At 39.0% G+C, this 274421-nt stretch overlaps 3 protein-coding genes and 1 non-coding gene across 9 annotated transcripts; 2 read left to right on the forward strand and 2 right to left on the reverse strand.

Moving 5' to 3' along the window:
• Positions 1-227: 227 nt before the first annotated feature.
• On the forward strand, positions 228-25317 carry ZC3H14 (zinc finger CCCH-type containing 14). Of its 5 annotated transcripts, none has more exons than XM_051620273.1 (17): positions 228-371; positions 1194-1236; positions 4284-4398; positions 7357-7397; positions 7767-7962; positions 8313-8733; positions 10604-10764; positions 11567-11667; positions 14302-14457; positions 15677-15751; positions 16205-16361; positions 18102-18325; positions 21152-21272; positions 22164-22300; positions 23304-23395; positions 24291-24397; positions 25036-25317. In XM_051620273.1, the coding sequence occupies exons 1-17, from the start codon at positions 336-338 to the stop codon at positions 25040-25042; spliced, it is 2190 nt and encodes a 729-aa protein (XP_051476233.1). In that variant the 5' UTR covers positions 228-335; the 3' UTR covers positions 25043-25317. The 5 variants fall into 5 exon arrangements, with proteins under 5 accessions (XP_051476233.1, XP_051476234.1, XP_051476236.1 ...); XM_051620274.1 differs by having other exon boundaries at positions 23307-23395; XM_051620276.1 differs by having other exon boundaries at positions 8313-8481.
• A 1343-nt stretch (positions 25318-26660) lies between these two features.
• Positions 26661-136782, reverse strand: EML5 (EMAP like 5). Of its 2 annotated transcripts, XM_051620278.1 has the most exons (44): positions 136538-136782; positions 113049-113208; positions 110260-110358; positions 109618-109686; positions 106840-107025; positions 99826-99961; positions 98872-99073; positions 97632-97769; positions 96617-96873; positions 93696-93908; positions 91674-91841; positions 89755-89861; positions 89268-89386; positions 83901-84087; positions 82039-82144; positions 80799-80892; positions 79016-79116; positions 76940-77142; positions 75761-75872; positions 74604-74731; positions 72089-72230; positions 70183-70335; positions 69252-69383; positions 68334-68422; positions 67413-67589; positions 66264-66465; positions 64525-64651; positions 62952-62966; positions 58833-58841; positions 54514-54592; positions 53340-53469; positions 52576-52674; positions 50330-50350; positions 47379-47552; positions 45637-45845; positions 43573-43730; positions 41176-41290; positions 40482-40670; positions 40116-40288; positions 38698-38860; positions 37698-37801; positions 35857-36010; positions 34980-35080; positions 26661-34664 (listed from the first exon to the last, which is right to left on the reverse strand). In XM_051620278.1, exons 1-44 carry the CDS (start codon positions 136732-136734, stop codon positions 34628-34630), a joined length of 5934 nt encoding a protein of 1977 aa, XP_051476238.1. In that variant the 5' UTR covers positions 136735-136782; the 3' UTR covers positions 26661-34627. The 2 variants fall into 2 exon arrangements, with proteins under 2 accessions (XP_051476238.1, XP_051476239.1); XM_051620279.1 differs by lacking the exons at positions 50330-50350; positions 58833-58841; positions 62952-62966.
• Positions 136783-148378: 11596 nt separating this feature from the next.
• TTC8 (tetratricopeptide repeat domain 8) lies at positions 148379-189381 on the forward strand. Its single transcript, XM_051621765.1, has 15 exons — positions 148379-148578; positions 157449-157478; positions 161677-161797; positions 165419-165482; positions 165627-165786; positions 166594-166683; positions 169386-169430; positions 175485-175570; positions 177519-177606; positions 181507-181617; positions 183543-183682; positions 184579-184753; positions 185703-185825; positions 187367-187450; positions 188691-189381. The coding sequence occupies exons 1-15, from the start codon at positions 148471-148473 to the stop codon at positions 188805-188807; spliced, it is 1542 nt and encodes a 513-aa protein (XP_051477725.1). The 5' UTR covers positions 148379-148470; the 3' UTR covers positions 188808-189381.
• Positions 189382-257459: 68078 nt separating this feature from the next.
• On the reverse strand, positions 257460-257532 carry TRNAT-UGU (transfer RNA threonine (anticodon UGU)). The gene has a single exon. It is a non-coding gene; the product is annotated as a tRNA-Thr (tRNA).
• Between the last annotated feature and the right edge of the window lie 16889 nt (positions 257533-274421).

The raw sequence follows: 274421 nt of genomic DNA on the forward strand, positions 1-274421 counted from the left end.
GAGGGACAGCAGGGTCGGCTGAGGCACCTTCCACTTCTACCTTAGCGCCCGGTCGCCTGCCTTGGGACCGCCTCCCTGGCTGTGGGGACCTGCCTGCGGGCCGGGCGGAGCGGGGCCGGGGCCGGAGCGCGGCCGGGGCCGGAGCGGGGCCGGAGCGGGGCGGCCGGCGCGGAGGCCCCGCGGCTGCCCGGCAGGGGGCGCCGCAGGAGGAGGCCGCGCACTGCCCGGCGCGGCGCTTCAGAGCCGGCGCGGCCTGCAGCGGGAGCCGAGCCGGGAGCCCGCGGCGGGAGGCGAGGGGACGCGGCGCGGCGGGAAGGGACCGCGGCTGCACCGCCATGGAGATCGGCACCGAGATCAGCCGCAAGATCCGGGTGAGAGAGAAGCAGCCGAGCCGCTCCCTCTCCACCCCCGCCGGTGGGGCGCAGGCCCGGCCGCTGGCTGAGGCGGGGCTGGCGGGGAGGCCGCGGGCCCCGCGCCGTCGAGCCCCCTGTCCCCGCCGGACGGAAGCGGCGGGGTGAGCCCGCGGCCGGGCCGGGGTGACGTCGAGCTCTCGGCAGCGTGCGGCCTTCGGCCTCGGGGCTCCCCAGGGAGGGATGCGAGCAGGAGGGTCGCTGTTTTGGGAAGGGGAGTCACGGTCGCACTGCACTCCGGAGGGCAGCTGCCCTCCCTGCCCCGGAGCGGCCCGCCTGGGCCCAGGCCCGGCACCGGGGGCTGCTCGGGAGAGGGAGTAGCTGTATCCGGGCGTTGTGGTGTAAGCCCCCGTTACCGCCAGGGCTTGCCAGCAGTTTGCACTCAGCAGATGAAAATCCTGACAGTCTTTTTCTTGTTGAGACGGGAATGACCATTTATCAAACCATCCGGGGTTCGTTTTCTTTGCACCTTATGAGCCCGGATGGTCCCTACTTGAAGAGGGTCAGCTGGGACTTGGTGGTTGTCTGGTGGAGCCAGGAACTGGTGTATATAGGAAATAACGGTGAAGAGTTTGAGTTTCCTGGTAGTTCTTGCTATACTGCTTTCAATCCCTCACTGTTAAATTGTTTCTTATCACGAGCACTGGAGAAGAGGAAAAGTAACATGATAAAACCAACGTGTTCAAACAGTTAATGAGAAACACTTCACTAAGCTTCACACCACTTTGCAGTTAGAAACACTTTGTTGCTCCATCCCTTAAATGCTATTTCATTATTTTTTAGGGTGCTATAAAAGGAAAGTTGCAGGAGCTGGGTGCTTATGTTGGTAAGTTTTGTCATGTGTTTAGCAATCTTCTTTAGCTTCATTGTTGTTAGATAGGTAATAGAGCAGCATACTTACTTATGTTACTGCATACAGAGGTGTTAAATATGAGATGAATTATCTGAAATGCTGGACTAGTATGAAAGTAAAAGACTTACTTCACAAAATACGTGTAGTCTAAGCGTAAGAGGAAGCAATACGTGAGCATTCATGTGAAGAGCTAAAAGGAAATATCTGAGGTGGCTAACAGCAGTATCCCCTTTCAAGGAGAAATGGTGAGCTCTGATAGAAAAATGAACAGTGATGTGTCTGTGAATGCTTAAGAAAGTTTCTTTGAAGCACAAGGAGAAACATACAAAGCAGGATCCTTGCAAATATAGAAGCAGTTACTTCTGACCACTCTGAGATGGAGTCAGTCTTTCTTGGACATCTTTTCAATAGCCTTTTGAGTTCAGGGAGAAACATTTGTCAGAATTAGGAGAAAGGATAATAATGTAAGACAGAGGTAGGCTGAATTAGGAGGTAGAAAGGCCATATGAGAAATGTTATGTTGGACAAATCTGCAAAATGCAAAATCTTGACTGTTAAGGGAAAAACTATGAGCGATGTTAGGCTAATGTTGATGAAACATAAGTAACTGAGCCAGTTGCTGACACTATCCCACTTCTGGATAGGGAAGAGGGATATGAGCAGTGCCAATTCTGTGTTTGGTTGGTTTTTTTCCGAAATTCAGGATTAAAAGGATATTGCACTTAATTTTTTACAGCAATAAAAGCTAATACCACAGTGTTCTGTTGGAAGCAGGATATCTCAGTCTTGCACCTGCCTTGTTGTCTGTGATACTTCTTGGGCTTCAGGTGAAGGAGTGGAATTGAGAGCATAGCTCAGAGATCATGTGAGTTGCAGGATCAAGTTCAAAGTTTGTAGTTTGGTCTTGAATTCATAGTATGTCCTGTTTAAAGGGGGCCATTGTGTTTATGGAATCAAAATGTATTGACTCCCTAGAAGGGAGTTACCTATGAGCTGAAGTTCTGAAGTCAGCAGTTGCCAAGGAGCTGTGTTTAGAGTTTTTTCCTTGTAAGGTTGTCTCTTCACCTTCTGAAAAGTGGTGATGGTAGATCTACCAGAGGCTGGTAGAATGCTAGTAATCTTTGATTCCAGCTATGACCAATTATTCTATGTTTGTCCCTCCTGTTTCCTGTATTCAGAAGGCCGTTCCCAAGATCAGCATATAATGTCTGCCCTTTCTTCTCAGTCAGCTTCTGAACTTAAATAACTTTGTATTCTTTATTGCAAAGTCTGACTTCCCTTGTCCTCTTTTTTGTTATTAAACCACTGTTTCCAAATTTATGTGATTTTTCAGGTTTCTTTTCTTGACTAGAGTACTTTGGACAGCTTCCCAAGGAATGTTTTTCAAAGACTCTCTATTTCTTCTTTTAGGTAACTGGTAAAAATCGGGTCTCCTTCATTCTAGCCTCTGTGAGCAAGAATTTGTTTCTTTCTGTAACTGCTAGTGCTTTTATTTTAAAAAGTCTTGTAATAGAAGACATATTGAAGTTTATTTGTTGTGTAGAACTTACAAAGGAAAAAAAATGTCTGAAGCAAAATAGTTAAATATTAATAAATTATCAAAATTTTCAAAATGCTGTAGTTTTGCATAAAATTGAAGTTGGCACCAGTCAGCACGGTCACTGAGAGGAGCGGTTTGTTTTTTTCTTTCTTTCCTTCCTCTTGTACTGTTACATGTAATTGTGCTTACTCATGTTTTGATCTGTATCTATCATATGTTGAACCATCTGAGGAGCTGATCAGTTTAAAAGTACCTTGAGCAAAAAATAAAAGTAATTCTAATTTCCTAGATCTGAGTATCCATCCATCTAGTGCAACTTTTAGTTCACATGAAAAAAGAACACAACCCAAAATAAAGTTTGGGTCTAAGCTACGGGTGTGTTACATGGAATGCAGGTGCAATGTATGAATGTTGTGTTAGTCTAGGATGCAGATGAATTATTTACAGGGTGCTTAGAAAAAGGCTATTCCTGTGATTTACATTTTGATTTCTATTTAAAATATTTCATTTTTTATGTCTTTTTCATGTTATGTACAGAATTAACTTGATGAAATAAGTACTGCAGGTTTAGGGTCTTGGTTCAAATTCACAATTTGAAGTGGATTTCCCACCTATCTTTACCTGTTGTTTTGTTCATGTCATTCAGTGGCATTGCAGACCATGACGTGTTTGATTACGTTACATTGAAGTATGTGCTCAAAAAGCATACCTAATGTCCTGGAACAACAAATCACCATGCAGTCCTCCAGAGTAGATGAGAGCTAGGCCAAAAAAAAAGTCAAATACTAAACTCTATTGCCATACTGAATTAAAGTCCGATTCCAAGCACCTTTCTATTCACTCTGATAAGTAGACGTACCCGGTGTAGACAGTCCAGCAGGGGAATGGATTTCTCACTGTGTATGAAACTGCATACGTTAGGGAGATAGAGAATCAGACTCTTGGCATTGTTGCTATTTTACTTGTGTTGTGGTTTTTTTTAAGCCCTTATATTCTTGGGTTTTATAGATCGAAAATATGGAAGTTAATACAGTTTTGATTTATTGAGTGCACAAAACAGAAAGGGATATTTATCTGTTTGGTCTTTGTAACTAAAAGACATTTTACAAGGATAAGGTGCTATAGTTGGCAATATTTGAAGTGATGAAAATGGTAGATGATTGTCAGTGTCCAAGTAAAAGGCTATAGACAGCAAAATGGCATTCTTTTATGTTGTATCTTTTGTGTTTATTTGCTCACATTTAAAGTACTGTTATTTTCTGCTTAGGCTCTTGTGTAGTTGATGATCTTTTTTATTCCACACTTGTAGCTGAAACTTGAACCTCAGAGGAAATGAAAGTTGTATTAATTTGTTTACTTTACACTCTGCCTGAAGAGTAGTAAACAAACAAACAATAAATCTGGTGACATGTTTAAGGATGTTTGCTATATCTTTAATGTTTTATTATACTTTAAACCAACATATTTCTCTTTCTTTTAGATGAAGAGCTCCCTGATTATATCATGGTTATGGTGGCCAATAAGAAGAGTCAGGAGCAGATGACAGAAGATCTTTCCCTTTTCCTTGGAAACAATACTGTCAGGTTTACTGTCTGGTATGTTTGTTAGCTACTTTTCACTCTTCTTACCAGTAACCAGGACTTTCTACAAGTGAAACCTGAGAATTTTACTTATCTTCCCATTGTAGAATCACATTAATAAAAACTTTTACTTTGTGACTCTAATAAGTGAATTATTTTTAGTCTGTCAACTGTTAGGCTCTTTTAGTGATAATTAAGTGACAAAGAACTGGAGAGCTTATATTCTCTGTTTGCTTGTAAATGCAGTAGGATTTTTTAATGAAGTGTGAAACGCTCAGGTAAGTGCTGGCTGTGTCTTGACTTAAAAACATTATTTCTGCGAAACCCACTGTGACCATGAGATTGTTATTGACTGTAGTTAGATCTAAAATAGTTCTTCAAGGACAAACTTCTTTGCTTTTAGGCTAATGGTGCTTCAGATGGCTGTTGTGCATGGGCATTATGGACAGAGGAGCAGTCATTCTGTGTTCTGTCTTTGACAAGTCTTGCCACCAAGTTCTTAGGTAGTACCATGCCTCAGGCTGTTGATTAGCGCCACCCAGCTCTACAGAACAAAAGTAGAACCCCAGAATTATTGTGAGCAGGACAAATTAACAACAGGGAAACTCTTTTCAAAGCTTCGGACAATGTGGATTAATTTATGCTATGCTTCATGACAGCCTTAGCCATTATAATATTTCTCATGCATTTTCTAATACCGAATTTGGCTTACAGTGTACTCCTTTCATTAACTCCATGTTTCAGACTATCCAAATAGATGCTTCACTCCTGAGATTTTTCTTGCTTTCAGAGTTGTGTATTTTTTCTATTTAATCTTATTCTGAGTCTAACCTAACATAGTTTTAAGGAATGTTATTTTGGTTTGTATGGATTCCAGTATACTACTTTTTTTCTGCTTTTTGAGTTTGTTTCCTGGGAAATTTTCATACTGACTGGTTATGTTTGCTTTCAGTATTACTTCTACATGATTAGTCAAGTTCCTCTTTATTTGGTTAGGCACTTTTATGCCATTAAATAGCAGATAGGGACATTTTATAATTTTGTTATGTTATGAAACCATAGATATTGACAAAAAATGAAAATTAGTTCCAGGTATTACAGTTTACTGTATTAATTGTTTAAATCAATGGATTTCCATGTGACAGTGTTACTTGTATGGATATAATTTGAGTTTGCTTTCAAATTTTTCATTTTTTTCCTGGTATTTGTCAAAAATATAAGGAATCCAGTTAGGCATGCACCCCTTTTTTAAGAGTACACAGACTGCCTAGGAAAAGTTGGCTTTCGCTGTATCAGTAAGTCATGCAATTATCTTTCCCATAGTAGTTTTGGGTATCAGGAAGATTAGCAAGGTTCACAAGTTGATGGGGGTAACTCCAGAACTAGGGTTTTGACCGAATACTGATATACAGTAAGAAATAACACAATAATATATAGCATATAACACTTCTATGACATTGTAAATGAAGCTAAAACTTTTCTGAAAAAAAAAAAAAGAGGATAAGAGAAAGCAAATTTCAGCAGGGAAGAGAAATCAATATTTTTTTAAAAATCTATTTAGAGCTGGTTATCAACTACATGTAGATACTCTTGCCTCCTGCTGGTTTTGCCACCTGCTGAAATTCCAAATGGAATGACTCTTCTATTCTCAATTCAATTGTAGAAAGTCAATTTCAGAGTGCTTTACCAGGTAATCAGGTAGGTGTTGGTGAAAAGAATGATAGAAGAGAAGACAAGATGAAACTGCTGTAATAAGCTGTAAGAGAACTGGTGCAAAAAACTTAAATAACATTGTAGTTGAAAGTTTGATAAGCTTTTTCTTCTTTTAAAGGTGACCTGGAATGTTTATATTCTTAAGCATTGGGTCTCTGGCTGAATGCAATACTCGACAAGATCTCCTTTCCTTAGTTTCTCTCCGTAGCTGGTAATTAAGGATCATATAGCAAAAGTTTTAACAGCAGTTGTATGGCAGGCTTGGTAATCCTGCTGGTTGGCCAAAGCTTCTTCCTCTGAACCAAGTGTCAGGTCACAGTTACCCAGAGGTCAGTCTGAAAACTGATAGGCATCAGCAGAGCTCAGCTGACAGCACTTTTAAGAGTGTTCTAGTGAAAACTCACAAGGAGGTTTGAGAAGTCTTACTTATACTCACATGCAGTTTTACTTTTATCAGTTTTCAGTGTTCTTGTCCCTAACTCCTTTCTAATACTCAGTCAAAATTATGCCTATGAACAGGTTTTAATTCCAAGTAGGATATGCATTTAAGTGTTGGGATTTCCCCCCCTCCCCCCCTTGTTTTCACTGTATTGTGTATTTATTTTAAAAAAACAGCATTATTTTAATAGACTTTTGGTTGTATTTATTGCTTTAGCTCGGTGCCTTTTTCACAGGCAAATGGCAAATTTGGTACCTCACTGAAAAGTTGTTCACCAACATGTCTCAAAGAATATTGTTGGTATATACAAAGCTTGCTGGAAGAATCCCAAGCGTGTTAAGTGCTGTGAATTGTATATGATTTAGGTTTGTATTAACAATTACGTGTAATGTTGTTGTGTAATTAAAATTTTGTATATGAAGTAAAATCTTCAGCTATGCTAGAGGCTTCTAACAGGTTTTTTGAATCATTCCTTTTGAAGACACTTCACTCACACCATTGATTGTAGTGAAACAGTGCAAAATACTGGCTTTAATTATGTAAACCAATTAAATGCTAAAAGTAGCTGATGTGATGAATACCCTACCTGTGTGTATGAAGACTCACTGGAAACAAGATACTTCAAGTCTCCCTTTTTAGGTTAAGCATTTTAAGCATACGTCAGTTGATGGAAGGTGAAGTCTTAGACAAATTAGATTCTTGTTATGAAGGGGAAAAGGCAGTTGGTTTCTGAAATATTATTATTATGAATTTAAGGGTTTTTTTTAATTTATTTCTCCTTATTCTCTTTTGCTTCCTTTCCTTTCCCCCATCTATTTCAGGCTTCATGGGGTTTTGGATAAGCTGCGATCTGTGACTACTGGTAAGTAAGAAAATTAATTTTGAGAAAAAGTGGGTTTATCTTTTCTCTGTAGTGTTGCCTGTCTTATGAGTTTCAAAAGAAGAGCTTAGCTGACGTGTTTTGTTAATTCTGACTGTTTTGTTATTTTTCAATGTATATGTTTTTTTGGGTCCTGACTCTTTAGAAAGTTGCTTCATATTTTGAGATAAAGAATTTATTTCCAAGTCCTGAATTCATTTCTGGGTGTTTCTTGCTTACGTTTTCAGCTGAAACAGTTTCTTGTGTTTTTAGATCTGCACAATGTCTTGTTTGCAGTTTCTTAGCTACGTTTACCACAAAATCTGTATTGCTGTGCTTTGACGTAAAAATGAAAGGTACCTGTCTCCACAGAACCAACTAGTGTAAAATCTTCAGAATCTAATATCTTTGAGAGCAACCCTCCTTCCAGCAAAAGCAGTTCATGTGTGAGTGATGAGAGGAGACGTGAGGATATCGTGCCACCTCTTGCGGTTTCCAGCACTCGGACTGAAAGAAATGACTCAAGAGTTTCAACTAGCTCACAGGAACAAAGGAACACTGCTTCACGGTAAAGCTTCTGGTTACTAACACAGAGTAAGACATTAGTGGTTGTGTGACTGTAGTAGGGATTCTGAAGAGCACAAATACTTGGAAAGGTCAAAGCAGATTTGAAGAGTAAAGCATTGCTACAATTTGTTGCATAAAAAATGTTAAATCAGGAATTAAATTCCATTTCTTCAAGCAACAAATGGGCTTAGTCTAATGAACCAAACTAAAAATAGTCATCAGTGTGTTAGATTTGTGTAAACAGTAATAACTTAATGATTCTTCCCTGCTGGCTTTGTTTAAAGGCAGTTTGCATTTTCTAGAACTTTATTTGCAGATGAGTTAATAGTTGGCAATGTCTTATTTTACCAGGCAGTCTTGTGAAGACGGTTCTGTATCCCGCTTAACATCTACAGTCAAGCCTTTGAGGGAATTGTCACCTTCAGAAGCTGTAATTGACATTAAACCTGAACCAGATGACCTAATTGATGAAGACCTAAACTTCGTGCAGGAGAATCCTTTGTCAAGGAAGAAACCAATTGTAACTGTAACTTACGGTTCTTCTCGTCCTTCTGCTGAAATCTACCGACCACCAGCTAGCAGGAGTGCAGATGGCCACACACATGTGCCCAGATTGTCACAGCAGGGCAACTTGCAGGGGAGCCGGCAGTTAGACACGCAAAACTGCAGGTCTTTGGAAACAGGCCAGCCGTGCAATCCAGAAGCACTTGGCAGCTTAGGAGAGAGTTACAGACCCACCTCCAAACTTAGTGCTGAGAAAGTAGGCAGTGAGGTTAGTACAGTCTTAACTATTGCAGTATTTTACACTTGCTAGGAACCTAAATTGCTGTGCACACTTCCTGTAAAATCTTGACATCAGAGAAACCAAATTACTTGTGTCACTGATAGCAGTAGGTTTGGGATTTCATTCCTTGAATCCACTGATAAAAAAAGAGACTGAGTAGTTTAACATCATCACCTGAGAGGTTGCTGCATCTCAAGAGTTAATTAGCTTGCACATCTTCATGCCATATTGAGTTGGAGTAATGGATTAGAACTTCGTTATGATTCACATGATGAATCAGAAATACTAATTCTGATCTCTGGAGTGTTGGAACATAATATTCTATATTATATTCCATAAGTGCAATATAAATCTCCAGCTTGACACAGTTCTGTAAATATATATGTATTTTTGGACGCTGTTTATTCATACGTATGCTAGAAATACGTTAGTCTCTGAAGTTTAGGTAAGTTGCTTATTAGGAATATTATTACCACGCTGTTTAGAACCATGGCATTTAAAAACTCTTCGGGATGGGTGTTGTCCAAGAACAAACAGAAAGGTGATTGCTGCCCTACATATTTTGGAGGCCAGACGAAGCCAGTCAGGCTGATAGTTTTAAGACTATCTGTATGAATCAGTTAAGAGCCCTTTGGGAGAGGAATGGAGACCATCAAGGCTGCTAAGGTTGTAATAAAGCAGGAATTTTACATGCCTTGTATTCCAAGCGCCATCTGTGCTATTGCTTATATAGTTCTCTGTCTTTGCTACTACTTAGTTCTTTATAAAGGACAATAAATTTTATTTTGAAATCTAGAATACTTTTCAAAGATAAGTGCTGATATCTGGTTTTTAAGATGGGGAAGCGAGAATGAGAATATACTGAGGATACAGTGATTTGTTTAAGGCTGTACCTAATTTGTTGATGAATGTCAGTCATACCTCTCCTTTGAAATGTTAGAAAACTAACTAACTGTACTTGTGATAATTTTATTCTGTAACTATTTAATGAATAATGTCCACAGGACTGCTATTTGAGGAGTGTTTCTTAGAATTCTGGACCTCTGCTGTATTCTGCCTTAGGCAAGTTCTTGTGCTTTGGGAAGTTTTACTTTTAAAGAACATTATTTCTGTAGTTTTTTGTTCGGTATGAATCCTCTGTATTGATGTAGTGCAGATCCATCTTCTCTGAGGATATAGGATCATTTAAAGGGTAGTGTGTACAAACCAGGCATCCAGGTGCCTTGTTGTGCTCCTGTGTAAGTCAGTGCTGAGTGATGGTTCCTACAGGAATTACTGTTGTGTACTTTCTCCTGTGCTTTCACACAGCCTAGCATATAGATTTGTCATACCACATGCACTGTAGTGGTGGTGGGTGGCTGTGTCAGAACAGGAACCTTGCACTGCCTAAGCTGGACCATCCTGGCTCTGCTTAGCTATTAGCATTCTTTGGAATATATAACCTTGGTAGAAATGAATCCTTACACTAACCTGAAATTAGAGTTGATAAAGTGGAAAAAGAAATTCATAGTGATTTCACTTTTCTCCATCAGATTTTCAACAGGTGCATCTTGAAGGGTAGTATGAATTTCTTTGGAAAATCCTGCTTTTTCTGTTGGATAAATTGTCTGTACTTCAGACTTTCTTCTAAATGTTTTTACAGTTACATTTTCAATGAGACATTTCAGTGTAAATATGTCTGATGTTCATATTCTCTAGTGCTGTCACTAGTTTCTGCAGACAGTACCATAGTCTTAGGCTCATGCAACATGAATGGAAGTTCTCCATCTTCTGGATATAGGTAGAATTGCAGTATTTGCTGGCTTATTAATACATTTTTATGCTAATTGAATTGTTTTGGCTGCTCTGTTTGCTGTAGGAAGAAGGCTCCAGGAAGAGACGGTTGCCTGTTGTAAGCTCAGTAGTAAAAGTTAAAAAGTTCTGTAATGATGGGGAAGATGAGGAAGAGGAGGAAGACTATGGATTGCGAACAGGAGGCATCTCCAGCAGTGTGTCTGTACCTGCAAAGCCAGAAAGAAGGTACTTAAGATCTGAGTGGTTTCCAGAATGAATTTAATGAACAAAATCTTTGAAAGTGGAAGCTGGGGGAAACTGTTTGTAGTTTTGTGGGTGAAATGCCTGTTTATAACACCTTTTTTCCTCTGATTTTGTAACTTGTTTCTATTATTGTGCATAAACTGCAATGGAATGTGAAATTCTACACTATTTGGGAAAAGTTTACTGGCAAAAGAACATTAATGTTGGCATGTTTCAGACCAGATATTTAATGTGGTAAAATAATTTTCCAGGAGTTTTAATTACTTTGTTTTTATTTCAGGATTAGTTTTCAAACCAAATATCACTTAAGGTGATTTTAACTTTTCAGAAGACCTGAGAAGTTTTGCCTTTTTTTCTGCTACCTAATTCTGTCTGTGTGTCAGTCAAAGTACATCAGTGGTTTGTATCTGATTTTCAACAATACGAGGTAGAACATTGCTAGTGCCAGCACAAATGCAGCAAAAGGCATGTGAGGGGCAGAGGTGGGAAGAAATGAATGGCAGAGTTTGTGCCTTTCAGATGCATCATTATTTTACAGTACTTTATGCTGAGAGGTGAATTCATGCCTCTGGACTTCCATTTTTGAGAGCATTTTGTGGATCCCTGTTCACTTGGAGAATAGATTAACAAGCTGAAAACAAATATAGATAGAGTGATTTTAGATGATGATTTTTTCCATCAGTATTATGCATAACTGTGGTAACCTGTTGAAATACCTGTGGTTAACGTGGATACCCTTGCTGTTGCAATTAATGTATAATTAATTATTTTTTGTCTCCCTTAGACCTTCATTGCCACCTTCAAAACAGGCCAATAAGAATTTAATACTGAAAGCAATCTCTGAAGCACAGGAATCAGTTACAAAAACAACCAATTATTCCACTGGTAATTAGCTTTATTTTTGGTTGTGCTAAGCTATATTTCCTCTGTTTTATAAATCCAAGCTAAAGATAGCACTTAGAGCTGAAACAGTGTTAAATAACTCATGTCAGTCATACAGATAAGGGACTTCTCATGTCCTGTGAACATTACATTAATCTTCAGTGATGAATTATGAAAGCACAAACAAGAGAAAAGAGTTGTTTAAAATTATCAGTCAAGATAGTAAGTCTTTAAAGTGCACAGAGACAAAACGGACATGCCAGAAGTTTTCTGAAGTTAATAATTGCCAAGGATAAAGTGTTGAGGATTAGGCAGGTTGTTTGATCTAACTGGTAGCTCTTTTTTCCCTTTCTGCACTCTTTTCCTTCTGAGAGATGAGGAGACAAAAGCCAAACAACAAACAGTGAAAATGTACTGGATATAGGTAATAGAAGTGCAAAATGACAAACAACGTAGTGATTGATAACTCAGCACAGGCTGTCTCTAAACAGGAGGGCTGCAAATTTAGTTCAGTGGTTTTAGGTATCGAGTTGCAGTTCATACAGCAACTGTGCAGCTGCCTCTCTCTAGGCATTCAGTTCTCCTAACTAGGAGAGACTTCTGCTGAAAAAGGGCAAATCCAGCTGTTACCTCATGTGCTTTCATTTAATTGGGTGCTCATAATTCGAGCGTTGTTAGCAGGAAGCATTGCACATTGCCAGGAAAGGGAACATTGACTAAACTACCTAAACCATGACTTTTATCCCATGTGGTGCAAGACTGAAAGCTATCCAAAATCTCTTTCCTACTCTCTCTCAAAACCTGCAAACTAACTGTAAGAAACACATATGATCATTGTGATCTTCATTCCTGCTTTCTTGTTTACTTGTATTTTCAAGGTTGCACAGATGCTGATAAGTAGATCTAAAGGCATTAGATGTGTATGGAGTTTTCTCTGTTCAAAGGCTCTTGAATTGGAGCTCTCTGCGCATGTTAGGAGTGGAATATAGTGAGTTGGTTTTAGAACAGAATAAATTGTATGGATAACTAGTAAAGATCATTGCCAAACTTAGAATTGAAGAAAAATTAACTAAGAATAGCTCTAGTAAAGTACTGAATTGCTTTACTACTTAAAGTATATTTCATACAGTAACTTGAGCTTCTAAAAGAAAATTATGCTTCTTCATTAATGGCAAGTAATGTAAGTGCCTCCCAAGCATCAAGAGCTTGTCTTCATTCTAGATGGTAAGCAGGATGAGCAGTTTGTTAAGAAAATAAGTAGGAGCACTGATTCTCCTGAGTTCTGGTACCAGTTATCCAGCAAGGAGTGTTTATGGTGGGGAAAAAAGGCAACACAGGGAACAGTTCTTTGAAGTGATGCAGGAGGCTCTTTACTGTGTGCATAGCAAAATGGCAGGAAATAGAACATAGCCAGAACATTTAAAAAATAATTAAAGATGCTCATTTTTAAGAGTGGTGATCATGTAGTTAGGTTTACCAACATGAGAATATTTCAGTTGAGAGACCAGAAAACACCACTTTGTGGTTTAATACATAGGTGATTTCTGAATTTTATATGAAGTATCATGCAGGCTCTTCCACTTCAGAGGCAATATTTCATATTTTTTTAAGGTATTTTGAATGGAACACGGCACTCAGCTAATTTGACATACATAGGCAAAACAAACTGGTAAGATTGTAAAGGATCAATCCAGTACTGAGCAGTATCTTCTAGTTGTGTGTGTCAGAAGCTGAGTGCTGATGTGATGTTCAGCCAAGGGAGGAATATGGTTAGCTTTTCACAGCCAGTTCTGATGGTCTTAGCAGAAGCCAAGTAAAGAAGTCAACCTGCTACCCTACTACCCCCAAATTACATACAACTACCTGAAAGGAGACCTGCAACTGCTTGAAATGAGGTTGTAGTGAGGTGGGTGTCGGTCTCTTTTCCCAAGTAGCAAGTGATAGAACGAGAGGAAATGGCCTCACGTTGTGCCAGGGAGGGTTTAGATTGGATATGAGAAGAAATTTCTTCACTGAAAGGATTGTCAGGCACTGGAACAGGCTGCCCAGGGAAGTGGTGCAGTCACCATCCTTGGCGGCATTTAAAAGATGTTCAGATGTGGTGTTTAAGAAAGTGGTTTAGTGGTGCAGGTAGCAGTGTTAGGTTTTGGACTCAATTATCTTAAGGGTTTATTCCAAGCAGTGTGATCCTATGATTCTGCTGTCATGGAGTTTAAATTCCGTTTGTAAGCACCTTAGCATAGGGTAGCTGGCACCATCTGAAAAGTACACCTTGATAATCCTTGATTGTTGCTATGAAGGGTGGAGTGAAAAGTGATTTCAGTATCGTAAGGAAGTACCAAATTATGTGTAGAAGTGGATGAATTAATACTTTGCTGATGTCACTCTGATCCTTGTCATGCTGTTTTGTCTTACAGATAGCTGTTCTGAGGTGCCACTCAGTGCTTTATGCACATGCATGAGTGTGCTTTCAGATTAAGAATTTCACAGGTAGCTAAAAATTATTTTTATGGAGACAGATGCTTGGGATTTATTTTGTTTGTGTAGGAATTTATTAGAGTTATTTTAGCACTATATGTAAAAATAATATTATTGTATCATTTGGTAAATTATTTGACATTGTCTCCTTACTAAAAGTTCCACAGAAACAGACTGTTCCAGTTGCACCAAGAACTCGAATTAGCCCGGAAGAATGTAATTTAGAAGTAATTCATGTGCAAAACAGACTGCCTGCTCTGAGTTCTCAGCTTCCAGTAGAAGAGCCAAAGGAACAGGCAGCTGAAGGAATTCAAGGTCAGCTGATAATGCTCTTTAAAAATGTGTACCAGGGAATGTCATTTTACAACAGGCTGATCAGAGAAAATAGATGCTTTTAATTTTTAAGTCAGCATCAAAAACTATGAGTGGAAATGCCCAGAAAACCAAAAAGCTTTCTGAAGTATTAAAAGATTCATTCTGACATATTCTTACCACACGAATAGGTCTAATGCTTTATAATTTTGTGTAAATATTGGAGTACTGTATTTGCTGTTACAGGACAGCTGATACTAGAATAACTGTGTGAACAGTGAGCTTTGTTTTTCTTCTCTTATGAAACTCCTGAAGGAAAATGGCATAACATTTAAAGGCAATCCAAGTATCTTTCCAGCATGAGTTTTGTTACAAAGAAATATGTGCATGTCTGTATTTGTAAGTAATGAGGAATCATAGAAATAACTCAGTGGAAAAATACTTGTATAAGAAGTAGTTAGTTTACTCTTGCCCAGTGTTTAAATATTTAGATTGTTGGGTAAAATTTGGTTTGAGTTAAGAGATTTGTTACATCAGCTCACAGTCATTGTTAAGGAATAGTAAACATTTTGTTATAAAAAATACCTTTCAGTCTCTTATTTTTCATATAGATGTATTTGGAATCTTTCTGCCAGCATAAAATAGTGGAAATTATATCTGTAAAGTATATAAGAAGAAGCTTTATCAGTCTTTAAGTTAATGTACAGAATATATGCTAAATATTTTTGCTTTTTTGCCATGGAAACAGTAATAGCATCTTGCTTAGGAAACCTACAGAAAGCAAGTCAAATGTAGAACAGTGCTATTCTGCTTCATTTCACCTCTACTAGGAAGACCAGAAAGTAGTCCCTCATTGTTAGCAGCTTTTCTGTGAGTGTATTCTCTGAAGAGAGTCAATACTTGCACAAATGAGGAGGAAGAACTTGGTCATTCTAAGTTGCCTCACACTCGGACCTGGTTAATACTGAGCACTGCTTGTGGGCAATACTAGAGTCTTCCACTAGTTAGATTTTGCCCTGCTATCTGGCTGGAGAAAGCTTGCTGTTTCTGAAACAATGAGAAGGGGGTTTGGAACAATGAGATGGCTTCTTTTTGTTAGAAATGTGGAAGTTTCAGTTTTGTTTTTTTTTAATATCAAAGAATTAGAAGAATATTCTTCAGGTCTTTATAGTTTTGTTTTGTCATGCAGTAAAATATGCTTATAATTACTGGTTTTTTTCAGGAGTTGAACAAAAGGAACTCTCTTCTCGGCTCCAGATTGATCCTGCCATCGATGATACATTACAAGTGACTCAAGGTTAAGTCTTGTGATCTTTTATTCCTAAAAAAAAATGGCTGGTTTTCAAATTGAACACTACTGGTCAGTGAATATTAAAATACAACTTCCAAATTTGCAAATAACTGTACTGATTTCTAATGGTTTCTAATTTCTACATCTCTAAGCAGTAAAAGCGTTACATCAGTAAATGTTCAAAGCCTAAGAGTTTTTGGGGAGGTGTGGACCCCCTTCAATGCTGTTTCAGCATAGCCATTCCAGTAGCAAATATTTGTGGTCTGGCCTATGCCTCCTGTTCATCAACTTATGTGGAATAAGCAAGGAAGTAAAGATTTTTCTGGAAGCTACTAGTAAGAAATTAAAACAAAATAATATTAGCTTATTGACCATGTAAATTAAAAAATACGCTGTAAGTTAAGAATACATCTACAACCTTATTTTTCTTTTTTCTGCTTAATTTTTATCCCAATTCAGATTACTATGATGCAGAATCTATGGTCCATACAGACACTAGGTCATTTATCCTGAAGAAGCCCAGGTTATCTGAGGAAGTAGTGCCACAGAATCAACAATTGGGAAGGAGGGCTACAGAGGCAATACGAGTACTCTCAGGACGTCTAATACAGACAAGGTAAAAAGTTAGTACTTTTAGGACTGCTGTTAGTCACAGTGTTTGTTTGTGGTTTAGATGGAATCATTCAGTCATACTTGTGCTTTGTCAGTGTGACATCATAGAAAATGGACTGACATTGAATAGGAGGGGAAAAAAGCAGAGGAAAAAAAACGCCCAGCAATCCTAAATGGAAGAAAGTTCCCAGGGTCACCTGTAGCTTGAGCATGTCTTTGATTTACAAGAAGGAAGAAGAAGGAATAGAAAAGTACTGCTCTTTCTTGTCATAGCTGTTCTGATATCTTGGTGAAGTAATAATTTTCCTTAAATTGCCTTTAGTTTTACATGTTTCACACTGAGATGACGTTTTTAAAGAAATGTCTTTTAACACAATATTGAGTGTGGTGGGTCCTGGGCTCTCAGTTCTGGAGGCAGAACAGCAGGTTCCGATGCAGGTTGCTCAGTACCTGACACCCAACGAACGGTGAAGTGGCATGTGGGACAAGTCTTAAGGCTCCTTCCTGGTGAGTTAGGCCAAGAGAATTTTAAAGTTCACATCAGCTTTAAATGATGCTTTGTAGATGTTTTTTTATTTCCCCAAAGGAACGATGGCCAGTGCACAGTCATATTCTTAACTTGTTAAAGGCCTTGATAGTTCCTGCTACCAAATAGTTTTTTTGTCTCTTACCTGGTAGAGTTAAAAACCACTCAGAACAATGTGACGTACTTCATCACTGAGGCTGCTGTGTTTGAGAAAGTGTTAATGTTTCCTTTCCATGAGTGGATTTAAACATCCTGTGTTAATTAAAAATAAAACCAACAGTGAATGAACAGCCCCAAAAGGATAAACTTGCAATGTCACAGTTGTAAACTGTGATTGTGCTTCAGGAGAGTGGTAGGTTTTTGCACTTGAATAGATCAATTTCTGACTGCTTGAACTTGAAAGTTCTGGCTAGTAATGTTTTAAATTTGTGGTGTTTTTTTTCTTTTTTCTTAAAGGTGTTCTGCACTGTAGTTCCTTTTAGCCTAATTCCGTAGAGAAGCAAAGTTTATAATGTGACTGTCAAAGTGAGAGCTCCATAGTGCTTTTCCAAATATTTAGAATCACATGCCATTCAGGAAATCCTTTTGGTGACATGGGTGGGACAGTGGAAGAGTGGAGAGAAGTTATGCATTCCCTGTTTTTCTACTCCCTCTTTTATCCGCGTTGACAACTCACAGATACAGGAGAGTGAGCTATACTGATCTTTCCATCAGGCTGAGCATCAAAAGTTCATAGTGTCAGTATTTCAATTCTCTCTTCCTAGTCCTAAAAACTTTTACACCTGCTGTTTCATAATGCACTATTCAGTATTTTTGAGGAGGTGCCTGTTTTCTCTGTTAAAAGATTTGTGATTCCAAGAATAGTATTCAACTTAAAATTGTAAATTTATCAAAAGATTAATCACTTTTCTTTATTTAGCTGTGTGTGTAAGTGAGCTTTCATGTCTATCTGTTGAGCAGAATGCAACAAATGGAAATGCACTGTCAAATTCTCTGTTGCATGCCACTGAAAGCTGTATTTCTTCTTAGTGCTTCAGAGAGACTTAAGAAGGCAGGCTGTTAATTGGAGTATATTATTAGTAGTGCTAAAAGAAGGTTTGTTACTGTGTGACTCTCCACAGATTAGCTTGTACTACTTTTAGCTACTAGTGCAGCTCACTTTCACTTAAACCTCTGGAGTCTGAATATCTATTTTTATTATATTTCTTTGTTTGATAGAGACCAGCTTGCACAGCCAGAGAAACCTGCTAGTCCCAAGTTTATTGTCACACTGGATGGCGTGCCCAGTCCACCAGGATACCTTTCTGATCAAGAAGAGGAAGATATGTGTGTAACTGAAGGATTAAAGCCCATCACCCAGAATATGTGTGCTGGCAAAGGGTTAAAAGGCCTTCGAGCACAGCAGATGCAGATTGTAACCAGACAGCTAGAGAGCTGTGATGGTAATTATGCTTACCAACAGGAGCTAAGATTAATGTGGTGGTTTGATTGTGGGTAGACCTCTTTAATAGATCATTCTTAAGAAATCAAAGTAATGGTGTTTATTCTTCAAATCAGAACATTCTTTAGGCAAATGACATGTGGTTGTTTGGTGGGGCCATATCTTTAGAAGCCTTTATTTTTATAAACTAGAACAATATCAGAGTACTGCCCTTGCAAATGTGTGCTTTTACTAGTAGAGTCTCTTTTGTACTCCTTACAGAAGCTCTTTGGTGCAGAAGAGTGTTGCTAGTACAGTTATATCTGTGTTAGGGTTGCTTATTTGATGAGCTGTGTTAGCCAGAAGCAGCACAAGCGTGCACCCAGAACCAGGTCAGTGTGGAAGGGCTTTGTGCAGGCAGTGGGGTTGATGGTAGAACAGCATCATTGGGCTTCAGCGCATTGCAGGGCAGTGGCAGAATGAGGCTGAGGATGGAATGAACCATGGAGCAAGTGTGTCACTAAGTAAGGTTAGAGAGGTAAGTTTAGCAGTCCTGGAAGGCTTCGAAAATCCGGAGGTTTAGATAGATTTGGGAAAATAAGACAATAGTGAAGGTATATGTTTTTTTGCCTGAATTTGCAGAATGAGATTTTAGAAATAATATTAAATAGCAGAAACTCAAAGTCCCATGTTCCTGTAAGTAGTAAAGGTATTGGATGTTTCCGTTTGGACTTCCTTAAAATACTTTTGGATTAGAGCCTGGGTTCAGGTAACACAAGTGAATGCGGTATCTGAGCAAAGTACATGAAAGTGTGTCCCCCTGTACTCATAGAATCATAGAATCCTAGGGGTTGGAAGGGACCTCGAAAGATCATCTAGTCCAACCCCCCTGCCAGAGCAGGGTCACCTAGAGTACATCACACAGGAAGGCGTCCAGGCAGGTTTTGAATGTCTCCAGAGAAGGAGACTCCACAACCTCTCTGGGCAGCCTGTTCCAGTGCTCTGTCACTCTCACAGTAAAAAAAAATTTTCTGATATTCACCTTAAACCTCCTATGCTCCAATTTGTATCCATTACTCCTTGTCCTATCACTGGTCATCACTGAAAAAAGCTTAACTCCATCTTCTTCACACTCACCCTTTATGTATTTGTAAACATTGATGAGGTCACCCCTCAGTCTCCTTTTCTCCAAACTAAAGAGACCCAGCTCCCTCAGAATAGAGGGGGAGGAGAACCTCTCTTGACCTACTAACCACACCCTTTCTAATACACCCCAGGATGCCATTGGCCTTCTTAGCCACAAGGGCACACTGCTGGCTCATGGTCATCCTCCTGTCTACCAGGACCCCCAGGTCTCTTTCACCTACACTGCTCTCTAGCAGGTCAGCCCCCAACCTGTACATGACATTTTTCTTCCCCAAATGCAAAACTCTACACTTGCCCTTGTTAAACTTCATCAGGTTTTTCCCTGCCCAAGTCTCCAGCCTGTCTAAGTCCCTCTGAATGGCAGCACAACCTTCTGGTGTGTCAGCCACTCCTCCCAGCTTGGTGTCAGCAGCAAACTTGCTGAGGGTACATTCTGTATCCTCATCCAGGTCGTTGATGAAGATGTTGAACAACACCGGTCCCAGTACCGACCCCTGAGGGACTCCACTAGTCACAGGCCTCCAACTAGATTTTGCCCCATTGACTACAACTCTCTGACTTCTTCCTTTCAACCAGTTCTTGATCCACCTCACTGCCTGATCATCAAACCCATACTTGATCAACTTATCTACAAGGATGCTGTGGGAGACGGTGTCAAATGCTTTACTGAAATCAAGATAGACCACATCCACCGCTCTACCATCATCTATCCACCTAGTAATTTCCTCATAGAAGGCTATGAGGTTAGTCAAACATGACTTATCCTTGGTAAAACCATGTTGACTGCTCTTGATGACCCCCATCTCCTTGATATGTCTAGAGATAGTGCCAAGGACAAGTTGTTCCATCACCTTTCCAGGGATGGAGGTGAGGCTGACCGGTCTATAGTTACCCGGGTCCTCCTTCTTGCCCTTCTTGTAGACTGGAGTGACATTTGCTATCCTCCAGTCCTCAGGCACCTCTCCTGTTACCCATGACTTACTGAAGATGATGGAGAGTGGTGCAGCAATGACCTCCGCCAGCTCCCTCAGCACCCTTGGATGCATTCCATCTGGACCCATCAATTTATGGATGTCCAGATTACTCAACTGATCCCTAACCCAATCCTCATCTACCTGGGCAAACTCCTCCTTTATCTTGACTTCTACTGAGGCTATATGAAACTGGGGCTCATGGGGAATACTAATAAATTGTATCTGATTCATGTAAAAATTGGTTACTTTATCTCTTGAAATCATTGTCTAGAGCCAAAAACACCCTGCAGAAAGTAAGTATAGCTGTTACTCACAGATGGCTCAGCAGAAGTTGTAACTAAGGTTCAGTTGAAGAAGTCTTGTCTTGTCTGATCAGTGTCTGGCCTCTTTGACTTTCACACCTCAGTTTGGATTTGTGAAGAAAATTAAATTATTTTGCTTGTAAACAGTGCAAGTTTGATCTTTTATCACCAAAGGGCAGCTGTCACTCCAGTATTACTTTTTTCCAAAACTCATAGTTTTGGAAATTTTCTTCAGACAATATGGTTGTACATACATTTTTACTTGTCATGACTGTTTTGATCCATAGGGGCTTGTTGAGAAGGGGGTTAAAAGGAGAGAATAAGAAATATTATGAAATTCAGTTATGCTGTATTGTGTATGCCAAATTCCATATAGAATGATAAAGGTCCCATCTTGGTATTTTACCTTTCTTCTTTACTTCCTAGTGGATATGGAAGAGTTAAATGTGCTGCAAAAACAGGAGAAGGTGCTTGAGCGCTGCAAGTACTGGCCTGCCTGTAAAAATGGAGATGAATGCGTGTACCATCACCCCACACTGCCTTGCAAGTGAGTAGTGGAAAGCTCCTCCTCTTGACCTGTTATTTTGATTTCAGTGCTACAAATTTCCCTTCTCTGTTAGTAAATATTCCAAGGCAGTGTCAGTTCGTAAGGGTAGGAATCACAGCTTGATTCTCACACTGTAATTTCTTCTGTTTTCCTGCCATCTACTATGTGTCAGAAAACAGGGATGTTTTTCATAAGCAGAGTCACAGCTGTGCTTATGCAGATGAAACAGGCTGGTGTTTTTGTGGTGCTTGGAGATGTAGGAATTGGTGTCTTCTTCAAGTAAGAGGCACTGTTTTGTTAGCTGTCAAAATACTTTTGAACATGTTAGGGTACTTTTGCATGGTAATGCAGTATTTTTCTTTTATTTGAAAGCAAAGGCTAACTCTTGAACATGTGCTGTACCTTTGCCTTCTCTTCCACAAGCAGCAACAGTCTAGAAAAAGAAATTATTTTTTGCAATAAATATTACCAGATGGGGTTACTTAATGAATTTTCTTTTAAAATCTGACATAACTAAATTAAAAGTAACGCTTTCTCTTCAGTAAATGAACCATATTACTTGTAAGTTCTGTGCCTCTGTGCCTTTCCTGCTCTGCACACTAAGAATAGTGCATCTTGGCGTGCAACAAGTATCTTGCTACCAAACTCCACTGAGTGTGAGGTAGTTGGATGATTTACTGCTTGCAAAGTATGTCCCAGGGAACATGAACGCAGATCTCTGTGTGCAGCTCATACACCAGACCTGCCTGCTTTGCTTTCGAAGTAACTAACACACGTGCACAAGCCCTGTTGTAGTTGTGGCTTTCTGTGGTATTTTGGCTTTTGTGTGCAACAGCTGCTTGGGGATTTTGCTCTGAGCGTGGGCTTATCACTTCATTTCTCTTCCCACAGAGTTTTTCCTAACTGCAAATTTGCTGATAAATGCTTGTTCATCCATCCAAACTGTAAATACGATGCAAAGTGCACAAAGCCAGACTGTCCTTACACTCATGCCAGTCGACGAACCCCCCATCCGTCTCCTAAACCAGGTGAGCACCTCTTGTTTTTCTGATCTTTTTAAATGAAAGTGCTGAAGGGAAAACAGTGTATTTGGAAGCAGAAATTGACTGTGGTGAAAATAATTTTTTTTCTTGATTTAACTTAATTTTTCAAGTCTTAATGCTAGATGAATAATAATAATAATAGAGTGTTACCACAAAAACAGTTACCAGAAAAATCCCTGAACCCTCCTATGCAGGAGTCCATAAGAAATCTAGGCAAGGCCAAAGTGTGAGTCTTGCACAAGTCTCCTGTCTTCTGGGGGGGTTAGCCAGCACTGCAGTTCTACTCACATTTGTTTCTTAAATTGGTTACATGTATTGAAAAAAAAGGTTTCTGTCTTTGCAAGAACATTTTTTTCCTTTAATGACACTGTAGGAGTTAACTTTATGTAATGAGGAGATGACTTTCAGGGATGAGGTTACTCAGTGGAGGCAATAGCTGTGTTTGGATTATGGGTTGGTATTCCTGAGCCTTTGAGCAGTGCCAAGGTGGAGGGCCTTCACTCCACTGAAGTCATGATCTTTAGGAAGTGGTTCAGCCCTTAGTCATAGTACGATGCAGTTTTGTTACTTTGCCAGAAGGCAGAGCACAATGTGCTTACCTCCTGTATCATTTCCAGCAGCTCCTGTGTATTCTTGGAAAGTCACTTCCTGCACTTTTCAACTCCAACAGGCTTGCTGCTCTCTTCATTTAACATGCATGTCTCTGTCTACCAGACTCTCTGCTTCATTTGTTGGAAGCTTAGCCGGGACCATGGTACCCTCTGTCCTGAAATTATGAACTGAGACTGACTGCCCGACAGGCTTGTTCTGCCCCAGGATGGGATCCACACAGGGCATTCTGATGTGCTTCCTGTATTTCTTGCAGAATTTGGTGTATTATAAAAATCACTTTCTTGCAGAAGGATTGATATATTTAAGTTTGTGCAGAACTATATGAAAAACAGTTTATTCTGATTCAGGCTGACTTCCTGTTCTTTTCTACTTTTAGCAGCACTACCTACACCATCTGTATCCCTCAGTCCACTGTGCAAGTTTTTTCCTGCTTGTAAGAAAATGGAATGTCCATTTTATCACCCAAAAGTAAGGCTTATCTCCTATCTCTGCCCTTCCTTTCTAGAAAGACACTACTGTGGGTCAGGAAATGTCAGTAGCAGTTCACACTTTTTGCTTTTACTTTTCATATTGTATCTTCAGCTCAGAAACAGAATATGCAAAACCAGTGACTTAAAAAAGCTGGAAAAAATACTTCGGAAATAAGTCTTCCTACCATATGTTTCTGGGGAGTTCCAATAGGCAGACAGCCACAGCACTTGTCAAAAATCTGCCCAGCCAGGATGCTGGGGGCAAAGGAGGAGGACATCTTGTAGCCTGTCTGGAAGGAATATGTGTCAGACTTTTGACTCTTCATTCCGATGTGCTGCAATATGCAAGAACATTAAAGATTGTCTAGTTACCCTGCAATATATGAATGTAATTTATATAGTACAAGAGTTTATGCCTCAGTACTTCTATTCTGGGAATCATGGTACTGCATATTCTTATGCCAGCAAGTTTAGTGCTTTTTTGAGCCCTAACTGCTGAAATGCACTGGGTCCCCAAGACTCTGTTCCCAGATATTATTAGCCAGATCCTCTGGCTTTTCCTCTGTTGTTCAGATAATAATGCATCATGCTCCTACCTTGTATGCACAAATCAACTGAAATGAAACTCTGAATCTTTAAAAGCAGAGGAACCTTCCACCTCTCAGGGCAGTGGCAGTTTTGGAGCATCCAGCTCTTGATGGGTAATTTTGACAAAAGGATTTCCTTCTGTCGCTGGGCTGAAGTGATTGCACTAGGTCAGATAGCTGTTGATTGAGTTCTGTCTCAGGTCATAGAGTAATGCAGATTTGCATGCAGCGTGTTCTAGGTTAGCTCGTTCAGGAGTTCAGCCAGCCAGACTGGAGTAGCCTCTTCTGAAATGCTTTCATTTTTAGCATTGCAGATTTAATACCCAGTGTACAAGACCAGACTGCACTTTTTACCACCCAACTATTGCTGTACCTCCACGCCACGCCTTGAAATGGACTCGAACTCAGACCAGGTGAGGTGCTTCTTATTCTGTTTTATTTTTCTTAGGTAGGTTTAGAGTGTATGTTGTGACTTATGTCACAAATATAACTTTACTCACAGGAGTAATGTGTATGTGTGGGATGAACAGTGAAGGTCAAATGAAGAAAGATACCTGTTACAGACATCTTTGTTTTAAAGAGAGCTCTGTACTGATTGTTGATTGTTTTTAGTAGCATAAACTAGTGTGATGCAACCCTGAAAAACAAGTGCCTTGCAGGTAGAATATGGCAGAGCCACTGGAATCCTGACCTGGACATGTTGTGTTTAAGGAGGTTTATTTGAATAAAGTTGAAAATCCAACATCAGCTCTTCTTTACTGTGTATTATCTTGTGTCCAACCTGTCTAGTCTGCAAAATGTTCATATGTTTCTGGCAGAACAGTTAATTCCTGCCATCTATCCCTGATTTCATAAAGTGGTAGCAAACTTCTCAAAGCTGCAGTCATTGGTCTGTGTTAAAGACTGTCAAATCACTTGAGTCTTTCACCCCAACTGCTCTCATCTGCAAAGATCTTAATCATTACAGGGGTAGGATGCATCAGTTCTCAAATCACCTTCAAGGACTGGTAGGATTGCTACTGAGGTGAATTGTTTTTCTCTCTCCCCTCAGTGAATGATCATGATACAGCTCGGGACTGAACTTTGCCTCCTTCAGACAGCAGCAGAAAGGAAGATGAACCACCAGGGGCACAGGATGTTAGAAAAATTAATGCATTTTGAACTTTTAATATACATTGTTTTCATAAAATGAGGTTGATTGCATATTTGAAATGTCTCTAATTTTCCAAGTTTGTAAGTTTGAGCAATTTTACATTTTTTTTACACTGTAAGAAGAAGATGTCTGTGTAAGAAAAGATTTACTTTGAATTCCATTAAAAACTTTCAAAGCACATGTTGTGTTCTATTGGGTGCTGTTTCTTGATTAAGATTTGGTGTGCTGAAGAAGTGTATTACCAGAAGGTCTTAGAAAGGTTATTCCTGTATATACTTTTTGTTCAGCAGAGGTTTGGTGCAGCACATACAGCTGCACTTGTGTCCTTGCAAGTCGTGACTGATCTCTTCAGCCATGGGGAAAAAAACTGTGTGACTGGTTTGTATTTTTTCCATGTAATAGTCATCATAGCCCTGACACTTTCTCAAATGGGAAAAAAACAAAGACAAGGGAACGGAAATACTTCATAAGCACGTAAAATAAAACAGCGAATGGTACTGTGCTCCATTTTAAAAAAAACAACCCTACAAAATTAAATACCACTTCACTTGAAAATAAATGGTTTCAGATGTTTCTGTTTACAGCAGGAAGACAGAAAGTACCTCTCTGAGTCTCATTCCAAAGAATCTCTTTTTCTTCCAGTACACCTGACTACTGGGCATACTTTGTGATCATCTCATTTGAGAAAGTTCCTGTGACTTACATTGCAAATAAAATTCTCAGACGGTGACCATAAATACATTTAAGCAGTATTATAATGATGAAAAGTGTTGAGCAGTAACATAAATGCACTTTTTTATTAAATCTTTATATCTTTTGGGGAACTACATTTTCACAAAAATATACAAAAAGAATTTCTTTTTACAAATATTTACATTTGATATCAATGTGAGCTACATACTTTAAACTTAAATTTGACAAATATAGTCTTGAATTTTGAAACTTAACACTCCAGGAAAGTATTTTTAAATTTTTTTTGTGTGAAATAAAGTACTCAAAGTTTATATTCAAATTTAAAAAAATTTAATTAATGCAAAAATCTGACATTTAATTTTATGTATATATATATATGTATACTTTGAATAAACATATATTGTTACAGGGATTAGATGTTCATAATGGAAACCAAAATGGAATACACTTAAAAGCATGATCCTCATTACAGTAACACATGACCATACCTTTGGACTAGTTTAAAATACCTTTTTTTTTTCTTTTTTTTTTTCTTTTTTCTTTCCCCTTTGTTAAAGCAAGAGGGATTATCTGACACACTCAATAACGAAACAACAACTCTGAACGACAACTGGATTTTAAGCTTAAAGAACTACAGTAAAATACTTTCCTAAGGTGACCTGACGGGAGCGGAGGAGAGGATGGGCTCTTCCCTTGTAGGGAGCAAAGCTGAAATGGATTTCCAGAGGAAAAACTGCAAATGACATTATTTTTCTATAGCCTTTTCCAAGGCCTGCAGCAACTGTCCCTTCCAGAAAGAGCTGCCACCATGAAGCTGCTTTCACTGCAAGATGAGGAGATGAGAACTTGCAAGGGCAGCAGAAAACCAGTGCTACCTCCACTGCTGAATTTCAACAGCTTGATGGCTGATAACCTGCTGTACTGTGTTTAGCATGAGGCAACTGCTGATTTTTCTCTGCTAAAACAAAAGTGAATAAACCAAGCCACAAAGCTAACAGTCTATGTATTTTTGCAGGGATTGGTTCTAGTGCATTTACTCAGATTTTTATATTACTTCAAGTGATCATTGTGGTCTTAAGTGTATTAGTGCATGAAATTTCGATTTAAAAATGCAGTAGCTTTCTTCACAAATCAGTCATGGAGCTTTTCCATTACTTGTTATAACATGCTGTATACCTGTAGCTGAACTAAAAAGCATCAACAAAGTTTATAATTACCAGATACTGCTTTTTTAAAAAAAGAAAAGAGCTATTTCGCACCTAGAAACACAACACAATGGTAAGAAATGGCAAGTAAAGGAAAAACAGACCAGAAATCTGGAAAGTCCTACCCAACAGCACCAACACTGCACTAACGGATAGAAAACCTTCCCCTCCCCCCCCCATGCAATTTGTGCCTGTGCTCATGCTTAGGGTTTCTTTAGAAAGCCTATTTACTAAATTCCCAAAGAGCACAGCATAGAGTGTCCTGGGAGTGACTGGTGTTTGAAAAAAATCCTGGAGTTCTGGAATACTTAAGGCCCCACAGCTGACCATTCCCTATTCAGATTTTAAATCGTGCTGGAAAAAGTTATTTACCTGCTTTGCTTCTTGGGAAGAATAAATACTCTCTTTTTTACCTGCTGGGCATGGAAAGATCCCCCCTCCCCCCCAATCTCAAGAATGTGCATCTTGATAGAAAATTCATTTTCAGCAATGTGAGGCTTTGTATTGTGAGTCACCTTAGTGACAGGGAAGCTGGCTGACCTGCTACAGCTACTGCAGCTGAAAAAGTACTTATGTAGGGATTGCAGGATGGGGGAACAGGACCTGGGTTATGAGCTTTGGTGGGAAGAGGCGGGGGGAGAAACACCAGAAAAACAGAAAAATGAGAGTAACGCTAAAAGCAAATTAATAATTGGAGGATACTGCATGAAAAGCTTTCTCCCCAGCAAAAGTGTTGTAATTCTATGGAGGACTGAAACTAAAATCCCCCTACTACTTGCCTTTTTCAGAACCTACCAACGCATCACTCCTTTCACTACTGCACATTTTTGTCCTCCAGCACTTGTGTCCTGCCCCAGCCCCACAGGGAGCAGCAGCAGATGGCACTAGCCTTACGGAAGCTGCAGTTACACATCATGATGGGACAGCAGCACTTGTCCCCTGCGGGAGAAGAATTCAGCTTGTGAAAAAGTGGTAAAGCACACATTACATTAATCCTCTAGTTTAAAACACCCGTTGTGTTGGGGCCATGGGTACAACCAGCTTGCTTGTAACAATGTAGAATGGTGTGAATCAGACACATCTGGCATGAACACAGCAATAATTTGGGGGATATCTTTAAAAAAAGAAAAATCAACAAAAAAAGTTTGAGGTTTCTAGGTTTTGTTGGGTTTTTTTGTTTTTAAATAGGCTCTCACGTGACAATTGTGCCCAAATTGAGCAGGATCTGTACTAAGAAGGGCAAAATAACTTTGTAGGGTCTTGAGGTTATCCCACAACAAACAAAGGAAACTCCTCTTTTGGCTTTTGGAAGAGAAATTCAACCACACTCAGCGACAGAAGCGTGTTGCCTCTCATGTCCCACACCCAGCTGTGCTCTAGCTGGTGGAAAAGCATCAGTCCAGCTCTTTGTGAGCAGACTATGCTTCTTACCAAGAGTTGCTAGAGACAGAAGGGCAGTTCAGTTGTCTAAGTAGAACCTGTAATGAGTAGGGTTTTATTACATGAAGTTTACATTAACTCAATTATCTCCTTATTTTGTAACAGTTTATAAAATCAAGAACTCTACTAATTTATTTCTATTACTTCTATCTTCTGCATGTATGTATTCATAGGCCTACACCACCTCCCCTGACCTACTGTGCCTACATGTGGAGGCCTCAGGCAAGGAACCCCCTCGAAGGAAGATTCATCTCCTGTGTATCTTGGATTGCCCTCTGCAAACACCTGTCACCAACACACCTCGAGTCAAATGGATAATACAGGCCACAGCTTTAATATCTGTCACCTTAAATGTTGCGCGTGTCAGGGAACAGAACCAAGAACTGGTGAATAATTAAATGTTTTGATCAGAAAGAAGTGGAAGAGCCAGTAATTCAGACAGCTTGGTTATTAAGGATTTTCTAAAGCATCATACTTCTTTGGTTTAGTAGTTTTTGCTTAAAGAATGCATTACAAAAAATGCATTTAGCCCAGGAAACTAAAATATGGATAAATCATAACCGTGCATGTGGCCTATTAAAACAATCCACATTTGGTTTATGGGGGAAAATGAGTCACATTTTAAAATACATCCTTAAACTCATTAACCTGACCTCTCAGTACTGTATCACATGTTTACACTTACAGCTTTTCTCTGTTACCAACAGGCCCACACTGCAGCAGTGGGTGATCTGTGCCAGCTGTTGTGAGTCAGCACCTAACAGCTGTCCTGGTAGCTACAGGAGGGGAAAGAGCAGCGAGTGGGAGAGAAAAGAGCAATGAGTGGGAGGAGAAAGAGCAATGAGTGGGAGAGGTTGCATCTTCCCAAAACCAGAGCAACTTGAGTTGCTTGCAGCCTTCCCTTGAGCAGTCTGCTGCTCTCTAGTACCTACACTCCAGACTCAGCCCCTGGTTATTCCCATTTCAAACAAGATGTCTGCCAGGAAGTAGTCTGACCCGACACCCACCACTGCCCTGTGCTGGCTCTTTGGTCCTGCCTTTGCCTCTCTCCTTTTCTCCATGTTTACGTTTACCCATTTCCTGTTACTGTTTTCTCCATCCTATCTTCCATAATTTCAAAAAGAAATGCAAAACACAATAATTGCCTATTGTCACAGTGCTCAGACCTTACACTTCGTATTGTTATGTTCCATGCCTTTTTCCAAAGAAAAAGTGAGGTTGGTTGGATTGCTGATTTAACAGTTAACAAAAACACAGATCAAGGCGATGACTGGTGAGCCCTTGGGGTGGGCAGTGGTTACCTGTTCTAGCACACAGTGGACTGAAGAAACACACCCTACCCTTCCAACCCACCCACTAATTTTTAGTTACTCATGAATGATTTTGGCAAAGAAACTTATGGTGGCTTTTAGGCCTATTATACAGCTAAAACTATTATCTTTTTTTCTGAAATGAGATATGCAGAGTTTACGTCTTAAGTCAAAGGAGTTAAAGTTAATGGACGAGCAGAAGAAAGCCAAAGAAATGGGTTTGGTGTAACCACACCACAGGGACTGGTACAAAGAATGCACAGTGGCTTTGGCAAGCTCACCTATCTATCCATGTGAGCAAAAATCAAACAGTACTATGAACTTTAGGACTGTGAGCAAGCATTTGAAATCCATGAAAACAAAAAAGTATGCAAACGCAACACAGCCAGTGAGATAAAAACCACTGATGTGGCAATTCATTTTGTGACTTGCAATCTTACTTCCTCTTCTGTAGAGTTTACAGGATGATTCACTTTGTCCAAAATACTGAGAAGATGACATCTCTCTACAGCTTATGCTGAAAGAATTAAAAAAAATGTATCTTTAAGGCTTGTCACATCTGTGACACTGTTAACAAAACAGGGAAATGTCACTTTGCCCATGTCAGAATTGTATTTGAAACCAAGATCCTGCACTTGACACACTAAGACACCTGGCAGAGCAAGTCCAAGAAGGGATTCCAGTGCAGAGGTCTAATGACATCCATGTGCACATGGAGACTTGAGCCCTGCAGGGTGCAAGCCAGGAAGCAGGGGAGGTGCTGCACAGGCAGATGCTCAGGGCTTGCAGAAAGAAGGGCACTGTTTGCCTTGGCAAACTTGCAAGTCAAATACTGGGGTTTAGACAGCAGCTGAGAGAAGTGAATGGCTGTCTTAAACTAAGCCACCCCTGAATGCTGTCCAAGTGCTGCTCTTGGTATTGAAGTTCTCTATTTTGATCTAGTTGCCAGATCCAGGAGATAACTTGTCTGCAATGTGTCTTGTTTTCTAATGGAACAATTCCAGGTCAGCATTAGCCCGACTTGTATGAAGTTCAGAGTTAGTCCAAAATGCATCTTGCTCATTTTGAAACCCTGATCCTGGGCAAAGTCAGAAGTAACTTTGAAGGAGTGCTTTCCTTCAACTGTCAACAAGTGATAAAGTAGCCTTTATTTACTGAAATTATTTCTTTATCTTTAGTTTTACACCACCTCTTGTCTTCCCTATCAAAATCAGAAAGTCATATACAATGACTGCCCCCTTAAGAATAAAAAAATTAAGATTTAAAGTCTAAATGATCCAGTAAGTTTGGCTAATTGGTTCTCTCTGTCCTAATCTCAACTGTGTTCTTCAGTTCCTGCACTATGGAAATTTTCAGTTCTAAATATGTTTCTTTTTAATTATTTTTTTTACTCCTAGCAGCTGGATTAAGCACACTTAAATAGCTTTCAAGGGCACCTTTATTTTTTTTAAGTGAAACGTCACTTTGCTTTTATTTAATCAGTTCACTAGTTTATTTCTTTTATTACAAAAGATATTGCTGACTTTAAAGATTCCAAAGATGTATGTTTGCTGCTGGCCAGAAAAACAATTAAGCCAGAGAACTAAATGATCTCCTATGAGTGAGCAAATTATGCAAAGAACTTCTGTTTCCCGTTCCTTGGTGCTGCACAGTCACAGAAAAGGCTTTCTCCAGCTTCAGACAGAGCCCTGCTTCCCACATTTCTTCTCTTTGATGCTTCCAAATGAAAAGTTGTCACTAGTCCCTCCACATTCCAGCTTCTTCCCTGACCTATTCTATGAAGTTATTGTCATCCTCTTAACTCTTCTGCTGAACAGCCAGTCAGGAGCTCCTACTGCTTACAGAAACAGGCAGTCTCTTCCTGTATACACGTGCTTCAAGCACAGGTGGCAACAATTAGCAAGCTACTACAGTAGCATTTCATGTAAACAACAAATGAGGCACAGTAACAAGCACCATCACAGACAAAAAAGACCAAAAAAACCCCACAAAGTTGCCATCTTTAACCATGTGTACAGGCAGCTGTTCTCTTCAGCAGAGAATCACAACCTATCCTACAAAATATGCTCCCCGTTCTCCTCAGGAAGAAAACTGCAACTGAAGTTCTACTCACTCCTGAACATTCATGACCATTCCCAGGTGGCTGACCCCATTTTACCTGGCAATCCACTGAGTAGTCTGCCAGGGAAAATACTCGCTACCAACGCCGGCTGCAACAAGAGGAACAAGGCTGGTAGTTTTGTTTCTAAAGAGCTCCTGAGCTTCCAGCTTCCATCCCAGCCCATTACAGTAGCGGTGAAGTTTGGAAGGGAGTGAAGAAGCAGGAGGATCTGGAGGCTCAGCCTCTCCCTGCAGCTTTCAGCAGGGCAGCCCTGCTGCAATGTGCCTGCCAGCTGCTCGCTGGTGCCCCACAGCTGGCGTGGCCTTTGAGATTCCTCAGGACAGAAGCACCAATGGACAAGTTATCAGTAGAGAGGCACAGCATTCACACAGCAGATGGGAGAAGAGGAACGTGTCCAGTGACAGGGATCTAAGGAACAAACCTCTTGATAGTCCATGTACTTCTTTAAATAGGCAAAGGCCTACGGAAATCATGAGGCTGGGAGACACTAGCGTAGGATTTTGAGGGGAAAACTCAAAAGAGGCAGAAAACTTAAGACTCTGATCTGGCAGTCTGAGCAGGAGAGACTATGAGGGAACTCTTAACAGCCTTCCAATTTGAACTGATGAAGGACAACTTTAAAATAGAGGCTGGACAAACCCTACTTCAAGTTAAGAAATCCTGCACAGATGTGTTTAATAAAGGATAGAATCACAGCCAGATGATAGATACTGCAACTGATTTCTCTGGCATAGATAAGATTTACATGCCAGATACTAAACTCCATATAAAACAGGCAGGCAACAAGGTTATGGGACAGATCAGGTCTCATCTTCATTCTCACATGCAATTCTCCTAATGTCAGAAACGTTACTGGCAAGATCTCCCTGTATGGTCTCATGACTGAACCCACTGAGTTTTTGTTCCTGTAGAACAGCAGCTGCGTGACTAGCAAACCTTTCTAACAACTCTCATGCCAAGAAACCTGGTAACTGTCTAGTTCATCAACTTTAAAATAAATACTCGTTACAGCTTCACATATAAAATACATTATCCAAGGTTGTTGGGTAACTAGCTTTGTATAGCACGTAAGCATTTTAAGACCAACAAGAGCACATTAACTTTTCTCCCCCTTCTCTTCAACATGCAGGCCCTCCCCTTTGCTCCATAACCCCCATGCACACAAGATGCTCACAAGACATGAGGCTTCTTTTTCACTTTTGTCTGGCATGAGAGGGAGCAAGAGGTGAATAATACCAAAGCCTACTGCCTAACCTAAGCAAACACCATTACTGAAGCAGTGCTTGGTTGCACAGAGAAGAGCAGCTTTATGTTCACAGCAGAATGTCATTATGAGGGTAGTGCCAGTAATTTAGTGATTTCTGTTCCCTTTTCTGTTGCATGAAAATTAACTGCACTGATGAAAAAACAGGTTTTGTGTAATGTAACTCTATGACATGATTTAGGCAGCTGATGACTTCTTCCTCACTTGTACCCACAACACAGCTTTGTTCAGGTTTTCATTAACACTGAAATGTTTTTTCAACTTCAGAGTCCCAGTGATGTCGCAGGATAGAATAAATGCACTTACGCTAGAGGTGACAGCAGGTCCACTTAAAGAAGCATATGATTGGACATTTTTTACAACTGGGAGAGAAATCTGAGTAAAGACCTCTCTCAGCTATTCTTAACTCTGATAAAAAGTTCAATTGTACAAAATATAATGTTTGGAAAGTTTATATTCTCTCTGAATCCCCCCCATGACGCTGAGAAAATAAAATCAATTCATATTGCTATGAAATTCTATTTTTGCAACTGGTGACATCCCAAGCTTTATCGACTATGAGGACTATAAAATCCTCACCCTAGTCCACATCTCCAGCATAGAGGCAAACAGCCCAGTCAAGTAACACAGCAATAATCTCTCTTCCACTGAGAATATTTTTATTCACAAGGCAAAAATTGGAGTTAGTCTTTTAGGTTGTGGGCAAGGCACTCGCAAAGTGAGCAAATCTATTTTTGCTCACAGAACTAATTTAATGTTTAAGTGCAACAAAAACACTAAATTAGCCATGAAGATCATGCATTTCCAAAGGCTTTCACCAGACATGACTGTGACCCAGGCCTCTACATACAGAAATATCTAAATCAGCTCTTATTTTCTGCTTCATCGGATGATGTTTCCTTTTGACCAGTCATAGAAATATAATTTCCATTATAATAATTAAACATTTATTAAAATACTATATATTTAAGAGTCAATATATGGTTTCTTTCCGTAATAAAATATGGAGTACTCTTTTTTTTTTTTTTTTATGATATTCAGACCCCAAAACTTAAAGGAAAAACATTCATGCTGAAAACAGATCAATATACACCACTAGGTCAGAAATAACATCTCTCGAGTAAAACCCCAGGGTCTTACTGTGAAACTGTACATTGATTAACAGTTCACTTTTTCCTTTTATCCACATATTTCATTTTCAACATCTGGCAGTGAGTGAAATACAAACCCGGATTATCCGATACTGAAGGAAATCTAACGGCCTCAGCGTATTTGTTACAGTCCATCCTTCTGACAGACTTTAGACACTTGTCTTTCAGAGACAGATTGCTCTGTGTCTTGGATCAGCACCATGTCTTAGGCATGCAGGGCACAGCAGAATGTCACATCGCAATCCTGGGTATTTCATGCCTGGTACTTCATGCAGCGTCCTCTTTGCAGCTCTCCATGTTCTCTCTCAGTGAGGCATATGCACACATTTCCAAACAAATAAGCTGTGTTGTCAGAATGACATTAAATATGAGATATAAAAGACTATGATATTTTTAAAAGAAATGGCTAATACACTCAAAAGAAACATTTAAATTAAAAGTATAATGCTCTGAATACAGATGTAAACATAATTTGTTAAATCTTAACCGTTCATCTGGGCTATTTATTTTGCTGCAAATATCCATTTCTTTATATACAGATAGAAAAGCAAGCACACAGATAGAGAGATGAAGAGTCTGAACTTGAGCTTTATATTCTTACAGACTGTCCTTGTCCACTGCTGGGTACTTTTTGACAATAATGGAAATGATACATACCTGCAGTCATCCCCTCCAGCACTGACCACGTATCTGTCTCCACTTGTAAATCGAATATTAGTTAAATGGGCAGAGTGACCTAAAAATCGTTTGTGTTTCGCCTGAAAAAAAAACAAACAATAAAATGAGAGAGTCTAAATACTGTGTCCTCCTAAATCAACAAAGGTCTGCATGTTTTTATCTGCCTTTTTAACACATCACATATTTGTATCATTCAGAATGCTACATAGGTTCTCAAAAGGGAAATGTCTCCTGAAGGAGAATGACTATTGAGCTGCAATGCAGATCAAATTGTCACTAAATGAGACAGCATCTGCAAACTGGGAACAATGCTCATGATAACATAATAAATTGAAATATGTCGTGTCACATGATTAGCATCTAAAATTTGCGTACAATTCAGAAGATTGAAAAAATTCTTCTTGCTAGGAGTGTGTATGAAGTTTACACTGTGCAGTCTCAAATGCTGAAAATTATCAATGCTAGTGTTAGTAAAAAATCTGACAACTCTTCATCCATGGAAATAACACAGATGGGACTAAAACTACCAGCTGTCTTCCTCATCTGTCAAATGGAGACTGAAGACGTGGATAAACAGAACTAAAGATTTGAGATTTTCAGTACCAAGGCACTATGCCAACGCAGACTGGCAGACAATACTAACCCCTGTAAGAGGTCCCAGCAGGAGCTACTGCACAAAATGGTAGCAAAGCTTTGAGGTGAAGCACACTTAGTAGAGCTAAAGTTACAGAGATTCATTAAAAAGCTACAAATTTAGAAAAGGAAGTATTTCCATCACAGGTTTTCTACAGAAACTATATAGGACCCTGATATCCACAGTATTTGTTGTTGTAAAGATGCAAAAACAAGTTCTTACAAATTTTTCAGGACAAGGGAAGTCAAACAGTTTGACCATGCCAAAATCATCGCCTGTTACAAGATTGATTCCCGAGTGAGAGACACAGGCACAGTTTACATCAGCTTTCTCAGCATGCCTGGACCAGATTCCAATCACTTCATCCCCCAGAACACTGAAACAGAAGAGCAAAAGATTCTTTTGAAAACTGCAGCAAAAAAAACAGCATAAGGAAACAGTAAGTAGCCCTCATATTGTAACTGACTTTATAACAAAGTAATTTTTACATTTTATTCTTACACATACACATCTCGTATAGGTTTTACTCTGTAATTAATTTTTGTATAATTCCATAGTCACTCCTGAAACTGATTCAGCAATGTAATTCCCCAAATAACATGGCCCACGACAACACTAAGAAGCAGAGGTGAAATCAATAGTATTAAAACTGTCCAGTGAGACTTTTGAAAAAAACCCAAAAACAGTAACAAAAAAAACTCACTAAAGAAATTACAATTAAAACTAGAATGTCATAGCAAAAGCATTAGATTAATAAGTTTTGGCTTTTGGAAAATAAAAATACATCATCATAACCATGTTTTGTTGATCCTGTAATATTTTTATATAAATCAGATTAAAAGTTTCCTTAAATCCTTTGAAGATTCTTCATTATAATCAGAGAGAGATAGACACTGGCCTAAACAGATGACATAATTATCTTAAGAATCCAAAAAAATTGTAAAAATTTCTTTGCAAAGTCTTGTGAAAAGATGCTTTTTTTTCAGCTCTGCTTACAATGCATATTCATACTTCAAAAAATGCACAGAAACAAGCACTTTATCATTTGTTAAGAAGTGAAGGATTTAGAAATTTTTCTGTGATTCTTTGCCCCCAAATCAAAGGACAACACACAACATTAAGTCAGGAATTTACTTAAGAGATACTGAACGGGGACAGTAAACACAGGTTTCTTGTTTTTATATCAAAGAAGTGACAAAAATGGATGACCCAAGCAGAAAACAGAAAGTTTGCAAAATGAGATTTTCAGAGCCCTCTAAAATGCTTGTAGTTTTAGTGATGTGTTGCAGCAAAACAGGCAGGGTTACTACAGTTTAAAGTGTTTCATATGTAGAAAATTTTCCATAATTTATTTTCAGTTTTTGTCTGAGAATGCTAATCAGAGGATAGTAATTCAAAACAGGAGGCACAGGAAATCAGATTTGTACAGAATGTAAAATAAATTACTTAAATGTGAAATAAAAATAAAACATGGTACGATTCTTCATGTAATTTCTAAGTCTATATTGAATGAAATGTATAATAACTTTAAGGCACTTTGAAGTACTTCTGAATGTCTTTTAAAAATATGTAAATGTTAATAGCAGTTTTAACATACAAGATACCGTTAGTGTAATACTGTAAATAAAACCTGAAGTATCATAGTCTTGTACAGGTACGTTTGATCTGTTTTAATTTTCCCTGTACTCTTATCCCCAAAGCACTATTTTGAAGCAAATGGTGAGCATTCCAGGTAATTTGTACAGCGTGCCATGAAGAACGACTACGGCTGCTAGAGACGTATCCAAGGCACTTAGAGAAACACAATGAATAGAAAGGTACACATTAGAGAGATCAGTGTTTATTGGATGTCCTCACTGCCCAAACAGCTCATGTTCCACTGAGGGAATCCACTATGCACTTCCTTTTGCTGTGCTGCACTTACCTCATCTGTTGCCAGAGCAGACAAGTGCATGAAAAGAAAATATCTAATATTTAAAGGGATGAAATTTGCTTTTAGACAGCAGGTGCTTCTCCTGGAAGTTACAAGTGCTGTAACAGGTGTAAATGTGTGAATCATTTACCTTGTCCAAGTAGCCCACGTTATCCTGTCAATCACAGCCTGGTCCACAAGCTGTTTTCCTGAAGGCACTTCATAGACTTGCCTTTTGTAAGACCCAGTAGAAACCTTTGAGATGACCAGAGAGAATTTACAATACATTAATTTGTTTGAAAGGATGAAGATATAACTCTAAAGAGCTTTGAAAAGCATTTTCTTGATCATTATCTTTTAGTCTATAAGTACCTTGTGTATTAACAACATTTTTTCATTGTGTTGAAAATTCTCAAAAATCTATGCAAATATAAAGCAACAGTGAGAAAGTGTAAGAAATATTCCCATTTTTAAATGTCTAATAAATAATAATTGAAACACCTCTCATTCTGCACCAAATCTTCATTCTCTCTGTATACTGTGTGTGTTACTATGCATGTGTGGGTATAAATAAGGCAAAATAAACTTCTGTCTTTAAAACTGACACAAAGGTATCCCTCTCAGCCTGCAGATGTTGATTTGATAGTAAGAGAAGCTTGTTCCTCCTCTCAAAAGTGAACAAAACACAGAAAGCAAAGCATGCCTACTGTATTTTGTCTTAAGCCCTGTGGCTGGGAATACAACACTATGATTTTGGTGCTGCTCCACAAAGGCTGGCACTGAAATGGTGGGTAATGCTAGCAGTCTGCTCAGGGATATGAAGAATTCACAGGTCCCTGGGGCTCATGGAATGACGGGCTGTATTCCTTCCTCTTTTAAGATAGCCCAGCAGCATCACAGAGATAAAAAGGCAGGAGACACATTACAGTGATTTTGAAACCTGTCTCTCCTTTCCATGCTTATTTCTTGTATTTAATATCCAGGATAACTATTTTCATCATCCACTTATCACTGCAACAAAGTAACACTGGAGTGACAGTAACCTACTACATTTAATTACAAATTTAGCAGTTGCTGAAGGAGAATACTTGCAGATTCCCTATCTTGAGTACACTTTCCATTTAGTTTTTTGAACAATTAATGACTGATACCTGGAGATAAGAGCTATCTGCAGAGAAGTCCATCTGGATCACAAAACTTGGGATGTCTTTGCAATAGCTGACTCGATTTAATGTGGGACCCAATGTCAGATCATAAAAATCCACTGCATTCTCACTGGAACCAACTGCTAAGTAACGAGAATCGGGGCTAAACCTGAGCAGATAAAAGGGTTTTATGAACACAGGTTGGCATTTACAACAGATTCCAATATTTTGAGAAGCACAGGTAAAACTGCATTTCAGATGCCTGCTATCCAGAACTAAAGAGGGAAGCAGATTTTTTAATTTGCTAAGCAAAATAAATTTTGAAACAAATAATATATTCAGGGAACATGTATGCAGTAGAAAGTGCCAAAAATGTTGGTACAGCTGTCACATATAACTGAACTGGGAACATCTTAGGAATAACTCTGTTCATTATCAGATCCCATTAGTCTCATAACTTTGTGACATGGCCCTGATGACTTTGACTATCGCTGCACATACAAGGCTACAAACTAGAAAAATGAAATGCTGTAAATGAAGAAAAGCCAGACATCCTAGATGAAATGTACTGAATAAAAAGATGTGAAATAAAATTCTTCATCTGTCCAGTGTATGTTTGCAGTAGGTTTTTTCCTCCAGCCTTCTAGTCTTAAAACTCAGTAGCTTCCTAAGCTGAAAAGATTCCTTACAGGTCCTTTTGTGTTAGTAGGAAAGTTTTTTGGGTTTTCTTATCTCTAGGACATACAATGGGTCAGCTTTCTGGTTGCAGCAGCCCCATAGCTCCAAGCAGGGCTCTCCTACCCTCCTGCAGCAAGGTCCCTGTTTGCTTGTATTTCTCCCACTCACCCCACTGTACTCTCCAGAAGCTTCCCTGAGCTGATCACGATCAATTTATCTCACAGAAGAAAGTCTTGTCCTCCATTCAGGAAACAGGAGCAAAATTTTACTGCTGCTAACTCCTTTCCAACAAAAAACACTAAAAAGCAAACTGACAGATAGACATGTCCCTCATCTCTCACACTCCCCTCTTCCTCAGTAAACTTCTGATCACATTTTACCACCTACACATCATCTCACCCTGCTCTTTTTTTCATCTGCTCCTTGATCAGGATGGTCTGTTCCTACTTGGCCATTTACTTCCCGATCCACCCTACATTTTAACTAACCCCTGGCAACACAGTCTGACACTCCTCCTATGGTACTGCCTGTTTTCTGACAAATTGCTATTTCTTATCTTGTACCTCCTCTTTCCTTTTTATTCCTGGTACCACAGTAATCACACAAACTCCACAATTCACTCATTGATTCCAGATCTCTTAAATATCATTGCAATGCTCTGCAGTCATCATATGGTATTTTTTATAAATAAAAGTAATACAGACTTCTAGAATACTACAACAGACAAAGGCAGTATATTTTCTGACCTGATATCTTGAATAGGTGATCTTCTGTCCCTTTTTTTCCCCCAGATTTTTAAAGAAGTCACAAGCAAGATAATAAATTCTCCGTTTTTCATGCCAATAGCTACCATATCGCCTTCTGGGCTGTAACAAACAGTACGAGCTGCATGTCCTAAACTGACTTTGTTCAGCATCTTCTGTGAAGAAATAAAAGCCCAGAAGAGTAAATGTTTCTATTTGTCCGTATTTTAAAAATACCTTATGCTAAGTTTGCCACTATCAGATGAATTATTCTCAAAATATACTACAAAACAAGTTCCAGGTCCTCAGCACCACCATAAGCCTAGGATATATATATTTTTCCCCTCTAAACTATTCTCAAACACCTACCTTTTCAGCAATATCCCAGAGTCTTACTGTGCCGTCTTCTGCAGCCGAAAGGAAAAAATCTCTGGAAGGATGCGTTGCTAGGCCCCAGATTGGTCCATCCATATGACCATTAATTAGTATGTTACATGCAGCATTTTTCTCTCCAACTTCGATTATTTCAGCATTTCTTGTCCCAACGAGAATTTTGCCCTTAAATGACAGTAAAAAAAGTATGTCTGATTTAATACATTAACTACACGTGAGGAAAAGTAACGAAGTTATAATCCAAAGCTACAGTCAAGCTTCTGTCAAGACAGATTGATGAAATCGAGTAACCAAATAATCAAAGATAATTTATTTTTTAAACTCATCTATGTTTTGTTGAAGCAAAAAGCTATTTATAAATCATTATGCTAGTTGAGTTATTGATTCTAACTCAGATATTTGAAGTGTGAAAATAGAAAAGGAATCCTTGGTTAGTCTTTGATAATAATACATACAGCACATTAACCTAAGTGAGACTAACATCTCCTAAGTAGTGGTTTGTGGTTCTTTTTCTGCTGTAAAATCAGCTGTTAGCACCTTCTAATTCAACCATCAATTTCAAATAGTAACTATAAGACAAAGAGGAAGCAAACAATTTACCTTATATTTAATGCTACAGATCAACTCACAAATTATAAGCTTTATTTTAAAGTCATGACACTTCCTTTACCTTGCCTCTACAAACAGAGCGAACACAGTCGGTCATTTGTCCTGTCTCTAGTCTAAAGGCACGACACCGTTTCAGCTCTTGATCCCACAGCTTAACTGCTCCTCCTTCCTTTGATCTATCAAGAAATCAGGAACAACCGTGAGTATAATAGCTGGCACAAAACCACAATGTATGAAATGTAATGTATTTATATACACTATATATATACATGTATTTAATGTAATACATTGTAACTGAGGTATTTAAGTATGTTTTAAATCATTAAAGATTCAATTTGTTTTTACTGAGTGGGTAATGTCAGTATGTGGAGCCTCCCAGCTAAGCAAGAGATACTGATGAAAGTCCCTGTTATACTACTATACAGAACAAGTTGAAAGATGGCTGCTGCTAAGCTTAGCCTGAACTAGTAGCTCTTAGGAAATCTGTCTGGTCAAAGGAACAGCTAAGTGTGTGAACAAATGGCCATCTTAGACAGGCAGAGATTGTCAAAATATAGTTGAGGGAAACAGGAAAGATAGTTATTTTACTACTGTGAAATAAATTACAAAGATACAGGAGAAAAATGACATATTTTTTGCACAAGATACCCAACTAATAAGTGTTAATCATGAAAGCACTAAGCATTCCCACCCACTTTCAAGAGTACTCATATTTCAGTAAAGAAGACACTAAAATAAAAAAAGTTTCTTAAAAGGAGATAGTGTTCGATAAAACAGTTATAAATTTGGCACTTCCAGTTGTTCTGGGACATAAGTTTTGTCTGTCTTCAAAGATAACAGAACCTCCCCCCAGCAGAAAAGATAATGTTCCATAATATTGAGCTGCCAGTGTTACAACCTGGATTACTGAACAAACCCTGACAAAGAAGTCCAGAAAGTTTAACTGTAATTATTGCTTTTGTACTATTACTAAAAGAACTGTAACGAATTACAAATTGCTAGTCCTTGCAATTCTTTGCTTCCCAATAGCACCATTTTGACATATGATTGGTCATCATACTCAGCAAAAACATCTTCTCAAAAGAGGCTGATGAACTGCAATGAAGAATGCCAAGGCAGAAGCAAACATGCAATTCTCCTAAATGTAGAATTAATTTTGTATACTTCCAATATTCCATTTTCCCACAGGAGACAAATTATTGTTTCTTACTTTTATTCATTACTGTTTCTTTCACGTCAAATACTAATTAAGTGGCTTTGAAGATAAGTGGTAGAGGGAACATTCTCCAAATAAAAACACAGTGATGTTTTATAAATACTAGAAGAAAATATTTCAACCACAGGAATAAGTTAAGTTTTCAACTGGGTCTAAATGTCAACCAGGATCTTTAAGAACTTAAGGAAAAGGTAGAAGTGGTCTGTGCCCTGCAAAATGGGATACTATCATGCCATCTGAGGCACTTTATTACAGCTGAAACATTTTTTTTATCATTAGATAGGCACTAAGAAAAAACTAAAATGCCTGAAGAGATAATCCCAGAAACAAAGGATGTTGCTGTACCTTTGAGATGAGACAGTTTGTCTCTGCCATCATAACTAAACAGATCCTTCCTTTAAAGAAGCTGTGTATTATGCTGTTATAATATTTATCATTAACTTATTAATGAAAATTGTACTCATTACTTGAATGAACAACCTCAGTTCAACTTAGGAAAAAGATGTAACCCACCAAGGATTAGGTAACTTTATAATGCTTAAAGCTGTATTTCAAACTAAATGTTTTTGGCTTCTCTCAAAAATAGTAGTGTTGTGGTAAACACCATTGAACCATTTAGTAAAATGATAAGGTGATTTCCAGGCTACTTTTGATTATCATAGTTCAGCCCTTTTCAGCTTAAGGAGGGAGAACTGTAGCATCTCTTTGCTAATTCATGTATTTGTACTTGGATAAATATTACCTGACTGATGTAATGCAGTATAATTTATAATGCAATATAATTGATAATCCAGCCACATAATTTATTTTATACTTGCCTATTATTTTCAACCAAAATAATTTTATCTCATCATAAAAGGCCTGAAGAAGGTTCTATGTGTGCTTTTGAAAGACGGTTGTTATCAAGAAGTTAAAATTATGAAGAACTACTTGTATAGCACTTAGATTCTCATTTATCCCCTTGACTTGAGGTACTTCTATGCAAGGCATCCAGATCAGGATTCGAGCCACTCTCAGACTCTCTCTTTTAATCAATGGAAACAAATAGGTACTGGAAGTTCAACTGGGCTTACCTGCACTTTGGAGGTGGTGGCTACTTTTTTTCCTGCCAACTATTCAGGGATCTGAAAGTGACTACTCTTTTAGCTTTGATGTCTCAACTGCCTGCTGTTAGGATGGGATGAATCCAAACAACTTTAAAGGACACATGTGCTTGCAGAAAAAGGAAAAAAGACAACTCACGGCCTTTCTTTGCCTCCTGTAACAATCAAACCATCTCTCAACGTGGTGTACATTGTGAAAACAGGTCCATTGTGAGCTTTGGCCACAATTCGTATCAACACATGGTCTTTCCAAACACAAACATCTCCACTGATAGTACCTGTAAATGTCAAGTTATTCTGAAAAGGGGAAAAATACACTCATCATCGGATTCTGAGTAAGGCAGAAAGAAAAACATTCAGAAATAAATAACATTACCATGTGCCTTTAGGCTAGATTGCTTTTGTTTGCTCCTGCTGCTGCAGAAAAACAAACTTTGGAAGGGGTAATAAGAACCTCTAGGGACAAAAAAATGAACTACTCTATTCTATCTTGAAGTCTGAAAGATGCTTTCTTGTAGCTAATAGGCTCTGTACTGCAAGAAGAAATACAGTAACTTAAGCTTCAGCCAAAGGGTCATCTATGTCTTCAGCCTACCAGGCATGCAAACTGTGGTTAAAAAAGTAGGAAACCAACAGGAGTTTTGACATTTCACACAAAGAGGTAATTTGCACCCCCTTTCTATGTACATAATGCTTGCATTCATATTTGTTGTTAGGTCAAGGTATTCATTGGATTACAGTAAACATTGTCATAGAACCATAGAATGTCTTGGGTTGGAAGGAACCTCTAAAGGTGATCTAGTCCAACCTCCCCTTAAAATAAGCTGGGATGTCTCACACTAGAACAGATTGCTCAGAGCCCCATCAAGCTTCACCTTGAATGTCTCCAGGGATGGGGCCCCCACCCCACCCACTCTAGGCAACCCATTCCAGTGATCCACCACACTCATATTAAAGAACTTTTTCCTAATGTCCAACCTAAATGTACCCTTTTCTAGCTTGAAACCATTACCCCTTGTCCTATCATGACATGCTCTAGTGAACAGGTCTTCCCCAGCCTTCTTATAGGCCCCTTTCAGGTATTGGTTTATTAGTTTATGAATAAAACAGCCTGACTTAACTCAGAATTAAAAGCTGCCTGCTCTTCTTTACTTCTGCATCCTGTGCTTGAAAGGGCAATTTATTAGGATACACATAAAAGCAATAGGAACTGGTTATTGAGATAAAACTGTTTCAGTAACTTAGATGAACAATCCTTAAATTCAGTATGATGTAGTTTTTTTTAGATTATCATTATGCACGTATAGATCTGGAATAAACACTTTCCTTGACTGAAGTGTGTTGATGTTCTACATCCTTCTCCTAAGGTGTGTGTAAGGGAGTGCCCTAATAAATTATAATTTGGATGGTATCTTACTGCTTTATAGAACTCTTTCTTTAATCAGGTACTTGAGAGAGAGAGAGACAACTCTGGAAAGAGATATTCTCACGAAGAATGAAACCACAGGCCAGTTACAGTTTCAAAAATCAAAAGCAATAGCATAAATTCAGTCTGAACCCAACAGGCAGGTCAGCAAGCAAGACAGTAATGCACACAATAAATGAGAAGCACCACTTCAGAAAATAAATCCATGGCTATCTGCCCAGCTAAAGAGATGAGAGTTGCTCATACAGAGCAACTCCTAAAATGGCAAAGATGTGGAACTTAGTAACAATGCCAGCAACTGTCAAAAAAAACCCCAAAGCAAAGCAAAACCCTAATGTGGCCATCTAACAGTCATACATTAACGAGTGCCCCAGGACAGTGTCACTCTCAGATCACCCATAAGTAGTAATGCAGACAGATACAACACAATCACCCACAGGCAGACATAAAACAAGCCTCATTTCTGCTGTTTGGTTCCTGCAGTCCAGAGTCAGCTTTGTTTTACCTGGATTAAATACCTCACACATTATTATCAGGCCAAAGCATCTATGTTTGTTTCTTTAGAAAACATACAAATCCGTATTTTTTTTCTCTTGTATTATAAAAAAAAGCTACTATTAGTTCTAACTAGCAAGCAAGCATTATGACTGCTAAACCGAGTTTAATAAAACAACTGACATTCTCCTTAGCAGGTCAGAAAAGTCTCATTGAACTGAAAAAAAGGAAGAAGAGTAAAAAAATTGTATGCATTTTAAAATAGTTTGTTCAGGTACATACCGCGCCAAAAGCGACAGACAGCATGGTTTGCATTCGGGCATCTTCTATGGAGCTCAGGAGCCCTTTTTTACTGAGAAGAGCTCTTCCAGCTAGTGTCCAGAACCTCACATGTTTTACTCCCACAGAAACAAACTGGGTATCTGAATCTGGCCTGAATTCTGCTACAAATATACGCTGGTTATGACCAGCTCGGCTGGCAATTTTGGCACCTGGCAGAAAGAAAAGAGGTGTTTTGAATACACTGAGAAAACTATAGTTACCAAAAAAAAAAATTTAATAAATTATGGAACATTATGAGGTATCCAAGACCACACAAGTAATGAAGAAAAGTACAAACTGCTCCTATACTAAAATTAAATTAAGATGCAGGTTGAAAAAAAAAAAAAAATTTAATAAGAGCCAGTAGCAAAGTGTAGCACCCAATGAAGGTGCCATCTACTTGTAATTTACAATTTCCAGAAGAGTACAAAAGAGTTAGGAGCTCAGATCCAAGTAAGCTTCCACCTCCTCTTAAATTCCTACAACTCCTCCGAAAACTCCAAACTCTGGAAAAATCAGAAGAGTCTACTAAATGACTTCTCTGCAAATTTTGTCCAAAGTTAGAAAACTTTCTTATTTCTGCAGAAAATTCACAAACTGACTTCATTACTGTGTTGGCTCTGTGTGACAGGGCTTGGGTTGGGGAGGAGGGGGGTCTTCCTGTTACCCCTTTTTAAAAATAGGGGCTATGTTCCCTTTTTTCCAATCAGCAGGAACCTCACCAGACTGCCATGACCTCTCAGATATGATGGATAGAGGCTTAGCAATTGCATCCACCAGCTCCCTCAGGACCCATGGCTGAATCCCATCAGCTCCCATAGTTTTATGCACCTTCAGGTTCTTTAGATGGTCACGAAGCTGCTCTTCTCCTACAGTGGGGGGTAACTCACTCTCCCAGTCCCTGCTTTCACCTGCTGTAGCCTTTGTGTTGAGGTTGGAGAAGACTGAAGCAAAGAAGGACCTCAGCCTTCTCAATATCCTGTGTTGCTACCTCACCCGTTTCCTTCAGGAGAGGGCCTACACTCTCCTTGGATGTCCTTTTCTCCCCAACATACCTAAAGAAGCTTTTAACTTTTAATTTTTAAATAAACCCCTAAGAATCAGTTTTGTAATATGGGCATATTGCCAGACGGAAAGGACATGAGGAAAGTAGCTGACAAATCACTTTAGCCTAAGTTCTGGATTCAGATCAACACCCATGTGAAAATACGTACAATAGCTTAAGGCACCAATTACAACAGCTGCCTGGAGGAGCTGTACTGGCATCACATTTCTCCAATTTGCAGTTGTTGGGGGATAATTTTATGAGTCTAACAGTAGCCAGTAATCAGACTTTAGAGAAAAATAACAACAGAGAAGAATAGAAAATTTCTTCTAGGAGGAAAAAAGATTTTATAAAGATTTTTTTAACCAGCAGCAAGAAATTACTGAGAAAAAAAACTGAATGAGGACTGATTTTCTTTAAGTATTCGATCCAGAAATCAGTGAACTATCTTGATCTTTAAAAGCAGTTTCAAAGCAGATCTATTTAGCAGTTACTAGAATGGGTAAGTGCATTTATTTTACCTCTTCTTGTACAGTGCACAGCATTTATTATAATCATTTTTGACCTGCTGATATTTTTATGTTATAGTTATTCTTGACTCAAACCAACATAGCTCTTACAATATCAACACATCCTACAAAAACATTCACTTTCCTACCTTCTTGCCACTTCCAAATGGTAATGGTGTGCTCGGGATCCAGCCCTACAGAGAGCAGCAGTTTGCCAGTGGCACTGAAACTGACTGAGCAAACGCCCTTGGAATGGTAGCACCTCAGCACCGATAGGGTCTGTTTGTTCATTGCATCCCACACATGAATAGAAGGAGCTGTAGCTACACAAGTAGAAAAACACATAATTAGTATAAGTTTTCAAAATGTCTAATGATTTGCTTATTGCAGCAACTGATATTTTTTAATAACACAAATACATTTGTTCTGGTCAGATGTGGAAAAAAAAAGGAGATTTTGGCCTCCCTTTGGAAACCAATTTCTGGCAAACAGGACCATTAGGTAAGACTAAGAAGTTGGTGTCATTATACTACTAGAGGTAACTTTGCTTAACCTGTTACTGGACTTCTGAAGCATGTCTCTGAAAACAAGCTGTCTTCTGTTTTTCTCTTAGTAAAACTTATCTTAGCATGCTGACTCAAAAAACTCCATAAACATTGAGCAGATAATCAAAAACATATTTTCTGTTTGGGGCTTCTGAACAACTGATAGCTATGGAGAAATCAGTTTACAATGCAAGGCCAAAATCTCCTTTTCTACAAAATGGCCATCTGTCTGAAATGCATGCTCCCTTAGGAGAACATCAGCTGAATAATCAGCCTGCTTACTGATGTAGAACTAGGGTATTTAATTTAGTTTGCATTGTTCAGACTGCAGGCTCTTTGCAGCAAAAACCACTCTAGTCTTTCCATGTTACTTATGTATTTGATTATTTCTGTTATGATGAGAGGTGTTTTTTTTTTCCAAATGCAATGCATTCACCAAACACCTTGCAATCCATCTACAGCTTGCAATCTCTGAATAGCACCTAGACCATTCCCAGGATAGCAAGTTCTTCTCTCAAACTTCTTTATTCCTTATCCTAGTAAATCTAACTGCAGAGTCTGGAGGTTACTGGTTATTGTCATAGACCCAGATTCACATAAACTTAAGTTCTATTTCAGCTCCAGGCTTTGTATTTCTAATCAGCTAAATCTAGTCCCTCAAAAGCACACATATGATGGGAAACAGTAGGCACAGGGACCCAGGTAAAATTTTAGCCACATGAAACTATATTTTTGAGCACAATCCCACAGCTGTTTCAGAGAGTCTTTAGAGCAATCTTCTAATTTCTTCTGTTTCCCACTGGAATTTTTCTCTCATGGCACAAAACTCTTGTTATCAGCACCTTTTGAGAGGTACTACAGTGTAGTATAGACACGCCTTTAAAACAGAAAGGGCAGGGGTTGGCAACAACTGTCATGTCTCAAGATTTTCAGCAAACTCCTTGCTGTCCTTATGGAAAGTTTAAAGAAAGGAAGCAAAAGCTTTATTATGGCTCTGAACTGCTTCTTCCTCTTCAGCACTCCCCCTGGTAAAACTCTGTCGCCCTTGACCTTTGCACCTCCCCTAGAACCTTGGCCAAAATTTTTCTTTTGGGTGGCAGACAAACTCTCCCAGATCTCATGAAGAAGAACTAACAAAATCCTTCAGAGGAAGCTTTGCAAGGTAGAGAACATAGATGCTCAAGTCCTACTTGGTAGTGCTCTTCTGAAAGTCTCTGTCCTGACATTGAGTCCTGCTTGTGCAATACTTCATCTGCTCTCAAAAGAGGGATTTTCTAAGGTGTTATCTCCTTCTAGGAGAAGTTAGATAAAACTACCACGGGCTGGCAGGACAAAAAGTACCTTCAGTAAGATTAAGCATATCTATACCTGCATCACTGCAGGCAACAGAAAAGTGGAAACAGAGAAGCAGGAGTTGTTGGTAAGAAAGGTGCCAAATGGCTATTGATAAATTTTAAGTGAAACTATGCAACTTTCTAATGAAGGCAGGGAGAGCTTGGATTCTAAACTAATGGTTCGATGAAGAAGAAAAAAGTAGAGTGCTGGTTTCAGGCAGTGACATTGGAATTCAGTGATATACATAAGCTCATACTAAAGTTTCAGTAGGAAGAAGGGGAGTGAGAGAGGAAAAGTCTCCAGGCATTATATGCAGGACTAGAGATGTTCTTTCATAGAAACAACCATATTATCACTTCTTATATAGAATTTAAAAGTGTGGGAAAAGGTACCTATATTCTTCCTCCCATCCTTAGAGCAAGCCCAATTTGGCATATTTAAAAGAAGCCAACACATATTAAAAATGCCATTGCACATTTATTCTCTAGAACAAGCATTAGATCCACATGAAGATCATTATACTTTCTAGGTACACATGAATACATATTTATGCATCTCTGAAGATGTATCACAAGACAATTATGGCTGCTCAACAATGAACTCACTCACACATGATGGTGCCGAATTTTTAAGATTACAGTTTAAAAAAACAACACATTTACAAAAAAGAGTGCAATCAAGACTATCAAACTGTCAACGACCCAAAATGATACAGAAAAAAATAAACTGACATCATAACAAGCATTTTGGATCAGTGGTAATAACTGCATGACAATCATACATAATTATGAAAGATGATTGTTTTTTTCACTCAGTCACCTAGGCCTCCTCAATGGAATTTACTTTAGAAATGCGTATTTAAAAATACACTCAATTGTCTAAAACCAATGTTAATTGCCAGCCCCAATGTATCTATAAAACCTGGAAGTGTACATAGGAATGCTACAGTAGCAGTATGTATTAGAACTCACTAGTCACTGGGAGCAAGAAGGGAATATATTACAGTAAAAGTAAGTTTTAAGTGTGTTCTAACATTTCAATTGTGTCTATATTTACAATTCGTTGAGCTGTTGTGGTTTATATTGCTGACAGTAGTATGACTGATACAGGGGTTTAATAAACTAAAAATGAATTAGCATCACTTACTGCTCTATAAAGATGTAGACAACTACTAGATAGGCTAACTACACCTGAAGATGTTAAAATTTTATTTCCCTTACCTGACATATCTGCTGAGTCTCCTGTAATGGAAAAGCAGCAGAAAAACAATTAGACCAGAAATAAGATAAGTGCTGAAGAAAATATATGCCACATTTAGTGTCATTTCTTAACACACACCTTTATGCCATCTGTTTGCATTGCAGCAGCACCAATACTGCTTTTAGTTTATAATGAATAATTACAGATAATAGGCGGTCACACCAGAAATTAAATTTCACAGTATGAGTGTATTTTGATTTTCATGTTGAGTTACCACACAAAAATACACTTTGGTGTATGTTAGGTCTTCCTCTGCCAAACTAAATAAAAAACATATTTTACACCTGGCAATATTTTAACAAATTAAGGGGGAAAAAAGCTGATTTCTGTTATGCTAAGAAGTAATATTAGAGTGTGATCTGGACATGTGGCAAATACATCCAAAGTTCTTCTATAGAAACACTAAGAAACCAGGATTGAGGCACTTGGAAGTATTACCACGATGCTGCATAACAGCACTGCAGCTTAAAAAAATACTTGAAATAATGTTTCTGGAAAATCTTTGAAGATTTACCTCATGATGGTAAAGCTATGTTTGTGCTAGTCGTAACAGTAGGAAAAGTAGCAGCAGTTAAGTACATTCTTTATGAAGTACATACGCCTTAACACCTGCTCAGGATCTAAAAATAAGTGGTGTTTGAGGTATTTTGCTTCCAGCTAATTTTTCAGATTTCTTTCCTCAAAAATATGGTTTTTAGTTTTATTTTTAAGTGTCGTCTGTCCTGACTTGTATGCCTTAAATTCACATTACAAAACAATTAAAATTGTTCTACTGCTAGTTGATGTAGAAATGATTACGAAATAAAACAAGACTGAGGATCCTGTGTTTCTTCTTGTGTAAAATGAACATTGAAGAAAATCTATGCAAAGAACACATTTTCACACTGTACCTACATTCTTCCCATATATTCTAGCATATGAAAAGGCAAACAGGGCTAGATGAAGAAAGACACTGAAAAAGCAAATTCCTAAAGAAAATAAAAGCTCTGTAATTTCTGCAAATGTTCTTTGCAATCAAACTACAGGCAAAAATCTGCTGATAATTTTTTGCATTTAAATAATTTCCATTAATGATTTCTTTAAATTGATGTGAGGCGAGAAACTCACCAAGAAATGAAGCTATTTTAGCTAAGCAGCTACTACTGTCAATGAGTCAATTTTAATGAGACACGCACCTAAAAATCCCAAAGACAGAGGGAACCAGGTAATTATCTCCAACAACTAACTGTAGTTCAATGAAACATCTGAAACAAACCTACAGAAACAAAACCACCACAAAACAAAACAAAACAAACAAAAAAACCAAACAAAAATTAAAAAAATAAATAAAATAAAAACAAAACAAAACACAAACAAAAAAAACCCAAACCAAAACAAACCAAAACAAAAGCAAACAAAAACTAATATGGCTAAAATAAATTAAGGGTGGGTTTTTTTGTGTTCTATGCACTATGGAAAACAATTTGGTTTTGAATCTGCTGAGAAACAACTGAAGGTAGGAAAACTGCAGCTGGATTGAAGGACTTCAAAAATTACACTATTCTGCAAAATTTAGAAGCAGCAGTATTAGTTCAGCTGTGCAAATACAGAGTGCTTTGTTTGGTTTTTTTTTTCTTTTTTTCTTTTTTTCTTTTCACCTGGTTAGCTCATAGGTCAACTTTAATGTTAGTATGAAGCATATATATTTTCTTCCTAAATCTAAATTTATCTGTAGGAAAACACCATTAGAGTTTTGGTTCTGCCTAGACTATTACAATGATATATTATCAAAACACCAAGTAGGTATTATAAATCTGCCTGATGATATAAAACCTACATAAAGTCAGATCTAATTTCAGAATTCTGGGTTTAATCCCTGTAGAAATCAAGGGCAGCTCAATTAAGCTTCTTTGGAAGGGCTACGGTTCTTTGGAGGGCCTAACACATGGTCATACTTAAATAAAACCAGACTAATTTTGTGGGGCTTAAGACTTCTAAAAAAGTCTTTTTGGTAACTCTAAACAAAATATAATCTTCTTTCATGCCTCAATGTCTTTTGTTCAACTTTATTAAATTACACTCAAAGAAACAAAGAGGACAGGTAACTGAGTAACACTCATACAAACGGAGATAGCATAATCAAGTATTTTTGTGATTTATCATGAACTCACAAGGCCCTAATTGCATGCTCTCATGTTAATTTCTTTTTACAAAAATACAAACATACCTACTTGGCCAGTTGCCACTATGTTGGTAAACTTGGGGTGCTGATTTACAGTGAGGCACAAAATATCATCATTGTGTTCCTGGTAAAAAGACTGAGAACCTAAAAAAAAAAAATAATTTTTAACTTGAATTTATACACATAGTATAGACATAGTTAATGTTTGGAAATTTTATAATATTTGTTAGAAAACAGAATTATGGTGATGTTGCAGTGTGGAGCTTAAAACCAGGAAACAGAAACTCCTAAATTTTTATTTTGATTAAATCACAGCACTTGATATCTCTGAGTTATTCCCTCAAGTCTTCTACACCAAGCTGCTTAAATTTCACAGAAACAAATGGCATTGTGTTACTCTTTAAAAGGTCTAAGTTATCTAATCTAAACTGGTTATGGGGAACGAATGTATGTGACATGGAGGACTGAAAAGTAAAACAAAAAGTAATTAATTCAGACTTAGAAAAAAGATTAAACAACCATAATGACTCCATTGTTCAGCTGTTTTCATTTCTGTGATCATTGTAACATGTAAATTTCAGAAAGCTAAGACAAAAATAATAAAAACTTTCCTTCCTTCAAAATTCAGTCGACAGAAACATTTCAATACATTTAGTTTGCTTATGCAGCTATTACGAATCACCTCAGAAGACTGCATTTTCAGTTACAAAAAATAACAGCAATTTTCCCACATACTTCTATAAAAGGTAAAGCTCACCAGCTACTTCATAAACTCTGTATCTCCATGTGTGTGAAATACTGTTTCCTACCTGTTGCCACATTATACAAGATCCCAATAGATGCAGTATGATATATTACATCAGCACCATCATTCAAATAGTGCACATTGTTTCTGCAGTCCTTGCCTCGGTACCCAAACACCAGCTCCAAAATTAGATCCTAAAGAAAGATATTTAAACCTCTTAGATACTCAAAACCTTAAAGCAGTTATGAACTTTACGATCTTCTCCAGGATTTTACTTTTAAAATATGTCCTTATGCAGAAAAGGAAGTTTAACAATTGCTCAAACCAACAGAAGCTGAGATCCTGCCTTCCTTGTCATCTTGCATTGCTGCTGATTCTTGTCCTACACAGTCATGTCAACCAGTCATCTGGTGGATGCTGTAGGACACTTCCATGTGGATACATGCACGTATATATACACAGAAAGAGATACTCATACACTTGCATACAAATAAATAAATTGCAGTGAGCCAAGAAGACCACAGTGCTTCTGATGCGGAAGATAATAAGAAACAAAGAATGACACACATTGGTCCACAGTTTGATTGCAGTGGGCAATTAAGAAAGCTTAATTACAGCTTAAAACTTCTAAAACACCACTGGCAAAAGGCTGTTCATTATGCTACAACAAACATTTTGTTTAACGTCATAGAAAATACTTCAGTTGAGATGAAGAACTGCCTTTTTCAAAGATAGATGAAATTTCCACTTCAGACTAACAAAAAATTAGTATATTTATTGGCATTGGCCATGTCATGGAAAAAAAAAACCAAGTGCCCAAGCTAAAGGCATCATTAATAGATTTTTTTAAAGTAGTTTTATTTTTAAAACTATTAACAATTATGAATTTTAAACAAAGTTTAAGTTTAAGAAAAATATGCAGTACCAGATGCTTTATTTTATTATGCCCGTTAATGATCCAGTTATCTAAAGAGGGCATACTGCTTTCTACATACTGCATTTAAAAGGTTTTATTGTTCCTAAAAAGTAAACTGTGCCCCATCCCATGTGTAAGAAAAAGTAGCATCAGGCTTTTATGGATTTAAAAAAATATATCTCCCATTTTTTTGCTTTTTACTTACTACTTAGTATTTCAACTTTTGATACATTTAAAATTAAACAATAATTTAGTGTGTCCACAAATTTGTCAATTTCTGGAAAAAAAAAAAATTCTACACGGAGATCAATGTTTTGCTTACCTCTATAGGTCTCTTTTTTTTCCCAACATTGTTTGTCTGGAGCTTCTCCGGCTGTGGCAATGCCCTACTAACGGGTGGTCTGAAATAAAGAACTGTGAATAAGAGAAGGCTGTCCGTCACCCATTCCATACTAACACAGTGCCTTCCAAACTGCTACTGCATATGGAAAACTTCCAGCCCTATCCTGCTTAGCTGATACGTGTATTCATCTTTAAAAGAAATACCTCCGTCAAAGGAAAAATAAAACCAGAACACCTTTGTTTAATATGATAGGTTTTTCCAACAATTCTTCAACAGTCCATGAGGTTCATGCAAAAGCTTCCTTTACAATCAATGACCACTGCTTCTTGGCTTTTCTGTGCCATATTCTTAAGGTGCTGCCATCTGAGTGATCTGCCCTAGTTTTTTTGGTCCTGCTCTGGCAGGGGGGTTGGACTTGATCTTCGAAGGTCCCTTCCAACCCCCAACATTCTGTGATTCTGTGAGCTTCTCTATAGCAATTTTTATTGGACAAAGTTTAAAGGCTTACCTGAATAATGTTAATATTTGAGATAATCATTCCTGTTCCCACATGCCTCCAGTAGGCCCTAACTTTTCCTATTGTTGTAATAATTTGTGAAGAACTCCAGGTACACCTGCCTACTCACTCTTACATCAATAGACACAAGTTACTGATCAATGCTCAGTTGGAAGTAAACCACCATCCACCATGCAAATGCATGAATACCAGCCATAACTTATGTTCCACTGCTCTGAATAGCCTAGATTTAATTAAGAAATCTCAACTAGGTGTGTTTGATAAATATCTGTAATGTATATTTCAGATTATGCTCGAATGTTCACACATCAAGAATCATAGGAAGGATTAAGTTTTATTCATGAAAATTATTCAATAATCCTAGCTACAGCTTGTTCCTTTCATTATGATTACAATTAGAATTCCTTAATTCCTTTGATACCTCCATAATTGCTGCTCATTTATTAGGTAACTAGGAGCACATTTACGCAAGAAGTTCCTTAGAAAACACACAAAAATGGTTGCTTAAAAAACACTTGCATAATGTTGATGTTAAATCCTTTTTAAATTAAGCAAATACAACACGCACCTTTCTCTTTTTAAACATGGAAATTGGGAACAATGCTGAGGTGCTGAAAATTGGAGGACTGTATACCAGTGATTCTCTTGGTCCTAACCATTAATTTCCCCAGGCCTCAGAGAGGGGGGAAGAAGAGAAATCTGTAATAAATACTATTCATGTTCATCAGTTTTCCCGTCATGTTACCTCCTCTTTCATCCCATGCAACATCTATAAAATCAAACAGCAAGTTCAGTAGGGAGCATTGCAGGAATGTGAAGCTGGCACGCTGTTTACTGTGTCTGATGCTTTTACTGACATGTTCTAGAGCTCAAAAAGGCTTCAGGAGAAAAAGTAATCTAGATGCCAAAGACATATTGAAGTCCAAAACAAAACTCAAAAAGCCACCTTACCCAGCTGTGAAGCACACCCAAGATATGATACCAGCCTACAAATACATCAGCAGCAAAAAAATCCAACCTTCTCAAAGAAAGGAAAGTAGAAAAGGATACATTCCCCTTACAGTTCCAGTGAGCCTTCCTAACTGAGAGAGAAGCATAGTTTCTAATGCTTTTTAGACAGAAGGAAATATTTAAATGTAACTTCCCTTAGATTACATTGCAGCCAGCACACAGAACAAGAATGTCAGATTCTATATCCAGTAATCTTGTTTATATTTCTCTATCACTTTGAACTGCAGACAAAGAAGTATATCAGTAACTAATACCATTCCTAATAAATAAATAAACAAATAAATCTATGAAAAGTAACATGAGCAAATCAAGATTTTGGATCAAAGGCAGGAGACTACTATGAATTACTGGGAAAAAAACCCCAACACCTGACCTGAAGCAGGAAGTCCAAACTGTAAGGAACCAAGTCCAATTCTCTTAGGACAATTCCTAACTATCTATCCATAAATACATTTTTATGCCCATCACAATTTAGAGCTTCTATGAAGAAAAAAGGCATTCCCAGAAAGGCTATTATTTAGGAGAAATAGTGTATGTTTATCCATTGTCAGAGACCACTGCTGTTTGATTGTCAATTGCAAAGATATATAAAAATCAGAGACTGAGGGAGGACTGCATAGGTCAGGGGAGATTAAAGGAAATAAAAAGGTTACATCTAAAACAGCAGAGGAAATCCCTGTAATTACATATTTAAAGTAAAGAAAATGAGAAGTAGGTCCAACGAGTTTTTCTCTGACCAAAAAATACCAAAGAAAAACAAACCACCAAAACCAAGCTTAGGAATCAGTAGGAAACTTGACAACCATAGGTCATCCAGCCAGCTCTGGAGTGGAAGTGAGTGACAATGCTGGTGCTGAGCAGGCAGGTGGAATGCAAGGGCTGCAGGGTCCATCACTGGAGGTCAGTCCTGCATTACAGATATGGGTAGGGGAAGATTGAGCATAACTGCCCAATCTACCTCCTGCTCACTCCAGAATGCTTCCAAGTATTTTACGTTTTTAATTTCTGATTTGTCATGGACAATCCAGCAACAGCCATATTACTGGTGCTCTAGAAATTGATAAAACACAGCATAAGGAGCACATCTTCCACTTGTCATCCTCGTATTTGACACAGAGCACTCAAGCCTTCAATCCCCCCCACCTTTTACTTCAGTTCTGTCCCTGAAAGACAGAGGAAAAAGTGAGCTAGAGAATAAAAAAAAAAAACAACAAACCACAAAAACGAAATAGAGCAGGAAAGTGTATCTGAAGTTTCACGAAAGCAGTAAAAACTGAAAGGACATGGTTCTGGCACAGGTTTATGTAACCCGACCTGACCTGGCTGGATGTGAACATTTCTCTGCTGCTTGGATCTAGAATGTGGCATTTTTATAACATTTGCTGTCTGCTAATCCCTTGTGATGGAACAGGAGAAGTCAAACACTCTCACATTATACAACCATTTGAAAAGGCCACCTATATTTAAAGGCTCTACAGATAAACAGATATAAATATAGGTTGATATCCATCATTAGCCATTAGAGTACACTCACATACAAAAGAAAAAAGTGAATGCACATTGATTGATATAACTTGACAATCTATACTCAGCTATGTTATATCACAGGTCACCTAAACAAGTTATACAAGTACCCATTTATGAAAGACTAACTCTGTATTGATTCAGAGCAGTGGAACTGGAATGCCAATCAAAACACCTATGTATTTTCTCCTAATTAAGTTTCCAGATGACAACTTGTGCATTTAAAAGCAGGAATGTTGAAGGACACCAGAATACATTCTTCAAATGCTTTTCTTTAAAGATTGAAAAGTTGAAGATACTTTTCATTTGCTATTTAATGTGCAAGAACGTGACTAATAGCATAAATACACAGTGGTCATATACCTGCATGTGTAACTGACTGCATGCTCAAAAACTGTGCAAACGATGGGAATGAGAGCATGAATAACACTTTGGGATGAATGTACATATGGATGGTGTCAGTTTGAACCTATGGAAGGAGAGTTCCAGCCATCTATCATAGGGGAAATAAATACCTTAATCTTGGCATTATATTTTCAACATGAAAAAAAAATTGGCATGTATATATGTATTTTAATCTGACTTTCACTGCCTCCCCAAAAGGTCTTGACCAGCATGAAGTAAATAATTAATATTAAAAGTAAGGAGTTGTTATTTCCATTGACTCACAGCAAGATTTTCAAAATAACCTGTGAAATTTTAGAGGTCTGATTTCCCTTAGATAATGAAATCTGGTAGTTTTAAAATACTGCTTCCTGACAACTACGAGTCATCATTATTTTCATGTGTCCTATGAGCAGTAAGTGCCATTTTGTACATAGTAACGTGGATACAGGTCATCTAATACTTAACTAATGTAGCAACCTATACCTTGCTATATATAACATATACCTTGATATGACAAGTCAGACTGTCCCATCAAATGTAAAACCAACCACTTTAGAGGTGGGTAGCTGTCCAGGAGGGACTGGACTGATCTCTGTATTTTAATAAATACTGTTGAAAAATTTGTAAAACATGGGCAAGTTTAATGGTCTGTGTATTTAATTTTATACTGGAAGGTACAAAAATACCTGGTTTATTGTATGGGACAGAACAAAAATGAACACAAAAATTTAAAATTTGTAATTCTGAAGACTGATAGATATGTAAGTAATGGTGTAGCACCCAACATGACAGATGGCTTTTTAAGGAAAATGGGAGGTCATAGTAAAATATGAACTAGATAGCAAAATAAAAGCATTACCTGGAACCTCTTTTCAGCAGCAGGTGGGAAAGTGAAAAGGATTACTTATACAAGCTAGGTGTCAGTGAATTACTCATAGAAACAATTATTATTGACTTTCTGGTTTGCTTACTACTTCTTACAACAAGGGGATTATTCCCAACTTCAGATGTTTTGTAAATTTATTCTTTACACAGAAAATTCCCATTCACTTAAATGAGAATTATGAACATGTGTTGACATGAGAATGTAATTCTTAGGAATGAGTCCTAAAAAAAAATTAACATTTCAGCTTTTGTGTAATCTAATTTATTCTGCAAACAGGGTGAACAGAGAGAAGGAAGAAGCTGTCAATAGAAAATACCTTGCTATAACTTTTCACGTTGATTCCTGGATTCTCCCCTCTCCCAAACTGTACAAGTTGACTGAGCAAAGGGAGAGGATAAAGCTGATTTTTTACAAAAAGAACTTTGGAATTTGTAATGTTACATTTATATCACAAGTCACTAGACTGGCAACCAGAAAAATCTTACTGCATTCTGTTCATTTACCCAAAATATACAGAAATGTTTGTAGGAAAGATCTGAGTTTCTCTTTCAGTGGCAACACAAGGTGTTAATTGTGAAGTTCAGAAACAGGAAGCCTCATTTCAGTAGCTTCCTCCTTATCTCACTCCCTTGGAAGCACAATTTGGGTTTATTTACTGTGTGTATCTGGTGAAAAAAAACTCCTCACTTCTGTATCAGTGAAAGACTAGTTTGTAAAAAGTTTGTTAGCTCCCTTTTTGTCATGATACACAAGGATCTAAAATAGGTTATGTATTTTTTGAGTATGTCCTTCTGCACACACACAAAAATCCTCAAGACAAAATTTTAAGCAATTTTGCCACAGGTTTGCAGAGTGTCTGAAGAATTTTCAAAATATAAAGAACACAAGGATCTTCCCATACAGGAGATCTCAGCATGTGGACTGAGTAGTAGTATGTATCAACAAAACAGGACAATGATGACTATGAGTGACAAACTCTTTTAGAGGTCTCTGCTGATTGCAAATATATAACATGGTAAATTTATCATGAAAAATTAAACCAGAATTCCTGGCTGTTTAGTTTTGAGATCTCTTGGTACAGCTGTTCTGATGTAAGGTGCACTAATCACAGCATTGTCCCTTTTGACAGGGACAAATAGTGAACATTTCAGGGATTACAAGAACAGAATAAGAAAGGAGTGATATTCTCCAGATTCTTCTCTCAACCTTCAGTGATTTGCAGTTCAGGAAGCAGCTGAGCCAGAAGTGTCTTTAAAATTAACCATCCATGATTTATTTTTCTTCTGAGCAATTTACCGAACACAAAAACATACTAGGAAAGAACTTTCAGAAACAGTTTTCCGATTTATTTTGTGCTCCTGAATATTCATAAAGCTATTACACAACCACATTACACACATAATAAACTTAAAGATATTGTATTTATTATTTAAAATTACAGACTAAGTGCGGCCTCACAGCCCTGTCTTTTCAATAGAAGTTAAAATAAGTATTAAATTGTCAACTATATATTATGGTAACTTTACTACTAGAGAATGGCATCTCATCAGTAGAGGCAGTCTTAAGCTACACTGCAAGCAGACCTTAAACTGATAGAATCAGGAAAAAAAATTGACTTCTAGCATCCACAAGTTTTTAAAATAACAAGCCTGAAATGTAAGGCTTAACACACTTCTGTTCAGCATATCAACTTTTACAGAACTAGTATCTCTTATTTTCCAAAAATACCTGTCTTGTTTTCTTTCAAATACTGAATTGCTTAAATGTTACCAAAAGTCCCAGAAAAAGTAGGAAAAATCATGTTTGTACTGAAGGAAAAAATAAAGGTAGTGCTGCCTAGAGCTACTGAGTTGATGCAATTCATATCTCAAGTTCATGTGTTAGCCACAAAAATGTTAGACACAGAAATGTCCACTGCTCCTAGTAAAACTTGGCTGTTGGGAGGGGGAAAACAATTTAACTTCAATTGCAAAGAAGAAAAGTAATTTATGAGCAAAACCAGAAAACTGAGAACAGGACACTATGTCTATTGGAGAGCAAAAATAATCCTTTGTTCAGATTAATGTTCTTGGAATCTTATTTACATTTTATACAAGAGTCACTGGAAAAAAATTACTACACTACATCAAAAGCAGACTCCTGTGTTCCATACTTCACAGAGAAGTGACCTACCCACCATACTGCAGCCTCTTTTGCTTATTCTCCCTTCTCCCTAGGGATTCTTTCATTCCTTTCCGCAGAGCTTTAGCAAAAAGGAGTGACACTGTTTTGACCCACCTAGTGATGTGTATTTTGATTTTTTATAGACTAAATGGCCTAAAACTTTGATTTCCTACATCATCCTACTGCTCACAACATAAAAGGTGAGATCAATAATAGGTGGGATTCTAATAATAGTATAAAAATAATTTTAGTGAGTCAACTTTCAGTACCCAGTTGAGCGACTGCTTGCTCTAAATTCAGGCCGCAGTCTTGGACTACAACTCCTGGCCTCACAGATGTGCTTTTGTGAGACAGAAGTAGAAAACAGCTGAGATTTCAGGTATGCTTCTTCTTTTAGTGTTCTCCTCTTGTTAGCTCACTGAATACTCTAGGTACTAAAAATCATACTCCTTCTATATAGAGGGAACTTCACTACTCAGCTAAGGCTTATGAATTCCTCTTCAGCTGTCAGACACAACAATCTCAAATAGTAACTACATTTTTGGTGTCGTCTTTAAAGGCTTTTTACATAGCCTTAAAGTTCAAATACCTGGTAGTATTTATCTCCATCTTCTCTTATGGAGAATTAAACTCTTCCTACACTCAGTAGTAAAAGAGGTTCAGATGCTTTCTGAGAAGGAATCTCTTATACACAAAGTCAAAATTACTTGAAAGAGATTCTCAGAAGCACAATCTAGACTGAAGTGTACTTGTGATCCTGAGTATACAAGGATTCCAATAAAGTGTTACTACAAGATATGTAGCTCTTCTAATGTCTGGCAGTCAATGTAACAAGCCTACACATAACACGGAACGCCACAGATCTCCTACCCACACTCTGAACAGTATACCCAAATACCCCATCAATGAACAAATGCAGAAGGAAAGTCTGTATAAGTTATACATATTCTGCATAATTACAAAGAAACACTGACTTTAGAGATACACATTTTTTTAAGTCTAAATCCAGAATAATTTGATTAAGGTTGCTAGTGGTATGATCTAAAATTTAGATGAAGACAGTGGCTTTCTTGATTATGTCAAGTTGTCTGCAGAAGGATGTACAGAGATTAACACAATTCTATCATTTGTTACCACAGGGATGTAACTTTATGGTAGAAACAGGGTCCAGGTAGGTATAAGAGGGGTCTTCCTTTCTTAACCACTGTACGTCCAAGTGTCCTGACAGTTCAGCCTATAAGTCTGAAGAGTGGCCTACAGGCTAAGGATTTGTTGTGCTACAAATGTAACAGCATCTTTCTGAGTAGGCAAACGTATCCTACATAGAGTAGGTGCTAGACTCATTACCTAATGCAGGCACCTGAGCTAGCAACTCCGCATGTCATATGAACGTGGACCTAGCAGCTCAGTTCCTTAAGTGCTATAGGTGTATTGGTAAAATGCTGCAGCCAAGTCAGTAACACTTCTCTCATCCCTGAAGCTTTATTTGCTCCAACACATTGGTACACATGTGGTGATACTCCTCATATAGCCACGTCAGGCATCTCTGAAACGTGCTCCCTGCACTTTTTATTCCATGTTGGACCTCTACACCAATGCTGCATTACAGTTTTACAGAAGTCCACTAGAAGTCGGCAAGCTCTCAGGCTATAGCTACTTAAGTCAAACTGTTCCTTAGCCATGCCAAAGTACTGAGGAAAAGAGGATGAGATTTTATCACCTCCTCCCAAATAGTCTATTTAGCACTCACTCATTTCTACTCACACTGAGAACTGGGCTCATTCTGGGTGCCTATCTACTCACTTTCAAAGTACTATTTAATAGCAGCGAGTTAAAGCCTCCAGTGCTATTTCAAAGTATAACTACTTTCCCAAGCAGCTTAAGTTATTAAAACGCATTTGATCCCAGACTTTGTGTAAATGAACTTACCTCACCACCCCCTGCCTTCATAGGAAGCAAAAGGAAAGGGAAATAGAAATAAAATAAAAATCAGTATAAAAAACAGACTTACTAAAACATTTTCCAAACCCAGTATTCAGCGGAAATTAAAATGCATACAGTAACCATATTCTGGTTTTATTCTTCACAAAAACTTTTGTTTCAAGTTTTAGGGCACCAAACTTTTAAACAGTGCAGGCAATAAATTCTTTCATGAACTTTTACACATTCTGAATCAGAACCTAGCTACCTTACTATAGAACTGTTTTTAATATTTTATCTGAAAGTCAAAACCACAACTCGCTCAGCTTCCAGAAACAGTGAAAGAAATACAGGCAGTTTACAATTTCATTTAAAAAATAAAATAAAATCTTTAATCACAGCTTTGATTAACAAGAGTAATTATAAATCCAAAATGTTGATATCATGCATGTACTTTCTTTTTGATGTTCATATCAAATGCATCTAATTAATAAGCAGAAAGACCATTTCTCATTTTAAAGGCAAGACAGGGAGGCACACCTTTATTTGCAGGTATCCATGCTCTCCTTCAACAACACAACTTAAAAAAAAAAAAAAGATGACACCTAAACCCCCACCAGCATCAGGTTGCATTTCCCAACAAGGTCATCACAGATCTGCCAGCTTCACTGCAGAGAGAAGCACATGCACCATAACAGAGCTCCTCATATTCCTGCAGGAAATTTCCCATCTGCTATTTCTCCATATCCTTGCATCTAATTATACTGTATTGTGTTTTCCCCACTTCTCCCTCTTTAATACTAGTGTTCCTCAATTGCCACTGTATTGTGCTAGGAATGCCTCCTTCCTTTTCCCTCACATACACTGTCCACATCCATTTTGCTGACAACCAGCAACCTTCAGTGCCCTGTGCTTAGCTCCAGATTCTACAGCAATTTTGTTCTAGTGGTTATAAATTATTTTAGCTTTTTAACACCTACTTGACCTGCTGGTCTTATTTTCCTCTGCTCCCACCCCCTTCTCTTCTAAAGCACATGACAGTGAACCAAGCATCTAACATTGCAAAGCAATCAGCTTCATATTCCAAGACTCACTAGAGAAACTGCAGAACCACTGTAGGTAGAATTTCTCAAAATAACGAAGTTATCTGGAGACAAAAACCATGCAAGGAGTAATTATAATTGAATTACTCAGATTAATTTCCTAGAAAAAAAAAAAATTGAGAGCTGTCTTCAGAGAAACAATTGTACAGATTCATGCTGATGATGCCATCACCAGGTACCACTCAGTATCTAAGTTTAAAAAAGAATATACTATCAAACACCAGCAAAGAACTCAATTACCTCAAGAAACTTTCCAAACATAATACGTAATTTGTAGTCTTTTGTGCTCTCTGAAAAAGAGACAAAGCCTGGTCCTTAGGCAAGACTTTGCTTCAGTTGTGAGTTTTTTTTCTCCAAAGAAATATCTCCTTTCCATACATATCCTTTTAAGTTACATATATATCTCAGCATAACTATGTGTTACTATGATTCATCTTTCCAGATTGCCTTCTTGGCTAGAATTGTAATTTAGCAATTACCTTTCATCTAAGGTTGGCTCCTTTTGCTGCAGATGAGGCTTAATTCCAAACATTGGTCTAATGTTTGTTGATAAGGCTTTGATGGTGTAATTAATTTCATTTTCCCTTGTCACATCACTGTCATAACCTAACAAAATCAGAAAGAACAGTATCAAAATAAGATACTGGGGAAAAAAATACTTGTAATTTGTGCAGGTTTCAGCAATGTACTGGACTACAAGAGCAATTATACCATGTATTGTTAGTAACATAAATACATAGCAGAAAGAAAGTAGCTGGGAATCATGAACATAGTTAATAAAAGATATCCTAAGAAATAAAATTCTCTGCAATATCTTTGTGGAAAAAATTATTAAAAAAGATTAAAGGGACATTCAAAGCTACCCCATTTCTACTTGGTTGGCCTTAGTTCAGAGTCAGACCTCAATATATGACACCTGCTGCTAAGTTCTGGAAGATTTAGGACAAGGGTGTTCTCTGTAGGTGTACACAGGGTTCCTACACAGTACTTAGGGACAGTCAGGCACATCAAGATGATGTTTACTATAGTAAACATGGCAAAAAGCTAAATAGTGACAGGGCTGTTATTTACCCCCCATTGTTTTTTTCAAAGATCGAGACTACTAATGTCAACTTCATGATTAGCTCTTAACTCAAACTGAGATCATTAGGAAGTGATGAAGAGAAAGTTTTGTGGAAAAAGATGTCAACATAAAGCATAAGAGCCCTCTCTTTCTTTTAGAGCATTTTTTAAAACATAGCTTAAGAGGGTTTCGTGTAAAGCACCAGAGTGTAGGGAAGGTTACTGGGCAAAGGACATGCTAACAGAAAACAGGCAGAAGCTGAACAAAAACTCTGAACATTGCAACTTTTTCTTTAGAAAGCTAAAGTTGACCAAGTCCACCTGTAGGCAATTAAATTCATTTGCAGATGTAGTCTTCAATATTTTTAAGCAGAAAGTGCATCAAAATTCTTCTCCAATAAATATTTAATATGCCTTTTTTATTTCAAGTGTCTCTTTGGTCATTTAGCAGATTTTAGTGAAAACTTAAGTTAATTTATTATACAGCACTATAGAGAGTAGCAGTGATAGTTTAAAAATATTTGAAGACTGAGGAACTGACAAGGAAAAAAAACCCGCACTTGGGAGCAGAGAGAGCAAATTTGGAGGCTCAGGAACCCTTAGAATTTTTACATGAAAAGGAAAATAGTAAGTATGGCAAAACCAACAGAAGTTAATTCTATGAAACATAAATAACACTTTAAAATTATTGATCTTATGATCTTGCAATAAATTGTTCTGTATAAAAACATCAGTCTACTGTGCTTTTGTATTACACAGATGCTACAGTATCAAAGTAACTACAATCTCACATCACACAGATCTCAACATAATTCCATTAGAATTAGTGTCCAAATCTAAACAGTGATGAATATATATTTCTATACAGATTTCTGGAAGTTATATATAATTGGCACTTAATATTTCTTTAATTTAAAGGATGCCAAGATTCTTTTTATATAATCTGACTCAAAGCAGTAAGTCAAGCACTTAGTTATGTTCTTCACAATAGTTTCAGTCCTTTCCCCAAAACGAAACCGTACTTAACATTTTTGAGGTGTTTTCAGTATTTAAAACAACCGTGTATAAAACTTTATTATCTCTAAATTAGTGATTTTCCATTAACAAAGTTTTCTTAAGATAGTATAATCCAGCTAGTTTATAAATTAAGACTGACCTCCATCCTCCTCAGAATCTAGATCAGACTCTTCACTGTCAAAATGCCTGCTATCCCGATGTCCTTCCATCTCGTAAGTCCACAGCATTAAAGAGGTGTCTGCCCCTCCCACAGTGACCAACAAACTGTCGTCATACATCCAACGGACATTTGTTACATGGGTACTGTGAGCAACATACCTCTTAAATTTTCCAAACTTTCCCTAAGAAGGGAGAAGAAAAGGCACAGCTCAAATTTAACCAGTGTGCTAGATAAAACTGAAAGGAGTTGCCAGTGCACAACAACATGCTCTTAACTTCTTTGCAGTTTATGCTTCAGCTGTTTTGCATCTGTAGGTATCACATGATTTGCGAGGTTCCCCTCCTATGGCAACTTCATTAAATATTCACCATATTTGCATACAAGCAGGTAAGAACTTTTTAATGAAGAGATTGTAGCAATAAACACTGGATAATTTTTCCTAAGAGAATATCATCTACACAGTAAGACTAATTAACAGATTAAGAATAAAATGTCCATAGAATATTTTTAATCAATACTTGCACAGTATTTACATCCCTGGCATGGCAAAATATTAAAAATTGAACATATATTTATTGATAAATATAGAAGAAAACTAGAAAAGTTTTAGAAGAACAATAAAAAGATAATGTACTTCTGGAATGGCTTTTCTATGATGTATGATGAAATAATATTAAAGTTCTTCATCTTAGAGAAAAAAATTAGTGAGCTTGGACTGAATGAAAGTTTACAGAATCATGGGCAAAATAAAGGTGAGGAAGAAATGTTCATTGTCTTCCAAAACAAGAGCTTAAGGGGCTAAAAAAGACACTGATAAAAACCACACTGAGAATGCCTAAGTTATAATTAGACACTGCCTGTCCCATTCCCATTATTACAGTTTTCCCTGTGCATTTGCCACTGTCAGTGATAGGACATGAGATGGCTCTTTGGTTTAATCTGCAATGGTCATCCTTACTAATGGAAAGTTTAATGCATTGCAAATTGCAGTGTAATATTGAATGACTTCTTTGAGCATGAGGACAAAAGTATAAAAGCAGTATTTTGTTCTGAGTGATGAATCTTTACAGTTCTGAAAATGCAGTTTTATTAATTAATCTTCTCCATGAATAGCTGAAAATTACTTACTTTAGCAGGGTATCGAAACAGTTTCACAAATCCAAAATCATCTCCTGTGGCTAATACTTTACTGTCGCTAGTGAGGCATGAAGCAGTTACATCTGTGACTTCACCAATTATTGGCCAGATTCCTTCACAGCAAGAGCCCAAAACACTTGTCCATGATGCCCAGCCAATCTTTTCTGCCTACAAAAACAATCTGTTTGAGACAGAGTATGCTTCTTCCCACAGTTTTCTTCCTTATCTGCCTTTTTAAACAAGTCTTTCCACTGACAGGCATGTCACATTAAAAAAATAATATCTTAACATCCTAACCAGTTATTTTCTGACTATTCAGGATTTCACAGGAGACTCTTAATTTTACCACTATTAACTTCCAGTTTCAAAAACCTCTAAAAGTGTTTAGAAAATTTGTACCTTACCTGCCCTTCCATGTTAAGAAAACAACTCAACAGCATAGAGAGTATTCTTTGAAAATTATACATTTCCGCTCTGCCCTACAACAATGCTCTAAGTCTGAGAAAACAAGTCAATATCATAGCTACAATGCACTACATTTGCCTATGAGTATTACATATAGCATATTGCAGTGTTACGTAAAGATAGGCATAAGGTCTTCTACAGCAAGGTTAGGGCTAAGTAATCTGCAAAAGGTTTTCTACGGTGTTTAGGTACCTAAAGAGACATATAGAAGTCCAGTGAGATTTTCATGACTGCGTAAATCAGCCAAATGTCCATTCCTTAACAGAAGAGACAAATGTGATACTCTCTCTGTGTTTTATCATTCCGATTACATTATCTAATTGAACAGAAGGTTTTTCAACAGACCAGTTAAAATTATAGTTTTATACATAATTCCCTCTTATGTTGTATAAATGGCTGTATAACTCTAACTTGCAAACAAGTTACAAAGGAAGGCTATTCCCTCACCTCCAAACTAGGAATTGTCTGTTTTTTCCCACGAGGAGCTTCAAAGAACAATTGCTCTTTTGCACCAGTGTTGACTTGCAAGAGCTTCCCTATAAAATGTATTAAACATTGTATATTAATATTAAATAGAACATTCCATTTTACAAACAAAAAAAAAGAAAAAAGAAAAAAGGAAAAGGAGTTATTTTAAAATTATTATTTCTAAGAGCATTACATAAACTATTTATTTCCCTTGGTAAAAGCTGCACACGTAAACAGTGGATCTGAGTGCCCTGACCCCTTAAATTCACAGTTCTTTCTCCTCTCTTTGAAAGCTGTAGTCATTTTCATTAATGTTTCTGTCCTCCTCCTGTTTTCAAAATATTAAATTGCACTATTTCAAAATGGATTATGTAGAGGAATAAGAGCAGGAAATAACAGATTGCACAACTGCGCTGCCTTGTTTTTGTATGAAACACAACTAAAGTTAGTATTTAAATTAATCACTTATTAAGACGCAGGAAGACAGAAAATCCAGTATTTCTGGCATTTTTTACAAGGATATATATTCCTCAGCTACAGATGCAACTGCATGATACAGTACATAATTAAAGAAGTAGAATAGTAGAACTATAAACACAGAAGATGTAAAAAAACCAAAACCAACAACAAAAAACACAGCAAAAAAACCCAAATAAACCCAACCAACCAATCCACAGAGACAACTTATTTTTACTTCAAATTGCACAACCTCTAAATAAATAAATAAATAAATAAATAAATAGGAGTAAAAATGATGGGTTTGTATTTATTCAGATGCTGGAAGCATATTCGTAATCTGAAGGAACAAATCTGTCAATTATACTATCAATTCATACTGTAGATGTACTTTGTCTGTAAAGTAATCAAAAGTAGACTTTTAGAATGAATGCTACTTACCTCTTACATCCCAGTCCATGTGAGTGATATAGCTGGAGGCTCCCTTGCAGATTCCTACTCGTTTACTGCTCATTACATTGTAAATATCTACAAAGTTGTCACAGGATGCCACAGCTAAGTACTTTCCAGCCCCTAAAATACATTCGTAGAAACACAAGACATTTTAAAAAATTGTAGTGCTCTGTATATTAAACACAAGTACATTCTGGAATTAAGCTTTATGCAAGTTAGATTTCTTTGAAATGACCTAGCTAATTTACACATAGTCCCCAAGAGACTTATGTTCGTATCAAATAACCAAAACCAGCATAAAATATACAACCAGTACATCTTCAAATACTAAAAACTTTTAAATGCAATTTTAAACATTTATTGCACCCGGAGAATGTTTAGGCTTAGGAACCAGAAAGTAATATTGCATGAGAACTGGTAACAGTATTTGCATGCAATTTCTCCTACAGAAGAGTATTTTCACTGTAATGGTATTATTAGTTTAGGTTATATGTATGAGTTCCTAAAAAAGAAGTTTCAAAAAAACTAGCCTCATTGGGAATGTTAAGCACTGTAAGGAGATATAGCAGAAAAAAGAAGATGCCAAAACTTTCACACACATCTGTTTCAAGCATTCTCATTAGTTAACAGTAACCTCAGTGAAGAGCCAAACTTAAGCAGCTCATAAAATGGAACCCTAAGGACCTGGGGAAGCTGCTGGATAATAATGATGTAAAACTGACTATTGCATTCAAAAAGTTACTATGAGCAAACCTACTCTAATAATCTCACCCCTAAATGAGCAACATAAGACTTCACACCCAGTATTTTTCAAATATTTAATATTAGTCTTGCCGATTTGTTACATGTAATAGAGTACTACAAACCTCTACTTATTTTATCTTGCTTGAACAACCTTGATATAAAAATAATAACTTACCAGGAGAAAATCGGATCTCTGAAATAACATCTTTTCTGTGCTGGAAAGAGACTAGATCCTCCAGGGTATCTGCATTAACTATCAAAAAACTTCCATCATTGAGACCAACGGCTAATGCTTTTCCATCAGGAGAAAAGCAGCAACATCTGCCTCCTATGAGGAACACAGAAATAGCATTCAGGTACAGTTACAGTGCAAAATCCCTCTTCCACTAGTAAAGGAAAGCTATTCTTAAAGTTTAATGACATTTTTTAGATGCTGCCAAGATCATTTCCAAGCTCTACATCTGTGACAGCACACAGAAGCTATGGGCAAATGGACAAGTACACAATCCCAGAATCTTGGATTACATTTACTTGCATAGTAATTGACATCTGTTCTGTATCAGTAATACAGATTAATCACTATTGTCTATGCATGTTTTATTTGCTTTCCTTCTTAGTATGTGGTGTCAATTGTTTGTTACCATTTGACTTGGTAAGAAGAACAAAGTTGGCAAAGACCTTCTGGACTCATAGCATTCAGTCATTTGTTATCATGGTCACTATGTCATTTAGTCCTTTCAATAAACATGTCAAGTTTCATTTGAAAAACAGATTAATTTCCAATCTAAATTTATGTATGGTCAGCCTATACAGATATTATTCCATGCCAGAATTTCTCATTAGCATAAACATGTTTCCTTACTATTTGTTCCTGTAGTTAATTTATACACAGTAATCTTTTATTTAGCTGACTCCACCACAAAGCTTCTCATTAATTATCCTGTAGCTCCTCTTTCTCCATACTCAACTTCCAGTTTAATTTCATTCAGCTGAACACAGATGAGAACTGCACACCAAAAATATCTTCATCAGTCTCTTGTAAGTTACATTAATACTTTGGTATGTTCTGAGTAAAATACCTCACTATTGCACATAACGGTCAGCTAGAACATCCTGAGCTTTCTGCTCCACAGTTACTTCTCAGCCACACAGATATTTTCTTACAGTAATCAAGTCTTGCTTTTTTTAATTACCAAATACTGTCTCATTTCCATTACTGCAGTCTGCAGAAGTATCCAGTACACAGGTGCTTTCTAGGATCACCAAAGCATCTCAAAATGTGTCTCATCAGAAAACTGAGTCATCACAGTCCTAATTTTTTTGCCTAAACTACTCTTAAAAATACTAAGAAATAGCAGCTTTAAAACTTCAGCAGGCTCGAAACTTTCTTGTTTAATCCCTGTTTGTGCCAATTCATGACTCTTAAATTTACTTTATGAATCCAAATCACCTTCAACTACACTTCCTAAAAGGTTTTGATCAAAATGCTTTACTGAATGCCAAACAGATAAAGCCTAATGTATTTCTTTGTCTAGCAAAGCATATATATCATTAAAAGCCTTTTAAGGCCAGTCCGGTCTAATCTTAAAAAAGCCTTCTTATACGATGTCACTCACAATAGATTTTCCATTTGTCAAAATATAATTTAGCTATATAGTATACAATGAGTAAGAATTTTATGACTATTCTCTTTGCTTGATATTCCAGATTATTCTAACATTCACAAAGAAGATAAATTCAACATTACTTCTAAGATAGAATCTAAAAATTTTTATAAGACAAGTCCTTCACGGTTCAAAAAAGCCTGCAATACTATAAGCAACATGACCCATTTATGTAACTGGCTCAACATTTATTGTAAATTCACTGACTTAAATATGTTACAATTGCAAATAATCTTGAGAACAGTATTAAATAGAAATTTTTCATACAGATTCATTAGCTTCAGGGCTACGTAACTCATGAACACAGCATCAATAAAATAAGAAAGGAATGTATTCAGTCTTGCATTTGAAAGATTCACATTGCCAGTACATGTCAAATGAATTCAGTTAAATATTTTTTCATACTAGGCATCTTACCCTTCTTCAACTTGCGAACAGCTAACATACAATGGCTAGGAGATAAATCCCATATTCTTAAAGTTTTGTCATCACTTACAGTGGCACAAATAGGTAAATGAGGATGAGTAGCTAGACCCCAAACTTCCCCCTCCATGTGACCCTGAAAAAACAAAATTAAACAGATGATTTTCTATTTTAAACTGAAATATGAAATAGTACATGTAAGGAAGTTTAAAAAAACAGAGAGAGAACGTGTGTCTTTAGAGGATAATCAAGAAATATCTGAATAGAAACACAGAACACCTGAAAAAAACTCTTCCCCTTACTTACAGTAAAAGTGCAATTTATAGCAATTAATACTAGAGACAACTTTTCCCTGAAAAAAAATCCTCACAAACAACTACATCAATAACATAGACAGTGGGATAGAGTGCACCCTCAACAGCTTTGCAGACAACATCAAGCTGAGTGGTGCAGTTGACATGCCTGAGGGACAGAACGCCATCCAGAGGCACCTAGACTAGCTTGACAAGTGGGCCCATGTGAACTTCATGAGGTTCAACAATATCAAATGCCAGGTCCTCCACCTGGGTCTGGGCAAACCCCAGTAACAGTACAGGTTAGGGGATGAAGGGATGAAGAGCAGCCCTGTGGAGAAGGACTTGCAGGTACTGGTGCATGAAAAGCTGGACATAAGCTGGTAATGTGTGATCACAGCTCAGAAAGCCAACCGTATCCTGGGCTGCATCAAAATAAGTGTGGCCAGCAGGATGAGGAAGGTGATTCTTGCCTTCTACTCAATTCCAGCAACTGGAGTTGCTCAACTGGAGTCCTTGTCAAGTCCTGTCCTCTGCACACAGGAAAGACATCAACCTGTTAGAGCAGGCACAGAGGAGGGCCACAAAAATGATCAGAGTGCTGGGGCACCTCTCCTATGAAGACAGGCTGAGAGCTGAGGCAGTTCAGCCTGAAGAAGAGAAGGCTCGGGGGAGACCATATTTGCAGCTTTCCAGTATGTAAAGGGGCCTATAAGACAGACAGGGACAAACTTTTTAGCAGAGTCTGCAACAGGACAAGGGGCAATGGTTTTAAACTAAAATAGGGTAGATTCACACTAGATATAAGGAAGACATTTTTTACAACAAGGGTGGTGAAATACTGTCACAGGTTGCTCAGAGCTGGGATAAATGCCCCATCCTTGGAAATCATAGAATCATAGAACTATTCAGGTTGAAAAGACCCTTGGGATCACCAAGTCCAACCATCATCCTTACTCTAGAAAGTTCTCCCCTAAACCATGTCCACCAACACCACATCCAAATGACCCTTAAACACATCTAGGAATGGTGACTCAGCCACCTCCCTGGGCAGCCTATTCCAGTGTCTGACCACTCTTTCTGTGAAAAAAATTTCCTACTGTCCAGTCTAAACCTCCCCTGTGGCAGCTTGAAGCCATTCCCTCTTGTTCTGTTGCTAATTACCTGTGAGAAGAGACTAGCACCAACCTCTCTACAATGACCTTTCAGGTAGTTGTAGAGACTGATGAGGTCTCCCCTCAGCCTCCTCTTCCTTAAACTAAACATTCCCAGCTCCTTCAAGGGTCCTTCGTAAGACTGATTCTCTAGGCCGTTCACCAGCTTCGTTGCCCTCCTCTGTACTTGCTCCAGCACCTCAATGTCCCTCTTGAATTGAGGCGCCCAAAACTGGACACAATACTCCAGGTGTGGCCTCACCAGTGCTGAGTACAGGGGGACAATCACCTCTCTACTTCTGCTGGTCACACTATTTCTAAGGCCAGGATGCCATTGGCTTTCTTGGCCACCTGGGCACACTGCTGGCTGCTACTCAGCCTCTTGTGAATTAGAACCCCCAGGTCCTTTTCTGCCAGACACTTTCCAGCCACACTTCCCCAAGCCTGTAGCGTTGCCTGGGGCTGTTGTGGCCCAAGTGCAGGACCTGGCACTTGGCCTTGTTGAAGCCCAGACCATTAACATTACATATTACATTGGCCACTCAGAAGAGTGAATTAAAGATCCACAGTTTTATATTAAATATGGAAAAAATCATAAGATGATAGGATGTAAAAAATCTGTTCTGTAGTCAGGCTTAAGAAATGCAATCTGGTATGGCAAAGAAAACTGACATGTTTTTTACATAATTACAAAGAAAATCCGAAAGTAAACCTCAAGACAACAACTTCAAAAATAAGTGCAATTAGTACTCAGAAAAAGTTAGTAAGGCATTCAGTGAAGGAACCTCTGTTTCACACAATTTTTTTTTTTTCTAAAAAACAGAATGATGACCTTGGTCTGTGTGAAAGAACGAACTTCTTGAACAAATTAGCACAAGAAATTCTATCATCTGTCACACTCATTAAAGTGTCACAATGGTCTAGCTGAGCAAGAAAAATTGATTAAGTGATGGTAACCTGCTAACTTCAATAGTAGTTAAAATGCTTGTTATTTCACAAGTCTTTTACTTGAATAAAATAGTGTTTGTAGTATGGAATATTTGACTGATACTTAACATGTACCTGAACCAGCAGAGTTATTGGTCCACTTTTATCCACCTCCAATATTTCACCATTTTTTGTGCCCACTAAAATATGACCATGTCCTAAAGATATGGCACGTATAGAAGGATTATCTTCTAAGAGGAGACCTAGAACATGAAAATGTTAGAAGACAGAAAATTCTCAAGTATGCCTTAAAGAGGATTCTTCATACATATGCACATTACATTCTCACTGTAGAAAAAGATACTCAGTAAAATCAAGTAATAACACATCCCTGCTTGGGACAGCTTGTTTGGATTGATTTGGAGTATTTAATAATTACTCAACTGACACTAATCGTTCTTCTCAACTGAGTATCTCCAAAGTTTAATCAGCCTGATTCATGGATAATCTGAGTGAAAAAATGTGCATATGAAGTATCAACTATACTAATATATTGTTAAAATTTCTGATACCTTCAAATCTAGCTTTTTATTAAACAGATATGAAAATAAGAACTCTGCAGCAGAATGTTTCAGTTAATGGCTATTTCCATTCACGCATTTTGAAAATCAAAATCATATACATTAGAACATGGCAAAAGTAATTGTAAGGCTTGGAGGGGGTAAAAGAAAAGGCTATCCAGAACGTGGAATAGGGAAAATTTCAAGTCAGCACTAAGATAAAGAATAAATGAAAGAAATAGCAGCAACAGGAATTAAAATGTCCTTCAATAACTTCAAAAGACATATTCATTAACGGGAAATTAAGTCATAAAATGTACCATTACCTTACAAAACTAACCACAATTCTGATTTCCATCCCTCCTCCATTAAAAAAAAGATAGGACAAGATACTTCATTATTAGAAATACAATAGGCTTTTTGTTTGCCACTCAAAAAAAAAAATATCACCTGTGTAGTAAGAGACTCATGGTTAAACCAACTAATTCAGACAAAGTAAATATTTATGATCTGTACTCACCAAATGAGCAAACGGACACTCGAACACACCATTCCCCTCCCAACAGAAAAATTACTTAAGTTATTACTAAGTCATCAGAATTTATAAAAAAAAAATAGCATTTGTTATTTTCAACAGGGATTCCCTCCAACTGCCAAAGCTAACCCCACAGAAAGAGTTTTCTAAATAAAGTGTTTTAAAGAGAATAAAAAATAGGATAAAGTCTGTGTTACCTTTAGACCCAGGGGCCAAAGCAGCCCTTTTGATGGCATAGGTTTTGAGACAACGTTCAAATGTATCATCCCAGAGAGCTACTACCCCATCCTTTCCTCCCGTGACAAATCCCTAAGGTGGGGGAGAAATAATCCCAAGTTATAATCAGTTATTATATTTCCTTAATTTTTCAATTATTTCTGCCAGTAATGAAAATGGATACAACACTGTAATGCACAGAACTACAGATGTTAAAGATTAAAAGATCAGGTCTAACAAAATTATTTAATACCCCTCCAGATGGAGGCAGCACAGTTCTGTACAGTTCATGTACACTGGCCAGATTAAAAATTTCTAACAAATAAACTTCTACCATACTGGAAAAATAATGTAACTGACATAGTGGTATTTAGCCTTTGGCATTTCACCTCATTACTGCAAGACAAACTTAGTACCACTCACAAAAATTTGATTAGTGCCTAAATTGTTCAAATATATACACATTTGTGCCATTATGTCTTCAAAAACTATTTACAACTATTTAATGAAACCACGCCTATACTTCATACTGAAATAATCAGTACTTTCCTTTGGAGAACTTGCCATATGAAAACCACATGCTTTGTCCAAAGCTACTATATACCAAAACAGAAGGTGGAGTAACTTGGTCTAACCTAGCAAATCACAAACAGAAACATAACTTCAAGCACACAAGAAACCCAACTCATTCACATTTAAGCACGTGCCTAAATGCCCTCCTGAGTCAAAAGATGAGTCAAGATTAGTCAAGAGAATGAGGAGAGAGTACTTAGTGATCTATAGACTGAGTGCTTCTACTACTAGACAGCAAATACAGCACAAAATAATAAAAGTACAATCTTCTTCCTCTCTTAAAAGCTCACATATTGCATTAAATTTATGGGTGCTTAAATAGAAAAGCACCTTATCATAAGTCACTACTATTTCTTTAGCAAGAGGTCATGAGAAATACTGAGTAAGATTTCACTGGACCACAAAGGTTTGAAAAACAGCATGCTAGACAGCAAGAATTAGACATGTCTAAAATTCTGTTTTCAATCTGGACCTCACAAGGCTTTTCTGCAGTGGAAATAAAGCCATGGATTCCTGAGTTTGGGAACAGCCTAACTTAATTGACATTTTTTGGCCAGACATCAAAGAACAATGAGCAACTTATTTACTTTTTCCAAGGCGTGCATGCTGAACACAGGACCATCATGTGCTTTGACAGTTTTTATGAGAAACACATCTCTCCAAATACACACATCCCCCGTGGAAGTTCCAGAGAATGCCATCTCTTCAGTCCAGCCATACACTGCACACATCATGGTATCAGTTCTTCCCAATGCACCTATGCTGCCCTTTCTACCAATTAGTCCTCCACCTGGGTTCAAAACAAAAACAAGCCATCAGATGTTTGCAGAGAATCATTTTCCAGAAACTATACAACCTTACCCAGAGCAACAAGCCCTCTTCTCTGATTCTATCATGCTCTCAAAAAAATCGAGCCTAAGAAGAGTTCCCACAAAATATTTTTGTACTTCAGCATCTTTCAAGAAAAAAATTGCTTTTAACTTACTAATTGAATCTAGATTTGAATCTTTACATATACCCATATGTACATATGAAGAGACAGTGAATTCATAAACTTGCATCTGAACAATAAACTTATTATCTTCCAAAAAGTTCACAGAAATTTCTAATGAAATTAACTTGAAAAAAAAAAAAAGTTTAAATCTTGACATCCCATCCTTTTCATGATATGTTTTCAGTGAGAGGATTTCTAATTTTATTTTAGAGGTTTGCTATATTAGCCACTGGAAAACAGAACTGTTATAGCTATACAGATTTTAAAATTCCTTAAGATATCAAATAAAAAATAATCTAACAAGTATAACACACAGTAACTTCTGGCTGGAAAGTCAGATTTCTATTTTCACAGTCCTCAGAGAAATTCCATGTGGTGTAACATAGAAGCCCCTCAGAATCAAACACTTCAATCTGTTCTTGCACTCACACAGGCAAGGCCTCTGACACTCTCTGCCAGCACTGGGCACTGATGAAAACTGAGTCCAAAGTACATACTTTGGTGTCACTTCTCACATCAAGTGCACCTGCTCTAGTGCAGATTTCAGAGACATGGCATTTGTTAAGGTGCACTGACACTCAACTCCGCACATGAACACTGCAGAGTGTGTTTCACGGTGACTGCCTTCTCAGTGTGCCACTGCAGTTTTGCACAGATGGGCTGTAGATTAGAGACATTTGATTCCTGCTGACTAAGCTATGTCAGAAAGAAAAGAGGAATCTTAAAACATTCCATTTCTTTATCAAAAATCACCATCCTCAGGCTTTTATCATCATTAAAATTTATTTCTAAGGAATTTATTGTATTCATTCAGTAAATATTCTAACACAGCTTGTCCTTTCTGTAGAAAGCAAGCCCAATGGTTAGTATTAATCATTTATATAGACTTCAACAGCTTGCTCTCAGGCACTTCTGATTAATTTCTGCTGTGGCTGGAACTAAGAAAACTACTTTTTGTCACAGACTTTTCTCTCTACAATTAAACTTTATCAGGGAGTTATGTGAGTTAATGTTCATAATTTCTGCATGAATAATCAGAACATTCTTAGTAAATACACTGTTGTTCTGTAGCATATGTATTTATATATGTTTTGAAGTTTTAAACAATTACGTTCCCATTAATATTAGCAAATGGATTTTTCACTCTTCAAAATTTTTCAGGCAGATAAAGCAAACTCCTTTATCTTGGGTTTTAATTGTCAAGTTCAATAGAGATATCTAAACAACCAGGTCTCAACTGGCACACGTATCCTCGAATACTTTGTCTGAATTTCTGCATGTGGATTTTTATAACCTTAAAATTATTTGTATTTGTGCCTCTTTTAACATACAAGTTCTAAAGGTCCTTCTTCCAAAAACTGCTCTATGATTTAAGAGCAGCTCTGTAACATTTTCAGATGTGCTATATTATTATTTGACATATAAACAGACAGTAGGAAATCCAGGGTCCTTTCTACATTTGTAGCTCTACTGCCATGGTAAATAGATCTTAAAAAGAATTCCCACTACTGCTGTAAAGCAAATTAATATTACTTCTACTAGGGCAAAGCTAACTTAGAGAGATATATAGAGAAAACACTTGCCTTTAATACATGAAATATACTATAAGAAATGCAATATTTATACTTTAAGTAACAGAAAATGCTGTAATTCTAAAAAGCTTCCTTACCTGCTCTGCGCCAGAATTTCATGTGCTTGATTCCAACTGTAATCAATTTATCAGGCATATAAGGATTAATCTTAACAACAAAAATCTTATCTTTGCTTCCCCTGAAATGCAGAACAAAATATTTTAAATAAAAAAGTAACCATCCGTATTTTTTAAATAGGTATTGGTTGAGGTTTTTTTGCTACTGTAAACCTTCACTGTCTTCCTAACATTTACTTCCAAATCATTAGCAGTACGTTATTATGAGGATGAAGAAAACCAAAAAACTAATGTACTGAATCCTGTTCTATCTTCATTCTATCTTCATTACCCTTTGGTTTCCAAAGCAGGTGAGTAATTCTGTTATCTAGGAAATCCACTAGGTGGCATTTTCTTTGCAAAAGAATATATATTTGCATTAAGTTTAGGTGCACCAAATTTAGACCTCTGACAGATCATAATGAAACTTAGAGGTGTAAACTTACAAATGCTATTTAAAAGTCTCTCGTTTTGAAAATCAATTGCCATTTTCATCCACCTTTCAATTGATATTTCTGGTTTTCTTGTTAGAATAACATACAAGAACATAGAATAAAACGTGTTGCTATATCAATTCAAAACAGAAATGTCAGTCATTTCTGAAAACATTAAAACTTGTTGTGTGATGTAGATTTCTTACGTTCCTTTAAAACCAATGCCTAAAATGTCATGTAGTTTGAAACACAGCTTTCAATTATGTTTAGTATCTGTGCAAGGAAAGAAATGCTTACTAGAAGTTTTTATTTCTTTAAAATTCAGAAGAGCCTCTAAACCTTAATTTTTGCTTCCTGTTCAAGAGTGGCAACAATCTTTTACCTTCTGTTCTTTCAGACCACTAAATGAACTAGCAGCAAAAAGCATGAGCCAGCTTCTTTCCAAACTCACACTGTGATCTTTAAGTGTAGATGCTGCTCTCAAAAATGTTACTAAATTCCTCTGATTAGGTAGGAAGAAAAACACACCTGAAACTAAATCCAGTATAAAATGGCTAAAGTTTGATTTTTAAAAAAGTAAATTGAGATTGGTGGAGTAAGGGTATTTAATTTAAATAAAAACAAAAGAATCTGAATTTTTTTTTTTTTTTTTTTCTCTTCAGAGAAGCCAAGATCATTTGGTTTCTGACAAATGAATGGGAAGGGAGAACTCTTCTTTAACTGCATAATCTATTCAGGATTTTCATTCCTCAGGGGATAAGAAACATAAAATTTGTTTAAACAGAAAATAAGATTAAATGTCATTGAAAAGTTATTTAGTCCAAACTCCTGTTCAAAGCAGAGCTAACTTCAAAGTTAGATCAGGCTGCTCAGGACTCAGAAAGGAAAAGGAAAGATCTTGAAGAAAACAAAACTGAGCATAACAACTGCAAACTAATATCCCAAGAAAGATGTGACCTCTGATAAAAATGATCTGAAAAGCAGAGATACAACACCATCTCTGGGAGAGCCAACAAAGTGCATGGAGTGAGTTTTAAAGACATTATTTCTAAACACACCCAAAGAATCATAAATAAACTTGGGTTTTCCATGTCTTCTTTCTCCACCAGTTGAGCTGTCACTGTAATAATTCTTGTTGAATCTATCAGAGCTTCAGTTGTTTTCTTTGAAAGAAGGTTTTAAGGCTGTGCTAAATGTTATCACCTTTATCTCTTAAGTGATAGAAAATGCTAATTTATTAGAGAACTATTATTCTTTAATTAATATATTCTGCTTACTATCATTTGAGAGTAAATATAGGAACAAATTTTAAAACAAAGTTAAATTCCTACCTGACTGCTGAAAGTTTTTCTCCTTTCTTCCAATCCCAGAGCACAATAGTGTGATTGTCATCTATTCCAACAGAAGCCAATCGTTTCCCATCCGCTAGAAAAAGAAATGTATGATTAAGAGAGTAGATAGATAACATTATGCTGCAATAACAAGAAACTAGATTAAAGGATATTATAACTTCATAGATAATATAAAAAGAGTGTACAAACAGGTAAACAATCATATGGCATGTGCTTAGAGGCACATCTGTCACCTGATTGCATTTAAACTTGAGTGGTCGGTTGGATGGAGTTTAGGACTTTAAGATGTCTAAAAAGCTCTGAAAATCCTTGTTTATTTCTGAACAGGGAAGCATTGTAGCAAGCTTATGAAATATCCTTAAATTTAGTAATCGTGTGAAGTCTTTGAGAAGTTCTGACACACATCCCACATTTAACCTCCAAGAAAGAAGTTATTTGTGCTCACTCTTGATCAACAACTTTCTGACATGTATCTATTTTTGAAATGGCTACGTATCCGTGCCAGAATTTAGGAAGTAAGACTCACGTCTTGAAAAGGAGAACCAGAGAGAGGTAAGAAGCATCAAGGACTCCAAACTACTCATTTTTGTGATAAGACATCTTTACTGTGAGGTTAGAGATCCTATGTAGTAAATTCAATCCATTAAGGAATGAACAGAAGCCAGTGGAGAAGAGGAAATTTAGCACTGGCACCAGAATTCAATACATGTGGTGCAAAAATCTCAAAAGATCTAACTGACCAATTTCTGATGTTAACATAAGGTGGAGAGAGAGGCTGGGTTTCTGCCCACAACTCCATAACTGGACTTTCTGAAGTTACCAGTGAGCTACCCAGATGGCTTGCAGGATTTAATTGGGGGGAAAGGGGGAAAGTGCACACCTGATCAATTTACTCAAACATTTGCTTACACAGTTGTACTGCAGGTACAACACTTGAGATCTGTGCACCTGCCTCATCTCATACAAACAACATAAATTCCAAAATGAGTAGCTCAACTAATAAATGGCACAAAATGTGTTCTTGCATTTCCAGATGTGCAAGACTCCACAGCTCTTTTTAATGAATGATCACTTTAAGACAGCCTTTCTCATTTAACATTGATCACTGGAGAATATTTTTAACACAAAATCTTCAGTGTCAATTGCTCATTAGAACTGATTAACTTGTATTTTCATACAGAAAAGGAATATTGTATATAAATAAATAAATACTTATTACCTGAAAAATCAACAGCACAGACACCATACTGGTGATAGCCCTTTAATACTGAGATTGGTTTTACTGTTTCTGTATCCCAAATGTGTATTGAGGAATCTCGACCAACCTGAAAGTACAGTTTTTTTCATTTATCAGTTACTTCACACAGTTGTTTAAGAGTATAATATTGCCAAACAGTTTTAAAAGTATTTGAAAAAAAATACAGTGATAAAATTTTCCCAGTATTACTTATGTCTGACTAGCAATATATTATTCCTTCTGTTTTACAAATACCACTCCCCAGCTGGTTCTTTCTTCCCTCCAAAGCTCTTAGGTAGACTAATCACAATTAACTAGATTCCTCTTGAGGGGAGGGAAAAGTCCTTCATTGATTGTACTGTGGCATATTTATTCTATCAATTCTCTATCAATCACTACCTGTCTAAATATAAAAGGTTCTTTTTATGGCTATTATGTGAGCTACTCTATGTTTGAGAAATGAGGGTGACTTGTGTTGCTTTCTGGTGTCATTACAAGGGCCTACAAGTCAGATTCTAATGCACTGATACCTTTGGAGTGACCTCCACTAGAATGGCACTAATGCAGGTAACTAGAAGTTGGTAAGAAATTGAATGTAGCTTATTCTTTTCTACTATGTACAAGTATTATTAGTTAGCACTTTCAAGATTATTTGGTGTTCCAAAGGTTTTGTACTTCAGTACACAAAAAAGGGACTGGAAAACCAGAGTAACACTCTCCTGTGTTTAAGACCAGGGGCAGGACTCAAGAAAACTAAGAACGATTTCTGGTTTTGCCCAACCTAATCCATGATGTTTGCAAAGCTTCTTGTAACATCCACTATCAGGAAAATCTAAACTAGTGTTGCACGGGGAATTTGATTACTGCAACATCTAATTTCTGCAGGCAATACACAACAGTATACAATACGTATATATAAAACAGTATGCAATGCAAGTTTATCTTTCTGTTGATAGCAGAAGGTATTTTAAAATATAGTAAATCTAGCTACACTTTACTCATAGTCTTAATTACTCTAAAATGAAATAGAATCAATTCTCACATTTAGGGCTTTAATCTCTAAATTGACCTGGAAATTTACATGGTTCTCTGACATTTTTACACAAATTAAGAGCATTATAAACAAAAGTTTATTTCTACCAAAAAATGAGTTCATATGTTCTCCAATTTATGATAGGATACTAACAATAACAACAATATTAGTACATTTTAAAACCCTGAAACATCAAATAAAAACCTAGAAGTCCTGGTGTATAATCACTTATGGGAAGAGATGTTTGTCAGAAAACTTGAGTGAAAAATATTTACGTAAAATTACTGCCTGGCAAAAGGTAAAATGATCATAAATACTTCATCAACATACATACTTGTGTTGTACATACAAACAGGAAATAGTTTGGCTACAGGTGATAACCAAAAAACATAAAGCATGAAACTGAAATGCCAGAATGTAGTAACAACTGCTAACTTGAAGTGACATAGTAATACAAGGATGTAATAACAACACAGCTAAGTTCACAACTAAGATACTAAAAATATTTATTTTAATTATACATTTCCTCCATTTACTATGAAGAAGCCACACAATATTGAATAAGAAGTATGAATCTATTCTTACATAAAAAAGATATTTAACAACCTATCAACTAAAGACTCATCAGAATTAATATAAAGAACTCAAAAAACCCCTTATGATGCAGTTTTTTATCACGATTCCATCTGCAACAGAAATGCACTCCTTCACCTGAATAAATGCAGACTGGGCTTCCTTCCTCTACAACAGGCTTTTCTAAATTCAGTAGCAACAACTTCAGATTCTTATTGCAGATAGACATGCATCCTACCTGGCCTGTTGCCACATAGTCCTTTAAGGGATGAATAGCAAGGCAAAGAATGTCATCATCATGACCTAGATAAAAGCGCTGTGTGTTCTGCTGTCGATTGTACACCACTCCCACTGCTGCAACATGGTATACAATTTCACCAGTCTGAGTGTAAAATAAGTTGCTTCGACAGTCGTAACCTCTGTAACTAATGAAAGAAAAGAAGTTTGTTCATCCAGGTCATAACCATATTTACTGAAACTTTGAGATACATTTTTGCAAGATACATTTTGCACAGGTAAAAACTCCGATTACTTACCAATTGCTGTTTTGGTATTTTAAGAGTATGAACATATTATCCCAAAGAAACACCAAATTATCAATTTCATTTACTATTTAGACATCAGTACTACTAGCACTAGTTTGAAAGTGGCTGCTATTTAATAGCTACTCTCCAAAACTAGTTTGAAAGAGGAAGTGATAGCTAGTAATTTTTCCAGACCACATGGAGAATTCAGGCATACAACATGTAATTAAAAGAAACAGCCAAAACTAATACTTGGGACATTTTCTATCAGGCAGCAAAAGTTTCCACAAGAATGTGGACAACACAGACATCATAAAACTGAAAGTTTCTGGAAACTTGCTAACAGGAAACAAATACATAAATTTTCTTCCAGATCAGTTTCTGTTCTGAAGGAAAACCTGTCTCCTTCCTGCAGGGATACAGCAACTGACACGAGATGGCCAATTCCCAACAAAGGTCTGTATGCGCTATCGCCACAAAAGTGGTATTTTCAAAGAGGCTAGGATCCTACTTTCAGAAGTAATTTAAGAGGCTCAGAAACCTGAAAAACAAATAAGCTTTAAACTAGTGTTTTTAATACTGCTAACCTTGGCAGTCAATGGAGATAACCTTTAAAAATGCATAACTGAAATTCATTCCTTCCCTTCCTCTGATATAAACAATACTATGTACACTCCTGACACTTCCTGCTTCTATGCCATTAATTCCCCAGATATCCTCTTTCTGTTCCTTCTTCTGTTCTTACAGATCTTCACACACAATGGTACTTATGTCAGATCATCCGTGATTACAAAAAAAAATTGCTAAAATAATTACACAATGTTTTTAAACATACAAGCAGATAGTCTAGGTTAATTTATCCTGAGATGCATAATGTCTCATCTCCCCTTTTTGAGATTCCTCTCTAACTAGTCTTCTAGCCAGTCCAGGTTCCTCTTGATGGCAGCACCACCATTTGCTGTACCAGTCACTCCTCTCAGTTTTGTACTGCCTGCAATATTGTGAAGTCCAAAGCTGGGTCTCATTAAATCACAAACAAATAAAGTTAACTTCTTAAACCAGCAAAAACTGGGTAAGCACAGAAATAAAAGCTTTTAAATAAGTCTCCATCCAACCCATTGGAAAAAGACAGACAGACAGACAGAAAGAAAGAAAGAATATTTTTCCTGTGCTTCACTCTGTACTGTGGCTCTCTTAAAAAATACTGGATTTCCTCTGCAAGTGCAGGATATACACCCAAATGCTGAATATACACCCAAAATGATAATACTTTAAAAACAGCTATGAACATTTGTACACTAAAAGAAATAATGGTTTAGAAATACTAGACATCGAGCAATTTCTTACAAGTTTAGCAGTCACCTATAGAAGTGAAAAGCATTAAGACAGCAAAAGGGTCTCAGATCTTTCTACCTGCAACCCAAAAATTCAGAATTTTCCCAGCTCTTGCCTATATATCTGAAGTTAAGCACAGCAAGCTAAGTATCTTAATGCCATATATCACAGGACTACCCAAAACGTATCTAACATGCAAGAAAATAGTTCTGATTACTCATAGCTATAACTATCAGAAGCCTGGGTTTCAGTTTACTTCCTCCAGTTATTACAAAATAATAGCTCTATAATTGATTGTTCAGAATTAAAATAAAACACATTTTGTAAAAACAACAAGCAGTGTAATTAAAGACACTTCATAACCCAGTTAGACACATCTCATCTTTCCCACATGCTAGTTTATTAACTTTTCTCCAGAAGGATAAAGTGATTGGCTTAGACAGTTGAAGCAGAGATCAAAAGGAGCACTTTTCCATGTAGATCATTCCCTGAGAATATGCTGCATATTTCCAAAACAGTTACAGCTCCATATTATTAACACAATTTAGAATTGGGATGATTTGCTAATCTCAGAAAAATAATGAGGAGAAAAAATGTCTTCACATGCAGAAAACAAAATACAGAAGTAAATTACAAGGCATCTTGGCTAGCAACTAGAAACTAAGCAATAACGAAAGTAAATTCTGCATCATAGTTACTGGATAATATGTAACAAGGCACAATAAACATAACACTTGCATTCTGCAGTAGTAGATATTTTCAAGTGGTCTTCAGCAACAGCAACCCAGCCAACAGCCCAGGACTGATCCGAGTTAATATGACAGTAACTTTCAGAAGAAAAGATAGCTAACTCAGTGCTATGTAAGAAAAAAATTAAATTGCCATTACCAAGGTCCTGAAGAGCAGACGCTGGATTTGGCTTGAGATTAAGACATGTAAACATAGGTGTTCACATGTGCATTAGATACATTAACACCTATATGTTAATCAACAGTGTTCTAGCTGATACAGTCAATGAAACCTGCAGGGCTACTCAGCTGACCAACCAGTCAACATTTCATTTTACCTGACACAAAACACTCCTTATGCTCCACTGACTACTGCCTGGATCTCCACTGACCGTGACAGAAGTTTAGAAACACATATAAAACCACCTACTTACAGGCACACAACTGTAAGTTCCTTAACTTGAAGCTAGATCCCTCCCACAGTTGCAAGTTACACATCTGTAGACAACTAAGGGCCAACTTCCCAAACTGGGAAAAGAATCAATGTCCATAGTTTGTCTGATGCTGTGCTTCAAAATTTGCAGGTTACTTTTCAAAGGAAGTTTTGGAATGTAGCACAACCGTCCCCCAAAAATCTCCAGAAGAACCACATGTCAAACATAAGAATGGTTGAGGTCAGAGTCTTTAGCACAAAGGTAGAAATATTTTTTTATGGCAGTAGTGTTTTCTCAACAGGACCCACTCACAGCCTACTCCCTTCAGATGCTTCTTGTTGGTATTTGTAACCCTGGCAGGAATCCATGCAAGGTGTCATAAGACTCTCACTTAAGAGCATGAGAAATCCCATGTAATCTTGAAAGCGTAACTGATTTTAATCTTATGATAAGGTCAGTTCAATGAATGAATATCTTGCAACTCAAGCTGGACTTTGCTTAAACCCTTTGAATATTAAAAAAATTAAAAACTTTGTTCTTGTGAGATCAGCAGCATTAGCTTTGAGAAAATATAGTACATAAGTTTTACATACACATCCTTATTCCCTGCCAGCACAAAGAGAGCATTACATGCATTTAGTCCAAGAAAGTGGTTCCTCTGAATATTTCAAAACGTCTATCTTTTCTGTTTCTGAACCACCACCACCACTGCCAAAGACATGGCAGAAAAAAAAATACAGGAATAGTCAAAAAAGAGGCCAAACTCGTATACTGCTTTAATCACGTTTCTGATCATGATTGCACCATTTCTTTGAGAAAGACAAACTTAAAAGATTAACCTGTTTACAGAAGTTGCTTTCTCATTCATATTAGTCAGCTGCTGGCTCATGTATTCAGAATTGTTTTTATCCCCTTCCAAAATAGGAAGTAACCAGAGGTGTACAAGCTTTATTATAGTTTATTAAGAGACTTGAAAAAGTTGACCTTTCAAGGCAATTGACAAATTCAAAACACACCAATGTGCTCAAAAACAAAGAAAGGAAAAATAGCTCCCTATTGCCCTTATTCAAAAAACCACTTTTACACTTCCAAGGAACATCCAAGACATTTCCATTGCAGCTAAAGAAAGATGAAGCAAAGCAGACCTCCTGAATCAGAGAATATGCCTATTACTCACTTGGATGTGGGTCACTTTAAAGTTAACAGCCTGGACATTGAGAAAAATCTGTTGTTCAGCATGGATTCTTCATTAGTTTCCTTGATGCTCATTGGGTAACCAGACAGAACTCAACTGGACATTCTACTTCTGGTCATTCCTGGATATTCTGGTCAAGCTTCACTTCTGTTGTGAAGGAAATAACAATAATCCCAAAGATCCAGGGCCCTTGTTTGTGCTACATCTTCTTCAGGATCATTTGGTTTGATTCTTAGACCAAATTTTAAAGTCTACATACAGCTACCCACCTTCATGCATTTTCTAGAGATATAAAAATCTTCAACTGAGAATTCTGGAGCATCAAAAACAGAAATAAAAAAACAACTCTGTACCAAGCTTCCCAGTTGTCAGTACTTCCAAAGCTACTCTTCAGATTCCATGCCTTCTACAGACAGAATTGTTGAATTGAATGATTAACTATTCTCAGCCAATTAATATATTAACCATTCCATGTGGAGTCCTTCTAAAATAGTTCAAGTGTCATTATAAACAGACAGCATCAGTGACTTATTTGTGCATTTAGTTATCTCTAAAATGAAGTTGCATTTCTGCAAAGAGGTATCTTCTGAAAGCAAAACATGATGCAACCTCATTTCCAATGCCTTAATCTAATAAAGGCTTTGGTTTTGCTTTGTATCAAGGGGATTTATATTTGTGATCATTATTCTAATGTAGCAACATCTACTGCCAGTTTGCTTTAAAACACCATTATCTTTGTCCTGATGGAAAAGGGTTCACTTATGAAGAGTTATGGGTGACTACCATCCTAAAGATGAAATAATAAGACTTCAAGGGTGCATCTCAAAGTAATTTTGTTACTCAAATCAGCACCAAAAAAGAAAATGAAACTGAATTTTAAACACAATTCCATGATCTATTAAGAACTAAATTTAATTCTTAAACTAACAAGGGAATATGTGAATTGTTTCAGACTAGGCACAGTTTATAGATTTTTTTTTAATAAAACACTGATAGAAACACCACTTACTACAGAACCCCAGTCATCTTCAGCTAAACCAAGTCTCTGTCATAGCTTCCAAAATAATACATCAAAGAGAACCATTACTTTTCAGATACTGAAAAATATGGATTGCAGCCAAATATTATGTTTAGTCACCTCTATTAAAATAATAAGTATCAGCTAAAGTTTCAGTGCAAATTCACTTCAGAATTCCTGTTCAGAATTAGTCTAGCCTGGCAACAAAGCTTTCTATTTAGTGTAAATGTATCTTTACAGAAATAAATAAAAACGGTAAATCACAAAGCAATTGACCTAAAACTCATTCATCAGATTATTAAATTATAAATATCAATGTACAAAGCACAAACAGTCTGCTTGTATACTTTAAAGAATCCTAGTTTTCATACCCATGAACAAAATGTAATCTTATGCTGTTCCCTGGAGCTCGCTCTCGTCTCTTGGAAGCTGCACTTTTTCTTTTTTCTTTGCATTGTTCTTTAAGTTGAGGTAGATCTTCTTTGTAAACCTTCAAGAAAGAGCACACTTAAATGAAGAGATTCTACAGGAAAAGCATGTTTTCGAGAATTCAGCAGCAGTTATCATCTCCCAAAAATGTTACACAGACATCAGTGAAAAAACTCTCGGGTAACTGTAGCTAGTTGTTGTATAGTGCAACTTGTTTTTAAATTATAACCAAAACTGTTAGGAACACATGTAATAATTATTTTTCACTAGTGGATTTTAATCTTTTAAATGCATCAGATAGTAACAATTCTAAAGGTTTTGGTCAGTTCCTGCTCAGCTCTCAGTCTCCCCAGTTTTCAGATTTCTTCATAAAAGACCATTTTACACCCCAGGAAGCATTCCAGCTGCCATTAAAACTATAATCTTTACCTGTCGGCGATAGGTGATTTGTGTCTCTTGCTCAATTTCAGAGTCCAGCTCTGGAACATCAGACTGATCTGAGTCTGATTCATCACTATTAGAATCAACCAGACTCTCTGCCAGCAGGAAAACAGAAACAGAAATTGAAGTAACCTAAATTACAAACCAGAAAGTGTTTAAAGTAACTGCTTCATGTTTCTGATTTGACAATCAATGCTTATATTAACTACAACATAAACTGCTAATAATTGACAGGCTGACAGGATCAATTCTGCTGATACAGTAGAAATAAGCCAACTCCTAAGTATGATTTTTTTGTTTGTTTGTTTTTGAGAATGAGTAAGTTTTCATTCACTACAATTATTTCATCATCATTAACATTAGGAGGAAAGCAAGAAAGAAGAGAATGAAGTAATGAGTACAAAGCAGATGAGACTTGCAGAAAACTAACAAGAGACATAAAGAGCTCCAAAGTGAAACTTATGGTTAGGTGAGCCATTGATGTAAGTTGCAATTCTTCAGATATATTAGGAAAAGAAAAATCATATATGGGAAGGAAGTGGTAAAATTTTTGTTGACTGTGGAAAAAAACATTAGCCAATTAATTTTTCTGCTTTACATCTAGGAAAAGCCAAATAATATTGTAACACAGAATTTCATTCCAACAGAAGCTGAAATGAATGTCCTGACTAATAGATGATAATATATCTGGATCTTTCTGCAATCTTTGATTGGATGTTGCATTTTTTTTTACTGAAAAACAAGATAAAATCAGTCTAGAACACAAATGGATTTTAAAAGATCTCAAAAGTGTAAAGAGAGAATCATCACTTAGTAAGAAATGTTTGTAGAAATATGCAATAAAGACCAATCTTTGAAGCTTAACATTTTTATCAGTGATGTAGAGAAAAATAACATTGCTACCAAAAAAGGTAGTAGATTATGGAGCTAGAAAAGCCATCAATAGGGCAATTAGCATTAGTGTGACAAAACAGATGTAGATACTGGCAGCCAGAACTATGGTTACGTATCCAGGAACAAGGAATCTAAATAGAACTTTATATATAGAACTTCTATGTTCGGAAGCAGCAGCTAATGAGAAATTTGGGTAATGGGAAATTAGTTGAAAAAGAATTCATACAATGAAGCATCAAACCAGTTAAAGGTTTTTTGGAAGCTTCATCAAGGGGAGGAAGAGATTTGTTGCTTATTTCTGCATCAGGCACTGACAAGGCCAGAACTGAATCAGCATTAATCTACCTGTTAGCTTGGTCCATACTGATAACACCTTCATCTGATCTTAGCAACCAAAGGGTGAAACAGCCTATTTCATTGTAACTCTACCTTATTTCCCCAAAGGACTTTCCAGATTTCTCTAAGAATTCCCAAGTGACGCACTCAATAAAATGTTTTATTTTGCCAAACTCAGTCATGAGAATAATTGCTGTATTAGTCACTGGTAGAAACTTGATCTACTTTTTTTTCCAAGAACTAAACACCTCCTGTCTGCTTTAAAAAATAAATAAATAAAATACATTGCAATACTTAAATTATCATATAAATACTTCAGAATTTTAATCAAATTAGTATACATATCTATGTTTTCCAGTGACTGAATGCTGTCAGTTTAGTAAAGGATGATACATACAGAATTCAAAAATTTTTATCTATAATCCAAACTTTCAGATTTTCCCTTTGCACAGGGAACACAGTGGTGAAGTTTTTCATAAATTTGCTAGACTGAACACACAGGGTACAGGCAAGTATTAGGAAATGCTATCAACACCTCATGCAGCTGCAAAATTTAAAGAACAAATATTTTGTACAGACTGACAATTCTGAGTATCTATTTCTATACTTGCACCAAGTAATTTTACTTCTCTTTTAGCCCCCCCTCCTTGCACCCCTTTTTTTAGTAAGGTACTGACCTTGAGGTGCTATATGAAGAGAATCCTTCAGCTTTCGGTCAGGGATGAATTTCCACTGAAAGACAGAATGATCAGCTCCCCCAATGGAAACAACCCACTGGTGATCATGTGACCATCTGACATTGGTCACGTGAGCAGAATGACCAAGATATTTTTTAAACTTTGCTCCTAGGACAAGAATAAAAATCTCATTCAGTATATCTGGAATAAATGTTTCAATAGCATCTTTGGAAAACGTATCAAGGAAATCTTATAAAAAGTAATAGTTTAATTAAGACATTCTAATTACTAGTGATATTTTAACTAATAGCAGCAACTTCTTGCAGTATTCCCAGATTTTAATCTGTCTTTAAGATAATTTTTTAAATTTGAATTCCAGGATATAGCATATTTAACAAGTTAAATACAAAAAAGGAAGACACATGTCAGTGCTGCATGAGATGTGCTAAAGGCAGGGTTTTTTTACTGTATTAATTTTATTTTTATAAATAAATATTTTTCCAATTGTTATTTCTACATTGAAAAGATGCAGTTATTGAAACAAATTATGTATATTTAGCTCTGTGAAAACATCCCCATATGTGTGCTCATAGCACTAGTTCCCATTCTTGGTAAAATCTGAGTGCTAAGCACTTCTAGTAATCCACATTCTCACACCTTTATTAGCAGTAGTAGCACCAGCGGTAGTAATAAGTATAACTACATCAAGTTAACATTTTTAGTGACTACCACATAATTACAACATAATCATTCACTAAAAAGAAGTTCGTAACAGCACTTCACTAAACAGATTCTGGTGCCTTTTCTTCAGTTTTATAATTCTAGCACAAAACAGGATAAAAAGGGAACAAATTCAGTCTCCTTCAAACAGACAGAAGACTGTTTTCAAGAATGTATTTATTGATTACCAATAAAAGCCCCATCATTTTAAAAATGAAACTTGAAAGACTGAAATGAAATGGTTTTTTAACATCACCTTTTATAAAAAGAGTTGAAAAAAAAAAGAGGGGTAGTATCAGTCATTAAAAAACTAATATTTAATAATTTATTGAAGTCATATTGCTTGAAGAAGTATCAAGACCCATCATGAAGATCATACAGTTGTAGCCAGCATTAAACTCTCAGTGCTGCAAAATGCAAGGATACAAAGGTGCAATTTTTTGTTTCCCCTTCCAAAGTTTAGAGATTTCATCTAGTCCCTAGGAAAATATTTTAGGTTAAGAGATGTCTTTTTAAAAGCTAGGAAGCATTTCACTGGCTTTCTCTGATACTCATCATGTTACCCGGTTGAAGACGGAGATCTCTGCTATTGATAATTTGTTACAGATCAACTTGAATGGTGTCTAGAATGGAGTTCTACAAACAACTCTGAAAAAAAATGAAACTTTTCTCATCTAAAAAGATACTCATCTCTCCACTGTTCACACAGTCCTGAACAATAATTCTGAAAATTATATACCTTGATTTAAGCTTCAGTTTTAAGATTTTCACAAGATTTGCCCTTGTTGCTAGTAAAATGTTGAGGAAAAACCTGTTGGAAAACTTTTTAAAGTTCAAAAGGCATACAGTGGCACACTCTGACTACAGGTCCAGTTTGCTGTTCACTTACTTATATCCCTTAATCATTTAGTAAATTTACTTTTTCTAGTTCCTAGCCCAAATCTCCATCACAGATCCAGAAGAAGGAAGAAAACTATTTGAAGACCAAGGTGAAATACTTTAAGTATCTCATAAATGCGTAGATATTACGTCACCTCACAAAATTATATTAAAAAACCAAACTAAATAAAACTATTTTACAAAATAAAATATATGTAGAACTTTTTATTATCCCATTCAAAAGGCAAATAAAATACTAATACAGTTATAAATACACCAGCCTAATATTGTTTTACACCTTTAAACTAAAAATAATAAATATTTGCCATTTACAGAATTTTTCAAAAACCAGTTTTCTACAACCTTTTACTTGAAAAAATCAAAATTTTAAAAAAAAGTTTATAATTGAACCTAAAATACTACCTTTTCTTAGGCATGGATATCGAAAGAGCTTTACTATTCCATAATCGTCAGCTGTAACCATAACTTGCCCAATAAAATTTGCATCCACAGAATTTATATCATTTATATCTGAATATTTCGGCCAGATTCCATTAACTTCAACACCAGAAACACAGGTCCACGTTGCCCACTGAATGCCTTTTAATTCCTCCTTGTTTGTTACTTCTTTTCCACCTAAGAACAAAAAAAAAAAGAGCTATTTTTCAATATTCACATACACAATTTGAAACACTGTAAAGTATTTTTAAATTTTCCTGAAATCAAATCCAAGTGAGACAGAATTAAAAACTGACTTCTAAAATTGTCCTAATCTAATATTGTCTGTTATGACCAACAGTATCAGTATTAAGGCTTCTCAAGACTACTTAAAAGAAGATGATGGGTTCGGTATTTTGGAGTTATTATTTCTTGCTACCTTCTTGAGGCTGTGTTATTTTTAAGCGTTTATCAAAAAATACACGTAGCCATTCTCAAGTAAAGTTTGAAAAAATGGTGTTGCTGAACTATTCTAGGAACCTGGATTATTGAAAGTAAAAACTGAAAAACTGATTTAGATCTGGCTACTCTAAATTACAAAAAACACCAGTTTTGTGCTTAGATTGTTATTATTTTATTTCAAATAAGATTGTTCCATTCTCACGGAGTTTCATGTAAGAGCTTAAGTACTGAGTCAGACCAAGGGCCCATTTAATAAATACTGTGTATCCAGGAGCAGGAGCAAGACAAGAAGAATTAAAGCCAACGCAGCAGTTGTAAGGCAGGGCTGAACCTGAGCAGGACACTGCCAACAATTCACCTTTCAGTCTTCAGTGGTAATGAAACTGAAGGGAACTGGGCTGGGTTTTTTTTAACTCTGAGAAGTGGGAGGGGAGGGGATGGGAAGGGAGGGGAAAAGGCAACTGGGCTGGGTTTTTTTAACTCTGAGAAGTGGGAGGGGAGGGGATGGGAAGGGAGGGGAAGGGAGGTAGCAGGGAATAGCCAGAAGTAAGTTTTCAGCAAAGGGATAAGGCAAGAGAGAAGTGGACTGGAACAAACAGAGTAAAGAACAGCCTTAGAGAAAAGATAAAGCAACATGACAAATAAATCAGAAAGGAAGACTTAAAAAAAATGCCAACCCTCCACACACACTTGAGGAAAAGTTTAACTACTATACACCCCTCCCAAAAATGGAAAGAAACCCAAGTGCCCTGTTTGAAGATCCTTCAGATCTGATGAAGTAACTGCACCCTTTGACAAGGTTTACCTTGTAATCTCTTTCAATCCCTAATCCATGTAAAAGATGAGTACTAATACCGGTTATATCCATGACTAAGTCCTACAGATCTTGTTTTAGGCAACTGTAAGTTCCTCACTCTTTTATAGTAGAATTTCAAGTGTTAAAAGATTCTGGTCATTATTTTTAAATATTTAGGAGATTCCTCTAACTTCCCCTGACTTTGCTAAACTTTTTTCATAAACATGGCTTTTCCACTCCACATTCTAGGACATCAAGAAACTCCAGGCAGAAAGCTGTTTATATAACTTCCAATTGTAACTCCTCCTGTGTGTACTTGTTTGTTACAGCCTAATTCTCACTCAGTATCTTTTCTTACATATCTGCTGTCTCGTTCAGTGCACAAAATCAGACTTGTGCATAGAATTAATTAGATGCTTCATCAAAGACAGTCACAAAAAGCTCCACGGAACTATGAATAATGTACAACGCAAAGCATAAATATTGTATAATAAATGAAAGGACAATATATTAAGTGGTTATGATAATAAATATTTACTACAAATACGATGAGAGGGAAAAATATAGAATTATGTTATGTAAAAAGTGTATACAGACAAAATAAACAAATGAAACCTTTTGACAAACACTGCCCTTGACATCTTGTGCTCAGTACTACCTAAATTTGAAGCTTTAAGGTATACATAGTATGTGCAGATGTCTTCTGCAGAGGGAACTGTCTTGATGAAAACTGTTCCAAGAGTAAGGGACAGTTCAGTCAAGTTTTCAAGCCAGTGCTGTCTTGAAAATATTTACAATAAAGGTGTTGTCACAAACTTTGCATCTTTTAATATTACATAATATACTAATTTTCTTTATTGGTCCCCTGCCATAAAAGAGAAAAGACACATTTGAACTTACATTTTCAGTAGACTGCCCAGCCAAATTTCATTTTTACATTTTTTTTTCCTTTTGAAGGCTACGTGATTGAAATAGATGTACCACAGCTTCAATATTTATTTTGTTTTCAGTGAGTAATTTCTAACATTATGGCGTTTTTATATCAAGTATTCTTACTTTCTCTACAATTACCTAATCCCATTATACTTCCAAATTAATTTGGATTCTAATTGTTTCTATCGATTACAAATTAATCACCATAAAAGCTTTTTAAGCTAAATTTGACAGTTCTCCTGCAAACATAGTTCTAGAAAACCAGATGACTCTTCCAAGATGAAACATATTGATTTTTCCACACATTTTTTAAAACATACAGTGCGAGCAAATAACAATCCATTTAATATCCAAGCTCAATAAGTACAAAACTATCAAGATATTGGAAAATTGAATGCGAATGTAGTATTTTTCTTTTTCTAAAAAGGTGGGAGAAAATACTTAGTTTTGATAAATGAAATAAATTATAAGCCAGCATCTCTACCATGAAAGGAAGCATTATCAAGAAGAGTAACTATATAAGGATAGAAATGTTTAAGTAACTTTGCCATAAAATGGTGCACTTATTCAAATATAGCAAATACTTGCACGAACATAGGAAAAAAATATATACCAGTGTTCTGAACTACATCTACATTGGACTGTTTTTACAAAACCACTATATATGCTTTCTGTATTAACTAACAAATATCATAAAGGCAACTCAGAATCTTACTTGGCATCCTATAAAAAAGTCTCTTCCCATTGCCATCATTGGTCTGTAAGTATTTACTGTCCGAAGACCAATCCATATGGGTGATGAAACTTAAAGATCCAATACATTCCCCAATTTTCTTGTATCGCTGAACAACACCATATATATCCACAGAGCTGTCATTGGAACCAACAGCTAGGAAATTCCCATCTGGTGAATATTTCAGTTCATGAATAGCTTCTTTCCTGTCTTTGATATGAACAACCTCAGTCATATCTCTGTAGTATGAAAGAAAGCACGTCATAAGTATAGAAGAGCCTTATCATACTGTCAAGTTCCCAGTTTTTAAAAAGGACAAAACTGTGAAATGATGGAGTGAACTTTACTATCATATGTGCAAACACAACACTGCTATTTTTAGAGCTGGGTAGGGCTTCAAGGCCACAAAAAGAGAAAGGAATAGTGAGATAAGAAGCTGCTGCACTGAGCTGAGACAGAGCAAACAAAAGGAACTGTTCACGCTTGATCCACAAAAAAATTAATCAGGGATATCACGAGATCATTATTCACTCAGGGAAGAAAACTTCGGTGACATAAAACGCAAGTCTCATTTTCCCTTTAACACTGTGGGATCCCAGCAAAGAGGAAGCACTGTTTTGGTATGTGTGATGTGCTGACAGTAGCATTCCAACAAATGAAAATGATTCAGGAAGCAATCAAAACTTATTTCTTAGTAATTCAGTAATATTTTATAAAGCTAAAACCTAAAGTAAAACACTCCCTACAACACTGCCATTCTTTGCTAATAGATCAGTATACTTTTTCAAATGTGTAGCTATGGAACAACATGAACACATGTAGCACAAGCATTTAAAAAACCTGAGCATCCTCAAGCTGAGTAATTTAAAACAGAAATGTAAGTGATCTCCTCATGTACGGTCACTGCAGTGTCAATCTATATACAATTTATAAAAGTAATTAGATAACAGACTTGCAAGAGTTAATAATGTATCTATTTTTAATTTTTGTCACATACCTGACTCGAAGCACAGTGAAAGAGCCATCCTTCATCCCAAGAGCCAGGTGGATTCCGTCAGTACTAACGGCAGCACAGCGAATGGGTTCCTCCATATTGCACCGGGCAATCAGAGCATGATCTATTAAACTCCAAATTCTAAAATAAAGTAATAATTACAAATGTAAGAAATGGTTTGTAGCTGTGTCACAGATAGAATGAAGCATACAATTTCTGCAGAACACTGGAAGTTGTAGTGTCCTGTTTAAAAATAATTTTCCACAAGAAAATCTAAGATGGAAGTGTGAATTCTGCACGTAGCAAAGAATATCCTTACACTTATAAGAGCAAGAAAGTATCCACTGAGAAAACGCAGGGACACACTAATTTAGTTTTACTTTCCAAATATAAAAAGAATGACAATGTATGACAATACATATTTTCAGATCACTCTGAAAATACCACTATTTTGTTAATCATTTAGCCAAGACACGCTGAAGACCTATTCACTGAGCAGTCTTTAATATGTCCTTTCCTGTTAACAAGTCAATATTCATAAATGCTTACACATAACTAGGTAATACGATAGCAAGTTATTTTTTACTACCAGATACATTACAATATCTATTGTTTACACAATATATCTGGAATTCTAGAGCATTATTTCAACTACTGTTTTACTTAACCACGTTACTCAAGCTATTGCTCAAAAATGCCAGCAGTGTTAATTTCAATGAAAGAAAACAAAATAAAGAAGATAAAAGATGTTTTTCACAAAAAAAAGAAAAAAAAAGAAAAAAAAAAGGAAAAAATATGAACTTATGAAAGGGAGCAATTTACTGTGTGTTCTCAGCATATAGATTCTATTTACTATGCATACATTAAGTCTGATGAAACCCCCAAGCTAAAGATTAATTTGCAGTAAACACAGTAAGAGTAAAAATTGTGAGCTTTTATTACTTTGGTTCGTTTTCACTGGAACCTGTGAATGCCTAACTTAACTCCTGAAAAGGAATGTTTAATGCCAGGCTAAGTGAAATTTGGTCAAATTTTGTACATTTTATTTTTGTGAAATATACATTTCCACTGTATTTTATTACCGGAGAACATTCATTTCATTCACAGCTTAACTGCTTCAGAAGCACTTTGAGGCCTCATTTTAATACCTTTAAAATGTATACATTGCAACCAGGTTGCCTACAAAATGAGCTGCTTGTATAAAACTATATGCAGTTAAAGGAAAAATCAAACAAGATTTAACCTGACTGATCGATCATCACTCCCAGTCATTGCTAGTGGCTTTGTAGGATGGACAGCCAAAGCCCACAGCTCTCCTTCACAGTGCCCCTGCATTATCAGGAAAGGCTTATTACGCTCATGCACCACAATTTCAAAAATTTCACTATCTTGTGTCCCGACGAGGATATGGTCTCCTCTCCAGCAAACACTTCTTACAGACAGACCTGCAGAAGAGATGGTTTCTGAGAGATACATCCTGAGAATTGGTGAAACAAAGGTAACACAGTATGTGACAAAACATAAAAACCATAAAAAGTTGAGAAGTATCCATATATTCCCTTATTCACCCCTTTATCTATATCATATGACACACAGTGCCCTTGAAATAGTAATTTTTCAAGCTTGATATTACAAAAATTCTAACACAAAATCTGAGCCCTTTTTATTAAAGGTCTTGTATTAGAAGATCTCTGGCAAAAAAAGATAATACTGACATTTGCATCTGAAACTATGTGTTTAATGTCTTTAAATTTCAATGAAAGTAGCAGACAATATCAATTAACAATTTCTGATCAAACCATGGGCTTCAGTACTAGCTAGATGAACCTAAACTTTCTAAATGACAGAAGCATCACTTGAACATCAGTTACGTAGAAAAAAACCCAATTCTCCCCAGCTTTCTTGAGATGCTCCCCCTAAAGCATGTGGCTGACATGTTGGAGGGAAGGGATGCCATCCAGAGGGACCCTGACAGACTTGAGTCATACTATTTCATAGTAGGTTTTACAGTAATTTTGAAGGACTATATGACCTTCATCCTAGTCGGCACGATCAAATTCCTTTTCTAGCAAATAGCGCACAGTAACATACATGAAACAACCTTTTTGGGTTTTTTATGCCTTCTACAAAAGGTAAATTCTTCACTGGTAAATTTCCTACCTTATTGACATATCACAAGTGACAAACTTCTTTTTACCTTTATATCCCTGGTCTGTTTCCCTGAGATCAATCACAGTAATTGGTTTAAAATTTAAGTCCCACAGGCGAACACAGCCATCCCGGCCGCCAGTGGCAAACCCCTCTTCGCATGCATTCATGCTGAAAATTCCTGCCTGAAGAAAGAACAAGGTTATTTTTAACAATATACACGGATTATAGATACCAATACAGAAAGGGGAACTCTAGTCCATGTTGGTATTGCTAGTCTTCCTGTTGAAAGTAGGAAAAAATCTGTTAAGCTGTTGAAAATAGTATAAGCATAAGCAACTGATACAAGCATTAAATATGAATGAGTCAAAAAGAAAACAAACTCAAAACAAACAGAATTGTCATTCAGTGACAAACAGTAAGATAAGAGAACCGTTGTAATACTGTTTTCATCCTGGTGATGCTCTCTCTTATCTCTAGAAAGAGCTTAGTTTCATATCCTCTTTTGCCTTAAGGCCTGGTTTAACTCATAAACGTCAGCAGGAAGATTTCCATTGATCTCCATTAGGTTTGGTTCAGGGCCTTTGTTGCTATTACTAAGCTTTTATGCAACAGGGCAACAAACATCTGGGACTTCTGTATATGTTAGACCATGGACGATTTCTTCAAAATCTAAGTTTAGCAGCAAAATATAAGAAAAAAAGGCATATTTTACACCATTCAAAAATACATACTATAAGCTCTTATTTTAAAGGTGGAAATCAGGAAATAAAATCTAACCCATTTTCTTTAACTCACTTCATGTGTGTTTTCTTCAGGATAAGGAAGAGGCAAGGATCATACATCTTTTATTAAAATAAAGATACTGTACCTACATAGCCACTACATTCCATGCCAACATGATACATTATATGAATAGCGCACAAACTTTTTTTTTTAAGTACCTACATATCTCACTAGTCTTATTTTCAGCAGCCACTCACACATTTCAGTAAGTAAAGCTATGGAAAGGGCAACTCTGGCTCATTAGCTTAAGAGAAGTAAAAAAAAATTTTTTTTTTAAAATCTGTAATTATTGAAAATATTTAATATTCAAAAATGAAAAACAAAAAAACAAACAAACAACAAAAAAAAAAACAGGAAAGCATTAAAAACTATGGAAGGGAGAATCTGTCTATGGAACTCCTGTCTAAAAGGAAGAAGAACCAGTAACAGATACATATCTGCTCTAATATTGTCCTGAAATTTCAGTTTTGTAAAGAAGTAAATGTAAAAATCCAATAGTTTCTTTGGTTTGGAGTCTGGATTTTACAGTAACAAAGCACCTTAACCCCTAAAGCAAAAGCAATTTGCAAAGGAGAGACTGGGAGTTTTTTGGGAAAATAAAGCTCTATCTTTTCAGAACGAATTAGCACCTAGTGTTGTGGCTTGTGAGAATTCCCAGGGACTCATGATTATTCTCTCCTATCAAGGGATTTTTTTCTTCTTATACTATAACTAAGGAAACTATCAAAATGGACTGATCATACTGCAATATGGATTGTGTTTGTTGCTCTGTCATCAGGCAAGAAGGTTATTGTTCTTCAAGTTGAGAAAAAAAGAAATCTCTCAGCTTTCACAAAAAAAAAGATCATATTATTACTTGAATGTCAAATGACAAACAAAGCTGAAAGACTAGAGTGACAGAAATCAAATTTTTTTACATGTCACGTCCATTCTCAGAATTCAGACTTTGGATACAAGCCATATTTTCAGGGGTACAAGCCTAAACGTAACTGTAGTGGAATTTTAAAGTCATAAACAGATTAGGAGGCTAACACTCATTATCTCTAATATCATGAAAATCCTGTGTCTTTACGAGCCTAGAGACTTTTGAAAATACAACCCAAACTGTGTTTATTTGTCTGTGTGTCTATCTGTTTTACTGCAATAACCTTTTCGTGCCACTGAGCAAATAAAAGACTTGAGGAATTTGGGGTCATTTTGTACCATATAATGAACTCTGCCCAAGTTCTGGCATATCTTTTGAAGTTCTTTTTGGAAAGCAACCTTGATACTAGAATTATTCTCTTTTCTTTAATAAATTCCTTCTGAAATCCATTATTTAATTAGTCATTATTTAAAAAAGAATCAGACATTTGGTGATGTGGGAAGCTGGCTGAATGCTCTGGAGATAAAATCAAGTGGATCCAGAATTAAGCTGTTTTCTATTTCACAGAATATCCTTATCTTGAAAAGGACATACTGGTTGTCAAGGAGATTTGGCAGATGTGCCTGCTCAATCTCTTGAAATGCAATAGGACATTCTCATTTCAGCCTGTGTGCCACTGGAATAGAATAATTATATGAAAACTAGGGAAAATATTTCGTATTAATGGGGACTGTAAGTACCTTGTGGAAGCTGAGCTTAACTACTCTTCATTTAACTGCTAGGACCCCACTTAATAAGGAAAAGACAGATTCTTTACTCTGGTAGCTTGGCCAGTCATAATTCTTCCATTAAATCTTTCTTTTTAGAAACTGTCAAGATTGTTAATGCAAATTAACTTTGGAACTTCATTCTTCTCTTAAACCTTCAGCCTGAAATGGTCATTAACATAATTTGATTCTTGATGGTCAATAGCTTTCTAGCAGTAACGAGAGACAAACTATTGCATTGGATTTATTTGATCCAATCGAATAATCTGAGCAACAAAGCTTGATTGTGCTTCTGAATTTAAAAAAAAAAAAAAAAGAAGAAAAAAAAAGGATAGCTGAAAGCTGGAGAAGTACAAAAAGAGCTTGACAAAGTCAGTCTCCACTGCAGGAGTATTTTGTCACTGCGTATATCCAAGATGCTTCTAATAGTGAAGTAGTTTCAGGTTTTCCATTGCTCATTGATCTATCTTGCTTCCAACAAGCAAAAATCAGGTGTTTATTTATCTAAATGCAATTGTTTATATCGACTTCACCCTGATAACTCCGACTGTGCAATTCCTAAAACACATTACTGCAGTTAGCTATAATTAGGATGAGACATGAAGGATCCTATGGAAACTTCAGAAGCAACTGACTACTACTGAGCAATATGGAGAACAGAGACACGGCACCAGTTCAGTAAGAACTCCAGTGCCTATTTTTAATCCTAGATTCAATTCAGGATATTGATGCTAACATGTAAACCAACACATAAACTGGACATTTACTCTAAGTTATTGTCTCTCATAACTATATACTGCATAGCAAGGAAATGGACTGCAAACATTTAAGGTTGGTGTCAGTAAGTTTACAGTGGAGAGCCATTACTTTGATATCTGATCATCCTATCTAACAAATCACCCATAAAACAGCTTTAAAATGGGCATGATACTATTAAAAACACTAAATGGTTACCTATAGGACTCTCACTGGCTGAAGCAAGTGGACAGTTACCTTTCAAATCCATGACTAGTCTAAGCAGTAGTAGAAAAATACTGCATTACTTCATGTGTTGGTACATGGTATCAGCTTAAAACCATTCATTTAAGTTCATTATATTGTTTCCATCTATATTTAATTAGTATTCAGCCAACTGACATAGGCGTGTAGGAGTTTCAACAGAGTGCCTGTTATTTAACCTCATGCCTGTTATTTAACCTCAGTTTCTGACATCAATCCACACAAGTTTAATGTGTACCTCTGAAAGACTATCTCAAAATAAATAATTTAGCTGCTGAGAAAGCATCTTATGTACATTTACTATGCAAGCAAATGGCATAGCATACAAGAATCTTCAAAACATACAGTGTTATTAAATAACCATACTATTTTGTTTTAATATTTAAGTAACATATTGTGTGTATACATATATATATATCTTAATAGTCATGGACTGCCTTGAATTTGGAATACATAAGATGATTAAATAAATAAAAGAATCTAAGGTCTGTTCTTTGCAATGCTATAAAAATGAGATATCTAATAAAATATTCTTTTTATTCAAGGTATATACTAACTTTCCAGAATCAGATTCACTACCTACAAATAAACTCCTGAAGTACTACCAGTGTGAATAAACTTACAAATACTTTCATGTTGCTCTGTTTTCTTTCTCCCTTTTAAAATTTCATTATTATGTGGAAAAGATCAGCAGAACTAGAATTTCAGTTTCCCATTGCCATCCAGTGTTTCCTGCACATAAACTGTGCCCTTGCTTACTCTTAACCCCTGCTCATTTCCTTTTTTTTTCTACTTTTCATTCCTACTTTTACATTAAGTGAATTCTCCAATCTTCTTCCAATTCTCCAGTCGTTCCAACCGATTTGATTTCAACTTTTTTGTTTCTACTCAAACTCAGAAAGGAATCTACCAGAACCTCTTAATTCCTTCTCTGCCTACAGTTCCTAGTATTTCTGTGACAAAAGACAGATAATTTGGCTTATTATGAAGTTCTGAAGTTGTGTCTTATTTTGCTTTCTAGCATTAGTTACCTGCTTCCTTCCTTGCTTATACTGGTACAATATGGTTTATTTTTACATCAAATTACTCTTAAAATAAAAATGACTTTTCAGCTAAGCTAACTGTAACAAAGACAGCCAACCTTTGAAAAGATCCCATTTTATATATTAATGCAGACCACTGTCAGCTGGATGGACTATAACCTCTCACATCATTAATGTGCTTTAGAAAATGCTTTCCTGCATCCTAGATACCTTCTGTTTATGCTGCGAGAAAGGAATGTGTGGTACCTTATGCAAAAAATGAGACATATTTCCTCAAATAAATTTTCAGTTTAATTCAAGCCTGTTGAGCAGTAATGATGTGGGATGATAAACAGGCACACAGGGATAACAATTCCAACACTAGCATACTGAACAGAAATCCTCCACTATGTGCACCCTATGCTTTTAACAATGTGTGCACATCACAAATGGTATCATTCACACTTGCTTTTTTTTTTTTCCTTTTTTTTCTTTTTTTTTTTTTTTTAAGAATGGACAAGAAGGACATGGTAAGTACAAAGTAACTGTAAAATACCATGGTAATAGTTTAGTAAGGCTGAAGAAGCACTCTTATTTCAAGCCTCTACATTTTGTCCTTACAATAGTCTGACAATATTAACTTTTAAGGTAATATTACATTGAAAAACAAGGTTTCATTTTGTTGGAATGTAAGTATCCAGAAGATATTTTATTGGTTTCTTTTTCCCATGAAATTGGTGAGATTTGTAGTGACTCTAATCTGTGAAAATGAATTCCAGAGTCATGGACTAGTACCCTTATTTAATTTTCAATACTGCAAAGTACAATTCCATTGAGCCTAAAGGACAGAGACAAAAATAGAAGGCTAGATGAGACCTACTCCAAGGTCACTTGAGCTCCATCCACTGACGCTACCAAAGATAAGGAGCAAAGCACTTCAGATTTAATCTTGTGGTCAACAAAGAACTGACACAGCACACAAGGTAATGGAGCAACAAGTTCTCATCATCCTGTGTTTACCAGTTGGGTAATTTCACACTGAAACAGCTGAAAAACACTACATTATTCTGACAAATTGACTCTAGCAATTCTAAATACTTCAAGTAACAAATATGTAATTATACAGAACAAGTGTCTCCCACAGCACCGGACAGGATGGGAGTTAAAACAAATGCATTCTTAGAAGAAAAACTAATTATATGCAGTTGATTTTTACTTAGAATTTCAAAGCTATAATATAGGAACTCATACGCCTGTATTTTCACATTATTTTAAATTACTAATACGGGAACTTCAAATGTTATCTAGAAAGTATAATGCTTCCTGAAATGAAAATCAACCTTCAACCAGCAAATAATATCGCTTCATGAAGCTACTTAGCAGTTTCATGCCTTGTAGGTTAAAACAACCAGAAACTGATGGTTTTGTTTTTAAAGTGATACTTGGACACATAAGAAGTTGAATCTTGTATTATATTACCATGTGAAGACTTACTACCACAACTGGAAACGAGGACTCTCAGTTTGGCATGTGCAAATTAGATTGCAAACCAGTGTTTTTTTGCTGCCTACTTTAATCACAAAACCATATGCTTTGAAAGAATATGGAAAACACTATGAAAATTTATGTAGCAAAAAAATAAAAACTTCATAGTCAACATTAAACATTTTGATTAAAAGTAAAATAAAATCTTACCAAGCAGTTTAAAAAAAATTTATTAAACTTTCAGTGATATATATTTGCTTTTCAAAGCTGTATACTGTTCCAAAGAGCTGAATGAATGCAGTAAAAGGCAGCAACACAGGACAATGAGGAGTGATTGAGTCAAGTTAGAATGCCTAAACATGTGTCTACAAACAAGTTGAGTGTTTGGGGCTATGTTAAATTTTTTTGAAGCAATGGACTCTCAGAGCTATCAGACGACCAGCAAGTAGGACTCAACTTAGGGCATGATAGAATAGCTGATGTTGGGGAAAACTCTGGAGAACAACTCATCCAAATCCCTGCCCAAAGCAAGCTGAGGTAACAGCAGGCTGCAAGGGCTGTGTGCAGCCATGTTGCAAGCATCTCCAAACAGACTGAGATGTGGATGGAGACTCCACAGCACCTCTGCAGAGCTGGTTGTTTGGGTCTTTTTTCAACATCAATGCCAAAATATAGGCATCCAGGCCTTCTGAGATGCTTCTGGATTAATCAGACATCCACATAAGAAAGTCAGGTAACGCAAATCCATATTCTTTGGGGGAGACAGCTATATAATCAACTCCAGTATATAAAATGTCACTATAAATATCCACACATGGGTAATTGAACAGAGTAATATATGTCTACTTAAAGGTAAACTTAAATGCATTCCAGGCCTATTGATTACTAAGCCCCCCATCAATCATAATGGAAGCCAGTATATAGACACCTAAATGTATTTCTTGATCTAGCACTCACTTTCTATCATAACAGCAATCTCAAACAACAGAAAGAGAAAGGGGAAAAGTTGCAAATTAGACATACTGAGTCTCTATAATTGAAATTTTTTAGAGACACAGATCAAGTGATCTTGCTCTGCCCTTTCCAGCTCTCCAGAAATCTATTCACCATTTTGTATTAATTTAAAGAGATATACTTACAGCATGTGCTCCCTGTATTGTCCGTACAAGGTTGATTCCTTTCCATACATATATATCTCCATTAAGTGCACCAGAATATGTCACTTCATCCCTTGCACAGGCTAGGCACAATATAGTTTGGAGATCACCAGTTTTGCCAAAGACACCACGTTTTGGTGTTAATGAATTACCACACAAACTCCAGAACTGCAACATAAAGTGATTTAGAAAGATGAATAATTCATGAATATCCTATAATTCAACACATACATCTGAAAGAGAAGTATCTTACCTCCAAAAGACATCATTCATAACCTTTTCCCTGGTTTACTTCTCCAGCTGATTAACAGCTTTTTATTTTACAGCAGATTAGTTGAGGAGTTTCAAGGTATCAGTATTAAACCGAACTGAAGTTCTTCTAAATTCTAATTTTTGAGTCAGTTGTACTTTCAGTCATTTTTGAAAAGTACTTCACAATAGAATTATCTGATCCTTCTTCAATGTAAGACTTCAACTTTGCAAATGCTGCATTGTATTTTATGTTACCTTAGGCATTTAAAAATTCAATCTAAGCATGAAAATTTCTGATAAGGCTGCCATTTGCTCCGCTCAAACACAGCCGGCTTTATTCTAGTCTTTTCACTTCTCACCAGAAGCACTGATCATACAAAGACATACCTAAGGCAGACATTTATGAGAACTTTCTAATAAACAGCATTATTTTATATTTACATTCTATTAACTTCATACAATGTTGTATTAGATTACAGCGATCACATGAGAATGAACTTCCTTCTAGGTGATCCAACATGCAGGAATGACGGCTAAACTAAAGACATGTAAAGTATCTTGTCAGAGCACAATACTTGCTAACCAAATCTCCAGCTACACTGCAGTTTCCGAGATCTCTGCAGACAAGCAGCACTTGCATATTCCTTTCAAATACTCCTGCCCAAACAAGTAAATGTGGACAGAAAAGTCAGCAAAGTGCTGGGGTAATCCAGTGCAAAATGTGAAAACATTTATTTCATCACTGCTGACAGGTTACCAGCATGTTCCCTGTATACATTTTTCTTAATCTGTATTTTCACAGCAAGTCTCTATTACCAATAATCTAGTCAAATTTCTGAGTAGAGACTTCAATTAATACAGGATAATTTAAGTAGCTACAATGGACAGTTACTGTAATTAAGAATTAACCATATACCAATTAGACAAATCCCTCTAACTTAACCAGTTTTTCTTTAACCATAGTACATAGGTTATAGTTGATGCTGTTACTTGAAAAGTAACTGCACAATCACTGCACAAATCAAATACCTAGCTCCAATATAGAAGCAGGTAGCATATCTAAGAAAACTAATTCTTCAATATCAGTTCACTTGGAATTACCTAAATTACTTGATCAAGTAGTATTACAATTTGAATGAAATATCAACTGAGAAAAAAGTACAATAGTATTACAAACATGAAAGTAATTATAGATGTCTCAAAGAACAAGAGAAGGGATCCCTTAAGAAAAATACACATGAACAAAAATCTCTTGCCTGATCCAAATGCCTATCAATCTCTAGGATTCAAATTTTTACTTCACATTTTCTAAAAGGAAACTTCAATTATTTTTAAAATGCTATTGTTACTTTAAAAAGCTTTGTAGAGCTTTAAAAGATGCTCAAATAAGCTTCTGCTTAACTAAATATATAGGTTTTGACATCATAAAGCCACCATAAATATACTAAATCACTTCTGGAAAACATTAGCTCACTATTGGTATAACAGTCTTTTTAGATCTTTAAGTAGAAAAAAAAGATCATTATTAATCTAGCTCATGGAAATCTGTAAATGGCATGCTAAACACTATACTAAAGCAAAGACGTGCAATCTAGCCAACACATTGAACTGTTTTTCCAGTAAACCATCAGTAGATATTAATCTAAGTTAATTATATAAATAGCAACACATTTTTCCCACCGTAGGAACCTACAGACAAAAGCAATACAGAACTTTCAAGCTGCCATCTACTGCTGTTATGTGGTAACACAGAAGAAAGGGCATAGGAGAAGGCAGTGACTTTAGGAAAAATTATTTGATGGAAGTCAAGCATTGATAATCCTACTGACAGAGCTAAACCTGAAAAAGAAGCTCTTTCTGCACAATAGTTGGTACATGGATCAAACATCCTTTTTCTGCTGAAAAAAGACATGAACTATCCCAATTATGAATCCTGTAACAGGTACAGAGTGTTAAAAATTACAAAGGTAGGAATAACAGCACGGAAGTGAAGAGAATTAAAAGAAAGGTTAAGCACTTTCCTTTCTCTTTCCACTGTATCCCATACTGCCTCAAACTGTAAGAAATGGTTTTTCAACTCATTTCACCTCTGCAGTGTAACAATTCATTCACTGTTCAGGAATCAGAAACTTGAGTACCTGGACTCACCTTAAATGTTGGCATCCTGTCTGACATTACCAGGAATTTCAAACAGCATATTTTAGACAACCTAAATTTTAAACTATACTACATTCATTACAGATGATGATACTGACAACTGTTTCACTCTTTCTGCATTCTTTCTGTGAGGGCATGAACTCTTTGACCAGAGATGGTCTTGTATCTTGTAAAAAGTCTGGTGTAATTAGGTGTAATCCATTCTTTCAAGTCCTGAGAAGCAATACTATTCTTACAGAGGACCTTTCATATTACCATTATATATTTCTTTTAGAATCAATATTTATATTTTTTATAAAGTATAAGCTACTGTAGCTTAAGTATTTTATGAATTAACATTTATTTCATTACCTTGATGTGTTTCACACCACAGCTGACAAGCTTGTTTGGCTGGTACAAATCCCAAGAAATATCAAATATCTGCATAAAAAAAAAAAAGGATGTCAGCAGAGATAGCCTTTCTAGCATGGAACAGTTAAAAAAGTAGAAACTTACAGCAAATTAACTAATAGTCTGAAATGCTTTAAATTAAACTATTGGAATAACTTCTTAATCTCTCATTCAATACTGAAATTGTAATGTATAGCTCTTATTAGTTCTGTTTGTGTTTTGTTGCTGTTGTTTTCCACTAGAGTAATTATAACACATGATAAAACAACATAAAGATTCATTTACAGACTGGAAAAAATTAAGATATTATTTGAATTTTTATTTCCCATATCGGGATTAGGATCTAGGAAATGTATTAATTTTATGCTTACTGTCTCAACAAACCATACACAAATAAATTATGAGCTATGCATTTTATTTTATAAATAAATGTATGCATCTTAAATATCTTCACACATCTTAATAATACACATCAAAGATTCATGCAAATTCAACTTCTAAAACATACTAATTTTTTTTTCAGAGATTGCTCTCATGTGTATACACAGACATTGTTTAACACACTAAAATTACACCGACACTCACACCTTTAGTAATACTTACTCTGTCTGTATGACCAGGAGCCATTGATAACAATTTTCCTCTCCTCCAGTCCCACACACAAACTGTGTTTTTTGAGTCCAAACCAACTGAGACCAAACGCTAAAAAACAAATATAAATAAAAACAACTGAATATATTAATGCAAGCTAGAGGCACCATTTTGAATTATAACAAATCCATAACATACTTGAGTTAGAAGCAATAACTACATTTTTATAAAGAAGAAAACTAAAGATACAACATCTTATATAAGCCAAGGCTTCCATAAAAGTGTCTCAGAAAGTAGTAAGATCTACTCACATAACAACATATATCTGATTTATAATGTTTAATAGATGTATACAGCACACATGGCAAGCAGCAGTCAGGAGACATTTGCAAAAAAAGAATAATCTCACTGAAGTTAATGAAATTACATTTTTACCTTTAATGATATATAACTTTCAGAATTTAAGTACTTGTTTTACAAGTTCAGGAGATATAAAGAAAAAAATATTTTCTTCATGGAAACAAAACAAAGAATTACAAATAGTTAAAAGCTTGAAGAGTCTGTTCCATCTTTGAATGAACAGTTTCAAGTCCAGCTATACTTCCAATCAGTATAATTCCAGTCCTACTGAAGAATGAGAGGCATAAATGCAGACTGGTTTTACAATTACTGCATACCCATCACAAAAAATTCAGGAGATTTCTTTCCAGACATAAGCCAATACACTGACCTCTCATAAAAGGAGATTAAATTATGTTCTTGGTTCTCTTAAGAACGAGAAAATCTTGTTACTAACCAGCATACCCCCACAGTGGAGTAGACCTCAGAGAAGAGCAAAAATACCAATGAACTCAGGGAAGAATGTACCATAGAGCAAGCTGAACTTTACTCAACACTAGGGAGACTAGAAGGTGACCTTGGTTCTAGTCACTACAGCTGCACTGGTGAATCATCAGGTTCCCCAAGACAATTAACAAAAGATAATAAATAAAGAATAGATATCATCTTCCAGAGCTAGCAAGATTGGTTGGAGGTAGGGAGGCAAGTGTTTATATGGAACAACATGAAATATAAAAATTATAAAAACAACTAATAAACTTTGAAGAGAGCAGTGGCCTTGACCTCACTTCTATCCATGTATTCCTTTCCGGTGACTGGAGATGCCAGGCTCATGCAGTGATAATTTAGAGAACAGTAATACGAATATTCTTCTATTGATTCATCTGTATATTGAAATTGCTTGTGTTGTGATTTCAGTCTATTGCTGTATCACTCTACTAAAAATCCCATCTAACACCAAGTATATCAGATAAGTATGTTTGGTATCAAACATTAAATCCTCTAAAAGAAACTGCTCAGGGACTCTGACAAATTTGGATTTTAAAGGATAGACAGGATGTAAAGAAACATGTTCTGCAGATCTTTCTGAACTGGATCTGTGTTTTTTATTGTATTTCCATACTGAGAAAATTCTGGGGATGCAAATCTTGAAAAACCTGCATCCAGCTTTCCTTTGAGACCACAAAATTCTAACAAATGCCACGAAAAAGGTGATCATATGGAAACGCTGAGAAAAGCAGACAGTCTAAATTCTGATCATTAATGGTTTCAAACATAAAAATCAGTACTGGATAGTCCTAGAAGAAATCACAGATCTAGATTCAAATCTCTCCAATACACACAAAGGGTGTATAATTAAAAAAAGAGTCAGGGGACTTCAATTCTAATGAGATACATTTTGACTTTAAATTATTAAAGCCGTTCAAGTAAGGAAGTTACAATAATTTACACAGATAGGTACAACACATGAAAAGATACTACTGTCAAGTAGAAATGATGCTCTAGAAGGACCTGTCTCTAGAAGATGACCCTCTAAACAATAAGAAACCTAAATGATAAAATCTGTAGCTCATTCCAACAAACTCAAAACCTCCCTGCAGCAATTACAGCATGTTTTAACAGACACAGCTTAGGGCTAGGCTTTCCTCTATTTGTGTAGAGGTCTATTCGATACTGTCTTAATAAGGACAGCAGCTGGTATCGACAATACATCCAGTAGTAAGCAGTAACAGATATTGACCTTTTTAGGAAGCCAAAGGAACTAAGAATATAGCTAAATCTGAGTATCACACTGCAAAGCCAAATGGGAGGGGAAGAAGGGCTGAGTAAGACCAGGAGAGGACAACTGCAGAAAGGCCTTTCATGGATAATACCTCTTCAGCTGCTACCTATCAAGAAAGCCTCTTTACTTGTAAGTGTCTGGTAAAATTGTCTCCTTTATAAGTAGTAGCTCCGAGAACCAACGTACTATTCAGAGAATGTTTTAAAGTAAAAAAATTATAATCCAATAAAACCTTTTTCTTGCCTCTTAGATCCAGGATACATGTGTCTGAACAAACAAAATGTGTAGAGTCACCAATGTATGCAAAAAGCATGACAGAAAAGGGGATACAGCCTGAAGATATTCAGAGTCCAAGATGAGTAAGACAATGGAATTGCTATCACTATGTGCAGAAGACATGACCCTGCACAGGGAAGGTCCACCATGTCCAACCATTTGGTGTAACCCTGAACTGTGACCCACAGACCACAAGAATCTCTCTATTCTTTTGAAGCTACACTTTTCTTGTCAAATGTGAATATTTTCAGTCATTATTGAGGCAAATTTTTTCCCCTAATTTGGCTGTAAGCAGAGAAAGCCTAGAGTTAATACACTTCCTTAAAAACAGAAAAAGCTACATAACAGGATTTCTGACAGAAAAACAATGTACGTGTTTGAAAAAAGAATATTAATTACATACCTGACCATCTAAATCAAAAGCCAAGCAAGCTATACCATGTGTGTGAACATCCTTCAGAACAGATACAGTCTGCACAGTGTACGAGTCCCACACACAGATGTATGGCTCTTTTCCGACTTGACCTGTTGCCACCAACACACGTTCAGGATGCAAAGCAAGGCTGCCAAGGAAAAGAAAATACAAAATATTTTTGCATGAAACTCATACGTTCACCTAGTTGGTTGCATTAATATTTTTCCTTTAAAATCATTTTACAATATTTTCCCATTGATAGTAGATATTAACAAGTCTTTTTGTATCACAGATACCACAACAGCTGTTAAGTTCCCTTAATACATTACATGGCATCACCTCTCTTGAATTTGAACCTTCAGACTTTCTCCAATTAAACTAACATTAATCCTCTGCATCAAAAAACAGAGTTTATTAAATGAGGTCAGATTTTCACGCACTTAAAAAATGCCTGTTTTCCCTTTCTTTCTATTTCTTTACATTTAAAACCCCACAGGACAGACAACAAAGGTTAGTGTTTAGCTATCTACACATCTATAATTAATGGACATAATGCATTCCTGTAAGTACTTCATTCCACATACTTTTTGATATCCTTTACATGTGAGGACTGAATAGCCTTCTGAAGCTATCTCTCTGCTGGTCGTACACCAAGTCAAAGCATGACCAGCTTAGGATAGATGCTATGTCACCAGACTTCAGATGACTAAATCAAAGTGAGATGAAAATAATTTTAAATATCTTAATCTTAATATAGAATTATTGTGAACAGTTGATTTAAAACAATTAAAAACTTTCCACATTTCTACCATTGCAGAGAATTTTCTCATAGGTCGTATTTCAGAGGCTTTCAAAGTCCACTGACAATTGTCACAACTGTTTTGTCAAATCTGGCACCAAGCTAGAAAGCATGCTAGTCAGTAAGACAGTTTTTTTTGTTTGTTTTGTTTATGTAACAAGCTGCAAGGGAAGACATGAGGTCTGAAGATTCGTTTTTGGTAATACAGAAAAGGAAGTAAGAATATATTCTAATATCAATACAAACCACTTGGTGACATTCTATACAGACCATGTACAGGAGTCCAAAATGACATGAGAAGTATCACATGTGAGCCAGGAGAATTTTGAAAGTTGGCTATTTAACTAGGTTGGAAAATTTCCTCTTCCAACTAATCATAATGATCTCGAGAGACTGGTGGACAGAACCGCTTACAATATATAATAAATATATTTTATCTTCTCAATATCAGTTGAAAAGGAGAAAGGTCAAGCACTCTGCAATGGTAAGACAATCTTACACCTGAACACAGATTATGATGAAGTTCAAAGGGTGGAGACAAGGGGAGTCTATAAACAGAGAAGAAATAGAGAGGATAAAGCTAATCAGGAAATTACCAGAAAAAAAAATCTAACTCAAAATATGGATACATTTTCTACATACAAAAAGAGCAAGAGAAAACCATGTCAGAAGTTGTTTAATATTTCAGGAAGCCATACTACACTATGTAGAAAAAAACACTTTTTTTCTGTTTAAATATATCATCCCAGTTGGTTGATACTGCTTGACAAATTCCACATGGGCAACTCTGTGAGGAACCTTTAACTTCAAAGTTACTACAAAAGATAAAAAGTCTCTGGACCTTTTGACTTTTCTATGGGAATTCCTCTTCTTTGCCACTACATATTAATCTCAGCACTGGGACTAAGCAACCACCATTTCCCCACTTTGCTTCTCATCAATTCCAGAGTTGTTTCTCTGCTTCTTCCCTTCTGCAACTTCATAATCAAAAAAACATGCAGAGAGGAGCTGGCAGGCAAAACTTAACCACATTTTACTTCAGTTCTGCCACCTAATCCTGACCAACACCTGCACATCTCCCAGCGTCCACACAGGCAGATGGTACATGCATGGGGAAAAAGGAAGAGCATCTGGAGGGGGAGAAAATGCGGCATTTGAATCATCTAATTTTCACAGTGACACCACAGAGAGGGAAAGGTAAGACCACAGGGACAGTAAAGAAATTCGAGAAAGGAAGTTAAAAGAACAAGGGGAAAAAAAACCAAAACACCAACTAAGAGAAAAAGTAAAAACACATCAGTCTTATGACTGATTCACGACCTCTTCAATCTGTACTTAGCTTTGCTACTAATGCCTTGCACAGTTTCAGGCAAGTGAAAACCAACCCACAACTACAACTCTGAAAAATGCTCAGGCACCACTCTGGACACACACACATATGCAAAAGCACCTCCCACGCCAAACCTTACAAAACACTTTTCAGCAGCCAAAAATTAGCTTAGTATGTTTTTAAATAAAGACCAGAAGTGACAAATGCAATGCATCAGAATGGAAGGGACAATGGTAACAGCACTAAGGGCCAAGAAAACATTGTCCTTATCCCAAATGTGCCAAGTAATTTCACTTGAGTTGTACTGAGTGAATATAGGGAATGTTTCCTCTCTAATTAATAAATGGTAAATGGTAAATAATAGCTAATAGCAATATTAACATTATCGCAATGTCTATCAGAACAGATGGGAAAGGGAAGCATAGAAAGAGTTATGGGACTGCTATTTCTATTAGCAACACTAACAAAAGGAACTGCTACACTTATTTACGTTTTCATAGGAAACATGAATGATAAGATTCTTTTCCTTAATATTCCTGTCTTGGCTATTATTACACCCATGGGGCACCATGCAGAATTCCAGGTCTGAAATTTTTGAGTCCTTGATCACAGCTCAAGGATCAGACTCCATCCTTTTTAAGCAATATGGAGACCCTTTTCAATTCTTTCATTGGACTATGAGAGATTATCAATCCTTACAGGCATAGCAATCAATACAAAAATACAGTATCTTGGCCTAACCTCTAGAGTAAAAGCATCACTACAACTCACATATTCAGGCATTTTCATTATTAAAACAGCCTGAGCAATGCATTGAAAATGGCTTCTTACTGTAGAAAGAAAAAATATAAAGAGAATGGGTGCTCAGAAATGGATAACTATGTTTGCTATACAGAGACTACATTGACTCATGGGCACAATGCAGTCAACAGGATCAAACAATGAGCATGAGTTGCCTCTGGATATCCCAGGTAAGAACTTCAAGACCTTCAATACCTACAAAGGTATTAACAGCACACAACTATTGGGATGGTATTTGAACAGTTGCTTATTATCCATCTAGTCAGAGGCAGAAAGGACAGGCAGTAAAGCATAAGTGTGGCTCAGCTCTTCAGACAGCTTCAAATTCTTCTGGTGTCTGCTCTGTGGACTTAAATCCACTGTCCCAGCCATACAGATTTTCTTGCATTTTTTTCTCCTAGGGAGGAGAAGGAGATGTGGAATGACAAGCTCTGCACTCAGAAGAGAACTTTCGTTCTTTTTCCTGCCCTGGAACTGAAAGCTGGGATGACCTATCCAGGCTAGACTGCTGAAGCTGTGTGTGCCATATATCTAGCCCACACAGACTGCAAACCTGTGTCCGATTTCTTCCCTCTTCCTTGAAGGATGACTAAGCTGATGAATGAGATACCACTGCTTGTCCAAAAAAGGAAAGAAATATTCCTAACAAGTTTTTCAGGTCTTCTTGCTTGCTGTTGTGGTTCCTTGTATCTCCTGACTGGCTTGCCATTAATGTCGTTGTTTGGGCCCAACACAGCAATAAAAGAAACAGCCCCACAGCCGCTCACTCAACTCCCCACACACACACACTCTGGGATGAGGAGGACAAAGCTCATGGGTCAAGACAAAGGACAAGGAGGGTTCTTCACCGATTAAGGTCCCAGGCAAAACAGACTCAGCTTGGGGAAAAATAACAATTTAATTTCACACTAATCAAACACACACATAGGACACTGACAACACACAGAGCAGGGCTTGCATATGTTACCCCACCCCTCCCTTCTTCCTGGGCCCAAATCCCTTTGTTCCCGGTTTCTCTCCCTCCTTCCCCCCAGCGGCACAGGGGGACAGGGGATGGGGTTTAGAGTCAGTTCACAGGCTGGTGGTTCCTGCTGCTCCTTTCTCCTCAGGAAGAAGGATTCCTTACAGTCCTTCCCTCCTTCCCCACGGAGTCCCTCCCATGGGAGAGAGTCCTCCACGAACTTCTCCTTCATGAGTCCTTCCCACGAGGTCCGGAGCTGCTCCAGCCTGGGCTTCCCACAGAGTCTCGGGTGCTTTGGGAACAAACTCCCCTGGCACCGGGGTCTTCCACAGCTGTGCAACCAGAGTCCACAGGCAGCAAATCCTCTGGCCACAAAATCCAAGTCCACCGGCCAAGTTCACCCCTCCTGGTGCCTTCAGGGAATGTTCCACCATGTTCCTGCATGAGTGCAGGGGGACAGCTGCAATCTTGCCATGGGCTGCAGGGAAACTTCTGCTTGGGCACCTTCTTCCTCACCAACCACCAGCACTGCTCTCCTTCTCCAGCACCGTTCTCCTCCTCCAGCACAGCTCTTCTCCCCCAAGTTCCTCTCTGCTCAGGTGTTGACTCTTTCGTATGTTAATTGCTGAGGCCCATCTATTGTCTCTCTGATGGCTCTTTGGCTGGGTTTTGGAGCAGGAGGAGCTTCTCAGCTTCTTATCGGAGCCTGTCCTGTGGCCCTTCCCCTGATACCAAAAAAACCCACCAAACCAAACCAGAACAGTTGCCTCTGGCCTTTCTTATCTAGGCTTTTCAAGAACAGATGTTAGAACTAACACAGTGTTTCTGAAGAGGTAGATGCAAAGAAAAAAGTCCAAAAGGCAAACGTGACCATGAAACAAAGGAGGAATTAGGCTAACAAACTGCTAAGTCAAATTTATTTTGAAATTAGCTATAAAATTTGACACTTCTCAGAATAATTCAGAAGTAGAAAATCAAAAAAATCTGCCTGTCAATATTCCAACAGAACCAAATAGCTGGATGTGTAGAGAACTGAGATTTTCACTGATACCTCTGCCTGACAGGTCTTTTCCCAGAGAGATATTCAAAGCAGGCTGAAATACCAGTTTACAGTTTCAAAAGTACACTGAAAAGGTGTATGTTTCTCAATTTACTGTACTCAAGCTCCTCTTTTATACTACATATATGTCTTTCTCCCTTTTAGAATACCATGTAAGCATTCCCATAATTATGACCACATCCCTGCACTGTACAATACTTGTGTTTGATTAATGATACTAATAGCAGCCTATGAAAAAAAAAGTGTAAAAAACTGTTCATACTGTGTCTGTTAGGGATGAGACCAGAGATATGGACATGACTCTCCAATTTCTGTGAGGTTTGTAGAGGCAGGTGATCCTGAAGGAGATTAATCTATATTAAACTACTTTATTAGAAAAGAAATTAGGTTTTTCCATCTTTACTTGGTTTATGCTGAGCATTAACAGGCATTGATTAATACAGACAAGCTGCAGACAAGGATATGGTATTAAAGACGATGTTTCCTTAGCAACAATATTGGATGGAAATCCAAGAATATATTCATGTGACTACTCCTGAGCTTCACAAAACTAGGGCAACAGCAAAAATACACAAAAGAATACTGCAGTAAACTAACAGCATCTCAGATATCCATTAATTAAGAGTTAAATTTAGGTATGAAGTTGTTCCTATGAGTAAATACAAAACCATATTTTCACTGTATGTTTACAGACATTTTATATCTAGTTGTGGATACTTTCTTATTTGCTGCCATTTATCCATATTTCTAGAGAAAGAATGACAGGAAAAACTACAAATCATTTATGTTGTACAATATAAGTTGCTAGAGCAGGAATAGCTTTAGTAAGTAAACATCTCTCATCAAGTAAGTTTAAATAGATCAAGTCAGAGCACACTTCCTTCCCATAGACAAAACAAAGCAGTACTCATCATAGAGCAACACCACTGGGTCTTCCATATGGTTATTGTCATAGCAACAATAATGTCAAATACAGCTTTTTGAAGACTCCTTCAATTGTAAAAGCATCCAACTTCAAAATAAGAGGACCCAAACTGAAGACAGGGAGGGTGAACTAAAACTGAATTGATTATTCCCAGTTGGAGTTTATCTGATTGCTGTTCCATATTCTCCCCTCTTGGATCTCAATGTTTATAAATTAACAAGAAAGATTTATAAGCAACCTCAAGAATTCTAGAAATTGCTCTGGGCTCTTATCTGTTGCAAACTTCAGGAGAAGGAGGGGGAGGGGAACAGAGAAAAAAAACACAGAAGAGCAAGATCTGTGGAAAGAAGAGGTACTGCAATCAGCTATCAGTAACTTTAGAGGGAGGCAGTCCAGCTCTTCAGCTCTTTTGAGTCACTATATTTGATAACTCAAAAGAGATCCTTTAACTAATCAGCACACACTATTAAATGATTTGGTGAGGATCTATCAGTTACGAAGTTAGAAACCAGCTCTTCACTCCTAAATACAAGTGGTGAAAAGTATACAAACCTACAAGAAAACAAAATACATAGATTTAAAAACTAAGACAAACTAAAATAAAAGTGGAAATACTGATTTCCCATTCAAACCAGTTTGCAAGCTCATAAACTACTTAATTAGCTTAAGTAAAGATTATGCTCTACCACTTATTTATGTGGATACTGAGACAAGTATGGCTAAAAACATCAGAACAGATTAATATAAGGAAGGTAAGAGATGGGCATGGCTGAGTTGAGACCTGCTTGCCAAACTAAAGGCAAGAAGGAAATGCACAGGCAGTGGAAGCAGGGACAGGTATCCTGGAAACAGCACAGGGACACTGCCCGGTTGTGCAGGGATAGGATCAGGAAAGCCAAGGCACAGATGGAGCTGAACCCTGGCACGATATACAGAGAGTAGTAAGAGCTTCTACAGGTATGTCACCCAGAAAAGAAATGTCAAAGACAGCATTCCCACCCCAATGAGCAAGACTGGCAAATTGGTAGCAATGGATGAGAAGGCTGAGGTACTCAGTAACTTTTTTGCCTCGGTCTTCGCTGGCAACCTCTCTTCCCACATCTCTCAAGTGGATGGACCACAGGGCAGGGATTCAGTGAGTCCTTCCCACTGTAAGAGAAGATCCGGTTCATGACAACCTGAGGAACCTGAATATATTTAAGTCTATCGGAGCTGATGAGATGCATCCCAGACACCTGAGGGAACTGGCAGATGTAGTTTCCAATCCACTCTCCATGATATTTGAAAAGTCATAGCAGTCAGGTGACGTCCCTGGCGACTGGAAAAAGTGAAACATTAAGTCCTTTTTAAAAAGGCTAGAAAGGAGGACCCTGGGAACAACCAACCTGTCAGCCTCACCTCTGTGCCTGGGAAGATCATGGAATAGACCCTCCTAGCAGCTATGCTAAGATAAATGGAGAACAGGGATGTGATTTAAGACAGCCAGTATGGCTTCACCAAGGGCAGGTTCTGCCTGGGTAACCAGGTGGCCCTCTATGGTGGAGTGACTGCATCAGTGGACAAGGGGAGAGCTATGGATCCTATCTGGACTTCTGTAAGGCGTTTGACATGGTCTCCCACAAGGCTAATATCACCCCTATCTATAAGAAGGGTCCAAAGGAGGACCCAGGTAATTACAGACCCATTAGCCTCATTTCAGTCCCTGGGAAAGTTATGGAGCAAATCTTCCAAGGGACTGTCACAACTCAATTGAAGCATGTGATGGGGAAAAGCCATCATGGATTTATCACAGGCAAATCATGCTTGACAACCCTGATCACCTTCTATGACAAAGTACCCCACAGGGTGAGCGGTGAACATTGTCTATCTGGACTTCTCCAAGGCTTTTGATACGGTCCCCCACAGCCTCCTCCTGGAGAAACTGACTTGTTATGGCCTTGACAAGTGGTCTGTGTGGAGGGTGGGGAACTGGCTGACAGACCATACCCAGATGATGATGGTAAATAGATCCTCCTCAAACTGGCAGCCAGTCACAAGTGGGGTCCCCCAGGGATCGATATTGGGCCCAGTGGTGTTTAACATCTTCATAAATGACCTCAATGTTGGGATCAAGAGCACCCTGATGAAGTTTGCTGATGACACCAAGATGAGTGGAGAGGCTGACATTCCAGCAGGGAGAGCCACCCTCCAGCATGATCTAGGCAGACTGAAGGAGTGGGCTAACAAGAACCTTATGAAGTTCCACAGCGAGAAGTGCAAGGTCTTGCACCTGGGAACTCATAATCCAGGAGTACAGTTCAAACTGGGATCCACCTGGCCAGAAAGCAACCTTGTGGAAAGGGACCTGGGGGTCTTGGTGGATAACAGGCTCAATATGAGTGAGCAGTGTGCTGCAGCGGCAAAGAAAGCCAACAGGATGCTGGCCTGCATCAACAAGGGCTTCACCAACAGAGATAAAGAAGCCATCATCTCCCTCTACTTGGCACTTGTCAGACCACACTTGGAGTACTGCATTCAGTTTTGGTCCCTGCTCTGCAAAAAGGATACGGACAGGCTGGAGAGGGTCCAGAGAAGGGCCACAAGGGCCATCAGAGGACTGGAGAACCTGCCATATGAGGAGAGGCTGAGAAAACTGGGTTTGTTCAGCCTTGAGAAGAGAAGGCTTAGGAGGCCTTATTACAATCTTCCAGTACTTAAAGGGTAGCTACTAAGAAGATGGAGACTCCCTATTTACAAGGAGTCACATGGAAAAGAGGGTATTAGGCATAAGTTGCTTTTGGGGAGATTCCGATTAGACACAAGAGGTACATTTTTCACCATGAGGACAGTCAAACATTGGAACAGTCTTCCAAGGGAAGTGGTAGATTCTCCCACATTGGACAGTTTCAGTTCTCAGCTTAACAGGGTGCTGAGCCATCTCATATAAACTATAGTAGTACCTAGAAAGATTGGATCAGATGATCCTTGAGGTCCCTTCCAACCTGGCATTCTATGACTCTATCGTAGTGTGATCAAGTACACCATTAGCAAGTTTGCAGATGATACTAAGCTGAGTGGTGCAGTTGATATGCCTGAGGGATGGCACATCATCCAGGGGTACCTGGGCAAGCTCAAGAAGTGGAACGGACCACATGAACTTTGTGAAACTCGACAAGGTCAAGGGCAAGGTGCTTCACTTAGGTAGGGGTAATCCTAGGCTGGAGGATGAAGGGATTGAGAGCAACCCTGTGGAAAAGGATTGCAAGTACTGGTAGATGGAAAGCTGGACATAAGCTGACCATGTGGTTGGCTCGTAACGGCAACCATATCCTGGGCTGCATCAAAAGCAGCATGACCAGGAGGTGATTCTCCCCTTCTACTCAACTCTGGTAAGGCCCCATTTAAAGTACTGCATCCAGCTCTGGAGTCCTCAGCATAAGAAAGACATGGGCCTGCTGGACCAAGTCCAGAGGAGGGCCACAAAAACAATCAGAGGGCTGGAGTACCTCTCCTATGAAGAAAGGCTGAGAGAATTGGAGTTGTACAGGCTGGAGAAGCAAAGGCTCCAGGGAGACCGTATTGCAGCGTTTCAGTACTGAAAGGGGGCCCAAAAGAAAGATAGGGACAAACTTTTTAGTGGGGCCTGTAGAGACAGGACAAAGGGTAATGACTGTAAACTGAAAAAGATTACATTCAGAATAGATACTAGGAATCATTTGTATACAGTGAGGGTGGTGAGACACAGGTACAGGTTGACCAGAGAGGTGGGAGATGTCCCATCCCTGGAAACATTCAAGGTTGGGTTGGACAGGGCTCTGGGCGTGCTTACTGCAGGGAGGTTGGACTACATGACCTTTAAAAGCCCCTTCCAACCCAAACCATTCTATGTGTCTAACTTCAAATAAAGTTTGCAATGAAATAAAAGCTAGAAAGGAAAAGTGAGAGACAAAAATTCTTACCACAGTTACAATTACTGTCGTTTTTCAGTGCAAAAAACCCTCATTGCACTATTTGCTGAATTAGAAATATACCGAATAAATTATTCAAGGTCAAAGAACCATTTACCCCAAATATTTTAGCCAGGAAAATTTCAAAAATTTATTTCCAGAAAAGGGTTATTTTGGATGCTTCTGACCTCACAAGTTAACTAAAGACACCTATTAGAGGTAAAACATTTTTTTGCTTCCATATCTTTCACTATCATGGTAAAACCCTTCAAGCAACCTTTCATCCAGGCATTACTGTCAGCTCCTTCTCTGTAAGAGACTTACAACAATTTTAACTACAAATTTTATCTTCCTTCTATTATTCTGGAAATTTATGCTTGATCTTCTACTATTACATATTAAAAAATACACCAAACTGTACAATTTTCTTTCCTATTTCTGAACAAGTAGATTGAACAGCAGCTCAAATCTTCTCTTCTGGGATATACTATGAAAAACTTATCTGAATATGTGAGAACTTAACATCTGAATATTCAACAGTAGAGTCACAGAAAAATTAGTGACAACTTTTGAAAAGTTTTCTTTTATACAGAAAGGTCGTCCTGATAAAATTAGCAGTTAGCTTAAAGTAAGGAACGGTAGGAAGAAGGCACTGGAAGAGCTGCTAGAGAAAAAAGGTGAGGTAAGTACAATGTTCAGTGCTTCAATGGACTGTATTTCATTATCAGCCAAAGAAGGTTCAGGGCAGAAGAGAGCACTAAGACAATGTTTATCTTGCCGACCCTGGAGACTGCAGATACACTGGATTACTTCCCAAGATCTTGAGAATACCAGGCCTACAAGTATTCTGTTGGGGTTAGTCAGAGGTGTTTTCCTACAGAAATGGAAAGCCAAAAACACCTGTAACACTTGTCTCAAATTTATAATCACAGTATCTAACTTCATGTCCAGAAAGGGGAAAAGAGCCAGGATACCACTTAAAAGCTGGAACAACATCTGAAGCACCATTTAGAAAAACTAAAAATGTGATGGAGGCCACAGAACAGAAGCATTTATGACAAACAAATAAAAACCACACATGTACAAGAAATACAAACAGTACAGCAAAGAAGCATGGGAAAATGCAGGAATACTAATGGGACACCAAGGTCATTTTGGTAGGCAATGAACAGTGTTGTAAATGTGGGCTCAAAAACTCAATTACTAAAGACCACTAAAAAGGAGAAGATGGGTAAAGAGCATTCATGAGCAACACTTACAGAAAATACAACTCTTCTGCTCTAAAATTATGTTTATCTCAAGAATACTGATCCAGTTTATTATTCCCAATGAGGTAATGTAGTGTATAGTCATTATCATAAACATACATTGTAACCTCCAAAAGATAAAATCACAAATATTTCTAAATTAATTTATTACTGAATACTGTTCCAAAGACTATGTCTTTCTATGGTATTAATTACTGCGGTAGATGAAACAGCAGTTGACAAAGAAAAAGCAATGGACAAAGTAATAAGTAAAAGAGGAACTGGAACTAAAAATGCCTGCAGCCTCATTCTAAAAAACACCAAACCAAACATTTACCAGTTCTTAAAATTTTCCTGTTATTTCCCTAAGTACTGTGGATGACTATTTAGCTTAAAATGTCACACTCACCACAATAAATCCTCAGGCAATTTTCAAATGCTGTCAGATGCCTTGTCTTGATCTAAGATAAAGCATGGTTCACCTTGCTTGCTCTTGTAGAGGGATTATAAGCAGGGAAAGAGGATTAACACAGTTCTAAAAGTCAGGAGAAGGTTTATACAGTTGTCAGCTAACCAAAACACAGAATTAATCCAGTCATTCTGTGTGCATGCTGTCTTGATATGGAGACATCTCACCAACAGTCACCTTAAATGACCAAAATGCATAAATATTTTCAAGTGACTTTGACCCCTAAGTCTATCTGGGTTTTTTTTTCCAATTGTACGTACATATAATGTTTGCATGTACCTGTATCACAGTCTGACATTTTCAGCTTTAAAATAATAAGGTTATTAGTAAGTCACCCTATAATTCAGAAAATTGAATTTTACTGCTATTTACTGTTCAACTGTTTGTTGAATTGTCCAAAAATTGAACGTTACTGTTATTTTTAGCATTATATCCAACTAGATTTCATCACAAGAAATGCACCACATAAACAGAAAGCAAACCAGTAAAACAATTCTTTTCTATCTAATCTTTTAGAATATTGTTACAAAACTATGCCCTATCTAGAAATTTCATTTTCCAATTCCGGTGAAGAAAAAAATACAGTATATAATCAGGAGTGAAAATTGTGAGCTACAGGTGAGAACACAATGATTTTACTATAACTATGAGCATGTTATAAACATGATTTTCAGCTTGGACACATTTGCTGTATTATTAGGTCTGGTCCTTTGCCTCATTCTTGTTTCTCTCCTATTCTGTTGAATTCTTCATCTGACACAAGGATTTCATTTACATATATTTTTATGTAAAATATCTAAGCAATATACTTCATATGAAACCAAAGGAAGTTTAAATTTCAATACATTCTATGGTCAACACAATACACCAGGCAAATGAAGCTTCTCTGCGTCTCATTTGTCATACATCTGGCTAACACCAGTGGTTTAGCTATCACCTATAAAGCTGATCACTTTGTTCAAAAGGACACTTATCTCCAAAGTTATGGCACTTACTCTCTGGACACATTTCTCTTGACTCCTGAATTCAAACCCCCTATGTAACATCCACTCCTAATCACAGCAATCCTTGTGAAGAGGAAAGTTCAAATCTGAACAGAATGTCAAGGTCTGCTCTGGTGTCTTCCTGTGCCAGCCACAAATCCTACTCGCTATCCACTGATTAGGCACAAGTTGTTCTAAAAGGATGTGTAGGTGGGGATTTTCTCAAGTCAGAGTCCTGGTTCTGAGACTGGATTGCTTGTTGGCTGAATCAAACAGAGAGAAATATCTTGGAACTAATATAAAGCATGTGCTTAGGATTTTTTTTATTTCTACATACCTGTCTTAAAATCTAGTAATTTTCTGTTAATATTCAGACAGTCTGAAGTAAAAAAAATTCCTATGAACAAACTGCCTTACCTCAATTCACAGCTCAAGAGTAGTTATTACTCCCACTGTATGAATCCACTGCTTTTCAGCACAGGAATATCATTCAGATGCAAAACAATGCTAATCCACAGACAAAAAACACCAAGATACCTCAAAAAAAGTGACCTCCCAAAGACTACCCCATGAATATTTAAGCATAGAATCACAGAATGTCAGGTTGGAAGAGACCTCAAGGATCATCTTCAAGCAGCAAGAAGTTGAACACTGCTGTTAGGATGGGAGATAGAATAAGGATTTTTTTTTTTTTCTTTCCCCTAAAATAAGAGGAAGTAACATGTTTTTTAAGCAAAAAGATCAGACTGGTCTGGCCATACAGATACGTGTCTTGCTCCATCCTGTCTACAGGTCAAAAGAATAAGCACTATAGAGAAAACTCTCCTGAAAAAGCTTGGAAGATCAAAGTGTTACATGAAATTAGAAGTCTGTGAAAAACAGCCAGAAGGACTGATCATTCCATCAGTAATATCTGAATACCTAAAGCTTTTATAGAAGGACAAGCATCAGGCAGCACAATCTTACATATTCTGTTCAAAAGAAAAAGAGTCTACCAGGAAGCCTCTCAACAATAATGAGGATTCCCAGTTAAAGAATCTTTTTCAACTAGGCTGAGGGAAGTTATTCTGATTAAGAGATAAAAATTTTTTCTAGAGATCAATAATATAGGTATCCTCTAGCTGCTAGGTAAAATAACAAGAAAAACTGCTTTTCTAACAGAAATGGTCATACAAAGACATCTTGCTTTAAATGAACCATAGAAGTGGAACATCTCACCTATCACCAAAATAATAGCTATGTCAGGATAGGGCCTTCAAAGGTCAGCTTTTCTTCGTGTTCACAGGCTGACAATGTCTCCAAGAGGAATTTCACTCAACTCACATACCAGCTACTAATTAATACCAAACTTTGTCCTCTTTCTTAATAATACTGACATCGCTTCTGCCACTTCCATGACCAAAATTGAAGCAGAAAGACAAACACTTGTAACGAAAGTCAAGGAGGTAAATACTAAAAATGTTTCAGGGATTTGTTATCAGATGGTGCACGCACTGGAATTCTTTGCGGTTTCTATCTTTTGCAGTATCTAACTGACAGGTATCATAAAACCAGCTTAGAAATTCAATGGTATCTTCTGCTATGAAGAGTTTATGCAATCTTGGCTGATTCTGACCTTTTTTGTGCAATTTAAGCAATGCATTTTAAAAGTCTCTTACTATCATAATAGCTACCACAGAAATACAAATAATGATGCTGGTTATTTCTTGTAGAAATTAAAGTCTTTTGTAGCCACCAGAGTAATCAGAGCAATCCGTGCCCTAATGCAAGTTATTTAAATCTATCCATAACATTCTGTAAGGTGCTTTACTGATGCACAAGGCAAAATTCATACTACAGCAGATAGCACACCAGAATCTCACCAAGTAGAAAATGTTGAATATGTATTTTGAAAAGAACGTTCAATACCAAATAGGTTAAACATCCAACTTAATTTGACAAGGGGAACATTCACACTGTCACGTAAGTTCAAGGAATACCATAACTTCATTTTTCTTTTCATGTCCTTTCAAGTGCTCAATAACTTTGTCTACCATGTGAAAGTAGCAAAAGCAACAGATAATTCCAAGTCAGATAAATACATTGTGAATAAATCAATTTCCCTGATAATACTATCACAGCATCATCATTCCAAGTATATTTTAAGAAACCTAAATTTTAAATTGACCATACAAATAATCCTTATCAATCCAGATTTGACAGCTTTGCCACTTTTATGACTAATAAATAATTTTTAATTTAAAGTCCTTGATGCTAGATGGAAGTGCTGTTCTAAATCACTAATGTAACTATACAAGTGATAGAATAATATTTTTTAAAACTGGGTAAGCTACACTTCGAAGTAAAAAAATACTGGAGATTTTGCAAAATGTAAAACTATATTTTCTGGCTTTCTTAGCCCTATGTCAATGCCAGTCTAAACCTTGAAAACCCAAAATTGTAGATGACACAAAACCAGAAATAACTTCTTATAATCTTTGCTATTTGGGGGTGGTTTTATAATTATTTCAGGTTTTGTTTCAAGCATTTTATGTTTTTTAAAAAGCCTACAGTACTTGTATTAATAATTACAGTAAAACCTAAACTATTTTTTGTTGTGTCAGAGGAACTATTACACTATGTTTTTCTACCTAAAATACTTAAGAGGTGGAAAAACAATTAAACTCTTCAATAATTAACTTTTAAACCTGAAGTTTATTTTACATCTTAAATTAAACTTTAAATCCTGCATTAAAAAAAAACCTAAACATTTGACTTCAGACAAACCCTTCAAAATAATTTTTCTATTCAAATGTGCTAAGCTACTGCCTACTGCTATCATAACAACATTGTGAACACAGTAATTAGCTAATTTCATCATGCTGTTAAAAGTCAGGAAGATAATCTACCTGTATTAAGATGACTAACCAATTAAAACACAGGTAAGCAGAAACATCATTACTTTGACTGCAATTCAGAAGAGCTAAAAGATGAGGGCAGACCTCCAAATTACTGCAGAAAATCGTTTAAAATTGTAGTGATCAACCATTATTAAGCCATTAGTTATATTTCCTGTTCTCTGACATTGTCCTAGAGCCTTGTGCTGTCACATTAGTTCTGAGAAAATCAGCCAACTACCAAATCAAGAAAAGCATCTTTTACAGCACCAAGATGTTTTCTCATTTAAGTATTGACCTAATCTGACCCTGCCTGTGAGTGCTGACAGAATCGGACCAGAAGGTGATGTGATTGCTGGCTATGAAAAGCATGATGCATGAAGGCAAGCTCATAAGCCTGTAGCTCCTTGCTGTGCAGATCTACTTTAATCAACTTCTAGTATGTTTTACATGTTCAGGTCTGCTTGGATATTTTCTGCATTTCCAGTCATAGTTTTAATTAGGAAAAATAAAGTTTTCAATGGTATACAGGCATATTAAAAACCAGGCACACTCTAGTCTCATTTCAAAACTGAACCCAGGAAAGATTTTATTCTGTATTCCTAAAATATTTTCATTTTATCAAACAAAATCCAAGGAAAAGGTATTTCTAAAAGATGACACAAAGGTCTCAGAAGAAAAGCTTTTAATGCAGATTCAATTATAAATCCCTCGTCTTCCAGCCTGCTACAGGTGCTCCAGAACAGCTTTAGAACTACCTAGAACACTTTGTTTTCCTCAAGGAAAAAGCAGGTAACTCTCTTTCCTCTCCCTCTGATCTGTTGAAGATGCAAACACAAATGGTCCCTCCAGACTTTTACACTTAATACAAAAACTTATACTGAACATGAAAAGCAAGGCAGAGCTTAATGGGCTTTGGCCTTGAGAACCATGGCATAAAATGAAGCGGTCAAGAGAATAATTATCTCACTCATTGTCCTAGCAATTATTTCTGCTGTCAGAAATGCCATTTTCGTTGACAGAAAATCAAAAGATACTTCAGCTAGACTGACTAGTTTAATTATGACATAATTTAGATCCCGTTAAGTCATAAGTTCTTCAATGGACAGAAATAAACTGATTATGCCCGTAAAGACCATGTGGAGATGACAAAGTGAGAGTAGATGGATTTATCTTTAGTATAAACAAAACAAACATGGCACCATATAAGCCTAAGAATAAGACACAGAAAAGATTTTTAAATTGCAAATCTAAACTTTCCTTTTTTTTTTTCCAATTCTGAAATTGTTAACCACTGTTCACCTTGAGGCTCCAATTCTGGTATTTGGTTGTAAAGTCAGTTGACTTGTAAAGTCAGTCGGGCACCACTGAAAAGAGCCTGGCTACATCTTCTTTACACTTTCTCTTCAGGTATTTATATACATTTATAAGATCTCCACTCTGAGCCTTTTCTTCTCTAGGCCGAGTGGTCCCAGCTCTCTCAGCCTTTCCTCAGGACAGACAGTCCATTTCCTTAACCATCTTTGTGGACGACTCTCTCTAGTATCATTATATCTCTCTTGTACTGAGGAGCCCAGAACTGGACATAGAACTCCAGGTGTGGCCTCACCAGTATTGAGTAGTGAGAAAGGATTCCTATCAAAGACTTTCTTTGGGATTTAAGAACTAAGACCGGATTCCCAAGGCTATACAAAGTACTCCCAAATGTATGCACTTTGTAGGCTTCCTAAGTACTATATAAGCAAAACTTTGAGGTGCTTCTATGCATGATCCATTTGACATTTGAGGCAAAACTGTAAGATTTTATTCCTGTTTTCCTCCAGCAAAATTATTAGAGGATCTAAAGGGAGATGACTGGCCTTCTTCAAAGGTTCTATGATTATTGAAATAATTTGGGATATTACATTTCTACAAACAAATAAACAACAGAGTTCTTCTCTTCTTGTCTCCATAGAATTCAAGGGCATTCAAAGAATTCCTCACCAGAACATGCTGAAGCTTGTTTTTCCTCTATCACATTAGTCATTCGAAAGAAAAAGCTGAAGATCTAATGGGAAACTAAGAAATTTCTCCTCATGTGGCAACTGTGGTATTCATTCAGTGACATTCCCTAGAAAGGGAAATCCACAACTAACTCATAGATCTGCTGAGAAACCAACTGATACAATTCCATCTGATAAAATTTTGTAGCTGTACACAGTATCTATTCCTTAAAATTTGTCCTTGGCTGTCATCTGCAGTTAGGTCAGAGACATATCCCATTTATTCCAGACAAGAACATGACAATAAACCTGATAGTAGATACTCTTAACTTTCAATTACTTTAATTATTTGTTGAGGCTTTTGAGAACTAGGCTGGATCTTACAGCGACTGTCAACTGGACGGATAGGAAAAATGGAAATAAATTTCCCTCTGCAGTCTTCTGAAACCTTCTGTTTGGCTCTTTTTCTGAGAAAAGATATTTTCTTCTTCCAGAAGGTATTCCCATTACATGGATTTAATGAAAAGGGAACAAAGAGAGGCAGAATGATACAATGAGGTAGTAAAAATACACAGCACCTTTACAGAAAGAGTCCAACAGCTAGTCATCCAAAGTAGTAACAATGCATAGTTAACAAAAAGAGAGGATAAAAAGGCCAGAATAGTCATTCAAAACTGGGATGTGACTAACAACTGCACTGATAGAATTTCTGTTTGCAGATCACAGCTGACAGCCACACAGAGGAAGCCTGGACTTGCCTCCTGAAGAGCATTATCTAGTACCAGTCACAGAAAGCAGCGGACAGAGTCCAGCAATTTCTTAGATGCTGATAAACACTTGGAGTGCAACAATAGGTAGAAAAACCTACTTCAGAGTTGGTGGACAGCACTAACACCATGAAGCTGACATGATTTCAGTGTTTTTGATTTTCACTAGAAGCTCAGAAATGTCGACACTAGAAAGACATGGTTCATTTTGCCTTGAAATAGAGGAGAAAGATCACTGAACCTCAGAAAGATCAATCTCCTGTACATTGAGCCAAATTCTGAAATAATAAAAAGATGACACTCTTAAATAAAGTGTCTGGAGTGACTACAGTTCAGAGTGGCCAGAGTTTTGGCTGCTTCTTTTTGTTCCTTGGGAAATGAAGTTCAAGATGATTCCTACAGAGCTCACAGCAACAAATAAGAAAAAACAAAAGCTGAGATTTAGACAACTATTTTGCTGAAAACAGCCAAACTTGATCTCTGCCTGAATACAGAGAAATGCTTTGTCATTCTTTCTGCCTGTCTTGCATACACCTCTGATTTCTGTAAGCATGCAATTTACCTCTCTACAGTCCGGCACACAGAGAAGTACAAAGTGGGAGAGAGCTAGATGTTTTTATCCAAATTGGAAGTATTACCAATTGCTTTTTCCTCTGTCTTTTTTGCTGGGGATCTGTTAGTTTCCAGTACTAGAACTCCTAATAGTAAAAAACAGTAAAAAATGTTAATTTCTTAAGTTATGTCTGCCCTAAAACCAGAACTCCGAATGAGGGCAGACAATGCAGGATTCTTTCCTTCAACTTAGTCCGACACAAGGAAAATTGCACAGAATTCTAGACAAGTAGGAAAATGAACTTATTAGACACAGCCTATGGTTGCTCTACAGTAGAAATAGGTGGCATTATCAGCAGAAATTCAAGCGTGTGTTTTTTTCTAGCATAAGATACACCAGCTACTACCTTTAGCAACAAAACTTAAATGTATCACAGACATTTTAATCAAGTACTGACAGATTACTGTTGATAAAGTTCTAAGAAGAATATACAACAGCACTGTTAATTGCCAGCTTACTCGTGATTAATATTAAAAAGGCAGGAGAAGGCTAACAACTCTTCTAATTTGTCTCCTTTTGAAAGAGAAGTTCCTCTACTTTCTTTGACCTGCATGGCTGTGCACCTGTTTTGTGGCCAGCATAGAGATAATGGTGCCCAAGGACAGACTTAGAAATGAGTGCTGAAGTTTGTACTGAAGAACAGATGTCATGGAAAGCAAAACATGCATTTAGGCCAAGTCTACTGACAATCTCTAGAAGATGCACTGGTTTTATCTTTAGTTTAGTGCTTTTGCTTTCAATAACATCATCAGTTCCCAGTAAAATTCAAATACTCTGAAGCTCCCCAAAAAAAGTTTGTCACAGGGTCAGCATTAAGAAAAAAAAAAAAAGAAATCAAAACCAAAAAATATTCTAAAAGTCTCATTGGAACATATCAATATAGAGTACAGTCCTGGTAGCATCAAAGGCTTTTGCCAGCAGACAGCCACTTAAGTAGGTGAATGAGTTCAGGGTTTCCAATTTTCTCACCTTCCACCAGAGAAAGTAAAGTATATAAACACTATTTAGCTAGCCCAGACAAATAAGGTTCCTCAACATGAGCATCAGTTTCCAATATGACAAGTTAATACTCTGAGGGGGCATCTTCTGAAATCTTTATACAGATCAGGATTAAATATGATCCCCCTAAGGTCTCTCAGACAAGTGAAGGACAGCCTACATTAAATAACCCATGCTCCTTCAAACCTCTAAAATTATGAAAAGAGAACAAATAAAGATCTAACCTGTACATACCAAGATGGTTTTTCTTCCTCCTCTACCATAAAAAGCAAACCAATCTACAAGCTAGTTTGGCCATTTACTAATCATACAGAACACACTGTTTAAATCAGTAATTAGGCAGGAAAAAATAATATGTTCATTCAAAATAAATATCTCCTACATATACACAGCCCAGGCTGGATAGGGGATCTTATCTTCTGCAAACACAGCAAACATCTAAGTTATGCTGCTGGCAGTAGATAGCACTGTCAAAGCAAGTTACCTGAGATTCCATGGGCAAGACTTTCCTCCTTATTTACTTCTAAAAGTGCAAGAAAATCCCTCAGTTACCTGCACTCCCAAAAAATGAATATTGCCAAAGCACTTCTACATCTAAGTAACATATTCAACAAGTGTCAGCACAAACCCAGGACCTCAACAAAAAAAATGTGCAGATGCATAAAAAATGAGAGATAAATAAGATAAAAAATATTATACTCTCTATCCTCCAGAAGAGTGAGTTGATTTCTTCAAAGTAATTCTCAGAAGAGGCAAAAAACATAAGATAAAAAACAAAAGCTCACCAGAAAGCAAGAGAAATCCTTTTAGAGACAGACCGAAGCTGAATGACTGAGATTTTAAATTCATAAACCCCACTAATATAAGAGGCCCCAAGTGATCCTAATTAACCTCTTCAAAAAACTTTTCAGACAAAACACTTGAAAGAAGGCTCATATTTTTAGTACACTGTTAACTGAGGCTGGGATGGAGGGGCGTGCAGTGGTAGACACTGTGAGTTATACTGGAAATAAATTATGCTAAAACATCTAATAATATCAAAAAATCTTACAGCAGGTTATAGGTCTGTTATTTAATAAAAGAATGTAAAACTTCACAGTAGAAGACTAACTGCTAGTGCTAGAAAATTTCCAAAGGAAAATATCTTCTAGGTCTATCCCATTAATCTAATCCTGTTTCCTCTTATTAAAACTAAATAACTGGTCTCTGACTTAAGAATTCCAATTCCTCTCTTCCTGACTGATGCTTAAAATTAGAATGTCACCCAAAGCATGCTAATGATAAAAAACTTCTAATAATGAAGAGTACTAATAATATCACCATGTAGCATGCAATATATACTGCTTAGTTTTTGTAGCTATGGAGCTGTGCTCATGGAATTTCAATTCCTTAAATACCTAAGAGTTTCAGACACTAGTCCTCTTTTCACAAAAGAGATCCCACACTTGTAAAAACACTCAATCCTCCCATCGCTTTCCCTAAAACATCACAAATGCTTCAGCCGATTAAAACTTAAAGCATACTTTTTTTTTTTTTTTTCAGTACAACAGTTGAGTTTGCCATCTTCAGAGAGAGAATTTAGTAACACAAATCACTGTATTATATAATCCCATTTTTGGACCTCTTTTCCGGTATTTTAAAAATCCATTTTTTTAATACTTGATCTTCCTATTACGACTACTTTAAATACTGAGAACTAACATGTCCAGGTTTAGTCAGGAAAAGTACAGGATGATGACATTTAAATGGTACCATATTGCTTCTAGGAAAAGCAGCAAGTGAAACTGATCACTCCAAGTCTAATCTTACTATTGGAAACAGCCATGCTGCTTTTAAATCGAGCATTCTTTTTTAAGCATACTAACATATCTGCATCACTTTTGCATTTAAGAAGCATGTAAAATGCTAACTGCATAAAACTGTAATGCTTTAACATTCAGAATTATGTTCTCTCAACATTAGTACAATTCAAAGCGAGAGAAGCTCCACTATTCCAAGTCATGGTACCACATGAATCCAAGTGCACCCCCATACAAATCAGGTGAAGTCATCACATTCCTTCTCTCTGGTTTGCTGACTCTTGGTAGAATTTTTAGGCTTAGTACTAATCTGAATAATGAGTTCTGACACATTTTGGCCAAACGTAGCAGATTGTGCCAAAACTGAGAGTGAGCAAAAAACTGTTAAGGCAGGAAAAGATAAGCAGCTTCCCCAGTTGTAGCTCAAACCATGGAACTGTTACACTGTAAGAAGTCCTACTGAAAGAAACATGTCATTCAGAAGCATTCATGAACACCTGGTATTAACCACGTAATATTACACTATAGCAACCTGGGACCCTGGCTGAGAACAAATAATCAGTTCCCTAGCAAAATGGGAAGTTGCAGATCTGGATTTCCCTTAACACCTGACAGAGATGACTAGTAGTTCTTAAGAAACACTTTTTCTGGATAAAGATGAGAACGGTAAAGCATTAACTGATGCAGACAACAGTGATTCAAACTTCTGATTCAACACCCTTAGTACAAGGTCTGTAATCATACATTGTCTGCCTACTGTTTTCTTTACGTTTTTAGCATCAAGGGGAAATACACCCTTGATGTGACACCCTTCTAAGGGACATTCACAGCCATACTTCAAAACTACTTAAGTTTCTTCAAGAAGGTTTAAACAAAGAGAAAAAAAGTGGCCATTATGATCAAGTTTTCTAGTGTGCCTAAAAGCTTAAATGAAAGACAGAGAACCTATTCTGCTTTCCGTAGACAATACCTGTTACTTGCATGAGTAATGCACACAGAAGACATGCCTTGAAGCACTAAGCATCATTAAAACAAATTTTGTGCTGTAAATTACCTACAGCATTGTCTACTGCTAGCTCTTACCCCAACAGGAAGAGGAAAGGAAATCAGAATTTAAAATCCATCCGCAATGACACCTACTGGATGAGAAAGGATTGATGACTCAGGCTCACATCTGTCCTTCATACTCCTCAAATTCTCTCACTGCTCTCACAACACCAGCAAGATTATAAAAGCATCCTCAGGGTGAAATACATTTAAGAAGTAACACTAACATCAGTTCGTGATTATTTTTTATGAATTTCAGCACCTGATAACATTCACTGCCAAGCTACAGGAGAAGCCTCTATTTTGTAAGAAAGGCTGATCTTTTAAGATTACCCTAAAAGTTGCAGGAGTTACAGGCAGGCCACTAATTCCCCACGTAATCGTCACCTTTCAAACGTGAGCCAAAGGTCTACCTGCTGCAGATTAACCTCCTCCGCAGCCCAAGCACTTCAGGGCACACACGGGATTCCTCCCGCTCCTCCCGCCTTTGACATTCAGGGCCGGCCGGGGCCGCGCAGCGACCCTCGAGCAGCCGCGCATCCCCGCGCACAAGTTCCGGCACCGCGCACGGGGGGCGGCGGGGACACCCCCGGCCCGTTAAACCCGACAGACAAAACCCATTTCCAGCCGGTTTCTACCCACGGGGAAGGCCGCGCGAGGGAGAGGCGAGGGGGCTGAGGAAGCCCGCGACTGTCCTTGCCGTTCCGCGATCCTCCCCGGGTCCCGCAGCGCCCGGCTGGACGCGGGCTCCCGGCGCAGCCCGGGACGGCACCCGGCGCCGGCGGCGGCGCGGGGACACTCGCTCCAAGGGGACCGGCCAGGCTGTGGGGCCGGGACGCCCGGAGGGGCCTGGGGGCCGGGGCCCGCCGCGGGATGCGGCCCGGCGACGGTACCTGATGATGTCGTCCTGGTGCCCTATGTAGAATTTCTGCCGGTGCTCCCGGGGGCTGTACACCACGCCGACCCCCGCCACGAAGTAGACGATCTCCTTCGCCGCCGTGTAGTAGAGGTTGTTGCGGCACTGGTGCCCCCGGTAACCGTAGACCCACTCCAGCCGCAGGTGGCAGCTGGGCGCGCTCCGGTCAGCCATGTCCCCCCGCCCAGCCGGGTACGGCTCTCTCCCGCCGGGGACCCCGCGGGAAGGGGGCGACGGGTCAGCCGCCCCCCTCTGCTCGGCTCGCTGTCCGCCGCGCTAATCCCTGGCCGCCGACATGAATGCCCGCCGCCGCCGCTCGTCCGCCGCCCGCCGCCGCCTCACAGAGGGCGCCGCCGCCCGAGCCCGCCCCGCCGCCCCGCGCCGCCAGACATGGCTGCGCCGAGACACCGCCCGGGACACGGAGCGAGGGCGCGGCGCCGCTCCGGCCCCCCCGCGCCCCGGCCCGCGCCTGCGCCCAGGGCAGCGCCGTCAGGCGGCCGGGCGGGCCCGGCGGGGGGCGGTGCGGAGATGGCGGCGCTGAGCGGAGCGGGGACCGACCGCCGGGTGGTCGCGGGTGGGGGGCGGGAGACAACGGGCTCCAGCATCGCGCCTTCTTGGGGTTTGAGGCGGGCTTTTTTTTTTTTTTTTTCCCCTAAGTGAGGTTGTGTCTTCTCGCCCTCCCTCAAGTTTAGTGTTATATTTTTACTGCGGCTTGGGGGAATACAGCGGCTCCTTGCCTTCCCGCGACCCGCTGCTGCGCGGCTCCCGGCCGGGGCTGGGTGTACCCCCGCCCTCCCTGCCGCCCCGCCGCCTGTGGGACCCCCGCTCCCCCGCACCCCGGCTCTCACTGCGGGCCCAGCGCACGCCGGCTCCATTTCATCCAAGAAGAAAAGGTCAACTGTAATTTTTAATGATGAATATTTAACTCTTTAATCCCACCGCCTACTCCATACGCTACACAGAAGTCGTTTCCCCATCGGTGCCCTAATTTCCTCATGACACAACTTCACATCCTCAGATCCCAGAGTTTTACCTGGGAAAGTCACCATTTTCCAGTCTCACAGTTGGGGAAGCGACTTCTCTGTCCTACATGAGGCAGCAGTGCAGGGTGTCCCCACCACGTCAAAAATGTTGGTCAGCACTACGTGCTCCTTCCCAGCTTTGTCACACCACAGAGTACCTAGCTGGCTAAATACATTTTCATTACAAGATCGTGCAGTTTTGCATTATAAACTTGAGTACTTGTTCTTAAAAAGCTCCTGGAATTGACAACTGAAAATAAAAACAATCATTTTCCTGTTACTTTCAGCACAGGTTTGGTTTTCCAAATCAAATATTTTGTGTCAGGATTGTCAATCTTGTATCTCTGTTTCTTCTCGTTCTCTTCTACTGTTTTATTACTCATAGCGGCATTTCTTCCACAAAACATCTACTTCTAACTAGTTACTTCATGGTCGAGACATTTTTCCATGCTACTCTATTTACCTACTGATTAGGGCAAGATTTTTCTTTTAAATCTTTCTTGATTAAACTTTGTATTTTATTCCTTTCATTGTTTTAGAAAAAGAATTCTTGTGCATGTAAGCATTCTAGTCAGTCAGCTCTGTACCAACATATTCTCACCGTCTAGAACACCAAGAGATTGTATTTTTCTCAAGCTCTGACAATAAGGATGTTCACAGCACCAGGATCAGATGCAGCTTTCAGTCCCACATGTTTATTGAAAACAACACAAGGTGCATAACAAAAGTCTGCAGAGACACTGAAACTTGATTCAAATTTACAGCCAAGGAAATCCCACTCCCACAATAAAAATAAAAAAGAAAGAAGGAAAGAAAGAAAGAAAGGCAGGCAGGAAGGGCTTTTATCCCTCATTAGGACAAAGAGTCATATATATTCACCAACAGATACAGCAAATGTTACTTCCACAGAAAGCACAGGGAGTCTTTTTCCCTTCTGTTTGCTTCCTAAACAGCACTTTGAAATGTGGGTAGCCACGGTTTCTCAGGAGTCCCCATGATGGGAGACTAGCCAGGGAAACAGTCTGGAAAATCACCAACTGGCTCTTCTGAGAGGTACAAAATGTATAATTCTTTCTAATCTGTTAACTCTGCATGGCTGTTCCCTGGTGCTGTCCCAGCTCTATAACGGGAAACGTGGTTATGGAAAAAGTCTCTAACAATGATGCTTAGTCTCTCATCCTGGAAATAACAGAGAAAAGAAATGAGCACTGGATTCCTTTGGAAAAAAAAAAAGAAAAATGCATTTCTGCATTACTTCCCTTGAAGGCCAGAAAATTATTTGAATGTTGACATAAATTTGAACAAACTGCTGGTAAGATTTTGTGCAGTTCCATAAAGTTGCACATATATTGAGGCTAAAAATAAGATTACAACTGTAAGACTGTTCCCTTCATAAGCCAAAGGTTAGGAGAAAGTAGGTTTGGAAAATATAGAATGTACATGATGACCGAAATAACTTGTTTCAAGATTTTAAATGTTAATTGGATTGATTATCAGCAGACATAAGCATTTGGTACATATTTTACTTGTGCTGTTGTAAAAGCTCATTTGAAAGTGGGAATATTTTTGTGGAATAAATTAAGACTCTATTAATTTTCTCTGTACTGCACATTTATTGTGTATTTAAATATTATAATACGAAAATTACATAATTATGGTGCCTCTACTGTCTTCTACTCTATATAAATATATACTTTTGTTATTACTTAAAGTCAAGTTCTGGACCTCTTGAGAGCTAATGCATGAATGAACTTCAGTAGAGCTAAAATTTTAATCTTGTAGTTTTATTCGCAACTCAGAAAGAGTATTTGTTTACTGAAAGTGAAGAGGCTGTTTTCAGCCACACATTCCAAAACCACTGTTACTAAAACAGAAAAGAGAAAACAGCAATCAGGAAGAAACTTTAATATATAATGACACTGGCTGTAAGTGGAAGCTGCAGATTGTGTTTCCTGTGGTGAGCAGGAGAACCCAAAACTATAGTCAGAAAAATTACATATATGCCATGCAAGGAGGATGGGAACAGCTGCATGTCACACACCACACAAACAGCCAGTATTTCCTTTTGATTGTTCTGGAATTGACTACCATTTGTAAGATGAGGAAATGCAGGAGAAAAAGTTCTAAGAGCAAAGCCATTGATTGCTGCAGTTTGCTGACCTTCTGCCTGCCCTTAAGGAGTGCAAGTGGAATTTTATACACTCAGAAGCAGTGTAGTATCCCAACCTCCTCCTCTGCCCTTACTGTGTCTGGCATTCCCAGTTAGCTCTGACATGCATAATTCCCTTGGCCTCTACCAGGCTGGACATCTCCACCCAGTATGACTGGCACCAGGCAGCCGTGGCTTCAGGAATCACCCATGACATCCCTCTGCCAGTGAACACTGCTGTCTCCATCGCACATGTGCACTAGGACTCTGACACTGGCCCCTCTCAATTCTTTTTCCCCTGGTCGGTACTCCAGCTGAGACGGGCGGTGCCTCCCGAGCCCTGCCCCAGGCCGGTGCCCGCTCCCACCGCCCCGGGGAGGCGGGGCCGGCGCTGTCCGCGGTGCTGACCGCGGCAGGACGCGCCCACGGGCCGGGGCGTCCGCAGGGAGTGGAAAGGGACGTTAGGTTAGGCCCGCAGCTACACCGAGAAATAAACCAGCTTTTAGCTAAACAAGAAATGTTACGTGCTTCCAGTCAGGTGTTTGACGAGGGAAATGCGGTGTTTAGCTGTTTTGCCTCCGCTGCCTATATGGGGTTTCTGTCTTTGCTATGGTGTCAGGTACATCCCTGCAAATTATGTTTCATTAGTATACAGTGATACAAGTACATCACTTCTCTAAATAAAATACATTAAGTGGCATTTTAATGTCTCACAACACGTACTCATGAGAAGATGTACTCCTGGCATACTGTAAATATATTTATAATGTATATCATGTTCTGCTAAATGGAACAAGGCTTAAAGAAGTGATTTCTTAAACACATGCTCTTGGAACAGCTAATTCCAGAGCACACAAGATGAGGGATTATTCTCTGTTAAGTCCTAAGTAGCTGGTTCAAGTAGTAATTATATAATATGAAACAGATGAGCAACAGTGACAACAGTAATTTCAACAGCCCAACATCCTTGAGGATAAAAAGGTCTCAGTCTATTATGGGAACACAATGCCTGAAAACAATACTTTGCAAAACTAAGAAACTTTTTTTTTTTTTTCTTAAGAGAATTACCTGCTACCATTTTAGTAGCATTGAGGCAAACTCTAAGGATCACAAAGGCCTGATTTCTACTTTCCGAAAATTAAAATTTAATGACAGATTTTATACCATATTAGCCAACACATAGGATGCAAGTTATGAAGAAATTTTAAAGGACTAATATACTATTAAATTAACAATAGAGTTATTTGGGTTTTTTTAAAGTAACATTAGAAGTTGGAAGCCTTGAAAATAATCAGTAGGTTTCCTGCATCATCAAGAAGCAAAGGAGCCAATTAAGGTTAAGAAAATGTCACAGAAAAATAGTTAATGATTTCTTCACATCTCAACCCAGAAGAGTCTGGGAAATACAAAATGGGAGCACATACCGGGTATGATCACAGAAGGCAACAGCTTTATAACAAAGTGCTGGAAAAACAACAAGCCACATATACATTATACTATACCTTAAAAAATTCCGACAATTTCAAAACCTTGTAGCTGACATGCCCTGAAGAGAAAAATGCAACTGCTCTTTAAAATCATGTCCTGTGTTGAAGCATCATCCAATACTGTAACCATCTTAAAAGCAAGTTCTAATTTAAGCTTGGTAACTACCAATACATATATTTTCTTTGGTATTTACTGATAAACTAGACAGAATGGTTGAAATGAAAGTAAAACTACTGTGTGTATTAAATTAAATATTAAAGACATTAACTTGTCCTGCCTCTGCAAGGTACATTACACCTTGATAACCATAGGAATTGTATTTATTTGGTAAATGTTCGTTCTGGGCACTGGAAGAAATAGGCACCATATTGAAAAGACAATGACCATGTAATTTTCACAGCACAGACAGCAACTAGGGCTGCATTGCGTTTATTCATGGAAATTTGATTTAGCAAAGTCCTCACGTAATAGTTTCCTAACAGAGAGCTGATAAAGGGATAGACAACATACAAACATTAGTGAAATTAAATTCATCCATCATTACTATGAAAGCAGCAACTTCTTCTGGACATTGTAAAGCAGAAATAAATCTGTTTAGGACAGGAATTGATGCAAGTACATCAGTAAACAATATCAGACAAAACTGCAGAGGGGACACAATTACTGCAAACCATGTATTGGCTTCCTTAGCTGTGACATTTTTAACAAAAATCTTGTTTTAGGGTCTCCCCTGTAATCCCAAATTCAAATCCCCTCTCTTTTGAAAGTGAGAGAAGTGTTTCTACCATGATTTTAATGGCAAATATCTCAATCTAAGAATTCCCATCACAGCACTCTTTTTTAAAAAAAAAAAGCAAAAGACCTTTTACATTTTATTTAAGTTTGAAGTTGCTGTGGTAAAATTATGTTTAATATTAGTCTCAGGAGGCACTAACATTTGTATTCTTTCTTAAAATATCAATCACAAAAATTAAAAATTTGCCGTAAATCTGTGTTAGCACATGGGAACAGTTCACTAAAAATAAAATATCTTTTTAGACTACAATCAATGAAAAAACTACTACATTTCAGACTGCCAACAATCTGACCAGAATGCATTTCAAAGGCACTCAGTGGAGCACTCAGTTTCTTTCAGCAATGACATTTTGTTTACAAAACATGGCTCTTGTCACCACCACATGCTTGGATCTAAACAGCGTTTTTTAGCTTGCATTTTATGCGCAATTATATGTGTACTGAAGTAATTCATCTAGGTGATTTGAAGAACTTGCAACAAGCACCAGTACTTGATACACAACAACCTAAGCAGGCGTAAATTAAGTGCAGAAAGAGAGCCTGATTAGATCCCAATGCATTTTCTATCAATACACTTATGAAAATCTGATTCTGAACTCTCAAAATCAATTGATTTCAACTGTTGACTAAACTAAATATAGAATGCAATTTATCTAAAATTCTGTTTATGTAACAGCTACCTCTCGCTCCATCTTACGATATGATAAAAAATAATGTGAAGCAACACCTTGTTTGCAACAGGAGTAATTTTTCTACCTGTTTTCAATTTAGGATAGTTTAGGATGATCAACCCCAAAGCCTGTTGTTAATATTTTGGGGGGGAACAATTAATATTTCAGCTGGCCAATGCAAATTACTAGATAAAAAAATGTCAGGTCAAGATGACATCTTTTTACACAGTAGTTGACAAGGTTTTCAAAATATAATGCACAGTACTGACTTCACAAAAGCTCTCAAAAAGCTTAGCTGTCAGAAGGAATCATGAAAGAGCTTAGCTATAAGTCACTACATAGAATCCACATACAATAATGCAGGTTTATCAAATTTGACGTTATTTACCAGTGATAAAATTCAGAAGATCTGAAGCAAATAAAATATTTAAATATTAAACACATTTAAAAAGTAACAGTATTACCTCTCATATTGCTGAGAAACTTAAAAAATAGCATAGCTCTATTAATCCAGCAGTGGAATGCAAACCTTGAATGAATTAATTTAATTGTATGACTCCATACTACCAGATTTGACTAAGCACTGAAGGAGATTGGTTTAGGACTAGAATTGGTGGCCCAAAGCAGCAGTGAAATCCCCATCCTCAGAGGTTTTCTAATCTCAGCTGGATAAGGCCCTGAGCAACCTCATCCAACTTTCCAGTTAACCCTGTTTTGAGTGGGAGCTTGAATGAGCCTCCAAAGATCCCCTTCAACCCACATCATTATCTGATTTAGATACTCAGTTCTGTAAGCTGGTTCCCTACAGTCATATTGCATTTCAGTCAGTCAGCTGCCTGAAGTGATGTAAGCCTCCTTTAAGGACAGCAAATACTCCATTTTAAGTTATACTAATTGTAAAAGAAAATATGGGTGAGGCTGCTACATGATAGAGCATTTTAGTGTAATTTACTGTGCACAAGCCTCTACAATACCACTCCTCACAGTAGGAAAACAGACCTTTTTCCTTCATTTTTGTTCTAAAAATCATAAATTAAGAATAAAACAGACTAACACTCCTAAAAGGAAGAAAGTAGATTTGTAGGACACCTGCTTTTTTTTTTTTTTTTTTTTTTAACTAACAGGTATATAATGAATTATGGTGCTGGAATGGCTTTGTAATTAATACAATATTTCAGTAAACTGAATACCAGGAGATCTGTACTCTCTCTCTACTGCTTTCATATATATACATATATATATATAGGCATATATATATATATAATATGAGCAAACCATTTACATCAAGCTTTTCAGATATGACTGTTAACTTAGTATTATTACCAGGGTTCAAACTTCAATATTTACTACAAGTAAGCATGCTGGTCTAGCTCCTCTAAACTTGAAAAGAAAGAAAAAGGGTCAAGCCCAGTTTTTTAAGCTGAGTATCAAGTCATCAATGAATCCTTTGCAAATTTTTTGCAACCTCTCTTTATATCAAAATAATGTACCAGCCTTTTTCATAGATCACTGGTTTTTATAGCTGCACTGATTCCTGCTACGTGATGAACATCGTACTGAGCATCTGCATCAAACAAGAAATAATGCCTCATATGAAACATTGAAGATAAAAAGGTAGCAATATCACTTGAAAAGCATCCTCTTCATCCTGTTCACTGAAGGAGGTGTGGATCTGATCACAGAGTTTGTATTCAGTCCATGCTTAAGTAGAACAGAACAGACCTAAAATCATATGAAGGTTAATGTCTTGAGACCTGGAGTATTGCCACGTAAATTCTGTTATCCGTTGCTGTATGATCCCTTTCCAGCTATGGTATCCATGGTTAGAATATCATGGATGATCAGCAAGAAGCCTCAGTATTCTTACTTCTGATAGGAATAGTTGCTATTGATATGTATAGTTGTCTTGGTTGGTCACTGAATGAAACCTGGAGCAGTTACTACAAATTACTTTTCCCAATGCTGAATCTAAGCTTCAGCACAAAACTCTGCTTTTAATGCAATTATATTTGCATGACCTCTCCTAATTTTCTACAGTCAGTAGGAAATGGTTCTACAAGCAAATATGATGTGACCTCAACTTCAGATGGCAGGGTCCTTGCTGAAAATAGCATGTAAAGGGGGAACTTCATTTTTCTGCTCTTCTGCCACAACTATGTGCTTTCCCAAAATGTAGGCACTTGGCATGGCCTGATCTGTAATTCTGTTTGAGTTGATTCCAAGCACACAAAGTAAAAGTTGCTCTATGCTTTGTTGCTCTCAATTCTTCCAACATCAAATGTATCTGAATCATTAGAATGAACCCTTTTTGTGCATCATCTTTCATGATGCTAACTCTTTTCCAAAGGCAAGCCAGATGCCTCTAGTTGAGGTGATCTTCAGGTAGGTGTGTGGTAACATCAATATTCCATTTCAAGCCTTTGCTAATTGTATTAAGCAGCAAATTACATCTTTCTTCTGTATTCTTTCATCTTCAGAGAGATGAGTAACTGACAGAAGCAGTAGCCTGCATCTGAATGACTTAGCTACTGAGGGATATGGAACATTTCACTACAGAGCTGCATAAGAAATTCTAAGATACCAACAGAATTTTAGAAACTATTTTAGACTTATGCCTGGTTTTATCATAATTGTGTGAGTTCATGAGAGAGGTAAGGCCTGAGAATTAGCATTCCTAGTTCAATAAACAATTAGGATTGCTTGGTGTGCTCAAGACCCTCCATGAGAGACTTACAGAGGAAGACAAAGTCAGCTTATAGTATCTATGTATTTAAAATAAGAGGTCTTGGATACTGGTGGGACCTGTCCTACTCTCCTCTTCCATATGCACTTTGTAAGAAGATAATTCATGTATCTCATACTCATAGTTTAAATGTTAAGACACTGATGCAGAAACGTCATAAGAACATTTTGAAAATAAAAAGTATTTTAGGCATACCAGTAGTTTATTCTGGAAGAGTATGTAAAGGAGAAAAACATTTAATACATCTATCCTTTCTGAGCTGGTGTTCAGGTTAGAGTGATGAGGGGGACAGCCTCTTCTCCCTGGTGACGTGTGATAGGACCAGAGGGAATGGATGCAAGCTGCACCAGGTGAGGTTTAAGTTAGGTATTAGGAAGCATTTTTTCACCAAAAGGGTTGTCAGGCATTGGAATATATTGCCCAGGGAAGTGGAGGAGTCACCATCTCTGGATGCATTTAAATGGCATCCAGATCTGGTCCTTAGGGACATGGTCTAGTGGTGAGCTTGCGCTGATAGGCCTAGAGCTGGACTGGATTATCTTGGAGGTCTCTTCCAGCCAGGGACATCCTGTGATTCTGAAATTAACTTGCAAGTCACCAATGGCTCACTCCATGGATAGAATCGCATATATACAAAGGACTAGTGTACAGAGTTGCAACTATGGGAAGCCCTGGGAGCAGAAAGCTTTGATGTAGGAAACTTCTGCAGAGTCAGATTACTACTGTCCTTTAGCTCATACTCTTCCAGTCCAACTTTGAGATAAAGAATGGCTTTAGAAAAATGCATTATGTGGTAAACTGTATACCTATGCACCAGACAGAATGTGGCTTTGTGGAAAATAAGAGGAGCAAGTTCCTTTTTCACATTCACAGGAATCAGTAGAGGCAACTGCCCAGAGGCAGTGGCAGGAGCAGAAGATTGCATTCTATGCCACTATCTGATCAGCCTTGTTACTGGCTTTCTGTACTTGCTCTTTTATATACACCTCAACTCTGCAGAAAGGCAATTGCTAGGCTTTTTGCTCTTACTGCTGGCATCAGCCAAATGCACATGGTACACTTTTTTGGCTTAAGCATCAGCATTTGCAGTAGAGGCTGGTACCAGACACCTCAGCAGATAGATGGGACTCATTACAGTCCAGGAAGGCCACATGACCAGAGTAAACACAGCAGCTCTGAAACAGGCATATGTGTGTAAAAGGCATACTGCTCACCTACTTCAAGCAAACCAAAAAGAGCAGGGGTCTTTAAAGGTCAGGAGGACAGCAGCAAACTGTCTAGGAAATAGAACAAAAAAACACCCTGTATTTTGTTTTCCTCTACTGTACAGGCTGTATAGTAGGGCTCTAAAACACCCTATATAGCTGGACATGAAATATTCTAAATTAATCTGTGTTTCTCAGAAGGTGACATGGAGAAGCTTATTTACAGGCCTGTGCTCAAAATGTGCAAAATGATTTGAAGGTAACTAAGGTGCACAGCTGCTCATGCTGATGGCCTACTGTCAAACTTAACGTTGCTGTTAACTAGGAGAAACACAGAAAAAAGGATATGAAGTTTCCTCTATCATCTCTTGCCATTACTCATCTCAGTAGTAGTCTGCGAGGACTGCAACTCAGAGTCCAGGAAAGGACAGCTAGGGCTCTAGCACCTCTGTTCATCAGCTCCTATTTTACTCCCCCTGTCAGTCCAATTTCCCCTTTTTCCCACATGCCATTGGATAACTGACTACTAACCAGCCCTACAATTAGTCCTAAACCATGAACAGGATTTGTTTACATGCCAAGTCAGCCACGGAGTTTACACATGCCTTCAAGGACTTTGATATTCCTGCAAGTAAAGTTTTCCTATGTAGTCTTTGACATATTCCTTAATATAATAGTTGCCATGTACTGACTTCAAAAATCCTATTACCAGTGTCCCAGAAAGTGGGTAGCATCCTGGACTACCCATCTGGCTTCTGTGCTGTGTTTGAGAATTACACAAGTGTGCAAGAGTGCCTCTACACATGCCAGGAATAAGTATTCAGACCTAGATTTATTTGGAAATAAATATAATCGGCAGATGGATAGGGCAAGTTGCCCTGTGAAACTCTTCCCAATTCTGTATGTCACCTAACTTCAGCTACAATGGATTATATCTTCTTCTTTCCCTGAAGGCAGCCTGGTTGTAGGCCCTGACTCTAATTCCTGGCTGGTTAGCTTTCAAGCAGTTACACTGGAGGGGGACTGACATGCAGGGCTCTACAAAGCACACAAAGTCACAGGAACGTGATTTTAGCTATTATGTTAATCTTCATCTATCAGAGATTTTCACATCACAAACTCACTTTTTTCACTAAGCATCCCTAGAGATTTTTGCTTCCTCTTACTTGGGCTGATGGTTGCAATCAGCATCTTAACAATACATAGAAAGTAAGAGTAGTCATATTTCAGCTTTTTTTCACGTCTAAATATCTCAATCTTATTGTTTCTCTGCAAGAACAAATGAACTAAAGAAACTAAGGAGACCCAAGGCTGAGAACACTGCCGTCCACTGCAACCTGCACTTTTCTCAACCATGGTCTTCTACGGGACATTTTACCCAAATAAGGACGGAAGGGCTACATTCTCCTTGTTTAGGCATATATTCCAATTCGAAATTACTCTTGATAATAGGACCGTAAATAACAGACAAAGTTAAAATAGCGGGTTATCTGAAATCTGTTAACCTCAACATCAGATCAAACTCTGCTTCCAGTCTTTAAGACACCAGGCTACGAGAGACTCCCGCAGGGGGGTCTGAGCCCAAATCCAGAGCCTCAGCTCCGGCCCAGAGCCGCCCCGCTCAGCTCGGCCGCGGGACACGGGCCCCAGCCCCGCCCGGCCGCCCCCCGGGGCCTCCCGCAGCGGCGCGCAGGCCCCGCCTCGGCCTGGCGGGGCCTCCCGTTTCCGTGGCAGCAGCTCGGCCGCCCGCGCTCCGCCCCGGGCCCCGCTCGGCCGGCAGCGGGCCGGGAGGCGCGGGGAGCCCCGCTAGAGCCGCTGCGGCTGTCCCGCCGGCGGGATGGGGCTGGAGCCGCTGTTCCAGGCCTGGAGCTGCTTCAGGCGAAGGAAGTTCCGCGAGTGCTCGGATCTCTGCTCGCAGCTGCTGGAGAGACCGCCCGGCGAGCAGGTAGCGGGGCCGGGCCGGGCGGCCGGGCGGGAGGCGTTGGTGTGGGTCGATCAGCGGGACGCGGCCTCGCGTTCTCAGCGGCCCGGCCGCCCGCCGGGGCGAGCAGCACAGGGTGCCTCTCTACCTGTTGCAGCTACCGGCGAGGCCCGGTGTGAGCCCCCGGTAGCGGGCCGGGGAGGGCTGGGCCGCGCCGTGCTCTGCGACGGGGAGGAGGAGGAGGGAGGGAAGCCGGGAGGCCGGGCTGCGTCCTCTCCTCGAGCTCCCGGCCTCTCCTGAAGCTGGAAGCTGCGGGCGCGGGGCTGGTGGCTCCTCCTCGCTCAGGCCCTGGCAGCGCCCCTCCCTGCCGCCCCAGCCGGCTGAGGGGAGGCGAGTGGTGCGGCGGGGACTTGTGCTGCTGGGAGCGGAGCCGTGGCTGGAGTAGGGTCCCAGGACTTGCCACAACAAGAATTTCAACTCACTCAAGGTTTTCCGAAGTCAACAGAAGAAAGCCAAGACTAAAAGTCAGGCCTGCGTAAGGATGTTGATTTCACACAGATGTTCAGATTTCACACAGATGTTCACAGTTGCTGTATGCACTAAACCTTGTGAGGTTGAGACCCCATTTTAGCTCAGCTTACGTATGAGCATTACCAGGAGACAGAAGGTGTTTCCGTTCCTCTCTCTTCTCCTCTTCTCCAGCTGCGAAGTCTCAGGAGGTGTTGGGCATGTGTTGTTCAATACCTACGTATTTTCTTACCCTTCTGTTGTTTCTGGATTAGTGTTTTTATGCATGTAAACACGTACTGCCATATTTGAAATCCAGTAGTTGAAAGGACTTCATAAGAAATAATTTACAGTAAATTAAATCTCTCAAAGCATCTTATAGGTGCATATTTTAAGCATCTTTAAGGCAGTGCTTTTCATCACAATGGAAAAGTCTTCAAATAAAGCTGCACAATCACAGAATTGTGCAAATTGTTTAAAGTGGTGTAGGATAGATACTTAAAAGATGCTTTTGTTTTATGTTATATACTGTAAGGTACCAACAAGAGTCATCGGCAGAAAAATTTTTAGTGGAGAAGATGTTCCTGAACACTAAATGGGGTTGAGTATCAGTCCTCTAATTGCTGTGTATTTACTTTATTGGATCTTGGTACTTGCAGTGTTTGCATATGGAAGTACAGCACTTAATTCGTGATAGAAGCTCTTAAGATAGCACAGGTAATAGCAGTAAATAAGAGTCACAAAGTTCATCATGCTTCTGTTGCCATTAAATAATAATTTTTTTAATTAGCAAGGCATTTTCCAATCTATGATGTCAGCATGCAAATATAAAGATGATTGCATTTCTACCACATCCTGAAGCACAAGTATAAAATTGTTTTGTTACATTTGGCAACTCCAGGCTTTCACTGGGCTGTTTGCAGTAGCACTGGGAACTTGTTGAAGACATCTGCAACTGACAGGATGTAAAAGGTGTACAAGGCTGGGAAAAATGGATGTTGATCCATTTTGTTTTCCTTATTTCTTCCAAATACTGATCACACAGGCTGCAAGGATTTAAGTATATACATTAAAGTGTTTTCTTAAATGAGGCTGCACATTCTTCCTATAGAACCAGGACCTTACATACCAGCAATGTGAGAGTTTTTCCCAATACTGTATGAAGTTGGAACAAAAAATTACTCACTTAATTTAATCTTTGAAATGATCACACCAGCCTATAAGCTTAGTCTTCTATAAGAATGAAAGAATGAAAGGATTTAAAATAATTATGCTTTGAGAAACAGTGGAGGCTAGGAGTGTGAATGGTGTCTATACTACATCAAAACACAGGCTCTTAGAAGAGGTCCTATATGAAGTCTCTGAACTTTAAGATCAAAATTCATAAGTGTTTTGAAAAGATTTTCACATCACAGTTGCCTGATAAGAACTGGGCTTTCTAACTTCAGGATGTTTGTTTCAAAAGTGTATTGCTGTTCACAGTTTTATCTGAAGAAGGTAGTCTTCAGTAGCAGCATATTTCAAAACTACCTGAAAGTTCAAATGGAAGTGTCTTTGCTTTCTGTAGAGGCAACCTTGAAATATGCTTAGTTTGGCTATAATCTTGACAAATCCTTATTGCCTGGGTTTGGCTGGGATAGAGTTAATTTTCACATGAAGCCAGGAGAGGACACAGCCCAGTTAGCTGTTGCGGTCAGTTCGAGTCAGTTTGGTCAGACCTGAACTAGCCAAGGCGACACGTCCTGCTCAGTATATAAACTGGGGGAGCTGACTGGGGGCAGGAGGGATCACAGCTTGGGAATGTGCTGGGCATTGGGTTCTGTGTGCTGAGCTGTTGCTTGGTATTTTCTTTTGTTACTACTATTAGTAGTATTGTTTCTTCTCTTTTTGTGTTGTCCTATTAAACTGTCCTTCTCTCAACCTATGATCAAATTCTCGTCCCCATCCCACTGGGTGAGGGGAAAGGAGTAAGCAAGTAGTGGCATGAGGCTTAGTTGCCAGCTGGGCCTAAACCATGGTGCCTTATTAAGACCTATTTTAAGCAGGAATTAATGACTTCTAAAAATATTTTAAAATATATCTACTTTAGCTTGGAAAATATCGGTCATCCTCTTTAACATTTTAAAAGTGCATAGAATGATGTTTCAGTCTTTCTCTGAAAAGAGTCTTCCTAGACCTATGTTTGAATAATGCACATTTTAAGTTTGCAGACCACAAGCAACTTGATTTTACTCTATATAAATGCTTTATGTAAGTGGAGTAGCAGTTTAGAGACTTTAAAAGATAAAATAAATGGAGACACTGGAATAGGCTGCCCTGGGAGGTGTTTGAGTCACCATTCCTGGATGTGTTTAAGGGTCATTTGGATGTGGTGTTGGTGGATATGGTTTAGGGGAGAATTTTGTAGAGTAGGGATGAAAGTTGGACTCAGTGATCTCAAGGGTCTTTTCTAACCTGAGTAGGTCTATGATTCTATGATTCTAAAACCTTTGAAAGGTAGCAAACTCCAAGGCTGAACACTGAGGTAATTAGAATTCAAATAAGTGACATACATTATTTAATCCTCCTGGCTTGCCTAGTGTCATACTATTTGACATTATTCTATATTTATTCTAATGCTAGCATATCCGTTAAGTTGCTGTAGTTGTGAATACAAGAGAAGTTATATAAGATTACGTTTTTTCAAAGTTAATTAAGAATTCAAGACCATTCTCAGGCAGATTGACTGTTGATTCCTGAAGTCTGTTACTTTTGAAGGTGGCTTGTTAATGAAATTGTAGTTCCTAAATATTTTGATCGAATATCACTTCAGTCTTCTTTGGCCTCCTACCAGAAAATGCTTCTGTCTTTCGTAGTATTTTAGTATAACCTGGATAAATGTCTAAAACTAAGTATGTGTCATTTTTGTTACCTGACCCAATATGTGTGGCTTATTATGCTTAAAAACACAGCAATTCTATAACATTCAATGGTCAAACCCTAATGGGAACATTTCTGCATATCGGGCCCGAGATATGTCATGTTGGGCACCAGGAAAGCAGACAAACGGCAACACTTACGGGAAGTTTGGATTAAGTGAGTTGCTGTGCAGCACAAAGGAATTCTCAACTGCTGTAATCACCATGCCATCTGTTCTCATCCTCTTTCTGCTAAGTGTGTGCTTCCCAAGCTCTGTGACCAGGGAAGGAAGGATCTTATAAGAACACTATCCTCAGGCACTGTTCAGGGATTCACTTTGAACAGCAGGTGTTAGGTTATGATATAAAACAAGCCACAGGAGATGGTATCCTTTAAAGAGATGCTCAGGAATGGTTGAGTTAAACTGTGACTAGTACAGGTCAGAACCATTTCCGTGCTCAGGCAACTGGCCTTCTCCCATCTAAGACATATAATGTAACAAGTAAGTAAAGGAAGAAAACTAACTGCACAGTCTTAGAGTGTTTTCATGCCTGAAAGAGATGACCTTACTTGTCTTAAAGCCTGTCCATTTTTTTTCTCAGCTGCCATCTGGTCTGCTAAATGATAGCACCACTCCTACTCCATTGCATCCACAACACTGTCGCAAAACTATGGGCAGTTGAAATGAAATCAGCTCTCTACAGTAGCCTTAGAAGCAGGCATTTTTGCCAGTCACACTTATAAATGTAATAAGAAATTTTCTCGACCAGTACATCTGATATATCTCTTAATTTAGCACTCTATGTACATATAGCTTAGTATTCAGAATTTGTTTTCATTGCAAGCACAATCTAAAAAGTTCTCCCTTAAGAGCATAGTAAAAGATTATTTGAAGGTCTTAGAAATAAGCTTACTGATGATCAATTCAATAGTTACATGTACCTACATTTAGAAGCTATGTTCATTGGTATAGAACTCTCTATGAACTCTGTCACCAGATGCAGTACGGCCTGGGAAGACTTCAAGGTATGGTGTTGACCTTTTAGCCAGCTGGGCATGAATCAGGCATTTTCTTATCTAGCAGTATCAAATGCTATGCCATTATAAACTTGAATTCTTAAAGAACACATGAACAAAATCAAAACTTTTTGAAATCAGTCATGTTTTATCCTGTAGAGTTCCTAATGAATAAATGTGTTGAACATTTTGATAAAAGAATAATTAGCTGCTACTGAGTTAAATTTTATGGAAGACTGAAATATTTTTTTTCTATAAAATATTCTGTGCATTTCTTCATTTGAGAATTAGGAATATAACTTTTATTGATGGAAATTATCTCTATGCTGACAATCTCAGGGTAGATAAAAGCTGTGTTTTCTATGACTAGCATTTGGACATACAACCACATAGGGCACTGACATTCAGTTATTTCCTATTGTAACCAAGCAGGCTGTGTCTTCTATGTTTATAGTAATAGCGTGACCTAGAGGAAATACAATCCAGGGCTGTCTCTGTTGATCATCCTGATTAGTTACCTAATCTGATTACTCTTCTTTTTGTTCCATATGTCAGATTCAAGGCAATAACCAGCACTGATGTATGAGGCCTGCTGTAGTTTAACAATTAAAAAAAAGATAAAAATTGCCTAATGTAATTAATAGACAGACAGTGGATGTCCTGCCTTTAACTTGATTAATGGTCCACTATGAGGATTTGCTTTTGTTCATTCGTCCTTGCTTCTCCCACAGTGAACTTTCAGCCTCGATTACTTGCCTGCTGGTTTTTGTAAGGTCATAATGAAGTTATCATGGATAAGTTTATGTATATGGAACTCGATCTGGAAAAGTGTCTTCAACTGAATCAGTTACTGGTTCAAGATACTCTAATTATTAAGATACATATTGTGAATGCTTTGTTCCTGGGTAATGTTTTTTCTGTGTTTCTGCTCTTAGTAACTTGACGGGCATTTTCAGAATATATTGATTTTAATATTCTGCATATATTAAATCATACTCACCTGAAATTAATTGTAGAATGAAGTTTATTAGGATATAAGGTCTGTAATCTAGTTTGATTCCCTCTTCTAGTCTATAAGCATCAGATTATTTAATTTTTCTAAACATTTTTGGTCTTCAAATAAACTGACTTTACACATTTAATTTAAAAATGCTGTCACTGGATTTAGAGATCTGGGTTAAATCCTTCTTTTATTGCTTTTACAATCTTATTAATTTCAAAGGTGCTTTATATGTGTAAATGAAGAATAAATTTGACTTTTTGTTTTGAGATACAAGCTTACAGGGTAGCACTGTTTGTTAATCTTCTCAAAGAAGTCTTGCAATCTAGTTCCAGTGGGTTACTTTCATGACTGGCAACTGCTGGATGCACCCATGTTAAAATATGTTATTTTTTGTTTGTTTGCTTTTGTTGTTCCAGAATTGTGTTTTGTCACTTGGTTGAGGGTTATTTAAAATCATAGAATCATTAAGGTTGGAAGGGACCTTAAAGATCCTCAAGTTCCAACTCCCCTGCCATGAGCAGACCACATTGCAGAAAACCTCATCCAACCTGGCCTTAAAAACCTCCAGGGATGGGGCATCACTAACCTCCCTGGGCAACCCATTCCAGTTCCTCACCACCCTTACAGTGAAGAATTTCTTCCTAATATCTAACCTAAATCTCTAAATCTAAGTTTAAAACCATTACCCCTTGTCCTATCACTATCTTCTCTGATGAAAAGCCCCTCCCCAGCTTTCCTGTAGGCCCCTTTCAAGTACTGGAAAGTGCTACAAGGTCTCCCCAGAGCCTTCTCTTCTCTAGGCTGAACAGCCCCAACTCCCTCAGCCTGTCTTCATAGCAGAGGTGCTCCAGCCCTTTGATCATCTTTGTGGCCCTTCTCTGGACCCTTTCCCACAGGTCTATATCTTTCCGGTGATGAGGGCTCCAGAGCTGTACAGAGTACTCCAGGTCTGGCCTCACCAGAGCAGGGTAGAGGGGCAGAATCCCCTCCCTGACCCTGCTGGCCACACTTCTTTTGATGCAGCCCAGGATGTGTTTGGCTCTCTGGCTTCCAGCACACACTGGTGGCTCATGTCAAGCTTCTCACCTACTACCACCCCCAAGTCCTTCTCCTCAGGACTGCTCTCCAGCCATTCTTAAATCTTAAATTACTATTTGTCAAAAGGTAAAACAATAAATAAGATGTATGAACAATGCATCTGACCACCTACCGTTATGAGAGAGCAATACTTTTTTGGGGAGAGGTGGTATTTGTTGGTTCGTTGGTTTTTATGTGGTTTGTTTTGGTTTGGGGTTTTTTTGTGTGTTTGTTTTGTTTTGTTGGTTTTTGTTTGTTTGTTTTGGGTTTTTTTTGCTTTTTTGTTTGTTTTTTTTGGGGGGTTTTTGGTTTTTTTTGTGATATGAATGCCTCTACTTGAGCAATTTTGTTTTATTTTTAAATAATTTCTGACACTAATGAACAGTGCCTACAGTAAGATACACATCTGTAACATCAAGGCATTTTTTAGTGCTGACGTAATATTCGTAACCTTGTCCTCATTAGTTACTGTAGCACATATGGTATGGAAGATCACCTACTGCTCTTAAACCATTTTCTAGTACACCATATGTGCTGTAACACTTGGACACAATGGAGTGAATAAAATAGAAGTTGAAATATTTCAGTGTCCTTTGTTACTTAGAAAGCTGGGACACTAATTTTTTAGAAGAAAAAGACTATAAATAAAACAACCAATTAACAGAACTTGGAAATAATTTTAAATATAAAGGCACTTTCAGTGCCTCAGTCAAGCACAATACATCACAGAAAGCTGAGATTAATCTCTCAATGTTTGTTCTGTATAATATTCAATATATAAGCTGTGTTATGCGTTCCAGCACTGCTGAACAAGTTTGTGATTCCAAATACGATTTTTTAAATGACCATAGAAATTCCAGTGCACTAAAGGAAAATGTGAGAGCATCACCAGTCTTACAGGTCCTTGCTGTCCCTGCTGTCATGGAATTTACTGAGTAAAAGTGCTTGAATTAAAAATAGACCATGTATTATACTACAGAGAAGAAGCACAGGCTTGACCTTGCTATTCTCTTGGTGAAACATGAGTCAGCAGTGTGCCCTGTCTGCAAAGGAAGCTAACAGCACACTGGGCAGTGCTTCAGCTTGGAGAGGACATGGATGTAAACTAATGGCAGCCTTCTAATACATACAAGGAGGTTATCAAGAAGATGGAGCTGAGCCCCTCAAAGTGGTGCATGGACTGAGAGACAGTGAACAGAAGTGGAGATGGAGAAGGCTTTGGCTTGATACGAGAGAAAACATTCCTCTGTGAGGACATTCAGGCAATGGAACAGGTTGTGCAGGGGCACTGTCCAGGCTCCATCCTTGGAAGTTTTCAAAACCCAGCTGAACAAAGCTCTGAAGGACCTCAACTGACCTCGAAGCTGACCTTGCTTTGAGCAGGGCTTTGGACTAGAGACCTGCTGAAGTCCCTTTCTAGTCTGAATTACTCTAGGGTTCTGTATTCAATCTAGTATAGCTGGCTTAACTGTCATAGTTTTACAGAAGGCCAGATAATGTAAGAAATTTTCCACTGCTTTGAGAAGCAAAAATGATCTGACTGTACAAAAGACTACTAGTGATTTAGAGAAAGTAACATTTATCTCCTACCTTCTGTCTTTCCCCCTAAAAGCTAAGAAGTGTGTTAGGAATAATTTCTCTCAAGTCCCTGGAAGTGAGTAGCAGAAGCCCTGAAGGATAGTTGAGATAGTGAATAAACATGATATTTACACAGTAAATTATGATGCTGCTGCATTTCCTCTTGTTAGTGTTTTCACACTTTTACCTCAGGTTTTCAAGCAAATGAAAGTTCTTGCTTTTTGACTTGTACTAAACTTCATCTAGTAGTTTTCCTTTTGTTTTTTGACTAGTACAATAAACCATTAGTTTTATGTTTATTGCACATACAGCATTGCTGTCCAGAATACAATAAATGCATCATTTCCATTATAAAAGTACCAAAAAAAATTCAATATGTGCAGAAATTTCCTTTTATATAGTTTTATGTAGTGGTATCAATGTGATCACCATCAACATGCAGAGGGATTTTATTACTTAGGTATTCTAAAGCCTATGGCCTAATAATCTGGTTAACTTCTCAGAGACTGCTTATATCTTAAAAGGTTTTATTGGGAATTTTTATGTACCATTTTTCAGTTTAATAATTCTGTAATGTTAATCTAAGATTTTGCCAACAAGATCTAGCAGAAGCAAGAAAGCAAAAGGTATTTGAAAAATAGACTTACCTCAAATCTACTTTCATTGTGTAAAATTAGGTCCGTGATTTGTATAAATTTAGATGATGTAATAAAATGGAAATGTGAATATATATGTCAGAGAGTATAATTACATTTTTTGTTCTTTTTATTGTTTGGCATTTCCATTCCTCAATTTCTATTTTCTCTCTTTTCAGGAGCTTGATTCTGAATACTCCGTGTTTCAGGTAAAATTCTATTCATGCATATAAATATTAGATACAATCATTAGGAAGAATTTCTCATACACTGAATAATACTTGTTTTGTTGTTAAGTCCCTAGTGGCATAAATTCTTTTTAATTCATTCATAAGGCAGTACATTTGATAAAGGGTATTTTAAATAGGCAACTTTTATATTTAATATAAATTTATTTCTCTGTTTTATTTCCTATAGGTTTATTCAGCAGTTAAGTAGCTTAGTGCCTTCTAAAAGCTAAATTGAATCTACCTTGAACTTAATCACCTTCATCTGCTGATGAGATTAGTGAAAAGCCAATGTGTATTTCACAGAGAGAACAATGTTTATGCTCTTAGCGCTCACTTCCATGGTTCATTTAATGCGGTGTCATGGTGGGCTGTGCCCATCCTGCTCCTACAGCTCATTCTCACTGCCTACCTTGGGTAGAGTCTGGTAGTCTAGAAGCTGCACGATGATGCTTTGCATAAGCAATGGAAGACAGAGTAATTGATTCGTTTTCACTCTGTCCACGTTAGCGTTAGATTACTGCAGTGGGAAGAATAGCAACGTGCAGTTGGTGGCATCTTTTGGCTGCAGGCCACAGTTAGAAGAGATTAAATGCAATGTGAAATTGCATCTTTAAATACAGCTCAAAATATATTTTTAAAGTCTCCGATTACATTCCAGTGAAGTCATGCAAGTTGTTGGCATACAAAATGGCTTCAGTGAAATACTGCCAGGTATCTTTGTGACTTTATGCTTCACAAGTTAGTTGTTGCATTATTGGGTTTTCACTGTGTATGGAATAAAATGGATGATAATGGAATGGATTGTTGTAGAATGAAACCTCTTAGAAATATGTGTTACCAGATTCAGAAAATATATTTAGATTTACATTTGAAGTTTTTATTTTTTAGTTTGGTTTTTGGACTTTTCAGGAACGAGAGGAAGGTGACAAACTAGTTCTCAGTAATAAAGTGAAAAACATTTTGTCACTTTTCTTCCTGGAGTTTGGGCCTCTTAAGAAATATTATATCACATTTCTGTACTTATGGTACTTAGGATGTTGTTTCCCTCTGCAATTACTCTTACTGTAAAGTTCTGTTCTGATTATGAGTTAAGCAAGCCAGATCTGTTATGTTGGTAATATGTGAGTAATATGTCTGAAATGAGCTGTCCCTTTCTTGTTCCTACTGTTTCCATTCCCATTCCATAAGAATACAAGTCTTCTTCATGAATGCCAGGCATGTTTCTTGTCAGAAAACAAAATTATTAATCCTGCATAGAGAGAGAGCTGATAATATAAATGGAATTGGAGGCAATAGTTTGAGTGGGCAAACTTGTGCTAAGTTGAGGTGTAAATATTATCACGGGATTACTCAGAAATACGTGCACTTATTTTTATGGATTTTTGTGATTTTAAGTGAACCTTCCTCTCACTGTTATCAGTGTGGCTCTTCCAGTTCTGTAATTAAACCCTTGCTGATTTTCATGGAGAAAAAAATACCTGTGCATTGTACTATAGTAAATTACTAAAACTGTGTAACTTTTTACTAACGTAATTGTTATTTTTTTTTCTGGATAACTAGAAGCTGCGACACAGAAAGTAGGCTTCATACAAAGTATATAAAAAGCATATAAAGTAGCTATAGGAAATATCAGGACTACTGGTATACATTTTTTGTAGAAAGTCAGCAAAACGTGAAATCATAGAGCTGTTAAGAAAATCTTTGAACCCTGCATGAGTTTTGTGTCTTGTGATAAAAGACACCCTTACTTTATGAACAAAAAAAACAAAACCGAAATTTGTTGAGGGGGGTCTGTTTTAACAGAGAAATAAATGTACATTTCTCAGATTTTCTTTCCAAAAGTATGACAATAGCCATATGCCATATTTCTTGTAAAGTCCTACATGACTTCTTATGACAAAATAGCAAATTGTTTATGAATGAAAAGGGTGTCAGAAATTTCATTTAATTATCTTGAAAATAAGAACTTTCTCCTACATCTTGCTTTGTACTTTTGTGTCAGTATACATTTCTAATTCCTTTTCCCACACCTTGATTTTCTACATGTGGCATAACTGTTTGTGTGCATAGAAATGATACTTGTGTTTCATATGGGTCTTGTAACTAGTAATTAGGAATTTTGAATTGCCTTCTTGTCTCCCAGGGTAAAGGTCATCTTTCTGTATTTTAAGTAATGAATTTGACATTTCTCTTGCTGTTTTGATGAGTAGTCCTTTTACAAACATTGCTGCAAGCAATACTACAGACTGATGTTTAATTAAGGAATAATATGGGATTTTTTTCTTGGCTATAAAGCGTCAGACTAGGAGCTTAAGACTGGAAGAGCAGGCTAAGAAATCTATTTTTTGTGACATGTTGCTTTTAAAAAGATATTATCTCTTGTTTGTTATTGCAAAAATCACAAGTATATTCTTTTGTCTATGTGAAGAACTGGCCCAAGTTTTTGCAATTAATGTAGAGAAGTTGCTACTTTGAATTCCCAGGAAAAGATCATTACTATGGGCAGCTTTTCCTATCTCCAGTAGAAAATTAGCCTGTTTGGCTGTACTGAGAGTCCTAATTTCAGCATATTCCCAGTGTAGACATGTTTATGTTGACCTCAGACACATATGTCTTTTAAAAAAGCAGAATGCTGTCAAGGTGTTAAAAATGCAACAAACTAAATACTTCTATAGAATATTGAAAAACAGTTAAGGCTGTTGAACATGTAACTGCAAATTTTAATGCTAATTAGAGGTTGCAACACTACCATGTAAGAAGAAACTAAAAGATAATAAAGCAGGACCTGGATTATGTCTCTCTGACCTAGATTTCCATCATCCCGCCCTGTTTCGTTCTCTTCTCACCCGAACAAAGGTTTCTAATTGTGGTTTAATGGACTAGCTAAATCCCTCCTTTACTTCTGCTGGGAAGAAAGCACATTTACAAATGAGAGTTAAACATTTCAACATTTTTAGATTATACTTTATTTTTTTTGTAAACAGATATAAAGTTGCATAGAAATCAGAGAGGCAGGGACCATCTGAGACATTGTGAATGAGAAGTGTTCATTTAAATTATGACTTAGATGATTAAATAAGCCTGAGGTCCAGATCTTCTCTTACCTCTTATTTAAAGAACAAATGTTTCCATGTGTTTGACCTTTAATTCTATTAAAATAGACAGCATCATTCTGTTTCTCATCTGAAATGTTTCTTTAGCAAGTATTTGACATGCTTTTCCACCAGATAGCTGTACCTCCTGTGAGAAAAGAAACTAATCCAAATTTTTTGGCAGTGATTTTTTCTCTGGAAGATTTATTATGATCTGTTCAATATCTGAAGGAAGATCAGGGATTGTTCTTGTGGCTGCCTTTATCATGCCAGCTCTATGAGTACATTGCAGGCATATTAAGTTATCAGAGTTGTTGAATCTTCACTTATTTTGTTGGTACTTCTGTATAGCTGCCACTGGGTTTTCTCTTCCCCATTGATTTGATGTCTCTACATTCTTCACAAAGCTTGTCACATAGGCTAGAATTATGCTTGCCTTTCCATGTTGCTCATATAATCCTCCAAAACATATAATGTAATTTGTCAGTTCAGTCCACTAACAAGTATTCTAGTAATCTCACCATCAGAGATGCTTAGTCTGTAAATTTACACTTTCTTTTACAGCTGATGCTTTGAACAAATGAGTTTTAGACTGTCTTTCTAAAGACTGTCACTCGTGGGTAGTAATGTACTGTATCTTTAACTGCTGGTTAAAAGGTTTTTCTTTTTCCTCTACAAATGCCTGGGAAGGCCATTACTTTGCATTACAGTGTTTTACTTACCTTTCTCTCCCATCCCAGTTTAAATATGGTGTCTGTCAGCAGTGGATTTTGAATGGCACTGGTAGTTGGGGATTTCTTCAGAAGCATAAGATCGCAGAGAGTTGCCTGTGACCTAAATTTATTGTAACTTTTTATGAGGCATAAAATTGTGTTCTCCAAACTTAGTGACTGTAGCTGTTCCACTCCAAAAGACTTGTCTGAAGTCTTGGTCCTCTTTCAACCTCCATCAGGCAGCTGATGGATCTCCCTGGCTGGAAGTCAATACCTTACTCAAGCCTATTAAAACTGTGAAGGGAATAATAATTTGCTGATTAAATTATTTACTTGGTGTTTTGAAAATATTTTGCTTTGTACTTTATTCAGGCTGCCTGGAGCCTGAAAACACGAGCTTTGACGGAAATGGTCTATGTGGACGAAATCGATATGGATGAAGAAGGAATCGCAGAGATGATACTAGATGAAAATGCCATTGCTCAAGTTGCACGTAAGAATGACTTTCACTTAAATACACTGAAGCAACAAGAGCTCTTTTGGTCAGGATTGTCATCTAGCATAAAATAGGACATACTGTGGTGACCTGATAAAGCTTTTGCCTATTGCTATAAGAAGAATTCTAGCTTGTTTTATGGCTACATGGCAATGTTGAGGTACACCACATGAACTTGATGTAGTGCTTAGACCTGTCAGACAGTTTCAGAGAAATGGTGTTTTGTCGTCTTTTCCTTTACATCTCTGTGCTCTCTAGTTCTTTTCCATCAGTGCCCTGATTTATTTGTTTGTTTGTTTTGGTCTTCCTTACGTACTGTGGGATACTAGAGAAAAATGCATACCCTCGATATACTCTGAATCTCATCCATATTACTGTACTGTAGGCAATCGTCTGGTCAAATCTGACATCACCTTTTTGTATCATTTCCTGCAAACATTTTCTGAACTGATTTTCTCTCTTCTACTTTTCTCTACTTTTTCCTCTCTTCCTTCCCAGGGCAGTTATTCTGCCCTGTCATTTTTCCCTGTATGCAGCTCTTTTCAGCTTCTTCAGTTCCCTTCTAAGTGGCCATTAATTGGTAGTCTTCCAGTACTTTTCAGCATTATTTCTGGTTTTCTCTGTTTCATTAGTACAATCCACATGGGAATTTTTATGCATCTTATTAGCTGTGGTTCTCAACCTCCTACCATGTCAGGGAATTCATGGGAAGAACTGGATATAGGACAGAACTAGTATTTGACACATTAAAAGCTTTTCTCATCTGGATAGAAGAAGGCAATTGCATATCAACATGATTACATTTTTAAAAATTGACATTGTGTGTTTGGTCACATATAAACAGTAAAGCAGTACTCAAGTTGTGTTTATACATTATAGTAATCTAATTACATATATCTGTCTTAAAACAGCATGATAATATAATTTAGACTTTTTTATATATATATTATGCTCCCTGTAGTAGAGATCATCTGCCAAGAAAAATAATGGGATTAATATTATTGAGAAATAAGGCATTCTGGAAAAATACACTCATCTTATATTTAAACTGAAGAAATGTGGCTTTCTGGATAGTGTGTCACCAATTTCAAAGCCAAAGAAAATCATAGTGATAGTGTAGTCTGCACTCCTGAATCATTGAGATAAGATTTTGCTATTTGTGCTTCATCTACCAGATGTGCCTGAAGTAGTGTATAGCTTTTCAGAAAGTATAAGAACTTCCCAGAGACAAAGAACCCCCTGCAGTCTTTATTAAATGTTGAATTTGCTAAATTTTATCGGTATGTGCCATATCTTTAGTGGGAATTACCAACTATAGCTCCAGCTGTTACTTCCTTGTGTACATTTTATGCCTAATGTGAAGTCTTCTGTTTCAAAGGTATATTTCCAAAGTAAATAGTTTAAATTGTCATTACGTCATCCAGTGATCTTTTCTTTGATAAGCTTAACAATCTTCTCATTCTGAGGTATATCTTTTGAGTTGAATCTTGAAACTCTCTTTTTAATCCTTTCAATAAATCTGCATGCTTTTTTAGTTGTAATCACCAAACCAGACAACAGTCAACTGACACATAGGAAATACATTTTTCTTCTAGAACTTGATTTTACTTTCTTTATACATCTGAAGTGCTACACTTTTATGTAAAAGGTTAGCACAGATATCACTCAGGAGGCTGCAAAAAGGATGGAGCCAATCTTTGCAAGTGGTGCAAGTGACAGAACCAGAGGCAATGGGTGCAAACTGAAACACAGGAGACTGAACACCAGGAAGTGCTTTACTGTGAGGGTGACTGAGCACTGGCACAGATTGCCCAGGGAGATTGTGGAATCACCCTGCTTAGAGATATTCAGAAACTGTCTAGACAGTTGGCTGTATGTGGCCCTGCCTGAGCCTGGTTGGATCAGCAGACCTGCAGATGTCCCTTCCAACCTCAACCATTCTCTGATTCTGTGATCAGTTCCACTTTTACTCATGATTTAACAAAAATGAGTGCTTGCTGACTGTGGGCTTTTTCTTTTGCTGTTGAAGGGTGTTAACCATACTTGGTCTTCAGTCAGGGTCTTCTACTGTGGCAAATCTTCCAGGGTATCCTCTCCCACTATAATTATAGCTTACCAACTTAAAAATGTGTAGTTATACCTCCCATATTGCAACTGGTACTGTCTGTACTTTTCTCACTAAGAAGTTCTAAATCCTTTTCCATCAGTTACATGTCAATTTCAGTTTTGTATCTGTCCTTGTCTTAGTTTCCAGATTAAACTGTTTTAATAGTGATTTTGTTCTCAGTCTTCCATTATTAAAAAATTACTAAATCGTATAAGGTCCACTGGAAACAACTACTTTTCTGTGTTTCCTCTTCACTCATCTATAATGAAATCTGCCTTCCAGCAGTTTTTAAATTTTTATAGTTTTCCTGTGTCAATTTTCCATCAGTCTTGTTCATTAATAAAAATGTCCTATAGCATAATTTTACAGAAAATTCCCAGGCTGTCACCTTTAGACACTTAACACCATCAATTTTATCCACTAAGGCTGCAATCATGTTTAGAAGTGTTACCTTGACAACATATTTTTCAGAAACTCATACTAATTTGCGTTATGGATAATCACAGCTATTTCATTAACTAGGGAGTTAAAGGAGTCATCTGCAGTCATCACTAACTGCTGAAATTATGCTATTAAATTCCATTGCTGTTAGTGGCCACATGCTCTGCTGTGGCCTCTTGATGCCTATTTGTAGCTAGTTTGGTTGGAATTCTCTAAGTAAGGATTGAGTTGCCTGGGGTAAGATCAAGGGAACTAAATCCTGTAAGCATTCTCCCACTACACCAAAAGCACAAAACAATTGGAGTTATTAAAAAGACAGGTCTGGAAAAGGGATTTTAATGCCCTACGCTTATTATCATGAGAGTTTAAAAAAAGGCTCAGAAATTAGAAGACTAGTTCATTGTCTGCTTGTCTGGAAAGCTGAAAGCCTCTTTCTCCAAGTCTCAGGAGAATGCTCCAGTTACATCTTAGAAACTCTACTAAGTGGATTGTTCACCTTTTCTGTTGTGGATTAAAAATTCAAGATGCATAAGACTGTAAAGGGCAAGTAAGCAACATAGAACTTAAAACTTATGTTCAGCCAGCCAGAAGAGAGAGAATATTGAGGTTTCATCCTTATTTTAACATCACTTGCATATTTAATTGATTTTACCAAAAAGATCGTGGTTAATACCTTTTTGGTATTATTTAACTTTAAATACAGGTGTAGCCAGGTGGCTACTGCCAGGTGGAGTCAGAGGTGCATGGATTAAAAAAGCTTGAAGGTGTATAGATTGAGTTAGAAGTTACTTGTTACTTGTTACTTGTTAGAAGTAGACTTGTACAAGTCTACTAAACTTGCTTAAACAATGGACTGATACTATGTCAGAGGTAGTTGAGATTGGGAGAGAAGACTGAAAAAGGGCAAAGTTGGAGTTTATCTTGGGGAAAAAAGAAGGATGTCTGGTGTTATATCCCCTCAATTTGAGCAAAGAAGTTTCCAGTTTACTGTAAGACACAAGCATTTCTTAAAGTCCTCTGGACAAGGGGTAGTATCTCCATGTAAAGTGAAAAATGCTCTTATTTTGTAGGACCAGGAACATCTTTGAAACTCCCTGGAACTAGCCAAGGTGGAGGCCCCAGCCCAGCTGTCAGGTATGTTTTTAAAATGTGTCTAGTTACAAATGAGCAAATTCTAAATTTAACTTCTGAAAATGAAATGCTTTATATACAAGAATTTGAATTCTCTATCCATAAATACCACTCAACATATAAGAATAATGTGCTTAACACCTTCAGGCCAGTAACTGAGTCAGGAAGACCTATTACAGGATTTGTGAGACCCAGCACACAAGGTGGACGGCCAAGTACTATGGAACAGGCTATGAAAACACCTCGAACAGCTCTCACAGCTCGTCCAATTACTAGTGCTTCTGGGAGATACGTCAGGCTGGGAACAGTAAGTGGTTTGGCTCTGTTGTTAGAATGGTGGCTTTCTGGGTCATGGTATCTGGTACAGTAATGTGGTAGTTGACTTAAAAGCTGCATCTGAATTCAAATTTGAAGGGGGTGAGCAATTTCCATTCTGTGTTTACTTTCATTTTTGTTTATTTTCATTGTTTTCAAAGTAAGTTTCTTGTTAGTTTGCTAGTTTCATCATATTAAAAAATGTACATAAATTCACAATTCACATAAATGCAGAAGTTCTGTGAGACATAATTTTTATTCACTGAAGGCCATGAAAGACTACGACATAATTTCACAATAAGTATCTTGAAAACTTCTCCAAGTTTTTCAATTTGCTACAAAACAATTACTAATCTTTCAGTGTCTGTCACTTCAGAAGATACAAAAATAAACTATACTAGTTCTGTCCTGTTACACTGGCAAAATTAATAATCTGCAACTGGCATGAATATATAGCACAGATTAACATCACATTAATGGCTACATTTTTCTTGAAGATTTTTTTGTTTTGTATCCCAACTGCTTTCAGTCCATCTAACAGTCCAAGCTACATGCTTAGGAATATTATGCAAATAGTGGATAGAGGGAAGAAGAAGGTAGTTACAGAAGGTAATTCATGCAGCCTCCTGGCTCTCAGAAAAGGTGAAATTTAGGAAAACCCTGTACTGCACAGCAGAGCAATACATCTACAAATGCTTTGTTTGGGTTTTTGGGTTTTTTCTATACTACTAATATTTTGAAAATTTGAATGAAAAGTGTAGGGGATCTTCCCACTTAAAAACTTCTTTCTCCCCTTCAGGCTTCAATGATAACAAATCCAGATGGCCCTTTCATAAATCTGTCTCGACTGAATTTATCAAAATATGCTCAAAAACCCAAACTGGCAAAGGTATGTATCTATTTTGGATAATGTGATATATTTTTCTTATTTTCTGGCGTAATTCTAATGTAACTGAACATGGGATTGGGGATGCAAACAATGATGAGCTTTTGCTGCAGATGTAAAGTTCAGAAAAATAGTGTTTTACTTTTCTTTCAACAGTGGTTACCAGTTTTGAAATATGTCTGAAGAGGCTATGTTGAAAGTATAACCTAGGAAAAAAAGTTTTCTAGAATAAAAGATTCCACTGGTAAATAATTTTGAAATGTCCATGTAGGAATCATGGAATCACTTGAATTTGAAAAGACCTATAGGAATCATGGAATCACTTGAATTGGTAAAGACCTTCAAGATCAAGTCCATCACCATCCCAGTATGATTTGAGGGCACTTACTTGAGTCAGTTCCTTATCAATTCTAAAAAATCTGCAGGCCATTGGTCCAGTTATGTCATTGCCAGCAATCAGCCAGTACACATGTTATTCTAAATCCGTCACAGTCTTTAAAATAGGGAGAATTTAAGAAACCTGGGGAAGGTTAAGAAACGCAAGCCACATTTATGTGAAGCAAGGCTTAGTTCTTCTGCTTGAAGACAGCTACCTTTTAATTGTGTTTGGTAACTCTGTATAATATTTAAGTAGGTAGGTTAGCTTTCAGATGAAATATTTATTCTCAGCAACAGCCTAAAGGAGTGAGAAACATGTATTTTTAACAGTTTTTATTTTAATTAGCATTTTCTGGGACAATGGGGTAGCTTTGTCTTCCTTCAGTTTCATATGAAAAGAGGCTTCAGCCAAAATTTGTAAAGCAACAGTCAGAGAAACATCCATAGGCAGCAAGTGTACTTGTCAGTATTAGGAAGCTAATATATTATGACATTAACCTTTCACATAGAATGGAAGATCTAAGCTTAAATTTGGAGCTACATGGATTTTATAACCTGTTTTAAAAACAAGACAGCATTAAGGCTAAAGCCACAGCAAGAGATGAGACTGCAGACTGTACTCGGTGTTAAGAGTCATTAAAGTTTTAAAACTCTGAGCTGCTATCTCTCCAAGGTGCAAAAAGATGATAAATCTTTCAACTATTAAATTCATGTAATTAGCATGTGTATTTCTGTTGGTATGTAGTCCTACATACTTCTTCCTTATGTGTCTGCAAAGTATACTTATTGCATCTCTTTTTAAGATAGATTATCGATCTTTTCATTGCATGACCAGGACTTACAATGTTTTGAAGTATAAAGGAATGTGGCTTTTCTCTGACTAGCATCAGCCATGTTAAAGGACTACTGCAGGAAACCCTGTAAGAGAAGGCATCACCTGATACCAGAAGAAGCCTCTGGTGAATCTCACTTAGCAACTGGTTTATGGCATCAAACAGGAAGTTTTCTTTTTTTTTACCTTGTGGATTTTTAATGGAGTTATGAAGATAATTCTACATATTTTTATCCAAGTGACTGTTCAGTCATTTAAATCCTTTTTAGGGTCAGGGCCTGTAGTAAATTCCTTGTGCCAGTCATGCAAGAAAACACCTTTTTTAGCACTTTAGATGTACTCACTTTTGCTGAATGCTGTCATGTGAATGTGTTTGAACCGGAAGAGGAAATGTTCTGCTACTTCTTTATGTTCTATTCTTTTGTTATCCAACTGTTCTAATCTCCCTATAAATGTGTTTTATTTGTAATTCATTATTGTCTTGATTATTCAACTGTTTGGAATCTTTTCTGACCAAAAGTAGAAGACAAGTGGTTTCCTTTCCTCAACAGATATGACAACTCATTAGTAATTCTCTAGTCTCCTTAAGGAAAATAAATTAATTTTATCTAAGAAAAGCAGGCTGAAGAATAATGGAAGACCCTAGAATACTTCTGTCTTGTTCTTTATTTCTTTCCTCATGGAGCAATATTTACTTTCAATTTTTTGTAATGAATAATAATAATTTAGAAAAGTGTTCTGTTCTTTTGGACTGACAAGGAACAGCTACAAGGTAGTATGGCTTGCTTAGTTACATACAGAAGTAAAGAAAGATGCAGTTATATTGCCATGCAGTCGCTGTGGGATGGTGAGCAGTTACCACAGCACAGCTGATGCATGTAACTTCTTTAAGCTTTGGTATTATGATGTTGTGCTTGAGTTTTAGAAGCACCATGTTGATAGCTTTTACCATAAACAAAGTTTTTTCTTTACAGATCCCCAAATTCTGTAGGGTTTAGAATTTTTTTTTTCTTAAGGCAAAATTTGCTCAGCTTACATTCTTAATAAACCTATGTAATTTAAGTAGATTTTGCATTATATAAGCACCTAACTATACATTGCAAAAGTGTTTATTGGATCACTTTTTACTTTCACAGTTAAAAAGTCATGAAAATGGCAACAGGTTTTTAAGTCTATATTCACTTTCAAATTATAGCTACCTTTTTTTTTTTTTTAGTGGCTTTAAGGACCAAAGATACTAGGCAGTTCCACTAATCTCTTGCAACAAATTAAGAATTCAAATGCTTTCCTGTAATGACAATGTAGCACATCCATACTCATTTTAGTCTATTCAAGTCTTAATTAAATGTAAATGTCAGCATTGCAATGCATCAATGTGATTGCTTTCACAAAGAATTAATTTCTGCCTCACATAATCATGATTCTGTATTCCTGTAAAATGATTATATCGGGTTTTATCTTAAATATGACAATGTTTTTAATATTCTTTTGACAGGCGTTGTTCGAATATATTTTTCACCATGAAAATGACGTAAAAAATGTGAGTAATTCATGTGCTCCGTTTTCAGTTTTTACTAAGTATAATTCCATTACCTCTGTCAGTATTCTGCTAAACTGAGGATCCAAGTAGTGCATAAGTGAAGCATTAAAAGTTCTTTAAGAGAGAAATACTTTCTTACTGGGGTGATAATCAGGGATGATAATTTGCAAATACCAAGTTACAGATTGCTCTCTTTTTTTGAGAAGCAACGTATTCTAATGCTTAAAACTAGGTCTTTTCATCCATCAACAGTTTAAGATCCTTTCTCTAGTCATGTAATGTTAACAACATTTATTGGAGCCTGAGCAGTACCTGAAACAGTGTGTCAAGTGGCTGGACTGCCTGGAAAGTTCAAAGTTGCTTAGGCTTGAGAGTAAGCAGTAAGTTATGGAAGACAGTCTGTTAACAGAAGAGGGTGAAAATATCTAACAAAATAGTTAGTGATTGAATTGAACATCATTTGACATTTTACACTCCTGAGATAATTGCTTATGCATTTGGGTAAATAGAAAGGAAAGGTGAAACTGGCAAAATAAAATATCAATAGGACTTTGGACACTTCTACTGGAAAGTTAATTCCATAGTGTTGAGGAGTTTTGTTGCCTCAAGAGAAAGATTGTATTGTCCATACCATTGTCTATGACATTTATTCTCAAAAACTTTTCCTAGTTATACATTTTTTTTCTTACCCTATCCAAAATTTTTCTTCTGTGCTTCTTCATATGTTACTGCACTGAATGGGTAAGATCAAGTTTGGGTAGAGATAGTTTAAACTTTGAGAAACAGATACAGGTTGCAAACTTTTTTGGCTGTTCACACAGGGAAATAATTAATTTATTCAATGAATAAAGTGTCAAAATATTGCATTACTATGTTAGATATATGCACCCAGTTGAAATGGAATCAAAATTTCTGCTTGAAATTTGCTTGAAGGAACTGTTTATGTCAATAATGCGTAACTGACTAGAGAGTTACTGAATTTTCTGCAATACTGCTATCTGGTGTGTGGTTAGACTTGAAGTTATACTCTCCAGTTAATCAATAACATGCAAAAAAAAAATTTGTTGTTGTTGACATAGATCAGAACCATTTCTAAATGTACTGCTATGTGAAGCTTCCTAATCTAGTATCAAATGATTATAGTTGTACACTGTCAATTTATTGCATAGCATTCTTTTAAGAGGATTGAGTTGCAATGCACTATTAATCCAAAATGCGGTTGAAATAGTAAGTGCAAGTGTCAGAAATGTCAGAAAGATATAGCAATTAACATTTACATATCCTGATATGAAGGAAGTGCCTGGGTTTTATTCCACTGATAATTAAAATTTTTATTGTTTGTTACTGAGAACTCAGTTCACTGAGAATAAACGAGTCACTTGATTAAATGCCACACGTGCCTATGACCTGCACTTTAAGGACATGCAGCATCTCTAGGCTAGATGGATAATTTCATATAATGCAAGGAATTTTCCAAGCACTGCAGAAAAAAAAGATTTTTTAACGCTGTACTGCATGTGTTTTGAAATCCTTGTTGAGAATCTTGAATCACTGTCTTGCAGGAAACGATTTTCCTAGGTTTTATTACGCCATTTGAATAAGAATCTGTAAGCAAAGAAGTGTCAACTTAGTCACCGTTGTTTGTTGTGTAATGAGGGGGAGAGCAGCGTGTTTGGTTAATGATACCATCTTGTAGGGAAAAAAAAATTACGTTGCACTTCACAGTATGAGATGCCTTTATAATGTAATGTGTATCTCTGAAGAATAATTTTTTGTTAACTGTTCACTTTGCTGTCTCCTGTTTGCTCTCATTCCTCTTTTCTTCTGTGCTTTCTACACCGTTTTCAATATAATTCTATTCTCTCAAGTGTCCTCCCTTTCTTTGGAACCTCATCTGCATTGATTTTGCTTAAACAAACAAAAAATATTACTTTAACTTTTGCTTTAACTTGGCTGCATTACTGTTTATTCACCTCTTCTACCAGTGGCATTTTACTAATTCATTTTCTTACTTCTCCCTGGAAATAATTTGGTCACTTAGGATGCAGCAGAGACACAGCACAAATGTTAGCTGTTTAAAAGGTGAGCTGGATCTTGCTTGATCACCCATCACAGCGCTTGCTGACATCTCTTGCATCTTTGTATTACCTGCTGCTCTATGATACTGCACATTCTTAAAAAAACAACAACAAACAAACAAAACCCTAACACTTTTCTGCATGAGATGAAAGAGCTTGAAAGGCTTGGATGCCTGGGAAGTTGGCTAAAGTTTGTGACTACATGGACTTAAAAACCTCTACTTGCAAACTTTTTGCATGGGTAGAATTGGAAGACCTGTTCCACAGTTTCACAAATAGAACACTAAAGTAGTAGTGACAATATTCTTCCTTTGTCACTGGGCTGATCTGAAACAGTCTGTACTGTTCTCAACTGCATTATTATTTAAGAAGCAAAAGCTGTTTTATTATTTATCTGCTGTTTAGCATTCTGCCAGTGAATAGAAAGAAAAAAAAAGCCTCAGCAGTTTCAGCTGAGAAATATCATTAATCGGTGTGCATTCAACAAGACAAATAATGCTAAGAACTCAGTTCAAATTAAAAGTAAATACACCTGTAATCTATAAATTATCAGAAATGTGGGGGTGCAAGAGTAAGAGAGAAGTAATGAGTTTTTTCAGCACTTGAAAATATATTCAAAAGTCTTTAATCTTATTTAATGAAAAATTAAATACTTATCTGAAGAAATTACTATTATGCTGTCCATTATTGTTCTTGACTTATTTCCTTTTGAAGTCATATACTTAATAACTGATTTTCTGTACCCTTGAGCTATATCTAAGAGACATTTTATGGGCAAAGTGCTCTAAGAGTAGGGCAGTTTAAAAGACTTGTTCACAGATAGTTCAGCTGCTCCTTTTTTCAGCACTAGACTGGAACATCATATTGTGCTGTTATTCACAGGTGACTAATGATGACAAGACAATTTGTTCGGAGGAAGAACAATGAATGTACAAAATATACTTGGGGCCAGAAGTCTTGACCTCTGATGCTTCCGTAGTTCTTCCTAATACTCTGAAGTTTACGCTCTCTGATAGGAATCTGTTTATAATGGAATTATGTTAGATTTACAAACTACAGATATACAGAAAACACTTACCAAAATATGGCTAATGTAATTTACTCAGCTGTCTTATGGACTGTCCTGTGTTGATTTGTCTACAAACAAGATTTCAATAACTGTTGCTGGGAGAAGTACTGCCATTCACCAGCACACGAAAGAAGCAGCAGACTCTTGCTATTGTTTCCATCTATCTTAGTCTCTTGATGCATACAATACTATGTATGAAATTACTAAGTTTCAAACAAATAGACATTTACCAATTTAATTTTGTGATTTAGCAGTAAATTACCACAGCCCTACAAGATGTTTTATACTGAATTACAGCTGGTAGACAATTTGGAAATTTTAATTATAATGTAGCTTAGCTAAGGAAAGTAATGGTAGAAAAAATAATCTTAGAATCATGCTAAATACCATTGCAATCAACCTACGTTCTTTTTAATTTAAAACCAGCTCTGTTTTATTCTTTAAGAAAAACTTCTTTTTTTAACAGAAACCCCATTAATTATTGGGGGTTTTGTTATTAGCACAAATATAAGAACTGAGAGTAAAATAAATTTGTTCTAAAAAGAGTCTTGCATACATGAGTACCCTCAGTGCTTTATAGAGTAACCATTTCAGCTGACCAGCATTTTCAGCTGGTAAGTTAAATTTTTATTAGAACTTTTGGGACAATCAGGGTGGATTTTTTTCTGATACATACATTAGATGCAAAAATCCTCAAAAGAACATGCCATTATCTGCCAGTCCACAATTCTTGCTGGTTTTCCCTTCCAGTTATTAATATGACTGCAGCAACATCAAGCAATGAACGGGAGTGCAGGACAGGCATAACACTTACTACTGCTATTATAGATTTGGTTTAAATTAACATGCTGTGCAGACTGAGCATCGATTTGTACCTGAACTGTGCAATTAAAGTTTGTAGCAAACGGAAATTAAAACATGCTAGCAGTTGGTATTGACATGGCAAGGTGAAGGCTTTGACTTTATAAAGTCTATTTTAATCAATTTACTAACATTTCAAGGGCCATATTGTCAAAATATTTTGTTGCAATACCAGCAGAAAGTCCCTACTAGCATGCAAAAAGCTGACATTGATATGCACAAAACCTTTTCAGGCAAACACTTTTTAGAAATGTTGGTAACATTTGTCGGATTTTTGGATTTAAGTTTTTGTGATCACTTGTAAAGTATCAGAAACACAATTTTCCTGTTTCTTTCATACTTCCTGAGTGGGAAAGTATTAAAACAGGACTTAGTTTCTGAAACTGACTTAGAAATGAAGTCATGCTTTGTTTCTTGAAGTTAATAATAAGATTCCAATAAGAGTTCAGGATCTGACCCGACAGATAAACTGCTGATGCTGGTGTCTACTAAGCCTGAAGCAGTCTTTAGTTTCCACTGTCCAACAGCAGCCACAGTTGTTAGCCTTGCATAAACTAGTTATCCGAAATAATTAGGGTACCAGGAAGAACACTGAATGTGTTGCTACAGAAGGGATCGTTTTTTGAAATTCCTTCTCCTTGAACACTTGTCGTCAGAGCACTTGAAGGAAAGCTCTTTGAAGCACATTGTTTGCAGTATGGTCCTCCCTTACTTTAAGTGGCTACCCATGCTGCTTTAGAAGCAGGTATGGTATTTGATGGACAAACACATTTGAAATGCAACAAAAGTAACCGATGTTTTAACATTAACTACTCTACCAAATTTTCCAGTACTGGGAAAAAAAAAATGCTTAATGTACCTTCAAATGAAAGCAAGTATTTGTCTGGAAGGGAAACCAATAATTTCTGTCTTGAAGCAAGCTTCTTCCCCATTAGAGCTGGATCTCCAGAGGCCCAGGTGTGCAATTTGCAAAACCATTAGGAAACAAAGGGCTACCAAGATAAGAGCTGGCTGCTGTTTCAGGTCTTCAGGGATTCCACCTAACAGGATGAAATAGTGACTTGAGAGCTGTATGCTTTCTTCAATTCCTGTCCTGTCACAGAGGCAGGCAATGATAACTGTCTCTTCCTTTTTGAGGACAGCATCAGTGGAACTCCTTAGTCTGAATTGCTAGAGAAAAACTATTCTTGCTCACGGAGGCAAAAGACAGCAACTTGTCTAAGTTGTCGCAGCTCCACTGGCTTTGCTGTGCTATGTCAAATCTATACCCATTGATGTCTTACAGCCTCATTTTGCTAGCAGGAAGAGCAGGAATCAAACCCAGAGGTAGATGTCACTAAATTAGGCTCTTTCTAGTATTTCAAGCGTTCAGATTATGTTTTTCTTGGAAATTATTGGTTCCTATGCGACTGAGTTGCCAGTGCACAGAACTTTTCCATATTGTTCCTGATGGATAGCTGGTTTTTAATTTCTGTGGTCTGCAAAATGTTTATAAGAAGAGACAAAAGATCAGTTCTTCTGTTGTCTTTTTTTCCATCAGAAGCATTTTAAAGGAAAGATGATTTCTGACTGTACACATCTGAGAGTTCTCAGAAGTGGGGGATATTAGTAATGAGATGACAATTTCTACAGTATTTCAAACTGGATAAACTGATTTATTTTAGACTATTTTTACTTGTCTTTAACAACTTCTAGTATACAAGGATGGGAAGCTTGGAAAAACTTTGTCAGTTTACACAGATATTCTTTATATTCTGAAGCAGCACTACAGGAGTCTGATCAAATTAGTTTCATTTTTTCTCTTTGAATTACTAGAAGCTATTTGGATTGCATGTTCTTATAGGGACAAATTATCCTTTCAGCTATTTTATGCATTGAGTTATAAATAACAATAAACATAAAGCAGTGCCTCCACCTCAGGTTTACCAGGACCTTTTGTTCAGAATGTTCTCCTTACAAAAACCTTTACATTGTTCATTTCATGTTCTTTTTCTTTGTGTAAACGTTGAAGGTATTAATGTTAAGATGATGGGTTTGTTTTGGAAGGCACTAGATTTGGCAGCCCTTGCAACTGAGCATGCACAATTCAAGGACTGGTGGTGGAAAGTCCAAATTGGGAAGTGCTACTATAGGTAAGCCATTGTTTATTTCTTCTATGATCAGTGAGTATGAGTGCAGGACCTTAACTACTGGGTGTATTGTGCAGTGCTGAACACAGAAATAGTTCAGTAAGTATTAATTTGGAGCGTGCTGTGCTTACCATTAAATCTCCTTCAATATACAAGGAAATTATGTTCAACTGCTTGAGGTAAAGGCATCAAGATTGAGTACCTTAAAGTAACTGAATTAGGTGCATCGTCACCTTTGCTTATGTGTTTCAAAGTCACTGTTTGAAAAGTTGGTAAATAAATGCAAAGATCTCTGGGTAAAACAGACCACATGAAATTAGTATTGCAGTACTAGCTTGAGAAAGTAACTGTCAGTGAGGGGTTCAGATTGATGAAATAATAAAAAATGAAATATTCATGTTTGACATTTTCTGCTAGAGCTCCACTGTCCAAGAAGTACCAGTTTCAAAGCTGCCAAGGCTGAAGGGCTGGAACCCCATACCCAAACATCTAATAGCAGTTCAATAGCCTGGACATTGTGGAGCTCTACGGCTTTATGAGGAAAGAGTAGCAACAGCAGGGAGGAGAGCTTGTTGCAAGCAGTTTAGAGTGGTTGCTGAGGATCTAGCTATGATTGTTAATGGCCGTTTCTATGAAATCAAGTGAAACTCTTCCTGATAAAACCCTGCTTCCCATAATTCAAACAGTACTGAGGCACCTCCCCTTTCATCCTTTACAATGTGTTTGTCCCATGAATGCAAAACATATGAATACTGTGTTGTTTGTGTAAAAACTGAAGCATCATCTACAGTCTTTACAGTTTTGTAAGCAATTCTTATATGAACAGGCTGATAATACAAAGCATTTAGCCCTTTAAAATTCCATGTCGTATCTTGGCTTGAAAATATAGCTTCTTTTTAGATGCCCAAACTAATTAAATTCTTCACTATACTAACCTTTATTTGACATTGTTTAGAGGATTAGACTGATTTAATTTTGTTTTTTGAGCTTAGAGGTCATTAATCACTTTCAGGATTTTTATGGATAGTGTTATAGAGACTAAGGAATCCAAGCAGGCACATGCACTTCTATGGTCCAAAACTACCCTGTGTCCCCATTGGCTAAGTTTCTTTGTTTTGACTGTGTTTTGTGTTTCTTCACCAAGTGTATGTGCTCTTTGGCTGAAGGAAAGAAAAAGTAATTTGCATATGAGAAAGTGCACATTCTTGCTGTTGTTGAAATGGTACAATCCTCTTTATTTTGTAGTCTACATAGCATTTATAGATTATTGCAAAATATTCTGCAGTTATACTGCAAAACAAATGCTTTTGAGATTAAACAGACTTCTCTGAGGTTCGTGTGCCATTTACTTCCCCCTCCCAAGTGACCTGCTTGGATGGTTTGAAGCTGTGGTGCCCTTTAAAATACAGCATATTTTCAACACACAGTTAAAGATTTTTAATATCAGCTAGAGAAGTTTCACCATTTCCTATATGAGACTGGGAAAAGGTGTTTTATAGAACATTTAGCATTCCCTAAAGTTTACAGTGAAAAGTATCTACATGATCTTTGCTATGAGGGAGAAAATTCTGCTTCAAAACCATTTGGGTAGAGGCTGAGGCATGATTCTAATGGCTCATTTTTACTGTCCGTTCTGTACAAAGAGCAGGAAGGGGTCCTAGGAAAATGAGTCCATCATTGCTCAGTTAGCACCAGAAGGTTTCATGTACAAAAGAGGGACAAATTTCATGAATTTGCCTTTTTCATAGTTTTGAATGGTTGTCTTTGTAACCTTAATATATATAAACAGCATATTTCTTGTTAACATGCATGCAAATATATGACCTTAAAGTACACTTTTGAGCAGTTCATGTTTGGTTTAATCTCACTGTTTAATTATTTAAAGCTTTTTTTTTTTTAAATCACAAATAAACAGACAAATACCTTCTGTATCTATCTGTTGTTTCTTTAGGTTAGGATTATATCGTGAAGCTGAAAAACAATTTAAGTCAGCTCTCAAGCAACAGGACATGGTTGATACTATCTTGTACTTGGCAAAAGTAAGTAATAGATTTGCTTGTTTAAGAATGAAGTGAAATTCCAGACTCTCTCTGAGAAGTTCATACACCAGAATAGCCAAATATTGAGCTTAATACACCATAAAGTTTAATCACATGTGATGTCCATATAGTCCTGAGGGCAATACATGCTAACAGTTAAAACTGAAGTCTACAGTTCACAAAAATATTTTGGAGCTTCACACAGACAGACACACACAAAAATCTCCTATTTTACTGTATTCTTTGCTCTAAACTTGAACGAGGATTACATAGCTAAAGAATTATTTGAGTTCCAGTATGAAGAACATTGTAGCTATATATGGTGTCTTAGGAGACTGATGCAATAAATCAGTTAGTGAAGAGTGAATCTCAAAATCCTAGTTTCAGAAGCAAAATTAAAACACAGTGAGCTTGAAGGAAGCAACCTCAAAACAGAGAATGTTCTGTCAAAATAAATATATTAAAAGCTTTAAAAGAACAAATGTTGTAGCTAATCCTCAGAATTATTTGTTTACCAGGATACACATCATAGAATCATAGAATGATGGTTTGGGTTGGAAGGGACCTCAAAGACCATCCACTTCCAACCCCCCTGCTATAGGCAGGGACACCTCCCACTAGATCAGATTGCTCAGAGCCCCATCCAGTCTGGCCTTGAACACTTCCAGGGAGAAGGCATCCACAAGTTTTCTGGGCAACCTGTTCTAGGGTCTCACTACCCTCGTAGTGAAGAATTTCTTCCTAAGGTCCAACCCAAATCTACCCTCTTCCAATTAAAAATGATACCACTACACACCCTTATAAAAAGCCCCTCACCACCTTTCCTGCCCCCTTCAGGTACCAGAAGGCTGTGCTAGGGTCTCCCCAGAGTCTTCTCTTCTCCAGGCTGAGCAACCCCAACTCAGCCTGTCTTCATAGGAGAGATGCTCCAGCCCTCTGATCATCTTTGTGGCCCTCCTGTGGACACACTCCAACAGGTCTGTGTCCTCTTTATGTTGAGGGCCCCAGAACTAGACACAGTACTCAGATGGGGTCTCACAAGAGCAGAGGAGAGGGGCAGAATCGCCCTGGCCCTCAGTAAACATTTTCCAAGACATTTAAGAAAAGGTGGTCTGTGAGAAACTAAGACTGCATGTTTCTTCTTCTCCTAGAAAGAGATTAAATCAGTTGCCTTTATCAGCTCCCTTTAAGCCAGCTATCACAGACCTATCCAAAAGTCATCACTAGTAGTGGATAATTCAGATATTCTTATTAGGATACTTGCTTTACCTTTATATTTCTTGAGCAATTTGCATTTTGTATTTAAATTATCAACATTGCTGTCTGGAGACTTGTCTTCAATACAGCAGTTGGAGTTAGTTTACTCAATTGAGCTTAGTAATTTTAGATTTCTGTCACTACCAGGAGTCATTCTGCAAAACATATGAGCTACACAGAGTCATTAAGTTGGCAGAATAGTTGGATTAACAAACAGTGACTCGTTATGGGAGATATGCATCCCCCCACATCATTAGAAGCTCAAGTAGGAACTTCCACCTCCCACTCCATAGACCAGCTCGCTGAAGTATAAAGCATTACACAACATGATTTAGTGACTGTGGGTGGAGCAGGGCACTGAGATATAGCTCAATCTGACAATATTGAGAAGATAAGAGATTTCTTAAGCAGCCGTTAAAAATCATAGCATTGCATCAAGTTCTGTGCAAAGAGACTGATACTACAGTACCAGTTAGTTTTCTGTTTATATTCATTGTCACAACGGCTGTTTCTTTTAAAAATGTTTTCCTAAAATCTAAGTCTTTGAAATATAATCTATGAAAAGATAAAAGAGTCTTTATGAAGTCAGGTCTGCCAAAAAGTTATGAAGTATTTAATAACCCAGAAGAGCTGGAAATGGAATCTTTTTAATAGAGGTAAGAGAGATACCAAAAAGAAAATGGAGCTATTCTGCACGTAGCATCTAAAACTTAATGAGTATAGCTGTAGTACTCTTCAAGAGCAGCTCTCCCCAAAGCTGTGAGTAGGTGGAAGTTGTCCCACCTATCTTTTAATTTCTTTTTCTACTTATCTGGCCCTGCTTTACAGTCTTGCAGAGATGTTGGACAGTGTGATACACTGCTGGATATGGGAATTATTACATAATAGAGTACTGTGGCTGTGTTGCCTTAGCATAGTATTTGCACAGAGGATCTGTAGCAAGTAGCTTACTGCACATAGTTAGAATAAATTGTACAAGTCACTCATATAGGTGATGCGTAGGAGTAAAAAAAACAGCCAAGGGTCTTAATTAAGAAGTCATACCCAGTCATCATGTATTCTCTTTCATCTGTGTACTTTCCACTTAAACTCTTTACAGAGTAATTTAGTTATAGAAAACTGTTGCTAGAAGAAAATAAAGAATATGACAGTCACAACAGAAGCAGGTTTCAAATTTAATGCAGACGTAAAATTAATCAGAAACTGCTGCATGCTTTATGAAAGAAAAGCTATAGCAAATGTCTTGAGGTCTGTTTTAGGTACAGTAATATGCCCATCTAAAGGGCATTAGGAATATATTGTTGATTTAAAGCATATTGTCATTACTGCAGTCCTAGTCTACCGAGTACCATGACCGCCAAAAAACCCAAACCCCTCATTCTTTAATTGATTTTCACAAGAATTTGTTTTCTAGCTTAATACAGAAAATGCTAGTGATATTAGCAAAATTAATGGAAAAAATTGCCTGTATTTTTTTTTTTTTCAGTAAACAACTTGAAATGGCAGTCTGTTTACTAGGAAGGCACTTACAGTTGACAGCTCTTTGACAATAAAGAATGTCACTTGGATGGTCATAGGAAAGAATTCTTTCAAATGTCTACAGTAGTACATATCTATAGGGATTCAAATAAAGAACTTAGTGACTTTAACTAGTGTTTCAGTTGCTGACACTCAAAAGTCCATGAAGCTTAAGGGCAGAAGCAGAAAACATGTTTGGAGGTTTTTTTAGGTGTTCAGTTTACATTGACATTTTTCTTACATTGCATCACAAAATGTTTGTGTGAGGATACCAGACACGGATTCTTTGCCTTTTTCAGCCATATCAAGTATTAGCACTACTTAATCTAATGATTCACCAACAGGAGCACTCAAAACACTTTTCCGCTGAGTGGGAGGCAGATTAATCCCTCTAGCCATCTAGTTTCCCAATGTGGGCCTGTGGAGTTTTTTTCCTTTGCTGTAGCTTTGCAATTGTACTCTCAGACAGCTGCAGAAGTGGTTTCTGTCAACACATCGATGTCCTCTGTCCAGTTCTCACACAACATGATCCACATTGCACACAGTCATAATCAACACCAAAGTCAGAATCACAGAGACCAAACTGCCCTCTTTCTGTTACAGGATTTTATTGTTTGTGACAGGGGAAGTTGGCAGAGCAGTAAGGAAATTTGAAAGTGTCATAGCTCTGCACAGTGCAGTCTTATTTGACTAAGTAAAATATTTTGGTATTCCGAATCAACTTGAATATCCAGGTTTTTTAATCTTAAGCAGAAGTTTTGAAAAAGACATTAAATGGGAAAATATTTAATGTTATACCTTCACTTCTGTGTCAAAGTATATTATTTTGATATGTTAATCAATAAAAAGATTTTTTTTTGGTTTATTAGTAATGTCCAGATTAATTAATAGTGTCTAGATGACATGCATGCAAAATTAATTACCTTAATTAGCCTACTTTATCTTCATTAGAGGGATCTCTTCAGTATTCACTCAATTATTTTAGCAGTATTATCCTCCATCTCAGCTAATGGGTTACTGCATAAAAAGGGATGTCATCCCTTGTTATTTATCTCCCTTGATAAACAGCAGTACGAGTATAAAAGTCAGACATTTGACATTTATATACATTTTTTATTTACTTAGGTGTATTTGCGCTTGGATCAGCCTCTAACAGCTTTGAACCTTTTCAAGCAAGGGTTAGATCGATTTCCTGGAGAAGTGACTCTGATTTGTGGAATTGCCAGAATCTACGAGGTATGCTCCCACTGTGCTGTCCTTGTTGTAGCCAAGGTTAGCTGCCCGAGCAAGAAAAACATAGCTAGTAGTTGAATATAACTGAAATGAACTATGCTGATTTTCAGTATTACTACTGCAAAGCAGGTGACATTGCAAGTCCATGTTAAACCAAGTGGTCCACGTGTCCAAGTAGCTAGGTCTAGTTTATATGTTTGATCATACAGAAACTGTTCAGGTCACCAATGGCCTGCTGGCAGGATTAAAGAACAAAGCAGACTACCCATCAATATGGTCTTTATTAGTGCTATGTGTTACTGTTGGTCTCTTTAGCCCATGAGAACAGCTGGAATGTGAATGTTTCTTAGTTTAGGAAGTAGATGTTATTTTAAGTAGCATTAGTTTTTAAAATAGTTTCTTTATAGCTTGGTATAGCTTGTTTTATATTTGAGGAGTGTGTATTTTCCTGTCAAACAGTGGACCTAATATTGTTTTTCACTGAAAATTGGTCATGAATTCCAGAACAAATGTTTTAAACAAAGTAATGAATATTTTTTTTTTGTCTACATTCATACTTGGCATTCTTTCCTGTTCTCATCATTCTCATCTAACCCCTAAGCATTAATCCATTTTCATATTAAATCCTTTTTGACCTTCAGCAAGGAAGAAAACAGTTGCGTAATTTTCGAGGCTTTTCTTTCTGCATTGTTAAACAGTTTTTAATATGGATATTATTTTGCAGAGCCATACATAACATTGCATAACCCTCTAACAAATTATTAAAGAGCAGCATATAGTTAACAAGATCTGTTTTTGCAATAACACCTGACTGCAGGATCATACCTTCATTAGCAAAGATTCGTACTGCAGCACAGGGCTGTTCTCATGACATAGATTCACAAGTAGAATATATGCATCAGGCATCTTAATCAAGGCTTTTCTTCTCTGTCACTACCTTTTGCCAGTAGCAAGAATTATAGACATTTCTTGATTAAAAAAAAAACCTTATTTTTACAGGAACTGTTTAAATACTATTTCATTTAATCATAGGGAATACATTTTTTCATAGCAAAATATACTGCTGAGGTTAAATAGAAGCTTATTCTTCAGTCATGTTGAAAGTACAGTGTATCTGTAGCACACAGGAAGAAATTACTCCTGTCTAAACACAGAAGTGTGTTTTGAGCTTTTAATTTATTTTCCTCTGACATGCAATAGAGTCCTTTAGTGACTTGCACTCCTGAGCTGCAGTGTGATGTTGTTTGCCGCAATGAATTCACCCTAATATATCTTCCAAGTAGCACGCATCCAAGTATGTATTTTTATACAAGAGAGTTCTTTTAACTGGTGTGTCCTAGCTATGACAAGTGTTGGTAACGAGTGCATGATTCCTGTTTTCAAAGGTATGTAGTAATTCTTCATATGAAATTATATTATCATTTGTATTCAGAGCAATTAATTAACTAATTAATTGATTGATTGACTTACAAAGCATTGAAAATAATTGAGATATTGACTGAGGACATAAGTCCACTGTATGTGATCATACTGGGAAACCAACTGCACAGTACTCTGTATCACAAGGTATTGTGCATAAAGGAGCAAATGCCTGTTGAACATGCTGATCTTCTGGCCAATCTCTTTTTCAAAATAATGAAAAACAAATAAATCTCTATTTGTAGTGATGACATAGAGTTAATGACAGGTACAGCTACCACTGATAAATTAATATGCATTCTACTCATGGATGTGTGTGTCACTTGTGAAGATGCCAGTCGGTGATGTTGCATTGTATGACCAGAGAACTGTTAAGACCATACATAATTAATCTCAGTTAAGTACTGTACAGGGCATAGATAAAGCAGAGGATTGATATTTTAATAATTTTTATGATAAAAATTGTTGATAAAAAAGTAGAATTAATCCGATTTTTTCCATTTGTATAGGAAATGAATAACATCTCCTCAGCTGCAGATTACTATAAAGATGTCTTAAAACAAGACAACACTCACGTGGAAGCCATTGCATGCATTGGCAGCAACCATTTCTATTCAGACCAGCCTGAGATAGCTCTGCGGTTTTATAGGTATCTACACTTGTGGGGAGGGAGGGGGAACTGAACACATGGGAGGGCAATACAAAGGGTTGATTTTTGTAATGCTGATGGCAAAAAAAGAAGATTAGGGGATTAGTATGGGAGGGTGATTGAGCATTTGAACAAATACCATAAAATCAGCATACCAAGTATATACCTTCTCAGCTAGTGATAATTACATTCTCTCTTAAAAACTAGTCAGCATTACATGCAGAGAACGTAGAAGTATCAACAAAGATTATCAAAACAGTTATTATTGATAAAAAAGAAGTAATCTTTCACAGCATGAGGCAATTTGGGAACACTGCACCTTACTCTCAACTTCAGTCGCATTCAGAAGGCACATGGGCTTCCTATTTAGCCCTTTGAAAAAGAGTCATCTTTGAAAAACTCCATCTGAAGTCATGAGCAGTTGTGACCAGGAAGTCCCTTACTTGAACGAGGGCTGGGGTTCCCCCATGTTTTACCATAGAAAGATAGTTTTAAATGGTGCTGCTGGCTTTTTGTTTCAGTACAGTCAGAGTGCAACCCTGACTCATGTTCATAAGTTTTAAGAGCAGAATAAGTCAATATAAGCACCATCATCTCACTTCTGTTGGACCTGAGCTCTTGTATGCTTTAGGTTCAGAAACTCTCAGTCATGCTGCAGACAGCAACCCTCTTTTTTCCTGGCCCTCTTAGCGTATCAGTTTTTTCTATAAATAAACATAATTTTTATTAAAAGTTCTAAAAGGCACATTAAACAACATCAGTTTTAATGGAAATCTGAGTTATGCTTCAAATGTAAGATTAATGTAGATTCACATACTAGATGTACTAGTCGTGATTAGAGCACTGCTGAAGGACAGGAATCAAGGGAAAAACTGAAATATTTTCTTTCTGTCTAGACGGCTCCTGCAGATGGGTGTTTACAACTGCCAGCTTTTTAACAATCTGGGCCTCTGTTGCTTCTATGCCCAGCAATATGATATGACACTATCTTCATTTGAACGTGCACTGTTTTTGGCTGAAAATGAAGAGGAGACAGCAGATGTGTGGTACAACCTGGGACACGTAGCTGTGGTATGAAAAATATTAGCATCCTTTCTGAAGAAATGATATTTACAAAAACTGGAAAAACAATTAGTAAGGAGTCATTGCCCTACTTTGAAATATGAAGCCCAGTAGTGTACAGGATAAAGTGCAGTACAGATTAAAGGTTTATTTACACTTCCATTGAGGGGAAGAGGCAAAAGAAAAAAGTTCTGTACATCTTCACACAATGTGGCTTACTCCTGCTAAAAGATGCTCACCCCCATCATCTTTAACCGGAACAAGGTTACTGAATAAACTTTTTGACAGCTTTCTAATATGAGTTGTCTTCAAATTCTGACAACTTCAGTCAGAGAGAAACTCAACTGTTCACCTTGATTGTACTGCAACTAGAATAAACACATTGCTTCATACTAAAATATTGAAATTTGAACTGTTGTGCCTATATTTTTCAGTATCTGTCACTTTTCATGTTTAATCTGATGCTGTCTCAGTGCTGGTCATAAAACTGGAGCATTAAAGAATAACCAGTAGCTCCACACAAGTAAATTTGTCTCACTTACTTTGCATCTTCTAAAAACTAGGGTTATATGTGATTTTTTTTTTTTCAATCTATGTGGAGACAGGGAGGCAAGATGACTTCTGCTCTGGAGACATCTCTTGTTTTTCTTACCCTACTATAGATGGTAAAAGATAGCATAGTCTTTAGATGACACTTTAGTCATCTAAAAGTTAAATTTTATGAAGGAAATAACACTTGGAGCATGAAAGTTTGTGCTGGAGAGAAGCAATTCTGTCTGGAGAAAGAATAAGCATATGACAGGGTCTGGCAAGAAAGCACATACAGTTCTGATCAGAGTGGGTTTTTGGTAATTTGTATTTCATGGTAGTACATATACATGAAAAGTACTTCAGACAACTAAGCAGATGCATGTTGTTTCCAATCTTTTCACAAATTAAGATACAATTTTGCTTTTAGGGGATAGGAGATGTGAATCTGGCTTACCAGTGTTTCAAGCTAACATTACTCAACAATAACAACTATGCAGAAGCTTACAACAACTTGGCTGTGCTGGAAATGCAAAAAGGTCGCGTTGAACAGGTTGGTGTTGAATCTCAGCTTAAGCAGGATGCTTCCTTTGGCTCTTTTGTACTTAAGAAAAGTGTGATTTCCCTGAGGTAGAGACATCATCTAGTTTACAATTCTAGGCACAAATCCTCAATACCTTTTATGTATGTTTCAGTGTAACCTCTCTGTTGTCCTGCCATCTTCCATTAAACTGCTCATTCTTAGGCATATCCGAATGGCTCATCAAAGACAAACAAGGTTTACAGTGGTTTTGCAGCTGTTGAGATCTTTTTTCTAAATTGATACCCAAAACAAAACCCATCACTCTGTAATAATCATTTAAATTACGACTTTGACTATGCATTCAGTTTATAAATGTAGATAATATACTTCAGTTGGTTGGCAGAATGCAGCAATCAGACCAGATTTTTTCAATGAGAAGATTGCTGGTTTTTTTTGTCCCAGAGCAGCAGGTTCTTGATAAATACTTCTGCATCAGTAAGCTTGATGGTTCATATTACCTAATGCGAGTATACTAAGCTGTGTTGCACTTAGATGTATAATTGACATGCACAGTGGATTAAATGCATTAATTTTTATACACATGCAGGAAAAATTAATATGCATTTGTTAGTCACTTTGTACTTTGGGTTTAGTTTCAGTTTCATAGTTAGTAAATTTACAGACATTTAATTCCCGGGTGGAACTTCTATCCAGTTGTGGAGGTTGTGATTGCTAATAATAAACAGTGCAGAGCCTTTCCATTATAATGCATTGTTTCCTATCTATTTTAGTTTTTAGATTAAAAATTTCTCATTTCTTCTTGTATCACATGTAAAATTAAAAATAAGGATCATAATGGCAATAAAATTATGCACAGAAGAATAAAAAATACAAAGATATTTTGCATATTTTGGATTTTATTTTACAATGTTCTTTCATAGGTATTTTTGGATGCAACTCAGGGTTGTCGGATTTAGGGAGTTTTAATAAGTTCTCAACTCTGCCTTCCCAAACAGTTTACAGATGCTTTTGTTTTTAAAACATAAGGGTTTTTCCCCGAGAAGTTCTCAATTTTTTAGTAAAAGTATTCAGAAGTTTACCTTGATTTTGTATTGGATTCACTGCATGGAAATGCACTTGATTTTTCATTAATTTGTAATGCTACTACTTTGCTAGTGAGAAAAAAGGGTTAATTTTATTAACATTTTAAGTGTGAAAACTGTCCTTTTTGTTATAAAATTTATGTTTTCAAGTATGCTTAAGACAATGTTGTCAAAGACATCTGGTAAATACAGTGAGATGGGACTTTAAATACTTTTTACAGAAATTGATATATTCTGTTCAGTATTTAGAACTGACTTGCTTAACTGAATAAATCCCAACATGTTTTTTCTGACTTAACCACAAATCTTACTCATTTCAATGCTATTAAGATGTATTTGCCTAAATGTACACAATTGAAGATGGCTTTCTTATTAAAGGACTAGTAAAGAAACTCAGGATTATTTCTTTTCAGATCCTTGTTACCCTCCCTCACAGATTTCACTTTTTTTTTTTTCCTTTCTCCATAGGCAAGAGTTTTGCTGCAGACTGCTTCATCTTTAGCTCCTCATATGTATGAGCCCCATTACAATTTTGCAATACTCTCAGAGAAGGTAATTCCTGTAATCTAAAAGTTGAGCTTTGGTGGGCAGTCGGGTTTTTATTGTTATTACTGAGTATTCCAAATAGGTAAGACAAAAGAATACAGAGTGCATAAACTCAAAGAAAACTAGTTACATTTTAATTTTAATACCCAGAAGCCTTATGTGTAAAAGTAGTCATTCAAGTGTTTGGTTTTGAGAGTGAGGCCAACAAGCTATAAAGTAACTGTGTAATTTTCCAAATGCACAGAAGATGAATAATCCATTAACAATTCCATCTACATGCTTTACAGTCATTGGTTATTTCAGAATGTGAAGTGAAAGAGTATCTTATGATTTATCAGTAATTGTAGAAAGAATATAATTTCTTGATCCCATAATCTTACTGATCTCAAAAGAAAAGTCTGTTCTTCAGCTTTACAACCTTTGAATTTTGTGTGTGAATAATTTATTTCATACAGCATATCTCAGGCACTGATGTAAGACCATGTCCAACATTATTTTTAATAAGGAGAAACTTGTACAATCCTTATATTTTTCACAAGAAAAAATTGCTCCTTTGGTTGTGCCTACACCTTCAGGGCTCCTTGCTTGCAGCCCAGGAGCTATCACTTTTACTAGATGTGTTCCCAAACATTTAGGTTCTTTTTACCAGAGTCCACTTTCTGAGATGTTCTCCTTATGTATCCTTCTTTTCCCAAAAAATAAAGCTATTTTGGAAAAAAAGAAGTTCCCTATGTAGGGAACAGTGTGGAAACATACTTATAAAAGCAACAGAGGGGCAACATCACTCTACAATACTGTTGTGCCTCTCAGTGAGGAAAGAAGAAATTACATGGAGTTGTGATTTACAGAGACCTAATTGGTTGTGTGTTGGCTGTATATACAATAGCACTCGTGTGGAGTTTAAAAACTAATCTTCCACTTTTTATGCCTCCTCCCTTCAAGCACTGGACATGGTGCAACTTGTTCTCTATTCTCTAAGAAATCAGGTGAAAAGGGATATACAGTTACTGTCTTGAAACATCCCTCCCATTAAAATCACCTTTTTCTTTTTTTTCTCTTGTCCTTTTATGTAAGGGAGACATAATCCTGAGTTCAGAAGCCCCCATACTGACTCTGTTTTATTTGTTCACTCTCAGAACCGCCTATGTTTAAACATTTGTGAGCATCAGAAATGTACTGCACAGAATACATGATGCAAATACTACAGTACTTAGTTTTACAAAATTAATTTTTGTGTTTCTTATAGGTTGGAGATCTTCAGAGGAGTTTCACAGCGGCTCAGAAGTCAGAAGAAGCATTTCCAGGCCATGTTGATACGCAACAGCTCATTAAACAGTTAAAACAGCACTTTACTATGCTCTAATGAGCATACCTTAAATTATGTAAAAACAGTTACCCAGAGCAAATGGCACACACATCTTTTTGAAATATTAGCTCAAGGTAGATAAACTACAGATAAACTAATACATACCTGTGGCAAAGCCTCTGTTACTTTGAGTAGCAGGAAAGGTTTGAGAGTCCTAATTAGGTTCTGTCATCTTAAAACATATCACATATTGAGATGCAGCTAGAACACATGTTGCATCTACGTACAGTAGAGATTACAGGAGCAGCAGGATACTGCTGGCATGACAACTTTGAAATAGTTGCACATACGAGCAAGTAAGTCTCCAGGTAATATTAATGATCACTTTAAAGGATTTTTTCTGACTTTTCTGCAGAAGAAAATATTTCTGTGTGACAATCTGTCAAGTAACACAGAGTAAGAGTACTTCCTAACTGGTCTTCAGACTTGGCTTTTGATAATGTTAATTCTTACTGAATGTTAAGTTTTAAAGCTGAAATACCTACAAAGAATTTAAATACATGTATAAAGCTGAAGTTCTTGTATTCCTTCTTGTACTGTATGAATTAAATAAATTCCAGTTGGTATGGTTTGTCTTGTTTGTTTTGTAAGTTAAGATTACATACTTAGTGCCATGAAAATCAGAGGTAGCAATTGAAACATATTTTTAAAGACTCCACAGAACTGGTACAAAGTAGCATAAATATGTGTGTTCCTCTCTACCCAGGAGTTTATTCTACACAAACCTTATTCTTGATCTCAGTGAAGGAAAAGGGTATTTAGAAGTTTACAAAGTTACATACTGGTAATTGAGAACAAGACATTGATTGGGTAGTTACCTGTGCTACCACAGAAGCACTGTTGCTAGATAAATATTTGAGTCATCCTAACTACAGGAATACTACTAATAGCAATAAAGACTTTCTGTCATATGTCTTTGTGTTCTAACTAAAAGGAATAAATTTGCATTATTTCCAACCTGACCTTTTTAAAAGACCTTTAAGAAATGTGGGATGTTAAAGCATTCTGAAGTGGCACATTCTGAAACAGGCCTTTGAAATCTTGTTATGTTTCTCTGATGTATTAAGGGATTATCTTGGATTAGGGAGTAACCCTAATCATGCTTATGAATATTATGTCTTCTTTTTCACTATTCTGTACTTCCCCACCCTCACCTTTGTATGACTGTTGTAGCTGGTGGAGACAGATGCTGGAGAGCCTAGAGAAGTGTACCCACAGACTCTCCCACAGAGACACCACCATTAATTGGTGTCACATCATGTTGCAAAGTGCAAAAGCATTATTGGCAGAATAGATGCAGCATCTTTAATGGAAGTTTTCTTTTTTCCACATTGATCTTTATACTGTCAGAATTTTATCTTAAACTAACCAAGAAAGAACCTTAGTTATCAGTAATTTTCCTTACCTAAACAAGGTTTTACCTTCTGCTAAAAAGGAAAAATTAATAGGGAAGTTCCATCCTTTGATCTACTGTACTTAACGTCTTTCCAGCTGACAATGCTAAACTAAGGAAGCTGCTGGAAAAGAAAATTTTTGCCTTGACAGTTTAAAAACAGCTGTGGAGAATTTTTGAGCGTCATATTATTAACTCAAAGTATTTTCAAAATTGCATAGTAAATAAGATTATTTCTACGTGACATAGAACAGAAACTAGTAATAAAACCTCAGTTTTTAATCCAGTGTGGCAACTCAATAGTTCCTCATAGATGCTTATACAATCTCACTTACTGTGATCACTGCTCAAGTTAATGGTCTGAGTAACTCTTCTCTTTAGCAAAGAGTACGTCTTAGAACATAGATCAGACATGATTATTCTTTTAGCTTTGAGGATGTGTGGAGATTGAAAGAGAAAAGCTCATGGATGGTAAGGAAACCTTTACAAAAGATGCTTGTGCAGATTAATTATAAAAAGCACCCGCCCCACATGCAAACACGCAAAGTTCTAAATAAGGATTAAAACCTGTTTAGCTCCTGAATGTGCAGCATCTGCAAGCTATTCCGAATGTATCTTACATGGTGTATTTTGATTGCCCCAAAAGGCAGCAGTTTGCTTTCTTGACCTTTCATGCCCCCAAGCAAGGGTGGGACAGTATTTTTTTTCGCAATTAACACATACAAATTAAATCAAATGTGGTAATGAGAACAGCACCACAGTGAAACAACAGATGAACAAGCAGGCTGTTTGTCATGGAAGAATCTTCAGATTTCGTTGTATGTTAATTCAGTGTGAGTTCCAGTGAACAGATGAGTCTGCAGGCCCTGGGGCAAACTGCCTGTAGTTAACTGAGGACAACATAGCACAACACGGTGCATCAGAATCTGTACTCATCTGTGTGCAGTGTGACCTTAATGTTGCAAGCAGCATTTCTGTAAAACAGAAATCTCTTTCCCCCTCTAACCTGTAGCACAGGTCCAGCTACATCCAGCCAGCATTTTCAAGCCCCTTGAAAATAAATAATTAGAAAACAAAATACAATTAAAAAAAAAAGAGAAACTTTTTTTTTTCAACTACAGAGGAGATAGTGTCCACAACAGTGCTGCCTGGACGCTCAAAGCAGCTTGCTCTGAGATCTTGAAGTTTGTGTCCCTGCAGGAAATATCTGTACAGTTTATGGCTTTTACCACCAAATCCACTCAGTCTTTTGACCAACCCTCTTGCTGAGTGTTTCTGATGGAGGAATCCTTTTAAAAGTTGGTAATGAAGGGTTAGGTTATTACCAGATTCTGATTCCTTCACAAGATGTTAGAGCCGAAGCACCAGCTGAAGAACTGCAGCTGAAGTTAATCAGAATTCACAGTTATGGGCTGTGGATTGTTTTGGCTGCAAAAAGCACCCTTAGAGGTCGTTGGGCAAGACAGAAGCAATTTGCCATTAGATGCCAGTTCAGTCACTGTAAGACCAGAGAATGAGCCCATTTTGATGTTGCTGCTGGTGGTGGGGTTGTTTTTCTTTGTTTGCTTTCTAACTTTGTAGGCTAGAGGGAAAGATTTTTGGGTCATTTAGTCTGTTCTCTGGTATGACATAGGCCAAAACTTTTAAGCCAGGAGCTCTTTCTAATGAACCGAGACTGTGCTTAACTAGTGATTCCCTGCCAGAGCAGCAGCAAGTTTTGGTAGAAAAAAGCTACAGCATCTTCTGTGAAGAATTTGTATTTAGTCATTCTCACTACCATATGGTTGTCTTCTTTCTGATGGATGATTTTAAGCTCATTTGTCTCCTCGCTTCACCTGCTTCCTAACCACTGAGTACTCATTATACCCCAGCAGCTGAACCATAGTTAGGATCTGCCACAGCCGAGCAGGACCATGGCCACTTTGCCTCCTTTAGGCAATGCCTGCTTTGCCTCTGTCACCAGAGCCATCACTGGAATCTGTCATGGTTATCTTGAACCAAATAAACTGTTTCCCAAACAGAGAGAGCATGAAAAAGTGAGCTTAGAAGAACCCTTTGCACCAACCCACTTGGCTAAACTAGGACATACTGGTTTACTCTGAACAGCAAGAAGTGGTTGCTGTGAGAACACACTGGCAGGTATCAGCTATGCCCCTTCAGCAAGGACAGAACTGGACAGTCTGAAATGCAGGTCAAAAATCAGTGCAAGAGAAGTGCAGGTGTAAACTGGCTTCCCACCAGAAAACTAAATAAGCAGACTAACAGGCTTTGTGAGATCCCACCTGGTTCCTCACATACTCCAGAGAAAGTCTCAGAACTGCCATTTTAGCATGTTCCTAGATGAGAAACATTTTATATTGCACACAGCAGTAGTGAGGGACAAAGGCACTGTGGAATCAGGCTCAGAGAAAGGGTGAGCTTACAGCAGTGGGCCAGGACAAGAGACAGCTCATGTGATTTTCTCTCATTGTTGGAATTTATTTAAAGTCTAGGCCTGCTGCAAACTCCCTGTTCCCAGCAGATGCCTGTGTGCACACATCGTAGTTTTGCACCACTAAGCTACACAGGCCATGGAGTGGTGTTCTACTGATATTCCAGCCCTCACTGAGAACAAGCAAGCAATTGGCAGATGTAGAATGCAAAACGGCCCTTTATCTACACATAAAAACCAAATTAACTTTATTTTTGTGCCTTAGAAGATGAATGAAGCAAAAACCCAAGAAACCCTGATATTCAAGACACAGGCAGTCTCCAGTCACTCTCCAATAGGATAGTCTCCAAAGTCCTGTGCTGGTAATATAGTCACATTACTAATTTCCTTATTCATGTTTTCAGAGCTTAGGAGTGCTCAGGAGCTGCAAATGCTCAGAAGCATCTGTAATCAGGTTAAATCTGGTAGATATGTCACTAGAAAAAGTCATTTTTATTGCAAAACTGTCAAGTAAACATACCCTGAACTGTGCTGAATAGCTGAATGACCAAGTACAAGTACTGTATTTACCATCTCCTTTCTGTTGGTTAGTTACAGCTATTGCTTGGTGTGCACACCTCTCCCTTCTAATATTTAGTTTACAAAAGGTTCATAAAGGTTTAGCTGAAAAGACTTCCTACTTAGATCCTAGATCTGTATATGTAAAAAAATAAAAAAGATATAAAATTGATGAGTTTATAGTAAAAAGCTCTTGTCCCAACACATAATGCATTATGTTTAATTTGTGTATGTGAGCACATAAAATGTGGGGGCTTTTTTTCCCCATTTCCTATTTACTTTTTGACAGATACTGCCAGTGAAACCCATTATGTTGCTCCGAAGATAAGTCCTGAAGCCGGTAGCAGTGAGATGTAAGAAGAAGCAGCAGGGTGCAAACCTTGCTCAGCACTATGGAAAGGGCAAACTCATTAACAGCCAGGAAAACTTGGTTGCAGCAAGTAGACCACCCCAGCAATTTAATCTCATTTTCAGTTTATTCAGTCTACATAGCCATAAAGTAATTGCAAATATGTTACCTTTAGCTTTGGTATAATTTTGTACTGCCATCAGTTGCATATTTTGCCAAGTCTGTATCATACAGTAATGCGAGGCACCTTTAAAACTATTACACATGTTAACTAATTAATCTTTACATACAATAATTTACATCATCCTAACCAAGGGTCATAAAACCTCTGACAAAGAGACTCTGGTCTATTTGTATATGAGATAGCACACAAAAGCTAGTTTAGGTACTTCACAAAAGACTATTTTTATTCCTGTGAATTACCATAAGCCAACAGTTCAGGGTTCAGATAAAACCAGTCTCCTAAAACATATGATCACCGATTTATTTTGTTCTAAGTGATGGAAGAAAACCAGATGCATATCTCTGACTGAGCTTTTAAGGATGTAATTCTTTCTTCCAGAGATACCCATAGGGGAGGCCAGGTAGTAAAAATTTTAAAACTTCTGACTTCTGCCTGCAATTTTGCAATGGACAAGCTTGTTGTGTCATTACCAAGCATTTATTTGTTACAGTAATAAATGGTAGCTACGTGGATGAATGCAAGATTTGAAACTCATCATAAATCCTGGGAAGGCAGGCAAAGAAGCAGAGGACCACAGGCCATGCCAAGGTTGTACACCAAAAATCCCTGCAGTATAACACAGGGCTATCCTGACTCCATATGTGCAAGACATCCACAAACAGCCTGTGTCTTCAAATCAAGCAGTAGCTGTAGACTGGGAAGCAAGTAACTCTCCAAGAATTCCTTAGAAACCTGTCTAACTGAAAAGTGGGAAAAGTGGGTGGAATGGGAGATCCTGTTTTGTAGAGGTAATGTATATTTGCAAAACACAGAAAATTAATGGTAAATAAGCATAATGTGGCTACTTAAAAATGACTGAGGTAGTTTATACTTTGCAGCTACCCCTATACCTTTATTAGCAGATGTGTATGTATCAAAGAGATTTATTTTTAAGCAACTGCAAGCAAAGCTTAGAAGCTTTCAGAATTCTGGTATTATGTGACAAGTCTCATACTGTCTAGCTGAATACAACATAACCTTTAAATAAAATGTTAGACCTACTCAGCAATCTTGGAAAGGGGTTCTAATTAAGCTGAAGCTTCAGGTACCCCAGTGCTTTTAAAAATAAAACCCTGACTGCCACCAGAGCAGATGCCTTTCCCATTCAATCAAAATTTAAACAAACATGAAACAAAGCCTAAGTAATGACAGATATTTGATTTTATGGGTTTGTTTTTTGTTGGGTTTTTGTTTGTTTGTTTTGTTTTTCTCCTGGGTGGAGGGTTGGACTCGGTCATCTTAGAGGTCTTTTCCAACCATAATGATTCTGTGATTCTACCTGTAGTAGAACAACTGTTTTTTTTCATCGATCATGATTTCAGGGTTTTGTACCAATGTTTTTATCTCTGCTTAGGTGATGAAACTGCTTACAGCAGAGAAGCAGTACATGTGATAGCCCCTTGTAGCAGCTGAGAAATGAGAGCACTCTCATGCCAAATACACCTCAATGAGCAAGAAGAAACCAACCACCCTGTGGTGCTCCCACCCACAGCCAGATCTCTTGTGCATGGATAAGCTTCAATATATAAGCCTCTGCATTCACGTTTTGACTAAGCTTTCAACCGATGAAGATACACTTAGTACAAACCTCAACAGACAGCCCAGGACTTTGTTTTAAGCCTTGTGTTACCTTTAAAATAAAGTTGTTGAGAAGAGATGAGTGCCTCAAGATTTTGCATGGCTCTCCAGGGCTCAGGAGGCTGCTTTGCCACTTCCCTTAGCTGGCACGCTGCTGTCAGTGAGGTAAGGAAAGGGAGCTGTAAGCCTTTCCTGGGAGTTACAGCCCAGCTGTGTGGCTGGAATGAGCTGGCACATGACACTTAATATAAGAAATTCTTTAGTTTCTGCAATAAGACTTGCAAAACTTAAGGTTTTTTCTTTAAAGTGAGCTGAAAATGGGGATCTTTCTGATCACCATGAAAGCCATCTCTGGATCAGACACCTGATTGGAGCTACCAAGTAACCTGGGAATCAGTAATAAAATGAAGTGTGTTTTCTCATATTTTCTCAGATTTTATGACCTAGTTTCATCTTTTCTCTCAGGATTTGTTCACCCTGCCATGCTGCACTTGCATTCTCTGTGACTTCTTGTTTTGTTTCCAAGTAGTTTGGTCTATATGACCCCAAAAGCATTCCTTTCCTCCTCCAGCTGCTGACAGTGTAAGCTTTCATTTTCCAAAAAAAATTCATTCCTCAACAACCTTCAGTGCCTTCTGCTCAAGCTGTCACCATGTCAGGCCAGCTTTGCTACACAGCCACCAGTAACTCTGGAAGTGGTTCAGATTTGCCATGTGCTTCAAGAGAAACACAGAATAGTCTGTTTTGGTTGGGCTTGTGAGCTGGATGCTTTGAGTTTGTCCTGGGCACACATTCGGAAAGCAAATTAAATTTCATTTAATTGATCATGCTGACTAACAGGAATTTCATCCTTTTCCAGCCTGTATTTAATCTGATGTCCTTTTCCTCTGTTCTGAAGGTTTTGAGGAAGATCTCAACAGCAGAAATGAACAATACTTAAATATCTCCACTGCCTCCTGCTCTAACACACTAGAAAGACCAGAATATCTCTGCAATTTATAAAATATAAGGTGACAATAGATATTGCTTAGAATAATCTTCCCTCAGATGTTCACAGTTTGACTAAGGGAAGCAGCAGACACAGAGACAGGTATTTTGGACTCCTACAGCAATGAGACTTGCAGGAAGCCAGGTGCCAATGAGTTCCCTCTGGCAAGAGGGACTGTACAGCACATGAAAGGGATGGAATGTGCTTTGAGAGGTGGCACATGAGACATGCACAGTGGCAGAGTAAAAACTGTGATGGCTAAACTCCTGGATAATGTTGGAGGAAAGTAAACTAGCAAGCAAACCTGAGCAGAAGTCAGCTGATAGCAACATCAGCCCACCAAGTATCTCCTGGCTCAGAGAGAGGACCTGAAAGTTTCTTTCTGATTTCAAATATTGAAGAACATGCACAAAACAGCACTGAAGTGGTGCTTATTTAAGTATTTTGATCTGCCCAAGGTGTGCCCCTTAACAGCATTAACGAGGACACAGTGAACGCAGGAGTCCTTCCAGTCCTATCTAAAAATCAGCACCCTTACCTTCCCATCACCTGCACATCCCTGTTAGCTGGCAACAAGCAAAGGGAAATAGGAAGCCCTGAAGAGATTATTGAAAGCACATTGTCATGGTGAAGATTCCTGATCTTCCAATGTGCCCCATCGTGTGCTCCATCCTGCCACTGCAGCAGCAGCTCCTGTGCTGCCGTCCCCTGGCACAGGGCAGGGTGGGCACTGGTGGAGCAGCCAGGAACACCCCACAACCCACACGGGCCCCAGAGATTGGTGCTTCAATGTGTCATTCAGCTTTTACTGCCATGAGCTAGTGTTTTCCACCGAGCATATTCATATGTATGATTTAATTAAAAACATAGGATTTTCCAGACCTCTGCCATGGCAGGTGAAGCCACAGTGTCCATTCCACTTTCTGTTCCACAGCTGTCCTGTCTCCTTGCATTGTGCCAGCCAAGAAGCTTGGATTTGTCTGAGCTCATTATCAGGGTGATTCTGGTGAGTGTTTGGTGTCAGCTGAGAGAAGATGGTGTCAGCTGGTTGTCTCTACTCCAGAGGGTAACAGGCTCTGAAGGTGCTCAGCACTTTTTCTGATAATCTTAGCACCTTCAACCTTAAAATAACTTAACACTTCAGTATCCAACATTTCCTACCATCACACAGCAGTACGGTATTTCATCTCTATGTTTTTATCCTTTTCCCCTTCTTCCTCCCTAGGCTTGGACTGTCTGAAAAGAACAGGAGCTAAAACATTGGCACAGGGTGTGGTTAGTGTGGTAGCCCTCAAACACTTCAATGGAATGTAAAAAAGGGCTGGAGGGAGCTAAATCATACAAATACAGTTGTCAAACTGCCATCTGAGGAGCACTCATCCAAACCTCTTGGTGCTCCTCAAGAGGCAATGTAAACATGACTGAGGGTCAGTGATGATGTCTGAACCCCAAAGAGCCATGTGAGTCTGTCCTGATGAGTTATAGTCACAATAAAGAAGATCGGGCAGCAAGTACCTGTTGGGACCACACAATTTGGTGTAGTTATTAGAAGAGAGACCTGGAAATGGGAACATCCATGTCCCAGCCCCAGCTGGTGCTCCTAGCTTCAGCACATTGTGCTTTTCCATGTTTCCATGTGTGTTAAATAAGGCTAATGGGATTCTCGCTGCTATTATTATTATAAATTAAAGCATTTTGTTGACTGACCTGCGTCTTCAAAGCTTGCTCCCAGTGAGCACAGGGGTTTTTGTGTGAATAGTCCTCCTTAAGCAATGATGAGAGGCATTGTGTGTGTGGGTGACAGAGCTCAACTCTTTAGGGATTTTGTCTATGATTTCCCTCAGTAACACTCACAAGCACTGGGAGAACAAGAGCTGTGCAGGAAGATGGAGCGCTGCAGGCGCACTGGGCTCACAGCACTTCTTCTCCTCTTGGACAAAGGCAGCATCTTCCCTCACTTGCCATCACCTCCCATTAATGTCAGGAAAGTTCACTTGCTGCAGCTTCTGCAAGTGAAAAGCTAGTATGTTTCTAAAGAGAGAAAAGAGGCCATTTGTTTTGCTAAGAGAATGCTAACACCACAAATAGCAAGTTTGGTTTCAGAAAACAGCATTTATTCTCAAATCATGAAGGAGGTCCTCTTCATTTTATTTATTTACAGAGTCTGAATCAACAGCTGCCCAGACAAAGACATTTAGAGGAAGCAAACAAAAAGCCTGCTCAGCCTGGGCTCCAGATACAAATAGAGAAGAAAGAAGAAAATGTCAAATCTGCATAAACCCTGGACGGTTCCCTGGTGGATATAAAAATAACTCTTTTTAATACCATTCTGTAACTACAAAAAAGTTGAGGTAACCTTTTCTTATTTTCAGCAAATATTTCCCTTCTAATCCTAATGTCATTTTTCATTTGGTAAAAATGCAATCAAATCCCAAACCTGTACACCATTCTGATGTTACATCTATTATGTTTATTCACAAAACATAAATGTTTTCTTGCCATATCTGTGTTACAAAATATGGGACATGTAATCTATTGTTCACTCTGAGAATGTGTAATGCAGAATGGCAAAATAATTCCTGGCAGAGTCAGGGAACTCCTGACAAGCGATTATTAATGGTGAATTCTGGTAGAATAATTAAGATTACTGTTAGAAAATGAGAAATGAAGATAAGGAAAAAGCATATTGCCCTAGAAACTAACTGCACTGCCTCAGGAACTTCTGCTCTCATAGGGATAAAAGATTTTTGTCAAGAAACAGAATAGTTTTGTGTCTAATACATTATTTATACGGCCATTACTGGTCGCAGCTTTCCTCTCTTCATGCTCATCCACACACACACAGATAAGAGAGAGACAGGAGTTAACTATTCACCAGATTATTAAGAATATCACAAAATTGATTAAATCTTCACATAGTCCATTTCATTTTTTATAGCGTATGTAACCTCTAAGTCAATAAAGGCCTGCAGGACAAGAGCTAAGAAAATATTTTCTGTGGAAAGGATGGTGCTTTGAGGAAGGAAACAGTACATTTGGTGCAATTAAAACTCATGGTCACAAATTATACAAACCCTCATGAGAAGCAGAGTTCATCCATCAGCAGCTGGAGTCCTGACAGCATTTCTACTGCTTTCTGAATAGCAAATCACCTGCGTTCGCCATCTGGATCTCACCTTCAGGAGGAAGGTGGGCATTCATCATGATCATCCTCTTCCCTGATATTCCCTGGATATTCCCACAGCTCAATGCTGGAGGCAAATTCTACGCATCTCTTGCCTGATACAGGCACAACAAGCCTCTGGAGCAGCTTAAATAAAAGTTAAAAAAGAAGGAAGCAACAGTAATTTTCCAGGATCTTTATTTTCAGAGATTTAAAATAGAACAGGTTCTTCCTACCCATCTCTTTATCAAGAAAACCCACCACTTTCTGGGGAAGCCTTTTCAATGCAGAAAGTAATATCCTCTTTGAAACATTACTAGATAATAAATACAGTTTTAGGAGGGGGGGAAAGATACACATTTAAAGCACAGAACAAAAAAAATAGCCCTTTCTAACTCCAGGACCCCAGTGCTGCTCCCTGCATGATGCAGAGAGTGGGTGCAGAAGGTAGCGACTGCTGCAGATCTTCAGCTGGGCAACAATGACAAAGGAAGTAAATATGTTGTTTCACAGAAGACTTCCATTGCCTGATAAAGAATACAGCCATGAGATACCAGAGGTACAGAGCAATTTGGCTCAGTGGCCAATGAGAAATAAAATAGAGCTGAAAGCTGGGAAGAGGAAATATCTGCCGTTTGCAAACCCAAGCAGCACAAGGGAAAGGAGGGTTGGTCAGGATCTCCTGGGTTCATGGGGCTCAGATTCTCTAACCATGCCCTTTCCCCACATACTGCTTCCCACAGCACTCTCTGCAATGCAGTCTACAAAAGTGGAAGTAATCTGGGCTGCACAGTTGACTTCAGCTCTGATAAAATACTTGTTTGTGTTATGTGCAATGTTCATGTTACTGTCAGTATATGTCATGGCGCCTTTTTAAAAATTTTTTAAATTTTTTTTAATATGCATGTTAGAAAAGGATTTGGGATAGGGGTTTTATTTTCCCATTGGTTTCAGTAGCAGAGGAAGGCTTTCCACGGCATGTCAGCAGATCAGACAAGTACCGCCAGCACATGGCACAACAGCTTCAGTTCCAGCAGCTGCAGCTCCCCCATCCATAACTTAAATTGGCATTTGTGCATTTTGGCCTTTTTTCCTGTTCATTGCAGCATTACAATTTTTCAGGCTTCAGCAACAGTGACAGAAGCCCTCAGCACCCTGTCACAGTGTTGCACTGTGAGACATCTTTTTGGCAACTCTGGGTTTTGGGATGGTGAGTTGAAGAGCCTGTTTCCTACAGAGTTAGGGATGCTGGGTTAGTGCCTCAGCGGGCAAATCTGAAGACCCCCTTAGTCCAGACTCCAGTCAAAGCCAGGACAGATAGTCCCAGCTCCAGGAGCTTAAAACCTGGAAAACTGACTGGGATGCCTGCCCACCTCACTTACCTGGTGGAGTGCCCTCTGGGAAAAACTCCCTGGTGCTATTCCAGGGAGGTCTGCATGACATTTAACACGTCACTTCTTGATGTCTCAGCTCTTTGCTCAGAAAAACAACTGAAACAGAAAACAACAGAAAAGCATTTTTCCTTCACCTACATGGAGTTGTGAAATGAATTATAAATTACTTTGAGTTCATTATCTGAGAGGGGCTATAGAAGTGTGACTGTTATTTTTAATAATGCGTAGCTAATAATTTATTTAACATTCCTCTATGTTCTTCATCAGGTTCCTGAGCCTGACTCTACTGTTCTGCTCTGTCATCAAGTTCTCTCATTACGGTTGGCAATAAGCTACAAACTATTGTTTTGTTTGGTTTGGATTTTTTTTTTTTTTTAGGATAATGAGATACTGTGTCTCAGTCATTAAAGCTGTGGCACCTGTTATAAAAATAGGATATCGAGTTTAAATGGAATAGGATATGACAATAAATGAAAAGAATCAAATAGCTACTTTGTAAACATAATCTGTTACATCCAGTAGCTAGTATTTACTTTATTTCTCTGCAGTGAATTTATGCTTTGGTGCAACATGTTTGTCTGCAGGCCATGGCCAAGGCCACTGAATGCTGTGTGCTGCGCTGTCTGCAGAGTCAAGTTGCTTCAAAATGACACCAAAAGAAAAGAAATAACAATGTGTCCAACCTATAATCTGCATTGCAGGAATACACATGTGTAGTGAAGCAGGCAAATACTCAGAAGCTGAGGCATGAGGCAGAGCCTGGCTGGAAAACCTAGTGGACTTTGCCAAGTCAAGCACAGAAAGACCCGAGTCAGGCTCACCTCCAAAATCAAACAACTGTAAATATAAAGCATCTTGTAACTATGTTACTCTAGATATTCTGGGCAGATTTCTGTCTAGTCTGTAACAGAAATAAACATTCTGTGAATTTGGTTTCAGATTAAATTTGAGCTTGTTCTCTTGTGGAGAAAAATGGCGGCCCCATTGGGCTTGTGGGCACTGTGGGTCACTGTGCCTGGCACAAGAATAGCAGAGGCTGATGGCACCTGAACTTTAAACCTGGTAAGGAGAAGCATGTGTGTCCTTCCTTGGGTTTAGCCTTCCTCTCAAAGATGCACTCACTAAGGGCATTCCTGGAATACACGCTGCAACATGCTGGTTGCTATTGCCCTCTCTCCATCCAGGCCACTCAGACGGTGGCAATTTAGACAACTTCAAGCATCACTGAATCTTTTCACTTCTGTTTCCACAGAGCAATGAGACCAGCTCTTCTTCCTCAGCAGCGCTGTAGTTACAGATAGAAAGAAGGGTTATCAAGGCACCAACCCTTGGCACCACCTGAGGGGGGTGGCAAACTCACCGTGGGTCTCCAGCCTGGTGCAGTTCAGGGGTTCTGGGTGACTGTGAAGGTAATGGGAGTGAGGCAATTTGCAAGGTCCCTGCTCACCTCTCCATGGCTTTTGCCTGGCAGAATCTACAAGAGCTAGGAAGCAACAGGTTTTAGGGGAAGCAATGCCAGAGCCCCAGAAAGAAGCAACTAAAAAAGATTTCTGCTATTGGAAGATGTAGACTTTTGCAGAAAGGATACACTGGAGAGGAAGACACCACAAGCTCTGTCAGACTATTGGTTTGGTCTACATTTAGGAATTTGGTGTGGAGAGGCACCTTATCTGCCCTTCCCCCTTCCCATGAATGCATTGGTTAAAGTGGGAGAAGGAACAGGAATAGGAGGGTAAACTTCAAGTTTGTCAAGATGGTATGAAGAGCAGTTAAACAACTTCTTATTAAACCCAAAACAAAATAAAATAATTGGAGAAACAGCTGTCCAATATATCTTTTCCTAAATGAGACAGTTGTAGACAAAGAAAGTGATCATCGAGGCGTGGTAAAAAGCTCCCTGAGTATGCACTGGCTACCAGTCTCAAAACACTGGAAAAAATTATCATGTGCAACTGCAATATATACAGTACACACAAACTGTACAAGTGCATATCATGTGCATCCACACACACATATGCCAAGCAAACTATATGCCCTTCCCAGGTTCCCTCAGCTCCTAGAACACGTGGCCAGTGGATTGGTGTGCTCCTGTTAACAGAGACCATATAACTGAACATTGTGGGACAAGCACCCAGTGAAACACCTTCTGTTAGAGAGCAGACTGCCCCCTTATTTGCTGAGTGCTCATTTGTAATCTTCTCAAACGAATCACTCAGACAGTACCAGTGACAGACAGAGATCTCCCATCTTTTCCAGATCCTAATGTTAGCTCATACTGAGACAGGGCCCTCCAAGCCCAGCTGCCTGCCAGGCAATGCTGCAACTTGCCTCCCACTCCAAGAGCTGCCCACCAGCACAGCTGGTCTGGCTGGGGAAGAGGCACATCAGGCACATGAGCTTGCATAGACACAGACCTCCCTGCAGCATCCATGAGGCCAGACACGTGGGCACCAGGGACTGGGGCCAGAGGGGCAAAGCTCATGCCAAAGATGTGAGACAAGGCATCTCTATACAGAAGGGATCCCTCAGATTGAGAGGCTTATTTTTTTTCTAAGGAGCCATGCAGTGAAACCCAGCTTCTGAATGCTCTCAGAGAAGTCTTGCAGATTACGAATTATATTATGCATGTAAATATATCTTAACTAGTTCATTTCCTGTGGAAGAAAAATGCCATCACTTTTTTGCTATTTAGCCAACCCTTCTGCACTTCAACTAAGCCCAGTGCAACATCTTTTGGAGCACACCATTCATTCCTTAACTATTTTTCACTTAAATAACACGGAGACTTTGTAAAAGAGTGGAAGAAATGGTGGAACATAGAGTTAAGGGCTGGAACTGAAAAGGAAAGTTGAAGCTGATACAATAAGGTGGCAGGAGTTGAAAGAAACCTGTTGTATTACAGATAAATTATGAGAAAGGATAACACTTTTGGAAATGTTTTCTAAGCAAAGCTGTGAAATTTGTAAACTGTTTAGAGCACAACTGCAGGGGAAGAATGATGTGCTGAAAATAAGAAAAGCAAAGCACTGATTAGAGCACTGAAGAGTGCACAAGAGCTCACTGGAAAATTATTTTTTTTTATTTATTTACTAGTAGGAAAAAAGCAATGGACAGTATTCTGTGCAGGGGGTGGATTTTCTCTTCTGCTGCCTGGAGTCAAGGAAGGCATAATTTATTTCATTAAGTCTCCAGTTTAGACACATGTACTTGCTGCTCCTGCCTCCTCCCCACTCTCCCAAATGGGCTGCAGCTACCCTGCTCCGCTCTTCCCTGCCTTCACCCTTAGCAAGGACTTCTTAGGCAGCTGAGGGGGCTCTGCACTGTGTCACTACAAGGCATGTAGCCTTTCACAGCTGGCTCCTGAGCAGCAACCTAAAGACAAACAACAGGGAAATAAAGGAGAAAACACACATCAAAGGATAAGAAAAAAATGGCCTGGAAAACAAATGCAAAGAAAAAGGAAATGGCAGCTGCTGCCTTAGGAGTGTTTTTCTCCCACGTCAGTGTAACTAGAGCTGCAACCCTGTGCTGTCTGGCCGTCTCCAGCCCTTGGTAACACAACCCAGGCATATAATTCTGCCATTGTTTCTGCCAGGGGACGGCAGAGCGCTAAGCAAGGTCAAAAGTTTATGAGGGCGGTGGCTGCGCTGGCACGTGGCGGGAGCACGGGGAGGTGCGGGCGGGCTGAGCGGCACCCGGGCTGGGAAAGGGCTGGTAGGAGCCGTGCCGGGATGGGCTGTGCTGGGGTGGGCTGTGCTGGGGTGGCTGTGCCGGGGTGGGCTGTGCCGGGGTGGCTGTGCCGGAGCCTGGGGCGCCGAGAGACCAGCTGGGGCTGGTGGGGGGAGAGCAGCTGGTGAGAGAGAGGTGGAGGTGGAGGAAGGAATGGAGAGGAAGGAAGGTAATACTGGCAGAGGAGCATCACGGGCTGGGCTGGCAAGAGACTAGTCTCGCACGGGCAGATGTTGCACTTGGCAGGGCTGAGCAGGAGACAAAAAGTCGGTTTGGTCTCCCAGGGCTGGAGAAAGGTCGGTAGCACAGAGATCATCCTACCAGCAATATTGCTTAAGTACTTGCTTTCTGTCTGCAATTCTTTTGGAAAGGAAGAGAGACAGCATGGTGAAGGGAAGCAAGCAGCATGCTAGGTGCTGTGCCAGGAGTAGGGAAGTACTGCTCTCTGCTGTATTTGTGCCCCACACCACACAGGATCTGTTTAAAAATTAAGAAAAAAAGCTAGCAGCAGGCCCATGCTACCTGCAGCAACCCACAGGCTGTGACCTCCAGGAGGCATCCCCAGCTGTGTTGCCTGGGACCAGCAGCTGCTGATGCTGCTCTGGCAGCCAGACACTCTCTGCACAAGGAATAGAATCATAGAATCATAGAATACATGGGGTTGGGAGGGACTTTTAAAGGTCATCTAGTTCAGCCCACCCTGCAGGGACCTTTTTAACTAGATCAGGTTGCTCAGAGCCTTGTCAAGCCTGACCTTCAATGTCTCCAGGGATCTCCACCTCTCTGGGTAACCTGTTCCAGTGCTTCACCACCCTTGTAGTAAATAACTTCTTCCTAATATCCAATCTGAATGTCTTCTGTTCTAGTTTAAGACCACTGCCTCTTGTCCTTTCACTACACACCCTTGTAAACAGTCCCTCCCCAACTTTCCTGTAGCCCCTTCAAGTACTGGAAGGCCACTATAAGGTTGCCCCACAGCCTTCTCTTCTTCAGGCTGAAGAACCCCAGCACTCTCAGCCTGTCTTTGTAGGAGAGGTGCTCCAGCCCTCTGGTCATCTTTATGGCAACAATATATGCGACATAAAAACAATGACACCAATGATCATGATGGTGAGATGAAGACAAGATGCATTTGGAAATGCATGCCCCTTCTCTGTAAAGAACAGAGAAATGTCCATGTTTTCTTCCACCCTTGGTTTTTATACTCCCTTACCTCCAAGTGAATGCAGTGCAAGCTAGAACTGGCAGTCCATGACACTGACTTCACCCTTTCTTTGTGCATTAAGTTTCTAATATGAAAGACTGACAGAAGAATCAGTTTCCACAATGCTGGAATGAGTTTCAATCTCATCTTTGGCTTTTTCATTTCCTGCGGTAAGAAGAATTATTTCTTACTAATACCAGAGGAATAAACAAAAGCAGAATCTCCATTATCTGTATCCAAGAGAATAAAAGGAAGATTAGTGATCAGACTGATTGATCTGAGTGTTACTGTTTCATAACGAGCAGGCTCCATCAGTGCATAATTGCCTTTGCCATGGAAGAACCCTTGACTCAGCTGAGACTGCTACTGGCTGTGCTAGGTATGGACATCTATTAAGAGACAAACTTTGTTCCATGAATCATCTCTGTGGATAAAACATTTCAAAAAGGCGGGGAACAAGCACATCCCTGAACACCAAGACTAGACAGACCTGATTTCTCAAGGATATTTTTTTCTGAGGTGGATGGTTTTGTACAGAATAAGCTATAAATTATTGAGTTTTATCTATGATTGACATATATAAAAAAGATTTCATCCCTTGAATCCTCTGCTGTCTAATAGTGCATGAGATTCCCACCCCAGCTACTTCTCACTAAATGCACTGAAGAGTTGGCCTTCTGCATAGAACCACCTGTGCTTAAGAGAACTGTGTCAACATTGTCTCGTTCAGACCATTAACTCTCTGCCAAACGTCACTGAAACCAGAGGGCATGCTGGGAGCCATCCAGATAGAGAGTACAATCATGCCAAACCTCATTTCCACAAATTTCAGGTAGAACAGAAAACAGGATGGCAAAAAATACCACAAGGTTTCTTTGATTGTTTAAAATGTATTTATTTTGCTTACCTGTTTATTTTCTTATTAACATCCTTGTGTGACTTGGTGTTGCATCACTTATCTTTTTCTTAGTGGAAGATGCTTTTGGCTTAATTACAGTGGCAGTTAGCAGGCTTGCAGTGTTGGGGCTGGAGTGCAAGGACAAGCAGTAGCAACTGCCAGCAATGTCACAAAGGAAAACAGCTGAGAGGAGAGATGACAAAGACTTTCTAAGACTCTTTGAGAAATTAATTGTGAAACCCCCAGAGACAGGAACATGCATCTCACACAGCAGAGAAAACCATCTGGGGTCTTCCACACTTGTAGCATTCATGGCGAGACTTAGGGTAAACTATAGAGATACCACAGTGACCGCATGGTACCTTTTCTTGGCCATTATTAAATATCTAAACCCAAACCCCATCTGTTTTCTGACATTTTTACACCAGGAAGGTGCCTTTCTTTTCGTGAGACACTTCTGAGGTTTTTGCATTGTGTGAATAATTAAATATTTTTCCTGTATCTTTGTAATGACCAGAGGCCTTTAGTTCACAGCTTCCATGACATTAAAGTCTCAGTGATCTTTTGCATATCTCAATTTATCTGCCTGTGAAACAGAACTAAAATATTTTTCTCTGTTTGGAGAATTAATGTCTTAAAACTGAAAGCGCTTGGAGAGTTTTCAAGCAAGCCTTACCAGTATGAAATGTTAATAAAATAAAATGAAAGGAAATTAAATAGAATAAACCAAATCCTCAGCTTCTTTTTGTTAATGTGGCAAGTTTAAGCATGAAGCATGGGAAGCATTTTACCATACTTAACATAACAATGTGTTCATGAATTTATCCAGTGGGTTAGCTCAGGTTCCCACTGAGGAATACATAATCCTTAGCTATTATTTAGAACCTTGCATCGACAGATGTCAAAATACATTACAAGTGCTGCAGTGCATTTTGTCAATGCAAAACTTTCATTAACACCAGTGGAAGAAGGATTAAGCCCAATATGTTTCCTTGAAATGCTTATTAAGAAATTACCTTGTTTGTTCCATCTCGCTGTCTTTCAATCGTGTCATCACAGCATTCACTGTTTGCCCAGAGGCAACGTTTCATGCTTGCTCTGAAGAAGACCTCAGAGGCCAGCAGGCGTCTTTGTCAGAGGACAGGGAGCACTGGAGGAGTGACTGGCTGTATGATGCTGCCCGACTCCACCGAATGCAGCCTCCAAAGCCAACAAAAGCACAGACGTCAATTAATCACACAATTGCATTAGTGCCCTCTGAACCAGCACACTCAGCTAGTCCTCCACTGAACTCTGCTGTACAGAAAAGACCTTCAGCTGGATTATGCTTGGCCAAAAGCATCAGCAGAGTGCAGAGCAGGTACCCTGCTCCCTCCCACATGGGCTCTTGTTAAGGTAACATTGCCACAAAGCATTTGCTGTGATGACAGCATCTGCGAATGCTTGGCCATGAAATAGTTTGGGTTGCATACTGAATACTTTTAGAACAGTATTCAGTAACCAAAAGCCAGCCCAGTGTCCAGGCTCCAAGGGCAGGTTCATGCTGAGCTGCTAACCCAGAAGCATGCACCCTGTCCCCCAGAGCATCGCTGCTCTGCAACCACTGGGTGCTGCTACTTCTGCCCAGCAGGTGAAAATACACCCCGTGGCCTCATGGTGTCAGGGTGAGGGCGGCTGGCCCTTAGGCTCTCTGCCGGGAATTCCCACATGGCATTTTTGCTGCCATCTTCCCCATCCTCTGGATGCAGGACCTGATTTGCTTTAGATAGATGGGCTCTGCTGCCGTGCGCTGGAGCTGTGAACCACTTCCAAACAGGATTCCTGCCAGAGAGCAGGCTGAGAAGGGAGTCCTCTAGGGCCAAAAGGCTGAGGTGTCAGAAATCCAGTTTTCACCCCTGAAGGCAGGTATTTCTTTGTAACCTGACACTGGTGCCTATCTAAGCCCGGTATCCAAAGCTCAGTGCTCATTTTGGACTTCACACATCTGACCCACCTGTTTCAGAACAGGCAGCAGACTTGCTCTTTTAAAGCACAGACAATACTACACCCATCTTTACAATCTCTAGAAAAAGGGGATGATCACTCCCCATTCTTCCCTCAGAAACACTGTTACTGGTTTGAAATAAAATTGCGTTTGCATTTTAGCCTGAACTTAGCTCAGCAGCTGTCTGTGCTAGCTATGCCAGACTATACTTGCATGCTGTGTGCAGGATTCATTCTTGTGAGAATTTGAGGCTTGGGCTGTAGCTCAGCAATTTGGAGTTGAGAAGTTCAGCTCAGGTGTGAAGCAAGGAGCCAAACTTAAGGTGCTATGTAGGCTTATTGGATGGAGCAAGAATTCCGTTTAATGACAGATTTTTTTCCGCAACATGTCTAGGAAAGGACAACTAATCTTCAGTCTTCCTGTCGTGGGGGTGCCTCATGTCAGTGACAGAAGAATGAGGTGTCATTCAATTCTAAAACTTATTTTACACTGCAGATGTTGAAGGTGCATTATAGAAACTGCAACACAAGCAGATGTTCTATCGGTCCACTTATTCAAATGTGTGCAGTCCCCATTTCAATGCAATTTCAGCTTAAATTACTATTGAGCTAAGAAGGGTGGTTTATTTCAGTTGCAGGTTTATCTCTTTAATAGATAATCTAACAACTGGGACAAGTGAACATAACTCCAGTGAAAACAGCACAGTTGATTCTACTCATGTTAGTCAATGTGGCTTTTGAAATATTTTTGACCAATTGGTGTAACCAGGCCTCTGGAGCTCACCAGCTCTTGTTAACCTTCATCAGCAGGCAGGCAGGCAGAACTAAGAGGCCCTCGTGATTCCACGTGGCAGAGTCTGACCTCTGTGTTTGCCTCCTGTGCAAATGCATGCAGAGCAAATTAATGCTCAAAGGCTGCATCCACACAGAAATACAAATGCAGCCAATTCTCTCCATGCTGTTCCCAGAGTCCAAAGCCTAGTCTGGGAGCATGCATGATGAAAATGCAAAGCACACCTGAGCCAGAAGCCCAGGATCTGTAGGAAACCTGAAGTCCATGAACGTGGATTGATTTCAGCAGGAAAGCCTGTATGCATCTAGAAGCAAGAGGAATTTCTCATGCTGTCCACAGTGCTGTGGGTGAGAAGCTGCTACCCCTCCCCAGGTCAGCATAGGCACTTGGCAGCAGCTGCAAGACAGCAGAGATGGGCACATGTGGGGTGTCAGTGTTTTTTTGAGGGGCTGAAGGGCAGTTTTGGGAGAGATGAGGAGAGATGGAGAGTGTTGCATCCAGCGCCAGCTCCTTGCCTCCTGGCTTTGCAGGGAGGGTGGTGGGATAGGCACAGGGCCACAGCCCCCATCAACTGCTGCCACAGGGTGCCCAGAGGAGACACCTGAAATGTCTGGTGTCTGCAAACCAGGACTCTTGGCATATAAGCACCATGAATTATTTAGGAGATCAAATGAAGCAGGCTGCTCTCCACAAACTGCTGTGGAGGGTGACACCTTATACCAGGGGCTGGAACCAGGTTATGCAAGGAGGGGAAAGAAGCAGTGAGCAGCACCAGCCAGAAAGCAGCAGTCCTGCAGGCCCTGGCATCTGTCCAGAGAGAAGTGAAGTAAAATAAAACAAAATAAAAAGTGACTCTCTGTGATTCAGTCCTTGACTTGTCCTAAAATAAACTGTTCTCCCAGGCGCCCAAATCATACACTAGAAAAGTCCCCCCAGTCCTCCCACCACACTGACAAAAAAGCACATATTTATCTCTCTTCAGCTCTCCATGGTGCTTTTAATGGATAAAAGCCTGAATATATTTTCACAGCTTTTCTTTTGTGAACAATAAATCTCTCTCTAAAATATGTATAAACATGGAACAGGCAGCACTTTTTATAAAAGGATTTCAATGTTTGTATTAATGTTTTCCTGCATTGTATTTCATGTTATTATTGTATTAAATTCAGCCCTGTATGAAACCATGGCATTACATGCCTCTAGGCTGTGCCTGATTATTTTAAATTAACATACTGGTTTTTAGGTGTTAATGTTAAGCTGGAAGCAAAGCTTTGCTTTGATGAACTGAATTTTCTGACTGAGCATATTAGTGTTCCAGACTGACCTGAAGATTAAGAAAGAATGCATAATTGTAAGTGTTTCTGAAACTGTGAAACATCTTTGCTTTGTGTGCATTTTTTCATGTTTTATACAGAAAAGCATTAAAATGTAATATTTTTTTCTAATTAATTGCTATCTCTGCTTTATATATTTTAATTATAAACATGTCAGGGATACAATCGAAGGACATAAACAGAGAGATATAATCTCATTTCTCCTAAATCAAGAACACTTTTCAAAGTACTTATACGATGGTAATACCAATGGTTCTACACTTGTATTTGATAACACCAGATGCTGTACAAATAACAAGGTAGAATCAGCCCCTGCAGAGGGACATTTTAAAAAGGGAGCTTATATGAAACAGGAGGGACAGGGAGTCATTTTTGATACCGTGACCTTCCCACTTTCTAACATGCCTCACTTTTCCCATCACTAAGTGTGTGATTGTAACTCTCAATCAGCTCAGGTTTTGGGGAGAATAACACCTGTGCTGGGAGCCTCTGCAAAGGGAGGAGTGTGTGTAGAAAACATACAGAGTCACAGTTGAAAATGGGACAAGCTGGGTAATGTGTTCACCATCTGTGGTACAAATAGAAAAGACTGAAGGCCACATCTAAACTTTCTGCCTGAAAATAACCATGGGCAAGGATTTGTCTCATGTTTAAATGTAATAACATGAGCTTTCTTCCTCCTCCTTCTCAGGTAGAATCTACCAGCCAGTGCAGCCAGTTACCATTTGTGCTGCCCACACGTCTCTGTCGGTGACCTCCATCTTATCAGGCTGTCCTTCACTTTCATCATGTGCTAATGTGTCAGCCCTGCTGCCTCCTCTCCTGGGGCCCTCTGAGCTACCAGAGTGACAGTGATGGAGCAGTGTCAGCCACCACTCAGACCTGCACTCAGCACCTAAGGTTGAAGGAGACTAGCAGTCAAGGCCAAGGGAGTGACCACATGCAAACCAGCAGGACCGTGGGCGCAATGGGAAGATACTTGACCAAAATACGACCACTTGTTCAGTGTATGCTGAGCATAAAAGTTCAGGGCAGTTGGAGCATCTACACAGAGCCAGTAGATACAAAATGGGTCCTCTGGGAGACCAAGGGGGATCCTGACCTTGGGCAAGGAGTCCCACACAGTCTTCAAACTGTTGTGTAATTTCCTGCTGTCTCTCTTATTTGGATGCCATGTTCTATCCAGAGATGGCTGCAGTCCCATACTGGAAGGACTCAGCAGGTCTTTGGCTCAGGCCCAGAACCTGAGTCACCAAATTGGTATCTTTGTTTGGTAATCCGAGTCTTCAGCTTCTACAAAAACGGTTGTTAGAAATATTAGTTTATTGATTGTTCTCTAATTTATCGGGCATTCTCAGCACTTTGTAATTGTCTCACGCTCTATTTATTTATTTCATTTTGCTTTGGTTGTAAGTGTAATTAGCAGCAAAGCTGCCAGCATCACCTGAATGTTTCTGCTGCTGTTGGAAATAAAAAAATACTCTTATTTTCTAAAGTAATACTGTTTGTCATGTGTCTGCAACTACATATGGCAATATATAACTTGACAAGAGCACAAGTAACTACTGGTTTTTTACTTAGCAATTCAAGTATGGGTCAGAGCTGTCATGCCTGACTGGCAGATTGTAGCCCATTGCTTTCCAAGGTGTTTATAGGTTACATCACTTCATGTCTGTCCAAAACTTTTCTCTTCAGGGCTCCAAAGTATCCAATCTGCAAGGGCAGTCTGGGGTTCAGATATTCAAGTGGCTTGCATGCAGGGACAAAAATGGGTGTGGAGTTAGAAAAACCTGGTCTACAATTATGAAGCAAATATTTCAGACCTAATAGTGTCTGTATATAGTTACACTACAAATGCAAATAACTTCATAATGAGTTACATCTCTTTGCATAATAGTTACATTTGCACACTGAGGAAAAAGGGCATGTTTTCCACTGATAACTTTTCAGCAGCTCCCGTAAGATTATTGTGAATTTACCTGACAGACAATAAAGTCAGGTGGAGACAAAGATCACAACAGATATTCATTCAAACTCCCTTTCTCAATGAAGTTGAGCTGTTATTACGGAGACCAGGCAGCCACCAAAGAGTACGTTCAGCACATTCCCACCCCAGCTGGTTCTTCAGACATGGAGGTTCATACTGACACACTAGGGCTGAGCAGAGCCCTTAGGTTCCTTTGTTTCAGTAGGTATGTATTAAGCCTGTAGTTTTTGTCTGCATGTAGCAGCCACTGCCTTCTTGGATGTGGTCTGAGTTATACACCATGGTGCATGATGGTGTGTGCTGGTGGCTTCAGACAGATTCAGCAGCCTTTTTGTGTCCTGACTTTATCAGTTCTTTTGGATTAACAATACCAAAAGTCTCCAGTGCTTATCAGCTCTTGGGAGGCTTTCACACATTAACTCTGTGCAAACTTGCCTCTTCTCAGCTTCCTGTTTTCTGGTATCTGTTTCTCCATCTATATACATGGGCACCCATGGAGACCATTCCCACCAACTCATGCAGAAATGACTTCTAGAACAGGATAAAGATATCAAGGACCAGAAAATGCTAGTTCATCCCACTTGTATATACACCAAAGTCTAGAGCCAGATATCCTCAGCTGGAGGAGGAAATTCAGGTAATCCAGCCAGGGTGGGTACCTAGCTCATACAGAATGTCAAGCAACTGCAGTTACAAAGCTCTGGGGCTGGAGCCGACCACCTTGGAGGCTAGATGGGCTCCATCTGCCCATCTCCATCTGGCTGACAGCAAAATGGAGACAGCAAGACTGGGCGAAACTCTTGGAAGGTCTGCAAACTGATTGCAATGCATGGGTAACTTACCTCACAAGCTTCTTATATGGTGCCTTGTTTGGATTTGACAAACAAGCCAATTTAAAATTGTCAGTGGCTGCAAAGAGCAGTGCACAGAGCTTCTGAGTGAGAGTTTATTGAAGAAATGTAATGCTTCACTCTAACCTAAGCTGCTGTATGTATTATTTCCTTCACAGTTGTACTTGATCTATAGCGTAGCTAGTAACGGTAAAAACCATGCCTGTGTACATGCCTACAGAGCCCTAACGCTCTCAGATGCTGGGCAAATGAAGGCTGGCATCATCCAGAGGCATGAGGAGGGTTGGACTAGATGGTCTTCAGAGGTCCCTTCCAACCCTGATGACTCCTTGACTCTATGAGGAAGTACAGATCACATTCCTCCTGAAATCTTTATATTCCCTTGGCTTTGCCTTCCTAAAATCAGAATACTTCTGTTCTCCTAATTGGAGGAGTGTGTTTTGGCAGGGAATACAAGTTGCATTTTTAGGTCTTTGGTTGGACAGGCTTAAAATAACTGTCAGCCTTAGTTCTTTCAGAGAGTGGATAGTGTGGGTATTTTTAGTAAAACTGATGTGATGCGTTAAGACCAAAAAAATAGAATTTATATTACATTTCAAAATGTTAGTGCACAGTTTTGAGACGCTGCCATGGCGACCACAGCATTACCCTGCTTTACATGCATGGTCAGTCACTAGGTCTCCCCAGGCTTTCGGAGCATTTCAGTATCTTGGGGTTTTATTTACCTTCTTGCTGCAACTTGTCTGTTTGATGGCCCAAATATTTGCAAGTCCCTGTCAGGGAAGCAAAGACCTAGATACTTACATAGCCATGGCACTACCAGTTGAGCCTAAATGCCCCTTTTGTAGCTGCTTCTAAATGTGGCAAGAAAGAAGGGGGTCTGGACTCACACATCCCCTGTAATTCCAGTACAGATCACGAGCATGCAGTTACTTAAACAACACAGATAAAAAGAGCCAGTTTACAAATTTAATAGAGAAATACTGTGCCTGAGACTTCACCTCAGACTTCCTTTTAAATCGTCTGAGTGGCAGCTATCAACAGGCAGCACAACCTGAGCTTCTAATACAGTGGCAGTGGAAGTGCTCTGTAAGAAAACCCTCTCTCCAAACTGACACAAAGACAGCAATTGGCTGTTAAGTGCAAATGCTTCAGAGCATGGGTCACTTGCCTAGCCACAGATAACAGCAGATTTAATAACTGCAGCAGCTGCTGTCCAAGCACCCAGTGTACCCCTCTGTGGTGTGTCAGTTGCTCTCAAGCTACGTCACGTCACACAGCGCACGCTGACGTGACCTAATGCAGTAGGTAATAGGATTTGTGCCAAGTTAATGAGTAGAAGGAAATTATTTTTTTCATGCAGGCTATTTCAAGATGCTGAATACTGCTTTCATGTTGGGTATATTTCTGAATGCTTTCATGGCCAAATAAAGCATTCATGCCTTGTCTATATGTATGCTTTGTTTCCAAACAAGAGAAGCAGCTGGCAATTATTGCTGTTGCACTGGAAATTATTACCTGCATTCACAGGGTCAGTTGTCCAAAGGCCAGTATTTATAGTTTTGTCTGAAATCCCTAGATTAGAACTGTGCCACAGCAGACACCTTATGAATCACCACAACTGAAGCAACAAGGCAGTCAGAGCTGCAATGAGTAATCACATCATAATCTCTTCTTTCCTCATCCGTAGCCTGTGGATGTCAGGGACATGAGATAGGAATCCCAATGTATTAACTTTCATTTTGTGGATGAAAATCCCAAAGAAACCATATGCTACAGCACAGTCAGAAGATGAAAGCTGTCATTGTCTGGGTGTCCCATGCACATATGTTGTTTTTGAACTAGAACTGCAAAACAGGCACCTGTAATATCGTTGAAAAAGGAAATTCAGAAAATGTGGTGTTATGTCTTATGTCTATGCCAGCACTTTCTTCAGTATGGTAACCTGAAGTACAGTTAAATTCTGGAGAGCAGAGTCCCTGGGCTTCTGGCTTTTGGGGATGTTGTTCCACTGCTGAGCCATGTGCGTACATATTATCTCACTGACATGGAACAACCTAATTACCCCAATGCAAAGGGATATAATAAACCGTTTTCACCAACCGTCCACATAACTTTGGTATCAAAAGCAAAACACACAAGAGAAAAAAAACAACTTCTGCTTAGATGAAGCCCACTGAAGTGATGAACTCATTGCTTACAGCACAGTAACTCTGGAGCATGGAGGGCGAGGGAGGGGAGGTGTCCCTCAGCTGCTAAGACATTCTTAGCACTTTAAGCAGTTCAGAGACTCAGCAAATTTCACAAGAAATCAGCACCAGAGTAGCTGGGAGAAAATCCTCCCAGAAGACTCTGGCCCAACGTCTCTCCTAGCTGACTAGATGCATTAATTTGCTCTGAAAGCCCAGAGGCCAGAGTAGAAGGGCATCAAAGTGAACAGTGCTGCTTCAGTACTGACCCAACAGCATAAGCATTGTGCCTCACCCTGATGCAAATCTCATCAAATCAACTCAAGCAAAATGCATAACTTTTCAGAGAAGGTACAAGGCCCATCCCACAGTCTGAAGATCAGTGACTGTCTGCAGATACTTCCAGATATTATGCTTATTTACCTAGGCAGAAGAATGATTGGGGAACCACCAGGATGCCACATTACTACTGATAGGTATCTGAAGGATTTGCATCCCAGAAATGTCATTGGTAAAAATATTTCCCTGATATTTCCTTAAATGTTCTCATGCAGGTGGACACTGCTGATATTTCTTCCCTTGGACTGCGCTGCAAGATCAGGAAAATCACCAAAAGCAGAGAGCTCAGGACCTGACACCTTTCTTAATTTCCTGCTCAAAAGAAAGCTCTAGGCCATCTAGACCTCCTGCTGAAGTTTTGTTTCTTTTCTAAGAGACTAAAAAGACTCTTTGTACTTTGGATTATTATTATCAGGAATAAAGTACTGCCTAAAGCTGCAACTTTATGATGATGGGTTCTGGTGATGCACAGAAGTGCTTTCCACATGCTCCAAGAAATACATTAAAACTCACCTTCTCTTCTGGGCAAGGTATAAAGAATATTCAATATTTATTGCTGGAACTTCCGTCTGCATGGGTCCTTTTTCCACCACCAATGAGATACAAAGAGGCTGATAAGACATGTGGAAAGTCTTGATCTTTTAGGTTGTGAAGTCAGTAATAAATACTGTTAGTTCCTTTCACTATGCCAGGGACGCGCTCAGGAACCTTGTAACAACTTTAGTCACTGACTTAAAATTGAGACACTGAAAAACCACATAATGTCTAGAAAATGCCAGTAATACAACTACTGCCTGGCATATACCTGAGATAATATTTACAACCAGTACATTCAAACTACATCTGTTTCCAACACCTGTTGTCTATAAGATACAACAGAAAGACAAATGCAATTCTCAGTGTATTTTTGCTATTAACTTTTGTACACAGCTCTAAGTGCTGGTGGAAGCAGTTACAGCCATGTTAATATTAACCTGCAGGGAGGAGACAATTTTCAGATTGTTATTTTCCTTCCTTTACCCATGCTGAATAGCACCACACTTCATCTGGGTTGCAAAGGAAGGAGGAAGCTTACGTGTAGCACTCACAGAACTGCCCAAAATATGCACATTACTGTGCATGTTTCGTATATTTGGGATGAGCAAGATATTTTCTCCCTGACTTCCAGACATCAGGCAACCTCATCAAAATTTCCTGGAGAGAGATAAGATGTTTCTGCAGTACACAAATGAGCTGGTATGGCTTCTCCAGATTGCCATATCATACTCACTGTCCCTGCAGAGCAGAGCCACAGTCCCTACTGCCAATTGCTCCACCCCCTAGAGAGCAATGTTGCTGAAGGAGTGCAGCCAGTTACTTGTGCAAACAAATCCTTGCTTCTTCCTCCTTTCAGGGGTAATTCCCTTCAAAGAGCACAGGCAGGATTCTACAACTGAGCATCTTCATGAGACAGTCTTTTAAATAGGAGGAGTATTTTTCTTAATGTGATTGTATAACATTGTTATTAATTTAATATTTTTGACAGTGAATTAAGCTTAGTTATTAAAGTGGTTGCTGGTTTGGCGCTTCTTTCCTCCATTTCCCGAAGACAGAATTGTGCACAGTACAGAGAGAAGAAGGTATTTGCTGCTTTTCTTGGTCTTCAGAAATACAGTGTTCAAGAAAGACCTATCTGCTCATGTAATCTTATTGTTCTACAAATAATCATGACACGCCAGCTTGTTGGGTGTTGCAAGGATGGCAGGCAAGGAAAGAGCAATGAAATTAATTCAGAACTTTCAGTTTTCAGGGTGAAGCCTGATACTTGGCAGAATTCATCCCTCACCATCAGGACTCACGTTTAGAAATGTGTGTAAGAAACAGAGACTTATTGGAGCATTGGGATTCTTAGGCAATGCCCAAGGCCATCAAAATATTGCCAAAGAGCACTAGCCACCAAGTTTCTGTGCTGTTTAGCTCTCTGTCCTGGAACAAGGGCATAGTCGTGAAGACCTAAGTTTATGACAGTTTTCCCCTAGCGTTTTTTTCTTACTATTTGACAAGTCATTTTGATGTCATCTACGCAAATTGCAGTAATAAGTGACTTTGAAGAACCTAGACAAATGGCCTAGCTTTCATAATCCTACTATAGGTTGTGATTTGCTAAAGGAAGCTCATGCAGGGGTGGTTTCAGGCATACTTTTAAATATTTTAAACATCTTTATCTATGAGTCATCCTACTTGCCTTGGAAAGTTGTTTGTTGGTGATTTTTTTTTTGCCAGAGGGCATGGTTTCAAGTTTGTTGCTTTATTCATCCATAATGTCAGTGGACACTGCGTCAAGACAGGTAAGTAAAGTGTAAGAACTAATTGGCATATGAACAATAATGCCTAAGATGGATCAGCTGGGTATGGGGAAGAGCCAGAGATCGTGTAAGCAGTAAATAGTGTGTCTGAGGCCCCGCCACTTACGAGGACCTGAATGGCAGTCTCAGCATGTTCCATGCTTCTGGGGGAAAAAAATAAATAATGAATTATATGTTTATCTATTATTAATTTCCTGACCTGTCAGTACCTATTCAGTACCTATTCATGGATCTGTAGTTCCCTTTCATGACACTTCAACAGGACAGACACACCAGGAGATGTGACTTTCAGGGTGTGCAGTTCTGGTTGTGATGACAAGCACTGAACAAGCACTTTCTGAGAGACAGAACTTTGGTCCAGGCACCAAAGAGCACACACCTTCTCATAAAACATAAAATTATCAATTTGGGTTTCCCAGCCGGTCTGTTACAATCGGAGTTCAAGGCGGCAGAAACGGTAAGTCCGGGACTGTGTGCTTGGCTGCTGCTGGGCAGAGCGGGCGGGGGGGGATTCCTGCGGCCAGGGAAGCAGAGGGAGGAAGGGAGGGAAGGGGGTGGGGAGGGAGGGAGGGAGGAAGGGAGGGAAGGGGGTGGGAAGGGGGTGGGGAGGGAGGGAGGGAGGAAGGGAGGGAAGGGGGTGGGGAGGGAGGGAGGGAGGAAGGGAGGGAAGGGGGTGGGAAGGGGGTGGGGAGGGAGGGAGGGAGGAAGGGAGGGAAGGGGGTGGGGAGGGAAGGGGGTGGGGAGGGAGGGAGGGAGAGAAGAGAGGGAAGGAGGAAGGAGGAAGGGAGGAAAGGAGGGAGGGAGGGAGGGAGGGAGGAAGGAAGGAAGGAAGGAAGGAAGGAAGGAAGGAAGGAAGGAAGGAAGGAAGGAAGGAAGGAAGGAAGGAAGGAAGGAAGGAAGGAAGGAAGGAAGGAAGGAAGGAAGGAAGGAAGGAAGGAAGGAAGGAAGGGGAAAAAAAGGGAGGGAGAGAGGGAAGGAGGGAGGGAGGGAGGAAGGAGAGAGGGAGAGAAGGAAGAAAGGGAGGGAAGGAGATAGAAAGGAGGAAGGGAGGGAGGGAGAGAAGGAGGAAGGAAGAGAGGGAGAGAGGGAGGACGGGAGGGAGGGAGAGCTGGCAGCTTTCGCCGGAGAGGCTGGGGCAGACGTGCTGGGCGCGTTGCGCAGCACCGCGGGCGGCTGAGAGGGGAAGGGCGCCGCGGCCGCGCAGGCGGAGGCAGCCGGGCCCGCGCGTGGGGAGCGCGCAGCCGGCGGGGCCGCGGGCAGCGCGGGGAGGCTCCGCGGGTCTGGCACTTGGGGCACTGGCCTGAGAAACGAGGCCAGTGCTAACACGGACATCGTGCCTGGGAAGTCTGATGCATCCACTCGGACAGACCTGGCCAGCAAAGGCGTCTCAGTGCAGGCTCGTAACTGGTGCGCAGGCGCTTTTGCTGATGTGAAGGTGAGTGGCTGCTCAAGGTGTGCGCAGGGAGGTGACCTGCTGAGCCAGGTGGCTGAACTGCGTTACTGATGGTAAAGCTGCACCATCTCTTTGTCAGCAGTTAAAGCCTGAAAAGAGAAACCCGATGGAAAAGAGTCTTTGAATAGATTAGAAACATAGAAATGAAATGGACGCCCTGACAATTCTTCCTAATGTATTTCCCTTTATGCATATGTCATATCCATATTATGGCAGTTATAGGAACACGTCATTGAATAGTGAGACTGATATCACCACAGGAACACTCTGCATTATAAAATGCTGAGATTTCTTCATACTTGTTTCTAAACAAGCAAGGTATTTCCTAAATCCAAATGATGAGGGTTTTTTCTGTTGTGAGTCGAGTTTTCATTTATAAAAAAAAAAAAAAGGAAAAAAGTTAAACACAGCAGAATCAGGGAGGATGGAACAAAGCTGAAGGTGGGATCAGGTGGATACAGCTGGAGTCTGTGTGTGTGAGACAAGCCTGTCTCAGGTGTGATGCTGCTCACAGATGAGCAATGATACGTAGATCCAGTGAAGTGATCTTTAAATTTAGTAACAACTTAACAATATACTTTAGTTTATGTGACAATAAAGATGAAAAGTCATTGACAAGATTAATCTCAAAGCTAACCTTGCATATATTTTCTGAGAATTTGGTCCTTGATCTGGACCTAGTTGAACGTACTACTTTTATCTTCAGTCTGATGAAAGTAACTGGCTTTAATTTCTAGTTATCTATAGAAAAAGAAATGTTGGCCCAGACGTATTCTGCAGTGCAACAACACTTGGCAACAGCACATGTGTTGCCAGTCATACAGTAAGTATGGTCTGAATGTTGATTTTTTTCAGGGAAGGCTTCTATATTTCATACTCATTGCAATGGCAGGTGTCCCCTTAAGTACAGTACAGTCATACTAAGTCTCCACAGGTGGGAAATCCACCTCAATGGAGCCAGGTCTGCAGGAATCCTTCTGGAGCAGTGATGACCTTAGCAGCAGCATCTGAGCATTAGTTTTTAATTTGTTTGGAGTGAAAACCAAATGCCAAGTGAATGGTTCTTAACATAGGCTCCAGCTCTAGGGCTTGAAGTGCAGGTGTCTTGATCCTTCACACCTTCCACTTACTTTATTAGGAAGCCTGTATAAATAAGAGGAAAGCATTACAAATAGCAGTAGGTGCAATGAGGGGAATCTGCTTGGCCTGTAGCCTGGGGTGGTAAGGCTTGATTGCACCTGATGCTGCCCAGAAATCCTGAGGAAGGCTGCTGGCAGACAGCCAGGAAAGACCACCCTGAGATGGTGCTAGACACAGTCAGCATGCACACCCAGATGTGGTGTCTTGGAAACACTCATGAGTCCATCCACTGAGAAGGAGCAGCACAATTTCAGCCTCATCTTGAGCTGTTATTTACTCTAGCAAATTATTGGTGAGCATTTAGAAATGTACAGTTTGGCTAACAGATGAGACTCAACAATCTGACCCGTTCAGCAGGCTTGTTGGAATTCTTCCCATACACACTGGTCTGGAGTCTTCAGTCAAGTATGGCTGCTGCCATCTTGCTGGAAAACTATTCCTTAGAAATCAGGTCAAGATAAAGATTATCCTTTGATAACACAGAGCTATACTCTTTTATGCCTCTTCATTTCTTTCACTTCCTTACCCATCAACATTGCCAGGGGAAGAGGGCATGGCCACTTCAGAGGGCCAGGACCATGAGTGATCAGCACAAGGCTCAGAAGGTTCCACCTGCTCTAGAGCAAGGATTACAAGTGGTCTAGAAGCTGACCCACAACTGCTTCAGAAGTTTTCACCCATGAGTAAACCTGGGAGGTGAATTTCCATGCCCTAACATGCCTCCTGGTTCTGTGAGACTGGTCAAGGCTTCAGTGCTAGGGGGGCATATCACCAACAGTAATTCCTTAAAGCTTCTGGAGTTGCATGTGGAACAAGACTGGCAAGCAGAAGAGTCGGCACTTTCTTTCTGCATTTAGCAAATGAGTAAGTGAGATGGCCCCCTTGCTCCTCAGTTTCCCTCCTTTCACAATAACTGACAGTATCAGCCTACCTTGCAGATCTTTTATGAAGATTTAACATTTCCTTTTCATAAAGCAATTTGAATTCCTGTGCTGAGGGATACTAAGAAGCCCTCATGTATGATAATATACTTAATTTAAAATCAGAAGACATTTATTCCTTTCCAGAATTCTCATAGCAACAGGACTCATTAGAATATCTAATAAATGGCATGTGTTTTTCATTATTCCAAGTTTCTGAACTACTTTTTTTTTTTTTTTTTCAGTTACATTAAGTTATGCAGTGAAATAGTCAAGGACTGTTACTGCATCCTCATTTTCAGTTTATGATAGGTTTGTAGAGGGATGCAGGGGATAGAAATTCCTCATCATTAAAGACTTAGAGACTAGCAAGCCTTCACTACTTTTCTCAGTATTCCCCCAAAGGCTAGGATGGGTATTCTCAAGTGCCTTCTCAAGAGGGTGCCTTGCATATTAGATGGTTTCTATTAGAGGAGAATGCAGATGTTTCCACATCAGGGGATTTGCAGTATATTGGGTGGGAAACAACTGGTGAACCTTAATTGGCATCACAGTATACATTGCAAATGGTGTTAAAAGTGAAAATGATTAGTCAGGGTCAAATTGCCTTAAACTTGGAGAATGAGTCATTCTCTTCCGAAGTTATTTAGATATGGGTTGGGGTGTCCAACATCAGAAGGAATCACACCTGCAGCTTTTCAAATTTAAGGGACTCGTAAAACACAGTCCACAAAGTACAGATGGACAAATACTACTTCGCATCTCTCAACTAAAACTCTGCCCTTGCAGGCTTAGCTTTCCGATGACATATTTCAACCTCTGGCAGATTTTCACCACTGAGGTATAAAGCCCAGGAAGAGCTGCCAGAGCCTTCTCTGTGCAGCAGCACAAGCACTGCCAACCACAACCCATTTATAAGGGCTCCCCTTCCTCTGCCCTTCTATTACCTCCTAGACTGAAACTGAGAAATGGTCTGACAGTTAGAGCTGCTGAGCCCATTTGCCCTCTCTGCTCTTTTTGCAGGTTTGGGATGTGGAGGGAGAGGGCTGACAAGCACAAGCGTGGGCCTGAGCTGCTATGCCTGAGGGATGGAAAACTAGGGAGAGCTGCAAGAGGAACATGATCATCTCCTTAATTGAAGATATTCTTAAAGCAAAGAATTTAGTGAAATGTATCATTGTTAAGATTTCCTCTGAACAGTCGGTTTATTTATGGTCATCGGCAATGCTTTTTTCCTTTTCCTTGCACTGTCCTGAGGATGCTGAAACATTAGTATGTGACAGAAAAGTTCTAGTAGCAAAACTTTCCATTGCTGAGGAGCACAGCAGAGGCATACCACAGGGTCTTGGGTTTTGTCTGTCACTACTGTGGCCTCAGAACAGCTCTTAAGACAGCATATCCCACGTGGGCTAAACTACAGTGGAGCTGGCTACTGCCATATGCAGAGAGCAATGTCAGCTAGGGCTGAGGGCAATGATAGGAAGACATTCCCTATATCTGCAAATGGCCTGGCAGTCTCACCTTTCTCAACCCCTCCTCATGCTCTTAGGATGCTGGCTGTCTTTCAGAGCATTGTTCAATGTAGCAATTTACCTGATGAGGAGGATTTTGTTGATGAAAATTTTATACTGCAATCCTTTTATAGCTGTTTTGCAGAGACTTCAAGGAGCCCCAGGCATACAGGGGATGTCAAGCAACTAAGATAAAAAGAACAAGTCAGAAATTAAAAAGAAAAAAGAAAATAAAAAGCTAAGGCTTTTGACTCTTTGTGTCCCCTTTTCCTTTGAAGTCCATTGGCACAGAGGCTTCTTTAATTTCTGTTTAGCAGAAAAGACAAATAATCGCTCATTATTCCTTTGTACTGTCTTAGAAAGAGAAGACATTCTGATTTCCTTACATATACATCAGCCACCTTCCATATCTAGACAGTACCTGAAATTGAATTGCACAAAGTGCAATTATTCCTGTAATGGCAGGACAACTAATGTGTGCAGCTAAGATAGCAAGACAGAGAGAGATCTCTCCTTAGAAACCAGAGCTTTATTGTCAGTTGCTTTCCTGTTGAGGAGCCTTAGGGCTCACTGAGGCTTGAAAGACAGTCTGCTAAGAACATGCAATATCATCTCCACCAAAGAAAGATCCCTCTGTTCAGAAGTACATCAGGGTTAACCAGAAACAGCAGTTTCCTCTAGCCTGCACCCTCTGTATTGTTAATATGGCCAAGAGCAATACATGCACTACTTGACAAGTTGGAGAGATTATTTCATTATTTATGCACAGCTACATCCTAGAGACATCAGTATTGCATTTAGATACAGCCTTCATATGGAGAGGCACCTTGAAGATGTACTTACTGCCTTTGATTCATGATACAGACACTTAATTTGCAAAAAAACCCCAAACCTTTGCATATTCAGTCGGTATCACTGCCTGTTAGTCCATGCATTGTCCTGTCCTACTTGCCTGGATCAGTCTGGAAGTTTGATCTTGGAGAAATATTTCTTTCCAAGCGATCAAATGAAAGCTGTAATTCTCTGAAGTCCCCATTGGCTCCTGAGCAGTGCAACAACACACAGTGGATATTTAAGTCTATTGTTTGTAGTGGTATTGCCCACCTCTCATTTTCTGATACAAGAGCTTCACCAGAAAAGATGTCCCATAGTGAATACGAATGTTTCCCTCATTCTCGGTGTGTCTCAGAGCTTGATAATTCTCCCAGAAGATGGAGAATTTCCAGCAAAACCAGGTATGTTCCATCTGAAGTAGACAGCAATAGAGGCAACTAAGAAATGGCGTCTTTGCAATGAAAATACACACTCAGTCAAATCAAACAAATAAAGCAGAGGGTGCAAAGCCACTAGTAACATTGGAATTTAGGCACCTAATCTAATCTAATTAGGCATTTTGTTTATTACGGCTGTAACTCCTCTTACCAGGAAAGGATCATATTTCATACTCCAAGATCAATACTCTTCATTATTTATCACTCTGAGAATTGATGAATTCTGAATATAAATACTAGATATTAGTCAAGGTGGTTTTGATTAAGACTACCAAAGTCAAAGGCCTTTTGGGGAAACTGTATGAACACTGAACATACATGGACATGATTGATAATTCTATACCTTGCCTCATGGACACAAATAGCACCTTTTCTACCGCCCAGTATTAAGGCTCCATGTTCTGGAATCCATGGCCCAAATGCTACATAGTGGTCTGAGGTCCCTTATTCCTCAAGACATTTCCTTGTGTTGTTAATTTTTAACTCTACCTGTAGATGAGGGGCATAAATAATTCAATTTAAGTTTTTAATCATTATTTTTGTAAGCCAAAATGGGGCTGTCAGTCATTCAAATCCATCTGGCAATCTGAATATTTGAAGTCATTACAGGAAGAAATAATTACGATTTGTTCCAAATAACTGCTGTTTGAATTAACTGAGATCACAGATAAACACAGATTTCTTTTGCTTCATAGGTCTTAGGGGGGCTTTAAAGTACTGAGGCTGTTTTGGCAAAGAAGGCACAGTCCTCTAATGTGTACTTGCCACAAATGCTTACTGCTAGATCAGTGTCAGCTGAAGGGTGTAGCTACACTAGTGTTTAAGTTCCGAGCAGGAGGGCACTCTGCAGGTGAATTCCTAGTAATGCTCACCTGACTGTGCTTTGGGTCACACCAGAAAGCTGTCTTGGCACACACAGCTTGGATTCTTTGCAAATTAAACTGAACTGGAAGATCATTAGATGATCACTACTGGAAACTCTTTTCTCAAGACCAATCCAGAAATCAACTGGAGTGAAATCCCCTGGAAGACATATAGCATGGACAACTGATCCACAGCATCATCAGTTTTGTTCCAGACATCTGTTCTTCTGCTGCATCATTTGGTAAGGCAACCATTTTCTAAAATGGTAGGTAACTGTCATCTGAAAAAGTTTTCACAGAAAAAACACTAGATAAATCTGGTAGCTGATGTGTTGACTTACTGCTATTTCTCCCTGCCATGAGCCTGAAGATAAATTCTAGCTATGGAAGTTATAGATAGAAGTTTTAATGCTGTTGTCAGTTATATTAGAAAGGAAAGGTCTGCTCAGTCACAGGGTTTCAAAATATATTTCCCTTACATTTTCCCATAAAGAACAGCTACAAGCAAGAACATTAAACAGAAAAAAAATATGAAGGCTATATTAAAACACAAAGTTTATATAGGTTACTTCATCAGGCATGTTGGTGTAAAGAACCAGTTCTTGTTTTGAGTAAAGCCTGTTCTTAATGTTTTCCAAACAGCTATACCATATTCTGCCCTGTTACACAGGGTGGTAATTATTCTAAATAACCTGAAGTATTCAGTGGGTCTGTTGCTCACCATCACATACGAAGCCCGTGGCTAAGCCAGCAGCAGGACAGGGGAATTTTGACAACAGTGGTTCCTAACTGTTTTAACCATAAATGTTACTCAATGAAGCCACTGAGTAATGACAAAAAAACCCAAACAAGCAAACAAACCCCCACCTTTACTCAAATTATTCAGAAATCAGTGGGCAAAGCAGAGGACTGATCACTTTCAGGCCCGAATCACTCTCTGCCCCATTCTTTTTCTTCCTATACCCTGCAGAGTAATACGAATATTTAGCAGGATTCACCTTCATCTCTGCCAGTTCTACACCTTAATTAGCCAGATGGTTGCTCTGGCTCCAGTCTTGCAGTGTGTATTGCTTGACAGAGTTCCCTGCCTGCACAGCACAGGCAGTGTGGCATTGGGCATGAAGCAAGGTGGGTGTAAGAGGAGAGTTCCTCCATTCTCTCAAAGGGGAGAAAATTAATTACAGTAGGTTTTATCAAAGGGCTCCTTCTCTGTAAAGTGTTTTGTAACCTGAACAAGCAGCTCCCTGTTCAGAGATGCTGCTGTGTCATTATCAATTACCTGTGAAGCACCACCAGGACAGGCAAAAGTACTTGAGGTACTAGAAGTGACTAGTTTTTATATGATCTCCCATTATCTCATTACAATGAATTAATAAAACAAGAACTCGAACCAAGCAGGGTGCTACTTCAGCAATTGGTGTTCATACACTCTTTTATTTAAATAGGGATATGGCAGTCCAAATTACAGGCAAGCTTCAGGAAGAAGGGTTTGCAATATGATGAGAAAAGCTGCCCCCAAATTGGTATCACGTGTACACTGAGTTTTGCATTCAGGTATTTGGGCACGATTGCCTTACTACCCAGAACCCAGACTTTGCCCCATTAAACTCCAGAGGCATCATAAAGTGCAAGAACAGTATTATGGGTACTGCTGATTGCTTTCTCTCACTTTACTTCACTGGTTCTCTCAGTTTGTCTTCTTGCCCTGCAAAGAGCCTTGATTTAGCTGCAGAAAGTGGTTACCCTGGAAAGTGTGTACATGGGGGAGGCTTTGTCCATGCAATGCTAAGTGATGCTGCAGGAGCTGGTGCTGACACACAGCTACTGCAACCTCTGAGCACTGGGCTTGAAAATCTCAACCTCATGCTCTGATGGAGAGATAATTTCTGTCACTTAAACAACCTCATCCTTCATTGCTTCCCACTGCAGGGGCTGAGACAAGCGTTTCCATGGTGCAGAACAGCACTGCGGATGCCTCAGAAACAAACCCCTCTTCTGCCTCTTGGGTTTGTCCCTCTATGCAGCTGTAGCTGCTTATCCATTAGAATATTGCCTCAGATCTTCTGAGGTTACTTTGAAGGTGCATAGCTTTTTTTGGCTTTTTTTTTTTTCTTTCTTTTCCCCTGCAGAACAGCTGGTAATATACATGGCTTTAATATGGAGCTTAGTATAACTAATTATATTGTAATTAGTGTAACTAATTATGCTGATGGTGAAAGCAACAGGGAGGAAGTGAAAAAAACAAGAAAAATGTTTATATCCATGGAAAACTTTCCTATTAGCAAACATGATAGGTTCCCAGAAATGGAAGGGAACCAAAGAAAAAGATGAGCTTCCTGGATGGTAGTAAAGAACCCACCATCCTCTCTGTTTCTACAAGCTCCTTGCAACAGTTCCTACACTATTTCAATAGGGACTAAACAGAAAAAGAAAACCAACCCAAAGGGCCACTGAATCAGTGCAACCCATGCTTGGTGCTTCAGAAAAAGAAAATTAAAACCCAAAAAGCAGTAGTTTGATCAAGTGATCATGAGCAACCATTTTTTCTTCACCATAGCAAATGAAAGATTGCTATCTTGTAAAGTGAAAACTTACAGAATTTTGCTCCACTTCTCAGAAAATATGTAAAAAATTATTGCTTTGAATACATTTAAACCTTACAAAGAGGATTTCTTTACTCTTATATCCCACCAAGATTATATATTGTATAGAACAAAGACTTTTTTTCACTTTCAAATGCTGTATGCATTAATATAGCCTATTTTGTTATGTTACATTATGTCCAATCAAGATTTTATTAGTTATAATTGGTTTAAATAGGTAGACATATTCCTTGTTGTTTGAGCCAAAATTAGCACAAAATAAACTTAAATCAGCAGCTTCTAAAATTTTAATGGTATTCTGAACCAGCAAACCCAGGAAAAGTAGACCTTGAACAGACTCAAATTTTACAAAAGAACCTCAGTCTCAGAATCTTAGCAGGTAATGGGTGTTTGAAAGGCCAGATTTGATTTTTGTACTTTGACCCAATCTCCTATTTTAATATAAATGACACAGGCATATTTACTCAACATGCTCAGTGCAGGGAGTGGGGCCTTGCCTTGAATTGTGAACACATGTAGATCTACCCATATACCTGCTCTGATACTACACTAGGGAAAGGACTCGTGACAGTCACCCTCATGACACACAAGTTGGGCAGAAAATCCTAGAATGACAGGAACTGGGGAAAAAAAAAAGAGGACCATAAAGAATAGCAGAAAGAGCACAGCTAGCATCCTTGACCAAATTCAGTCCTAATAATCTCTTTTCCAAAGCACCCTACACTGCTATGACATACTCAGAAGTGACAGGATAATTATACTACAAAAGTACATTCCCATAAGGTACCTGTCTATGATCTTGGTACACTTAATATGGTATATCCATATTGTAACATAATATTTTCCCATGTCCTAATACCAACAGCGAATGTTTTCTGCTCAAACACATCCAGAGGTGGACAGAGTTCAGACACACCTTTGTTGTTTCTTCGTGAGCTCCTCAAAAAGCCTAAAACAGAGTTGAAGACACCTGTGCGACTCCTTAAAGACTGAGTAACTGGCAGGATGATACTTCACAAAATTAATTAGCATTTGATTCTGGAAGTACACCTCTTGCTTAGACTCTGCCTAAGACTACTTGGACAGTTCTGCATAAAGGCCCAAGCATTGCAGATTTCCATAGTTTTATAGGGACACACCATGGAGATTAAAAGGAAATCCTTCATCAACAAACCTTAGAGGACAAGGTTGCTGTGCTTCTTAAGTATCAATCTGTTTCAAAAAAGAACTCAGGGACCAGAATGGTGCATTAGGCTGACTATGCCTCAGAAAGCCAGGCTGTAAATGGATGTGTGTTTTCTAGATCTGTTCTGTGTAATATTATTAGCTTACCAAGTGGTGAATTACTCTTGCCTAGACAACCCCCATGCCATCATCACTGCTTTTGAGTCTGCCCCTCTGGGATCTTTTTTTTAGAATTACCAGCAGATACATCTTTAAGAAATACAAATCCATCAGTGTGCAGGGCAGAAATCATTGCACATGAGGACATTTTACTGTGAATCATGGTCTTTGGGTGGAGAGTCAAGTATAGGTTAAATAAAGGTTTGAGGCATTTTTCTCCACAGTATTGTACCTGGCAAATTTCCACAGAGAATAAACCCTGGTATCTAGGAGGCAGAGTGAAAGCTTCCCAGAGACAAAATGAAAAGCTACATTCAGCTCCATTAAAAAACTGCAGCATTTTAGAAGAAATGCAGAGTATAAATCTAGTCAAAATGAATTTACAGCCTGACTGAAACCTAAATTTCTCTTGCAGATTTTGTGGCTTTGTATTTCCATCACCATATTTCATCTACAGCATAAACATAGAAAATACAGCCTTTAATGCCCGGCCTAAAAAAGATTTAAAGTTACTCATTTTTTGAGCAATGCTTTTACAGCACTCTAAATATTGATATACAGTATTTGCAGATTTTAAACACTGTCCATTAGACATACAGTTCCCCAAAGTGTTCTTTTTTTCAGACAGACACCTACTTCAGCTGCCTCACAAAACCTCTTTTAGGATTTCTAGTTGAAAGATTTCCCTTTTTATCACAATGATGTCACAGATTAGTGAGGGCAGCTCCTTCCTCCCCTCCCCCCCATCCAAGATTTTGTTGTATGTGGTTAGTTTCATTTTTCATCCTCCGCTTTCAAAATTAACTCAGCTCTGGATGAAGATATCCATCCTATTAGCACTATCCCTTTGGGGAATGCCTACAACAGCTGCAGCTGCCATTTCATTTCTCCTTAATACCCTTGTGTCCTAGAATGCAAATGAAACAAATGTAGGTATCTTGTCCACTGCACACCTCACACTGTATTATTTTAAACATGCTGCACAGCTACATAAAATGCCCCTGATAAGACACTGTTAGTCACTTGCAAAGAAGCCATTAGAATAACAGTTTGTGCCTCTATAATCCATCCTGGAATATCGAAATTCCACACTGAATACTGATAAATGATCCAAGATCTCATAAGCCTGCTTAGCTCTGAACAGTGAAATATTAAAATACTGCGGAAACCATGACAGCTGACAGGTGGAGTCACTAGAAAAATATATGCAAATCCAGCAGCAAATGATGCTGCATAAAATAAAGGCATTTCCAGTTAATGACTTGTTCTGATGCACAGTCCTATATCCTGAAAGGAAAACATCTCACATTTATATTGATGACAAGTACAGCAGTAAGATATTTGAATGCAGATATATTTCGTCCTGCGCTGAACTCAAACTTGGGAGATAGACTTAAAAACCTAATAATAGAGATCTCAGCTTTTGCTTATACTTTCATTTTCACATGTCAGCTTATGTATTTAAAATACAGCTAAGGATAAGAACCTAACGTATCATCAGTAATGAATTTCCAGCTGCAAGTGAAGATACTGTTACTGACTAAAACAAGATGGTGTGTGGGAAACTGTTCTTTTCTTCCCCATATAAGTCTAAACAAAATGCCTTTTAAGCCAGTGAAGGCCTTCTGATTATTCCCGTTCCTGTGCAGTCGAAGAGCAAAGAAAATAATTTTAGAGTCTTTGGCTGATATTGTCTCATATATTTGTTACTTCCCTGCCACAGTATGATAGTAGCAGTATGATAGAGCAAAAGAGGAGCTGATGATAACCAGTATATTAGCAGGGAATGTAAGGGCACACTTGGTGAAGTTCAGAGACATGACTGCAGGAATGGAGTTCATGATGTCCAGCTGGAGGCAAGAGAAGAGTGGTGTTCTTCAGGGGTCGGTATTGGGACCAGTGCTGTTCAACATCACTGTTGGTGACATGGAGACTGGAACTGAGTGCAAGTTTGCTGACTACACCAAGCTGTGTGAAGTAGTTGACACCCTAGAGGGAAGGGAGGCCATCCAGAGGGACCTTGAGAGGCTGGAGAGGTGGGCCAGTGCCAACCTCATGAAGTTCAGCAAGGCCAAGGGCAAGCTCCTGCCCCTGGGTTGGCACAACCCCAGGCACAAATACAGGCTGGGGAGAGAATGGCTAGAGAGCAGTCCTGAGGAAAAGGACTTGGGGGTGGTAGTTGATGAGAAGTTCAACATGAGCCACCAGTGTGTGCTGGAGCCCAGAGAGCCAATTGTGTCCTGGGCTGCATCAAAAGAAGTGTGGCCAGCAGGGCCAGGGAGGTGATTCTGCCCCTCTACTCTGCTCTGGTGAGACCTGCTCATCAGGTAATAAATGCAGTGTATTTCCAAGGGTTACTCTCAGCCCTTGGGATGGCATTCACTTATGGCTGACCAGGGACCTGAAGCTGTAACCAAGGATGGGAAGGCTGGTGACTGAGGAAACTTGAACAGGATGCTGTGCTCATGGCAGGGCTGAACAGTATATGGGAGAAGTAACAAAATGGATTCTTTTTGCCAGTCTTGCCACTGTGCCTCTGCTGTTCTCAAAGCATGAAGCAGCTATGAAATCTTGTAACTGGCATCTCTAACAGCTCCTCATTCATGTCCTTCTTCAGAGCTCTTCCTCCACTAAATCTGTATTAGCAATTACTCACAACATTCAGATGACCAACTCCTCCACACAGAAAAAGAAGGGAAAGTGCCACACAGGAGGTATGCAACTGTATTAATGACAGTTTGGGGTCTTTCAGCTATCTTCATTTGATTTGTGTCTTTTAGACTACCAACTGTTCAGGACAAAGATAATTCTAAGGGAATAACACTGTTTCAGTCATTGCCCAGACTATCTGTATATCTACAGTGAGTTTGTTAGATAGTTTTGGTCAGATTTCTATGGCTAGATCCACTGCACTGCTGGGAGGGTGACGCTGGTGATGATACAAGATTTTTAAGCCATGGAGGCAGACTGTGAGAGTCACATTCTAACCCGGAGAAAGCGCCTTAAATTCCAGTTCTAGGAACTCTTTAATTATTTATGCAAAGATAACCAGGTCAGCCAGAAGTTTACCTGCACAGAGAGGAGGAAAGCCAGAAAACATGGGATTAATCCTGCTGAGAAGGACAGAACTGAATCCGAGTTTCCTATGCCTTGGAAGAAAATCCTCACCACACAGTTACTTGCTCGAGGGCTTCTGCCTCCAGAATTACAACTCTAACTCACCACATTTTTCAGTCTCCCATATCCACAAATTGTATTTTATTGCAGATCCAATGAAACACTCCATGCAGAAATGCCACTCTGATTTCAGTGTGATAGTCCCAATTGTTTGGTTCATTTTCAAGGATTTGTTTGGTGACCAAGAAGTAAATAATCACTTGGTCATTCATAATGTAATAAACCAAAAAAAGTTTCTCAAGGATGAATTTTGCAAGAGGAATAAATAGGCAGATAAAACAGAACTGTTGTCTCATTATAGCTTACAGAAGATGCCAGACACCTGCAAGTAAAGTCCAGAGAAAAATTTTACCCTTTTCAGTAACTGCTTTGGGTGTTATTCTTCTTAATCTGCTACTGAAGGAACTGCATTATTCCTCAGCTTTGCAGAGATCCTCTGAGCATCATAATGACAGACCAATCTCACAAATACAACCTTCAGTTTTACATGAAATGAGGATATGGCATCATTTCTGCTCTTGGTTGTAATGATAGTATCCACAATCAGCAAAGTGATTTCCAAAGAGAATAGAAGGCAGAGAGCTTGCAATGAGAAACATGCAGAATCCACAGATAAAAACATGAAGTGGATGGGCAATGTGTGTGGTTAAAATATGCAAGCAATGACGTATCATGGTCTTGAGAAATGACATATAGCACTTGCCTACAACCCTGGCTGGCTAAACGCCCAGTGTGATGTGGATTATACATAATTGCTTCACACCTGTGAAAAGCCCCTTCTGCATATTATAAACATATTCATATTGACTCCTTACTTATGAGACAGGAGATAGTGACAAGAAAAAGTAATTTTAGAGTGAAGTGCAGGGGGTTGCAGTACCATTGGTGCAATATTTCATGTAATGTATTATATTGTCTATCTACGTAGCGTACCCTGAGACACATCCAAATATTAACAATTTCTAATCTAATGCTCTCCATACAAATATGTATTATTAAATAAAGATGCCTTCTACATATTGCGCAGGAGTGGGTGATTGTTAAAATATTTTTATTGCATACAAGACAAGATCCCATAGCACCTGGGCCACAGACCAGCCTTCCTCAAATCTTCTGCACTCTGAGAAGAGAAAAAATAGCCCAGTGTAGCTGCCTTATTAATTTAAACCAGAGCTGCAGCAGCAAAAGAAAAAACCTGTTGCTCCCTACTTCTTACTGATTTTTATTTCATTTTCCAAAGTAATCTATTGAGAGCTACTTCCATGGCTGCAGCCATCTGCCAGCCTTGAGCTCAGATCAGAGGACCTCTGTCCACATCTCCTACAATAATTATGGGCCAGGTACACTTGAACTCCATTCCATGCTACTTGCTTTTGGTTAGGATATGCTCAGTGTATGTTCTTATGTTTTGAAGATTTCCTTCAGTGACTTCTGGAAGATTGCAGTGCTGCAGGAGCAGCTGGATACAAGCTCCCAGCTCTGCTTGTTTGCTGAAAAACTCTTTCATAATCATCTCCTCCCAACACCACCAATTCCTCACCTATAATCATGCTATTCAGTTCTTACTATCAAAAGCTAGGATGATAGAAACAGTTCATTTGAAATGTGCAGAGTGCTTGCTTGTAAAACATTTGGCTCTGCCCTTGCAGGGATAAAGCTGTTTCATGCTGTAAATAAGAAGTAGGTTGCAATGCCACATGGTTGGTTATTGATCACTACATGAAACTAACCGTAAAAAAAGCACGCTGCCCATGAGTTCACTCCTAAATGGATTTGGCTCAGTTTCCCTGACTCTTCAATTTCCACAGCTCAACTTGTGTGATTGAGACACCCAGCAAGATGGCAGGAGGAGCAGGACAGATGTCTGCCACTTGTCAACAGGAACCAGTAGCAGGATTCAGGTCACCGGATTTTCATCTAAATTTCTTCAACTGCTTTAATGAATCTTATCCTCTGACTTCCATTATATATTCACTTTCAGCTTTTGCTATTTGTCTGCTGCTCCTGGTACTCATCTGAGTGTTCTCAGGGGCCAGGAATCTGAGTACTGCCAACTGTTAACCATATGAATTCCAAAACACAATGTCGTTATAGATGTATAAGAAAAAAGGATCTGATGCTATTTCCAGAAAAGCCTACCTAATTTCTGCCATGGATATCAAAGAGAACAGATCATGTGGAGAAGCCAATAATCTGTTTATAAGCATACATTTGAAGCCACTTTTTTTTTAAGGAAGTCTCAGTTCCATAGCTCTACCTTATTGTGACATTAAGAAAAATGAAGCAATGATTAGCAATTTATATATTTGATGCACTGGGTGGCTGTGACTGCATTGAGTTCTCTCTGCTTTGTTGGGAAGCTGCTAATTTCCTTAATCCCATTTTGCAGACAGAGAAACTGAGCCACAAAACTGGTCAACTTTATCACAAGTATTAAATTTGTTAAATTTCTCAAGATTTGTTTGTTCATTACACTCTTGGGACTTTAGTCCTTTCTTAAATCTTACATTTTATTTTTTTTCACAATCATGAAATGTTCCTCCTTTTAGAGACAGGGAAACTGAGGCACAAACAGGTTAAAAAAAAAGTAGACAAACAAGCAGCAAAATGTGGAAGAAAGCCCAGATTTCCTGATTTTCATTCCATTAGTCATTTAATGCACAAAATCAGAACAGCCAGACTGAATTCTGATCTGGCTCTCAAATGCTTATGCATATGCAGAAGCATTTGAAATTTTCAGGCCTTTTAAATATATTAGAATAATCAAGTAGCATATAAAAAGTCTCGCTTTATACTGCTACAGCTAATACTGCTCTCTGATACAGATCACATTTGAGAATTTCTATCAGTATTATGTCAAATTAACAAAAAGTAAGAGGAACAGTTTAAGCTGTGCATGCTGTGCTGTGAACCTTTTAAACCATGATTTAGCCCTTCTTCGTTGTCCCAAATTAACAATTTCAGTATTGAGAAAAGTTGGCAAATGCTTAGTCATCTGCATCTGTAACACACTGCAGATTCAATGCACACACACACACACAAAACTGAGAACCATGCCAGTTTCCAGATGATGAACTATCAGTTCGATGAAGACTCACACTAATATAAAAGCTGCAGGTGCCTTGGATGCTTCCAGGTACTTGAGCTCAATAAATACATTAACCAGGTATTTTAAAATGCCATTTTACTTTTCCTTTCCCATTGAATGGAGAACAGAACAGATGGTTGAGGCAACTGCTGCTGATTCTAGCTTCACTTGTCATTGAGAGACCCAGCCATCTGAACTTTGTGCAAGGGCTGAGAGAAATGTGGATGGCTGCTTCCTTGTGTGGTGGGATTATTGGTCCCAGTTTGTATCAGACGAATGGATGTTTGCTCTTTAATTGCTTGCTCTTTATTAATTCTGTGAACTCGTGCCATTTTGATAAACTCAACATAATATACCAGCAAGATTGAGAGATTTTAATCACAGACACTGCAAATGTCCAGCTTTTAAAAAGATTAAAGATTAAAAAAAAAACAACACACTTATTTTATCTTGCACATAGGCATTGCATATTCTGAAAATCTTGTCTAAATGGTAATAAAATATAGGAAATCTAAGGCCTTTATTCAAGCCTGCCAGTTGCTGCAAGTGTATGTAAAATTTTATTTCTTTATGGCAAATTAATTTTTACTGTGCTACCAGCAGCTGAATGTAGGCACTATTCTTCCTTTCTAAGATTTGATTTGGTTTTATTGATGTATGAAGAGCATTTAACTCCTGTATTTTTAAAATTCTGCTAACATTGGAACATTGTGAGAAATTCTAGGAAAAAGATAATTTGCAGCTAATAATAGTATGTGATAAAATGTCACCAAAAAAATGGTCAGAAAAGTGTCAGGTTTGGGAAAAGGGGTCTTCCAAAATCAAATAATGAAATCTGAAGCCATAACAGAAATATCTGGAAATTCATAACTTTCAGTCCAAAGAAGCAAATTGGAAGCAAATTATTATTATTTTTTTTTTAACTTGAATATTGCTGACCTCTTTTATACCATGATGTAATAGTCATGCTTATGCAGATGTGACACCAAGTCCACAAGGAGAGAGATCCTGGGCTATTATATTTATGTCAGCATGTTTTAGCAGGACTTGGGTAGAGGAAGGAGTAGCACACACTGCACGAAGCCAGGCAGTCAGGAGTAGCAGCTTAACTGCATGAACTGTCCAGGCCATCTTGGGAAGAGTGAAAAGACCTGAGAAATGCACACAACAGTTTCATCTCCACCTCCACATTGACCAGAAATATGATATACAACTTTAAGTGCATGTCAGTCAAATTCAGTCTGTTCTTCACTGTGTCTTATGAAAAAATTACGTTTGTGCTTGCTCTGAGTAACTCTTGACATTGTCAAAGCTCTTGGTTGAACCTGTTGTCCCTTGCGGAAAGGCAAGAAGTAAAGCTGTAGCTGGTCCACAAACAGCATCAGTGATATGATCCTGTGTTTAAGCTCTTTGTTCCTCACCTTAAGTTAATGCCATTTCTAGCTGTGTCTGTGTGAAATTGTGCTAGATTTACAGAAATTTAAAAAAAATGTACCTTCAGGATTTTAACAGAGTTGGTAGGATGTTAGAGTATGTATGTATGTATGTATGTATGTATGTATGTATGTATGTATGTAAAAATACCCACTTCTGTTTGTGTTTAAGCATCAGTGAAAATGAGTAGAGAAAATTCAGCCAAATCAGGTGATATTTTTTCCTCTCTGTCCTTGTGACTACAGGAATATGACTATTTGAGTAGGAGGTGTCTTCTGACTACTGATATTTTTTACCCTTAGAGCTGAATACCACCAAAATACAGAATCCAGACTGAAATATCATTGCTGTACTTTAGCCCTAAAGACTTTGGGGTGTTCAAGACCAAGACTCAGATATTGGGAATGCTCTGTAAGAGGCTTGAAACTGCCTACTGGAAGAACTGCATTCACGGGTTCTAGCTTTCTGAATTTAGAGAAGCAGAAAAATCTCATTAGAGATTTTCTATGCAGTAAAATCTGCTCTCTTCTGTCAATTTGACAGCTATCTAGCAGGCATGGGTGGCCTCCCAAATGACCAGCCAAAGATCAAGATGGTCAATCATTCCAGCTGTTTCCTCTCTGTCAGCAACTGCCCATGTGTCTCACTCCAGGGTGCCCCTTGGGCGCTAAGAGCTCAGACTTCTGTGGATGGCATAAATTAAGGAAAAGCTCAGCAGAAATTAAAGAGCACTGAAGTGAAAAGTATGTGGAGGAACCAGCAGAGGTGTCAGTCTGTGGATGAACCCAGAGTGAATTTTGCAATGAGCCACTGATATGTTTTATGTGCAGGCTGGGCCTGGCCCTGCAGGACACTGTTCCTCTGTCCTACAGGGAGATCTCTCTGCATATAAGCCATGAAAGAGCATTATCAAATGAGCTTTGTGTTGACCTTCGTGGTAAAAAGAAATGTCAGTTGCATTTCACCTTTTATTAAGAAAAGAACAGTTTGGTGTGTGCTGGAAACGGGGCTGAAAGGAAGAAGCAGGGGGCAGCAGTGCCCAGCAGCCCCCTGCGGGTGGTGGGGACCTGGAGACCAGCCCTGCTGCAGTGTCACCAGGGCAGGGCTGACAGGGGCTGTGGGTGGGGTGGGAGAGACCCCGGACTGGGCGGGTTGGGGCCTGTAAGGTCTGTTAGTGCCCTGACAAAGAGCTCCACATCTGTGTCTGCGTGTTGCTAAACCCAGCAGCCAGTGCTGGGGAGCAGCATGTGTTCTGCTGAGGAGCTCGGACACTGGGACTCGGAACTGGGCGTGTTCAGGCTCCATCCAGCCAGTTCCTGTGCCAGGCAAACATGCAGTTCAATGCATGGCAATGATGAAAGCAACTGAGCTGGGATGTCAAAAAGGCCACTGAAATATCCAAAAGAAGATTTAAGGAGTGGATGCTAAATACGTAGTTATTATGTAATGTCTGCCATGTACATTGCTTCCCTCCTCACTGCAAGGAGATTTGCACCTGGCCATTACCCTTGTCCACGACCAGGACAAACCTACCATGCTGTAGCTACTGGATAATTTCAAATTCCTTGACTTGAAAATTTAATGAACCACTGACTCTTTCACAACAGTAATTGTTTTCCACATATTGCTTATTCATAAAATATGTATCTAATCCTGACTCTTCACTTCCTATTTACTGTAGCAAATAGATCCTCTGTTCTGCACAGGCAGCCCTGTCACCTTGCTTTAAGTCCAGAGACATGTGCAGAAACCTTTGTACAATAATTATGGAAAGTTAGTGGGGTAGAAGGAAATGTTATCAGCCATTATCTCTTGCTCCAGAGGATGTGAGGAGAATATAAATAAATCCAGACATTGCAAATGCTTTGCTGCAAGTGAGGCGATTAAAGTATTTCAGTTTCCTACAAGTCTATTTAAAGCAACTTAAATCTTTTTGATGGCCAGGAGTTCACTGCAGCCGTGCTGCTTGCACAGGCTGAGCTTCCCCAATGCGCTGTGCAGTCTGCAGGAAAATGGCTTCAGCTCCTGACAAATACTAATAGAAATGAGGCATTATTTTACAGATAGATCCACAGGAAAATGTTTCAAGGTGCTTTTACTTCAGAGATACACAAGCTCCCTCATAAGGCTTAGTACTGTTTCTTAGGCTTGTGTACTTCAATATCCATTCACATTCATAAGACTTCCACATTCAGAGCAGTGACAGGTCAGAAGTTGGTTTTGCAACAGATTATAGAGCTGGGAGACTCTGTCTCAGTCAAGAAGTACTGACAATACTGCAAACACCAGCTCTAGCACAGCTCGACTGGCCAGTGCAGGCTCTTTGGAAGGCTGTGTGGTGCTGTCACTGCCCAAGTGCCTGAAGCTCCTCATAGCTGCTCAGAAGTGAACTCAGCTTACATTTTGCAGAGGAAGAAGCCTAATGTTAGGAAGGGAGGGGAGAGGAAAGGGGATGAGAATGGATGGAAGGGAAGAATATTACTTGCTTGTATCAGCTTAACTGTATCTAATAACCCAGTAGAGAAAAAATATCTTTCATTTTACTGCACATTTCTCTCCCTTCCCCACCCTGCCCTGGGATACAGTACAGACGATAATCAGACTCAATAAAAATGAGAAATGTTAAAGTCATCCATCATTTGGGATAAATCTAAGGAAAAAATTATTGCCTTGAAACAAACAAAAAAAAAAATCCGGAAACCTCATTGCCTAAAGAAGTTTGGCCAGTAATGGCAGTTATGCAGGAGAATAGCTTCTGCATGCTGCCTCAGGAGAGGCTGGAGAAGCAGGGGAATTCAAGAGGAGGAACAAAAACCGTGTTGAAAATGCAGCAGAGGAGCAGACTGATGAGATAACACCCTGGGAAAAGCCTAGAAAGTCTAGAAATAAAGTCTTGGGACAAAGTGATATTTGAATAACTTGAAACTAAGAGCAAAGACTAATTCGGAGAATTAATTTTGTAGATACCTTTTGTAAATAAACATAACTGCACCAAAGGTGTCAGTCTCCAATACATTGCAAAAATACTGATACAGCTCAAGAGGTTTATGCTTCCAAGTGACTCCAATGCACTTGGTAAACTCAGAAGTAACTTCATCTAACCAGCATTCTGCTCCCACAGAGATGGAAGCAACAGACCATTTAATAGCCCTCGGTGACACTCCACAAGGTAGTGAAATTGACACTGTTGCCCATAGGAGTAGTGGGAAGTGGAGATAAACAGGGCAGAATTACTCAAACTATAAATGGGCCCACACAGCAAGGTAATGGCTCTTCTTGGAGGTGAGGTGGAGTCTCTGTGCTCATCTGGAGCCTGCCATTACTGACCTCCCCTAGCTCCTAGCAGAATTCTGCAGAATTGGTACAGCACTGATTAGATGAAAAAAACTGCAACATTAGTGAAATTTTAGCAGTATTTTACATTTCCTTTAAGGACATCTTAATCAAATGCTAAACATACCTGAGCTTGTTTACCTAGAGATATTTAACAAGAATCTAGGCCCAGCAAGCGTGGGCACGTAATGCATGTTGAAAGATGGTGTGAAAAGCCAGGTAAATGGTTGTGATTTTGATAATGATACTGCATGCTTTTTGTACTGACTTCCAAAGAGAAAAAAAATGTATTTGATTCCTTTTTAAAATATGTAAGTAAAATGTGAAAGACAGAATACCAGAGAGTAACATTTTCCCACAACTCATGTAGTTAAAATGTTAGATTTTATTACCACCTTGAACATATCAAGATGTTAGGTAGTATCTGTCCCCACTGTGGGAGGATTTTTAGCATTTCCTTCATGGGGAGGAATTCTGGGCCTTTAACAGTGAAAACAATTATTAGACCTTTGTCCCCCAACTACCTGTTTATGTTTTTGAGAGAATATTTTGCAACAACAGGCAGAACAAAAAAAAAAAGTTTTTGCATTTGTGTCAAAAATAATTTGAGGACAAAATACTTTCCATATTTCTATTTCATGTCTCTTTAAATGGTCTGTCAAAATTATTTCATCTTGTGGTACAATGAGAATCTAAAGAACAATTTTTTATTCTACGCTTGACATTTTAATTCCTTTTAACTGCAGTTCTTATCAGCTTGTGTTATACATAAAAATGAACCAAAAACTTGCAGACATGTTCCGTGGTGAAAAATCTCACACTGTTTTCTGAGGTAGTCAAGGCTAATCAGTTTATAACTGCTACAAAATAAAAAATCAGCTCTAGAAGTTCTAAAGTGAGGGAAAAACAACCAAGACAGAATCCTAAGAGGTCTGGTCTTTTCAAGTAACAAAATCCATTTGATGCTTTTTTTGTTTTCATTTCTTTTCCTGGGAAATGTAATGATAACTAAGGGGGTACAGAGTAGATACACAAAGCATGAAGGATATTTTGGAGGTCACTATTTCTTGTTCCCTTCTGCTAGCACACAAAAACAGTGAACCTAGCACCGAGCTGAGTGGCAGTAACAGCATCAGATTTAAAACTCATTAAATGTACTTTTTAAAGTGCAAGTAGACTTTGAAATTTGTGAGCAAGGAAATAGAACATTTCACTCACAAAATTAAGTATCTGTATGTTTAATAAACTGTTTTCATAACAATCAAAGGCAACAATCTACAAAAGAAGAAATTTATCAAGAGCAGTGAGACCTTATCTTGCTTAAACCAAGACTGAGTATTATTCACAGAACCAGATTACTCTGACCAGCTTCAGCATAAGCTCTTGGTACTAAGCTAAAGCAAAACTCAGGCACAATGAATGTTTCCATTAACAGTTTATTTCCCTTTTCATGGTTCATGTAAACTCCATTTTCCTCTCCTTCAATACCTTACTCTTTATGCCCACACTTCTCTCATGTTAACCCCCAGCTTAACAATGTATAATGCTGGCAATCAGACAAACTTTGAGCATGCAGCCTTGTTATTTGTCTTAAGCCCTTACAATGTAATAACTTACATCTTGTGCACTAGCTAAAATTTTTAGCACATAGTAGAGTTGGGGTGCAGTATAATTAAAAAAGACCAAACAATCTGAAATAGCTCAGAAAAGCAAATACAAACCAGTCAGAGAAATGCAAAAGGCTTCCGATTTCTTCCTGTATTTATTTTTTTTGATCTTTCAAGCTTTTCATGATTAGCTGCAAGAATTATTTCAGCTGAGATGCCAGCTGTTCTAAGAAACTCAGCAGAGTCCCATCTGGCCTAAACTGTAAGGCGGTCTGATATTATCAGCTGGTTTGAGCAGCGAGCTAAGACACACCAGCCCATGAGCTGTGTCGAATGTCAGCCTGCCTCAAGAGCATTTGCAAAGCACAAGGCAAAGCCGAGTGTCTGTGCCTTCAGAAGTGGCAATATTTATCATAACATGAGTCGGGGAATGCCTTGTTATAATTGCAAGAAGCTACGTACCGAGAGCCACATTGATGGTGTTTGCCATGAACCAATCAACACGCTGGGCTGCCTGAGAACATCTCTTCCCTACAACCTCTGTGTTTTCAGAGATACAAGCCACAACACATAAACTCAACTGAGAATTAGCAGGGTTGGACGTCATTAACGCTTCCTGCTCATATCTCAGTCATACAGATATTTTCAGTTGGTAGGAAAGGTTCATTCTGACTACTGCTAGCAACAGAATATATATCCCTTCTGACGTGTAGTGTGCAGCTTGGAAGTATTTATTTTTTATCAAACAACTGATGCTCCATGAAAAAAAAAAGTATCCTTTGTTTTGTGTCAGTCATACAGTGTTCCCCTGACAGTCTGAGCTATCTGCATAAACCAATATGCTCTGTTTGACTTTATCAACTCTCCATATGGCTACAACCTTACTTAGGTTTGTTACTCTGTACTTCCATTTACCTCAGAAGAGCTCAGCGTTTGGCTCATGGGCTGTGTACAGCCTGCAAGGAGAGCTAATCCAACTGCACCTGTGCAGGGTGGTCTGCTCTCCATTGCCATAGCTTTCCAGAGCCCTGACCCAGGGCTCCTGACACCATCCTGTCCTGCCAAGCTGCACAGCACAAGTGAACGCATATATTCGATTTTTTTCTGTCACCTCCAGGACTGAGATAGTGTCAGCTGAGTGAGTCAGTGGCATTCACCTCTCCCCAGCCACCAGAAGGAGCCATAGGGTCTGCTCTTCCAAGAAGACTGGATCCATCCAGCTGGATCACATAATTCATTTAGAAGAGCTGAATGTTTTGCCTCACTGTCTGCTGTGAAACCTGAGGAGACTGATGGACTGTTGGTGACAGCATAACTGCCCTAGCAGAAGAATGAAGACAGCCTGCCAAACACTACCAGTTTGCTAATGATGCTTATCTGCTGTAACCACCACAGAGAATTGGAAGTGGCAGAGTGGAGAAAAGAAAAACCTCAGGGAAATCGGTTTGAAACAAACCTCTGGATTTGGACAAAGGAGTAGGAAAGCTCTAATTTGCAGAAGACTCGTTACAATCATACTCTCTCAAACAAGAAACCAAATTTAGAGGTGATTTTGCAGCTTTTGGGCATGGTCTGTCTTTACAGCTGTACATCTCATGCACTATATCTACTAGCAAAATGGTTTGAATTTAAAAGAGCTTTTACAAAGATGTGCAAAACTTACTGAAATGTTTCTAGTATTTGACAGATGTAATTATTAATCAGAGTATCTCTAAAGGTGGGGTTGGAGGTGATTTGCTAGAGAGTGTCCTTAACCTAGCTGGGGAGTCAGCATAGCTCTTGGGGCTGAGGACAGCTGGACTGTGGGGCTCCACATGCCCACAGGAAAGTAAATGAGTCAATGTTCTGCCATGCCAAATTAAGACACAGTTCCTTGTGGGTCAGATGCTGTGACTGCTTCACACTGTGGTTGAGTTCAGCAGTAGAGTGAATGTCCAGAACAGGTGATCTAACACAAATTATAACAAAGTATAGTTGCAGTCTGTTCAAGTAAAAGACAGATGTCCAAAGATAATTAATATATAAAAATCAGATATATATCTATTGCACCTGAGCTCTTCTGTTTCCAACAAAGCATTTTATGCTATTTTGACATTTCCCACTGACTGATTTTTTCTTATTTGGAATTTTTCACCTGAGAAAATTCACCACTTTGAGAGAAACAAAAATCCCGAGTTGTCCAGGAAAGGGTACGCAGTTTACCTGTAAACCAGGATTATCAGGGATAACTAGGGCATTCAGAAAAGGTTTTACAGTTCTGCCATCTGGTACCAGATCTGTATTCCCCATGGAAATGGCCTTAAGGCAGCATGCTTGTTCCTTGATATGGATCTCCCATATGCACTTTCATTCTTCAGGGATGAGGGAAATGCAGGAAGGGCTTTCTTTGCCAGATCTCTGTTGCCAAAAGTCTTCAGTAATGGAGCATTATCTGATGTTCTTGCCATATTGGATATATTCAGACCATTTTTATTTCCTCTTTGTTTTCTCCTGTTCCCACAAATGTACATTTTTGAAACACTATCATTAAAATAGCAACTGGCTGCAAAAAGTTGATGAAATCTTATTATATATATGCAGTCTGTCTAAATCCACATCCTTCTGAAATGTGATTGATTTACTACCATTTCTTTTTTACAGGATAAAACTGGAAAAATGTTCAGCTAGTGCTGAAATATTAATTTGACATTTTTTAATAGAATTCAGCAGTGTTCTATATTGAAAGAATGGCAGAATATCCCTCTTCAGAGGAGAGAGAAGATGTATTGTAAATGCTCATTATCAAGAACATCAAAAGTTTGCTAATGACCTAAAAATATGACAAAAATGTTTAAAAATGGCACCATGGATGCTCACTGAACATAACTTAAAGTGATTTGCAGATAACACCAGAAAATCTAAGGCATAAAAAGATTTGCAATCAGTAAAGGACATAAAAGGCAGAGAGAAAAGCTTTTATAAATGCATTCAGGATAAAAGATGGAGAGCATTATACTGTTCGTAAGCAGGAATGGTGAAATATGTATGAAGGAATGTAAAAGGACAAAGTGTTCAGTGCCTGAGCCTTCATAAAAAGACTGTGACCAGATTCTTAACACATTTCAGTGGTCTGGAACACTGGCTAGAATTTGGAGAGAACAGACAGCAAATATTGAGCTGAGATGTGAACACAATAACAGAGGTTGCTGACATTCACCTCAGAAGATTAAGAAATTATTGAAACAATCTGAACTACTTTGAGGACACACAGAGGACTGATGACAATAGTGCTCTTTCACAGAAAGGCAAAAGGAGAAGCTGTAAAATTGTAGGCAAATCACCTTAAGTTTAATACCTGGAAAGATACCACAACAAAATGTGAAACAATCTGTGTATAAGCATCTAGAGATACAAACGTGATAAGAAGCAGCCAGCTTGTATTTAACAAAATAAAGTGTGTAAAACCAAGCTAAGTGCTTTCCAAGTGAATAACAGGAAAGTAGTAGAGGAAATGGATGTTTGGTTTACTGAAGTTGTTGCAGTCTCAGACAATCTTCTCCACAACCAAACTCAGGGAATGGGACCTCTATGATATCACTATAAAATAAGCCTGCCAGCTGTGGAGAAGTCCTCCCCAGAGAATAGCCAACAGTATTCTCATTCCAGTTTGAAATGGCATCAGCTTTTGAAATACAGAAATCCTTCACAATGCAGAGCTTCTGTTCTCAGCACATCTGTAATAAGAAGAGGGAATTTCTAGCCAGCAGCAAGAGCAGCCCCCATGCAGAGGAAGTGTGCCAGACCACACCTGCACTATCACAGGACAACTGATGGAGCTTGAGGCAGATGGTTAGTCCAGAAGCACTAAAGCATCTCTGTGGAAGAGCTGTCACTAAACCAGCTCTCTGCCATGCAGGGTGACTGGTGCTGTCAGGGCAGAGGGAAGTAGCCACAAATAAGTTCCAGTGACCTGATTGTCAGCAACTGTCAATGCAATCAGCAGTTCTGTCTCCACCTACAAATCAAAGTATTCCTAGGAAACAGTTAGTACTGTGTTGCAGCACTATGGCATCTGGCTATGCTTGAGATTCTCTTCCCTGCTACCCCTTGGCCTGAAGATCCTATGAGTTTGGCAGATGGACAAAATGCATTTCACAGAGGGCACCTCAGAAAGCACCTTGTTCAGCATGTCAGTAGAAAGGAAGGAGACAAATACCTGCCTCATATCCTTGAAGTTCAGCAAACTATGTACCAGATCCGTGATGAATGTCTGGTAACAGAGTTCCAGATGGGAAAGGCACATTCCCATTCATCTAGCTGGTCTTTACTGATTGTAACTTAATGCATCTACAACTTCATGAAAATATTCACTGATTCACAGATTGTACAATAATATATTTATACTTACTCACTGTGACTGAATTGATACTTTTAGGCCATTAACTACAAGTCCTCAATTTTTATATATATGAAATTCCCGTAAAATAGATAATTTTGGAAGAATAAAGGGATTTTTTTAATATATAACATGCATAATTTTGCACACATACATTTGTTTTCAAAGATGTACATTTCTTTACAAGGAGTATCAGCAAGTTACGTATTATTATATCCCAAAGTTACTGAACTTCATCAACTGAGATACACGAACCAAGCAGTTAACAGCACAGTTGAGGGATACGTGCAGTCCCCTGTAATAACTTTAGCTGACAGGCTGCCATAGTTAGTTGGATCCCGTTGTATTGGATCACATGTGCCTAAGATCTGTAGTACATCTGGATGTAGTCCACAGTATTTTTATACATCTCTCCTGAGCTTATCTAGGCTTCTTTATTATATATAATAATAGCCCTTTATTTAAAAAGCAGCTATGACTGTTCATTTTCTTGTCTTTAAAAATGGGAGATCAATTAATATTCTTATAATGAAGTAAAACTACATCTAATAATAAATATTCTGTGACTAAAATACTTTTTTCTATCAGCTTTCCTATGGGTTATTTTCTTTCAATAAGCAAGGTCAGGGACAGCTACTAGGCAGTGCAAGACTAATCTCTCCCTCAGGAAGGTTTTAAATTATAACTTATCTGATTTAAGTTCAAGTAGAAATTGATCTATAGCTTCTGCTTGTGGCCTTCATGGTATCACAGAAATAAGGTTATTAGCAAGAGTCACCAAAGGGCCTGTCTACAGGGTACACTCAAAAAAGAGGGTAAGAATTCATCCAAAGGCAAACAGTACAAAAGCAGAGTGCCTGTAATTAACAACTTAAGACAAAGGTGCAGTAGCAGATGACTGCTCCATGTCAAACAGCAAATTTTGCATCTTAGGCTTCTTAAATTGCTGCTCTCAGCTTGATGAGGACAGAGAGCAGGGAAGAGAGGAATCTTCATCACAAGTTCAAATTTGCCCCTATTCACTGACTTTGAGTCAACAGCAAGGTGTTTTACCAAATTTGCTTCTGCATCTCCCATCATAGTAGTACCACCTACATTAGCAAAAAAACTTCACAGAAAATATCATTTGTTCTGTGTGGACTAGAAGGGAAGAAAAGTAGTGACAAGAGTGTAAAATTTCCATGCCAAGATATCATCCAGCCTTTCTAGCTCTTAACTAGAAAGAAACTGCAGCCGAAGACGCAGTAAGTCAGCAGAAAAATATTAGAAAGCAGCCAAGAGGTCAGGCAGAAAGGGAAAGAGAAGCTCCTAGTTCTGTCCACTTCCAGCATTCTGAAGAAGTCTCCAGTGTCTCCTCCCTCATTTATTGGTAACAATGACAGAAATGCTAATGTAAAAAGAGTTTGTGAATATTTGTACTACAGGTTAAATTGACAAAGGGGAGGAGTAGCTTTTTTCCACCCTGCTGTGTACTGACTGAATGTCAAGGTAGTAGAGGTGCAGGCCCTGAGGCACTAGAGAGTTCACTGTTGTTGATAACACTGCTGAGACCTCATCAGGGATGACTTGCAGCTCTGAGATTTGCTAGTGTGAATGTGTGCCTGATCTCTGGGTTCAACAGACTCATCAGTCATTCCTCTGTAACACTTGTTTCTCTTTATCCACCCAGCCTCAACTCCCTCTTGTGACTGACTAAAATGTCAGTGGATTCTTTCTTCAAGACCAGGGGGGCTCTGGTCTGCACTTGACAAAATTTCAAGGGCCTAGCATTTCCCAATTTGCATGGAGCAAGCTATACCAGAATTTAAATTTTAAGTATAGGCTATGTATATTAGGAATTTAATTATAACCTCAAGGACAGTGTTTTGAATAGTTTCCCTAAACTCATTTGTCAACTGGCTTTTTAAGCTTAACTTAATAATGTCATTGTCACAGATAATAAATTGGAATGCAGCTAACAATCAGTATAATTACATCCTTCAGTAATTTTTCAATAGGTAAGCCCTATCAAGATAACAGGTCTGATCATCCTTTGCATTAGCTGGCATGTTGCATTGCTATTGTGCTTTGGAAGCCCCAGAAAAAGTAAAAAATGGTTTGGGCAAACCTGTCTCAGTGTCTGCAAGAATTTTAGAAGCTATCTGCAGCTTTGACAAAACCAAAATAAGAAATTCAGGGCATGTGATAACCACAGATGAGCTCTTTGTCTAGAACAGAACTTAGCAACTTTCCACTCTGATGTTACAGGCTAAAAAGCAGTAACTTTTAGCTTTCTCTTAAAAAACAGGCTTGTGCAGAATTAACAGAGTAATTTCTACTCTTAGTCTTGCACTTGGCTAACATACAGTGTCAATATAGTTCCTTCTATCCCCACAGTTTTACATATGGACTGACAGACACATCATCACTGAGAGCCAAATGCTGAAGCCCTTCCTCAGGATGAAGTCAGTGGAAGTTGTGAGGTAGGTATGAGTAACATGTTGACTGAGGATTCTGCAACAGAGCACAAAGTGAATTGACATTCCTTTCATTTGAATGGAATGTGCTGAACCAAAAAGCACAGCTGAACAAAGGTTTCAAATTCAAGTAACTCAGTTCCACTGGATTTTAATTTTACCTACTCAGTTACATGACTTTCATTCAATTGCCATTAAATAACTGACGCTGATGTCCTTTTGACTTCAGCAAATATGGCATACATTTTGTGAGACAAATCAATAAAGATGTCAACATAATTTTTTTAAGCTCTTGTTTCTAACTGAAACTCTAGTTGCATTTAGAAATAAAACTCATGCCCACTCATGGTGAGCAACTGCACAAGTTCAGGGCTTGTTGACAACAGCAGAGTGTAGTTGGTTCAGGAAGGTTTATTAGAAAGCTGCCTTGGTAAAATGTTTAGCAGAGCATTGAGGATTAGCCAAACTGCTCAACCTGAATCCACTTGTCTGCAAACGTGATGCTTATAGAGGTCTCCGTATTGCCTAGACTTCTATCAAACTATTTTCAGAGGCTAATTGTCCAGCTACATTACATCTTTACCTAGATTCTCTTTCCTAGCCAAAAGGAAACAACCCCTGAGGAAGCAGAAAAACCAAGCTGAATATTAAATGCCATTGGAAATGCTGGCATATAAATTTCTTGCAAAAAAAATGAAACTGAAAAAATAATCACAGGAAAATCTAACTATTTGGGGGGAGATGGGGGGGATTTTTTTTTAACTTGTCTGTGAGAGTGTGCTGAAAAACTGTATCTAAGGGCTTTTGTGGTGAGATAAAGCAACAAAGAGATCTAAAGTAAAGACCGGCTTTTATAAAGCAGATTAGAACAGTAAGAGAGAAATGCAAATGAAGGGTCGAAGCAGCATGAAGCCAAGAGAGCAAGGATGTGTGGAAAGCCCAAGGGAGGATGGAGGAATGGATAAAAGGCATGCTGGATCAGAGGCTTGAGCTGTTACAGCAGCATCACTGAGGGCTGGATGAGGTACGGGCTCCTGTCAGTGGCAGTTTAGGAGTATCAGGTTTGCCTGAACCAGTCTGACATCTCCTCAGATGTGTTTATCAACTCTGTTCCAGGGCAGCTGGCCCCTGGGACTTGGCAGCTCTGACGGGAGAAGCGAGAATTGATTCTTACTATTGATGTTGCTATGCTTGAATGCAGTCACTAATTCCCAGCTGCACAGCAAGTTCCCCTCATCCCTGAAGCACAGCTGGAACACAGCCTGTCTGTGCTACACGGGGCTGCTTGCTGTAAAAGCCTCAGTTTATGAGGGACACCTGTAAAACTTCAGCTTTATCATCAGCTGGCTGGAGAAGAATTGTGCAGACATGTTGTCATGCTAAACAAACTATGCAGAATGGGGCAGGGAGATCACAGTGAAAACTAGGCATTAAAATTCCCAGATTTCTAATTTCAAGGGTTTACCTGCATTTTTTATCAGTTCCAGACTTAGCCCTGTGTTGACATTTCTTCTCTGCTGCTGAGAACTTGGAAAATGGGCTATTTGTGTTAGCACTTTAATTATAATAAATTCACAGGCAATGCTGTGAAAAGCTTCAATGAACTCATTAGCTGACTGACATTTTTAAGCTAAGCATCAGCGGTGTTGCAGCATGTCACAGCTAGCATAGTGTTTCCAGTTACATCTTTGCTGCTGTGCTTGCTCAGGACTCCAGCTCTCTGTCAAACACTAACTCCTCCAACGTTCACAGAGCCCACATTTTCAGTTTCTTCCTGGCTCAAATCTGGAACAAGCAAATAGCTTCATCAAGTGGGATGCATGAGCCCAGAAGGCCCAGCTCAGGCTTACAAGCTGTGCATTGGACTCAGTGGGCTCAAGCTTCCAAAAACCAGCAAAATACTATAGTTGGGGCAAAGAGGCTTGTTTGGGCTGAAAAAGCCAGGCCATGGTGCTGGTCACTGACTCAGATATCAAACTCCTGAACTCCAGATTGCTGCTTCTTCCCAGACACTGCTACCTAACACAGACAAGTTACAGCTCACTCAGGTATTTCACCACTTCTGAGAACCGATGGCAACACAAAAGTTTTAACTTTGAACTATGGTCTGATGTTTTTGAAAAAGCAGACACATTTCCCATCCGAGTATTCAGGGCAGGCAGCAGAGACACACTTCTCAGGCCAGGACCCAGCAGAAACCTTTTCAAGGGGCAATGACAATACTACCAATTTTGTTCCTGCTGTTCTGCTGGTAAGGAGCTTGTAGTTATTAAGCAGTTGATTATAAAACCTGAACAAGCTTTTCTTCCTAATAAATCCAGCCTGGATAGTTAAAAAAATGTAGTAAACTCAAATGGCCCTTCTTTGCAAGGTGAAGTGAATGCTGTGCTGGCACACACATCAGATTGCCCTGGAGATCCACTGCACGTGCATTGTGTGTCATTTTTAAAGTCTAACACTGAATAACAGCTGCTATTATTCATCAAAAGAGGGCCCAAATACACCAGCATTTCCATTAGCTTCACGGAAGAATAGATCTGCAGAGCCCAGGAAACTCATTAAATATAAGGAAAAATATATATATATAAAAATTATAGGGAAAACCCTTCTGTTCAAAACATAAAAGAAGCTGGAAGAGCTTTCTCATACCTCTTCCTAGTAGCCTGTTGACTGGAAGGGTATGTTACCCAAGGCAGAGCTCTCTGCACTGGAAAGCAAAACTGATTCACTAAAAAAATTACAGGTCAACTGAGTAATGATCAAAAAGCAGTAAACAATCTATAATACACATAACATTCAGAATGATAGGTGGATGCAAATACTATTGTTTCTTTGCATATCCAAGATTAAACAAACAAACAAACACAAAACCAAAAAAAAAACAACCCCCAACAAACCTAAAATACTGAAGATCATCTGGTTTTACTCTCCCAACTATCAGTAGTCTTCATGGAAGCCTGCTTTGGCAAGTTCGGTAGATGCTTTTTACATACCCAGTTCCTGGGTTGTTTTTATCCATCTAACTTTTAGAATAAAACAAATAACAAGCAGTAACTGCAAATACCTTGCTGCAAATTACATATGCACATCTCAAGTTCTTACACAGATAATTCTAAAATGACAAGCCCAAGCAAAATGTGATATTCACATTACCCAGTGTTTAGAAAGTTATAAACAGCTCTAATGGGCAAAGAAGGTCTCTCATGGATCATACTTCAGTGTCTTTAAATGTAAGCTTTCTTGTGTTATTTACTGTTTTAAAAACACACACAGTGCTTTCAATGTAAATTAAGCATAGAAACTCTACATCCTTGTTTTGAGGAAGCCTCTGCAGAAGAATGTGGTCATGTTTAAATTATAGCCTCTCTATTGCATAGTTCAACTGTATGGCTTTTCAGTGCTGGGTTCTACCAGTCTAAAAAAATATTAGCATGTTGGTAGAGACAGCTGTTTCTATGCAGCTGCTACAGGCAATGAGAAATACTCATCCTTGTGGGTTTGCTCTTTATTAATTTCTACTACAAATGGCTTTTGGCATGGGTTAAAGTTCTTGCTGCAGCAATGCAATCAACAGTACCAGTCCTCTGATGGAAAGAGCAGATATATTCATAGCCTCTTTTCCAGAGGGAATGTATCATGATTTGGGACTGTTTACAGGCACCTCAGTCATTAGCAAGCCTCACAGATAGAGCAGGGGGATTGCAGCCACAGCCTTCTTGTCCAAAAATAGCCTGTAACTTGGTGACCAAAAGGAACAATTCCTCTGTTTATCTTCAGAAGGAATGAATGTGCTTTACTTGTGAGAAGTCTACGCACAGGGTCTGTCTGACAGGTAATCAGATGTATGTGGATGGGCAGTATTAGGTAGTGTTCTGCCTGCTCTGTCATCAGCAGGGCAGCTTCTCTTCTTTGAATAGAGGTTGACACAGTTGATACCAGCCTTATTTTATAGTCACAGTTCTCCATTTACAGTCTCTGGATTCATTTATGTTCACATTAAGGCAAGCTGGAACTGCATAAATTTAGAGAACCAGTCCTAGAGAAGCAGGCAAGAAAGATGAATTATCTTTCCATTTCCCCCCAATACTAAGGGTTGCATTTCTAAATTCCATTTAAGCTTCACATTGTCCCTAAGACTAGTTCTACTTGAATACTAATTTTTGGTCACCTGAAAGCCAGAAATATTGTAATAATCTAAAGAGTCCATTAAGTTCAGTGATGTCAGCAGGGATTTTTTTCTCTATATGTTAGACACAGATTCTAAACAGTGCTTTCCTCGCTCAAGCTCTTTTGCTCTTTTTCAGCCATTCTCAAGTTATAATTAATTGCACACACAAGATTTTTAAAGGACTCTCCCCCTCTACTGCTCTATGCATTTTATTATATTCAAACTTACTGTATTGTGCCTAGATTCTGTACTGCCAGGACCTGGTGTTCCCATCATCAGATTACAAAATTGCATGGAAAAAAGGCCAGGTTTTATCTTATGCAACATCTCTCTACTGAAATGCACCATTGAAACCTACAGCAAGACATCAATATTAAAATACAACCAAGGTCAGTACCGTATATTGTACAGTGAGTTAGTTAAATAACTTGAGGAGTTGCAATAAGACATTTCTGTTTGCTTTTCTTCTGTTCTTCAAGTGTTAGGAAATATTCTCTGCGAATACAGAAAACAACACATTCTTTAAAACACATCACTCTTCTGGTGAACACTGAAGGATTTAATTCATCTGCACTCTCATTCCCAAAGAGGCCCCAGTTCTTTTCAAGCACCCTTATTCATATGCTAAGATCAGAGTAAATAACATCCATAGCAGGAGCCAAATGGGTTCATTACTTGTCCCTCCACCCATAGCTAGCTGGCTCAGAAACACACTTTTGCCAAGAACACCAGTAAGCACGTATCTACTGATACTCCCCTGTGAAGGCTGCCTTGCCTCATCATTCCATGCTCCCACTTCATCTGGGGATGCTTTTGGCCTGCTTCTGGCCTCGAACAGCAGCATTTTAATAACTTTCTTTTAAATGGGAGAGATTTCTTGACAGAGGAGAAGGAAAAGGGGCAAGGAGACAGCTTGGTCTGGAGATCAGGATATTACCAGACTGGATCAATAATATAGCTGGTGATTGTGTTTAGATTTCTTTATTCTCACCTTCAAACAACTCTTGCAAACAAGTTAAAGACACCCTGTAAAAAGAACTCTACACAAAGTAACAGGATTCTTAAACTTGTCAAAATAAATGGTCAGGGATCAAAGTGTGACACACCCTGGAAGAACCTGGCAAGGAGCATTACAGCTTGTCAGGCACAAGGAATTTTGCGTTGTTTTAGCAACCGAAAGAGCAAAATTAAAAGAGCAGTATCTGACTAAAAATAGTACCTCTAGAAGACATTTTTCTTTTTGATGTTACTATTAACACCTTAGGTTATTACACATAGACATTTTTACTGTTAATTGAAGACTTTCTTGATGGCTGTATTTGTATCAGGCAAAGGAAAAAAAAGTCTCAACTTTCACTTTTTGGCTTCACCCCACTGGCACAAATCCAAAGTCATCAAACTTTAAGTACTCGCAGAAGGTCCAGAAACACAAGTCAGACTTTCTTTAGTTCTTTTCTGATTAAACAAATGGAAACTTTCTTTATTAATCTTATATTTTGAAAGTGCTTGGCATTGGTGGGAGAGAGGTTTTATTGGTTTTATTAGACATTTGTGATGTTTTGGCAGCATCTGTACAATATTAAAGTATGTGGAAATATTGAAAGAGTTTCTATTTCATGTTTCCTCTGTTGGCTAAACCAGTTTCACAGTGATTGACTTTCACTCCCTGCTCTTATTGTCAAAAACGGTATCACACCACAGTAAGCTATGCTTAGATACGTCAGTTTTTGTTACACAGCTTGAAATAAAAATGGTAGACTTGCGAAGAAGAGCCTCTTCTTGTGTAAGGCCTCCTGCTGTTGAACTGGAGATGGCTATGAATTTCCTGGAAAAAAACGTATCCAGGAGAAATACCTCCAAGATCAGCTCAGAGTGCCTCTCACTGATGGCAAAGTAACCTCTTTCTAGACACTGTGGTACTTCGCAGGGGCTCTGCTAGCAGCAGTCTGAAACGAAGACACAATTAGTGCTTTCCAGGCCTCTCAAACGGGGCCGTTCTCCTTGTAAGAGAAAGGCCTTTGAAAAATGAAACTTCAACCCCAGCAGCAGAGCCCTGGGAACTGAAGGCATCGTGCCCTAAGTGCCCCCTGGCAGGCGCGGCTGCCCCGCTCTGCAGGAGGGCAGGGCTGCGGACCAGACACAGCCCAGCCCCGCAGCTCCCAGCCCCGCAGCCCCGCAGCCCCGCAGCCCCCAGCCCCGCAGCCCCCCAGCCCCGCAGCCCCCCAGCCCCGCAGCTCCTCAGCGCCGGGGCCGCCCAGGCCCGTTCCCGCCCCACAGACGCAGCACCTGCGGCGGGAGGATCTCGGACGCAGGGTTTGGGAAGCGAAGGGAGGAGCGTGGGCCCTCGGCCCGGGGCGGCCTCCAGCGGGCGGGAAGGGGCGCGGCCGGGGCGGGCGCAGGGCCCCGGGGCCGGCGCTCCGGGCGAGGCAGCGCCCGCCGTGCCCTCCCCTGGGCGGGGCCCTGCCCGGCCCTGCCCGGCCCTGCCCGGCCAGCCGCGGGGCGGCAGCGGCCCGCGGGCTGCGAGGAGCTGGCTCTCCCTCTGGAGGCCTCCGGCGGCATCGGCCGCGCTCCGCCCGCGGCGAGCGCCGAGGCCCGGGCAGGAGAGGCCCGAGGTGGAAGCGCAGCCTTGGCCTGAGGCGGGGCGGCCTTGCGCCGGGAGGGCACGGGCAGAGCGGCCTGCCCGCCCGCTAGCCGAGCCTCCGTGGCAGCTCACACCGAGCTACGAGAAGCGGGAGTAGCCGAGCCGTGGTCCTGCGGTGCGCCATGGATGCGGGGGCACAGCAGATCAGGACGTGCGTGTGACCCTCCCTTCCAGAGCTGGAGCCGCGTCAGCCCCTGCCCTGGCGCGGGCCCCGGGCCCAGCTGCGGGGCAGCTCCCGCTCCTTCCCTCTGGGGGAGCCAGCAGGAGATGGAACCGACGAGTCAGCCTTTATAAACGCGTGCAGGGCTGGTCCGTAAGACCACCTGTGGGATCTGGTAACGCTCTGGCTGGTCCTGGCAGAGCCCAGCTGCCTGAGCAGAGACATGTGCCCAGCCCTCGACAGGGCCCTCCGGAGGGAAGAGGCCCCGTCAGGCCTGGGTTTTGTCACTAGCGCCTGCTGCAGTGGGCCCGGCAGCGCTGCCCAGCCGAGGGACTGGCTGGGCTGACGCTCGACTGGTAGTGCCGAGATGAGGAGCAAGCGCTGTTTCCCCAGATGGGATGGGAGGCAGTGCCGCAAGCAAGAAGTCATTCCAAGCAAACTCTTCGCGTGCCAGAACCCCAAAGCACAGCAAATTCAGGTGCTTTTGGGTGCCGTGGCGCAGCGCAGCTCCTGCCGGGCGGGGGAACGAGCCCGTCAGCCCCGTGCGCCCCTCACCAGGGCAGTGGTGCCTGGGCACAGCTGTGATCTGTGCGGGCGGCAGGGTGGGTGTCAGGGGGGCTGTGCGGGCGGCAGGGTGGGTGTCAGGGGGGCTGTGCGGGCGGCAGGGTGGGTGCCAGAGGGGCTGGGGGGCTGTGCGGGCGGCAGGGTGGGTGCCAGAGGGGCTGCGGGGCTGTGCCACAGCCCACGCGTGTCTCCAGCCGAGGCCGCAGCCCCCGCCGCGCCCCAGCCCCTCGCAGCACCGCAGGAGGGGTCCCCTCCGCAGACCCCGGGTCTCCACCTCCCCTTGCTGCAAGTGCCGCAGCGTTTGCAGCGCTCCAAACCAGACGCCTTGCTCTCGAGATTTCTGGAGAAAACACGCGTATTCTCAAAGCGTGGTGCTCAAGAGGGCTGTGCGGGGGTTCCTAGCTCTTTCTGTAGCCTAAAAAAAAAAAAAAAAAAGGCAAAGAATTATTACACCTGCTCTGTCCAGCCTCCAGCACAGACATAAAACCAGCAGCTTGGCTCGCCTGACAAGCTGTGAAGAGTCAGATAATCCTGTCCAGCTTATTCTCCACTCAGGGGCAATTTGTTCCTTTTTAAAACCCTTAATAGCATTTTGCCAGAGCTCCCATCAGGGAAATTGTGATGTGAGCTGTACAAATATTTACCCGACCATCCGTCCCCGCGCCGCTTCCCGGAGAGCTGCTCGTCCCACCCCCCTGCCATAATAGCAAGCCCGCGGGGCCCGCACGCGCGCTCTAATCGGCCACCGCCGGAGCACTGCAAAATTAGGCCTAGCACTCAAGTGCACAGCTCTTAGAAATAAAACTAGAGCTAGGCCCCAGCGAGGATCGAACTCGCGACCCCTGGTTTACAAGACCAGTGCTCTAACCACTGAGCTATGGAGCCGCCGCTCGTCCTTGGCCACGGCCGTTCCCCACAGCCCCTCCCGGCTCCCCGGCTGCGCTCCCGGGCTGGGGCTGGGGCTGCCGGGCGGCTCCGGAGCGCCGGGGGGAGCCCTGGGGCTGCCGGGGGCAGTCCTGGGGCTGCCGGGGGGAGTCCTGGGGCTGCCGGGGAAGGAGCCCTGGGGCCGCCGGGGAAGGAGCCCTGGGGCCGCCGGGGAAGGAGCCCTGGGGCTGCCGGGGAAGGAGCCCTGGGGCCGCCGGGGAAGGAGCCCTGGGGCTGCCGGGGAAGGAGCCCTGGGGCTGCCGGGGAAGGAGCCCTGGGGCCGCCGGGGAAGGAGCCCTGGGGCTGCCGGGGAAGGAGCACGGGAACGGCCGCAAACCCAGAGATAAACCCGCTGGGAAATGCACACACCCTGACACGCCGAAAAAACAACAACACGCGAAAAGCCAACAAACACCACAAAAGGAGAAATCAGAAGTAGGTGAACGCTTGAAATGCCGCCTGATTTTTAGAAGCTAGGAGCGAAAATCGTCGCAAGGAAGCTGTGTGAGGTGGTGCAGAGTGGTTTGTTTTTCTGAAGAGGCCGGGACATCCTGGGGCGCCTGAGAAGCGCTGCTGAAGGACACGCCTCGATCGCTGGGGACACCTCGCTCGCAGCGGGGACGTGCCGGGGCAGCGCTGAGCAGGGGCCGCAGAGGAGAGCTCCGGCTTGCTCCCTCAGCTGGTGCCTGCAGAGCGGCTGCGGACAGGCGGTGTGGTCCGAGCTGGCGGGGCTGGCTCCTGCGCGGCTGCAGCGCCCGGCCGGGGGCGGGTGCCTTGTCCTGAGCCCTGCTCACCTGCCGCTGGACTGACCGCTTTGGCTTTCGTTTAACACTCCGTGCAGACAAAGTTATTTACGTGCCACTCATATAGCTCTCTGAACGCAATGTTCTGGGCCCGGTCTTGCTGCTGCACTAATACCTATTTCTATGGAATTCAGACTTGGATCAGCGTTTGGGAAAGGGGTGAATGGCTTAGGGAAGTCTAATAGAGAGTGTTACACAATGGAAATAAACCCTGCAGTCCACAGCAGGATCAAGGTCTGTAATATTCTGGGTGCTAGACGAACAAATGTGTGATTTTTTGCCCAAAGACTTTTCATGTCAAAGGATTATCTCACATTAATCCCCTGATAGTTTGTAATAAATGACAGCAGTAAAATTTGAAGTTAAACTCTGAACAATTATTGTTGAGTCCTGGAAAACAAAGCTCCATGGGGCAGGTAGATAGTGGTTACAGCCAACAAAGCAACAGGGGGCAGGTCCTTTTTTTCCACTGAATAATATTCATTACATGGGTATGAACTCAAGTTATTGTAAAAATATTCAATGAAAATAAGTGTTTGAGTTTCCTTTTAATTCTGTATCAACTCTGGAAATAATAAGAAAGTTTAAGCTGTAATTCTAGTCACTAAGATATTCCTGTTTAAAAGTACCGATCTATCTATCAATCAGACATTTGCTGTGCTGTTTCTTTCTAGGGACATTTCTCCTCTGAGGTATTATTCTTGAGAATAAGCCAGGGTGCAGGTTTTTCAGTCTTCAAAAGCCATGACGACTAGATGGCAAGGGTCTCAGCAGAAAATGTTATCATAGACATGTGTGTGCACATGTGTGTGTCCATGGGCACGTGTGGAATGTAATAGAAGTTTAAGACAGCAGCATTGTAGAAAACAAAGGGCACACGGATTATTCATTACCAAGATAATATTGACATGATTAGTTGTTACATCCTGGAAAACAGAAAAAATTCTATTACCTTGTAAAAGGCCTTGCCATTTTCTCCTGGGTGCCCCTTTTCACCCTCAGCCTGAGTTACCACATGCCTGTCTGTCAACTTGGGAAAGTCAGTGAAATCCTCACTGGAGGCTGTCATGCAAGTGCATCAATGCACAAGTCCAGAACATATTTATGCATTATTAAAAACAACACACACCCTCCCCTCAAAAACCCCCAAACACCCAAAAAGCCCAACAAAAAAACACCCTTTATGGAAAATTGTTACAAGTTACCATATTGTTCTCTTCAATCTCTGTTGCATTCTTCTGCTACAGCACATCACGGCCGATGCCTAACAACCAAAAAATAGTTTAGTAAGGTTTTTAAAGTCCTGATTGCGGTGGACCTGTCACCTCTAGGGCAAGAGGTGTCCCAGATTCCAGCTAGAGGACAAAGGGACCTTCTTTGAACAAGGATAATTGCAATGGGTTTGGTATTTTAAATCCTTGCCCTCAAGAAAGACAGTCCTCAAGAACTAATGGACACTTCCACTGATTAAATCAACCTGGGAAAAACAGACAATTGGGCACTGAAAAAAAGCAATTCAGAATGCTGCTGATACTTTCTGTTGGAGCTGAGACTCACAAAGACAGGATTGTACAAAGCCTTTGAGAGCTGGCAGCACAGCTGAGGTGCTTGGCTCTTACCTTCTCCTTCAACAGGGACTGACTCCTGGAGTAAAAAATGTTCACCTTCCCTCACTCACCAAAAGAAATACATCAGCTGTGATGCTTGAGGAGAACAAAACTGAAAGTGGCAGCACATACCAATGGGAGAAATATTTTCTGCATTCTTCAAAGGGAGCACTATAAAAACCACCACAATGGTAATTAAAAAGAAATTCTTGCCTCTCTTGTCTGGAAAAAGAAACACATATTAATCTTTGAGGTGTTTATTTATAGTAGACACAAAGATATGTATATTATCTCTTGGGGTTATTCAGTCCCATATGAGTTAACCTCCCTTTCAGTCAAAGACCTCCTCAAGGAACAGAATAAGCAATTGAACACTTAAAAAATTTCCTGCTGCACTATGCCACATCTTAAATGACTGAAAGCAAGGATTTGGAAGCTTGGCTTTTTCTCTCCTTGCTTTATCTTTATAGTAGACTCACTTACAGCAATAAAACACGCATGACTGGTTTTCATTTGGTCCTGGAAGACATGCACCAAAACCCCACAATCAGCATACTGAATCTTGATCAAGCAGTCATTTAGTCAAAAAATGAGTGACAAGATCAGAGATGTCTGAATTCAAGATAAGAGAATGCATCTGGTTCTCAAAGTGGAACTAATTGTGCTTGAATATTTTCATGCACAGGCATTTTGTTGCTACGTTCACATCACGTTAGGGAATGTGCAAATCATCTCTAAAATCCTCTGTTTACTAGGGTACTAAGAATAATCAAATAAACCAATAAATCATTTGCACTCCTACTAACACTCTTCTGTTCCTCTGCTCTGGTCTATCTTATCTCTCCCCCCCATCTTTCAAACATATTTTCAGAGCCGAACCAGTATCTACTTGGCAACATTCCTTTAAACACATATTCCTGTTTCACCTCAATATTACTGAGTATCCCATATTTTTATAACAGAAGGGGATTCTCTGCATATGAAGTGTAAAAATGCTTGTCTGATTTAAACTACCAAAATCTATTATTGCAGTAATCACTCCCTCACTAAGTGAACATGAGTGCCTGAGCTGGGAAACCCTGCCTTTCCTCAGTGCATTAGTGTTGACAAAGCTAGTCCTTCAAATAAATTTTTAATAACCTTTCTATATGGTGTAATATCACTGAAAGTTCACTGCATTTATTTTTGTCAGTTCAGAATGGTGAATTGTTAGTGCTCTTCATTTTAAAGGCCCCAAAACATTAATGTTGTGAATGTTAATATTCTGGCATGATAAGTGATCTGATTCTGCACATATTGCAGCTGAGCTAATGGAAGAAACCAGAAAAGTAGCTTTGTGGATTGGGAGCACTGCCAAATTGCAGGAATCTCCCCCTGTTGTGATTTTGTTATGTCACCATTCCAGAACAGCAGCACAGCTTGCCTTTCATGTTACCTGAAGCATCAAAGGGAGGTACTGGGGACCTGCTTCTTTACTGGTTTTGCATTTTTCAGGCACTGCTGCTCTCGCCCAGTGAGCACAACACACTGTAGAACAGCATCCTTGTGCACACCTGCCATGCCAGCCTTTATTGTGTTGGAGGCTCCAGCTCACAGCTTTCCAGCTCTTGGAAGCTTTGAGCCTAATTCTAGTCACATCTAGACACATGGTAGACATGCTCATGCCTTGGACCATGGGCTGGTCCTGCTCCTGAGCTCACCAGGTCATGGTATGAGTCAGAATCCAGGACAGGAGGCGATGGGAAGGGGCAGCAGTGCCTGGCAGCACATTCCTCCATTGCATCACCCCTGGGTGCCTCTTTCCCACAGCAGAACATCCTGCGTTGGGCAAGTGAGGTTCCAAAGCAGAAGGTTCCGGCTGGAGTTGTGGTGCAAATGTCTGAACAAACGAACCCTGGCAATGAGGACACAAAGTCCAAAAGGCTGAGTTTGTAGGGTCAGCACATGAGTCTCCAAAGTTCTACCCCAGACAGTTGTTCAAATTCCCACCAAAATACAGGAAAAACTAGCTTTTAAGGGGTAAGTCGGGTTGTCACATCTCTGAAGCTCCGTGCACTTCAGGAGCCATTAGTGAGGCTGACACTGGCCAGGAATCTTCCTGCCAGACTGTGCAGACAAGCCAAGGAATGAATGTATTTGCCCTGCACATTTACAACATGGCCTATTGATTTGGTCCCTTGGTCAGCGGCGAGGTCCTTAGAAGAGGCCATGGCTCTACTGTCAATCAACAGAGGATTTGACACAATCCAGTGTCTTTCAAGGATATGAAATTCCTTTTCCAGCTGTTACTCACACTTTATCTGTTTAATCATGAAGAGGGGTAAAATATAGTTATCTCACATCACACAGCTATAAAGATCACCTGTGTGTTCACCATGCCAGTCTGTTTCCTGAGCAAAGAAGGAATTTCCCAGGAGTGGACCCAAATTGCTTCCTGCTAAAGGACTGTCACAGTCCCCCTGTTTCCCATTGCAATAAAAAGTCCCTTTGGATTTCCCTCTCTTTAATTCTTCCTGTATTCACAGCCATTATTAGTTTATCTTTTCATTAGGAGGGTAGGCCAGGAGGAAGGCTCTCTGGGCAGCTCTGTTGTATGCATGAAGTAATACTGTAGCAAATGAAAACACCAAAGCAAGATTGTTTTTTCAGATGGCAAGCTGATAGGATATGAGTTCCTTATGGGACAGAGTTGGGGGGGCGGGGAGTGGAGTTCATCTAAGATTTTCCACACCATTTTCTATCCAGTTAAGAACAGGCATCAAGCTACAGCAAGAGTCAACAGGTAATTTTCTCTGACTCAGAGTGCATGCTGCTCATGGCATTAAACCCTGTCAGGGTAATGCAGTGAATATTACCCAGACTTGCCAAACTGCATTAACTGTAATGCTTTCTCTCCAAGACTTTAAGATGATGCCTCTTGGAATAATAGCTGCATGAGGCTTCTGGGAAAACTGACTGAGTACTAGCATCTTTGCAAAGAGTCAAATCCTTCAGCCCTCGTGAAGGAGGAAAACAAAAATGTCCCCATGTACAAGCACAGTAATATTAATGTAAAATACCACATTAGACATTTAGAAGGGGCAAGAATGGGTTATGAAATGAAATTCAGCACCCCACCATCCACACAGCAGCACTGCTTTTCCTTTAAAAGGAAAGAAGCAATCAAAACCTTTATTATTGTTTCAGACAATCCTGGCTGCAAAATCAATGCAAGGTGCTGTCTCATCTGTAACTTTTATTTTGTACAGTGCAATATTATAATGGGTAGAAGCAACTCACTATGCCAATCCTGTAGAAACACTGTTGGGCATTATTGGAAGACCAGGAAAGTACTATCTCTTTGAGAGCCCTGAGAGCAAAGGCCCATTTCAATTTGTATGGAATTTCAATGTACCCAGTATATTTCACTGCAAGGGACAGCATAGCTCCAAATTCCTGAGTTATTTTCACTTTTTTTTCTCGGGAGTGGGGGGAGGAGGGCAGGGTATTATCACATCTTCCACTCCTTCATTTGATCTCAGCTGCATCCCCCAGAAGGCAGTACATCACTCTTCCCTACCTACATTTTATGTTAACATCCTCCTGTGAAAAATGACAGGTGTGATGGGCAGATTTTGCTTGCTTACGCAAGACTTCTTTTTATAGTGTAATAAAAATTATGCTTGTTTCCTATCCACGCTGCTTTCAGGTGGCTGATTTAGAGCCCTGGGGCTGTTCTAGCTGGAACCCAGGAGCTTTGTGTCCCAGTAACAGGCACTGTACCAATAGCACTATATTCTCCTGCTGTAACATCTCTATTTTGGTTGGGAAATGAATTCAAGTGTTCACTTGAGGCATTAGTTGAAACTCCAAGCAGATTCCTGCTCCTGCTTGCTTACTGTCAATAACAAAGTCTACTGTAAATTAAAACTCCACCAACTTACTTTGTTGGACTTGACTGGACTCGCTTGACTTCATCACCGACTTGAGCTGCATCTGAACCTCAGCCTGACAGTCAATATTCCTGCACCCTGTCACCAGGAACCCCAGGAACCCCTATATTCATGAGCCACTGAGAGGTTTTAGAGGCCAGGGCTAAGCAGTACCATCACAGCCCAACCACAGTGGTCTGGAGCTAACACCAGTGTGAAAGCTGGAGGAGGAGACAGGTGGCATTTTTCTCTCTGTTCTTAGAAATGAGACACGTGGTCCCAGCACTTTCTTAATTACAATGAAGGGTTTGTAAACTCCAATCGTTTCCCAGCTGGAGTTCTGTCTAACAGAAATCTGTGTTGGGTATCTAGATATAATAGTGACAAAGAAAGGCTCTTTTTTCCGTGTAATTTCCATGTAAAGATCTGTTATCTTAATAAAAAAAAAAAAAAAAAAAGTAGATAGATTTAATTTTTAATTTTTTAATTTCTTTTTACTGGAGAGTTGATTTTTAAATTGGCACCTGCACATGCCAGTGTTATTTTCTTATTGTTCATGCACTTTTAAAAAACATGTTCTCATTATACTGTTAGCCTGGTTTATATCACAGCGGTACTACTGAGCCCTGAAATGTTACTCTTTGGGGACACTAAGCAGCAAGATCCTGGCACTTTTCCTATGCTATTATTATTTATTTACACAAATGCATTAATATCATGATGACTCCATTTTTCTGGAAGAAAAGAATAGCTGACAAAAGTCATCATCACAGCTCCTGGCAGTATCTTCAGTGTGAGTTACTGAGGACTACTCTGTCAAAAAGCCAAGTTTCTTGTTTTAAAAAGCCCAAAAAATTAATTTAAAATTACAGAATAAAGTGGCTTGGAGGAGCTATTAAGCATTGTACCGTAAATAAAATCAGTCTGTTTTTAATATAGTAAGTATAATTGGCTGAAAGTCATACTTTAGAATACATTTATTATGAGAAACTACTTAGATAATGAAAGTAAAGAAGATCTAATTTAATTTTCATCATTTATGTGGTTTGTTTGGGTTTTTTTTCATTTAATTCTGCTTGGATAACGAAAACAGACCACTTTTTCCCTTGGCAATATAATTTTTCTGGTTGTCAGGCACCTGCCAAGGCTGCAGTGATTGGGTTTCAGACACCTCAGGGGAAAGGGTTAAATCCTGTTTTCAGTGGAGGGGTGAGCAGGTATGTGTAATTTGGTCAGATCAGAGCCTGCCCATAACTGCACTGGTGACAGTCAGACCAACAGCACATACCAGGCTGTGCTGTGAGGTTTGGGTCAGACATTTCAACCCTCAGAAATCAGTGCAGGACCCACCAGGAGGTGTGGACGTCAGCCATTCCCTTCCCACCTAGCCAGCAGCCAGCACGGGCATTTGGCTTGGTTCCAGGGGTTGTGCTCAGGTCCTGGACTTACGCTGGACACAGGGATCTGAACTGACACTTTGGGTCCCAACAAGGAAGGCTCACTTGGTTCATCTCAGTGACTGCCACTACCTTGTTTAATACAATGGGCAGAACTTGGTATAAGTGAAGTCAGATCTGAAGAATGAGAGAGTTATCCACAGCTGTAAGAAGTTCTTCAAAGGTGTTTTAAGATCTAACTCCAAACAGTGGGATGCAGGCCACTGGCAGAAGTTACAAGTCTACTTACTTGTGATGGTCTGGGCAGTAGTTCTTGGAGTAGAGGTAAGCTCATGCCTGTTGTTTGTACAGTTTCTGTTAACTGGAGTGAAGTCCAGATCCAAAGATCCCTTCAGTGTAACAGAGCTACAGATTTTATCTCACTAATGTGCTCGAGCTGGATCCCACATCCCTGAGTTTCAGAAAGATTTTCATTGTTTGTTCTCAATACAGTCTCTCTCTCTCTTTAACTGTCTTCCAGTGGGTTAAAAATCCAACTCAGTAAAACTGGTTATCAGCTCCTACAATTGTTGAGTACAGGGCCATGAGGGATTACACCTAGGATGATCTCTGAGTTTACAGTCCTTTCTCTTGAAGTTGTTAAGATTGTAACTGGGAGATTTTATTATGGGTTAATATAAACACCCTCATTCAGTTAAGGCTGTTACAAGAACCTGATTTCTTGCAGTCTTAGACACTAGGGGGTGCAAACATCCTTTTAATGAGTCCAGAAATAAATAGTCTCACTGATAACAGATATGAAAGTGCCTGATTCTGCACTAAAGCTTGCGTGGAAAATACCTGTTGTGGTTTTTTTTAAGTCACATTGGGCTCACACAAATGAATAAATAAACGCGCTGCTTTCAGTAACAGCTTTTTGATGTTTTCTGCGTTTATATATGAAGCAGAGAAGATGCTAACGTAGGAGTTACATAAGGGGAGAAGTAACCATGCCTCTCCACATGCCGTTGCCTGCAGCTTTCTCACGTCCTGTGATGACTCAGCCATCGCCCTCAGCTTCGCAGAGGGATGGTCTCAACTTTTTACCTCCGCAATTTCACATCACTGTGTGATGAGCTAGTCTTCTGACTCAGGCACTGGCTGAAGTCCTTATTTCAAAGCACTTACTCTTCTGTTACATTAGGACCTGGCTCTTGCAAGTCATGGTTAGAGGCACAGTGGACTAAGCAAGGCAATGTTGTTTCACCTACATGGGCTCCATCTGACAAATTGTTGATGGAGCCTGTGCCAACAGCATTTGAGCACTTACTTGACAGGGAAAGACCTTGGTTCTGCTGAACGTGATGGGATTGCACACATGCAAGATTTATACATATGTTTACACACCCGTAAAGGCAATGGAGCGATGCTGGGGACAAGGACAGAATTCCAGCTCTAGCAGCAGAAAGCCTTCAGTCCCTCTGCTCATGCACCCTTTCTTACACATCTGTCTTTACTTACAGATAGGGAACAGAGCATCTGAAGATATATCCTCTCCTCATAATGCATTCTCCTTTTAGGTCGCAGGAATCATTCTGCAGCTACAAAGAAATGCTTATGAATGCAGGATCCTCTTGAGCAACATTTCTTTCTCTGCATTTATTCATTTGCCCATTCCTTATCTCGCCAAGGCACAACTGGAGCCAGAAAGCCCCTTCTCCTAAATCATGTACACAAATGACTAAAATCTGAACTCATAAATTGAGGTTGGAAAAAAAATCCCTTGTTTTAATGCACTTAGGCTTTTATATCTGTCTCGTCTAGCTTCTCTTTTTCCAAATGTATTGGGGGTTTGCAGATGTCACTGCATCTCAGACACAAATGCCATCTTGTGATTTATGGAACCCTAGCTAAATAGTTCACTCTCTGCCTGCTACTTGGTACCATTCATGCCACCAGCTTTTATTTCTGCAGTGTTTCATATTGCCTGCTTTTTCCTGCATTACCTTCTATGCCACTACATCACAACAAGTGAATTAAAGCAGTTTAATGCATTATGGTTAAATACATCTTCCTAAAGGAAAGCGAACCATTCAGAACACCTTTAAGACAAAATCCTGAATGAATCTGGTGCAGCCATAAACTATCTTAAAAGAATGTTAGTAGAGAAGGACAATTATTGTTGACTTCGGAATGCAAACAAGAACTTCAGACACTGATTCCTATCAGCCCATTAGAGCTGGCTGAATTCTGCACACTGTTTTAACAGTTGCTTAGCAATGGCAAATAAGCTGTTCTGTCTCTTATCACTAGAGGTATAGTTAGAACAATACCTATTATTGAACTGAATAGGTATGAAATTAGTTTATATCGTTCCTCTTTTTGAGATGGCACTTGGCAGCAAAGTGAGTTGTTTAGGCTGCAGGCAGAAGGAGTGATTTTTTTTTTCCTGGAGCTATCTATGGAGATAAAATGAAACGGAGGCTTTGCTGTGGCTGTTTATCTGAAAGCATCATCAAAAAAACTTTGCTTGTGTGTGTTTGTGTGTGCAGGAAGAAAGGAGTTCTCCTTCAAATGTCTTCTTCGAGTGAATTTCCAGGGATGTGACAACACTAATGACTAGAGCCCATTCAAAAACCAAATACAGCAACACTGTGCTACGATGCTTCCATCTCCCTCCTTCCCCCACGAGCGCCTCTGATGAGGTACCTCAGCTGTCATCTGGGGAAATTCACTGGAGATTAAGCCACCAAAGCCAAGATCCAGAAGGACTCTTAGGCACTTGTCATTTACTGTTGCAATTCCAAACTTTTAAGTATGCACCTTCCAAAATGGAGTCCACGCAGCTGCAGAATTCAGTGTCTGCAAAAACATTCATACCTAGCATGCAGGGGGTGCAAGTTGTCACAATAGGGAATGCTTAGTAGAGCAGAGTGGTTTGATTCCTGGCTCTGCAAGGTCTTCATTATGTCTTTCTAGTTAGGATTTATACTCACAGCTCCTGTCTCCCACAGGAATGCCTGAAGAACATGGCTGTGGGCTACTGTCCTGAATGGCAACAGCTACTTTGAGGTAGATGCTTCACAAGACATACTGAGCTTAGATAAAGGCTGAAAAAAAATCAGGTTTTAGGCTAGCTTGTCATCCTCCAGGTCTGGTGCAATAAAGTATGAAATTATTTTAAGTACAGTTGAACAATGTCAACAGAGACATTGAAGAATGCTTCACAAAAGACTAGTTTTGTAGCTGGTAGTTTGAGGCAGTGAAAGTTTTGGGTTTGAATATCTCGGGCTAAGGAAATAATTTAAGTTGCATCTTTGCAGATTCTCTAACAGAAAGAACCACAAAGCTACTGCAGGTGTAACATGATACTGCTACTTTTTCTCCACTGCATTTTATAAAAAACAGAAGCAGCTGGTGTTGGACCCACGTAGCTGATCCCTACAGCTGTTTCTCAGGTCACTTACCAGGTTTAACCAGGACAGACTCAACAAAGGAATCCCTGTTTCTGAAACCTATGTAACATCGTGTTTGTGATCTTGTATTCCTGGCTTGTGAACCTTCTCAGTACTGAGGCATTGCTGTGCACAGGCAGAAGCAGAAATCAGACACCTTTGAAATGTTGTGCACAGGGTGGAGCAAAAGACTCAAAAAAAAAAAAAAAAAGAGAGAGGGAGGGAGGGAGGGAGGGAGGAAGGAAGGAAGGAAGGAAGGAAGGAAGGAAGGAAGGAAGGAAGGAAGGAAGGAAGGAAGGAAGGAAGGAAGGAAGGAAGGAAGGAAGGAAGGAAGGAAGGAAGGAAGGAAGGAAGGAAAAGATAGTTTTCTTGTGTTCAGTTTGAATTTCATGTGGTTTAACTTGTGCCCATTGACTGCTGAGGAGAATCTGACCCTCTCGGTAGGATCCCTAACCTTCTCTTCTCCAGGATTAACAGTCCCACTGTCCCAGCCTCTCTTCGTATGAAAGGTGCTCCAATCCCTTAGTAATCTTCACAGCCCTTGGCTGGGCTCACTCTGGTAAGCCCATGTCTGTCTCGAGTGGGGGAACCCAAAACTGAACACAATTCTGACAAACTGAACCCACCTTGCAGGCAACTCTAGTTCTTCTCTGCATCTGATCTGAGCCTTTGTCTTCACACTCATTTATTTTCCGGTCCTCAGCCCTTTGGTGCAGCTTCCAACAAGGGTGCAAAGTGTAGCAGCCACATTTGATGGTTTGCACACCTTTCCATCAGCAGTAGATTCGAAGCTACCAGGTTAATTATGCCAACAAGCACCCACAATCTGAAAAGGACTATGGGATTCCTGCCGTGCAAATTACTGCCATGTCCTGTGAAAGGACATTCGTTACCAACCTCACTGCCTTCCAAAAGGTGCCAAACACTCCCTATTTCATTAATAATCCCTGTAACTTTATAGTGTTCTCCATGAAAAAAAAAATAAAATCATTATTTTGCTTGAGCTATTGAGTTCTTATAAAGTCTAAAATATCAATCAGTCATTCAAATTAGCCCAGTTAATATTTTTATTAATAATTTGATTGCAATAAAGAGACATAGCAGGAACAGTTTAACCCAAACTTAAAGCTGTAGTCAGAGATTAAAGGTTTGAGTGCTCATTCTTACCTGAATTCCTGTCCTGCAGCTAAATAACTACTTTCAGATAACTAAATGAAAAAACTAAATTCTCAGGGAGAAATATAAAAAGGAGTGGAACTACAAAATTTCCCATTAAAGGTGTGAAGGAATCCTCATGGGAGAATCACAGCCAGGAAGATGGGCAGGCTGAAAAGTGGCTTTGGCTGCCCAGTCACCAGCACCAGGTACTAGAGGGAGCAGTCCAGGGACCAGCCAACAGTGGAGCTAGCTCCCCGTTTCTCCAGGTATTGAGGGGAGTCTGGAAGCAGGACTGCCTGTTAGGGGTACATGGAGGGGACCCAGGACCCTGGAACACTGGTGGTGCTGCTGTTGCTGGGGGACATGAAAACTGGGCTGGCCAGAAATAAGCAATGGTCCCTGTGGAGGGCAGGAAAGGACAGGGCACTTGCCAGTCAGACCTTCTTGAAACAAGAGCATCATGAGCATTTCCACCCCAGCTTCATGCACAAAACATTAGCTGTTCCATACATGGTTTCAGTGGTAATAACAAGCTTTCCAAACTTCTACAGTGTGGGTTGGGTTTGCACATTCTGCAGTCAGAAAAATAGTGAGAACTGAAATGATCAGGATAGCAGCCAGAAAAGTGTTTCAAAACAAATGCTGTAGCAAAGCAGATAAACAATTGTCCTGATCACATTTAAATTAACAACTATCTTTTAAAATTTTTTTAATTATATATTTTTTAAAGAATGCCACTGGAAAGATCCCAGTGTACCACAGAATTTGTCCTGGGGCATTGCAGAAGCCAGGTGGGACTAGCCCAGATTTGATGCTGGCCAATGCCAGCAGTCTGATATTAATGAGAAACTCTATAAACATCCAGAACATGATAAAAACATACACAACAGATCTATTTATTTTTTCAGGTGTGCACAAGTTTATAAATTATAGTTTCCTGGTTCTAGCACCATGACTGCAGCATATGAAGACACTTGGGCAGACACAGCCCTGGCCACAGAGTACCTAGAGGCTAGACTTCGAAAACAGTGAAATGGGTGAACCCCATAGCAACCCCCTGTTTGCAGTTCCCTCAAACAGCTCTCAGAAGAGCCAGGCAGAGTTGGCACATCTGGCTGATGTGAAAGGGCTGCAAAGACATCCAAGTTTTCTCTCCTGGGGGAGCCTGTTTCTGCTACAAAATGAAGTGTGGGCTTCCTACTGATGAAGAGTGATGGAATAGATGGTGTTTGTGGTGGGTTAAATAAAGACAAAATACATCAGGGCGTTTGTGAACAACTGTATCTAGATGTTTAGTGGGGTTTTGACCCATCACATAAACCTGCACCCTGAATAATGCCAGGGAAGTCATCAAAGGCTACAAATGAATCTGTCCCGAAATGCCAGCAAATGCTTCAACTCCACCTTTTGCTTTCTGTTGTGAAAACTTCACCAAAACTATAATCTCCCTAATACTCACTCCTGAGACTTGCAAACTAGATGATGGCTTTAAAATACCAGGCTTTCTGGTATCTCCCTCAAATCCTACATCATCTCTGTTGTTGTCTCACATCCCTGAAGAGATTAACATTTCCAAGGTTTCAAATATAGATATTTCTTTCCAGAGCTGTCTGCTTTGCCTAGTATGAGCAATGCTGTTTTCATTTAAATAGCTCTACCCACATCACTCTGTTTTTCAAGCTATGACAATTGTTGTCATCCCACAGCAGTCTAATGGCAGGATCTAGAGTTCTGGGCCTAATAGCTGTCATCTTCTGCAACCCATGTGAAAAACGTGATGAGATCCCCTCACTTGCAGCAGCCATGTCTCTGGCAAACAAACGTTGTGTGTGTGAAATCCAGTGTGGGATCCTATTTATATTCAAGTCTATTCAATAAAGGAAATAGAATGAAAAACAAAACCAAACCAAAACAAAAGCAAAACAAAGCAACAAAAACAAACAAACAAAAAACAACAAGAAAAAAACAGCATGGAATTCTGCCCACACTGAAGTCAGTAACAATTTTTGCACTTCATTTGTTGGGGCTGAGGCTTCACACAGAGTATTTTGTTGCCTACTTTCACCTCTAAAATTGTGTGCTAGTATTTCATATTTTATAATAGTTTTCAATTATTTTTTCAAATATTATCTTCTGTTTCATGAGCTCTTAAACAAAAATTGCTGAAAGAGGAGGGTTTACATCACCCACCAGTGCAGAGTGAACAGGAATCTCATGGAACTTTCAACAGAGAATTATCTCCAAGAGTTTGGAATATTTTTGCCATGGAACCTGCAGTTTGGTCCCCTGCTTTCCCATCTCCTGTATGATACTACTGTTGGCTGCTGGAATTCGAGGTTTAAAAAAAAGCCACACAAAACAACCAGGAAAAAAAGCTCTCTATATGCAAACTATTGTCAATTCCACAAACAGATCTTTTTCTTCTTGAGTGTGTTATATATAGTTCTCTCAGGTGTTGATTAGAACGGCAGCATGAGCTTCCAGTAAGTTTTGTGGGGATTTAAAAGATTTTTATTTTTTAAAAGATGAGGGTGTCTCTTGGAATCAGTTCTGCTATTACAATGCACTGTTAGCAAGAGGTTTTTTCCTTACCTCATTACAAGAGAAATATTACACACAACATACTTTGCAGTTTGAGTTCCTATAGGAAGGCAAAAATGAATACCAAAATTTCCTGACAACTAAGCACCACATACAACATCATCACAAGCTGTATTACCATTTCCCATCCTCTGGCATGTAAGCTTGGCCTTATCCAACTTCCCCATCAATCACTGCACACTACTCTTTGGTATCATGTCATCATATTTCCATAATCATTAATCATGCTACCCAATAAATCCTTGAGCAATTATTTAAGCTGCTCTCTTAACAGCTGTCCACTTCGCATATTGCCACCTTGGCTGCTCATTTACCAGGGTGCCTTTGATCTGAGAACTGTTCAGTCAGGTCAATAACATGTAAGGAAAATGCAAATGGTTTTTAACAAGAGAAATTCTTTCATGTGGAATATTCACATTTGGAGCAAGCTTTTCAACTCTGCAGCTGAAGCTTTTCTTTATAGTGATAAAGTTCTTCACAACGATTTAAGAAATTACAGCTAGGTAACAGCAAAGCATATTGCATTTCGCAGCAGAGTAAGTGGTGGCTGTGAGGAGGAGCTGGGAGCTCCCAGTCACACATGTACTGGCAAGCCCCCTCCTCCCTGGTGACCCAGGAGATGAGATGCCAGACTTTTCCCTGTGGGAGACAGATGTAGTGAGAGACAGAGGCCATTTGCACATTCAGGTCTGTGGGAAACTCCTTTATCCCTGTGCCTTTCCAGTGGTCTCAGACATGTCTTCCCCATCCCTTTGCAGATCCTGGTCCACCCTGCAGTCCCTTTCCCATCAAGCTCCCCCACTCCCTTTCTCACCCTTTCCTGCTCTCCTGTGCATTGCTATCACAGGACCAGTGACTTTGGAGGGCATTTTTGTTGGCCTGTTTTTGATGATAGGTTTTGCCATGTATGAGAGGACCTCTTTGGCTTCAGGCAGATGTACAGCTCCCGTCTGCCTGTCAAGAAGATGCATGAGGAATCAGCAAGATCACTAAATAAGGTTTACTATCTGCAATGACTAAATGCCAAACACAGATATAAATTGTAGTGCACTTGGAAAGCTGATTAATTAAAAAACCCTAATGCCACAGACAAATGCTCAAGTTCCGAATGTTACTTTATCAGCGTCATCTTGCTCTTCCTAGACGGAGGGCAGATATCATCACGGATTTTTCAGCCTCCTCTAGTGAAGCTTTATTAAGCATTTTAGCATTTTGAAACAATATTTTTTTCTGCAGCCCTGTTTTCTAATGGTACTAGCTCTCTTAGTCACCATTTACCATGGTGTTGTATAAATTTCCCCCCCTAAGAAGACAAAAAGGGAGGAAGAAAAAGTAATATATATCTTTATAAATTATTGTATTCCATGCTTTGTTTGTTGATGTGAAGGCTGTGTAAAAAAATGATGCTGCATGGCTGTGCAGTCCATCTTTTTACCACAAGCCTGCACAGCTAACATTTTTGTTGCAATTCCAGCCCAGGGGCTCCAGTGAGGCAGCCCCCCTGTGCTAAATGCCTTACACATAGAATGAGTGACAGACTGTTCCTCAAAGACCTTATGTGCTGGAGATGAGAAATTTCTACTAAACCAAGATGTCTCCTTTCTCCAAATGGATGAACAACACATTTTGTTTCTGTGGCACTTGCAGCCACATATAGGCTGGGGGAGCAGGAGGATCACAAGAGGCTGAAGCAAGAAGTCTGACTTTCTGAGAGATGGAAAGGATGCAGCAGAGAGCACTGGAAGAATCTGGAAATACTCAAAAGCAATCTTCTGTGGTGTACGTGGAGCACAGACTCCTGTGGTGCAGGGTTATGGTTCTGCTGGCCTGCATTCAGGGTAACTTGTTTGCCTCTTGCCTGTCTTTACCACTTACCAATAATTTAGTCCCCAAATTCCTGATGACAAACACATTATATATGTAGACAGTTACAAAATCA

The sequence above is a fragment of the Apus apus genome, chromosome 5, assembly GCF_020740795.1.
Source record: "Apus apus isolate bApuApu2 chromosome 5, bApuApu2.pri.cur, whole genome shotgun sequence".
Taxonomy (NCBI): Eukaryota; Metazoa; Chordata; class Aves; order Apodiformes; family Apodidae; genus Apus; species Apus apus.

Coding starts and splice junctions, on each gene's coding strand:
- ZC3H14 (XM_051620273.1), top strand. CDS start 336: ATGGAGATCGGCACCGAGATCAGCCGCAAGATCCGG. Junction 14,458..15,676: donor GGCAGCTGAAGGAATTCAAG/GTCAGCTGATAA, acceptor GGTTTTTTTCAG/GAGTTGAACAAAAGGAACTC. Junction 23,396..24,290: donor GTCCATTTTATCACCCAAAA/GTAAGGCTTATC, acceptor TTTCATTTTTAG/CATTGCAGATTTAATACCCA.
- EML5 (XM_051620278.1), bottom strand. CDS start 136,734: ATGGCTGACCGGAGCGCGCCCAGCTGCCACCTGCGGCTGGAGTGGGTC. Junction 99,074..99,825: donor AACAGACCAGGGATATAAAG/GTAAAAAGAAGT, acceptor TCTCTTCTGCAG/GTCTGTCTGTAAGAAGTGTT. Junction 84,088..89,267: donor AGATTACATTTTGTTCATGG/GTATGAAAACTA, acceptor TTCTTTCATTAG/TTACAGAGGTTACGACTGTC.
- TTC8 (XM_051621765.1), top strand. CDS start 148,471: ATGGGGCTGGAGCCGCTGTTCCAGGCCTGGAGCTGCTTCAGGCGAAGG. Junction 161,798..165,418: donor TGCCATTGCTCAAGTTGCAC/GTAAGAATGACT, acceptor CTTATTTTGTAG/GACCAGGAACATCTTTGAAA. Junction 183,683..184,578: donor ATAGCTCTGCGGTTTTATAG/GTATCTACACTT, acceptor CTTTCTGTCTAG/ACGGCTCCTGCAGATGGGTG.